This window comes from Tenrec ecaudatus, chromosome 1 (genome assembly GCF_050624435.1).
Source record: "Tenrec ecaudatus isolate mTenEca1 chromosome 1, mTenEca1.hap1, whole genome shotgun sequence".
NCBI lineage: Eukaryota > Metazoa > Chordata > Mammalia > Afrosoricida > Tenrecidae > Tenrec > Tenrec ecaudatus.
The window spans coordinates 114,993,342-115,225,844 of NC_134530.1; the positions used below are offsets into that span (position 1 = coordinate 114,993,342).

Genomic DNA, 232,503 nt, shown 5'->3' on the forward strand with positions numbered 1-232,503 from the left:
CAGATGTACAAATGTGCTTGACACAATGGATGGATGTATAGATTGTGATAAGAGTTGTACGAGCTCCCAATAAAATGATCGAATAAAAGAATTTTTTAAAAAAGATTAAGGTGTACCTGATTCAAGCCATGGAATTTGAGTCACCTGGCAACATGTCCAGAATTGATGCCTTTGAATGATAGTGTTGGTGAAGAATACTGAAAGTGCCAAGGGCTGACAGAAGAACAAGCAAATCTTTTTTAGAAGTACAGACAGAATTCACCTTAGAAGCAAGTGGCTTTGGATGTGTTATAAAGAGAGACATTCCCTAGAAAAGGGCATCATGCTTGGTTAAATGGCGGGTCAGTGAATAAGGAGGTCTTCACTGAGCTGCGTGGACCCAGTGAGGACAACAAGAGCTCCCACATGACACACATTCTGAAGAGGGTGCTGTACTAGTCAGTGTTTGGTTGTGTTGAGTATAGGGGTCACTAGGAGCTGGAGCTGACTGGAGACACAACAATAACAGCATACATTAGGAAAGCCAAAGGTCATTAAAATAATGTCCTTTACTTTAGCATGTTATCAGAGGACCAGGTCTGGGCAAGATCACCATGCTCGGGAAAGTAAGGGTCAATGAAAAAGAGGCCGACCGTCAGGGAGTGGATCGACCCGGTATTTGCAACGGTGGGCTTAAATGTAACAAGGGTTGTATGCAGCGTCATTATAAGTCAGCGTCTACTCAGATACCTAATAACAACAACTTACTGGCATTTTTTACATAGAAGGGACATGCTAGCTTCCCTTATTTGCCCATCTTCATCTTTCACTGAAAAAAATTCAACTTTGAAATCTTTTATAGAATATGCCCACTTTGTATAAATAATAATGTATTCTTAAAAGTCAACATTTGTGCCACTGGTTGTCAATCTGAAAAAAAGCCATACAAGCACATAAAACCTTTTTTTATAAGGTTTTCTCCAAAATGATTCCTTTCTTTGTGGAAAAAAAATTCTAAATTCTTTAGATATAATTACCTTTAATGAATGAATGCATAAAAGGTAGTAAGATTAAAATATCCTCCTGACTAAAGTTTAGTATAGTATTTTAAAAATAACAATATTTTTAATTCTCCAAGAAAATTAAGCTCATATATGAGATGCTAACATAATTATAACCTTACTAGAAGTACTGCTGTTTTATTCCATGATAAAAGTCATGAAAGTGTCATTTCCAAATTTTAGAATCTTCTGCCTTCCAGCCATGTAAAAGGGAATTGACGCCTATTTTGTTTACTCGACCTGACTTTAATAGCAGGTGAAGTTATCCCCATAGAGCCATTGCTGTGTGAACAGCAACAGAAAATTACTGTGAAAATATATCTCAGCAATCTGAGAGTTTAATTGGGAGCCAGTCACATCAATTACTAAAAACTGTGTGTGTGTGTGTGTGTGTGTGTGTGTGTGTGTAAACAAAAATAACCATTTGATAACATGCTGTAACTTTCGTATGTTAAACATTTTATTATAGTTACATATCTGAGTAATTAAAATAAGTTCACCATACAGCTATCACATGCTGAAGCATGACAATGCAATGCTAATTGCACATTGTGTTGACATCGCAAGCACATTTCCCGTAACAATATTTGTACTCATATACAGGTAGTAAATCACATGGGGATACTTTGAGTCATGATTCATGTTAGCAAATGTATTGCTTCCTAGCTAATCCTCGAAGTCAGAATCTTTGGCAAATCCGTTGTTATTACCATGTTGTGCCCACATATACTAGTTACTGTGTGGGCAGCAGATCTCAGCCCCAAGGACTGTCAATGTCAACCTCTGAAAGAGAAATACTAGCATTACCTGACTACTTTTGCAAGATACAGATTCTTACAATTTTAGAAAATATTATTGTATTGAATAATATCTTTTACTCTAAAGTTGCGGGGAGGGGGCGAGGAATGAAAGCTTTATATCATTTTCCTCAGCTAATATAGCTCAGGTAACACAGAATGTGTTACCTGAATAATTTTCCTTCCTTTCCTAATATATCATACATACATTTCTAACGAAGCAAAACACACTAACAAAAAAAGGAATAGAGCAGAAATCTTGAAGTATGCAACAAGTTTCAATATACCGAATTTAGTTGTTAAACTGCTATTTTAACCAGGTATCTTGGTTCTTAAGGAACCAGAAAATGAATGTATTTTAGTTACAGAGACTTAAAATTGGCTTTTAAAAATTCTCTGACAAACTGAACTCGATTTAATGCCATGTTTCATCTAAGTTTTATTGTTGCTGTGGCAAAAAACATAAAATCATAAAGTGCAAGGAAAACTAGTATTTAAAGGCAAGTTGTCTTTTTTCTTGACTTTGTCCACACAAAGGTCAAAACTTCAAAAAAAAACTAATAAGTTAAAAAAATGAGAGCAGGGTAAAAAAATAAAATTGTGATCCCTCAATCTGTTATTAAATTTTAAATGTATTCATAAGTCAATATTAGCTCAAACTATTTAGGTAACAATTACAGCCCTTAAAAAAGAAAATCAATTTTTTTAAAAAATCAGATCTCAGGAACACAATTAATGAACTAACTATAGTTAAATGTTTTATTGTTTAACTGCCAGACTTGAGACTCAAAAACATATTGAGACTCAAAATATATATTAGCATTATATATAAAAGAAAAGGAAATTATTTTCTGTCATCTTGAGGTATTTACTATTATTTTAAAAGAACATACATTTCAGGATGAAACAATGCCTTATAAAAGCCTGGAAAATGGAGTTCTTACAACTATCAGTATCCCTTTTCTTTCTCTTTCGTACTTTGGAAAGGTCAAGCAGAGTAAACGTTTAGACTTGAAGAGTAGTTCTGAACGAAGTGACTTTGGCATGCTACATATAAGTGACTATAGGACTAGTTTAATAAAATCTAAGGATGGGAGACATTAAAAACCAAAAGAAAGTATTTGCATTTGAATTCACATTCAAACATCTGACATTTCAAGTTAGATAATAGAATGCTATTGTTATATAGCTTTCAAATTATAAAGAGAATTAAAGTGGAATATTGTACTGGGAGGCACTGTGTTCTAACTGTATCAATACTAGATGAAAATATAAAAGGTTGATTATTTTGTTGGTTTCATTTGGTTTGGCTTTAGTTTTTGGTAAGATGAAGTCCCATAAACTATGTATTTAAACCGAATGTAGACATGGAAAAGTTTGTGTAGATCTCTGCATCTTTAACATAACAGTACATGAGAGCACTGTGGATATCAGCTATGTTACAGGCAGACAGCTTCACTGTCATCTCTATATTTTTTCTGGTTATACTTGCTTCTATACATTCAAGGTAAATGAAATGCAATTTGAGGCTAATAATAATAATCAAAATGTAAATCACAATAGTTCCTTCAACAGATTACATAAAGCAAATGGTAACTAATCTACAAAGCTGTATATTAAAGTGAAAACTAATTTTCAGCCTCAAACTATGTCTTCAAGTGATGATTTTTAAAATAAAGGGGTTGCTTCTTATGATTCTGGAAAGCATTCTGATCTTCTATGGCTCTGGAAAGCATTTCAACTTAAATTTACAGAATGAGCAGTGATTTTTTTCTCTCTCTAACAAAGTGAAATTAGATTCCGTAGTAAGTAAACCAAATTCCTTGTTATCAAAAACCCTGCTAGAATACGCAGCTTCTGATAATTTTCAGATAAAGCTATTTTCTCTCCGAAAGGAGAGACAGACCCGTACTATCTCTTGACCTGATACAGTTTAACCCTGCGAATAAAAAATGTATAATAAAAAGGAATATTTTATACCTCTAAAACATATGTGTGGCTGCTAGAGACTTCCACGCTTTACTCCTGTGTCTTCTGTTCGCTGCTCAGTAGGGAATAAGTAGCCATGGCCACAGCACAGCGTGTAGTCTACATACATGAGGACATGGCAGGACTCAGAGTTTCACCGCATCAAACTAGTTCAACACAGACAAGCAAATATGGGGAGTAAAAGTAGAGTGCTAAATACGGATCAAACTTAAGTAGCAAGATAAATGAAATGTGCTCATCAGTTACTTGGGCGCTCTCAGACATTTGACTCCTGTGTTTAAGGTGGCCTTTTTGCTTACTTAGGAGTTTGGGTACTGGGATTTCTCCCCATGTTAACGTTTTCCTTCTTTGAAAATAAAACGTGAACCACTAAGGAGAGAGGTTTCCAAAGTATCCACTCTCGCAAATTAGGTAACCCCTTGTGATTTACACTAAGACGACAACTGGGGTTAAATCTGTTTGTAGTGTGAAGTGTAGGGTCAAGTCAATTTCCAACTCACAGCCACCCCATAGGATAAGAGTAAAACTAACCCATAGGCTGGCTTGGCTGTGTTCTTCATAAGAGGAGCTGGCCAAGAATTTTTACTCAGAGTCATATGAGTTTAAACCACCAACATCTCAATTATAAGCCAGGTGCTCCCAGGCCCTTAAAGCTGTCTTATCTCTGACCCAAACATGAGTCTTCAAGACAAAAAAAGTAAAAGAATACCCCTTACGATCCCAGTATTTTCATTATTTATTCTAATAAGTCAAGAATATATCAAATAATTCACGAATGGAGTCATAAACACTGAGATCTACACCACCGTTTTCTTCATCCAGACCTTCTTATCCTACTTTGCCACAAACAAATAGCAAGTATTTGGGATGCTTTCAGCAACGAAAATTATCTCCTGGAATATGTGTGCTAAATATTCATAAAGAATCACACAGCTAGCAATAATTTAGAAGACTAATTTGTTGGCCTAATGTAGCCTCAGAATATAACTTTAAAAGGAAAACACTTTGGGTTATATGTGAATTAAATTACACTGGTTTCCTTGTCTCGGTTCTTTTGCTTTAGACTTATTTGGGGGATTTATTGAAAATAGCTTTTAGTAAATGGAGGAAAAAAACATATAAATTTGAAAATAAAATTGTTGGGGGGAGCAAATTTAAATGAATTGCTAAAAGGTGCATGTTTTACTTTTTAAGGATTTCAATATCAATAAAAATCCTGTTTATATTTTTATGGAAACCAGAAAGCTCACTCATTATTTCAAAATGGTAAGGTAGAAAAGGAAGTAAACTTATATGTGGCTTATACATAATAATTTTGAAGAGGAAAGAAACTTCGTAATCTAGAGTGGGTCTTTCGGGGGGGGGGGGTGGTTATCTCGGTTTTTACGTGGATGGCTACTAATATCTAGTCATTGAAATCCTCTGTTCATAATCATTTCCATTGTTTTATAAGGTGCAGTGTGAACCTACTGATTAGACTTGGCAGTGTGAGGTGGCCTCAGAACTGGGAAGAATCATCAGTGTGAATTATTATCCCATAACCCCAAGATGAACATGACCTGTTAGCTCTTCTACAGCGCAGAAGAATTGTATCTGACCACATGTGCCCAATGAAGATACATTTCCTAATAAAAATGACTGGTGTGAGACTCAAGTATCATACAGAAATACCTCATCATTGCCATTATTTTCTATTGTTTTTGGAACTCCCAATGAAAATTTAAAATCTATTTTGTGTTTTGTTTATTGTAATCCAATAGATTGTCTTCCATTTTAGATCAAAATATGGTCATTCTGGATACTAATTGAAAAATGCGCATATTATTAAAGGTAGCTAAATTTAGACAAGGAGGAGTGAAGATGTTAGAGTCAGGTTGGAATTTTAATAGTGCTTTATAGTGTGCTAGGTAATACACCATTCTATAGAAGTCTATCAAGCAATCTATCCAGCTTCTAGATATTTCCTTTTTTCCTTTTAAATGGCTACTATTATAAGAAAATTAATAAGGTATTATACCATTAATGCTTTTTTCCAAGTCAAAAGGCATATTACCTAGAATATAATTTAACACTATAATGGGATCTTTAAGATCAAGTCTGTTTTATATATTCTGCAACAAAAATAACTTTTCTAGTAGGAAGGAATTAATTATAAACCTATCAAATTCTAGACATTCTCATGTTTGTGTAAACAATTTTAACATGTTTTATTACATTTCCAGAAAGGTTTAATCTTATATTCGGTTTTCAGCTAATTCTTCACTCATGTATTATAGTAAATATATGTTATGAGCGCCTGCATGTATATATTGTCACATATGTGTCATAATATAAAACATAGCACTGAATGGTCGCTTCTTTTGCATGTTTCACTTGGAAAGAATGAGTTGCCATTATGCATAATCCAGGGTGATCTTTTTTGGTCTCAATAATGGCCATATTGGGGTGCGAACAAAACATTGGAGCGGGTCATTCCAGGTGAACTGTATTTCCAGTTGTAGGTTGATGTTCTCATGAAGAATTGTGCACTTCCTGGTAGTAAATACCTAAAAATGATAGTTTCAGAATTAGTTTTCACAAACAAGTTAGCCTTCAAATCTCTTACTAACGAGTTATAACAGGAGGAATTTACATATCCTGTGTGAGGAAAGACACCATCAGAACAATGTAATCCACAGAAAAATTTGACTCTGCCCGATGTGGGGGCTATATAGTCAGATAAAGTATTTGATATTTGTATCTCAGGACATCCAATAACCATTAAACTCAAATCTGTGAAAGTTTATGTGGCTGGAATAGTTTGAGCTGATTCATCATCAATATCTGTAAGGACCTTGTGGAGCCAGTCAGATATTGCTTAAGGCAATGGACTATGAAAATATAGCCACCCACGACAATAATTGTTTCAAGAATTTTGTTATCATTTATTATAATTTAATACTATTTCTTTGCTATATTATGATTTAGGTAATGTAAAAGAAAAAGTTGAAGATTAACATTCATAATTGGGTTATAACTTTTATATTGTTAGTTCACATGAGAGCTAAGAGTAAGGAAGCAACAGCATGCTTACAGAATGCATGTTAACCTTACCTGCCAACTTACTTTTCCAGATTTTAAAGGTAATATGCATGTACTATATATTCTATAACACCCCCATTAGTGTGTTAAGATAGCAACCTATGAACATACTAGTAATATTTCTATAGCAAAAGATGGGAATGTTGACACTAAATAGGTTTTCACATCCATTTACCAATATAGTGTCACTTATGTTACTTTTTTTATTTTTGCATTTTTAGAATTTGGGGGATTAGGAACTGTAAAAAAAGTAGTTGTAGACTGAAGAGTCTTTATTAAGATTTACCAGTTAAATCTGCATGCCTAGAGAGGAATCTTCATGAGTAAACGCACAAAAAATATCACTACTAAAAGTGTTAGACTGGGTGATGATAAGGACATGCTACAAAGTCAGGTCAAAGATACTCATGAGAAATTTCCAGAAGCAGAAATAGCAACAAAAGGAAGCTCATGATTATCAGTTGTTTTGAGGGGAAAAAAAACTCCTCCAACAATGGAATAGCATCAAGTATTTTTTTTAATTTACCTGGCAACCATGTCATACATCCATAGATATATCAAGAAATGGAGAGTCAAGGGCACTGTCCTATACAAACCATTCGCTCTGTTTTAAGTATTATTCATTATGACCATACCTATATACAAATGGAAAATGACACTTATTGTTGTCTCATATGCCTTTTTAGAAAGATAATAAATCATTATATCAAAGTGCACATAGCAGTCAGATTGAGGTGTCAGATTAATAATATTCATAGCTGTTTAATCATGAATTATCTTATAATATCCTTTAAATCTATTATATAATATCACAAACTATAAATAATCATTAAGTTGATTGATTCAAATCATTAAGTTAATAGAGCAATAAAATAACATACAAAAAAGTAAATTAAATCAAAACTGCATAATGGATGATGAATAATAAAACATTTGATTTCTCACATTACAGATTATATAAATTATTTTCTTAATACAACTCAGGTAATTTATATGGATTAATTATCATGTCAAGAGCTGGTGTATTCATGATGATTAAACTGATATATTCTACCCTGAAAGGGCTACCTATCTTATATAGGGCAAAGGCACACACACAAAAAGACTCGTTTGATCAAAACCTATTTTATATTGGTTTGCAAGTTACTCTATCTTCTAAAGTAAATGCATTCCAATTCTATTGATAATTATCAGAATAAATAGCAATTCTAGCAACTTTGTTTCAAAGAATTTTCAAGCAATAATTGCTATTGTCATTATAAAGTGCTTATATATCCTATAAGTTAAAGACACCTATTTGAAAGATAAAAAAATAAAAGCACAATGTCTAGACCCACAGCTAGTATGTTCTATTTTAGTTAACAAAATTTTTAATTGTTTGTATGCGCCCTAGACCACCAGAGTTGCTTTACAAAATATATTAACTCAATTTGTTCTCTTAACAATTTTGTACAGTAGATACTATTGTTATTTCTTCCAAAGTTCTATTCCAATAACTTGATGGTTAAGTGGGTTCAGACCCAAGTCAAATACCTCAGTTGCATTTTACAGATGAACAAATTAAGAAGTGTGCTTTGGAAAAAGTGTGGCTAGATTGCTCCTTAGGAGGAGGCTGGTGAATGTCTCCTCTGCGCTGGGCATGATATCAGGAAAGGCCAGCCCTGGAGAAAAACATCACCCTTGGTAGAGTGTCGGTGAAAAAGAACAAGACCATCAATAAGATACGTTGATATAGTAGTTGCAAAAAAATGGGCTCCAACACAGTAACAATTGTGAGGTTGCTGGTGGACCAGGCACTGCCTGGTTCTGCTGCTCAGAGTGTGGCTATGGGTCAGAACCCACTCCAGGGAACCTAACAACACATTTCTAGAGGAGCAGATTGCCAGGTCTTTTCTCCCATGGAACCACAGGGTGGATTCAAACCACTGGCCTTTGGTTAACAGTAAAGCACGTAACTACTGCACCAGGAGGACTCCTTAAAATGAGTAGTAGAGAGGAGATCAAATACTAGCCCATGGTCATTTTGTCAATAAGTGGCAGCGTCAAGCATCAAGTTTTATGCAAGCTGTCTCCAAAATTAGTTCTCCTAACAACTATCACAGCTGTATGTAAACTCCAATTTTAAAACTAATAGATAAAATGATTACATTCATCTTTTTTTTCCAGAAATATGAAGTAGAAAGTAACCTAGAAAATAGAAAATGGTCATGCATCCCTCAAACCTAAACTTCTAAAAATAAAATCAGAAAAGGCTAAAAGGAAATTTCTTTCAAGATTTAAAAAGAAAAAGAGGTTCGGCATGAACTAAAAAAAAGCATATAAATCACATTGAAAGAAACATTTTCTTTCCCTCAAGCAAGAGCTGTGGGATATTTTAAAACATTACAGGAAACCGCAATGGATTATTTGCCTTAAAATCCCCATAAAATTTCTTGGGAGAAGCCATACTAGTTAAACTTCAGAGATTAGGTTTGAAATGCTCTTTGCAATGCAGTTAAATAATACAATTTTATTAATTTTTTTCTTAGAAATTATATTTCTAGGAACTGAATTTTATAAGACTATATCTAAAGAGTTTGAGCGAAGCACAGAAAATGTAAGAAGTTAACAGTTTTATTTTTATCCTTTGGATACACAAAAATAGCTAACTCATAGCTAACATGTCAAGTGAAATGACAGACTATCCTATCTCCATTCTTTCCCCACACATATCCTCACCTCTCGTCTCTGAAGCTAGATGTACACACCTTCATAGATCCATCCTATAGACACAAAACATGCATTTTTCTAATTCTTGATTGATGTAGGATTGGTCTTTCATGTACCAATTTATTGCTTACCATGGAGGAATCTAGAACATGGAGCATTTTAAGACTTGTGCGGAATTAGCTTTCGAAAATGGAAGCTACAGCCACTTTCTGGGAATTTCATGGACTCCCCAATCCCCCTAGAGTAGGTTTAGCTTCCTGGTTGGGGGAACATAGGTAAATAAAATTCACCTGAACTTTCATCTTATGGTGTTCACTTTGATTTGGGCAACAACAAAAATAAAGACCTCGTTTCAAGTAACAGTCGGCCACCCACTAGTAATGTAGATCTGCATGGTCCATTTAACCTCTTCTGGTCTCAATTTTCTCACCTGAAGCTAAAAACCACCATTTCTGCCATGTCTGAACCAAGTATGGAGCTAAACCAGTGAAAAAGTGTGCCTGGGTGAAATGTTATTCATTATTTATGTCTTCTGAGCATCGGTCTCATTAGAAAGACAAATGTAGCAAATGCTCTTAGTCTCGGGTTATAGATTTAAGTCAGTTTTTAGAACCATTCACTTATAGAACACAATAAACATTTAGAAAAGTGCATGAAACGTTTAATGTATTGGTTCGGTGGATATTATAAAATGATTACGTGCAAAGTGGCTACCCTGAACATTCCTAGCACCCCTGAGCGTCATATCACAACTCCCTCCCTCTGCATAAAGGTAACAATCATTCTGACTTTTGTGGTAATTCCCTACTTGTCTTACCACCTAAGTACAAATTCCTGAAACACTCGAGTTTTGCCTGGTTTGAGCTTCTAAGTATATGGAATAATTATAGATTCCTGGCACCTGGCTTCGTTTGCGCAACTTCCTCTCAGTGAGACTCATCCCTGCAGTCATCTTAGGTGCCATCGGATTATTTTCAAGGCCGCATCATATCCCATTGCATGAATATATGAACAATATTTCCATGCTTCCGTCAAAGGATATTTGACTTGTTTCCAATATTTTGCTGTTAGAAGTGAATGCTGCAGTGAACAGTCTAGGGCGTCTGAGTCCACACGTGTGCACATTTCTGGAGAGAATTGACTAGGAGTAGAACAGCCGTGAAAAGGCTAGACTAGGGCAGTGGATCTCTGCCTTCCTCATGCCACGGCCTTGAATACACTACCTCTTGTGGTGGCGGCCCCCAACCATACTGTTACTTTATAACTTCACAAAATTAGAACTTTTCATCGTTACTTTATAACTGTAATTTTGCTACTGTTATGAATCGGGCGACTCCTGTGAAAGAGTCATCATTCAACCCCCAAAGGGGTCACGACCCACAGGTTGAGAACCACTGCTTTAGAAAGTGCAGGTAGTACCTGGTATATGACAAAGTTCCATTCCAACACCTTCATTGTAAATTGGGTTCAGACATAATTGAAAGACTTCCTCTTTCTCTGTTTTCTTTCTTTTTTTTTTTAGTCTTAATCAGTATTTCATTTTGTTAACAGTATCATTATAAATCTAATCTTTTATTCGTCTTTGGGAGCTAGAGACATCTGTGAGTGAAAATCCAAGAATGACGGGTATCAGCAAATTACAGGGCACAGCAGCACTGGTCGCACGACTTTCTAAGATTAAGACGGACAAGAACAACAACAGTTGATCTTCTGTGTCGTAAAAATACATCATAAGGAGGACATGGCCTGTAATACCGAACTTTTTAAAAGATACCAATTTCCACTATTACTAAAGATGTAGTAGAATTCTCATTACTCTAAACTCTCATTACTTCTGGCATGCATTGTTTGTGTGGATTTAATTTTAATATCCCCAATCATTATTGAGTTTTAAAAAGTTCATTGGTCTTTTTAAAAAATTCTTTTGGGAGGGACCTCTTTAAGTATCAATCTCACCATTTCTTCACTGCGTGGTCTGTTGCTATATAATTTGTCGATGAGTGCTTTATAGGTTACATGTCTTGCAAATACATTTTACCATTCTGTGCCCTGTGCTTTTACCTTTCTCATAAAATCCTTTAATGAACATTTATTTTTAATTTAAACTTAGTCAAATTGATTCATATTTTTCATTATGACTAGAATTTTTGTCCAATTTTTGATTTCGTATGAAAATATTCTCCCATGCAAACTTACAAAATGTTTCATTTTTCAAGATTATATAGTTAATTCACCTGATTATAATTTTTATAGACTGTATGAATAGAATCAATATTCTTTTCTTTTCCCTTTTGAGAAAATCCAAAGGTCTTAGTACTGTTTCTTTAAAAAAATATATTCGTTTATCATTTGTAGTAAATCATGTCTTCATCTATGCTTGGATTTATCTTTTCTGAATAGTTCCATTGGTCCATTTTTCAATTCTTTCAACAATATTACACTGTCTCAAATTACTTTAGCTTCGGTTCAAGTTATAGTGCACTGTCGTTAATAAATCTGATGAGGACAACCCTATCAGACGAAAAAACTGTAGGATGACTGTATCGTGACATTGAAAACCATGGCCCAAAAGAACTGACACAAAATCTTAACCCTCACCTAGCACCTTTGCATTAATACACATTGACTATTGTAAATGTGAAATGTCTGATAACTGGGTAGTTGCGAAGTGAGGAACAGGCATCGTAGCCTAAATTTTATCAACATCGGTAAACTGAATGTAGCTGTAGATTTGTTGAGATTGTGTGAACAGAATCAGAATCGTCCACTAGTAAAAGGGTTTAGTTCTTTCTGTCAAGCCTAAAGCTTTTTATAGTTCTTTTGCTTGCCTCTCTTGACTGGCAAGGTCCTCCAGCACTATGTTGAATAGAAGTGGGAGAGCTTGCCCCTGACCCCAAAGGGAAATTCTTCACATCCCCCAGAAAGCAGATTGCCGTAAATTTCTCATAGTTACTTCTTAGAGATTCTGAGAATTCTCCTTTGTTTTTAGGTTGATATATATCCATGCATATTGAATTTTATCAGGTGATACATCTGTATCTTTTGAAATTATCTTTTAACCTATTAGTGTAGTAAATTATACTGATCATTTTTAATGTCATTGTACCTTTAAATTCTGTAACAAATAGTAGTTGGCTGTGAGATATTATCTATCTATCAGTGCTGGGTTCATTTTGCTGACGTTTTGTTTGGGGTTTTGCATCTGAGTTCGAGAGTGAGGCTGCGCTAGGGCGTTCCTTGCCATACTGCCCTCCCTGTTTGTCGTCTGGTAGACAGGGGCGGGGCCTCATCAAGCAAGTGCGCAGCATTTCTTCCTTTCGTCCTCTTTATTGATCTGAAGATAATTGTTAGGATTGTCTAGAAAAGTCATATGGAACTTGAGTTTTCATTGGGGCTTTTAATTATTGGCTCAACTTACTCAATTGTGATGACTATTTAAACTTCTAAATCCACATCATGAAGTTTGTGAACATGAAATTGCACATAGCACTCTTTTCTTATCAACGGTTTAACAGTTGTAGGGTCTATAATGTTTCCCTTGTTGCTCTTGACGTTAATTATGTGTGCTTTTACTTATATGTTCTTGAATAGTCTGACAGTTGTTGATCAGTTTTTTTTAGTCTTTCTGAAAAAAAAAATACTTGTGGCTGTGTTGATTCTGCATTCTGTTTTTGTGTTATCACATCAGTAATTTTGGTTCTTTTCTAATATTCTTTGGGTTATTTTGTCATTTCCTTCTTAAGATTTAAATTTTTTAATTTAATTTTTGCCTTTATTCCTTATTTTATTGATTTATGCTAAAAGCATCCTTATATTATTGACATGCCTACAATTTATTAGTTTTTACTTAAAATGTTTGCGTTATCATTATACCCCCCCCCAATTTTTGTATGACCATTATGATTTCTTCTTTCATTCATGGGCTATTTTAAAATGTGTTTTTAATTTTCCAAAGTATAGATTTTTAGAATTAAACTTAGTTATTGTTTTCGCAGTTACTAGCATTACAGTCAGAAAAAAATGCTCTGTAAGATTTCCCTACAGATGTGCTTCATACAATTGATGTATGTATGTGCATGGATTGTGATAAGAGTTGTATGAGTCCCTAATAAAATGTTAAAAAAATATTTCCTTCTGAAATTTGCTTAGAGATATTTTATTAGTCCATTATTGGGTTGACATTTATAAAAGCTCCTACTGTGCTTGGCATACTACTCTGAAGTTACTGGAGTCAGTTCAACAGAGGACAACTCACGAAGTCTGTTAATTGTATGCTTACATTTTCTGTATCTTTACTGACACTGTTCTGAAGTATGTACATTAAAATATATATTTCTTCATTTTCCCATTTTTCCTTTTATTTCTGTCAACTGTTGCTTAATAAGCATCTGGAGTACTGGTTCCTGCTGGGAACTGGGATGCTTATCAGTGCCTGACAAGCACTGGACTCCTACTTAGGCCCCTGAGCCCAGGAACTTGTCACTAGCACTCGTCGGTACAAACAAGTATATTATTAACTCTCTGATGTCATCAAGCAAATGTTTGGGTCGTTTGTTCAGCTTTTCAGGTTGTCACTAGAGAGAGCATTTGTTCAAATATTTGTGCTTTATTACCAAAAGTCAAAGTTCTAACTGAGCTTAAAAAAATTTTTTTTAGTCACAGAAGCCCTTGGGAAATGAGTTCATGTGGAAGCTCAAAGCATGAAAGACAGAAACACAGAGTGGTTTAAGCTGTAAAGCTTCCCACATAAGCCTCATTACAGTAAAATGCTGGTTTTGTTCCAAGAATGCTAGTATCCTGGGGTTTTATTCATATATATACATAGATATTTATAGTTGGCCATCTGGGTTTGTACATTAATTTTGTTTGCTTAGTTATTGAGCCAACCTCTAAGAATTTTTTTTTCACTTTGTGTGACTACTAAATTATTGGTTTTCTATGACTGCTGGGTTAAGGACTAGTCTCCCATGTATTGACTGTCATGTATTCTTTAAAGCATAAGATACAGCCTATAGATCTTTGGCCAAGGTAAAACATGCTCCATAGAACTCACTGATAATAAGCACTATTTTTTCTCCCTTAAATATACAGGTAAATTACATAACCAAAGATATATCCCTTAGCATATCTTTTATATTAACCACTGGTGATGTTATGCATTGGGTTGCTAACCACAAGGTCAGCCGTTCGAAACCACCAGCAGCTTTGTGGAGAAAGACGAGGACTTCTACTCCCATACAGAGTTACAGTCTCTAATCTATCCTATGGGATTATAATGAGGTGGTATTGACTCAATGGCAGTGAATTTGGGTGTTCATTTTTAATTTTATAAATTAAAATGTTAGACATATTAATAAATATTAAATTAAGAAATGCCTATAGATAAAGCAAAATTTTGTAAGTTCTCCTACATATTTATTATTGGAAGAAGGTATGGCACGTTGGCCATTTTAAATTAATGTGACCTAACCACCAGCTGATCCACGGGAGAAAGTAACACTTTCTACTCTTATCAAGGTTACAGTCTCCTCAGAAACCCCAGGGCCAGTTCTGCTCTGCCAATAGGATCACTGTGAGTTAGAAACAGCAGTGAGTTTCTTTGTTTGACTACTTGGGTGTTAGTGCAACATGTTTCTTGACCTCTCTCCACCTTGTTTTTCCCTGCTTATCTTGTTTTAAAATGCATAATTCCACTAGTGTACTTTCTGGCCTCTACAAGAAGTGTATCACCTATTTTGTGCTTTTAAAAGAAGGAACCAAAATATGTGGCTCAACCCTTTTCTCTTCTTGGAGCTGCCTTTCTGCAGAAATAACATCTTTTCTCTTCTGCTAACGCTAGAGGAGCTAGACCTTCTGGGAAGGGGGCCGGGAGGTCTGTGGCCTTCCAGTCAGTCCTGCTGCTGACTGGGTGGTAAGTTTAATTAGGCAATGCATGAGTCACGGCTCGGCCACTTTCCCCAATCTAACATCTATCAGTAACGAGCCTAGATTTTAGTGCCCATCTCTACCCAGCTCCGGCATTTCTTTCACAAATGGTTAAAAAACAGGGCAGGAGAGAAGCGTGTATTTACTGAACCTCACCTAAAGTGCTTGTAATCACAACATTGAGATCCTGTTGTGCATTTATCAGAAGGTCAGTATTCAAGATACAAGGGTGCAGGAGGAGACGGAAGAAAATAAAAAGGACCGAAGCAGCTCACTTCTTCCTCCAGAACAACCAGACAGAAACCGATGTTCCTTCCCACAAAAGAGCCACAATCCCTTCACAGACGTGGGGCTGTGGCACAGGGATGTCAGAGGCGACACTAAAGAATCCCAGCATCGCTTCCTTGGCTGTGCTCTCCTGAAGGGAAGGCTCTCCGTTTACATATTCAATGTCACCAAAATGGCTAGCCGTCTTTGAAATAATAGGAAAATAAATAATAGGAAATACTAATGAAAGTGATTGTTTGATTTCAATGGTTTGCTTCAGTCGAATCATTGAAACTGTACACTATAACTTTTGGACATTTATATCAGCTAAGTGTCAAAGGTCACTTGTCCTACATCATTATTGTGACTAATCAGATTCGTTTTCCAGGAGGAGAGTTTAAGTAAAGGCCCTGCAACCACACATGCCAGCATCCAGAGTTCACGGAGATTTAAGTTAGACCTCTGGGGATTCTTTTAATGAAACATACTCTGAACCTTTCAAAAGAAAGTGACATTTATCACACTGCCTGAGATTTCTTGAATAAACAAATCAATTTCTAGGGACTAAAAAAAAAGTTCAAGCTATTTTTTACATTGTCCATTATGTTGAATCCAATACTTTTTTGGTCAATACTTATTTTCCCAAACCCGAGGTTTACTACCTTATATTTCAGGAGTACTTCAATTTACTTATTAAAAAATAAAGTCTTCTATCCAATCTTTCATAACTACTAACTCTACTTCCTTTGAAAAAAGGTTAAAATTTTTCTGACATATATTTTGTGTGCATTTTGCTATTTGAAAACAGTATAATTTTTTCATGCTTTCCGAAGACCAGCTATTTTAACTGACCATCATTTATAAAATGGAATTTTTAAATGGAACTTAACAAAAATCGCTGCTTGCAAATTTGTTTAGGAATATGGACCCAGGTGGATGGGAACTGCTGAATGAAAATGGAGCGAAGCATGTCCTCAACTATAATTGACTTAAGGAAACAGGTTTAAATCTCTTCACTCAGAAGGAAAAGTTCAACTTGTCAGATTTCTAGGTGTGTTTACTTGGCCGAGGAGACCTGGTGGCAAAGTGACTAAAGTCCTTGGCTGTGACACAAGGTCAGGTGAGATCCACCTGCTGCTATATGGAAAAAGATGTGATAGTTTGCCTCTACTCTTTCCTCTAGGCTCACTAAGATTCACAATCACCTGATGACAGTGGCCTTAGGTGACTGCTTGATTCTGAAAGCCAAACTAAATAAGCAAACTTATTCCCCTGTAAATAATTTCTATTTCTGTCACCACTCAATGTGTGGTTCTCACCCTTGTCCCATTCTTTAAAGTCCAGATGATACTAATTAAAGACATTTTGTAAATATTATTATGTGCCAATTTCCAGTCTTTAAACTTTCCTCCAGCCATGTACGCAAAAGGAAACTCTCAATTTCAAACTGCATTGTGGCATTATTTTATGTAAGGTTCACAGGGGCTAGGAAAAAGAAGCAAGTACCTGGAGTTACCCCAATCAGGACCCATGCCTGAGAACGATCCTCTTGTTTCAGTCGCATATTTGTAAACCACTAGCAGACACTGTTTACAGAGCTCAACCAGTCGCTGGCAACACTGGAGCTGCAAAGGAGACACCACCTCCGGACTTTTGCTGAAGATGCTCTCCCAGGAGGATCTGTTGACATAGAAATAAACATGAGCTCATATTTGCTGTTAAGGATGGCATCCGACTACATCACGTACCTAGCAGCAAACCAATAAGGGAAAGTAGAAATGGCCTCATTCACTTGAAACGACTGCAAATGGCTGAAAGGTTCATACTGAATGCAAATTAGAGAATGAACCTTTATACTAAAAATGACACATAACATATATTATTTGACTTTAATGCTCCCAACTATGGGTAGCTCACAGGAGGGATTCTAAACACCTCCTAAAAATGGAGTTATTCTATATTACAATGTTTTCAAAATACTGAGGTAATATCTCAAAAGTTAGATAGTGTAAAAATATAGGTTTTCTAGAAAGCTATATTTACCTTTACATCTTGACCCTGCAAAAGTTTATAACTTAACTTGTGGTTTCACTGTACTAGAGGAATTCAAGTTAACCACTTAATTTTGACCATCCAGCTCAAAAACTTTTCCAGTGCAATTATGTCCATAATATCAACAAGCACTGCCCGACTAGAAACCCAAAAGGCAATGTTCTTCCTTCATAATACTCAGCTTATTCTAAACAGGTAGTAGTTAGCACATTCTCACCCTCTCTCTCTCTCTGCCTCTGTGTGTGCATCTGTCTGTCTGTCTTTCGCTCTGTGTCTACACACACACACACACAAACACAAACATGGGCACAAGCACATGTACACACCTTTTTTAACAAAACAAAATTTACAATCATGGACCAAATTGAGGAATACCTCATCCCCCTCACCACCTCCACTGGAAAGACAGACAGACGAAACCCAAACACCAAGCCCACTGGCATGAAGTCGATTCTGATTCTGAGTGACCCTAGAGGACATAACAGAGGTGTCCTTTGGGTCTCTGAGACTTGAACGTTTTACAAGAGTACACAGCTTCCTCTTTCTCTCTTGGAGTGGCTGGTGGAGACCTGAACTACTAACCTTGTGGTTCACAGCTCAATGTGCAGCCACTGTACCAACAGAGCCCCTTATTCTTAGTGTAAATGATGCCTTCTTTAACCCTCGAGGGGAAAGTTTGGTTTGGTGATGGGCCAAGTCTCATTTTACATAAATCAATTCACTTAACCCTCAGAGGGGAGAATGGTAGATTTGGGAATGAAAAAAAAAATTAAACAAAATATTTGCCTGAAGAAATGTTCATCCCAATGGGACATTCAAAGACTCCATTTCAATTTACTGTGGATACCTGATATTTTTGGAACTTTTATAAATGCTTTAGAAACTCAGAAAGTTTTTTTTAATCTGTTATTTATTCTTTAAAGGGAAAGGTAGTTCTAAAAAAGAAGCAAGCGATCAGTGAATCTTATAGAGAATCTTATCACAGGAATAGACTGAAAGAAATATTCAATGTTTCAAGATGTTCAAATCTAAGTATCTACTATTTTCATCATTAAACAAGAGTAAATAGTTTATAAGAAATAGCATTATACTACTTAAATTCACTCCCAAAATAAAATTTAAATATCATTCAATATAAGTATATACATATACATATACATATACATAGATAAGAGATAGATAGAGAGACACATGAGGAGCTAAAATCTAGGAAAACTCATGTCATTTAATTTTATTTTATATGATATTTTGTAGCCCTCTCATGCATAAATAGATAAACAATATGTGAGTACATACATGCCCCCACACACATACACTTAATCCAGCGGTTCTCAACCTGTGGGTCACAACCCCTTTGAGGGTTCAAAACATTTTCACAGGGGTTGCCTAAGATCATCAGAAAACACATAAATATTTCACAAGATTTAATTACATATTGTTTTGTGATTAATAACTATGTTTTGATTGTTTAATTATGTTCAATTTGTAACAATGAAAATACATCCTGCATGTCAGATATTTACATTATGATTCATAATAGTAGCAAAATTACAGTGATGAAGGAGCAATGAAAATAATCTTAGGGTTGGGGGTCACCACCACATGAGGGACTGTAGGGCAGGGTCGTGGCACTAAGAAGGCTGAGAACCACCGCTGTAATAAGTCTTGTTCTAGCAGGCCCTGGGAAGCGAGGACAAGAAGAAACAACCACATGCATATAAATACACAGAAAAGCTCCTATGTTCTAACTCTGCCTAACACTTTTCTTCATCTCTCTTTTGGGATTTTGATATCTCAATGAGTCTACCTTCATCCTGCTCCAATTGGATTCACTGACATTTATATTTTGATAAATTGGAACTATTTGATTAGATCCCACTATCACATCACTGACATCTTGGGAACTCTTTATTTAATCTGTGGAGTAGACCCTGGAGATGAACAAATCAAGTGGAAGAAAGACACAAATACCTCCTCCATACAGTTCAGGTTGATGTAAGTTTCCCAATATTACACAATCCATTTCAACTTATTCTCACATTTTCTGAAAAAAATCTGTATAAATCTATGAATGAAGGTCCTATATATATTTTAGTGTGTATGCTTGCACTACTGGACAAATATTAAAATTCTACTCTATGAATCCCCATTTAAGCAACAAAATTTCAAAACCTCTACTACAGATAATAAGTAAGACCTGCTTTGGTGGTACCTAACAATGGTGTCCGGCCACTGTGCGCAAAAGAAATTTATCCTTCAAACAGAATGTACTTATTAGAAGGTACCCCCATCTTCAATCTGCCACCTGATACAGCTCGGTTGATATGAAACGCTCCTATTATACTGCATACATCATCTTAAGTTTCCCTAATGACAATGCAAAATTGAGAGGAAACCAAGGGCAGGGGCACAGACACTTCCGTCGAGTCGGTTCAACTCAGAGCGTCCCTAGAGGACAGAGGAGAACTGCCCCTGTGGGTTCTGAGAGTGAAATTCTTTACACAAGTAAAGTCCCATCTTTCTCATGCAGAGGGGCTTGCAGCTTCAAACCCCTCACCTTGAGATTAGCAGCCCAATGCATAGCCACTGTGGGACCATGGCTCCTGAGGGGACACACAGCTAAGAATATAAGTTCCTTATCAAAGAGCCCATGGTTTTATCTTCTTGCTATCTGAATCTAAACTCTAAGAAAATGGAGGGCTCAAACCCATGAATTTTAAATAATCTGAGAAATATGAAGAAGGAATAATTTTAAAGACATTTTAGTGATAAAATGATAAGCTACAGAATAATGAATGCCTATGAAAACAAAAGGGAATTATTATTGAAATCCAGAATACTGGAAAATCTTATGTTATCCAGCAGTCCAATATTTCTCACTTCTTTTCCTATAAGAGCATTTAATTAAGCAGTTATCTAGTGGGAAAATCAGATTCATTCCTCTCCCACCTCTGGTACAGACCTAACGGGTGAATGGCCCACAGTCAAATGGCAGAAAGGAGAAGGGAAGGTGAAGATGCCCGGACAACAACGTAACTGGATCATCAAAGGCAGAAAGGATAAAGAGCTGAAAGTACCAATGGCAGCAGATTCCAGTGAAGGTCCTATTAGAAACAGTGTGGTGCTGACTGTTTGAAGTACTCCATGTGTTTTGCATGCATTTTCAAGTAGAGATAATTCAACCCTAGAAGCAGATTGCTGCCTGATTGTCTGATGTCCCTTAATTTTTTCCTTGTTTTAAGATTCCATAACACAGTTATGTTCTTTGTGGTTACATATTAAGGGTTTGAATGACATGGTAACTACCCAAATTAGGCATCCCTTCCCAATAGCACCTCCTGCCTCCTTTTTATTTTATCTGGCAACCTTTCCTTCTGCCTTCAAGTCTCAGCTGAAATGTGATTTCCCATAGCTACCTTTCCTGAGCCCTCAATCCCGAGTTCAAGTCCCATAGCACCTTCTATCCCAGTGGGACATGGTATATGACATTATTCATATGCCAATTGCTAGTCTCCTGAAAAGAACACAGTCAGAATGTGGAACCTGATTACAACTCCAGGATCAGCTTGGGAAAGAGTGCTTTGTGTTTGGTACATTAGCAGCACCCCTGTGCCAATTCTAGATAAATGAACACAAAAATCGTCATTCTCACTGGTAGCTTCTAGAGGTGCATAGCAGTGTCTTTTAGTTACTGGGGATCTTTACAGACACAGGCAGGAATCACCATCTTTTAAGTTGCTTGATGGCAGGGTTAGCATAGGACTCTCTCATTTTGTCTCTCCAAATGGGTCAAGCACAGTCACCAGCACTATAATTGTTGAAAGAATTAGTGGGAAACAACTTGGAGTAGCTATATTGGAAATGTGATGGGAAATGAGCAAAGTGTAGAGGTTAATCAAATGATGACAGCGAGGAAGAAGGAGGAAAGAAAGACGCAGTTGTCGTGAGATATCAAAACTTTCTGACTTGGAGATTAAAGGAATCGGAAACAAAATCCCTCCTAAATAAAAAGAATGGAATGTTTGCTCGAATACTGGAGGCTGAAAGGATATGCCACGACAATGCTAGCTCGGACTAGAACTCCAGAGGGAAGCAGGAGGCTGACCACAAAGTTAGAAGCCGGCTACCTAAAAGGCAACAAGGAAAAGGACCTTACAGGCACCTAACCCTCACTGCCACGGCACCACTTCCAACTCACAGTGAGCCCAGAGGACAGGGTCGAACTGCCCCCCTTGTGCGTTTCTGAGACTGGAACTTTTAACAAGAGTAGAAAGCCTCATCTTTCTTCCATGGAGTTGGCTGGTGGTTTCAAACTGCTGACCTGACAGCAATCTAATGCATAGCACAATGCCTATGCCACCAGGGCTCTGTTTGCAATTGAGATTTTTCTTTCATTAAGACTACCTTCTCTCCACGGAATTCAAATTGGTCATGTGGTGTTGTGTTCATGTTCATCATCTCACCTAGATTAGCTTAATTGCTATAAATTATAGTTAAGTACTAAAAGTACATACAGTAAAATAACCATGTTTTAAAAGATCATTAAAGAAATTCAACCATTTTATTGGGCTATCTCTGTAAGTAAATAGTAAGTTATTGAAAATAGCAATAATACAAGACAAATTAGAACTTACCCTGAGTCACAAAAACAGTTCCAGAGTCCTTGGCCATGATTCCATAATAAGCGATTAAAAACTCGATTGAAAATACGATATAAATTTAATTCATCAACATCCGGTACAGTCCAAATGCGTGGAAGTACTGTACGAAGACTTGTTCTTACAATATCCAAAACCTAGTGGAAAAGCAAAGCACTTCAAAATCTAAGTATATGTATCCATATCTGAAATGAAAATATGTACATACACATACACATATATATTTCCTTCATGAAAATTCCGATAGCTATTCTCCTGAAGAGAACGCAGTCAGTCTGTGGACCTTTATTACAATTTCAGGAACAGCTTGGGAAAGAGTGTTTTCTGTTGGGTACAGTTATAAAACCCTTGTGATAAATCTAGAAAAGGTACCACCAAGATCTTGATGAAGAGCTGACTCTTCTGGAGGTATACGTGGAGGTACATTATATGTGTAGAGACGTGCATATAAGGAAAGGCAGCAAAGGGCTGATGGCCCCTGGATTGCAGATGACTCTATGTGGGACGAGGAAGAGGAGAGGAGTCATTGAGATCTATCGCACTGCTAGCTTTAGTCTCAGGTGCCAGGTTCCCATCTGAAGAATACTAGCTACATAAAAGCAGATAATACATGGACCAATAAATGAGTGAACATCATGATTAATCCTGTATAGATCTCAGTTCACTCAAATGTATTTTTCATTTCTTATTATCATTACTTCATTAAGGGAATTTGCCTACAAATATGAGAATAAAAGAGAAAAAGACATTCGAATATAAAGGGCTCAGACTCCTGCTAACACAGACAGACAGACACAGTGAGCACACTCACTACAACTAACGTGTCACAAAGAGAATCCCATAGCCCTGGATCTGAGGAAAGGGAGGCCACGTGAGCTGAACACAGGTGGGGAAAGTAGCGGGCAGAGTCTACATAAGGACATTGTACGGTGGAGCAAGTTTTCTGCTGGTTGTGGCACATCTACCTGCTCTGCTGGCTGCCCTTGACAAACAAAAAGAGAATGGAAAATTGTCCACTGGCAAATCATGAGCCAATCAGGTGCTCCCACAAACCAGAGCACTCTGCAGCCCCCAAAGGCGAGAGGTGTGGACGCCCTACTGCAGTCCCACACTGTCCGGGTAAACAGAGAAGTGAACAGAACCACTGTGTACCCTCAGCTGCTGGTCATACCCCCTCACCCCACCCCCACTCCCTTTGCCATAGCACAGAAGGCTGAGGAAACGAAGACTGGGTCATCCTGGGTTCCCCTTGACTCAGATGTCTGAAGGAGTTTTGGCGCTCACATTCAGGCATACCAAGGCTATTCAAATTGATATTACCCACCAGGCACCAGCAATCAGTTTCAGAAAGATCCTCATCACCTGGAGAAACCTGGGGCTAACGCAGTTGTGAGAACTGGTTGGAACCTTTTGTGTTGCTTTAGTCTCCTCCTCCTCCTCCTTCTTCATCTTCCTTTTTTTAATAGTTACTTCCTGCATAGCCGAATAAGAGTGGGTCCATCCCTAACACCCCACACTTCTAATTCCACAGAAGTCAGCCAAGGGGCAGGGGTCTTAGTGGGGGAAAGCTGCAGTAAGATTTGAGCTTTAGATTTTCTTGTTGTTTTTTTCCCTTGTGAGCCTCTTCTTTGACATTTGGATATACCATCTGGAGGGTAATGATCCTTAAAGGCCCATTACCCCCTGCTGATCAGAAAGTAAACCCCCCCAAAACTGTGGTCGCACTCCTACCGTGGGCACTCCGGCAGGCCCTGGATAACTGAGAAAGAACGCAGCTGCTGATTCTGCTTGGTTGTTTGTGTGTGTTTTCTTTTGTTTGGTTGTTGACTTAATTTCTGTGTGTGTGTGTGTGTGTGTGTGTGTGTGCTCTCGTGCCCGTGTGCGCATGTGTGTTCTTGTTTGTTTGCTTCTTGTTCTGTTTTGGTTTTCTTATCCCTTTCTCACTCTACTTGATGAAGTCAACTCACCCACATGACTTCAACCTCCAGTCACGCTCCAACCTTTACCACTTACAACTAATGGACATGGGCCACCATCCACTCCATTGCTACTTGATCAACAGATCTAAACAAATACAAAAGCACCAGTGTTTTGGAGACTACAGGAAATCTCATTTCACATGAAGAAGCAAGACAGAATAGCATGACTAAGTGATGAATATACAGTCAAAAGGATTTCCTGAAGAAGAAAAAGCATTTTTTGTTCTTTGATGCCTGATAACTGATCCCTATGGCACCTCGTGATCACACAGGCTGGTGTGCTTCTTCCATGTGGGTTTTGTTACTTCTGAACCAGATGGCCGCTTGTTTACCTTCAAGCCGTTAAGACCCCAGACATTATATCTTTTGATAGCCGGGCTCCATCAGCTTTCTTCACCACATTTGCTTATTCACCCACTTTATCTTCAGCAGTTGTGTCGAGAAGGTGAGCATCATAGAATTCCAATTTAATAGAAGAAAGTATTCTTGCATTGATGGAGTACTTGAGTGGAGGCCCAATGTCCTTCTGCTACTTTAATACTAAACCTATAAATATATGCACATAGATCTATTTCCCCATCCATATATATATGTGTGAGTGTGTGTGCGTATGTGTGTGTGTGTATATATATACATATATAAAGTCGTGGTTTTGAGTAGAGCAATATTCAAAAGAAAACAAGCTGACCAACTGAAAACAGGGAGTCAGAGATATCGACCATGGCACAATTAAGACCATCACCAGGTAAATTGATGGAACAGTGTAGATGCAAATCACTCAAACAGAGAGGAAGTGGAGTAGTTTTGTGAACAGATTATTTTAAACTTGGAAAGAAAATAATAAAAGAACAAGATAATGGCTAAAAAAAACTCATCAAAATATAAGAGACCAAGTACAGAGTAAAATGATAGCAAAGAAAACAAGACAACTGAAGTGTGTGAGTTTTCTGGCAGGCCAGCACCTGTGGACCTTGAATTATGTGTACAATGTTTGAGTGGATTGTTTGCAGGGTCTTGGTGTTTGTCCTGTTGTACCTAATAAGCCTTCTGCAGCTATTGCAGTGTGCTCCACAGTGTCTTTTTTGCTAGAGGTAAGGTTACATATGCCAGGACTTTTTAAGACAACCACTCGGACCTCGGTAATATAAGCTTTTAGCATGTGCAGGGGCTAAGGTTAAGGGTCTCAGAAAAGGCGCAGGTCCTTCAACTTTTAATGTAGAAAGAAATGTAACTTCGAATCATAATCTACTCAGGACACAAGGGCTGAGAATAAGCAGGCACATTGAAACTAGTGGGGAAAGTAGTTGGAGATAAGACTGGGACAAGTTATTTCATTTTAAAAGACTACTCCAATTATCTGCGGGGCTGGCAGTGACTTGGCTGTGTTTGAAAGAGAAATGGTCTGTGGATAGAATAGCCACTTCCCCTTTGGACTGAGCACCCTGGAGAATGATCACATTTCCTAGGAGCTGAGGAAGAAGTTGTGTTGGCTAATCCTGTTTAATTACTGGATTCATTACCAGGAAGCCTGTGGTTTGTGTCCAGAAGCCGCAGCTTCAATACAAGTTTTAGCAAATAAAGGATAGTCCTTGGGCCTCCATATGGCATAATTGTCTTATCAATTGGTTCAGAACATGCCTCCCTCACCCTTCAAAAAAAAAAAGGCCTCTCTAACGCCTGTAGAAGGATACGGGTGGTCACTGTACAGGGGGGAGTTAACAGTGAGAAACAGATTTTAAAAACATGGTGTTTCAAGATGAATTTATACTAAGAACAAAGTAACTCCATGCAGCTAGTGATAAAATATAGCAATCAAGAAGTAAAATTATTATTTATTATATTCTGTTTGGGAAAATAAAAGAGTAAAATAATTCAATTCAGGGAAAACGAATACATACTGAAATAATTAGAGCTCTGTCGTATAAAGCCCCAATTACCTGGGAAATCACACCAACAACCCAGTTGTTTTGTTTGCTTTCTGTCCCCACTGGTAACAGATAAACAAATCAACATTGACTTAAAACCTCATCTCTTTGCTAAATTATACAAAAACCTCCTAAGGGATCAAAGACAAAGGAGCCTTGGCAGTGTATTGGGTAACGTCGGCAAGTTCAAATCAACCAGCCACTCAAAGGGAGAAAGATGAGGCGTTCTACTGTTTTTTTTTATAGCAGGGTTTTATCGTCTCAAAAAACCCTAAGGAGCTGGTCTATTCTGTCCTTTATGGTCACCATGAGTCGCAAGGCTCCGACCCACACCCATCCCCCAACAGGTGATCAGACTGGTCTTTTAAAAATGTAACCCTTAAGCTGTCGTTTCAGCACTCTGGTTCTCATTGTGGTTAAAATAGGATAGACTTTCCCTTGTAAGATCTACATAGACGTCAGTTCTCTGGTTCCTGCTGATCGCCCCAGTTTTGTTTCAAACCATTTTCCCCACTTGTTTAAGCGCTTCAATCAAACTAACCAGGAGCTGTGGAGTCTACGGCTCATGGCAACCCCATGTGTGTCTCAGAGAACTGTGCCCATTGGGTGTACAGTAGCGGTGTTTACAAAGGCAGATGGGCTTGCTGTTCTTCTCTGAGTGAAACATAACTGCAACCCTTTTGGTGAGCAGCATTAAAAGCATTAGCCCTTTTCTACCACCCAGACACTTCCCAAACCACATTAGCCTCCTTTTCTGTCCTTGGGTGCATCAAAGACAGGCCTACCTCAGAGCTTTTACATCGGGGTTCATCTCTCTGCTGGGATGTCCACCCACTTTCCGAGACCTCCCACCTTCCTCTTCATCGGCTCCTTCTCTGCCATTAGACTCTGTTATTAGGCTTCACAGACTCAGTCCCTGATGGTCATGTGAAAGAAGCCCCTGCAATTCTCTATCACCACTTGAATTAATTTCTATCCCAACATACTTTTAATTTTGTTCCTATAGCCATTCACGATCTACATTCCTATCTACTTATATTTTTAATTTTCTTCTTTTACTAAAATATAAGTAATGCAAGATGAGGGATCTTGATTGGATTATTCAATACTCTAGTGTTCAAAGAACTATTTAATTGATTACACAGATCCTTAAATGGAGTCACTTATGTTAAGCCCTACATCAGAAAGCAAAACCTAGCTAAGTCTATTTCTTTCAAAGGTCTAACCTTCTAGAAGCCGAAACCTAAGCTAAACAATTAGGAGTGGCTTGTTCACTTTAATCTAGTTTAAAATTTCCCTTTAACACCAAAAAAAAGGAAAGAAAATGTCCACCGGTCAATCTGAAGTACTCAGTTGTTTCCTTGATGCCTTGTGTGTGGACCTATCCAACACTTCCACTGTGTACCATTCTTCAGAGCCTTTGTCTGATTCCCAAACCAGATGTCTTCTAGTTCACGAAATGCAAATGAAGATTATGAATTCATACACAAATTTAATCTCGTAAAAATTTTATTTTGAACAGAACTTTGTGCAAAACAGACTTGATACAGATACTGAAACAAGTAAATAAAATTTCTGCTTGCTTGTAATCATTTTTTTAATGTTGCATAATATTAGTCCTCAAATCCATGAACACAGAATATCCTTCCACTTCTTTATATCCATTTTCGTCTCTGAGAACACTGTTTTGTAGTTTTCCGTGTGTAAATCCTTTACAACTCGGCTGTGGGTTGTCATCTAATCATGGAGACTTTATATGTAACAGAACAAAACACTATCTGGCCTTGTGCCACCTATAGAGTAATTTTAATGACTGACCCCATTGCTGCCGACAGCGTGTCAATGCATTTCACTGAGGGCGTCTCTCTTTTGCTGACACTCAGAAGCACGAGGTGCTTTTCCAGGAGCCGTCTCTCGAGAGGAAGTGCCACCTCCCTCACTTCTAGGAGCTTTCTGCCTGCTTGTCTCCCAATACGGATTCCTTTGTGCTGCAAGCAGTCTAAGGCATTTTCAATAATTACTCTTCACCAAAACCATAACTCAAACTCATGGCTGCTTTTGTGATCTTCCTTATTCACGTCCAATTTTCACCTTCAGTGAGGTAGCTGAGGACAGCATGTCTTGGGTCATGAGCACCTGACTCCTCCAAGTGATATCCTTGCTCTTCAACACTTCAAAGAAGTCTTTTGTGGCAGATTGTCCCAATGCATGACAATGTTTGTGGATCACTTATTATGGAACTAAGCAAAATGAAATCCTTGACAACTTCAAGACTGTTCGGCTTGTCATGATGTTGTCTGTGACTCCATTTGTGAGGATTTTTAGTTGTCATTTACTTCGAGTTGTTATCCAAACTGAACACTGCAGTCTTAAAAGTGAGAAGGCCTTGAAATATGTGTTGTTAACAATCAGACTGCAGCCTTTACAGCTCTGTTAAAGTTTATTTCCAGGGGCATTATTTTTGAGGTGCTATTGTAAATGCTTTTCAGTGGCTAATCCCTCTGAAACTGACAGCCCAGTTCTTCTTCATCGTCTGTCCCTAGTCTGGAAGCTCTGCTGAAGCTTACTCCCTTTGGGTGGCCGCGATGGTGTCTGAAACGCCAGCGGCACAGCTGCCAGGAGCCCAGCAGCACGCAGCCCAGTTTGTCTGGAGGGCGAACAGCAGAAATGCTTCAACAAGCCCTCATTCATCTGTGTCAAGAAGCTTGGGAGAAAGCTACCTGGTCACCTGGAAGAGATCGATATTTGTACCCATTCCTAAGAAATGCGACCCAACAGAATGCTCAAATTATAGAACAATGTCCCTAATATTACACTCAAATAAAATTTCGCTGAAGATCCCCCCAAAAATGATTGCAGCAGTAACATTAACAGGGAGCTGCCAGAAATTCATGCCAGGTTCAGACGAGAGCCTGCAACAAGGGATAGCACTGCTGATGGCGGATGGAGCCTGGCTGAAGCCAGAGAACACCAGAAAGATGTCTACGTGTGTTTTTATTGACTATAAAAAGCAGTCGACTCTGTGGACCAAAACAAACTTGGTTAGCCTGGGGAAAATTTGAAATCCAACAGAGCAAGTGAACACTGCATGGTTTAAAATTGGGAAAGGTGTGCCTCAGGGCTGTATCCTTTCACCATGTGCACATTCAGTCTGTGTGCTGAGGTAAGCCATCAGAGAAGCCGGGCTGCATGAAGAATGCAGTAGCAGGATTGGAGGAAGGCTTATCATCAACATGCCAACAATCCTGGCTGCCGATGACATGACCTTCCTTGCTGAAAGTGAGGAGGACTTGAAGCACTAGCTGATCAAGATCACTCATTTCACTCAACAATATTATCTCAGCAAGTAACCACATAGAGCATTTTAAATAGTTAATTTTAGAGTATACACGTAATTTGTTATTTTAGAGCAGTGTTTCTCACCTTCCTCATGCTGCCACACTTTAAAATAGTTCCTCATGTTGTGGTGACCCCCCCCCAACTATAAAATTATTTTTGTTGCTACTTCATAGCTGTAATTTTGCTACTGTTATGAATCAGGTGACCCCTGTGAAAGGGTCGTTTGACCCCCAAAGGGGTCGCTACCCACAGGTTGAGAACTGCTGCTTTAGAAGATTTGAGTCAATTCTTTTTTTATTATTATTATCTATTTTAAACATTCATTTAACATTTGACTGGGATGTGGAGGAAGGGGTAGGAGACAGAATAGGAATCTTATTGGTCATAATTATGTGATGTTACTTGGAGCCACTCAGTAAACAACACAGTCCTCTGGCCCAAGAGCCCCTTCTCTTTCCATTAGCCTTTTAGGTTTTGCACAGGATTTCTCTCTACTTGGTTGTTGTGTCGTTTCTGTTCACCATCTTGATGAGGGATCATGTGGCCAATATGCACATCAAAGGCTGAAGGCAAATGGCTCAGACCTCCTTGTGCAATGTTGTCAAATATTTAGTAAACGGCATATTTCATATTGAATTCTAGTTTTCTAGCTTCCCTTAAAAAAACAGAAAATCTGGCCACACAGAATTTGTAATCATGCGAAACAAAATCAATTCAAGCTGTCCATTGTAGTTGAAGTGTCTGCTTGTAAACTCCCATAGTCCCCATTCCATCTAATCTCCCTACACGGGATGTTCCCATTGATTATTAAGTCCTTATAGTTCTTGAACTATGTCACATTATTGCCAACAGTCTGTGGAAATTTAAGGTTTGGGTTCAAACTCATTCTTTTCTTTTTAATACTTTTATTGGGGACTCTTACATCTCTCATCACAATCCATACATTCATCCAGTGTCGAGCACATTTGCACATATGCCGCCATCATCCTTTTCAAAGCATTCTCTTCCCACTTGAGCCCCTGATATCAACTCCCCATTTCTTTGCCCTCCCTCCCTCAAGAACCCTTGATAAGTTAAAGATTATTATTTCCATATCTTACATTGTCCTCTGTCACCCCTCACCCACTTTTCCATTATTCATTCCCCTAGGAGGGGGTTATAGATTGATCCTTGTGAGTGATACCCCGTTTCTACCTTCCCCACCTAATGCTCCTGGTATCTGTATTCTCATTGTTGGCCCTGAGGGGTTTATCTATCCTGGATTCCCTGTGTTGTGGGCTCTTATCTGTAGCAGTGTGCATGCTCTGGTCTGATCCGATTTGTAAGATAGAACTGAGGTCATGATAATGGGAGGAAGGAAGCACCAAAGAACTAGAGGAAAGTTGTGAGTTTCATCAATGCTATAGTGCACCCTGACTGGCTCGTCTCTTCCCTGTGACCCCTCTGTGAGGGGATGTCCAATTGTCTACAGTTGGGCATTGGGTCTCCACTCCATGCTCCCCCTCACATTGGATATGATTTTATTCTGGGTCTTAGATGCCTAATACCTGATTCCATCAACACATCCTGATCACACAGGCTGCTGTGCTTTGTCCATGTGGGCTTCATTGTTTCTGAGTTAGATGACTACTTGTTTATCTTCAAGCCTTTAAGACCCCTGGCACTATGTCTTTTGATAGTCTGGCACCATCAGCTTTTTTCACCACATTTGCTTATGTACCCATTTTGTCTTCAGTGATCATGTGGGGAAAGTGAGCATCACAGAGTGCCAGATTGTTAGAACAAAGTGTTCTTGTGATGAGGGAGTACTTGAGTTGAGGCCCAATGTCCATCTGCAACCTTAATCCTTAACATATAGATTGAGTACATAGTTGTATTCCCATCTCTTTATATATATATATATACATATATATATATACACATATATGTGTGTAAATATATATATTTACATATGTACATGCCTGGATTTAGGCCTCTGTAAATGTCCTTTGCCTCCTGGTTCTTTCCTCTTTTCCTTTTCCTTTCCTCTTGTCCCACCATCATTTGGGTTTAGTAATTCCTCACAGCTACATTGCCCTTGATTAAGCCCCACTACGCATCCTACAACCTTCCTTCCATTGATTTTAGTTCACGTGTTGTCCCCTTGTCCCTTGTCCTTTCTTCAACCTCCCCTTCTCCCGTATCCCCCGAACCATTGGTCGTGTTCTTTTCATCTCTGAATTATTTATCCTGCCTAGCTTATCTAGATAGGCATGCAGATACATTAATAAGTGCAAAAATCAGGCAAAACCAAGTAAAAAAACAAAGGAAGTCAAAACCAACAAAATAACAACAAAGAAAAAAATAACAATAACAAAAAGAGAGCCACTGACAAAAATGGAAAGGCCTATAAATAGTTCAAGGTCTATTTGTTGGCCCTTACGAGTGTTTTCCAGTCGAGTCTGATGGGAAGCCACACTCTACATCCCAGAGATTCTTATTTCATTGGTCAGAGGTGTGACCTGGAATCTTAAAGACTTCCCCACAGAAGCCCAATGTTCAGTCAATGCTGAGAACCATTGAATTCCTGGAGAACTTGGATACTCATGTCTCCAAAGTCTATTTTTGGTATTCCCTGGGGATTTCATCAGTCTGCTCCCCTACTGCTCCGCTGCATGCCCTCAGTGCCTCTCCCCAGCGTGATGGGGCCAGACTGTGCACTATTCCCACACCGTGTCTCCAGTGCTGTCCCCCACAGTGCCATGGTTCAGTGAGGGATGCTGTGTCCCATGATGGGGCTGGCCCTACAGGCCTCCCCATGTGGTGTCAATTCTTCTATGACTGGTTTGGAGAATTTTCCAGTAAAGCTGACTGGCTGTGGGATTTTTATTTTGGAGAGGTTAGTGGTGACTCTTATTATGGGTCTGTTAAGATTTTCTACCTCTTTTTCTGCTACTTTTGGTAAATTGTACATTTCTAGACATTTCCTCTCATTGGTGCAGTGGTTAAAGGGCTGAAAGGCTCAAGCCCACCAGCTGCTCCATGGAGAATGATGTGGCTCTCTAGTTCCACAAAGATTTCGGATCTTGATAACCCGGGGGGCGGTCTGCTCGGTCCTGCAGGGCCACTATGTGAAAGGACCTACTGGACAGCAGTGGGCTGGATTTTTTTCATTGTATTTAACTTACTCATTCTGTATAAGGAAACGTCAGGATGGGGGTAACTGTGAGAGACAATGAAGCAGCTGACAGATTAGTGGGTAGTCACACCTCTTAAGTTAAGACAACCCAAACTAAATAAATTCACTGATGCCGGTAGTTCCAATTCATAGTGGTCCTACAGGATGAAGCAGAACTGCCCTGTGGGTTTTCAAGACTAACTTTTGAGACTAGAACATCTCCTCTTTCTCCGGTGGTTTGGCCGGTGTTTTCACTGCTGCCTTTGCAGTTAGCAGTGAAAACACATCACTCTCGATATCACCAAGGCTTCTTAAAATGTAGGTAGCAAGACTAAAGCTCACGTATTCAATGAAGAGATTTTTTTTTAAGAGTTAACAAGGGGTGACAGGGAACTGGAACCATTGAACAAAGAAGCGCCCTGGGAGCACCGTGAGTTCCATGGTGGGCTGCTCGCTGCAAAGTCTCCGTCAAAGCCACCTGTGGGAGAATGAGGGCTCTCTGCTCTCATAACACTTGTGATGTTTCATCAGCCTACAGGGCCGCCTATGTGTCCTGTGGGGTCGCTATGAGCCAGAATCAACTTGAGAGCAGTGGATTTCCATTTTCTTTTTTTAGATGAGGAAGAAAACTTCATTGCAACCCATATACTTAGTGAGAAGAGGTAATGCACTTTTTAAACTAAAATTTAGTGTAGTATGAGAGACACCAATCAAGGGAAAAAAGAACACAATTCTCCCATCACGCTTTTTACACAGCCTTTCCTCTGCATGAACCGATCTCCCGGTCTGCTCGCTTGGTGAACTTGTACGCCTCGGCTTGAACATCAGCTCTTCGGGGAGCCCTCACCTGCCTCTTTAGCAGGACACCACTTAGAAATGTTAGGAAGGCAGAAGGCAACCCAGCAAGAAAAAGCTAAATAACCCAACAAAAAAAACAAGCTCAAAACCTTCGAGACTATTCTAACTCATAGTCACAACCCATTCGGACATTGGAGAACTTCTTCAGGGGGTTTCCTAGGCTATATATAATCTTTAAAAAAAAAAAAAGGAAAAGAAAAAAAAGCCAAAGAAACAGTTTTTTGGCATATAATCCACATATCAAATAACTCCATAGCCCATTCACATCGAGAAGAATTGTATAATCATCACCACATTCAATTTTGGAACATTTTCTCCATTGTCGTATTCATTGATATTAGCTGTCTGCTAAATCTTTATGAAAGAAGATTGGTACATCCTTGGCCTGTGGAGCAGAAGGTGGGTTTGAACCACGGACATTTTGTTTAGCAGCCAAGTGCATCACCCCTGTGCCACCAGGCTCCATAAGAAGAGAGGATGAGGTAAACCAGCATCCCTTTTATTTATGACACATTCCTATCATTCGAGGTATTTGAGAGTTAGAAGAAAATGGGGGAAGATGAATAACTCGTTCAGAACAAAAGTAAATGGTCGTGAAGTTGCTCTTTCTGTTTATCTGCGAGCTCATTGAGGGCTAGCTTATGGAATATGGGATCTATTTCCTTACACTGTGACTTTTAAAGGCATCTTAGTACAACATGAAACTCTCCAAGGGAAAAAAAATAAATGGGAGATTCAGTCGATGGCATTAATAAAATGAAAAGGTTTGTCTTTTCCATATGAAATATGGCACATTTGAAGGCATGAAGCATACAGACAAATTCACATTTTCCAGGAACTTGCAGATGTTGAGTGACAAACTGCTCCATGTGGCTGAACAGTTGGTCCTAAATTAAAATAATGACATGAGGGGAGGGAGGATCAGAAACAACATCAAAGCCTCCGCATGCGGCACTGATGACGCATGCAGCCACCATGGCTGTGGGGTGCAGGCATCTTTGCTGACGCAAAACCAACGGCTCTGTGCCCCATCTATGTCAGCCCAAATGAAAAAGAGTGGAAGATAATATCATCAGAATGTACACAGAAGCAACTGCTCTACATATTATGAGGAAATTGCTATTTAGAGAAGAATTATTTGATAAACAGCGGTTCTCAATGTTCCTAATGCCGAAAACCATAGTACAGTTCCTCATATTGTGGTGACCCCCCCTAACCATAAAAATTATTTTTGTTGATAATTCATAACTGTAATTTTGCTACTATTATGAATTGGGCAACCCCTGTGAAAGGGTCATTCGACCCCCCGAAGGGGTCGTGACCCACAGGTCGAGAACCGCTCTTTGAACCTAAAGTCAATGTAAATGTAGTATAACCTTAATATGACTGCTTATTACTCTTCTTTCTCTGATCGTGGTTTGTGCCTAGCTATTACACCAGAGATAACTTCCCAGCACATTTTTAATTCTTCAAAGCTCAGCAAACTGCACCATCGTCCTACTTCATGTATATTCCTTACAAACTATAAAAAGCAAATATATTCTCAGCACAGAAAACTGAGATTAACACTTGAAATTATGTAAATATTGTTGGTACAGCATGGCATTAAATAAGATTAACTGTTTACATTTTCACCTGGTGAAGAGTCTTTTCCGTATTTAATTCCTAGACCCTGGGTATTTAAAATGTTTTACCATTAAAGAAAATTTGAAGTAGGGAAAGTAATTTCATTATTGTAAGGCAAGTAGGAAAACACAATAAATATGCAGGAGGGGTTGGTGGCTCACCCCGAGTCTGACAGCGCTCTAAATGAGCAACCAGTAAATGGCTTCATCCTGGAGCCTGTCAAGGCCTTGGTCTGTTCGTTAGACCTTTCTGATATGGGAAGAGGGTCATCAAGTGAACTAGCTTTAGCTAACTCTACTAGTGTATGTTTCTTTCATATGTCACATGCCAAAGTCTTGGATTACATTTTGGATTGCTATGATTTCAGGACAGTATCATGGAGTTACTATGATTTATTGAACCCTAAGTCTAGTGACAGTCACTTGGGCTGCTTCAAATATTTTGCTTTTATAAATACCACTGCAATGAGTGTTCGTGTATATAAATCTTTTATGCATTCAGGTTATTAAAGGATAGGCTCCTCTAAGTGGTTTTACTGAGTCATAAAGTTTTGAGCATCTATAATTTGAATATATACTGCAGATTAACTTTTCCAAGGAATTGTGTCAATGTATTCTCCCTCTAATACGTAAGGAAAGGCCCTTTTCTCCATACTAGTCCCATCACTGAATATTATCTGTCTTAATAATTTTTGCCAATATGATGGCTTTTACTTGCTTTTCCTCCATCATTAGTGGGGCCAAGGATCGCTTTGCATGCTAATTGGCTGTTTGAAGAGCCATAAATTGTCTTTTCATGACCTTTTTATATACTTTGCCATTATAGTTTTTAATATTCATAAGATAGTATGCCTTTTTCGAAATGCTTTGTAGACAGACAGTATCAGTTTACTGCTGCTACTTGGTGTTTTATGGGCTAAGCATATGTCTTCTGCAGACCCTCAGCCACTCTCCTACCACTTGTGCCTTTTCATTTGGTTCAGGTGCCTTTTGCCATCATTTAGATAATTAAATCTGTCAATATTTTCACAAAGCCTTCTGGGTTTCAGATCTCTTTATGGGGGCTGCATCTCCTACTCTACGGTTATGAACGTTTCCTCCATCTTTAAAAAGCCTCATTACCCACATGCTCCTGCACCTTTTCCCCATAGGGCAAAATTCCACGACAGAGAACCTGTCCTCATGGTGCCTTTACCTCTTTCCCTTCATCCTGCTCTGAGTGTGACTCCTAGCACCCCCTGAAGTTGGTTTTGAAGAGGGTTACGGATTCTGCACACTGCAGTTCCTGGTGCTCATCTTACGAGCCTATCAGCAGCAGCGGGCACAGCCTGCTCTCATGATTTTCCACAGCTCACTGGCTGTTTCTCGTCAGTCCCTTTTGATAAATCCTCCCCTCTGTGACTTCTCAATGCAAGAATGTCCCAAGACTCAATTCCTGAAACTCCTCCCTTGTCCAGCTACCTTTACCCTCTAGGTAATCTTATCCAGTCCTATGATTTTACATGTCCTGGTGGAGGCTAAATGTTTTACGTCCATACCCCAAATTTCAACCCCAAACAAAATGTATCCACCTAAACTGCCCCCCAACCCCAATCCAGGTTTTTGCGTCAATTCCAACTCATACAGATCTTGCAAAAGAGTGTAACTACTCCATAAGGTTTCTGAAACGGAAACAGACTCCCACATCTTTCTTCTGAAGAGTGAGGGGTCGGTTTAAACAATAAACTCCTGGATAGCAGCCAAGTGCTTAACCAATGCAACACAAGGGATCCTTATATCAGCCTTGTGGCTAGAAGGGAGCCCAAGGACAACCGAGCAGAACATTGCCAGGTCCTGTGCGCAACTGTCCCCATGTTGGAGCCCACTGCCGCAACCGCTGTGCCAGTGCCCCGTGTTGAGGGCTCACTCTTTGGGGCTGACCCTCTGCGCTACCAGGTGTGGTGGCCTTTCTAGGGGACAGTCCTCCTAAGAGCATGTCCAACCTACAGGAGTTGAAGTCTCGCCAGCCTCACTATGGGAGCATTCTGGCTCTACTTCTCCTTAGACGAATGCGCCCATTCTTCTGACGATTCATGGTGATTCAATGTGTGGCACCAGCACCATAATCCACAGGCGTCACGTCTTCTGCAGAATTCCCTATTCATTGTTGAGCTTTCAAAATGCCAAGGTCGGGGTCAGGTTCACCATAGCCCGCCAACTGACATCTTGATTTTTCAACACTTTAAAGATGTCTTTTGTAGCAGATTTTCCCCCTGCAACATGTTATTTGATTTCTTGACCACTGTGTCCATGGACATTAATTGCAGCTCCAAGTCAATGAAATCCTTGCCAACTGCATTATTTTCTTTGATTATAAAGCTATTGTTGATTGGTCTAGGCATGAGGGGGTGTATTTTATGCTGAGGTGCAACCCATACTGCAGGTATCGGCATTGCATAATTCCCATTTCATTTAGATTTCTATTCAAACGTACTTGTACTTTCTACTTTTATTCCTACTTCCGTTTTTTCATAGCATCTAATAATGATATTACATTCTACATTTGTTTCTTGCAAAACACTTTAACGAGAACACAAACTCTTTGAGAATGTGATTTTTCTAATTCACTTTTTCATCTTCATAACCTGGAACGGTGCCTGCCAAGCATAAGCATTTGATGAAGAAATGAGTAAGCAAGTGAACACATATAGAGTTCGACCATGGATTAATGGCATCAGCTTAATATATAGTCTGTAATGGTACAGTTTAAAAAAACAGACTTTAGACATTACTTACTTTTCGTTGTTTTACAGAGTCCAATTTTATGAGCCAATATGAAGCCACTTTTGTTTTATGATACTTCCAGTTATCGATGATCTGTTTGGGGGAGAAACGTATAGAAATTCAATCTAGAATGTTCTCCCAGCGTTATAAAGGAAAAGTAAATGTGATTAAACCAATAATCTAATTGGTCTACACAGAAGAAACACTACAGTTTCACTGCAATTACAAAGTGTACTTTCATAATAAGACATGTGAAAAGAAGTCTCATAGAAAGTAAAAATTTGAAAGAATCCAAAGCTTTCTCATCTTGCTGTACAAAGCACATAATCTGCAATGAATGAAAGTCAAATGTCTTCATGTCCCCTAGGTGTAGCGTTTCCAGTTTCATTTCTAGGTCTGTATGTACTATTTATGTACCCATTGCCACTAAGCTGATTCTGCCTCATAACAATCCCATCTAGGCTTGCCAATACTGTAAAACATCATGGGAGAAGACAGCCTTGCCTTGCTCCTTGGGAACAGCTGGTAGACTTGAACTGCCAACCTTGTAGTTTAATTAGGAGCCCAATGCTTACCCGGCAGCACCATTAAAATTGTTAATCAATTAATTAAGAAAATCAAACCCACTGCCACCGAGCCAGCTCCAACTAGTGACGCCCGTGGGTTTCCAAGGCTGCAAACCTTTAGTGGAGCCGACAGCCTCCTCTGGCTCCTTGGGCCTGTGGTCTCAAGCTGCCGACATTGCCTTTTGCAGCCCAGCTCAGAACCCTCCACCACCAGGGCTCCTGAGGCCTCTGATCTCCTCAGAGGAGTGCGCGCCTTCGTCTCCCCCACGGGTGGCTGGTGGGTTGCAACTGCTGGTCCTGTCAGCTGCCCAGTGCCTAACCCAGAGCACTGCCGAGGAGTTTACACCACCCATAAGAACAGTACATCGAATGGAGTCTAGATTTAGTTACGATTAGGCCATCACTTCACTTTGCTTTTTATGAAAATCTGTAAAGTTTCTGAAAGTATATTCTAGTTCTACTGTAGCACACAGATAAAAACAGCCACTGTGTCTGATGAACGACCTACCGTCAGTCAAAAGTAAAAGCAGTATGTTATTATTCGTATGTTTGGTTTGTACAGAACAACTACATTAGCTACCGATACTAGTTTGACTCTGGTTAGCTAACTCTTTCTCTACCTGATACAAAAAGTACAATACAGCAGCTATTTCTCATCATGTACAGAATGGTAAGCAAAGGGTATGGTACAAGGCCACTGGCCTTACTTTTAAAGAACTTGATTGAATAGGACGGCATCAACAGAAACAAGCCTAGCATAAGGCCGAATGAGTTCATTTATCTTTCCTTTCCTTTGGTGGAACAGGTAGCAGTTGGCTTGTAAACAAGCTACTATTTCACAAAACAATGAAATGATCACATAAGCTGCCATTATTGATGTTTCAAAATAAGAACATATTTGTCCTTCTTGTATTTTTTTTAGTCACTTGTTTCAGAGAAGTCTAAATTAATGCCAAAAAATCGAAAAAGGCAGAATGTGACTGTGGCTTTTATCCCATATTCGGCCACTAGATGGCGCATTGCTCTTCAAGAAATAACGAAGTACCGGCAGTCCTGGATTACAATTCCTAAATGTGTCTTAGGTAGAATGTGTACATAAATATGGAAACTGTTGGGTAAAGTTCAGAGCTAATGTCAGGCAAATATTTGTCTTAGTAGATAGTGTGTTTATATACATAAAAATATTAAGAAAAATGTTCCAATTACATTAAAACATCTGTAACACTAGTACAGTAATAGCGATGTTTTGATATGTGTCACCCTTTGTTATTAAAACAATTGAATGCACCTCAAATGTTTAATATAATAATAGGCTTTACTGGGGATAGTACACATAAAATGTTCATAGCCAAGCACTACTGATGCAGAGAGTCAGGGAAACAATGTTCTATTACTGAGGAATTGTCAAAGAATTGCTATTTGAAAAGTATATTTCAATGAAGTGTTGAAGCAGTTTACAATGTATATTGAATGAAGAAATGTTTTGTCTCCAAAAATATTTAAGAACCTTGAAGCTTCTTTCATTAGGAGCAAGACATTGACTTCAGCGTAAATGTCAGGACCGTTGCCATTCCTGCACCTTCTACTGTGTGGTCCAATTAATTATACATGCAGCAGCAAACACCAGAATAAGCATAAGGCACATAGATATGCAGCAAAATTATTCCAAATTATCATGTTCCTATTACAACATCAAAAGGATACATTAAGGAGAGTGCACCTTAAAATATACTCGTGTACAAGGGGTACCCCCCCAAAACTGGAATTTTCCTTTCAAAGTTGTGTATTTAAATTATTTAACAAAACAAATTCATCACCTTCAAAATACTCTCTATTACACTTAAACACAGTTGTCAACTCTGCGATTCCATTCTTGGATACATTTTTCAAACTCATCCGTTTGGATGGCTGACAACACCTCCCTTGTTTTTATCTTCACCTCTTCTACATCGTCAGTCGCTCTCCTTTCAAGTCCCTCTTCATTCGCAGAAACAAAAAGAAGTTGCTTGGAGCGAGGTCAGGTGTGTGGGGCAAAAAAGGCATGCTTTTTTGCCAAAACTGGTGCACTGAGATAGCAACATGAGCAGGTACATTGTTGTGTGGCAAAACCAGTGCCCCATATGCCACAAATCGGGCATGTTTTGTCACACATTGTTATAATTCTTTTCAGAACCTCTAAATAGAAAGCTTGATTAACAGTCTGACCTGGTGGGATGAACTCCAAATGCAGTATAAGTCAACATTTTTGTCCATTTGGGAAGTTGACAGAAACCCAGATCAAGGTTTGTCATCAATCGACATTTCACCTTTTTTTGAGATGAGAAAACCACTGTGCACTCATGTTTTCTCCATAGTGCTGCCTGGAAGCTGTGTTCAGCATCCCAACAGGTTCTGTGGCATTTTTCCCCAAGCAGGAAACAAATTTCACAGACATGCACTGTCCTCTTAAATACGCCCATCACCAAAAACGAGGTTTGAACAAAACTGTTTTTATGAAAAAATTCACTTGTAGCAGAGTGAGCTTCCCCAGGTGACACCACTGGGTGCACTAACTCAGGGCCAAGATGCTAGATGCTCGCCTAGCGGGAAAAATGCAGACTACAAAAGCTCCACTCTGCCCAGAGCAATTCGGGTGGTTTTTTTGGTTGTGTGTGTGTGTGTGTGTGTGTACCCCATCACATATGAGTGAACCTCCAAAAGGTCATGGAAAACATACCATTATCTTTTAAATACTTTTGCCCCAAATATCTATAATATTATTATCTTAAAACAGCAACCTCTGGATATGTATAAGGATTCACATCCTTAAGAATAAGGTCTGTTTGTCAGATCAACCTCTTGATCTTTTGTTTTCAGTTGCTGCACGTGTGTGTGTGTGTGTGTGTGTGTGTGTTTGTACAGTGATTAAAATTTAAATCATAATAAGCTCACAATATTAACAAAGCATTCCTATAATTTCAGTAAATTAACCTTCCAAAGAAAAATATACAATAGATATTAAAATCAGGACTTCGATTTTAAAAGGACTGAGAGATACAACTGAACTGCAGTTATCTTAAGTTAGATTGTATTACTAATGATAAGTAGCTGGCACAGAACAAACAATTCTGCTATCTTATTTCATCCTTACTAACCATTGTGAAGACCTTATTATCAGCTAAAGAATGGAAGACAGGCTTCATAGACTCAGAAAAGTTGAAGAACTTTCACAAAGTCATATAGCTCCAAAGAAGTGAAATGACACAGAGTCACTCATTTGTTAAGTAAGCAATTGGCACAGTGGGTAATGAATATGCTGGGCTACTAACCACAAGGTCCAGCAGTTTGAAATCATTAACCACTCTAAGGGGGGAAGTGAGGCTTTCTGCACTCATAAAGGGTTTGTATTGGCACAGTGTGGGGATTGTGCCTGATATGAGCCCATCACACTGGGCAAAACAGAGCAGCAAGGGGAGCAAAGCTATGAGTCCCCAGGGAATACCAAAAATAGACTTTGGGGCCAGAGAGTGGCACCCCATCAGACTCTACTGGAAAACACTCCTAAAGGTAGCTGTTGGTTTTTGTTTTCTTTTGTTGTTTTGTTTTGCTCTGTCTTGTTCCTGTGCTTATTATTGTCTCTACGTGTCTATCTAGGTAAGATAGGCATGATAAACAATCCGGAGGAGAAAACAATAGACCGACAGTTCTGGGGAAACTTGGGACAGGGGGAGATGGGGGAAAGGAAAAGGGGTGTCAACCAACCCAGGGACAAGGGAACAACAAGTGATCTAAAACGATGGCAAGGAGGATATAGGATACCTAGTGGGGCTTAATCAAGGGCAATTAGCAGAGAAGAATTACTGAAACCCACTATCAAACATGATAGTGGGACAAGAGGAAATTGAGGAAAGAATTAGGAGGCAAATATGGTGAAGAAAGCTGATGGTCCCCAGCCATCAAAAGATATTGCATCTGGGGTCTTAAAAGCTTGAAGATAAACAAGTGGCCCTCTAGTTGAGAAGCAACTAAGCCCACATGGAAGAAGCACACCAGCTTGTGTGATCATGAGGTGTCGATGGGATGAGGTATCAGGCATCAAACACCCAGAACAAAAAATCATATAAATGTGAATGTGGGGAAGTGCAGACTAGAGACCCAAAGTCCAAGTGTAGACAACTGAACATCCCCTTACAGAAGGGTCACAAGGAAGAGATGAGCCAGCCACAGGTCAGTCTAGCACCAATGAAATATACAACTTTTCTCTAGCTCTTTAATGCTTCCTCCCCCACCCCACCCCCTACTATCATGACCCCAGTTCTATCTTACTAATCTAGCTGGACGGAAACACGTCAACTGGTAGAAATGGGAGCTAGAAACACAGGGAATCCAGGACAGTAAACCACTCAGGACGAATATTGAGAGTAGCCATACCAGAAGGGGACGGGGAAGGTAGGGGAGAGAGGGGGAACTGATCACAATGGTCTACATATAACCCTCTCCCAGAGGGACAGACAACAGAAAAGTGGGTGAAGGGAGACAGCGGTCAATGTAAGACATGGGGGGAAAATTATAAATTATCGAGAGTTCATTGAAGGGGGTAGCGGGGGGTAGCAGGGAAAATGAGCTGATCCCAAGTGCTCAAGTAGAAAGAAAATGTTTTGAAAATGATGATGGTGACATATGTACCAGTGTTTGACACAATGGAGGCATGCATGGATGGTGATAAGAGCTGTATGCACCCCAATAAAATGATTTAAAAACAAACAAACAAACAGTTAGTCTTGGGAAGTCACAGGAGCAGTTCTACCCTGTCCTATAGGGTTGGAAGGTGTCAGAATCGAGTCCATGGCAGGGAGTGACTTTTGTGCCAGGCATTCCTATTGGGATCGGGATACATCAATGAGCAAAATGGACAAGACCCCTGTCCCCCTGGAGCTTTCTATCTTGCATGTGTGTGTGCATGTATCTCCATCATCCTAAGCACGTTCTATGAAACAGGATGTATGATTTTGATGAATAATATATGTACTATAAATGTTCAATGTCCTATGTATATTCAATGACATATCAAAGAAGCCCTTGCACCTGCTGCTACCCTCCCCTACTCGTGTTGCTACTGTGGCTTTCCATTGGTGGCCGAGCCTCAGGGTTTTCAAACGTAAACCTGCAATTAGCTGTCTGTAGGCACGCTGTACTCGCCCGCAGCCAGGCGGAGGCTGGTCAGAACCACAAGTCCCGAGGTGCACAGAGCAGAGAGGTTGTAGTCCAGCAGCTCATCGTGACCCCTGGCCTGCTGTGTAGGGCACACAACTACAGGCGGGCTACAAGCTGCACTAGGGCTCACGGTCTGCCACCAGACCGGGCGGCTGTGGGAGCCTGCCGGCTGCTGCTGGACAATGGGGGGGGAAGTGCTAGACTTGCCTGCCCTCTCCCTTCCAAGAAAACCTCTCTTCCAGGAAGCACAGATGTACAAGCAGTTGGATGCCGCCCAAATGAATGCTTTCCAGTAGATGACATATATTTTAACTGCACCTTTCTGGCTCTGCTGGCTCTGCTTGTCATCATTCTGATGTCTATGAAATCAGGCTAATAATGGCTCAATAAATAAATGTTTGAGTATTTATAATGATGTTTGCGATGCCTTTCCTCATCCTTCCTATTTTAAACCGAAAATTTTAATTTAAACCTAACATTTTTGTTCTGTTTTGTTTCGATGTCTTATAATATGCACACACGCATGCACAGATACACACAGGGGTGCTTCAAAAAGCTCATTGAAAATGAAATGAAAAGATAATGGAATCTTCCTATGAACTTTTAATATACATATATGTACACATAATATTTGCACACACTTCGTTGTTATTGCTTTGATTTCAATATGCTTCAAGTGTCACGTTCCCATGTTCTCGATGTTTGATGCTGGAAGTGTCACTTGTTTTCATTACAACTCATTCCATGTCAGCTCTTTCAACTCTTTCTAGAAGCAAGGTGAAAAGTGGTGAATTATATAACATGGCTCTTCCAGCCATAGCCTTTGTTATTCCTACCAAGAGACCTTCATTCTCCTGGTAAGTCTGGGGGTGGCAGAAGATCCTAGTTGGATGATAGGATTCCACTGTGAGTAACTGTTCACAGGGCTCATTGTGAGTGCCATCCTGCTGGGTGTAAAGGTCACCATCTCAGAAGCCAGATAGGGGATTTCACAGCAAGAAAGAAGAGCCAGGTACGGAGTACACCTGGATCTTTGAGCCCCCTGGATCCAGAAGCTTTGGCACACAGCAAGAGCAACATCAGAACCAGGAGCCAGAGCCTGGTGGAGCACTGGACTGTCCAGGCCACAGCACAAGTACAATTGAGTTCTTGGAGGCAGGAGTTAACTTGGGGAGTAGGGTGCCTCTGGCCAGCTAACTGTGGGGGCTGGGTTTGCTGACCCATGGAGCTGTTGCTGAGGCTAACAGTGGGGTGATATGTCCTTTGAACATTTATCAGCAGCTCTAAAAGAGCTTTGTCACACTGCCCAAACAAGACAGAGGGCAGGCCAAGAGGTTGAGGGCAAGAGAGAGGCCTGCTTGCAGTCATGTCAGAGGAGAGGCTGTCCTGACGGACCACCCATCTCCTGAGCATGTCTCACCTGCATCATCACTTGCTGGCTTCTGTAATAAAACTCTTATCCACAAACACTGTCTGGGAGTTCTGTGTGGCCACTGCAATGAATTATGGCACCCGCCCATAGCAGTAGAGTGCAGTGGATTGATGTCAGAATAGAACACAAAGGGATAGAGGTGAGGGGCCTGTCTGCATTCTACCTTGTGGCAGCCAGCCTTGGGAGCTGGAGGAGGTCAGACCCCCCCCCCCACTTCATTCCCTTCTATTCACACCAGGTTAACCTCATGTACTTTAAGTCATTAAAAATTAACATTAATGATCAATTTTACATTAATCATTCTCATTTGATTAAGCCATTTACCATGATAACAGGACTATATACTACGAGATTTTTCATTGCTGATTATTAATATTATCTCACTCTTCTTTAATTAAAATAAAGCTCTACTTTTTAACACTTGTGGAGGTTGAAAAGAAGATCACTTAAATTTGCTATGCATGCAATTGAGAAAAATTTCATTGGGGAATAAATTTCAATATTTCAAGAAGAACTACAAGAAGGTACCAGCTCCTTGGTATTTTATATCTATCAAATACTCACGTCTTCTAGCAGCAGTTCTGATTCTGCCTCCGATTTTCCTGGGAACCGGATCTTCATGTCCTTGAGAACAAACAAGGTCTGACTTGTCAGATCATCCTCTTGCTCTTTGGTTTTCAGTTGCCGCAAGGACTCACTCTTAAATTTGAAAAGAGACAGGTGTTTGGAGGAGAGTTTATATCATTATGCCACTATAATCTAAAAGATATTTCCAAATAAAACTGAGATAAAATTAATTGAAAAAGACAAATAGGGAAGAAATCATAATTTTTAATTTACGGAAGGTAGATGTAATAAATTGTAATGAAAATGCACTTTACTGCATAAAATATTGATATTATAAACTCGTTTTAATTAAGCAAATCCCTAGGTTAAATAGATAGGAATTCCTAAGGGTGTCTTTCACACTTCTACACAGTTGTATTTTATATTGAGTTGAAAATACTTAAAATATGAATGTTTAAGAAGAATATTATGGTCAGATTCATTTGCTATGTGTACCTCAGACAAGTCCTCTTGATTAGAACAAAACTAATATATTGCTGCTACCGAGTAAAATTCATTTGCATATATCTCTCTATTCTTTTCTTTGAAACACTATCCATTATTAAATAAACAATTTACTAAGTCTCTGGCTATCTGAAGGCACATAATGCGTTCTACTTGATCATTTATAAGCGAGTCTGGTAGCAAAATAAGGTCACTGATTTTCTCTTACAGAATGTCTGGTATTCATGTTTAGGAGGGAAAGTATATGTTGATTTATTATACAAAACATTATAAATGATTTAAGACAGGAAGTTAACAGAGGCGTCTGACCTAAAGTAAAATGACTGAAGTAAGTGCTAAGTTTCAGAACAGCGTCTCACACAGATTCAAACCCTGGTGCTTAGGAACCAATCTTGTTAAGGAAGTGTTTTATTTGTAGTCAGACGAGAATGCAGCTACCACATATCTTGGCGTCTGTAGCCGGTCCCTTATTGAAACTTTGGTTCTGGATCTCCCCAAGACCTTACGTTCTATGAAGTTATTGTCAACCTCCTAATCCTGAAAATATCCATTGTGCCACTGTTTTGTGACTGACCAAGAGACTTCCTCTGTGACCCCATAGCTTGTCATTCTGTTATATAGCCAGTCAATATACCCCAGTTGTATTACTGTATGCTTCACTTGGTCCCATCTTTAACTGATCCCCACTGCTGCAAGCCAGTCAGGACGTTGCTCTTGGCAGTTAGTCACTTGGCACTGTAATCCTGTGTGGCTGTACCACCCCTCCTGCCCTGCCCTCCTTGGATTTGTGAGCTTCAGAGTTTCAGGTTTCTATGATTCCCCATTTGAATGATATTTTGAGTTCAATAATTCTCTGATTTTACTTTAATAACTTTTTTCCCCTAAAAGGTTAGAATAACCTACCATTTCAGATCAAAAGACCAGCATTTGACCAAGTATCAAGTTGAGCAGGCAGGAAGGATTAGGGAAGAAGGACGGATGGAAATGGAAAACCAAGGGCAGAGGGGCTAAGTGATGTTGCATTGTGGAGACTGCAGTCAATGAAAAAATGTGCATTTCTAAAGAAATCTGATCGCTCTGAAAACCTTCATCCAAGGCATAATAAAAAGTTTTTAAAAATAGAGTACTTAAATGTTATAAGTAAAATTTACCTGGATTATTTTAACCTATTAATCATGTGACAGTTACATTGCATAGGATTTGCAATACAGCAAATTTCCCCACAACTACAGCTTAACTGCAAGACAGGCAAACTCTACATGCACTCAGCTGTCTCTCAGCAGAAGTGTCCTACTGCATCAACCGGTGGGAAAGGGGCATACTGCTGTTCTCCTTGCCCGTTCTCGATTTCTACGACACGGGGAACTGTGCCCCTTACAAGCCTCCTCCTAATACATGGTTCACTAGTAGAAGAGTACTCGAATTCAGAAGGCTGCGAACTGAATTACAGAAAGAACCTGAGGTTCCGTCTGGCCTCCTTCCAGCCGGTGGCCTTTGCCACCTCCTCCTGAGTCGGGTGCTGCCTGTGACCTTGAGAGAGTGCGACAGAAGACTTACCCCCTGCGAGTTCGTAGAGCTGGAGTCATTGCTTTGGGGCAGGTGCCTCATATAGGAGGAAGCACGGTTTAGGGAATGTGAACGGACCCCTGAAGTTGGCCGGGATGCTGATAGCATTTGTTGAGCAGAAAAAGGGCGGTTTTCCCCAGTGGAAGGTGACTGAGCAGAGATGGACCGAGGGCAGCTGACTGAGCGTCTCATGGAGTCTGTTGATGATGGATAAGTGAGATAAGAGAGCAGCCTTGTCAGTGGATGGTTCCCGCTGTATGGGGTCTACACAGACTAAGGGTTAGCGCAGAATGACTATCTATGTCAAAGTATAGGCATCATCAAAAGACTGTGAGTTTGAAGGGAATACACTCCTGTGAAATACGAAGAACCAGAGAAATACTCTAATATTTGATTACTAGTGCTTTAAGGCTGTGCTGTGGAGATATGAACATAAAAGAACCGGAAGGATCAATTCGTGGGAAGTCTTGCTACTACGCCAGGCACTGTGCAGAGTGTTCTGTGTATCTTCATCCTCACAGAAAACCTCCAAGGAGGACTGGTTCTGCCCTTTCTCCTCTCTGCCTTGTATGAATGAAAACCACTGAGGTTCAGAACTCACCACGCAACACAGGGGCCAGGTTGAAATTCAAATGCTAATAATCCCAAAGGCCTTTGTCTAGAATACCATAATGCTATCCATTTCCCTCCGCTATTTGGTAGACTCTGCTCATAGTTTCAGGAGTGACTAACTTACAGAGAGAGTCATGGAGTGAGAGAGAAACTAGCCTAGTGAATGTTCAGGCTAAATGGATAAATTACAGAATGCAGACCCCATGGGGAAAAATAAATAAAATACAAGGAAACCCTAAAGATGATTTTAATTGTGTTTAACTATATAATAGGTTATTAGAACAGCAGAAGGCCAGTTTTAAAATGTAAACATTACCAAGGGCATTAATTTATTAAACCACTGCTGGAGAGAGGGGGGCGGGGGAAACCCACAATACCATTTATTGCATTATTGAACCAGTCTCTTTAGTGGAGCCCTGAAACAAAATACCAGAGCACAGGGCAGATAGGAGAAAGAGACCGGCTATAAGAAAGTCCTCAATACAAGGCAGTGTCTCAAAGGGGTGTCATTGGTAAGCCCGAGCAAACAAAAATGCCGTACTGGATTTTGGGGGATAAAAAAGAATAATGGACACCATATTAAGTATCTTTCAAGGTTGAAGAAAAAATGAAAGATGAGACAAAAAGAAGTGTAAACAACAGCAGAAAGAAATAAAAAGGAAAGAGAGGGTGGCTGGTTGCTGCCCTGAATATTTCCTGTGTACCGAAAGCCTGGCTTCAATGATTACCCATGAAGACAATGAGAGGGAACAAAATGTAAACTGCTTCACAAATGAGTTGTTCAGAAACACAGTCAAGTCAAATACATGGAGCAATACGCATCGTGTTTAGAAAAATAGGTAGTGGCATAAATAAAGCAGAGTCAGTAAAGAAGTAGGGGGAGAAAATGTATTTGTTTAAAAGAGAATGCAATCAGCAGATAAGCCATGAGACAGGTTTTCAAAATAAATTATGTCATAGTTCAACTCCTAACAAAACTGAAATATAGGAGAATGGATGAGATCCCCGCTCCCAGCAGCCCTGTGTCCGGAAGTAAAGTGCTGCCTGGAGCACCTGAGGCTGTGAGTCTGTACACGAGCAAGGTGCCTCACCATTCTCACAGAGCAGCTGCCGAGCAGTCTCCAGAGTCATGAGAAATCGTTCTTGTCTGGGCTTTTTCAATCAGGTAGGGAGAACACTAGATACTCAAAGAGTTGAACTAGTATGTGTGGCTAAGAGAACTGCCATCAAGTCAGTCATGACTCAGAGCAAGCCTACGAAAGAGTGGCAGGGCTGGAGCAGACAGCCTCGCCTCCCCTGCCCAGAGCAGCGGTTGGGTTTAAGCCTGATCTTGGGGCGAGCAGGCCAATGTTCATGCAGTAGCACACCCAGGGCTCATTAGACTGGACTACAGGCATTCTTAATTGAACCCTTTTGATTTTCCGTTTGCAGAATCTGAAAGGCGTTGACTACAACGGACATGTCCTCATCAGGTCAGGGGAAAGTGGGATGGGGCTTTTTAATGAGGTCCATCATTTCAGTTCAGTCATTCTTAGTAAATACTTGGATGAGGCATTATTAACTTACTGGCTTGTTGAATTAATTTGGGGTGGTTGGAGTTTCTACAGCCATATGCCACTTGCTTTTCCCTGGTCTTAATTTGATAGTCTTCGTTCTCATTTTCCTCCGATTCCGAAGAGCTCTGGCTCGTGTCATAACTGCTGTCACTGCTGTCGCACGGCTGTCTTTTCAGCGTGTCGGCACTCTCGGGCATGGAGGACAAAGGCTGGAAGAGAACGGGAGAGGTGATTCTGTTAGAATTCCCAAATACAAGTTTATTAACGAGGTCACTCACTATTTTAAATGTTCTGCTCAGAATTGATGCCTTTACCCCAAAGTGCTATTGCTGCCGCGAGGCTTCACCAACAGTGCTGTGCACCAAGTCCTGTTTCTGCAAAATATTCTTTTTCATGAAATAATGTAGTGCCGGCATGATGAGGAAAATGCTGTTTTGACTGAAACTACTATATTTTCAGTGTTTCTGTAGCAATAACAAAATGCCTGGAATAAAGAATGAGAGCATTCACGAAGACTAATGAAATAACGTAAAACTATTGGAGATGAAAATATACAAACCAGAAACATAACCAGCTTTTCTTTATTGCGCAGAGATAACTCATCTATATTCAGGGGTGTGCCTTTGATGTATCACTAATGTTCAGAGCACAGTGTGTGTGTGCGTGTGTGTGCGGCATAGAGAGAGAGAGGAGACAGAGAGATGGGGAAGGAGGAGGAAAGGGGGAAAGGGCATAAAGAAGGAAGCAGCAACCAGAGATGCCAATTTACACAGAGACATAAAAGAGAGCCGGGGAATCTGTATACTCAAATGCTGAGCAGCAAGAAATGAGCTGCTCCTCCCATGGCTAATTTGTCAAATATTTTTATAAATTAAAAAATTAGGTAATTACTCACTTTCCAAATTTGTTATCAACAATCTCTATGTCATCTCAGAGGATTCTTAACTCAGCTGCATTTGTTCCGGCCGTACAGAGCAGCCTGGCCCCATGTTCTTGCTGCATAATGCATGTGCTGTGGATATCAGTCTGCTCAGGGTTAGCAGAGAGGTGTCAGGTGGAGGTTTAAAAGAAATGTAATGTAGAGATCCAAAATTCCATGCTATTAGGTTTCAAGAGCCTTTATTAAAACTACTGGTTTACAATCCTCCTAACCAAAGTCTTTCCAATGACGCCAGCTGAAAGTAGGGAGGAGAAACTACATCACTTCGGAAAGAATGCACATGATGGAAAACACGACAATTCTATACCATAGGCGTTTTGAGAGACTATGTACTGCACGTGCCATGTGCTGCCCACTCCTGTCAGGGGAGATTCCTGCAGCTGCAGGCGAGGTGCTTGTTCTCGGTGGAGTCAAACAGAGTGTTTTGATGGTATCCTGCACCGTAGTGAACCCTTGAACACCCCGGGATTTCACTTAAAGGAGGCCTGTGCTCTAGTGTAATGGTGTAGGAAGAGAGACATAGAGAGAGGACTAGCATTTCATGTAGCGCATGGAATACGCAGTGAACCAAAATGTGGTCCTCTGGATATTAGAGCCTTTACAAGGGCTGAAAAATAACCAAAGCAGGAAGCAATTTAATACACTAAGGATCCGACTTAGGTTTTAAAACTGTGTTCTCCTGTTGATGGTCTAATAGTTACTGAACACTAACAATGTTCAAAAAGATATGCATAAAAACATTCACCAGGAACACAATCATCAAACATTCTGACAGCCTGGGGGCAAACGAATTCTGGAGAAAGGGTGTTCCTTCACAAGCTCCGCACACTCCAGACAACAGTGCCACAGTGGGGCTCGCCAGCAGCGCCGGCCTCCCTGCAGCATAGCTTGCAGGCTTCCTGGGGCGCTTGACTACATAATTCAACCATGCAAAGAATCACCTGGGAAGTGGATAACTGAGCTGTGGATATATGTATGCATTTGGGACATGCTTAACCAATACGTTGTTCAAGCAATAATTAGAAAATCATAGCAGCATAGACTCTAAACAGTGACTTCACTACCAAGTGGAGTTCATAAATGAGTAATGGGCTATAGTGCCGAACGCAACCCACTGTCTGATTTCTGCACTGCTGCTTCCATTGACAGTGATAGTTAATCCAAGCAAAGTGAAATCACTGACAACTTCAAATTATTTCTCGTTATTATAACTCTGTTTATTGGGCCACTTCTTAGAACTTTTGCTTATCCATATTGAAGGCGGTAGTCTTTGACACTCATTTATAAATGCTTCAAGTTGTTGTCTTCAATGACAGAAATCAAGCATGTACCACTGGGACATCTCAGTTTATTAATGATTCTCTTCTAATCCTCATGCTGAATTCTTTTTGGATAGAATCCAGTTTCTGTAACTATTGGTCCACCATACAGAGGGAAGAAACAAAGTAAAGGATACACCCTGGCTGCACATCGTTTTACAGTTATGAAGCATGCAATGTCATCCTCTTCCATTTGAATGACTGCCTCTTGACCTGTGTACAGGATCCATATGAACACAATTAAGTGTTCTGAAAATCCCATCTTCGAATGTTATCCATCATATGTTATAATGCGCATAGTCACATGCCTACACACGCTTGGTAACCCATGAAGACATCATTCTAGCAGTCTGCTTTTGGTCAAGATCCATCTGACAACAGCAATGATACTCCTGTCCCATTTCCTCTTACGAAGCCAGCTTGGCCTCCTGGCAATTTACTGTTTAGTGTTCAGCTACAGGCATTTTAAAATTATCTTTCACAAAATTCTGCAGCATGTGTTTTTAATGATATTGCTTAATAATTCCCACATTTAGTTTGATCACTTTCCTATGGAATGGGCATGAATAGTATGTCTTCCAGATGAGTCGGTGATTACAGTTGCATCCATTCATGGAAGAATTTTCATTGGAATTCTGTACATTGCTAGATCTGTTTTCCATCAATACATTCAATAAGCTTGAACCTCTTCCTTCAAGACCATCAGTTCTTGATCACAGGCTACCCCCATAAATGGTTGAGTGCCAACCAATTGTGATCGGTACAGTGGCTCTTCTTTTGATGTTTCCTGCACCATTTCATTTTTTACCCATAAAATCTTTCAGTGTTGCCACTCAAACCTTGAACGTTCCCTTCACCTTCTGCACTTTGAGGAATCCCAATGATGTTCTTCCCTTTTGACGTTCTAGCCCCACGTTTTCACACGTTTCACTATAATACACTGCCTTGTCTTCTCAAGTTGCCCTTTTAAATTTTCTATTCTCTTATCTCATCTCTTTTGTTCTTTTTAGTTACTGTGAACGTAAGACAACATGTCAGAGTTCTTTCCAACGTTTGCTTTGGTCATTTCTCTATTGTCCTTTGGTGACTTTCCCATGTATGACGTCCTTCACACCTTTCCACAGTTCTCAGGTCTCTTAGTCATCAGTGTTCAGTTGTGAAATCTAAATTGTCTTTCCATGCCTTTGAGGTCATTCTTTACCTCTGGTGGGCTCACCTTGATTTTCTTCCGTTTCAACTGGACATGTCCATGAGCTGCTGATGGTCTTTTCCAGCCAGCCCTGAATTTGTCTTGACTACGATAGTGAGCGTCTCCATTATTTCATTCAAGATCTGAAATCACTGGTTTCTATTAATTTCTCTAGCAAGGTCAAAATGGTCAGTGTTTAACTGCATTGTTGAAAACGACATTTCAGATGAGAAAGTCACTGGTGTAGAATTCTAGCATGTGTTCTCCTCTCTCTATCACTAAGGCGGTATTTTCCAACGGTGTTCTCTTTCTGTCCTCAACGTTCACATTTCAATCACCAGTGTTTATCAGTGCGCCTCGATTACATGTTTGACCAATTGCAGACTGTAGTAGGTTATAAAAGGATTATATTTATTCACCTTTGACGTCCATGGTTGGTGCATATGCTTTAGTAATAGTCCATTTTAACCAGCCCATCACATTAACTAGTCTTCCTTGTAGGCATATGGGCACTAACCTGTCGCCAATCACACTGCACTTCATGATCACTTGTACTTACTCTGACTTAGTCAGTGACTGCCATCGGGTCAAATCCTACTTCGAGCAACCCTAGAGGACGGAAGAGAACCTGCCCCTGTAGGTTTCTGAGACTGTGAGTATTTGCGGGAATAGAAAGCCTCATCTTTCTCCTGCAGATTAGTTTGTGGTTTCGGACACTTGATCTTGCAGTTAGCAGACTACACATAGCCCATTACCTCACCAAGGGTCCTGTATAAATTGAAGTGAGACTGTAATGCTAAATGCAATGCTGTTCCTCATCAACTTGTTGTTCTTGGCATGGAAGACCATACAATTGTCAGATTCAAAATGACCAATACCAGTTCATTTCACTTCAGTGTCACCTAGCATGTCATTCTGTAAGCACTCCAATTTATTTCTGATAACCACTAATTTTCCTGGATACTTGTTATATTTCATATTCTAATTGCTAACGAATGTTCACAGGTGTTATTTCTGATTTGGACTCAGGCCACATTAAGCAAACGAAGGCCCGTGTAGTTTTACTCCACCCACATGGGAAGAGGCAATTCACACTGCGACTATCTTTTGAGCTAACGGACTCGCCTCCAGCACTACATCTCTTTCTATGCACAAGGTGTTCCCTGGCTACCCTTTAGTAGATTGGCAGCACTTTCCCCCATGTGGAAACCCCTCTGAACCCTGTCCATCGTACGTGAGCCCGTGCTATTGGAAATGCTGGTTGCACAGCCTCCACACGAAAATGCTTTTGCACAGCAAAACGAAAATCATCGAAGTACGACAAATCTTTCCACTCAATCTGGTGCACTACTTGCCACAACATACCCTCTGATTTTGGTCTAACTTTCAGCTTTCCGTTAACCAAATGAGTAGCTTGAGAACAGAAAATGTTGCCCAATATTTAACTAGTAGATGTCACTATGTGCCAGGTGCTAGAGGTGTGAAGATGAAAATATAGTTCCTACTTTCAGAAGCTACATCCTCCTGTGAAGGCAAACAACTTTTGTCACAACCACCGTCTAAAAGTGTTACACAGGACACAGTGGGGTAGGGAGGAGACGGACAATCCCAGTTGAACTGGGAGAGGCAGGAAGGGTTGCACAAATGCAGCCATGGTCCGTGTGGCTGAGTAATGGCGCTTCCACCAAGTAGCAATCAATTCATGATCTGGATGGGAGGGGGGAAGGCCCTTCCAAAGCATGGGAATACATGAATGCATGATCCAGAGTATGATGTGTCTAAAGATATAGCTTTGTATTACTGGTTTACAATTAATGGAGCAGAATGGAAAATGTTTCCAAGGTTTGGCAAAGACAATTTCTTTCCTGCGTTGCCAGCAAGGATGTGACAGGCGGTATAAGAACGTAGGGATGTCACCGACACAAAGCAGATGCAGGCAAAGCCAACACCTGTCTGTTTTTTGCCTGTTTGACAGCTTTCCGTTCATTCCTAGGAACGACACGCATGATAACTAACACACGATCACGTTGCTGGGCCAGCCAAAGTTGGGGGGGGGGTCAGGAAAGAGTTCTAGAAACTTTCCTTTCTGTTACCTTGTTGCTATTCCTATGGGGCTTTAAAGAATTCTTGGGAAAATGGAATGAAAAAAAAATAGTGCATTTTTCCCATGAACTTTCAAAAGCCTCCTCATATAATGCTATACACTCCTTTTATGATGATCTACCCAGAGATATGAGTAAAAAAGAATATTGTTTAAAATGAAGGTGCTAGCGATCGGTCCCTCTCACTCTGACCCTTTACCAGCCTTCGGGGAAGAACAACAACCAAAGGCAAAAAATTGGTGTCAAATCACAAAGTGAAGCACCGCTTCACCTAAGTGTAAAATAATATCATCTTCCCAAACCTCTCTGTAGTCGACACAGACAGACAGCATGTTCCTTACCGCATCTGGAATCGCTCGATCATCTAGTGAGAAGTTTCAAGAGAAAAGCAACTGCATCTGCAGTGTCTACTTTGGTATGACAAAGGGGCCCTGGTGGTTCCGCGGGTGAAGGTGACCCGCTAGGTGAAACCCGGTCCTTGCGCCACAAAAGAAAGAAAAGGCTGTTTGCTGCTGAAGAGACTTACAGTCTCAGAAACCCTAAATAGGTCACCATGAGCTGAAACTGATGGCATTGGGTTTCAGAATGGATATGGGAGGAACATTGGTGGTGCAGCGGGTAAAGTGTCAGATTGTTCTCCTCAAGGTCAACAATTCAAACCCACTAGCCATCTTATGAGGAAGAGGTGAGGCTGTGTGCTCTCACAACGAATGATGTTCTCAGGAACTCGTCGATGCAGTTCAACTCTATACTGTGGGGTCATAATGAGCCAGAATTGACTTAAAGGCGCTGTGTTTGTTTCCTTAGTTTACTATGCAATACAAGATGGTGGTGATACTGCACCTTTGGTCCTCGGAGCTTGGTAGCTTTGCCCATCAACTTTTCATCATCAAGTTCACATTGCTCCAGAAGATCCAAAATGTCTTCCTCCTTAAAAGCAACACTAGAGTGAGTGAAATCAGAGAGATACGACCACAAGCCAATCCATGATCCTTATTATATATATCATATATACAAATGAGAACAAGCCAACCCAATTTTGCTCAAACTCTAAAGCTGGACACCATAGTATAACAACCAATTGAAGGTTGAATCAAGACAAGCATGACTTCAAAATGGGAGGAAATCGTTGCAGTGTTTCTAACGTGGCATGCCCTTCACATGCCTGCTTCAGTGCAAGTCTTCAAGTGGTTACCTGGCACATTTCTGGAGAGGCTCTCTGAGGAAGAGGAGGAACTTGCCATCCACTGTGCATGTCTTTTCTAATCTGTCTGGAAGCAGCCTGAAGGATTGATGCAAGGTGCTGGTGTGTGTCTTGCCTAGCTCCGAACTCAGACAAAGCAGAAGTGCAACAGGCATTGGCTGAACCCTACTGCCCCGTGTAGCTATCGAGAGTAAAACAGATGCCTGAGGACTAGAAGGGAAACCGTGGGGGAAGTCTGCTTGGGAAAGTGGGGTATTTTAAAGCAATCATGAACATATGCATATTTAGAAAACCCCGCTCAGGTCTGAGGCAGGATGCATGGTCAGGAAACACCAGAGAAACTCTGGGGTCTTCTTGTGGGTCTGCTCCTCCCCAGGCTCAGTGCGAGCCTGGTAAGCAGGAGGAAGAGCACCCAGCAAAGAAGCCACTGGAAAGATTGGGAGAGGGAGTTGTTCAGTTTTTCTTTGGTTTTGTTTGTTTGTGTGTGTATTCGTTTTGTTTTGATTTGGGGTTTTTGGTTTTTTTTGTTTTGTTTTCTGATTGATTTGTGAGTGTGCATGTTTGTGTCTTGTTTTGCTTTCTTTTGATCCTGACATTCAAGAAATTCTCTGTTGAAATAAAAGCTAAGGAAAACAAATTTCAATAAGTACACATGATCAGCAGGCAATCGGTGCAAAAATTCCTTAGGAAAAGTCAATAAACAAATGAATACTACAACTTTCTGTAATTTAAAAACAAACAATCAAAAACCCAAAAATATCAATCTATGGAGAAGGTAGAGACTCTGATTTCCAGAGTCATGACTTTGTAATATTCAAATATGCTATTTTAAGTAAAATTCACAAAGCATTTTAAAAAGGAGAGGTGACTAGTGAAAATATCAAAGGGACAAACGTTTCCATAAGGAAGCACGTAGCACAGACTTACTGGACAATACCTTAAAGGGACTGTATTCAAGATGATGAAAAGCAGACGAGTATGAAGCATAAAAAGTAACAACACGCAAGGTCTTGATTTTAAAAGTATAATAGATAAAATAAAAAACTCAAAAGAGGGATTCTGCAACAGATTTGAGAAGGCAGAAGAGCAGACCATTGGAATTATCAAGTCTGAGGAGAAAATAAAAAGTAAGCAGATGCTGAGATATTTCTGGTACACCATCAAGTAGACTAATATTCCCGTAATATGTATGACGCGAATACCAGAATGAAATAAGAGCGTTAAAGGGCAAGAATATTAGAATAAATAATGGCAAACTCTTCCCAAATCTGACAAAATGAAGCAATCCACACATCCAAAAAGGGCCACAAACTTGCAATAACATAAATTCAAAAAGCACCGCAGAATCAGACATAGTGGAAAAGACTGTGGAAAATCAAAGAGAATCTTGAAGGAAAAAAAAAAAGAGGAAATCAATAAATATGAGCTATCCTTAAAAAGATTAAAATCTCATGTCTCACAAGAAACCAGAGAACCCAAAAGACAATATAATGACATCTTTAAAGTGTTGAAAAATTAAAATGTCCATCAAAATTTCTGTATCTGGCCAAATTGTATTTCAAGAGTAAAAATGAAATTATGACATTTCCATAGCCAAAAGATGAAAGAGTTTGTTGGCAGTAAAATAGAAACTCCCTGTCATCAAATCATGTCCAACTCATAGCAACCCTACAAAACCCCCTGCCTCTGGGGGTCCCAGGGCAGTAAGTCTCTATGGAAATAGAAAGCCTCCTGTTTCTTCCACAGAGCAGCTGATCTTGAACTGCTGTGATTAACAGCCCAAGTCAGTAACCATGAGTGGTCCTCCTACACTACGAGTTGGCTCCTCAAAGGTTATGCTAAAAGGATGCCTTGAGGTTGAAGAAAAAGAATAATACATAGTAACTCTAAGCCAAATGAAAAATAAAGATCTCTAGTAGAGGTAATCAAGTGAGCAACTATAAAAGCCAGTATGATTATACTTTTGGTTTATAGCTTTACTTTTTATGTCCTGTATAGTTTAAAAGAAATATACATAAAAAGAATTACAAATGTATTCTATTGAACACTGAGATAGTTAAAGTTTATTGTGCCAACCTGGCCAATAAACACATGTGGGATTAACTGAAGAGCAGAGAGGTAAATGGCTCCGTGAGCCTCACCCTTCTAGTTCTCAGGTCTCTTGCTTTATGATGGTCAGACCAGGGTGCAGCTGCCAGTTCCCTGCTTCAGCTTGCAAGGCTCACTTCCTGCAAGACATCCCTGAGAAGAAGCCACATGGACCTACCCCAATGCAGCCTTGGGTGCTGGAAAAGCCGTGTGGAGACCCCTGCCAGCGCTGAGATGCTTACATGTTCACTGATTCAGCTTTCCTCCTGCAATCAGCGTCATTGCGTGTGTTTTGTGAGATAGAAGAGGATGTTGTAGAATGGTGTTGGACATATGGGCTAATGTGGAACTCGTGGGCTTGGGCAGCACTGGGTTGGGATGTTTTCTTGATGTGCATTTATCTTTTATAGAAAACTCTCTCTTATACATATGAGTTTCTGTGGATTTGTTTCTCTAACGTACCCACATTAACATATTATGGTACCTTAGGAGTGGGGCACTGGAGAAACAGATCATAAAATGGAGAGGAGATGTTTGTTTGACCTCTCCCTCATGGTCATTTTTCTTCTTTGTCTAGCCAGAGGTCAGATAAAGCCACACTGTTTACTTGGTTGTTTCTGGGGAAAATATGGAAAGTATGAAGATAGAAAGTTTGTAAGCCCACCTGCTTTCAGGCATTAAAATTTTATCATTAGATGGGTTTAGGCCATGCCTACAAAGCAAGCTTTGCAAAGAGAAGCCCCACCCAGTGCTTTGTAGTACTCAGGAACCAATGGTCTTTGTCAAAAGCAGGAAAAAATCTGGACCATGAAGAAAACCCCTCTCTGGGACTGAATGCTAAAGGGAGCCCATGAGCAGGCTGAGATGCTTGCTAGGTGACCACCTGGATCTACTTGTTGAGTGGAAGTGGGAGAAATGCAAGAATAGACAGGTTGCGTTTGGCCACTGACACCTGTGGGCTTGGTTTACAGGAAAAAGAGGAGAAGATGAGAGTGGGTTGACTGGTCTGAAGTTCATGACCTAGCACTAGTCAGGGGAGGGGGTTAGGCTTGTCGAGTATTGGTGAGAGCCCATGGTCTAAAGGCAAGGCGACCAATGGGCACCCTGTGGAGGCTGAGTGAGGCAGCCCACATTGAATTGACCAGAACCTGACCAGTAGAGATTTTTGAGCCTGTGAATAGGTGCATATTGTTGCTGACTTTATGGATGGCCTGTCCAGATTTGACCTTGCTTGTGGCTGCAGACGTCACAAGGTTCCAACTGGAATGAAGATTCTTCACACCGAAAAATGATTGTCTCCTCAGAGCACTAGCATTATGTAAGTGGGCAGTCTACAAATTGGATACCCAAAATTGGGGGGAAGGGGGAATGAAGGCATGAGTGGTTTACTTACAAACTTTCATAGGTGAGGGAACATATAAAATTATAGGATTAAGGTGTTGGTGTTACTTAACTGCAATTGTGAGGCTGATATATTATGTACAGGTGCCAAGTTGTCAAGAGGTGGATTGAGATAGTTAAAGTTTATTGTGTCAACCTGGCTGATAAACACATGTGGGGTTAATTGAAGAACAGAGAGCTAAATGGCTCCGTGAGCTTCACCCTTCTAGTTCTCAGGTCTCTTGCTTTATGATGGTCAGACCATGGTCCAGCTGCCTTAGCCAGTTCCCTGCTTTAGCCAGCAAGGCTGACTTCGTGCATGACATCCCCAAGGAGAAGCCACATGGACCTACCCTGACGCAGCCCTGGGTGCTGGAGCAGCCATGTGGAGACCTCTGCCAGTGCTGAAATGCTTACACATTCACTGACTCGGCTTTCCTCCAGCAATCAGCGTCATTGCGTGTGTTTTGTGAGATAGAAGAGGACTTTGTGGATTGCTGTCAGACATATGGCTAATGTTGGACTCGTGGGCTTGGGCAGCACTGGGTTGGGATGTTTTCTTGATGTGCACTTAACCTTTATATAAAACTCTCTCTTATACATATGAGTTTCTGTGGATTTGTTTCTCTAATGTATCCACACAAACACACAACAGATTATATAATCTGAGACAGTAACAACATACATAAATTAGCAACAGACCTGTATAGAAATAGTTTTATGTTATTAAAGTTATTTTTGTTGTTATTGAAACTAAAGTTCAAAATCTTAAGGTTATGAATTTAGAATTTTATATATAAACCCTTCAGAAAGTATCTGGAAAGTGCAAACAAATGAAATGGAAGGGAATCAAAATGATTCACTACAGAAAAAAAACCAACTGAAATAAAATAGGCTGTGTCAGGGAAAATTAGTGGCATAAAAGGTCTGAGACACAAAGAAAACGAATAGCAAAGTTACAGAAGAAAGATGCTCACTACCAGTAACTACCTTCAGGGAAAATGATTAAATTCACTAGTCGGAAGGCAGAAATTGGCAGAATAGAACATGATCCTACTATATTCTGTTCACAAGTGAAAGGTTAGGAAAAATATTCAATACAAACAGTTACCAAAAGAGAGGTGAAGCCTTCTCAAAACGATCCCTGAAGACAAAGCAGGTGCATAAGCAAATGTGGTGAAGAAAACTGACAATGCCTGGCTATCAAAAGATAGAGCACCTGGGGTCTTAACAGAGTGTCTGGGGTCTTAAAGGCTTGAAGATAAACAAGTGGCCATCTAACTGAGAAGCAAAAAAGTCCACATGGAAGAAGCACATCAGCCTGTGTGACCATGAGGTGTCGATGGGATTGGGTATCAGGCATCAAAGACCCAGAACAAAAAATCATTTCAATGTGAATGAGTGAAAGCATGGAGTGGAGACCCAAAGCCCATCTGTAGACAATTGGACATCCCCTTACAGAAGGGTCACAAGGAAGAGACGAGCCAGTCAGGGTGCACTATAGCACTGATGAAACCTACAACTTTCCTTTAGTTCTTTAATGCTTCTTCCCCCCACTATCATGGCTTCAATTCTACCTTAAAAATCCGGCTAGACCAGAGCATGCACAGGGGTACAGAAAAGAGCTCTCAACACAAACAATCCAGTACAGATAAACCCCTCAGGACCAACAATGAGAATAGAGATACCAGGAGGGTAAGGGTAAGGTGGGGGGAGAAAGGGGGGACCTATCATAAGTATCTACATATAACCACCTCCTAGGGGCATGGACAACAGAAAAGTGGGTAAAGGGAGACATCAGTCAGTGTGAGACATGAAAAAATAATTTATAATTTATCAAGGGTTCATGAGTAGGGGTGGGGGAATGAGGAGCTGATAACAAGGGCTCAAGTAGAAAGAAAATGTTTTGAAAACGATGATGGCAACAAATGTACAAAGTGCTTGACACAATGGATATATGTATGGATTGTGATAAGATCTGTATGATCCCCAGATAAAAATGTAATCCCTTACCTTCATCCTTTTCAAAGGATTATTCATTTCTCTCTGTAATGAAGCTGCTCTTCCTGAAAGGAAAGTCTGAAAAGCAACAGCCAGCAGATTTTCATACTTCTCCAGCAGAGTTTTGTCTTCAGGAGGATAAATTCGTCTACAATAAAAGCAGAAAACCAAGAGTAAAGGTCAACTACATGGGTCATTCTAGACCACCTATTGGCAGTCATTTTACCAGGGGCTAGGATTAATGGTGGACACAGTTGTAAAAATTTCATAAACTTCTATCTGTTACTGACACACATTTTAAATGTACATAGAGAAGAAGGCTCATAAAACCATGCAGCTGCAGAAAGACCAATGTAAGTCTGGGTGGAGGAGGAACAGGAAAAGAAAGGTCAAGGGATCAGAGTGGAGAACATACATTTCTAGGGAAGAGTGCAGATTGTGTGGAATATTTGGGAGCTTTGGACCTCAGGAGTGAATGAAATAGCATATAGTAATAATTAGTCCTGATGATATCTTTTGGCATCGTGGCAATTGCTTCATCAGTGGAGAGAACTGGGGTAGATGGTGTATAGAAGTGGCAGTATATATGGATTAATGTGCTCTTATCACATGTGAATTGTGTTAAGGCCCAGGAAAGCTAGCAGTTCTCTGCCCCTAGCGTGTCCTTAATCTTGGTTGATAGAGTCAAAGTTTGAGACAAGCAACAGTCTTCCTGAGAACATAAGGGGCTTCGAGGGTGCTCTTTGGATGCTGCCATGGTGGTGGTGGTGGAGGGGCTCCAGCCCAGAGTAACCCACACCTCTCTCGTGTTAGCATATTGGGTTGCTTCCCCTATGTCCGTGATCGGAGTGGTTCCTCAAGCATTTGAGCTTCTAACAAAGAACAGCAAGCACATTGAATTGGCAGAAAAGACACGACATCAGAATCCCGACTTCCTCAAAATGCCACATTAGAACCAAAGTTACGGGCTAATGGAAGATCAAGAAGACCTGGGACGGTCAGCCCCAAGGCTGCCTAGAGACGCTCTCCCAAGCCTGAACCTTTTCCTTGCTGGCTATTTTTAATTCTGAAAAGAGTACAGAACACACTTTCTTAAAGTGGAAAAGCAAACAAAAGTCTATGCTTAAAATAAACTCAAAAAAAGGTTAACAACAAAGAGGAATTTCTTTGATATTTCACCCCCTCAAAATGTATGAAACTAGCGGTACCGTTACCTGTAATTCCCCATATGCCGATTTTCATGCTCTTCTTTTGAGATTTGTTTTCGTACTTGAGCGAGTCTCTCTTTCTAGAAATGATGAGATTTTGTGAATGAAATCAATAAATGAATCGTACAGTTCAAAATGTAGGTACTTTATGACATCTTCCATACCAATTCCTCTTTCCTCCTCACCAGTTGGTGTCGCTGCTGCTCCCAATCCGAGGAACCTGGTAAGAGTCTTCTTACTGAAGTCTGACCATAAAGCCTCCTCTGAGCCTCAGCTTTTTGTTTGGCCAAGTTTCTTCTTTTATCACTGGCCCTAAAATATAAGACATAAGACCATACTCTACAATTCAAAGAGCTGTGATCTTACTCCCATGAGGAGAGTTGGCACAGGGAGAAACACTGGAAAAATGAATGCATATTTGATTAAATTTACATGTATATACATGCACATATATGAACACGCACCATATTCATGTAGTCATCCATCTCTATGGGTCTCCATATGGTACACAGAAGTTCTATAGTAAGATCAAATGGAAATACAAGATTTTTTGTGTTTTTTCTTCCTTAGTTTAAATATATTAAAAGATTTGCATAATGATCACCACAATCAATTTAGAACATTTTCTTAATTCTTGTACCCATTATTATCAGCTCCCCATCACCCCCGAGCCTCCCCAGCCATAACCCTAAGGAACTATGGATCCAGTTACTGTCCCTATAGATTTTCCTATCCTGAATTTCATACAAAGAAAATCACACAAAAACACCAACAATGACAATGAAATACAACAGGAAAGCCTCAATCAAGTGAAAGCAGAAGATGGTACAAACTAGAACAAATTAAGAATGGGTCTAAAGGGTAATCAATCTTGAGCATATGGTCATTTGCTGTCCCTAACTCTGTCTGCAGTAGCCCACAGGCCTGGTCAATGGCCCGAGAGGACTCGATGAAGACTTAATCCATTGGGAGACTCTGCAAATGGATTTGGGGTGTTTTTTTGTTTTCTTAGGGGGGCCACAGCTTATTGGCCTTTAAATCACATAGCATACAGTTCAATGACCTCAAGAAGAGCGTACAATCCCCACCACAATTGATACGACAGCAGTAATTTTCCCATCATGGACATCAGTCTGTCGTGGTATCAATCAGTACTTTAGAAATGTTGCTTCCTTCCTCTTCCACCAAGCAAGCCCACATCGATTTAAGTATTTCTTAGTCATACTATATATTGAGATTAAATTCCCAGCTTAGTGATCATTATTTGTCTGAAAACATTTTCATGGTCTGTCTCACTTTTGGTTTAACCTTGAAAATTTATGTAGTAAGCCTCCGGTGTTTCAAGGGGAAAAGCATCGCTGTGAGGTTGCTTCCCTCAGAACTTCTTGTCTCCTTCCTTCTCATGCAGCCGGTGCCAGAAGGCAAGCCTCAGGCCTCTGCCCCATGTTGCTCTGAGTGCTGAGCTGTGTTAACTGCGTTCGTTCAGATCGTCCTTGAAAGCCTGGCGGGAGCAGTCCATAGTCCAGGGCAGCAGGGAGGGGGGAAGTAGAGGGGAGACTAAAGGGAAGATGGCACGGGCCAAGCCGTTTCTCCTCTCGGCCTCAGGGGAAAAATGGAAGTCCTGATCCTTGACTTGATATTTCCATGATTTTCCACTTCATGAGCCTGGTAATGCCCAGATGAGAATGTAAACCAAACAAAAGGGACGTGGCGACCATTCGGCCAGCGTATAGTGCGAAGTCACACTGGGGAATTAGACTACAGCCAAACCAAACACAGCCGCATGGGCTCCGTTCTGACTTGCTGTGATGCCACAGAGAGTTGCAGATGGAGAGTGTAAACCTTTAAGGGCGAACACAGCCTCCTTTCTCCCATGGAGCAGCTGCTGGGTATGCACCGCTGACGTGGCGGTTAGCAGAAGCCTAGCACTCAGGGGAGGCCATAAAGTCCTACTATCTGTTACAGGGGTGGCGGGTATTCAGTAGGTACTTGTTGAATGGCTTGTAGAGCAACCACATGGAATTCATAAAATGGGGGTGGGGTGTTTTAAGGATATTTCTCAGTTTTCCAGATTAATTGTTCCATGGGTGCTTATCAATATAGTATATTTGTCATTATGTTTCCTTTTTAAATTTTGAGCTACTTAAGAGGAAATTCTAGTTATTTTTGTATTCCCAACTTCAAACAAAATAAGGGTCTTTGAGAATGTCCATAAAATATATATGAACAATTATTTCTATAAACTGGAGTTATATGGCATCCAAACCAGAAAAAAGGGAGAGAAATGCAGTAAAAAGGAACGTGATTAAAGAAGAAAACAATACAGCGTTGGTCCTATTGAACCTATAAAACCCATTTACAAATTAATTCATTTATTTACACCCTCGCTCACGACAGGTTCATTGGATAATTACTAAAGCAGAATTATCCAATGTCCGGGTCATCAGACAGCTGCAAATGCAGGAGCAGAGCCCCACAGAAGCTCCACAGCACGGAGCAGACCCCCACTTGATGGCTCAGAACAGACAGGTCTCACCTGGGGACGCTGGTGTCGGGCTTGCAAAAGATGCCGAATGTGGAAGAAAAGAGAGCTGAGGCCAAAGCATAGTAGGAAATGACCAGTAGGGAGCAGAAAGTAACTGAAATCACAGATGGGAAGAGAGGAATCCCAAAGTTCACTGTTCCCAGAGATTGCTGCTGCTGTTGTCACTGGGTGTCAACAAGTTGGTTCCGGCCCATAGCGACCCTCTGCCTAAACAAATGAACCGCTGAACGGGCCTGCGCCATTCTCACAACTGTTCCTGGGCCTAACACCATGGCTGCAGCCCCTGGGCCAATCTGACTCTTCGAGGGCCTCCCTCCTTTTCCCTGCCCCTCTCCTTTACCCAGCATGCCGTCCTGCTCCACGGACTGTTGGCTCCTGGTCGCATGTCCAAACTCCTATGCAAGATGATGTCTTACTATCCTTGGGGATGAATTTTCAAAAACTGGGTAGCATGCAATGCTGCGAATTCCATGTACCTCTAGCATATGAATTTGTTCTTAATCAGAACCAGATAAATTAATTCAATCTCCTCTATTTTAATTAACAAGCATTCTAGAACCACAGAGTTGCAGGACTATGAATGCCTTTCCTAGATTCTCTTTTAATGATTCTAATACAGTAGTTACGGAAGGGGAAGATGGTTCTTATCAACCCAGTAATGCTGCAACACTAAGATGAATATTCCTTTTTCTACAGAAGAAAACAAAAGCAACTTTAATTGTTCTACTTTTAGAACAAGCTCCTTTCACACTCGCTTGTTGCTGAAAATACCAACCACAAGATCCCAGACTATTAAATGAATGTGCACTCCAATCATCTTTCACTACCCAAGTACAAAAGGGATTGGCAGTTATGATAAATTCACGCAGCCATCTATGTTCTTCTGGATTGCCTTGACATTGAAGCATGTCTTTAAGAAATAACTTTGGGGTGTATGAGGAGCCTACACTGTAAGTAAGGAAAGTAGGTGGCATGACACAAAACTGCTAACCAAATGGTTGTTAGTTCAAATCTCCCAGCTTCTCCAGGGGAGAAGGCCTAAAACTAAGAACAAGTTGGAGTTCCTCTTCCCTGGTTTTTATTAATATTGTTCTCAGAGAATTCGCACACTTCTTAACATGGAAAGCCTACAATTCTAATGGGGCTTATGTTGCAGACGATAAGCTTCTGTAAAGACGATAGCTTTGGAAACCCTGTGGGGAAGTCTACCTGGTCCCATAGAGCTTATGTTAGTTGAACTGTATTTGATAGTCATAGGTTTGGTTATTGAATTATACTAAGAACTGTGAGGAATGAAAAAGTATTGGAGGAGATTGAGTCAAATTGAAAATGAAAAGTAGTCATATCTAGATAAAATAGCACAGAACCTAGGAGAGTAAACAAAAGGAGAGGCTATGTACTATGGCAACTATAATTGGCCCCAGGGTTCAAAGACAGGAAAGATTAATTTGGGACTAAAAATGAAACTACATAAAAGAAGATAGAATTTGAATCACATGCAATAAGAAAAGACATTCAGACGGGGGAATGACATAAAACATCAATGAAAATGTGCAAACCATGTGGGGGGGGGGGGGGTAACGAGGTCACCAACCTAACTAGAACAGTCTGGGTTGAAGAGTTAAGAGATATAAGAGCAGACAGCTAAAGTAGTGTATGAAAGTAGTTTAGACTGGGTGTCCAGCAGAATGATAATGCAAAAGGGAAAAAAAATCATTCCAACAGTTGGATCTGAGTAGAGAATTTCTGGAATTATCAAACAATTTCTTCTGCCTCAAATGAAAACAGTGCATATGAAGCAAGCTATGATTTTCTTGGTGTTTTAGCCCCTGCCTATGTTACGATGGCGTGCCCATCGGGAACACAGCCACGGAGAACACAGGCCAATGGTCATGCCCGGGAACTTGCCGTCTGGGAGAGGCCGCACTTCTGCAACGTAAGCCTCATTAGAATTGCATGTTTTACATGTTAAGAAGTGTGCAAATTCTCTGAGAACAATACTAATATAAACCAGGGAAGAAGAATTCCAACTTGTCCTTGGTTTTAGGTCTGGAAATTCTTTACTGTTTCAGCTATCTGTGCCACAACTTTAAAACCAACCAAAGGAAGCCTGGTGGTGCTGCTGGGTAAGCACTGGACTGTGACTTCATGACCAACAGTTCAAACCCACCGTCCACTCCAATGGAGACAGTGGCCGCTCTCTGTTGCCATAAAGATTTATGGCCTTGGGAGCATTACCTAGGGTCACTTTGGGTCGGAATCGACTCACTGGAAGTAAAGTTTTACAACAAAACATACCCATAGATAATATCTCAAGTTGGTACTGCAAGTGGCAAACCAAATGTATGCACACAATAAACACAGACCTACATTAATAATAACCAATATTTTCTTTTTAAAAAGGCATAGTGCTCAAATAATTTGAAATAATTAATACATTTGTATAAACTACACAAAACAATACAATTCAACATATTTTTAAATACAATTCTAAATTCTCGCATAAGTAGAATTTAGCCAAGTCAAACTTTGGTCAAACAAGAGGTCTATGAAAACTTCTGAATGCATAACATGTCTTGTGTTTCTTTATTGATTTTTCCACATGAAACTTGCAAACACTTAAAATGTACACACTACTTGGAAGCATCCTATAACTCTCCTTGAAATGACAAGTAAGATCATTAAATCCCCAAATTTAAATAATCCTCCGTTACTTAAGCCAAAACCATAAACTCAAGTTATGATGACTTATAATGACAGCTCATTACTTCTTGAAGCAGTTAAATCCTCTTCAGTTGTCTCATAATCAGCCAAAAGTCTTTTACCACATAACAGCATTACAAATATTTGAAATCTATGACAATATGCATTGCAAACAGGCTAACACTCACATTTTCCAAGTCTTTTTTTAAAAATTATGCTTCCTTCTCTGTCTATGCTTTTTAGTGGGAAAGTTAAGTGACTTAACAGCTATTACATGTTATTCTTTACATGGGCACCTAATATAATAGAAAGGTTTCTGGAATGAACTATAGGTAATCATAGTTAATTTTTTTGTTTTGGGGGCATCTTTGTTGTTGTTGCTTTAAGTCAGGGGTGCTCACACTTGTTCCAGCATGCAAGCTACTTACAAAATGATCAAGTCAAAATGATCTACTAACTACAAAAATGCAAAATATATATTTATTTTTATTTTATTACATTTATTCATAAATGCATTGAGAATTCTTTATATGTCCAGTGTATATTTACATGCCTTGCTTAACTGCATGACTCCATATTGCACAACACAACACAATTAACCATGTACATTTTTTGTCATTACCTGAGTTTACTCTGATGACTTGCACTGAAAAGAATGAGCCAGGGGTGCATAGTCCGGACAGTAGCTGCTGACAGTCAGCCTCAAGCACACTTCCAAATGATCATCAGTCATCGTGGGACAGTACTTGGACTTAATGACCTTTATGTGGGAAAAGGCTGACTCACATAAAGAAGTAGAGCTGAATAATGCAGTCAAGGAGGTAGCACATTTTCTCATGTTTGGGTACTTTCCCTCTGCGAGTAAGTTTCAGAACTGTTCATTCGCTCTGGACTTCAGCTGAATGTTGGCTTGTAGTGGCAAAATCTCCCATTCCGCAAATGAAAGTGATACGTTTTGTCTTCTTACTTGGCCCACCTCCCCCACTCACTTTAATACCCTTTCTTACATTTAAGAGGAAAAAACAAGGTCTAAAAATTGGCAATAACTTAGTTTGTCAGTTTTGCTGCACTTAGCCCAGTTTTTTGCACATGCGTTTGACACCTAAGATTGCATCTGATTGGCTGCGCTGTATATCAATTAAGTGATGGGAGTGATAGGCTTCTGTCTATTTTTTTAGTGACATGCGATCTACCCACACTGCATTTGCGATCGACTAGTAGATTGGGATCGATGTGTGGAGCACCCTGCTTTGTTATTGAATTACCTCCCTGTGCTTTAGTGCCTTCCTTTGTGAACCGAGGAAGACGACTGAAAGATGCCTCAAGTCTTCTCGAATTCAAGCTGACTCTGTTGAACAACTATGTTGCCGCTGTCGGGTGCCACTGAGTGACTTCTGACTCAAAGCTACTCTGGGTACAGCAATGAAACACTGCCTGGTCCTGCATCACCCTCAGAATTATTCCTATGTGTGAGCCTCTGTGACAGCCACTGCATCAATCCATCTTGTCAAGGGCCCTTTTTTTTTTTTTGGCTGCCCTTCTACTTTAACAAATATGGTGTTCTTCTCTAGTGACTAGTCTCTTTTGACAACATGTCCAAAGTGAGACGGATCCCACCATCCTTATTTCCAAGAAACACTCTGGCTGTTCTTCTTCCAAGACAAATCTATTTTTTCTTTTGACAGTCCGTGGTACTTTCAATATTCTTGGGCAAGACCATAGTTCAAATGCATCGATTTCCCCGCACCCATATTTTTTAAAAATGCAGTGTTCAACTTTCACGTGCATATGAGGCAACTGAAACTACCATGGCTGGGGTCATGCGCACCTTAATTATCAAAGCAGCATCCATGCCTTCCAACACTTTAAAGAGGTCATGTGCACCAGATTCACCCACGGCGATGCAGTTTGATTTTTTTTGGCTGCTGCTTCCATGAGCAGTGATTGTGGATCCAAGCAAGACACATCCTTGACACCGTCAAGGATTTCTCTATTTATCGTGATGTTACCTATTGGCTTAGGTGTGAAAATGGGTTTCTTTACATTGAGTTGTAATCTGTACTGACGGCTTCAGTCTTTGATCTTCATCTGCAAGTGCTTCAAGTGCTCCTCACTTTCAGCAAGCAAGGTGGCGTCGCCTGCGTATCGCGGGTTTTTAGTAAGCCTTTCTCCAATCCTGGTGCCACATTCTTCTGCTATTTGTTGAGAATACAGATCGAATAAGTATGCTGGGAGAACAAAACCCTGGCTCTCCCCTTTCATGATTTTAAACCGCGCGGTCTGCCTTTAATTGGCTCCCACATCTGCCTCTTTGTCTACGTGCAGGTTCTGCCTGAGCACAATGAATGTTCTGGAGTTCCCATTGTTCTCAAAGCTAACCATAGTTTGTTATGGTCCACATAGTTGGCCATATAGTCAATAAAACACAGGTGAACATCTTTCTGGTAGTCTGCTCTCAGCCAAGATCCATCTGATGTCAGCAAGGATATCCCTTGGTCCACGTCCTCTGCTGAATCCTGCCTGGACCTCTGGAAGATCCTTGTCGAGGTACTGCTTCAACTGTTGTTGTATAACATTTAGCAAAGTTTAACTTGCATATTATATCAATGATACTGTTCCATAGTGGGAGCATTCTGTTGGGTCACCTTTCTTTGGAATGGGTACAAATATGAATCTCTTCCAGTCAGTTGGCCAAGTAGCTCTCTACAAATTTCTTGGCATAGATGAGTGAGTGCTTCCATCATCTTATTGAAATAATTGAAACTAACCTATAATGTTAAATAAGGAATCCTGATGACATCTGGGTTAGAAATTTGGCTACAAACCACAGGGTCAGCAGTTCGAAACCACTAGCCACTCCTTGGGAGAAAGATGAGGCTTTCTATGTCCACAAAGAGGTATGGTCTCAAAAACCCACAGGGGAAGTTCTAGTCTGTCCATAGGGTCACTTATGAGTCAGAGTTTTTTGTTGGTGTTGTTCTAGTTTGACGATGTTTAATCTGCAGGCTGATTTTCTTAGTGTTCTTAGTTGCTATGTTCTTGCGAGGTGCCCATTATGACCACAAATATAAAACATGGAATATTTGTACCAACACTGTCATTTAATTAACTTTCTCAGTGGGTTATTGTTAACTACCATTGGATTGATCCTGAAGTCCTAGCAACTCGAAGGCCAACAGAAAACACTGTCCCCGTGATTACTTGCAGATGAGACAACTGAGTCCCGTAGAGCTTTCCCTGCTTGATTTTCAACAACCGATGGCCAAAGCATTCTTCCTACTGCCTCTGCCTGAAACCTGTCCAACAGCACAGGACACACAAGTCTCCGGAATCAGATGACTATGCATGCGGGAGCAGGATGGTATAGACAGAATTAAATGGAAAACAGGAACATCAGGATGTGGAAGGAAGGGAAGAGAATTTCAAAAATAGAACTAAAGAAATTAAATGGGTGTAAGTAATAAATTCCGTCAAAATACAAAAGTAAAATATAAACTACTTATGCATGGATGAGTCTTCTCTGACAAATAACAGAATCAGAGATCAAGAGGAAATACTCTACCTGATGTTTAGTAGCTTCAGCGCATTTAGCAGGACGCCCTTTTTAACATCGTAGTCTATTTTCTGATCAGTTCCAAAACTTGGGGCTCGATTAATCTGAAAATTATAAAAATGACCGTTTTGAGTAGTAGTCGTGTGTTGGAAGGTCAATAAACATTCGATACGTATTTGTTCATCTTCCAGGGGATTCCCAAAGCGTTACACGGCAGTCGACTCTGCTCTCCTCACCACATTTCCCACCCCGGCTCTCTCCGGAAAGGACTTGACTTGAGCACCCTGCGGCCTTAGCTCAGGGACCTCCTTGGTGGCAGTAACTGCCTCACTGCGCTGTGCTTTCGCCATGCACTCCAGGCTGTACGTTGAAGGAAATGAACTCCTCGGGACATAAGCGTTGGAAGAACAATAAAAATAGGCAATATCCGTGTTACCATAATAATTGTACGCGTAGAGTGTAATCCATCAATGCCACTATTTATTCACAGTTTTAGAGCTTTCTGAAGAGCTTATCTAGTGTAGCCGGAAACACAAACAAAACCAAACCACTGCATTTCTTTCTGCCAAGCTCAAACAGTAACTCATGACAAAGCCATTGACTATCTGACTCAAAGGACACAGTTAGGGTAGCTGAATAGTAAAGTCCCTGCACGTCTGCACCTGTGGAAGGACTAAAGGAGATGAATGAGCCGTTGGAGGCCATTCCAGCTTCCTGTTTCATTTTCAAGAATGTATTAAAATAAAAAAAAATAAGTAACTGTATATACCCTAATATGAATTATGCAATATGCTATCTTTACAAGAAATGGAGGGGTTTTTTTGGGGGGGGGTTCTGTCTCTTTGCTTATTGTTGTTAGGAAAACATCATTGGAATAACAAGTGTTACTCAGAAAATTAGTCAATTAAAACAGTTGATTAGAATATCACTAATGAGTTCAAAGCTACCCCTTAGCTCTGTGGCCACCAACAACACACAACTGCAAAAACTTGTCACCAGTCACAGGGAGGGGAGTGTATTATACAAATCCATTATCTTGAGAGACAAAGCAAACAACAGCATGAAGTTTACGACTGGCAGCTGGAGAACATACCACATTGTACTCAAGAAGTCATCCAGAAGACAAATCAAATCAAGTGGAAAGCTGGCACTGGGTCACTAGGAAAATTATTCAAAAACAAACAAAAAGAATCACCTGTAATCTCATGACCTGGTGTTCGTATTAAAAACGTGGTAAAGTATATTGCAGTTATTTTCTCGCCATGCTACGTCCTGACCCCGCATTTCCCCTCCACATCGTATCAGGCAAATACTTCATGCTGGCGTTTTGATGAGCGCGCGGAAGCCCGTTGCTAGAGACCCATCATCCTGTATTTTGCCTCTTTTGTGGATTTCTAATTGAGAACGCGAGAGCATGTCCCAACCCTTATGATGCAGTCTCAAGGGGCTGCGGAGGGTCAGGCAACTGCAAAAACATCCCTTTACTCAGGCACATTCAAGAAAAATTTATTAATCTGCTTCTTCAGAGTCCTATGCACTTCCTTTGCAAGGACAGAGAAAGGGGATGAAAAGTTTCTACCAATGGCATTACACAACGAAGTCTCTGGAATGTGTGCCGGTGTTGTGTCGGGTGCCCTTGAGTGGGTCCCAATGCCTTGCGACCCTACGTACACCAGAGCGAAGCACTGCTCAGAACGCAAAAGCCTGTGGTTGAGCTCACTGCTGCAGCCGCTGTGTCAACCCACGCCTCGCCTTCTGCTCATATGCTGCCTTTCCTGCAAAGGTGTTTGTAACTCCCAATACACACATGCACATGCCCAAGAATCAATCGCTCCACAGACTGTACCATTTCCTTCTATAAAACACTATAAAAAACACGATGCAAATGCATATCCGAGTCCTTCTTAAATGTTACCTCATCGAAGGCAGTAAAGTGACATTCTTTTGGTATCTCCATTCCCTAGTACAGTGACTGTACCTTAGCGGGCTCTTCCCAAAATTACCGTAATGGTAAAGTATTAGTAGTATATTCCCACTCGCCACAGTTTCTAGTTTTACCCTAAAAAGGATTTCTAGTGTTGAGAATTTTTCTGCAAATTGTGTACTACCAATCATTGACTGCGAATTGACGCAATGGCAGTAAGCTGGGAGTTAGTTTTCAGTTAAAGTGACCCATCCTCAGTAGCGCCTTCTACCTTACTCCACATGGTGGCGCCAAACGGTTCTTCACAGGGTAGCTTAGCCCCACCACAAGTTCAACTGGGAGCAAAATTAAAAGAAAAGATCGACATGAAATTCTTTTGACTTTTTTCACATAGTAAATGTTCCCTATCCACCGATGCTCATTATTGTTCTATTTTAAATGGTTCTTAAGATCAGGAAATGATGAAAGAATGGAGAATAAAGGAACCTGAATGCAAACAATGGTATTTGTAGCCTTTAAAAAAAATACAGACTTCAAATACTTAATCAATTGTGAGTTACTAAACTACTTTAAAACTCCATATAGGAAAATTAAGAACAGGTAACTAACATATGTATAGTGTTCCTTGCTAACCTTTCAGTTCCACCTCAGAAATGAGCCTGAGATTCTTCCTCCGTTCAGGACGGAGAAAAGGCAAGTAGAAGGCAAGGAAATCATGAAGAACAGGAAACAATGCCTGCAAAGTAGTAAACCTAAAGAAAATTTTAGGCCTTAGTAAGCATGCAAGGTCCTTTAGAACATAGTCCAAGAACTCTTGCAGACAAGCAGTGGTGGAAGAAAGGGGTTAGGAAAACCTGATATTAACCTTATTTCTCACACATCAGACCCAAGCCATATTCCTTCACTGCTGCGGGCTCCAAACAACTCGTGGGGAGCCTTTGGAGAAAGGAGACCTGTCCCTGTCGTAGGGCCGTGTCTCTCCCCCACACGGTGGCGTATGAGTTTGAACTGCCAGTCTCAGTGGCTGAGCTCTTAATCACTCTGCCCCCAGGACATGTTTCCCAGGACACGGGCAGAAATAAAATCTGGATGACCCAACAGGAAAAACATATTTGCTTGAAAATCAAACGCACATCACTGAAATGCGCACCTGGAAACTTATGGCCCTCAAGGTGGAAATTTGTTCTTTCAAAAAAATATATTTTTAATATCTTGATTTCATTTATTATATCCAATTATCTTATACAACCATTAAGATTACATACATAACTTCCAATTTGTAAATCACTAACCAAACCAGAGATATCAATTTAAAATGAAAGCTAGCTTGCTGATGATGATCTTCTCTAACAGTATGCTCCTGAAGAGCAGCTGATTCAGTATAAACTGATCGGTTAGATGTACATTTTCCTGAGAGTTGCCTAAACACAGTGTCTTGGGAGCCCAGAGGTATTACTGTTCCCGCACACACCTCTAAGGTTTCTTCCACTTATAAAATAAGCGCAAATTACTGGAAGGAAACAGAAAACTCATATGATATAATTTTTATTTTTACATTTTCACCTACATATTATTCATAGGTCCCAAATGCTCGAGTGATTTTTAAAATAGTTTTTTAATTGACAAGGCTAGCCATGGCAGGGATTGACAGCACACTCAAAGGTGCAGAGTTGACTGGGTGCTAAGGGAGGGTCTTAAACTATTCGAAATGGTTGTAAAGGATAAGTCATGTCCCTTGGATGCTGACTAAGGACTATGGATTAGAGCTTCTCTTGGAGACTTCCAGGGGAGGCAAAGAAGGAAGAAGCAATGATGCCATCATCCTGAGGCCAGCCCCTCAACAGAGCTGAGATAATATGTAAACACCGTGAAGTGGTAGACGCCATGAAGTTAACCTTATAATCCAGCGAGCAGACAGCAAAGCAGTAACATATTTACACATGTATTCAAAATTCCTGGTCTAGAAGTCCACTCGGACAAGAGTTAACCGTTGAAAACATGGTTTGAACGGTAGGTGCACTTAGAGTCAGTTTGTTTATAAAATGCATGTGATGCGAATCATCTCCGAGTGAGCAGTTCTTCTCTGACATTGCCACAAAAATTGATATCTCACGGTTCTTGAGTGTTTGTCCTTGTGTTAAATGTGAGACTCACAAAACCCAGACAAAGTACCACTAGTGATGGTGAAGTGCTCCCAAGGAGCAGAGAAAAGTCAAGGCGATACAAGAACAAGCTGACGGCTTGGTATGTACCACACTGAGGTCTGCGGCTATGGTTGTCCACCGTTACCGGGTAACTGAACCCAGCAAAAAGACCAACACTGTCAACTAGACCCGTGAAGCCATCGCTGCAGCTAAGTCAGGCACAGAAACATGGTACGTTTAGCTAATTCCTTTTTTTTTCCCTAAGCAGAAGAGCAAATTTTATGTTGGGATAGCATATAATAGATATAACACACAAAAACATGTCTTAACCTTTTATGTTATTGGTAAGGCTGCTGGTCAACAGTGAGATGTTGGTAAAGTTTTGGGGGAGTCGGCTGTACGACAATTTTCCAATTTGAGAAGTAGCATCAGACACACAGAGACTCACTTGGAACCGCGGGATATCTGCATCTTCCTTTCCTCCCCCGGCCCCGCCTACCTGCTCTACTCCGGCCTCTCTGTGTTCAGTTACTAAGTCAACTGCACCAAGAAGTCACTTGTAAGAAGCGTACAGCACATTTAGAAATCATTTGTTTTCATTTCTCTTTCTTTTGAAAGACAGGCTTACCTCCAGAAGCCACGGCTTGAGTTTTCTATCCAACAAAATATCAAATCCCAAGACTTCAAAACAGACACTTTCACTTCCTGGAGGCTGGCCAGGTCTGCACATTCGATACGCATGCAGGACGTGAGGTTCTGCTACAATCAAGGTCTTTACCACCAGTTCCTATAAGGATTGTAATAAAAAGATGTGAAGATGTCCTTTGTATCTCATTGACACTCGCTGTCTCATTTACATATGTGGGGCTGTGCCCTGGGCTTAAGATCTCGCTTCCACTAGCCTGCCACTGCGCGGACATCATTCCATCCCTCTTCCCTGTCCACGCTGCGCCCACTCGATTTGCCTTCTTGTGTTCCTCTAGTGATGCTTCTCCTGTCTGCAGCCCTTTGAACCGGCTGCTCCCGCTGCCTGGAATGCTCTTCCCATGACAAGCTCCGGGGCCAAGAGTAGCCCCCCATCAATGCTTACATCACCTCGGTAAAGCCTGCACAGCACGTAAAACATTGACACGACTGTTTTCTTTCTTGGCTAGGCTACTTCCAAATCATGCCACTCATCATGCTGCTTCAACCTGGTAAGTCTCATTATTAGAATCTGGCACCTATTTTATTTACAACCCCATTTCCCGTAGCTACAATAATGCTTTGCCTTGAGTTGTGGTGGGTGGGTTCTGTGCAGTTCATCTGGGCTCAAAGCACCCCCACAGCAGAGTAGGACTGTCCCCAGCGGGTTTCGCCGACTATGCTCTTTGGGGAAGCCGGTTGTCACAATTGTTTCTTGCAAAACAGGTGGTGAGTTCAAAGCTGGCATTTCAGTTGGCAGCCAATTGCTTAGCCATTCCACCCCCAGGGATTACATAGTAACTGCTCAAAAAAGTCTTTGTAAGTAAATCAATAAAACCGGAAATATGTGGCTTTTAATGTGTTATATAGAACTATATACTGGGACTTATGCTAGTCTTTTCAGTAACGATACCAAAAAGATGGTAGCAAAGAAGAAATTCCAAGAATAAATTAGTTCACAAACGTAACAAAACCACTTAGACTAGGACTGACAGGGACAGTAGGTCCAAACTTATGAATCAGATTTCTTTGTACAATGATGTCTTTGTAGTCCATAATGTTTATCTGAAATAAGAGTACTGCTAATCAAGTAATTGGCTGCCAAAATTTTCTGTAAGAAACACACAATACTTCCAGAGTGAGTGGCTAATGGTAACAAAGAAAAGGTAAATTAATTGCAGAGTGCAAATAAGCTATGGATTGTGGAAACAGAATCTTATTATTTTCCCTTCAAATACAATGTCTTTTTAACTGCCAATGCTGGGGTTCTGAAGCCAAACTTCTTGGGTTTCTTCTTGGCTGTGCTACTTCCAAATCATGCCGCTGCAATCAGGCTGCTTCAACGGAGTGTGCCTTATTACTGCCAGACATAACTGGGGAAGGGAAATGGTACCTGCTGCGAAGATGGTTGTGAAGACAAAAAGTGATGCTATGTAAAACTCTTAGTAGAGCGGCTAGGATGCACTAAATCATTGAGAAGCATTAGCTACTTAACTAACCAGTAACCACTTACATTCCAGCAGACCCTGACTCATAGCAACCATGCGTGTCAGAGCTGAGCTGTGTTCCAGTTTGCAGTGGCGGATTTTTCCAGTATATCACGTCTTTGTTCTAAGTGCCCCTGTGTAGTTGTACCTATAGCCTTTGGATTGGAAGCCCTGTGTGGTCCATTTCCTAGCTATTTAATGTCTGCCGTTGTTCATCTTATTTTATCATTCTATTACATGGTGGAGTAATATCTATTAAATAGGAGAATAAAGGTCAGAAAAAGTGAACCACACTACCCAGAATCCCATCCCTGATCGTATCTGGTACAGGTGTCAGACAAGTTGTGAGAGTCTCAGAAAATTCTGTTTAACATAACAAATATTTAGTAACACCATACTCTATCCACATAAATGACAACATTGTTTCATACGTATTGTTGGAGGTTACTAGAACCACTTGAAAGGAAGAGGAGAGAGTTAAAACTTTGACTACTTCATGTCTTTGCAAAACAAGACAAGCTGGGGAAATGTGAAAATTAATTCATATACTCCAAATTATGATTCTGCATTTGCTATGCATAAAACAACACACTTTCAGGAATATGATTGCAAGATTGTCAACTAAATCTGAAAATCAGGAGAAATAGAACAAAGAACAAACTTCACTAATGCTTAGAGAATTTTTAACATAATAGCAATGCTTTGAAATACAATCTGTAAATTAGTACCTTAAGTATACAAACGAGTACTCAATAGAGTGATTTTTGAGTTATTTTAATCATTTTAAGATGCAATACCCTGATTTTCTGTAGATTCCTTATTTATTCTTGGCCAGTACAATATACAAGGCACATCTCTTTTTGATAGAAGGTATTAATGAATTTCATTTTTCATGTACAGGTGATCCTTCTTAGAGAAATTACCCCCCTGCAAATGTTATTTTAAAAGTCCTAGCTCTGTAGAATTTGGAAACTGAGGGAGTAAAATAAAGATTTACTTCAAAGACTTCATCCTTTTATTCTCCTTTCCATACATCGTCTCACTAGGTCACGATTCACCTTAATCAGAAATTTATATAAAGTATAAATAATTCTTAAGAAAGAAAATTTTCAAATAATTACATAAACTATGACAGTTTGACAAAACAACTGTAAGAAAAGTACTGGGAAATGTTACTAGATTAGAGGTTATTGTTTATTGGTATTAACACCCAGTCTAAGGGAACCACGGATGCTGAAAATATACCCATACAGACAAGATACTGAAATGTGTCAGACCTTCATAGGCCCAAATGGGTCTTGTTCCAAGAATAGGCATATTTGAAAATCATACTTTGCACTCCAACATAAAATTTCCTATCTCCTTATTGAGATTAGTCTTAGCTCTATGACCAACACAAACAAACAGACCAGTCGCTGCAGACTCAACTCCAATGCACGGTGAACCATGAACCCTCCGGTTTTCGAGGGCTGCTCTTTCAGAAGTAGATGACCAGGCCTTTCTTTCAAGGCACCTCTGGTGGACTCCAAATTCCAACCTTTCAGTTAGCAGTTAACCATTTCCACCCATTGCCTTCTCCTAATTCATTACCTTCTCCTAATTATGTGAGAAAAGTACCCATTAGAATAAATCTCAGGAAACCTTGATGATGCTGGTTTTTCTCTTTCTAGCCCAACACCACCAGCCTTTTCACAAAGTCTTTCCCTAAGATTCACACCTATATGACAGAAGAGCATGTCAGGGAGCATAGACAATGTTCTTGGCCCCATTGTGGTCTTACTAAATGACCTATTCATTAAAACCACCCTGCTAATGAGAATTTTGTCTCATGTACTTTATAGATGTTATCAGTGGGGGCGGGGGAGGAGATTTTGGAGAAGGACATGATGCTTGGTGAGGTGGAGGATCAGCAAAAGGGAAGAAGAGTCTCAAAATAATGGATTGACACAGCGGCAGCAACAATGGGCTCAAATATAATGAGGATTGTGAGGATGGGCCGGACCAGATAATGCTTCATTCGGTTGTACAAGGGGTCATTACTAGTCAGAAGCAACTCCATGATGGCTAGCAACAAAACAACGATCATCTTAAGTGCTTTCAACAGACGTGTTCCCCTAACTTGGAATGCTACTTGAATGACTCTGCTAACATCAACACAGGATCGGCTTCAGCAAAGGCGATTTGCTCTATTTGTTCCCTTTGCTCTTTACTTTCACTACTTTGAATTTCATCTACTGCTCTGCACTTTAATTCTCGAAAGCATACAAGGCACACCCTTTCAGGAATCCTTCTGGATTTGTCTAAAGTGGACCATGTCATCATAAACTTTTGGATTTCATGAGTTCAGGTGTCAATGCCTCTGGGAAGTGCTGCTTTACCCACAAGCTACTCTCTGGGGTTTCCCTCTCTATCGCCACAGAATCTAATATTTACCTGTGTTGTTTGAGGGGGCATCAACATATTCCAGGAATATTTAAACTAAAATACAATGGGTATTTGTCATAAACTTTCTGAAGCCCCTTGGACTTGCTACATTGCACTTTATTAACAGTTTTTGGGCTGGTTGGAGCTGTGCCTTATAAATATTTGCATTCTCAACAGAGAACGCAATCCCAATTAATTTGTGGTTCAGTACATTTCCATAAACAAATTAACCAACTAATCAAACTATTTTCGCTCATCTTCAAAACCAAACTCTGTTCGCTTCTTTTCAAAATAAATTCATTCCTACCCTATTTCAAATAATATGACCTCTTTTGTCCGAAAAAACAACTGCATAAAACTGCATCCTAACTCTGTCAGAAGCACTACTGTCAGAGTGCTCCATGGAGGCACGGAGGGTGAGACTTCCTCTTACACACTTTGGACATGATGTCCGGAGAGGCCAGTCCCTGGAGGAGGACAGCACCTCTGGTCAAGTAGAGGGGAAGAGTAAAGAAGAAAGCCTTCAAGAAGAGGACTGGCACAATGGGCTGCCTCACTGGGCTCAACACAGGAACAATTGTGAGGCTGATACAGGACGCGGGCGTTTCATTCTGTTGTGGATAAGGTCGCTATGAGTTGGGACGGACTCAATGGCACCTAACAATAACAATAACAAAACTGCAGTGGGTCTTAAACTCCCTCATCTTTGATTTTGAGTTAAACCCAATGTTTAGATCATTATTCGGTCTTTTACTAATTCAGTGTCCACTGGGGTTCAATTAAGGGTACTCTTATTTCTCACCTCCAAATTCCTTCTCTACTTACTCTTGGTCTTCACCCTAATCCATCCTACACTGACTGCCACCTTTATCTTTTAAATGTATCACAACCTTTGGCTACATTACCCTCCTGCCTTAAAATCCTGAGTGAGTTCCAACTGCCTGCCAAATTCAGCCTTGCTTTTCAGATCTAAATTTTAGCATATATATATATTTATACATATATATACTTACATATATATACACACGTATATATATTTTATCATATATACATCCCCACACCTCTCAAAAATTCTATATATGCCTCATTGCTGTATCACTTATCACCATGTTCACACCTCCTAGGTTTTGGTTAACATTTCCCCCCTACCCAGAATCCCACCCACACCGCATCCCCATCTCTAGCAGTAAGTACCCTGTTCATCAACAAATTCCAACACCAAGTCCACTTCATGAAAACATTCTTTATCTACCCAATGCAATGTAATCTGTTCTTTATTTGAAATATCTGATTCTCCTTAAGATGAATGATGTGGAATGATAGTTACAATTGTGGAATGGTATAATCTTACTGAAATGTCACTCCAAAACTTAGCCACATCATGGTGATTTGCATGTAGGAATTCTGTAAACCATCTGATGGAGCGTTTGCTTCCTTTGTTTTCCGTTTCATCACGCTCAAAATGCTCATTGTGCTTGTTCACAGAGTAGTTTGTCAAATGCATGTATAACTGGGTCTGCAACAAGAGCCAGAGGCAAGAGAACATGTGAGACTCTGCAACTGTGAGATTCCACAAGAAAGAAGGCATACAAAGACCAAAGATACCTTTACCATCTAACATATAGATGGAAATTTTGCTTACAAAAGAAAATCATCTATGGGTTACTTTTGTACATTGTTCATAATATAACTACCAAGAAACCTTTACATTAGTAAGAATACTGACAGTAATGAGAGCAATAAATTAAGATGTGAAACTATATACTGCTAAGCAAAAAAAAATACTCTAGACTTGTCATTTTTCATGATCAGCTCACTTAAAATTTTTGCCCCAGTTTTCGTTGGGAAAGTTTTCTGAAATCATTATGCCTCCTTCTAATGAAGTGAAAGTAACAAACGAAATTCAAGTAAGTAGTATAAACTGCAAAGCATAACATCTACCCTCCTCCTGTCTCAGAGGTCACTGCATCGCCTAAGTCACAGTCAGTTGGCTGATTCCACCCTGCAAGGTTACACAGAGGTCTCCATGCTGACAATATATGCATAAAGCTCTTAAGTCTCATCTCTCTAAATTATTGTACTTGTTGAAATGGTTTACTGCAAATAAATTTGAAACAGAATGCAAAATTTTAAACTTTTCAAAACTATCCATTAAGTCACATCTAGTGGCTCCCCATCAGTCCAGCATGAACATGCAAGTGTGTCTTTAAAGTCCTGCCTTCATGGTCCTACTCCCAAAGTTGCCTCTAGATTGCAGTGTTGCATGAAAATAAACATAACTTTGTCCACATGGTTATTTTAATTTGTATTTGTTACCAGCCAACTATATTAATATATTTTTCACTGCAGTAACTTAGGGGTAAGATATTGAAATCTTTGAAGCAAATACACAGGACTGCTCTTTTGAGTTATATTTATCATTTATTAACCCATTAAGAATATATTTCCACTCCAAAAAATTTAAGGGTCATCTACTTCGCACAAAAATTCATGCTGAACAGTATATGCAAAGAAAAACTGAGTAGTAGACACAGACTTCCTCGTGAAACTTAGAAAATGCTTCAAATTAAGCAACATTTAAAAGAATGAGCTGTTCTGTTCTCTAATGTTAAGTGTGTGACGTGAGGAAAATACTCAGATAATATTTCCTGGGCTCTAAAACACACACCCTCCTTTAATGTAAAAAACAGACAGGTCTGGAAGCACTTTTTTGAGAAGCTCTCCAGTAGGCAAAAATGTCTTGAATAATAATAGCACTAATTAACCTAATGAAAAAGTATTAAGGAGTGAAACATTTCACTTTCCTTAAAGCTTTTTCATTTGTTTATTTTTTAACAGTTTCATTGGCATGTCATGCACATATCATACAATTCAACAGTTCAATCACATTAAGAAGAGTATATATCATTTTAGTGTTCTTTACATTTAGTGATTTTTTAATTCAGTCACGTAGAAAATATTCATGAAATGGTTAAACTGCTAATTACATATTTCTAACATACTAAATTCTAAATTTTCACACAAAGCCTGAAATCATCTTTAACATCAGTAGTTATACATAATTCGTAGCTTAAGGCTAAGACTGAACTAAGACTAGAGAAATTTACAAGCTCCACAATCGCCATCCATAAAAATCCTGAAACTGAAAATGTGGGTCATTACACTCAATCCCTGTAGTTCACAACTTCTTTCTTATGTTTCTTAGGTTGTCCACTTCTCTTCTGTACTTTTTTTTCTTTGTAGTGAAACCTGTCTTTTCTGCAATCACTAAACTTTTAGAATGTCTTTGTGCAGGATTTGAAACAAAATTCAGTTCCTGCTTAGGTTTACTGATGTTCTTCAAGCTGGGATTTGAATTTGTTGTGTTAGTTTTTCTTTATTGGCAGAATGTCTAACTCGAGGTCTTCTTTCTATTTTGGAAGGGAGATTTCCCACAAATACTGGTCTCTTTTCCCTAGATGCAGTATCAGATGCAAGATCAACTCTAATGGGAAACCCATCTGGAATTTGAATTTCATTTATTTTTAATGCTTTTGTAGCAGAATATTCATCCTTAAATACAATGTAATCATTCATATTTTTCTTAGCAGGATGAATTTTGCATGTTAGCTGCCAATTTTTCAGATAAACTCCTCTCAGTTGGAATCAGAGAATGGAACTGTACAGATTTGATTAGTCCATACTCTTTTTTATAAAAGACTTCAACTCCTTTTTATTACATGTGACAGGCAACCAGCTAACACCATTCCCTCATTCTTTAATCTCTTCTCTTCTTGGGTGACTTGAATTTTCTTTCTTTGATCTATACCATCAAGTACTTTCTCTCTACTGCTTTAGCATCATCACGTGATTGAGAGCTTTTCCTGTTCTTCTTCTGTTCCTGGCGAATTTCTTCTTTTAAATCTGCAAATGTTGGAACATTGTCCCTGTATGCCAACTTTTTTTCTGCACGAGAAAACTTCTTCACTTTCCTTTTTTTTTTTTTTTTCCATTTTTGGAAGTTTATTGCAAATGTGGTCTTTAAATCTGAGATGTACTTTCTTCACTTTCATCCAGTCATGGATTGAATTGGGTCCTCCCAAAATACGTGTTAACTTGCCTGGGCCATTGTTCTCTATGACTTGGAAGTTATACAATGATGCAATGTAGCAAAGGTGAGGAGAAAGGGAGAAAGATGAGGCTTTCTTCTCCTGTAAAGATTTACAGTCTCTGAAATCTACTCTGTCCTATAGGGTTTGCTATGTGTCATAATTGACTCACTGACAGTGTGAGAATGGACCATTTCCTTGAAAATAAGAGTGTCTTATATTACTTTTTGCTCCCAAAGATGAGCTAGGTCTTATTTTCAGGGGGTGTCTTATTTTTCCATGAAGAAAAATACAGTACACACTTATTGTTTATTGTTTTATTAAAAGAGACCTTGCACTTCCTGTCTGCCGCTCTGGCTGCACTGCAGCCAACAGTGGACTGTGTGGGGGCGCCCGCCGCTCCGGTCCAGAGTTCAGAGTTACAGTAACTTCGGGGACCTTATTTTCAAGGAGGTCTTATTTTCAGGGGGGATGCCTTATATTTCAGCAAGAGGCAAAACTGTAAGTAGGTCTTATTTTGGGGGGATGTCTTACTTTTGGGGAAACAGGGTAGTAGTTATGTAATGACTCTTCCATGATGTGATAAATCAATAAAAAGACTTAGGGTAGGGTGCAACATGCTTAATCTCACCTCAATCATGATCCCATGTAAGGAATATTCCCCAGGGGGAGGTGACGTACACCCTGCAGCACCTTTTATCTTATAGCAAATATGAGGAGAAACTACTCTCTACTCTGTCATCAAGGAAGAGGAGAGACAATAGTGGAATGAATTCTTTGAACCTGGGTTTCCTGTTTTCAACTTCTAAATATCCAACACTCTGAATTTGGATTTTAGCCTACTAAACTGTGAGAGAATAAATTATTGGGTTGTGTAAATTACTTCACGTGTAGTATTTCTGTTACAGTAGCACAAGGTCACTATGGCAGTATGCAAAACTTTTCAAGGACTTGTGGATTTCGACACTGATAGGGAAAAAGATATATGGGTATTTATTATGGCTCAGTGTTGGACACACTCTTTGTTATGGTCTCCGTATTGGCCATGGTGTATTTGTCATCATTGTTGTCATGGGCTTTCATGGTGGTCCTGACTCATAGTGACATTAAGTACAACAGAGCAAAACACTACCAATCCTCCCAACTGTTATCATATTATGGTAGCTTGGCTGGAGAAGACTTTGTTTCCCTTATTGTCACAAAGTTTCCTGTCAGTTAGAAACAGCATTTATTCTATAGTGAATTATCTGAAACTATAAACTTTTGACAGCATGAACTTGGATTCATACAGTCTATATAATATGTGCTTGAAAAATACATGTGGAGTTACTGGATCAAATCATAAATTCTGTCTGGTATACATACCAAATTGGATTCGTTAGGTGGTATGTAACATGTGGAGTTACTGGATCAAATCATAAATTCTGCCTGGTATACGTACCAAATTGGATTGGTTAGGTGGTATGTAACATGTGGAGCTACTGGATCAAGTCATAAATTCTGTCTGGGATACGTACCAAATTGGATTCGTTAGGTGGTATGTACTTCTCTGTTCCCATTCGCACAAGTCCATCATGGTACAAAAATATCTTTAATGGATCACACGAGGTTACCAAAATGTAAATTCGCAAATCAAACTTGTAACCTTCCATTAAAAAAGGCTTTTCAATGTATTCTTGGACTATCAAATGATCCTGAGATGGAAGTTTGTCACCATTTCTTATCAAAGAAATCCTAAATTTAATGAAAAAAAATTTAAAGTTAATATAGTATGAAGCCAAAATGTCTAAATACAAACTCCTTCATACATGCACACACTCATGCATTCAAGAGAAAAATGGCAAGAGTGGAGAACTCTAAAAGCTCTTCCTAAACAAAAGCAACAAGTAAACAGAATCCTTTACCTCCCACCCCCAGAATTCTGGAAAATAATTAAAGGCTTATAACAATCAGAAAGTGCTTAATGAAAACAATAAACAATTGAATCTGTAAAAAGCTACGTGACATTTTAATGTACCCTAATCCCATTCCTCCCTCTGAAGCCAGCATAGATAACAACATTAGAGGAAGTACAATGGACACTATTCTGTGCTTCTTCGTTTTGACCTGTCTGGGGGCTCCCTGAGAACCTTAAGGGTTTGCTTGTATCTTCCCTAACTTAGAACATGCCTGGTGCTAAAAAAAAAAATACTCAAAGAAAAATGGTTGAAAATATTTCAAGTTAAATTTATTAGACACCATTTCTGTGGACAACGAATAACTGGGACAAACTAAAAAGGACAAGGAGAGGCTAAAGAATAAGCTTATAGAAGGAATAATGGTTTTGAATAGCTTTGACATATTTCTCAAAGGCCAGGCACATGCCCAGAGATGGGCATATTATCTAAATCTTGAGAAGGCCTAAAGCTCTCACCTCTCAGTTATCTTTAGGCTCTATTCAAGCAGGAAATAAAGGCTAGGATAGAGTCAAACACTGGTTATCTGGATATACAAGGCTTGCCTCAACACATACAGAGAATCCATCTGCAATGACTAGAAAACTTTCTGTCCTATCACTTGAACAAAATTATTATAACAGATTTTGGTGAACACACACAAGAAAAAATACATACTTTATAAAATGGGTTCAGGAAAGTGATTAAACAGGTAATCACCTAAAACAAGCATCAACAACAAACTCTGAGAAGGGAGAACACTGATTTCCAGAGATGCAACATTTTAATGTTAAACGTGCCCAGTTTCAACAACAGCAAGAGAGAAAGAGAGAGAGAGAAATAAAGCATGGGCCATACACAGGATAAATACCAATAAACAGAAACTCATCCTGAAGAAATCCAGATATTGAACTTATCACAAATAATAAATAAATTGAAATGAAACAATGTACCAAGAACTAAAGACAATCAAAGGAAGAATGTTTCCCCAAAATAGAGAATATAAAGAGGCAGATCTTAACTTTTAAAAGAACCGAATTATAAAAAAGGAAATTCTAGAGTTAAAAAACGAAAACCTGAAATGAAAATTCAAAAAAGGGTCTCAAAGGCAATGTGCATCATAAGAAGAAAGAACCAATCATCTTAAAGAAAGGTTAATTAATTAAGATTATCTGAAGAACAGTAATATGAAAAAATGAATAGAGCCTAAGAGATCTTTAGGACACTCTGTAGCAAACCAAAATATAAATAATCAAAGCCACAGAAGAAGAAGATAAAAGTAACAAAGAGGAAATAGTATTTAAGAAAATAATTGCCAATTTTTCTCAAAACTTAATGAAAAAGCAATACTTTGCCTAGCCAATAAACTTGATGTTCTAGTAGGCCAAACTCAAAAATATCCACACTGACATGCATTACAATTTAATTATTTAAAGCCAAGACAACAAAACAAACATTTAAAAAACAAGAAGTGACTGATCATATAGGATCATCAATCAGAATAATAATTATTTCTCATCAAGAATCACAGGGGCAAGAAGTCAGTGAGATTATATATTCAAAAAGATGGGGGGAAAGAAACTAGCCAGAAATTTTATACTTAGCAAAACTATCCTTTAAAATGATGGGAAATGCATTGATAGAAGACTGAATAAAAAACTTTGATACATACACACAATGTAATACTATGAATCATTAAAGAATAATAAAGAAATTGTGAAACATCTAATGGCATAGACAGACTTAGAGGAAATCATGCTAAGTGAAGTTAGTCAAAAACAAAAGGGTAAATCTTGTATGAAACCACTGTCATAAAAAATAAAATATAAATTTTTAAAAAGGGTTTTATGCTAACAGCAACAGAGTGTGACAGTTACCAGGGGCAGGACAGGAGGGCGGAAAAGAGAAGCAACAGGCTAGAAGAGAGATAGGTGTTAACTTTGGGAATGGGCAAGATAATATCCTATAAGAGGGAGATGGGAAAACAGAGAGAGAGGGAGGGAAACAAAACAAGTTATGGGGAGGTTTGACACATTATTTTAAAAGGTGAATGGAAAATAATGATCTAATATGTAAGCCTGTACTTAATTCACAATTAAAATAAAATCAAATAAAGACAAAAATGATGGCAAAATTTAGACATTCACAAAACTAAGAGAAGGTGTCACAAGTAGACAGTTTGTACAAGAAATGTTAAATGGAGTTGTTCAGGCTGAAATAAGACTCAAACAGTAATTCAAATACTCACAAAGAAATAAAGAATGCCAGTAAAAGTAACTACATAGGCAATTATAAACATCAATGCTAATATTTATTATTACTATCTAGGGTGCACTATAATTATAGCACTATGCTTTAAAATGATTTAAAATATAAATACATATTATAATAATTGTGAATCTAGGCTAATAGGCACATCATGTGCAAAAATATAATTTGTGACAACAACATTGGAAAGGGCCGAGATATGTTGGAGTGAAGCATTTGTATACTGGGAGACTAAGATGGCATTAATCTGAATCACAGTTATAAATTAAGACTTAATTGGTATTCAAGGGCAAACACTGAAATAAAATACTCAAAATATGTGGCAAAAGAAAAAGTATATTAAAGTAATGCAGTAAAAAATATCTACTTAGCACAAAACTCACTGACCTGAGTCAATTCTGACTTATAGTTACTCTAAAGGGCAGAGCAGAGCCACCCTCAGTGGGATTTACCTCCTGCAAATCTGTATGGGAGCAGAAAACCTCATCTTTCTCCCAAGGAGCAGCTGGGGGTTTCTAACTGCAGACACCTAAGAGTTAGCAGCCTAACGCTTAATTCTCTGCACCACTAGGTCTCTTTTAACTCAAAATAAGGCATTAATTGAAGAACAGAGGAACAAAAAAGCATATGATATATAGCAAGATGTTTACCATTGCTATCAATAATTACAATAAATTGTGTTGTTATGCACTGTCAATTCCAACTCGAGATGACCCTGTAAGACAGAGTAGAATTGCTCTATAGGGGTAGAAAGGAGGAACTGATCACAAAGATCTACATATAACCTACTCCCTGGGGGACAGACAACAGAAGGGAGACATTTGACAGTGTAAGATATGACAAAACAATAATAATTTATAAATTATCAAGGATTTCTGAGGGAGGAGAGGGGGAGGGATGGGAAAACTGAGGAGCTGAGACCAAGGGTTCAAGTAGAAAGCAAATGTTTTGAGAATGATGATGGCAACAAATGTAAAAATGTGCTTAACACAATGGATGAATTGTGAAAAGAGTTGTATGGTCCCCCAATAAAACAATTTTTAATAAATAAATAAAAGCAGACTTTGGTAGACTAGATAAGTAAACATATGACCCAACTATATGCTCTATATAGAAGACACACTTTAAATCAAAAACCATAAACAGCTTGAAAATGAAACGACAGAACGATATCCCTTACAAACAGTAGCTAACAAAGAGCTGAAATATACTAGCATCAAAGAACATTTAAAACAAAGAGGTAGTATATAATAACTTTAAAAAATCAATCCATCAGGAAGATGCAGCAATTATAAACAGGCATGCACCCTAGAACAAGCCTTCTAAACAATCCAGCCAAAATCTACAGAAACAAAAGGGAAAAATATACTTCAACAGTAGCACACACTTTAATACCCAGTTTCAATGATGGATAGACAACTAGTCAGAAGAACAGAACCTAAAAATATACAGTCAACAAATGAGAAAGATGTCCTTTACCCATTTACTACTGCTTTATAAGAAAATCCCTAGCAATACAATATGCCCTTTCAATTAAGTGGTAGTTATATAATCATTTGTCAATTTGAAAACTAAGAGTGTAGGGTGGAGTCTAGCCTGTCAATCAGATCATAGCCAATGAAGCCTCTATGTGGGCATAGCTTTCTCCTCAGAATGCTGGGAAATCTGTTTTTTCCTCCTTGGAGGTGGGATAGACTGCTCACTTCCTGCTAGACATCCCTGAGAAGCCATGTAGAGCATGGAGACCCCTGCCAGCGCTGAGATGCTTACAACACCACTGGATCCAAAGACTTTCTACCCACTGGCCTGTGATCCTCCTGCACTCGGCATCATTGAATGTGTTTTGTGAGTCTGAAGGAGGACTTTAATAGATTGGTATCAGACATATGGACTAATATCGATCTTACGGACTTAGACTGGATTGGGTTGGGATGCTTTCTTAATGTATAGCTATCCTTTATATAAAACTCTCTCTTATACACATGAGTTTCTATGGATTTGCTTCTCTAGTCTACCTGGACTTTTCCACGTATTTTTACTGACATCAAGACAGATCAGACAAGTATTGCTTATTCAAAATACTCATAACAATGAATTTTCTTTGTTATATAAAGAATATTTTAATCTTAACACTCTGAACTTCAATTATCCCTTATTATAACATTTAGAAAGCATATAGAAAGCCCTTAAACAATCACTATAAAGTTCTTACTAATACAACAGGTTGTATATATATTTTTAATTATTTTATTGGGGGCTCATACAATTCTTATCACAATCCATCCATCCATCATCCATTGTGTCAAGCACATTTGTACATATGTTGCCTTCATCATTCTCAAAACGGTTGTATATTTTAAAATTATTCTAAGAAACTCATTGCCATCTAGTCAATTCCAGCTCAGGGCAGAACTGTCCATTTGGGTTTCTGAGACAGTCTCTTCTTTCTCATGCAGAGCAGCTGGTGGCTTTGAACTGCCAGCCTTTTGATTAGCAGCTCTATGTGTAACCCTCTACCCCACCAACTACGATAAGAGAGAATATCTGATGAAATTATTAACTCAGTAAAAGTTCAAAGGATGTTTGTTTAACAAACAATAAATTACATGATAGGTCTATGAGGAGGTGATCCCTGCCCCAACAAAGAGCAAAAAGCTCCACTGGGTATGCATTTTTTACCCATGCTAGGCAAGAATTGAGCGACTCTCTCTGAGTTGGTGCATCCAGTTGCCTCACCAAGGAAGGTTCTCTCTGGTCACAATGAATTATTTTTGTAAAAACACGGAGGGGGAAAAAAATAAGGAGCCGAAACCGAGGGCTCAAGTAGAAAGAAACTGCTTTGAAAATGATGATGGCAACATGTGTACAAATGTGCTTGAGACAATGGATGTATTATGGATTGTGATAAGAATCGTATGAGCACCCTATAAAATAATTTTTTAAAAGCAGCTTTTCTTGAACCTCGTTTTTCGCAATGGCCAATTTAAGAGAACATTGTGCAGCCATAAATTTTGTTTCCTGCCTGGGGACTATACCACCAAAACTGCTGTGCTGTTGAACACAGCTGACAAGCACAGCGCTATGGGAAAAACTCAAGTGTACGAGTGGTTGTCTCATTTCAAAAATGGTGAAATGTCGATGGATGACAAACCTTGTTCTGGATGTCTGTCAACTTCCCGAATGTACAAAAATGCTGATTTGTAGTGCATTTGGAGTTTGTTCCACCGTGTCAGACTGTTAATTAAACTTTCTACTTAGAAGTTCTGAATAGATTGTGTAACCGTGTGCATCAAAAAAGGCCTGATTTGTGGTTAATGGGAGACTAGTTTTGCCACCACAACAATGCACCTGTTCACACAGCCATCTCAGTGCGCCAGTTTTTGGAAAAAAACAGCATGCTTCTCTTGCCCCACACACCTTACTCATTTGACCTCACTCTGTGTGACATCTTTTTGTTTCTATGAATGAAGAGGGACATGAAAGGACAGCAATTTGATGACACAGAGAAATGAAGAAAACAATGAGGGGAGGTGCTGTCAACCATCCAAACGGATGAGTTTGGCAAATGCTTCCAATGATGGAATCACAGATTTGACAAATGTATTAAGTGTAATGGAGAGTATTTTGAAGGTGATAAAGTTGTTTTGTAAAACAAAAAAATTAAATACATTAATTTGAAGGGAGAAAATTTTTGTTTTGGTGGGGGTACCCCTCATATTTCAAAGGATTTTTTTCCCACTGCATTTACATCAAAGGCCAAAGTGAATCATGCTTCACACTTTTATCAAAGCAGTTCGGGCCAGATTCTCTTTGAAGACGGCATTATGGAAAATTAACTAAACTTTAGAAAGGAAAAGGAAATAGAAATAATAAATTTCACATTCTAATCTCATCTAATATATTTAGTACCCAACTCTTCAGTTTTAAATGTGTCCTACTTATTTTCAATCTTATTAGTACAGCTATATAAAAGAAACCAAAGTAAATAAAATACATTTTTTCAAGATTTCTAGTTATAGGAAGAGTGATTCTCATTCCATTTTCTCCAAGCTAATTTAGCTCTATAATATCAACTAATTTTACTCTCCCAAATATGCTCTAAAAGTATTATAAATGCAAATTTGAAGTTCAAAAACAGTAGGAAACAACTTTTTTTCCCTAGCCTATAAACCAGTGGTTCTCACCCTTCCTGATATCGTGACCCTTTAATACAGTTCCTCATGTGGTGGTGACCCCAACCATAAAATTATTTTCGTTGCTACATCAGAACTGTCATTTTGCTACTTTGATGCAACAGGCAACTCCGTGAAAGGGTCATGCGATACCTAAAGGGGTCGCGACCCACAGGCTGAGAACCACTGCTATAAACTCATTAAATAATCACAACCTGTTGATTTGTAGCTTTTAATTTATTATCAAAAGCTCACGGGACAAGGTAAAAAGAATGGCTCATTAAACATGCAAGTTCAGAAAACCAATAGTTAGAAGCCTATCTTAGGTTTTTGTATTGGCTTGCAACCATGAGAAAATGTTCATATTAACTTTTTAGGGCTTTTGTTCATTTGAATATAACAAGTAAAATAAACCTACCCATGACCCATTGCACCATTAGCTGGTTTTACTATAAAGGTTTTCTGCTTCCGTTTTTTCTTCAATTCTTTCACATAATTTTGAAATTGAGTATATTCAGCAGGAAAAATCCATGTTCGAGGGACAAAGGTATAATCCATAGGCCGAGTCTTTATCATTCTGTTAATTAGACATAATATGAAAATAATTTATATTCAATCTCTTTAAAATTTTATTTCTCTTTGCTACTGGTGTTTCCCACAAAGATTTAGATTCTTTCCATCCTTTTTTTTATCTATTCACGCATTCAATATTTGTTATTAGACACCTAGTATGCTCAATATGCTGCTCTAGACCTGAGGGTGATATCAGTGAGGAAAAAAAAGACAAAAATCTCTACCTTGGTAGAATGTACATATTTATAGAGCAAATACTTAAGTATATACTATGTGTTAGGTCCTGGAGATATGAAGATTATGAATTAATATAGTCTCTGGTCTTAGAAACATAGATGAACTTGTGATTACACGACAATATGACATGCACAATAAAAGCATATAAGGTACCACAATCATTAATTTATAGGACTAAACTATGGAATGGAGGAAAAAATAATCAACTTGTATCCATTGTGCTTCTTAAAATTTGGTGTTAAATACATTCATCCAAAATTTTTATTCTAGCTTTAATACTATATATAAGTTCTATAATAGAAAGAAAAAGCATGTACCATGTAACTCAACAAACTCAAGGCCATCAAGTCCACACTGACTCATAGAGGACAGAATAGAACTGGCCTGTGGGTTTCCTGAGACAGTAAACCTTTATGGGAGTAGATAGACAAACACCCACCCCCCTCCAAGTAACTGGTGGTCTTGAACTGTTGACCTTAACTGTTGACCTTGAACTGTTGACATAACCCCCTATACAACACGGGATCCTCTAAGTCACAAAAATAAAAAGTCAATCGTTCTGCCTCATGATGGGTTTGGGGAAACAGGAACTGATTCAATGGCAGGTGTCATTTTTTTATACATGATTTTACTTCCACCAGGTGTCACCATTAGAGAGCACTTTGTTTTAAAATTATAATTTAAGGAAAACATTTATTAAGTCTTAAACAGGGAGAAAACAAAGATCCTTAGCACAAGGTCACAATGGCATCCAAGAGTTTCCAGGGAAGCGGTGGCATAAATCGGACCCTGGAGAACAAAGAAACTGTCCCAGGAGCATGACTGGCAGCAGTAGGTGCATGTGTTGCTTCAAAAGAGACGAGAATGTACTTAAGATTTTGGAATCTAGGATGATTTCTGTTCAAAGGTCTATCATGTAAAAACAAAACAAAAATCAAAAACTCACTGCCATTGAATCTCTTCTCACTGTTACAGGACAAGGTAGAACTGTCCTGTGGGTTCAGAGCCTGTCACTCTTTACAGGAGGAGAAAGCCTCACTTTTCTTGCATGGGGCAGCTGTCTGGTAATTTAGAACAGCTGACTTTGTGGTTCGCAGCCCAATGAGTAACTCCCTCGGCTACCCAGGCTCCTATGCACTCATAATTCTCAGCACTTACCACAATTGCAACTTACTGTTTTAAGCACTATCATCTGTTTTTGATCACTTCATCTGCCCAAACAGGGTACTCACTCACTGCCACTGAGTTGAGTCTATTTCCACCCTTTAGGACAGAAGAGAACGGCCCCTGAACGTTTCTGAAACGGTAACGCTACAGGAAAAGAAAGCCTCATGTTTCTCCCAAAGAGCAACTGGTAGTTTCAAACTGCTGACCTTGTGGTTAGCAGCCCAATGGCTAACCCTCTGTGCCACATGGTCCCTTCTAAACTCAGCACAGTGCCTGCCATATGTTATTCCTGCTAGTTACTGTCAAGTCACTTCTGACTCAGAAGGGCCCTCTGTATAACAGAACAAAATGTTGCTCCATCCTGTCTTGTCTCACAATAATAGGTATGGATGGCTTCTTTTCACTGCCATTGAGTCAATTCTGACTCATAGAAACCCTATATAGCAGTGGTTCTCAACCTGTGGGTCATGACCCCATTGGGGGTCAAATGACCCTTTCACAGGGGTTGTCCGATTCATAACAGTAGCAAAATCACAGTTATGAAGTAGCAATGAAAATAATTTTATGGTTGGTGGGGTCACCACAACATTAGGAACTGGATTAAAGGGTCGCAGCATTAGGAAGGTTGAGAACCACTGCTATATAGGGTTTCCAGAGTTTTGTAAATCTTAATGAGAGCATTCTGCCACAGAGTGGCTGGCTGATCTGAACTGCTGCCCTTCAGATTAAACAGGGCAAAAGCAAAGAAGCCCAACACTTACCCGACAGAACCATCAGGTCTCAACTAGGTAATTAATAATTTAAATAAAAACACATGTGAGGGTGCTTCAAAAAGTTTGTGTTAATTTTACATTATCTTTTAGTTCCACTTTTCCATGGACCCCCATAGACTAAATAAAATGATGCTCCAAACTTTACCGAGGCAATTCCTTTTCCTTTGAGGTTCCTATGTCTTCTTGTTAGGAAATCATGCTGCCATACAATATCCTAAACCACAAACCTTGGCTTAATCTACGACACTTTCAAGCCCTGCAAACTCTACCTCCTTAATATCTTTTAGATTTATTTTCTCTTCACAATTCCAACTATCTCTCTTTGGGTTTAGATGGTTCATTACTTTTTACGTACACCAGTCAACCATCTCTTTAGGGGGATTTCTCTGTATGGCCCTAGTCTTTGTCCAATCCATTATTCGAGGCATATTATTTCTCTGCTTCATTCTATTTCATAACCTCTCATTTCTCTCAGGATAAGATGAAAGGTTTATTGAGAAGATAACGCAATTAATGTGTGAATAGCTAAATGAATGACTAAAATACAACAACAAGTAACACATGTACTGGCTTTTAAATATATCTCCAACATCCTCATGCGCCTTGCAACATCGGATGCATTAGAATCCCAAACACATTGTGTTGGGTCAAGTCTCTCTCTATTTTCTCCTACTTCTGGGCCTGTCTCTTCTCAAAGGGTGAAGTCCTTCACACCTTTCAATATCCATCTCATACCTTATCTTCTCAAGAAAGCTTTCCTTGCTCTTCCAAAAATGATCTATCTGACCACCTTTGCGATGACTACACATTGATCCCCTATTGATATTATGGCAGATCAATTATAGTCTCTATTTTAGTTTTTTTCCCTCACTAGATTGTGAGGTTTAGGCGGGAACTAAGATTTGTTGTTTTTAATATTTTCTGTTTGTTTTTTTGATTGAGGATTTCATCTGCTTACCCTGTGAGTTTTGTTAGTTTGGTTTTGGGTTTTTTTGTTTTGTTTTGTTTTGTTTTAATTTTTTTATTTTAACAATTTATTGGGGCTGATACAATTCTTTTCACAGTTCATACATATACATACATCAATTGTATAAAGCACATCTGTACAGTCTTTGCCCTAATCATTTTTTTCTCTTTTCTTCTTTTACATTTTATTAGAGACTCAAACAACTCTTACCACAATCCATACATATACATACATCAATTGTATAAAGCACATCCATACATTCCCTGCCCCATTCATTCTCAAGGCATTTGCTCTCCACTTAAGCCCCTTGCATCAGGTCCTCTTTTTTCCCCCCACCTCCCTCCCCATTCCCCCCTCCCTCATATGCCCTTGGTAATTTATACCTCGTTATTTTGTCATATCTTGCCCTATCCGGAGTCTCCCATCCCCCCTTCTCTGCTGTCCCTCTCCCAGGGAAGAGGTCACATGTGGATCCTTGTAATCAGTTCCCCCTTTCCAACGCACTCACCCTCCACTCTCCCAGCATCGTCCCTCACACCTTTGGTCCTGAAGGTATCATCCACCCTGGATTCCCTGTACCTCCAACCCTCATATGTACCAGTGTACAGCCTCTGTCCTATCCAGCCCTGCAAGGTAGAATTCGGATCATGGTAGTTGGGGGGAGGAAGCATCCAGGATCTGGGGGAAAGCTGTGTTCTTCATCGATACTACCTCACACCCTAATTAACCCATTCCTCTCCTAAACCCCTCGCACACCGGCCAGTGCGATCACGAGGTGCCCAAGGGACCAGGTATAAGGCATCATGCAAAAAAAAAAAAAGATATAAGTGTGTGTATGTATGTGTATATATGTGTATATGTATATATGTATGTGTATATATGTATATATATATCATATTAAATGAAGGGGGAAGTGCAGAGTGGAGACCCAAGGCCCAAGTGTCAGCCAATGGAGATCCCCTCATAGAGGGGTTTAGGAGAGGAATTGGTTTTGGGTTTTTAATGTTTTTCTGTCTATGAAATCCAGGATAGGTAAGTCTATGGAAGCAGTAACTAAATTTATGGTTCCTTGAGGATATGTCAGGGGAGTTTAGAGGGAAATGAGGAGCTAATGATGAGTACAAACACAGAGAAAATTTCTAAAACTGATTGTGGTGATGACTGTACAACTCTTCTTGATGTGGTTGAACTATTGCATTGCATGATATGTGAATCATATGCAAATAAAACTGTTACGAAAAACTTCTATCTCTAAGATTCTATCTCTCATATAAATAGCATTTCAAATCAATGCAATCTTGTGAAAGAGCAATATAATATCTGTAATATAAATATTCAACAGATCTTCTGTATTACAAGAAAATAAATATTACTTGGTCATATTTCTTGCTAAGAAATCCTTCCTACAGATCTCCCCCATTCCTGGAAAATGGTTGATCCTCTGGAAAATAAAAAGGTAAACATTAATACTCTAATTGATTCAATAAACATTAATGCCAAAGTGCAATTATGTCAAAGTACAATTAAATCATTGATTTTATAGTTTAAAATTTTAAAATAAATTGGTAATTATGCATGCAAAATTAATTTAATATCCAATGACCTACAATGAAGCTGTTAAATTAAAGAATCTATGGTTATCATAGACTAAAATGTGTAATTTACCTATTTTGTTGCTTACATAGGTGACTCAAAATAACACCTGTGAGTATCCAAAACTCTGTTTACAGGAGTAGAAAGCCTAGTCTTTGTCCCCAGGAGCTGCGGATGGTTTCCAACTGCCACCCATTCAGATAGCAGCTCAACACATAACCACGTCACCACCTGGGCTCCTCCTACATGCTAGCAGCTATCTATACTAGTAGCTAAGGAAAGACTAAAAAATGTGAATTGCCAAACATCTATTCCACATCGTTTTTCACAGCATTTACTTTAAGAGTAATTAAAAGCAGCCTGGATGAGTTTTCACCCCTCCGTTGTTAGAAAGAGGTTAAAAGTTAAATTCAGAAATATTGCAGACTTCATGCAGAGAGTCGGTACAACTGAATAGCAACAAAATAGGTATATCAAGTGAGTAAATTATGGTAGAATTCATATAGTTTTTCTCATGACCAATAATTCATCTCCCACCTGGTAATTTTGCAGCTCTGAAATCTTTTCCTGCTGAACCGCGGAATCGCACCATATAAGGTTACTTGTTTCATCCTCATCCGGAGTTTTCAAAAATCCCATTTCCTCTATTACTAAACGAACTGCAAGTAAACAGTGAAATTAAAGCAGAATGTAACTACTCTGACAAGTAGCCATTGGCTTTTTCTGCTACGTAAATATTTTGGTCATGCTCTACATTTGCGGAATACCCATTTGCTTGTGGCATAATCGGCTCATTCTTAATCACAACAGCTTTCTCTATGGTTCAATTAGAGTCAACAGTAGCCGGAAGTTCTGAAGTTACACCCAAAACCCTTAGTTTCAATCACCTAAGAGTTAACAGGGACAGAAAACTGCCACAAAGTGCGGCAATTATCTATGGCAGAATGAAAACAAACTGTCAAGAGATGCTTCTATTCAGGAAACGCACATTGGCAGCTTTTTTGTGACTTTGGCTATCCACAAAAGGACAAGGTAAAAAGAGCCCCTGGTCATTGGATCTAGCCTACTCCTTCCAGCTCCTTCATTCAAATTACTGCTAGCACTTGAAATCTTGTCACCGGAGCTAACTCAGACTAAAGCGTCGAGAAGCAGAACTCACAGGAGAGTCACAGCCCTCCTCTCTGCCCCAGGCCCTTCCGTCCTGTACGCCCAGAAGGAACCCCTTTGAAGTGCAGACTACTTATGTGCTCCCCTAGCATTCAGACGAGCCATTGAGACACTCTTCTGCCAAATAAATCTTCGTCTTAAAATAAAAAGCAAAATGCTTTTTTATAATTTGGAAGTACCAATAGAATATTGAGTCTTAGCAGAACCATGTGTTTACACAGCAGGGCTTTCACTGTTTTTGTTTGTTTGTTTCATTTTTCAATGTTTTCTTTATACTGGTACTCTGTTATGTAAGGAAAAAATGATGATGAAGGATCAATTAACAATGACTTTTGTGCCAAGTAAGAAATGACTGATTAGACCTCTGGTGGTAATGCTGGGGGTACTTGATTGCCCCTTGCTTGAAGTGGAAGAGATGATTTTTTTTATGTGATAGTGTCTGTGAAGAAAGAAAAAAGCCATAAAAGGAGAAGACCATGGTTGAAAGTGTATATGTGATAGAGGAGGAAATTGTTGAGTTAAAGTTGCTGTTTAGCATCACAGCCTTGAAGGAGCTACATTGCTCTGGATGCCCAAGTGACACAATAAGAAACACAAGACTAGGGAAAGGGCCATTTCTCTCCCATCTGCTCGAGACCACCACACAGCTTTGGTATCAGGCGCTTCTGGGAGACCTAGGCATCATCTAGATGGCAAGGGCACTAGTGATACAACCTACAGGGCACCCTTACCTACCTGGTCCACATACAGCAAGCCTGAACACTTCCTGTTGCAAGTATCTCTTACTTGTTCCAGGACAGAAATTTCTTCCCTGGCTTTTTGAGTGTTGATGGGGTCTTTTCCTTCTTATGCATTATTGTCTCTGTACTATGATTTTGTTTTTAATTGTTTTCTGTTGGGTTTCCCAGCTTTGATGCATAATGAGAATAACTGATACAAGGGGCTCTGGGGAATGCAGGGGTGGGTGGTGGGTGATGGGAGGGAAAGGGACTTCAGGAGTCAATAATGAAGGTGGAATAGGGGAGAGGGAGCGCTAGAATGGATTGTGATTGCACAATTCATTTTAAAGGCGATTTAGCAGGGGATGCTCTAAAATTGATGTGGTAATGACTGTACACTTCTCTTTGATATGATTGAACTATTGAATCGTTGAATTGTATATGTAAATCATAAGCCAATAAAACTGTTAGGGGCGGGTATAAATAATTGAGGACATAAAAAATAAAGAAGCAAAGAAAGAAAACCTAAAGTCAATGCCAGAAGAGGAGCTCAGAAACAGACTTGGTCCAGAGAATCTAAGACAAACTGCCTGCGGGCTCACCGAAATAGCAGGAGGAAGCCTTGCTGGGCAAAGCAGAAATCCTGCCGCAGTGTGAAGAGGTGGCCAAATGAGCTACAGACATTTGGAAATCCATATGTCCACAAGCCGGCTGAGGTTGGGAATATTCAAGCTGTGTAAGAATTGTGGGAAAGATCCACTCTCTTTAGACCCATGAAATTATATTTGTAAAGTAGGTCATATGTGAATCCCTTCTATTGTTAAATTCAAAATGTGAAGCGCTGAACTTAAAGCTCAATTTCACAGCCAAAATGCAATGACAGAAATTGGATGGTCACTTTCCAAACTAAGCAGTGTTGATTTATTTTTGTTTGAATTAAAATTTTAAAATCAATTGGTATCATTTGTAGTCCATCTTCCACCTGTACATAAAAAACAATCATTAAATTACAAGGGGGTACCCAAAAAAACCTGGAGTTGCGCTAGGCACAACGTAGTTTTCATAGTATGCATTTTTCCCACTAGGTGAGCATCCAGCAACTTTCCCTCACTTAGTGCAGCCAGTGGGATCGCCTGGGAAGGTTCTCTCTGGTCACAGTGAAATTTTTTGTGAAAGCAATTTCACTAAACAATTTTGTGTGTGTGTGATGGTCAATTTAAGAGAACAAACTGTAGCTGTGAAATTTTGTTTCCGGCTTGGGAAAAATGCTGCAGAAACTGTTGTGATGTTGAACACAGCTTACAAGGGCAGTCCTATGGGAAAAACTCAAGTTTTCGCATTTTAAAAAAGGTGAAATTTTTATTGGTGACATCTCATTCTAGACATCTGTCAACTTCCCAAATGGACAAAAATGTCAACTCATAGTGCATTTGGAGTTCGTTCTCCCAGGTCTGATTGTTAATCAAGCTTTCTATTTAGAGGTTCTTAAAAGATGGCATAAACAGTGTGTAACAGAAAAGGCCTGATTTGTGGCAGACAGGGGACTTGCTTTTGCCACCACAACAATGCTCCTGCTCACGCAGCCATCTCAGTGCGCCAGTTTCTGGCACACACAAAAAGCACACTTCTCTTGCCCCACGCACCTTACTCACCTGATCTCGCTCTGAGCAACTTCTTTGTGTTTCCACAAATGCAGAGGAACATGAAAAGACAGCAATTTGATGACATAGAAGAGGTGAAGAAAAAAACAAGGGAGGTGCTGTCAACCATCCAAACAGATGAGTTTTTAAATGTTTCCAAGAATGGGATCACAGATTTGACAAATATATTAAGTGTAGTGGAGAGTACTTTGAAGGTGATAAGGTTGTTTGGGGATGGGGGGGAGGGGGGGTTTAAAAAAATTCCAGTTTGGGTACCCTCTTGTACGTTAGTTCCAAATAAAAGGTTGCTGATACTGAATGCCTAAAGTCTATGCTTCTAGATATTAGTCCTTTGGAATATCCCTTTAAAAAGAGGTGAACTAACAATGATCATATTTAAGTTCTACCAAGTAAACTTCCCATTGGAAAAACAGGGATAGCTGTATCTTGTTTTCCCATGTCTGTCTGCAGACTTAGGCATCCCTGCTCAATCTTCCTTGTCCTCATTTAATGAAAATTACAAATAGAAAACATTCCTCACAAATTTTTCCTACTCTTTTTGCTTTTGCCTAACCTATAGAACTTTCCGAGGCTGTTGCGGAATTATATGTAGCCACTCTCTGAGTTTCAGAGGCAGCAGACAGTGCAAAATGCCTCATTTCAAGTTTCAATTCTTATTTTATTTAGGCAACATAATACAATAAAAACACCACCAAATTTAGACACAAAGTCAGTCCGGTTTGAAGTCCTACTTTTGTCAGCTTTGTGTACTTGGTGAAGGCACTCTCTCTAATCTTAAATTTCAGTTGTTTTAATCCTAATGCTTTTGATTGTTGGTCTCTAGTAAGGAAAATTATGAAACATAATAATGTAAAATCACTAATGTATTAATTAAAGGAATACCTGTAAAAATATATTTTACTATGTAACAAGTATGTCTCCATGTGGAACTATGAGCAAAACTTCTGTCAATAGTCAGAAATAGAAAATTTCCTTTGAAAAACCAGTATTCCATCTTCTAGGAACTGTGAGTTTTATAATCAATGATGTTTCAACATTGGCTATTGTGGCCAAGGAACTATGAACTAAATCTATTCCCATTTCTAACACTGTGGGTCTCATTGGAATGTATTTGGTTATACTAGATCTGATTAGCACAGAGCTATCTTATTTCACTATTTTTGTAGTTGTCCATTTTATTTTTCCCTTTTGAATGTAGAAAATAGAAGTATGAGCCTCCAATCCATTTACTTCTTAAAAGTCACTACTAGAGTGAGGGAAGGTGGAATAGGAGGGTGCAAGGGAAGACAAGGAGTCTATTTCACAACAATATTACGGTGGTTATGTGAAGGGATAACAAGGGGAAATAGTTGGTCACATATGAAGAGTTAATAAGCACTTGGCTGCACAACGAAAGGATGCTGCTTTGATGTCACCAGAGGCACTACAGGGTTCTGCTCTAGTAAAAATTATAGTATGGAAAATACAATGCAAAGTTCTACTCTGCATGTGAGGAGGCACTATGATTGAATATTGATTTGAGAGCATCTAACAACAGCCAAGATTAATACTAAAGCTAGTAGCAATCAGAATATTCTATACCAAGACACAAGGCAACACCAGGGCTGAAGTGTGTGTGTCCTGCTACAGCCTGATTACCTTCCCATCGCATGATTCACTTGGTCAAGGCAACAGTAATGGGAGTCCAATAAGTAAGCTATTGTGTTTCATTCGGGTAAATACCGGGACAGCAGGATAGCATTTCCTTCTGGACACAGGTCCAATGTGCTCTTTCCCTCCTTTACACGAAGCTATGTGTTCTCCCGACAGTCCCTGTGCAAGGCTCCAAGCCTACCCAACCGTGAACTGTGCTAACAACAACTGAACCGAGAGGCACGGGTATGAGAATGAAGAAAAATCATGCAGAAAAATGTCTGGGCAAATGAAAGAACGCTGTATTAAAAAACCCCTCTTTGGGTCAAATTTGGGCCCATCAGTGCCTGAAGAGTCAACAGGAGGAAGTGACATCAGCACCACCCTGTCACTTTTATGATGGTCACTGAGCCCTGTTGTCTCCCGCTCACGTCCTCATGCGACCACGCTAATTCGCTCAGCTTTCACTTCTGAGAGAATTGCAAAATAAAATGTTTGGAGATCTTGATTCCAGTGAAATATCCCCTTGATTTCAGATGAAGTGTGGTGAATTACTTCATCTAAATCAAAATGAGCTTCTCAAAGATTAAGGCAGGTATGGAAACCTAACATCCCAGAGCTTCATACAATTTCATTCAACGCTTTTAGCTCATGACTGTTAAAGAACGGGGAGAGTTTGAGTGCCCATGGTATGTGTTTTCCAATGAGGGCAAAAGTATATTAATTTACAGGAATTAATTTAAAGAAATGAATCCACTTTACAACTAAAAAAATGCATTTGAATGATTTCATTTTCTAAAGCATAGCTATATTTAAAGATAAAAATCATAGATTTCTAATGTTCATGTGACTTTAATTTAAAATTTATTAAAGAAAAACATATACATTAATTTTATCCAAATTATAACTAAGTCTTTTAATGATTCTGATCTATTTGACTGAAATGTAAAACACCTCATAGGGAAAATACATTGGAGGCATTTAAAATTCATTCCAAAGTTAACATCTGCATTATTTTCAACAGCTATGTTGAAACTAATTTTCCCAACAATTATGAAAATCCCATACCTACCTATTTCAAACTTTGTCCCAGCAACATTTGCTGTAATAGTTCCCTTCTTTTTCTTCTTTCTGATTTTCCTTCTCATTGCATTTTGGTAAGGTGATTCTGTATCCAGGTCCAGGGGAGAAGGTCTCCGAAAAACTATGAAGGAAATTTAAAACAACCAAATATCAATAAAATTAAAATATCCCAATCTGGAGAACACAATCTCTCTCTCTCTCTCTCTCTCTCTCTCTCTCTCTCTCTCTCTCTCTCTCTCTCTCTCTCATATATATACACACACACACACGTAAAATTATAATTCTGGTACTTTAAAATTCCCCATTCGTTTCATCCTTAAAAACTTCGAATTATCATCATTGACACATCCATAATATGTAGTATGCTTACCCCCTTCCTGAGGCAGAGATGGCATTCTTGCCAATGCTGAGTACCAAGTATTCTGTGCCACTGTATCAGCTCTCAGGAAAGCTGGAAGACCTGCATTTGTCTAAGTAGGATGTGGCCCCAAATCACAAGAAGTTCCTATCATATTATCTTGGTGGAATCCTCAGATTTCAGAGTACTGAAGTTATAGGATAAGGAAGTACCTGTAGGAATTTAAAATCAAAACAACGTTTACGAAATATTTTACATATGCTGTTTTTAAAAATTAAGTAAAGGCAAAAGTCAAGGTATTCAATCAACAAATAAATATTTCTTAATGAACTCATTAAATTTTTATGCAAAATGTCAAGTAATGGATCTTAGTCCTGAAAAAACTTATAACCTAGTGGAGGAAGTTTAATTTAAATCACATTATATGTACATAAGACAAAAATATACCATACATAATTAACAACAAAAACATATTCACTGTCATTTATTGAACACTTACTATCTTATGTTACATCATTTAATTTTTCTTTCTTTCTTAATCCTTTTACTGGGGGCTCATACAGCTCTTGACTTTTAAAAGTTCTTTATTGCTTAGGCGTTTTTAGGTTTCCGATGTGTTTATTGCTTTGGGTTGGTCTTTTGTTCCTTTTTATTTTTTATTGGGGGCTCGTACAACTCTTACCACAATCCATGCATATAGCCATTGTGTCAAGTACATGTGTACATTTGTTACCATCAACATTTTCAAAATGCTTTCTTTGTATTTCAGCCCTTGGTATCAGCTCGTTTTCTCCCTCCTTCATAAACCCTTGATAATTTATTATTATTATTATTTCACCCACTTTCTGTTGTCCATTCCCCCCAGGGGAGGCATTATATAGAGATCATTGTAATCGGTTCCCCTTTTCTCCCCCCCCCCTCCCACCCCATATTCCCCTTGCTCTCCTGGTATTACTACTCTCATTATTGGTCCTGAGGGTTTCATCTGTCCTGGATTCCCTGTGTTTCCACCTCTTAACTGTATCAATGTACATGCTCTGGTCTAGCCAGATTTGTAAGGTAAATTGGGGTCTTGATAGTGGGGGGAGGAAACATTAAAGAACTAGAGGAAAGTTGTGTGTTTCATTGATGCTCTACTGCACCCTGACTGGCTCATCTCCACCCCATGACCCTTCTGTAAGGGATGTCCAATTGCCTATGGATAGGCTTTGGGTCTCCAGTCTGCACTCCCCTTCATTGACATTGATATGATTTTTTGCTCTGGGTTTTTGATGACTGATACCTGATCCCATCAATGCCTTATGATCACACAGGCTGGTGTGCTTCTTTTTTGTGGGTTTTGTTGCTTCTCAGCTAGATGGCCACTCGTTTATCTTCAAACTTTTAAGATCCCTGACACTATATCTTTTGATAGCTGGGCACCATCAGCTTTCTCCACCACATTTGCTTATGCACCAATTTTGTCTTCAGCAATCATGTCAGGAAGGTGAACATCACAGAATGCTAGGTCATTGGAATGAAATGTTTTTGCATTGAGGGAGTATTTGAGTAGAGGGCCAATATCCATATGCTACCTTAATACTTAACGTATAATATGTACATAGATCTATTTCCCTATCATTATATATAAATATATTTATATGTGTACATGCCTGTATTTAAATAATGATAAATGTCCTTTGCTTCCTAGTTCTTTCCTCTCTTTCTTTTTCCTTTCTTCTTGTCCCACTATCATGTTTGGCCTTCATTTGGGTTTCAGTAATTTCTTTCGGCTGCATTGCCCTTGATCAAGCCCCACCAGGCATCCTATACGTTCCATCATTTAATTGTTCAACATGTTCTAGCATGTATACTAGAAGGTTTTGTCCCACCTTACAGATAGATACATTGAATTGATAAAAGACAAATAACTTTGTATGTCTTACAAAGTGATAGAGTGGAGATTAAAATGAATAGTCCCCAGATGCCCTAAAGCAGCAGCCCTATGCAACCTCCGGTCCAGTGCGTGACAGATCCCTGCAGCATCGCTTTTAAGATGACATCGTGAAGTGAATGTGGGGGGTACAGAAATAGACTGAAGGAACACAGAGAAAAGTAGTTCATTTGTAGTGGGAGTTCAGGAACATGGTAAAGCAAATCGCCTTTTCATTTTGCCTTTGAAATGAGCACAGCTTTGCAGGGCAGAAAGCGAAAGGAGTCATTGTGCTGGGGGTTTTGTGTGGGCGCATATTGTTGGAGCCTGTCAAATCGAATGGATTCACGCCACGCTTGGAGCCTGTCAAATCGAATGAATTCACGCCACGCTCTGTACAGCCTAGCTCAGCTCCATCCTCGCGTTGTCGGAGCCACTGTGCAACCACTCTGCCAAAGCATTCCGTCCTTCTTTTTCTCTGACTTTATCGAGCACGGTGTCCTTCTCCAGGGACTAACTCCTCCTGAGAGCAGGATCAAAGCACAGCAGACACAGTCTTCCTCTGCTCACTACTAAGGAGCATTCTAGTTGTACTTCTCCCAGGAGGGAGTTATTATTCTGATAGTAAATGGTATGTTTAATATTCTTCAACGACACTCCAATTCAGATACTCATAAACCAATCCTCCTGTTTTTCTTTTCCTGGTCCAGTGTTCACGCGCAAAAATGAGACGATTGAAAATATGAGTTAGGTTAGATGTATCTTAGTCTTCAAAGTGGTATACTTGCTTTTTAACACTTCCACGAGCGTTTTCAGGTTTTCTCAATGCCGAATGTCCTTTGATTTCTTCATTGCTGCTTCCATGAGCATTGATTGTGGATCCAAGAGAAATAAACCCTTGACAATTGAAATCTGCTGTTTTTCATGATCTATCGGCCTGTTGTGCGGATTCTTGTTTCCTGCACATGGAGGTGTAGCCCACGTTGAAGGCTGTGGCCACTCGCCTCATCAGTAAGTGCTCCCAGTCCTCTTCACGTTCACCAGGCCAGGTTGTGCCATCGGTCTACTGAAGACCGGCACGGAGTCGTCCTCCAGCAATGATGCCCCATTCTTCTTCCTGTCACCCAGCTTCTCAGATTAGCTGCTCAGCGTAGCAACTTTCTCATTACTCTCATCCTCTTTTATGAATCTTTTTTGGCCTTCTTACAAAACGTTGCTATAAGTAATGCAAAGCAAACACCACAACAAAATATAAGGCAATACTTCTGTTAGCATCAGAAACAGTGATGTAAAATTGACTTTCACATCAAAGTCACCTCAGTTTTCATGATAATACAATTCACTATTAAAGAAAATGTAGTATTTAATTTGTTCTCAGGTACAGTTTTTAATACAATAATTTCCAGGACAATTCAGTGTCAAAACTAAAGAAGTAATGCATATTATAGGTAAGCTGTGGTTAAAGTAGTTAAAATATTTTATCTCATTAACAAGGCCAGATTTTAGATAATATGTCTCCCAATATTCCATATATGGAAAGTAATTATAGAAAAAACTTAATCAAGGAAAGAAAGTTCAGTATAAAACTTAGAATTGGAGCCTAAGTCCTATCCTAATTATATAGGATATTAATAGAGCTTCACACATGTTAGAATATCGTGCTAATATGCTATATAGATGTAAAGAAACTTTGCAACATAATAATCATACTATATTTCAAATCACAATAACTGTCCCTAACACAATACAAGCTCCCAATCCAAGGCTAAAAGCTAACTAGATCGTTTTATGAGAAAAAAAGAAGAAAGTAGCCTAAAGTTCAGGTTGATTTCTTTCTGGAAGCTCTCTGGTACTGCAGGAAGCAACTATTTGGGTATTTAAATCTTCATCCAACATCTTGTTATTAGAGTAAACAAAGATCCTCTTCATGGTAACAGAGTATTTATTACCTTAAAAGTAGGTGCTGGAAAAAATTGGATATCTACCTGCAGAAAAATGAAGCAAGACCCTTACCTCACTCTATGCACAAGAATAAACTTAAGGTGGATCATAGACCTTGAGATAAAACCCCAAACAATTGGGGCCATTAATGAGGGAATTGGGACAAACCTGAGAACCTTGGCACAGGGAGTACATAGGCTATCAGAAATAGGGAAGGATACAAATACAGAGGAGTCACAAATAGACAAGTGGGATATACTGAGGATAAGACACCTGTGTACATTGAAAGAACTCACCAAGAGAGTAATAAGAATGCCCATCAACTGGGAAAACATCTTTAGCAATGACACATCAGATAAAGGCCTTATTACTAAAATCTACAATACTGTGCAAGCTTTCAATAAGAGAAAAACTAATATCCCACTGAGGAGGTGGGAAAAGGACCTGAACAGAAGTTTCACAGAGTCTGAAATTCGAAGGGCCAATAAACATATGAGAAAATGTTCTTATTAGCCATAAGAGAAATGCAAATCAAAACAACTATGAAATACCACCTAACACCCTCAAAGATAACCCAATTCAAAAAATCAGAAAGCAACAAGTGTTGGAGGGACTGTTGGGAGATAGGAACTCTCATCTACTGCTGGTGGACCTGTAAGTATGTACAGTCACTATGGAAATCGATTTGGCGATTTCTCAAACAGATGGAAATTGAGTTACCATACGACCCAGCAATCCCCCTACTGGGCATATACCCAGAAGAAGCAAGAAACAAAACACGGCCTGACATCTGTGCTCCAATGTTCATTGTGGCACAGTTCACAATCGCAAGGAGTGGGAAACAACCCAAATTTCCATCAACAGATGGATTAAAAAACTGTGGTACATACATACACTGGAGTACTATGCATCCCTAAAAATCAGTGATGAATGCATGAAGCGTATTGCCACATGGGAAGAACTGGAGGAAATTATGCTAAGTGAAGTAAGCCAAGCACAAAAGGACAAGTATAACATGAATCCACTGAGGTAAGTTTATATGTATATAAAAGAGAGAACAGAAAGGTAAGTGCAAAGGGGGCACAGGTCAAAAGCTACTGTATACAAACATTCCAGGGGTGAAGTCCAGGTAGTATGGCAGGGGCCATACCAAATCCAGGGGTACATGTGGTAGCCAACTAAAAAGGGGGTGGAGGGAGGAAAGAAAAAAAAAGATGTGTGGTGGGGGAATAGGGCACTGACCCACCCAAGGGGAGGGTATTGTTTGTGTCTCCACAAGGAAAGAGGGACCAAATAAAAAGACAGTGCTAGACAAATGCAGTGTGCCAGCAAGGAGTGGGGAGCCAGTGGAAGAGCCTGAGGGCTCGGCTCCCATACTAGCTATGTGGAAAACTGCCCCTCGCCCCAGAAGAATCTACTTGAGAGCACGGCACTGAAACAGCAGCTAGGGGAGAGGGGCATGGTTGATCAGAGCAAATGGGAGCAAAGAAGAGGAAGGAAGAGAGAGTGGAGCAAATCCTGGCCCATCAGGCCTGGAGGACGATATCCCACTCTGAACAGCCAATGGACAGAGTAGACAATATGGCTGATCCCACTATGAGACGCACCGTCCTTGATGGCCCAGGGCCCTAAGGGAGACAACACGGGAGACTCAGTGTCGGGACTCGCCCAGACTGAGCCAGTGACACTGAGGCAACGCACTAAAAGCGTGTGGCAGAACAACCGTGGGAGCAGAGCAGGGAGCCCCTGAGGAAGTACAAAGGACAGACTCTGGGGCCAGAGCATGGTACCCCATTGGACCTGACTGAAGGACACGCCTAGAGATCAAAAGTCAGACCATGATCTATTTACAGATTTTTCTTTCTTTTAAAATTATTTTCTTTTAATTTATTTATTCTTCTATGGATAATTGGTTTCCTTTTTTGTTGTCATCACTGTGAATGATGATGGCAGCAAATGTACATATGTGCTTGACACAATGGATATATGTATGGACTATGATAAGAATTGTATGAGTCCCCAACAAAATGATTTTTTTTAAAGTAGTTGACAAAGTCAACAAGAGCTGGAGCACGATTACCTTACTATGCTAACAATAACTTAGTAATTGTTACAATTTGTTTTTTTAAAAAAGATTTGTTCATTCATTAATGCCTTAAATGATAACCCAAATGACTTTAATTTGTACATAACTCAAAATAAGGTATTTTCGTATACTTCCTTCTCCAACTTATATGGAAATGTACACACATACATGTTTTACCTCATCCCGTTAGTGGTTTGGTTCTTGTTCTTGTTGTCAGAAGCCATGGAGTCAGTTCCAACCCAAAGCACAACAGAACAAAACACTGCCCCGGTCTACACCATCACAGTTGTTCCTGTGTTGTGCCCCTTGTTGAGCTACAGCTACTCTGCCAACCCACTTCCTTGAAGGCCTTCCTCTCTTTCACTACCCTCTGCGTTACCGAACCTGGTCTCTATTGACAACACAGAGATGGAGGCTCAGCATCCTTGCCTCTAAGGAGCACTCTACTTCTTTCAAGACAGGCCTGTTTATCCTTGTAGGAGTCCATGGTATTTTCAATATTCTTCTCCAGCACCACAATTCAAATACTGTACATAGACTCTTCTTCAGTTTTCTATGTCCAACTTGCACATGCATATGATGCAATTAAAAAGATCGTGGCTTGGGTCACCTTGGTCCTCAAAGTCACATCTTGGTTTTCAATGCTTTGGAGAGGTCCTGTGCAGCAGATTTACCCAATGGAATGCCTCTTTTGATCTGTGACTGCTGTTTTCATGAGCATTGATTGTGAATGCAAGCAAGACAAAACCCCTACCACTTCAATCTTACCTCCATTTATCATGAGAGTACCTAGATCAAGTTCCAATTGTGAGGATTTGGGTCATTTTTGCACTAAATTGCATGTAATCCTTACTGAAGGTTGAAATCATAGATCTTCATCAGCAAGTGCCTCAAGTCCTCCTCACTTTCAGCAAGCAAGGTTGTGAGGTTGTGTCATCTGCATATCACAGATTATTAATATGTCTTCTTCCAATCCTGATGCCACATTCTTCTTGATATAATCCAGCATCTCTGATGACTGGCTCAGCATACAGACTGAATAAGTGTGGTGAGAAGATACAACCCTGACGAACACCATTCCTGATTTAAGCCATGCAGCATCCCCTTGTCCTGTTAGTATAACTGTCTCTCGAGTCATGTACAAATTCTGCATGAGCACAATAAAGTGATCTGGAATTCCATTCTTCTCAAGGTTATCCATAGTTTTTTTATAATCCAGATTCTTTGATGTAGTCAATAAAACACAAGGAAACATGTTTCAGAGACGCGCGGGTGGTGTAGAGGTTATGTGTTGGGCTGTTGCCCCCACAGCAGTTTGAAACCACTAGCTGCTCCGTGGGGAAAAGACTGAGCTTTCTACTCCCAGAAGAGTTACAGTCTTGGAGAACAGTTCTATCCTTTCCTTTACAGTCACAGTGGAGTAGGAATCACTTCAACGGCAGTGAATTTTTTTGAAATATCTTTCTGGTATGCTCTGCATTCAGCCAAGATCCATCTGACATCAGCAATGATATCCCTTGTTCCAAATTCCCTTCTGAATTTAGCATGACTTTCTGTCAGCTTCCTGTTAATGCACTGCTGGAACTGTTGTTGAATTATCTTCAGCCAATTTTACTTCCATGAATCATCAATGATATCTGGTAGAGGATAATAAAAACACTCTAACAAATTCAAGGTCACACTCAATTATCCCAATTCCAGTTCATTCTAAACAATGGATCTATTGTGACAGATTCATCACATAACTCTGATGAGCCAGGTTACCTACATAGCAAATGCAAAAAGAATGTTTTCAGTTATTTCCAAAATATTTTAACCAAAGCCAAGTCACCTGAGAAGTTCAGGATACACCACAGACCCAGGTGAGGCCAGGCATCAGCATTTTTAAAATATATATCCAAGTGATTCCAGCAGGCAGCCAGAATTGCATAATTATAGGCACATGGCAATGGAGCTAAACTCCACATATACATATAAAATTATGAGAACAATTAAAACAAAGAAGACATATCTTCTAACTGTATCCATAAAGCCAAGTAGACAAAAATCATCCCTAAAAGTCTATTGTCCGGTTCAACTGAAAAAAAATGGAAACAAATTATTAAGATATGTATAAGTTGATTTGTAAAAACAACTTTTTGTAAATAACTAATCCATATTTAAAATTAACCCATTTCACAAAATTCCAAGCAAATGATAATCTTGACTTCTACAATTCCACCTATGGTAAGAAGTTTCAGTGATCAAAATCCAAAAAAAAAGGAATCTTTATTCACTAGGAAAAACTATATTTTACTGAAATGATAAATAAGCCTATAGTTATAGGACCTTAAAGAAAATAAGGTTTGTTGATGATACTACATATCCAACAAGATGGGTCAAGGCCATAGGGCTGGCCCCACCACGAGACACAATATCCCTCACTGAACCATAGTACTGCGGGGGACAACACTGGAGACACAGTGTGGGAATAGTGCACAATCTGACCCCATCACACTGGGGCAAAACACTAACGGCATGCCACAGAGCAGCAAGGGGAGCAAAGTGAGGTAATTCCCGTGGAATACCAAAAAGAGACTTTGGAAACAGAGTGTGCCACCCCATCAGACTTGACTGGAAAACATCATAAAGGCCAACAAACAGTACTTGAAGTATTTACAGGCTTTTCCATTTTTGTCAGTGTTTTTTTTTTTTTCGTTATTGTTATTTTTGGGGGGTTTTTTTGGTTGTTATTGTTTTGTTGGTTTTGACTTCCTTTGTTGTTTTATTTGGTTTTGCCTGGTTTTTGCATGTATTAATATATCTGCATGTCTATCTAGCTAAGATAGGCGGGATAAATAATTCGGAGATGAAAAGAACGGGCCCAATGTTTTCGGGAAGATACAGGAGAAGAGGTGGTGGGAGAAAGGAAGTGGGAGGTGGGGAACCAACCCAGGGACAAGGGAACAACAAGTGAACTAAAATCAATAAAGAAGAACATAGGACGCCTAGTGGGACTCAATCAAGGGCAAAGTACAAGCAAGGAATTACTAAACTCAAATGAAGGCCTAACATGATGGTGGGACAAGAGGAAAGTAAAAGGAAAGAGAGGAAAGAACCAGGAGGCAAAGGACATTTACAGAGGTCTAAATACAGACATATACATATTATTATATATGTATATATTATATATAATAAGAGGGGAATAGAACTATGTACTCATATCTATATGTTAAGAATTAAGGTTGAAGATGGACATTGAGTCTCAACTCAAGTACTCCCTCAAGACATGAACACTTTATTCTAACAATCCGGCATTCTGTGATGCTCACTTTCCCCACCCGATAGCTGAAGACAAAGTGGGTGCATAAGCAAATGTGGTGAAGAAAGCTGATGGTTATCAAAAGATATAGCATCTGGGGTCTTAAAGGCTTGAAGATAAACGAGTGGTCATTTAGCTCAGAAGCAACAAAGTCCACATGGAAGAAGCACACCAGCCTGTGTGATCAGGTGTTGATGGGATCAGGTATTAGGCATCTAAGACCCAGAACAAAATCATACCCATTGTGAATGGGGGGCGATGGGGGCATGGAATACAGACCCAATGCCCATCTATAGACAATTGGACATTTCCTCACAGAGGGGTCACAGGGAAGAGATGAGTCAGTCAGGGTGCAGCATAGCACCAATTAAATACACAACTTTCCACTAGTCCTTTGTTGCTTCCTTCCCCCCACTATCATGACCTCAATTCTGCCTTACAAATCGGATTAGACCGGAACATGCACACTGATACAGATAAGAGCCCACAACACAGGGAATCCAGGTAAGATAAACCCCTCAGGGCCAACAAGGAGAGTAGAGATACCAGGAGGATTAGGGAGGGTGGGGGGAGAAAGGAGGTATCAATCACAAGGATCAATCTAGAACCCCTTCACAAGAGGACGAATAACAGAAAAGTGGGTAAGGGGTGACAGAGGACAATGTAATACATGAAAATAACAATCTATACCTTATCAAGGGTTCATGAGGGAGGGTGGGTGGGGGAGGGAGGGGGTAGAAATGGGGAGCTGATATCAAGGGCTCAAGTGGGAAGAGAATGCTTTGAAAATGATGATGGCGGCATATGTGCAAATATGCTTGACACACTGGATGAATGTATGGATTGTGGTACGAGATGTAAGAGGCCCCAATAAAAGTAAGAAAAGAGGGGGATATGGGTCAAGGATCTTTCCTTATCAGGTCAGTGAAGGCCCTGCCCTGTCAGCACAGTCATCTTCTTCTTCACATACATAGTCGGTGACAGATGGGAAGAGCATTTTGGAGGGCCTCACACAGGCAACTACTGACGCAACACCTCCGCTTACAAGTCATATGCCTACCGTCAACCACAGACCTGGAGAACAATGCTATCATTTGGCCCATAAGAAAAGACCCAGTATGCTAACAGACATTTCAAACGTGCCCTCTATTGTTACATAAATCTGTTTTCCATTTTAAACAATTCAATCAAATAAATTTTCATCACAACCACCTCCCCTGCTCCACGTGCAGCCTTTTAATCATTGAAAAGGCTTCACTGAGTGGCACTAAAGGAAGACTAAATAAAAATTATATGTACCTGTTCCATCTTACCTACAAATTCTACTTAAAGACACACTCGGGAACAAATCTCAGTCATTATCCAGGACCATCTATAAATACAACTAGCAACTGTCATTGACTCTGACCTTAATTACACCCAACTTGATCCTATCCATCCACCCACATCTACCACTTGCCCGTCAGTTCGTCTACTGTAATGGCTTGTGTGTTACTGTGCTGCTGGAAGCTCCGTCACTGTTTCCAATGTAAGTGAGGTCACTCACAGAGAAAGACGAGGCTGTCCGCTTCTCAGGAACACAGCCAATGTTCACTTCTAAGGAATTAGGGTCTGCTCTAAAGCTGGACGCTATGTCAGTGGCATTTCAAATGCCAGCAGGTTCTCCTATGAAGAAGGCCAACTGTTTACTTCTGAGGAATTAGCTCCTAATAAACTCATGGATGATCCAGAAAATGTGCTGGAAAATGAGCCCCTCAGGTCAGAGGGCACTCAAAATATGGCTGAGGAAGAGTTCGCTTCTCAAAGCAGAGTTCAAATGTGTAGCATTGGAACCTATAGCATGAGGGAGTCTGTATTAGCCTGGGTTCTCTAAAGATGCCAAACCAGAACACTTATAAATGTGTGTAAGTAGAGACATTTATATTGAGAACGAGGTTTCTAAAAGGGAAGCAGCTGGCACAGCTGCAGAGAGAGGGAAAGGAAGTGCAGTCCAACTCACTTTGGTGAGTCTGCTGATGGGCTGCATGTCTTTCAACTCAGGAGTTTACTGGGCTCAAAGTCCAAAGAAGCAAGAGATAGATGAGGCATGGAGAAAAGTAGGAGAGCTCAGTGTGGCAACGCACAGCATAGTGGGACCGCACTGAGTGGCACTGAGGGCAGCAGACGGGGATTATGCAAGGCAGCTGGTCCCAAAGTGAGGAGACCCAACGGCGTCTTCGTACAGAAGGCGATGTGAGACAGTGCGACTGTGTGGTACAGTGCAGCAGCGATGTAAGACAGCCAGATCAGGCTGCACACCAGGAACAGGCACAAAGGGAAAAGAAACAGGATAGCCAGGTCTCTAAAGGTCTTCTTATGTCTAGGCCACACTGCAAGGGATGTCACCATCCTGCTACCTGACTGAGGGGCAAAACTCAAGCCATATCTTCTTTGAGGTATCACATTGACACACACCAAAATGCCCGACCCAACACATAACCCCATGATACTAAGGTTGGTGATAATATGTGACGCGTTCAGATGATCTGAAGTGCAGTGAAGTATGTAAGAACTCCCAAGCTTGCTACTGGTGCCCATTGACCTAGATTGGAATGGCTACACTCAGGTAGACCAGATCCCAGTTAGTTGCAAAAGGAAAATATTCACTCGGTGAGCTGGTGTTTTTTGCTACAGTCTTGATGGATGACATGCTCAAGAGTATACTTTGCTTAAAGATGCAAAAGTCCAAAGAGAATTAAGATTCTCCACACCAAAGCATGTGCTTGTCTCCTAAAAGAATAGAGGTGGTAGCAAGGGTCAATTTAGAAAACAAATATAAAAAATGGGGGAAGATACAGGCATGAAATGACTAGCTTGTAAACTTTCACCAAATAAGTTGAACAATAGAGGATCCACACAAATCAGTTTTCTCTTAATAGGTCTAAGGAAGAGAGGGTGGGGGGATGGTGCTTACAGGTTTACAGGATTCAGATGTAATTAAAGTTTTACCAGAATTGATCCTAACAAGCACCAAGAATTTGGGGGCCACTTATAAAATTAAAGATGTAATGGGACTGGTGTCTTTTCAGGTGTGTGAATGTTAGCTGTATTCTATTAGGCGCAAATATGATTTTATCATGAACATGGATTGGAATGTATGTATGGGCACAGGTTTGTTTATAAGTGCACAAAGTGTGGACTGTGATAACTGGGTTTGGGGAAATCTGGGTTACACCTGTGGAAGAGTATTGATGGAGTCCAACCTCCCAGTCAGGACACAGCCTAATGATGGGTCCTTGTTGGCATGACCTACTTAAAAGAAACACTTGGGACAACTGTTCTCTCTCTTGCCCATCCCCTTCCTGCTTGACTGGATCCTGCTTCTGTGGCAGAGGGCCCATGTAACCTGCCACCCTGGAAACTGTTGGTGCCCTGCCATATTTCTGCTGACTGTGAATCCACAGAACTCTGCATCCGCCAGCATGTGACCTCCCAGCTTCTTGTTTCACCTTGCTGATTCATCAGTTGGCAGATATGTAAGTCTGGAGGGGCCTCCAGCTAGCATATGACGCATGAATTTCAGTGTGAATGGACCGGGTCAAGAAATTACTTACATATATACATGATGTTCACTGGTTTTGCTTCTCTAGGAAATCTAACACTATACACCATTATTAAAGAAGTTCTTGATCCTCATGAAGATCATTCAAAGTTCTGTCAGGAGTTTAAGGTTTGGGGAGAAACACATATGCACCTAGGCTTGCAGATTTATATATTTTATTGCACATACCACTAGGACCCAGGGATTCCTAAAGGTGAATGGAAGAGGCTACACAAAAAGAAACTGAGCAATCATTGTCTATCCAAATTAATATACCAGGAAAAATAAAGCTATTCTTGGAAATCTTGAATGTTGCAGGAAATGCTCTGCCCCTTCACTCCACGTAAATAAACTGAGCTAAAGTCCAAGTTGTAAGCAAAACAAAGATGAAAATATTTACAAATAGAGAGATTGCTTAACTAAATATTTTATGAAAATTTTGAGGTTATGTTTAGGAGATGTTGGGAACAGAAACCTTTCATTTCAATTTTTGTTGCAAGGGACCACCTTGAACTGATTCAGTAAAATGTTATCCATAGAAAATTTTAAAATATTGAACCTTAATATTTGACAATATTGATTGGTTTATGAGAGTGGGGATAGTATATATTCTCTGATAAGGAGATTTAGAGTTCTCTGGTTTTCAATACGCTCCATCAACTGAAAGGATTAATTCCCTGTTAAGAAGGGAAGTTTTATGAGAGTAGCATTTTTGCACCTCTGCACAAGACAAACTGACTGCGCCCACCACGACTTGCAACTTGCTTCCAGGGAAGCAGTAACCGTGCATATAGAATGAAGTCATGAATTAGGGATGGCCCATCATTTTTGTATTCTATGGAAACAAAACCAAAATTGCTGCCATAAAGTAAAATCTGACTCATGGACACCCTATAAGACAGAGTAAAACTGCTCCCCAGCATTTGCAAGATTGTGCAAATATTAGATCAAACCTAATTTTATGATTGATTTTGATGGGCGACCTACAGATTTCCACCACCTGTACTTTAGTTTGTCACACTGTGGTGGCTTGTGTGTTGCTGAGATGCTAGAAACCATGTTACTGGTACCTCGGATGCCAGCAGAGTCACCCCAAAGTGAACAAGTTTCAGGGTAGCTTCCAGACTAAGAACAGACTGTGAAGAAGACACTTCAGAGGAAGCAGCCACTGGAAACGTTAGGCATAGAATAGAAACATCATCAGCCATGGAAGACCGCATGAAAGCATGACTGGAAGCGGGCCATTGTCAGGGGTAGTGCCGGAGGATGGCCCTGGGGTTGGAATGCACTTGAAATGTGACTGACGAAGAGAGCTGCTTTCTCAAAGCAGAACGGCCAGGGTGATGGAGTAGGGTAAAGCCTGTAGGAATGGCGCCATCCCATCTTCATTTGCGGATGGGGCGCAACTCAAGGTGAGAAGAAACAGTTGCAGAAAAACTGCTAATGATATGAACTTGGAATTTTTGAAGTATGACTCTAGAAAAATTGGAAGTCATCAAAAATTAAATGGAATGCATAAAGTTCAATATCCTAGGTGTTACTGAGCTGACATGGACGGGTATTGGCCATATGAATCAGATATTCATATGGTGTACGGTGCCCAGAACGGCACAAAAGAGGAATAGGGTTGAATTCATTGTTGGGAAGGACATTTTGAAATCTGTTCTGAAGTACAATGCTTCCTGCGATAAGATTATATCTGCATTCAAGAAAATCCAATCAATACAACTATTGTTTGCATTTAGGCACCAACTACAAAAGCTAATTATGAAGAAATTGAAGAATTCCACCAGTATCTTCAGTAAAAAAAATTGATCAAACATGCAATCAAGATGAATTGATAGGTTAGGGTTAGGGTTACGGTTAGGGTAAGGAAGAGAAGAGAATAAGTAAATAGATAGATAGATAGATAGATAGATAGATAGATAGATAGATAGATAGATAGATAAATGGATGGATGGATGGATGGATTGATAATTATTGGAATAGAAATTCACAACAAAGAGGAAGGAATATATGGTCTTTGTGAAAGAAATGAAGATGGAGATCACATGATAGAACTTTACAAGATAAATGACTTGTTCATGATAAATACCTGTTTTCAACAACAAAAAAGGTGGCTGTACACATGGATTTCTCCAGATGGAATACACAGAAATCAAACTGACCACATGTGTGGGGAAAGACGCTGGAGAAGCTTGCTATCAGCAGCTAACACCAGACCAATGAAAGTTCAGAGTAAAACTGAAGAAATTCAAAACAAGTCCAGGCAGCCAAAATACAACATTGAGTCTATCCTACCTGAATTTGGAAAAAAAAATCTAAGAACACTGAACACTAAGGACAGAAGACTTGATGAGCTGTGGGAGGACAGCAAGAACATCATTTATGAAGAAACCAAAATGTAGTTTAAAAGACAAGGAAAAAAGAAAATATCAAAATGGATGTCAGAAAAGACTCTGAAACTTGTTCTTCATCACAGAGTAGCAAAGGCAAATGGGAGAAATGATGAAGTAAAATAGCTGAATAGATCAGCTCAAGAAGATAAAGTTAACTATTAGAATGAAATGTACAAAAACCTAGATTTAGAAAACCAAAAGGGAAGAAGATACTTAGACGAGAGGGTGCCCCAAAAAAGGATTTTTTTGAACTTATGTATTCAAATTTTTTTTACAAAACAACCTTATCACCTTCAAAGTACTCTCCGTTACACTTAAGCCATTTGTCAAATCTGCGATTCCATTCTTGGAAACATTTTTCAAACTTATCTGTTTGAATGCCTGACAGCGCCTCCCTCATTTTTTTCTTCACCTCTTCTATGTCATCACATCACTGCCCTTTCATGTCTCTCTTCATGCACAAAAACAAAAAGTAGCAAGATCAATGTCAGGTGAGTTAAGTGTGTGGGGCAAGAGAGGCATGCTGTTTTTTCGGAGCGCTGAGATGTCTATGTGAGCAGGTCCATTTTCGTGGTGGCAAAATCTACCCTCTGTCTGGCACAAATCGGGTTTTTTTTGTCACACACTGTTACACAACCTTTCTCAACCCTGTAAATAGAAAGCTTGATTAACAGTCTGACGTGGTGAAATGCTCTATGACATTTTCACCCATTTGGGAAGTTGATGGACATCCATAACTAGGTTCCTCATCAAGCAACATTTCACTTTTTTTAAAACAAGAAAACCATTCATACACTTGAGTTTTTCCCATAGCGCTGTTCTTATAAGCTGTGTTCAACATCACAACAGTTTCCGAAGCATTTTTCATGAGCAGAAAAAAATTTCACAGCCACAGGCTGTTCTCTGAAATTGGTCATCACAAAAAACAAACAAACAAAAAAGCAACCCCAAAACCGAGGTTTAAGCAAAACTGCTTCTATGAAAAATATTTGTTATGACCAGAGAGAACCTTTCCAGGTGAGGCCACCAAATTCACTAACTCAGAGTGATTTGTTTCCTGCTCGCCGAGTGGGAAAAAAGTGTACTAGGAAAGCTATGCCCAGAAGAGCTTCTTTCATTGTGGGAGTGGCGGGAGGTGGGGGAGGGGTGTCAGACAGATCTTGGCGCAAAAGAGCGAATACCAGAAAGATTTTTCCTTGAGTTTTATTGACATTTGACTGTAGCTCGTAACAAACTAAGGGTAGCCATGGGAAGAATGAGCACTTCAGTGTGCATGGAGCAGAGACAGTGTGTGAACAGAACAAAGGAATATTGTAAGGTTTAAAATCAGGGAGCGTGTGTGTCAGGGTTCTATCCTCTCACCATACTTACTCAAATCGTTTGCTGAGAAAATCATCAGAGAAGCTGGATAAGAAGAAGAAGAATGCTTCATATTAATGGAACTTACTCAAGATCAACTAATAACAGCAACACCACCTGAAGATTTATCCCAATTTTCCATCAGTTCCCTGTTTCACCCAGAGTATGGTTAAAATGTTCTATTTTTCCCACCCCCAGGAAATTGTTAAATTAACAATCTTCAATAGTATTCCACAGTAACATAATTAAAAGAATCAAAATCCCCCCACTTGTACATGGCTCCAAAATCCCCTGGAGAAGTATCCATTTATAATAATTCACTGACTTTAAACGAGCTTGTTGATGACAGCAGTCCATTACATTTACAGGATATATTCAAACTGGGGTAGGTATATTGGGAGACCCATACAGATATGTCTTTTCATGTGGAATATGAGCTCATTTAAGAACAAGTCCAATGGGTCACCTTTCATTTGGTGTTTGCCATGTTTGAATGATTGGAATATGGTAAGCTAATGCACCTTAAGAATTTTAGGGGTGAGGGACCTGGAGGGAAAGGAAGTGGTGTTAACAAACCCAGGGACAAGGGAACAACGAGTGATCCAAAATCGGTGGTGAGGAAGGTGTAGGAAGCCTGGTAGTGTGTGATCAAGGGTAATGTAATTGAGAGGAATTACTGAAACCCAATGATGGCAGAGCATGATAGTGGGACAAGAGGAAAGTAAAAGGAAATAGAGAAAAGAGCTAGGAGGCAAAGGGCATTTATAGAGATCTAAATAAAGGCATGTTCATATGTAAATATATATAAAAGAATGGGGAAATAGATCTATGTGCATATATTTATAGGTTTAGTATGAAGGTAGCAGATGGACATTGGGCCTCCACTCAAGTATGCCCTCAATGCAAGAATTTTTTATTCTATTAAACTGGCATTCCATGCTGCTCACCTTCCAGACACAATCACTTAAGACAAATGGATGCATAAGCAAATGTGGTGAAGAAAGCTGATGGAGCCTGAATAACAAAAGATAAATCATACAGGGTCTTAAAGAGTTAAAGGTAAACAAGGGCCATCTAGCTCAGAAGCAACATAGCCCCCATGGAAGAAGCACACCAGCCTATGTGATCAGGAGGTGCCAAAGGGATCAGGTATTAGGCATCAAAGAACAAAAAAATCTTATCATTGTGAATGAGGGAGAGTGAATATTGGGGACCCAAAGCCCATCTGTAGGCAACTGGATATCCCCTTACAGAAGTGTCGCAGGGAGGGGAGGAGCCAATCAGGGTGCAGTGTAGCAACAATGAAACACAATTTTCGTCCAGTTCCTAAATACTCCCTCCCCTCCCTGCTCCCCAACCCCCACCATCATGATCTCAAGTCTACCTTACAGATCTGGCTGGACCAGAGGATGTACACTGGCACAGATAGGAACTGGAAACACAGGGAACCCAGGACAGATGATCCCTCAGGACCAGCACTGAGAGTGGTGATGCTGGGAAGGTGGAGGGAGGGTGGGGTGGAAAGGCAGAGGCAATTACAAAGATCTACATATAACCTCCTCCCTGGGGGATGGATAACAGAGAAGTGGGGGAAGGAAGACATCGGACAGTGTAAGATGTGACAAAATAATAATTTATAAATTATCAAGGGTTCAGTGGGGAGGGGGAAATGGGAAGGGAGAGGAAAAATGAGGAGCTGATACCAAGGGCTCAAGTAGAAAGCAAATGTTTTGAGATCGATGATGGCAACAAATGCACAAATGTGCTTGACACAATGGGTGGATGTATGGATTGTGATAAGACTTGTATGAGGCCCCAATAAAATGATTTAAAAAATTAAAAATTTTAAAAAGAATTTTAGGGGTTCCTCGTGTTGACAACCTCCAATGTACAAGTAACATTAAACTCTTTCATTTTATAGAGGAAATTTGTCACTGCAGGGGAATACTATGGCTGACCGCACTGATAGGAATGCTCCCTTTTGCGGGTCACTGCCATGGCTATGAACTATACAGTTAGAGATTTCCATTTGCAGTTTACCAGCCTCAGTAGCCTGGATTGCTGAGAATGTGGTCTGGGGAATAGCAGATTTACATCTTCCATATTGTTGTTGTTGTTGCTGTTGTCAGGAGCTATCAAATCAGTTCTAAGCCATAGGGACCCTGTGTACATCACAAAGAAACACTGCTCAGTCCTGCGCCATCCTCACAATTATTCCTGCTGTACCCCCGAGCCCATTGCATTGTTGTTAAGGTGTTATTCTATCCTGTTGAGGGCCTTCCTCTTTCACTGCCCCTCCACTTTACCAAGCATGATGTCCTGCTCCTGGGCCTGGTCTCACTAAGATGAAACCTCGCTATGCTTACCTTCAAGGAGAACTCTGGCTGCCTTTGCTCTAAGACACATTGGTTTGCCCTTTTAGCAGTCCGTGTGTTTCCGTGGCCAGCACCACAATTCAAACATATCAGTTCTTCCGTTGTCCTACTCCGTGTGCTACGTTCAAATGCAAACGATGCAATTAAAAAGACCCTGGCTTGGGTGAGGTGCATCTAGTCCTCAAAGTAACATCCTTGTTTTCAGTACTCTAAAGAAGTGCAGCAGATTTACCCAATGCAATGTATCTTTTGATCTCTTGGAGCTGCTTCCATGAGCATTGATTGTGGATCCAAGCTAGACAAAATCTTTGGAAACTTCCATCTTTTTACCATTTATCATGATGCTACCTAGATCAAGGTCCAGTTGTGATGATTTTGGTCTTCTTCACATTGATACTTCACATCCAGACTGAAGACTACAATCCTTATCTTCAACAGCAAGTGCCTCAAGTCCTCCTCACTTTCAGCAGCAAGATTGTACCATCTATATATCACAGGTTGTTAATAAGCCTTCCTCCAATCCTCAGGTTGCATTCTTCTTCATATAATCCAGCTTCTCTGCTGATTTGTTCACACATATTGAATAAGAATCTACCAAAGGAACTAAAAGCCTTGCTTCATTTATGCTGAGAGAATGATGAATATCAATCCAGCATTCAGGAACCCCCAAACAAAGAAGCTTCATGAGGTAGATTAGATGTTTGAAGTACGTCATGCTGTCTCTCCAATGTGGCAACTCCCTAATAATTTCCCACACAGAGAGAAATGAAGACATCTCCTCCAGCACAGCCCATCATGGATTTCCAGAGACACATGGCACCTGAGTACTGGCAGTCTCTCATCACGGGGGGGAATGTAATCTATAAAGACTGAGCCATCGCCTGAGAGCAGTACGCTGACAAATCCATGCATAAGAGAGTATGCCCAGAAGTGTGATCTTCAAAGGCTGTTCACGGAAATCCTTGTTCAAGGGGAGAGACTGATGTAGGATAGAAAATTAAAGAGGTATTAGACCTAAAGTACAATGGCTGTTTTAATGTTAAGGCTCAGCATAACCTTTCACACAGATTCAAATTCGGTTGTTTAGAAGCCAGCCCTATCCGTAAGAAAGTTATTTTCTTTGTGGTCCAGCTAAGACTCCGAATCTGTTACCAACTTGTATGAAGATTCTTTGTGATAGACGTCCTATAGAAATGGTATACGCAGAGCAAGGTAATCTGGGCAACATATTCCCAGCAGTTTGCACCATGTCATTCTTTTGTGACCAGTTGTGGGGCCTCCACCCCCCTCTTAACCACATACATTGTAATTCTGTCCGTTAGCCAATTCAGGGACTCTGGTTTTATTCTTAATAAGGTTAAAGTTCCCTCTTTATTTTGTTCCACCATTAATTTACTCAGTTACTATAAGCCAATCAGAATATTGAGGTAGTTCAATCCATATGCTGACTACATTATCAGAGACGCTGAATTATATAAATAAGAGGGTGACACCAGGAGTCCAGGAAGGTTTATTAATGACCTTTGATATGCAGATGACACAACCTTGCTTGCTAAAAGTGAAGAGGAATTAGAATGCTTGCTGATGAAGATCAGGAATGAGCCTTCAGTTTGCATTACAACTTAGTGTAAGGTAGAGAAAAATCCTCATAACTGGAAAGATATGCAACATCATGATAAATGGTGGGGGGAAAGGTTGAAGTTGTCAAGGATCTCATGTTGCTTGGATCCACAACCAGTGCTCATGGAAGAAACAGTCAAGAGTAAAACAGCTGCACTGCATTAGGTAAATGTGCTGCACAAGACCTCTTTGGAGTACTGTAGAGCAAGCATGTTACTTGGAGGACTAAGTTATGCCTGACCCGAGTCTTGGTATTCCCCATTGTGTCAGGCCTGTGAAAGTTGGACCCTGAATAAAGAAAACTAGTAGAATTGATGCATTTGAATTGTGGTGCTGGAGAAAAATATTGAAAATATAATGCACTGCTAAAATGGCAAATGGATCTGTATTAGAAGAAGTAAGGCCAGAGAGAACCTTAGAGGCGCAAGGATGGCAAGACTTTGTCATAGTTTGGACATATTTTCAGGAGCGACCAGTCCCCGCAGGAGGACACGATGCTGGGTAAAGTGGGAGGACAGGCGGTGAAAAAGAAAAAGGCCCTCAGTGAGATGGACTGACACAGTAGCTACAACAATGGACTCAGGCACAGGAACAATTGTGAGGATAGTACAGGACTGGGCAGTGGTTCCTTCCACTGTGCACAGGGTCACTATGGGTCGGAGCCAGCTTGATGGCACCTAACAAGAACAACAACAATATTATCACATGTGACTTATATACTTTCTAGGGGATTTGTGAACTTCAAGTTCTAAAGCATTCATGTTTCCCCATTCAAATGATGTTTGGCTTCAATACCTAAGGTTTGTTGTTCCAACCTGGCCGATAAACACATGTGGGATTAATTGAAGGGCAGAGAGATAAATGGCTCGGTGAGCCTCATCTTTCTTAGTTCTCGAGTCTCTTGTTTTCTGATGGTCAGACCAGGGTGCAGTTGCCTTAGCCAGTTCCCTGCTTCAGCTGGCAAGGCTTACTTCCTGCAAGACATCCCTGAGGAGAAGCCACATGGACCTACCCCAATGCAGCCCTGGGTGCTGGAGCAGCCATGTGGAGACCCTTGCCAGCACGAAGATGCTTACACGTTCACTAATTTGGCTTTCCTCCTGCAGTCAGCATCATTGCTTGTGTTTTGTGAGATTGAAGAGAACTTTGTAGATTGGTGTCGGACATATGGGCTAATGTTGGACTTATGGGCTTGACAGCACTGGGTTGGGATGCTTTCTTAATATATACTTACCCTTTATATAAAACTCTCTTATACATATGAATTTCTGTGGATTTGTTTACCAAGTTTACCCAAACAAAATACCCTTCTTTGGGTTTACTTTAATAGAGTTGGAGAATTGTTTCTCTATAAAATATTGAAACAATTTATTATGGAATGTATACAAATTTAATAAATTGCATTTATTAAGATATTTTTACATAAAAGTTCTGAAAATTCAAAAAATAATCTCTTCTGCATTCCTAAGCCCTGAATATGTGATGAAAGATGTTCCTGCTACTTTATCTGTTTAAAAAAATAGAGAAAAAATTAAATCAAGTTTTCCTTTAAAAATAAACACTCTCCATATATATAATGTAGTATTTACAGAGAGCATATTGAAAATAGCATCTAAAATTTCACTACGGTTTAATGAATGTCAGAACAATATGACAGTTGAATTTTTAATGTACAGAAATGTATATTTTCAAACATCAGGTCATAAAGGCAATTTGTCCATTTTTGTGTAATAATAATTCTCAGAAATTGGTCTCTAAACCATATTTGACATCACATTTATTATCAAATAATAACATTTCTCTTAATGTAAGTTAATGTAAGTCATTAAATGTGTCACTTTTAAAAATTAAATTTGAAATGCTTTTTCATAATTTTCAATATTATTCAGATGGGATTTAAAGAACGTGCTACATCAGTGCTTATTAAACTATCGTGTGCATACTGATCATTTAGGGAGCTTGCTAAAGTTCAGATTCTGACTAATTAATCCTGAGAAACTACTTTCTAATAATTTCCCAGGGAGGCTGATCCGCAAACCCCATTTTGTTTAGCAAGGTTTTCAACAGCCACAACATTTAATACGGTGATACATTTTAAAAATAAATTTAAAGTCTTTCTTTATAAGATATAAAAATTATGAAATTATAGAGTGATTTTTAAATTCATGGAGGAGGTTGTCACATTGTATTTTAATGCCAAAGGAATCCGTGAGTACCCCTGCCCTAACAAAAGGTAAATGTTGGGGCACAACAGAGCTTCCGAAACTGAAAACCCAGGACAAGGAGCAAGCAGCGAGAGTCAGATACTTCCTAGAAATGCATACTCACAGGCTTGACTCCAGAACTTCTAGAACTTTGAGGGTGCTACCCAACAATTGATAGTTTAACAAACACTTCAAAGGGTCCTAATGCAGGCTCGAGTTTGAGAACCATAGAACTAGAAGGCCAAGGGCAAGCACTTGGGCAAACATGTAAATCTGGAGAAACAGCTCCACCTGGAGACTCTTTACAGGTGTTGGTCATTTGAAACAACAGTGTGGCTGACGGAGTGAGGTGCAGGATTGGGAATCTGGAAAGACGTTTTATAGACCACGTTTGAGCTCAAGACAGCTAACCAATGAAGACATACATTTTTTAAAAAAGCAATTAAAATAATACACGCTCTATGCCCACATACCAGGGACAGGGATACGGGAACTTAAACAAACAAAAAATTACAGATAGCAAAAAATGCAGAGAAGGGAAAATGCAAAATTAAAAAAGAATAGGCACACACTGTAGTATCACAACAAACAAACAAACAAACTCATTGCCATCTAGTTGATGCTGACTCACAGGGACCTTCTGTGACAGGGTAGAGCAGCCCTTTGAGTCTCAGAAACTGTAACTTTTTACAGCGTAAAAAGCCCTGTCTTTCTCCCACTAAGTGGCTGGTGGTTTGGAACTGCTGACCTTGAGCTTAGCACCCAGTGAGGAACTACTACAGCCCCAGGGCTCCAACATTGTGATATGGTCCAACAATTAAAATGTGTTATGGTAAAAAAAAATGCCATATGGTAATGAGAAAAACTATCGTGGAACTACATGTGTAAACATGATGAATCACAAACAAAACAGATTGAAACACTGTCAAAGAATGCATCCATTAGTATATGAGATAGTTAAGGTTTATTGTGCCAACCTGGCCAATAAACCCATGTGGGGTTAACTGAAGGGTGGAGAGATAAATGGCTTGGTGAGCCTCGCCTTTCTGGTTCTTGGATCTCTTGCTCTCTGATGGTCGGACAAGGGTGCAGCACCTTAGCCAGTTCCCTGCTTCAGCTAGCAAGAGTCACTTCCTGCAAGACATGCCTGAGGAGAAACCACATGGAGCTACCCTAATGCAGCTTGGGGTGCTGGAGAACCCTAGTGGAGACCCCTGCCAGCACAGAGATGCTTACACACTCACTGCCTCAGCTTTCCTCCTGCAGTCGGCTTCATGGCGTGTGTTTTGTGAGATTGAGGAGGACTTTGTAGACATATGGCCTAATGTTGGACTTGGCCAGAACTGGGCTGGGATGCTTTCCTTATGTACACTTACCCTTTCTATAAAACTTTCTTTGATACATGAGTTTCTGTGAATGTATTTCCCTAGTTTACCCAGACTAATACAGTATACATTTATATAGTAACAATAATGAATAATTATGTGTGTTTGTGTTTTATACACACATAAGAGTGTGACAAAAGTGAAGGAGCTCTGAAACGTGTGTGTCCACAAGATGAAACTCAGCATCTTGCCTGTTGGAAGCTGCACGTCTCATGCAGTATTGTGGGCAATGACTTGTTCTCCCACTATTGTTCAAGAAGGAGGGAAGGGCCCATTGCTCATTGAAATGACCAATTGATCCCGATAGACTGGTTCTTCGGTTAGTTTTACAAGAGAAGACAGAAGCAAGAGAAGGCATTTCTGTTCATCAGATAAGCACTTCCTTTGGTCGGCGACCTTACACAGTACAGGTTTAAATGGTCTTGTCTGCACAAACCCACAGAGGTGGAAGGATTCTGACTCGTGGCACCACAGCCGTTTCCAAGGCTTTGGATCTTTCCTGGAGCAGAAAGCCGTGGCCTTCTCCTCCAGAGCAGCCGTTGGGTTTGAACTGTTGACTAAAAGGCCATCTCAGGGTCAGCTGCGCCACTGGTGCCTGTTTGTCTTTGTCTTTTTTTAACCTTTATGAGTTGAATGAAGTTTTCCTGAGTAGACTATCACTTTTACATTCAATGATTCATATGCTCTCGTTTTCATCTCATTCCTGACATTATCTTCCATCTAACATCAACTACCCCACCTCCTCCATGCGTTCCTAACTCTTCCACCTTCTCTCAGAGACCACTTCAAAAATTTCTCCTTGTGAATTCAGTTACGCTGATTACAGTCGTCACATTGAGCGTCTCGCTAGTCCGTTCCACATTGTTTCACCAACCGCAGTATAACCTGCTGCGTCCCAAGCATCTCCTTCTAACCTTTCGGGTTGTTGCTCCCATTGGGACCGCACACAGATATTTCTTTAAAGGAGCACAACACTCAAGGCAGACATAGGTTTCAAATTACGCTAAACCAGTGTTTCGTTCTAAGAAGATTTCAAGGGATCGTTTTAGCTTGAGGTTGAAGGTATAAAGCTGATCTTAGGGCAATGGTTTCAGGAGTACATCTACTCTCATTGGCTACAGAAAGGCCAGAAATACCATTGCCAATCTGAAATTCAATTCCACATTGCCTACGTTTTAAAATCAGGAATGGTCTATAGGATGTTTTCTAAATGTACAGCAATGATAATCTGGTACCGTCTGATTCTTCTGAAGATGATGTAATTCTTGACATAAGGAATGAATGTACTAAAATAAAAATGAATGTAGTTGCGATAGCTAAGGCCTTGCATAAGCCAGGGTCCTCTGTGGTTGGGTAGTGAAGATGTAGTAATCCTCTCATTGTGGGATCTGCTCAAGTGATGTGGCCTGCTTCCAACATTAGTAATGCTGTGGAAAAGCTTGCTTGCTTTGTGCTGGATTTGTATCCTGCATCTGACTCTTCATCTGGCTCCCGGTTCTTCGGACATGATTCAGCGGCCTGCTACATTGCCTTCTGTTGTCAGCCCACTGTCCCTCTATCTGCAAACCTGGTATTTACTTGCTTCTGCAGCCAGAAGCCTTCTTCCTGGCTTGCAAAATTTGGATTACTCAGGCCCTGCAGCTACATGATTCATGAGAAGCCTCACATCTGACCCACCAGCTTGGAACTTGCATACTCCAAAACAGTGTGAGCCATTTCCTTGATATAGACCTCTATGGCTATACATAGAAAAGTTTCACTGATTTTGCTTCTCTAGAAAACCCATCTAAAACAATTGTGGTTTCATCTTTTGAAACAATACATAAAAGTGAAATATCCATAATATTACTTTATATGAGTCACTGTGTGTTGCATGTGACTCTGAGTCACATTGCTGAAACTTGAATCTAAACCTAACCACTGGGGAAATGGCCCCTTCTGCCTTCAGTAGACAGAGAACCCAATACATACCAGCCCAAGGCCGACTGCCACAAGGCACAGGTCAGACATTCCTCTCACTGTTCAACTCTCTACCCTAATCCGCTAGCAACCATTCCTCCCATGGCCCGCCACCTCTCCTCTGAGTTTGATCATTCGTTGCAACGGCCACACAGCTCACAGACAATGTTTATCATTCTGGGGTTTATTAGGGAAGCTAACAGTTTACAAAATATTAAAGATACCATTCTTGTGCCCATAATGCCTCTTACACTGCCATGATACATTGGCAGGCTTGCTTCTCTGTGGTCCCCGGGCTACCATGCTTTAAATGCAGAAGGTCCCTCCAAAGCAAAACTGTTCCATTCCTGTGTTTTCTAACAAGAAAGGACAATAGATTCCAAAATGCACAGCTGGTGGATGACATCACCCAACAATAATACATTGGCATCATTCATACTCTGTAAAAATTACAAGGGTATTTAGAAAAGCTACTTACTCCTTGAACATAGTAATCTTTGTCTCCTTTCCTAAAGCTTGGTGTACTCCCCAAAGCCAGCTATGCAGTGTGTGCTGGACGTGAACGAAGCATTTGATCAACCACTCCTAAAAGCCAGCTAGTAGCCAACTGTGAGATTATGTAAGGGTAACAGAACTTTTTATTCATTCTGGTAACAGAATTAATGTTGACCCAAAGCAACAGTAGCTCCCACTCATGTACTGCTTGTTTATTTTTCACATTGCCTTAGTCAGCTAGTATCTGCTTAATGTCTGCGGTTACATTGCTGCACCCAGCCAAAAGTCCACTGAGCTCTGTGAAGTGTTGCGTCTTTGGAATTTAGCCTAATACAGAGACATTTTTAAAATTCATGATTAATAAAAAGACAACGATAACATGATATACCTGGAAGGAATTTTCCCTTGTTAACATTTGCATTTTCCATACCCAACATAATGAAAAAAGTAAAACGATCACTTCATTAAGCAGCAGGTGGAATAAAATTCAAAGCAAATAACATCTATAGTTCAATTAAGTTATTGAACTGACAGGAAACAAGGTGTTTTGATAACGAATCCCTCAGAGACAAAGGCCTGTTGGGCATATTTTTTCTTAGAACAAACTACAGCTATACATAGTTCTGCAGTACTCTAAAAAAAATCCATAAATATCTTTAAAGTCTCACTTGCTCCCAAAAAACAGTACGCCATCAGTTAACGCTTGCAATTCACTGTTTGTCAATCAATTTGTCTCTTTCTAGTCCCTCTTCTGTTAAAAATTGTACCAAATCTGAAAGTTTTTGACATCACATCCTGAAGGCACCAGCCTATGCCTGACTACACAAAGATCTTCTAGTGGTAAGCTATTGAGTTGAAACTCAGGGTCTTTAGGGCCCAACGTTTGCCTGGTTTTTAACCCAGTGCTACCCTGTAGTCCATTTTCTGCCAGGAAATACAAAATAAACATCAAAATTTGCAGCTCTTTAGCTTGTGAACTTTTTTTTTTTTTCAGTAATCAGAATCACAAGGTGAATGAGAGGACTGAGGGAATCGGAGAATTTCCACAATATCCTGTTGTCCACTTTCTGCCAGGAAAAGCACAATAGATACCAAAAATATGCAGCTGCTTAGTTTGTGAACATATGACATCACCCTCGTGTCATTTGATGCCAGCACTTACTATCCTGTGTCTGAGACATAACTCTCTAATTTCCCTGAAAACCAGGCATTCTTCTTAAGTGCCCTCATTTAGTCAAGGGCATCATTCAATGCATATTTTGTTACCAATCTTAGAAGGTATGTACTTTTTATTATTCATATTTCTGTCTACTTCTAAATTCATTTAAAAAGTTTTAAATACATTTTTAAAAGACTCATTACCATCGCCAATTCTAACTGATAGCAAGCCCATGGGACAGAATTCCTGACATCCAGGGTTTCCCAGGTTATAATTTTTATCACAAAGGGCAGTTGGAGGATTTGAATTGTTCATGTCCAAACACTTAAACTGCTGAACAACCATAACTCATCAACTTCTAATGGTCATACTACTCAAGACCAAATTCTTGTTTTTGTTTTTTTCTGCTTATAGTCATCGTAATTTCCTCTGGTGAAAATTACTCCTTTACATCCAATATTTATAAAAGTCAATGCTGACAAAATGTATATGGATTAGATTCATTTAACCATCTGCCTGCCAACTCTGCAAAGTCATGATGCATACATACTTATGCATATAAGGAGGGAAAATAATAAGGCTATTTTGCTTCCAGATTATTACACCAGACACCAGACTAATTCTAAAAATCATATTCAGAAAGAAAAAATATAAGTAATCTTTATCAAATTACTATTAGGAAAACAAGTTAAGGTCAACTATATTTCAATAAATTTAGCTCATTTAAAAACAATCTTTCCCAACATTCACTCCAAATCTTTATAAACACTGTCTCTATCAGGCGCACACTCTGCTTTCAAAGAAGTACAAGAGAAAGGAACTATTTTTGTTCCTCACTCGAACTCATAATAGAATGCAGAATACAATTAGTAGCTGAACCTACATAAGAATTATAGTAATAATAATATCCAAAGATACTCACACATAATACCAATCTGAATTTTAATTGCTATCTTCTTCTTTCTTTCTGACATATGTTGCTGTTAGGTGCCTTTAAGTTGGTTCCGGCTCTCATAATGAGACTGTACATGGAGGAAAACACTGCCTGATCCTGCACGGTCCTCACAATGGTTGTTATGTTTAAATCCATTGGAGCAGCGGCTGTCATAATCCATGTCATTGAAGGTCTTCATGCTTTTTGTTGCCCTACTGTTTTACCAAGTATGACATTCTCTTTTAGGGAGTGGTTTCTTCTGATAACACGTCCAAAGTACATGAGACAAAAATCTCACCCGCCTTCATCCTCAGGGGCATTCCCACTGTACTTTTTCCAAGACAGATCCTTTTGTTCTTTGGCAGTTCCTAGTAAATTCACCATATTCTTCACCAGCACCATCATTCGAATCCACTGATTCTTCTTTGGTTTTCCTTGTTCAACATCCAATTTTCAGGTGCAATTGAGGTGATTGGAAATACCATGGCTTGGGTCAGGCACTCCTTAGTGCTCAAAGTGACACCTGCACACTTTCAAGAGGTCCTCTGCAGATTTACCCAATGCAAGGATATGTCCTATTCATAGTAAGTAAATAGTATATCTCTAGGACTATATCACGAATCTATCTTAAAGTTTAGTTAACACTCTATTACTTGATTATATTTCTTAAGAGAGTGTCTTGGTTACCAATTGCTATTAAAACAGAAATATCAGGCGCGGGTGGCTTTAGCAAGCAGAGATTTATTTTCTCAGAGTTTGAGATCCTGCCTGCACCAGAGGAAGGCTTCATTTCGACATCAAATCTGGAGGAAGAATAAATCTGTTCAACTTCTGTCCCGCCTTTACTTGGTGAACTCCGGGAAGCTTGGCATCTGCCTTCCCCGTCTCTGCTTGCTTTTCTGTGACAGATCTGTTTTACATCTCAAAATTAGAAGAGGCTGAAGAGAGATATTTCCATTACAAATCTGAAAAACTGGAATGAAAAATAGGGTAACATCTCCCATATACCCTTGGCTCGCCTGGACTCCAGCCTCACACCTGTCATGCTCTATCTCTTTGAAAGTTCGGAGACCCTGGCCCCACCCATTGAGCCTAGGGTACTATGGCACCATCCTTTTACACTGTGCCAACTCTGATTTCTCTGCCCCTTCCAACAGTTCTGTTGGTCTCCAAGTTGTTCCAGGAACCATTATTTTCTTTTCTAGGAAGACGACAAATGTAACATCATTGGTCTGTTTCCTGCCGGCAGAATTCCAAGAAGCAGACAGCTCTCCCTCCTTTCATCTTGTCTCTGCCCCCCCTCTTCAGTCAGGGTTGATGACTTTTCTATTGCTATAGTATCGGTAGTGCGAGCCATCAATCACAGGCTTAATTTATTGAAGAGATGGTGTAACCATGTCCTCAGGATATGTGTCCTTGGTTTATACAATGGAGTTTTCCGAATAGTAAAGTTCTGTATACACAGGTACAGGTCATTCTTACATCCATCTTTTTTATCTTAGCACTTTTCAGATGTGCCTCTTCAGCACAGTCTGTACTTGGCTACTAATCTAAAGGTTGATGGATCAGAACTACTATAGAAGAAAGACCTGGTAATATTTTCTGTAATATTTTAGCCAAGAAAACCCTATAAAGCAACTCTATAACACATGGGCTTATCGTGAGTTGGAATCAACTCAACAGCAATAAATATGGTTTTGCTTTTTTATGTTTCTTTATCCCACTTAGAAAATCATAAGTGAAAATGAAAAAAGTTATACATGATTTTGTAGAATGTTAATCAGCGTAATGGAAAAACACCCCCTAAGTGTCTTGAACTGGCACAGGTGACCAGATCACACTGTTGAAACTTTTGCTGATCAACTAGAGAAATTTAGAGATATTGTAGGAAATCACTTGGGAAGCATAAAAGAAATGGAGACAAAGTAAAACCGGGCCTTTGGACCACATTTTTAATCTATTCAAAAAAATAAATAAGAAATACAAACTATGTACCTTGGCAAAAAAAAACCTGAAATGAATCAAAATTATAGCCAATATATATGAGAAACGCCAGTTTATCTGTACAGAGCAGATTTTGCTTCACTGGAAATAAGAGTCACACCAAGATTCACTCATCTAAAGAATCCAAGTTATTGTGTTTCCTGAGGACCGTGTGGAATAAAAAAGACAGAAAGTAACAATCCTAAATCATAAAATTAGAGAAGCAATAAACACTTAACGTTCACATGCATTAAAAAGAGATATTTTAATGTTCACATTTTCAACAGCGAACTGAAAATCTAAATACTTCCTTTGAGTGTATATAGAGAGATAATCTGAAATTCATTAAGAGATGGTAAATGAACATTATTTAAACAATAACCAGTACTACTAAAATAAAGAATGCATTTTTGTTGCAATTTTCTCCATTAAAAATACTCTGCCTACGCTTATGTTGTTGTCAGCTGTCAGCTAGGCAACTCTCAGCTCAAGGTGACCCTGGGTATAACTAAGCAGAGACGCTCCATGTGGTTCCTCGGTTGTAGTCTGGACAGAAGCCGATTGCCAGGACTTTCTTCCATGGAGCCTCTGGGTGGGTTCAATCTGTCAATCTTTCTGGTAGAAACTGAGCACAAACCACTGGGGTATTTATAGGTTTCCAGAGGTTCACTTGCAGTTTGCAACCATCTCCCCTATCCCTGTTATTACACTAAAATTGTTGTCTGTTGATGTTTTTCAGAAATCTAAAGGACACGCTATCCTAGTTACTTCCAACAGTAAACTGCAGAATTATCCATAGAGAATTTAATCATCAATTATTCACTATTATGTTAGCGCTAATGTTTATCCAGGAAAATTATTTTCTTTTCAAATCATTTTCTCAAGTAATAAAAAACCCTCAAGGAAAGCCATTCTACCCCACACATGGTTCAATGTTACTGGTCCAACACAAACAACCCAGCAACGAAGAGTCCACAGTGGGAAACACCTCAGGAAAAGGCAGGTCAGGATACCAAAGATATATTTCTCAGATAAAGCAGAGTTTACACCTTTAAAAATCAAAACTGCTTACAACTTTGAACATGTTCATGGTTCAATAATTTTTAAAGACAACAATATACTCCCTGCAACATAAGCTATATTACATTATTTATAGCTGCCCTTCAAGCCTGGAAACAAGCAACCTAATCTCCGTCAAGGACAAGATAGTAAATATAGTTATATCAGTGCACAAGAATATGATACAGCCACCAAAAAATATAACTTATATATAATGATGGTAGGTTTAAAATATGTGCACTCACTTATACACTCAATGGTACATAAAATATGTAAAATGTTTGAGGGGGAATATAGGCAATAGTATTATTTGTTTTAGTGAAGGAAGGGTCATGTTGATATTTATATTTACACAAAGTCTGTCTTAATTTTCTTTCCAACTTTAAAAACAAATGTATTTTACACTCCTCTATTTAAAATATGAAAAATGCAATGTACTCTTGTTTTGATTGCTCTTTAAAATCCTTGTGAACCGTCCTGAGCCATACTGCAATGGGGCCATCTGTGACTACGGAGTTATGGAGCATGAACCCTGAGGAGACAGCATATATTGTGCTTACAGAATTCTTGAATCTATATTAAAATACAAAGTATCTACAAAAATAGAGATAAGTTTTGTATGAGGGTAAGTCAAATGTATTGCTACTGGGGTTGCAGTTCAGATATGCAAAAGTTTATTCCACACAAAAATGTGCAAACTTGATTAGGGCCTGTGCTCAGTGGATGGCGGCAGACAAGTTCTCTCAACAGCATGCTTGTCTTAGCCTCATCAGGATGCCTTTAACAATAGGACTCCATCAGAGCAGAGGTTTCTGAGAGGACCGGCCTAGAGAAGTGGCATTCAGCGCATGTTTTCAGGCGGTGCAATCACGAGGACACGCTATGGCGAGGCTCGGAGAAAATGCATAGCTGCACTGGTGAGATCAAGACCGGGGAAGCTGTGCTTTTCCAACATGACAGCACCGGCTGTCCCACGAAAATTTCACTGGGAAACTTGATCCCATCCTTCCTACTGTCCTGATTTTGCCTCTTCGGGCTTCTTTTTATTCCTAAAACTCCAAGAATGTTAAAAACAAATTCTTTTAGAGTCCCTCAAGGGGGCATTTTTGACATGCACAGTATTCCTTGGGGGCAGGATTATCAATGGAAACACTGGCTTCAGAATTGGGTATATCTACACAGAGTATATGTTCAGAAATGATAGTTTCATATTTGTATTTTTCTGCTTTAAAAAGGTTCTTTAATTTCATAGCAATACATTTCTATTTTCCTTCAGATATTTATCAAGGAACACTAGTGACTCTAAGTATGATTGCAAGTTTAGCACAGAAACTGAATACGTCTCGTGAGAGGCTACATGCCTGGTGAACACCTTTCCTGATTTTCAACCACACGGTACTCCCTTGTTTGGATCACACAACTGCCTCTTCTCCATGGACACGTTCCCCATGAGCACAATGAAATGTTCTGAAATTCCCAGTTTTCTCAAGGCCGTCCATCATTTGTTGTGAAACATACAGTCAAATACCTTTGCACAGTCAATAAAACCCCAGGAAACATCTTTCTGATATTCTCTGCTTTGGGCCAAGATCCATCTAACTTCAGAAATGATCTCTCTTGTTCCATGTTCTTTTCTGAACCTGTTCTGGATTCCTGGCTCCCTGTCAATGTACTGCTGCAACCATTGTTGGATGAGCTTCACAAATGTAAGTTGACATAAAATCTAATTGCTACAATCAGCATGGGATTCGATGACAAACACAGCCTCTAAATTTGTGTTTCTGATGAGGCTATTACTCCACTTTGGTTGATCAGAAGCCAGTTACATTTGCTCCCTGATCCTTAAGTTGGATTCTACTTAGGTGAACTGTAAAAAGCTGAGTTCCAAAGAGAAGAGAGTTTATTATAAATATTAGTAGAAGCATGTATATATTAGAAGATTCAAAGTCAAGATCTTGGTCTTGACTTGAGTAAGAAGAACTTGACTGGTTTAAGAAGAATCAATATTTGGATAAGGTTATGAATGACAATGTTATTCTTGGACTCCTGCCTGAATGAAGAATGAAGAAATGATAAATTTTCATGAACTATTTGTATTAATTCACAAGACCTGCAAAATATGCCTGTCTCATTTTACCACATTATATTCACCTTCTAGCTGCTTCACAAGTTACATTCCATTGTTTCTGAAAGTTCAGAATAATTTAAAACAAATTTGTGGAAAACAATCAAATATGAATCATCTAGCAGGATGATTTTATTATATGGTGTTAATAAAACAGCTCTTAAAATAACCTATAAAATTGACTGTTTCCAAAATAAAATGATTCATAAGTAGCCCACATGGGTTATACTTGTGAATTACAACATCGTGTGCTTACTTTGGTATTTGGAATATTATCTAAACCACCTGAAGTAGTTTAAGAATTGGTTCCTGAGTGGATTAAATAACAAGGTAAACTAACTGACTCCAGGTCCCAGGCCAAGATTCATAGCATCAAGCAAAATTAGTTGGCGGTAAAATTACAGTATAAAGTATATTTGCATGAGGTGTTATTCACACTCCAAATCAGATAAAATTAGGAACAAACAGTTCATACTGAATAATTTTACAAGATGGTCCCTTTAGAAATGAACAGACAGAAAGCATAGAGAAAAAAAATCCTAAAAATGTTCTGTTTCAAATCAGTATGGAAGCAGTCTATTTTTTATTTAATCATTTTATTGGAGACTATTACAACTCTTATCAAAATCCATTCATCCATCGTGTAAAGCACATTTGTACACGTGTCGCCATCATCGATCTCAAAACATTTGCCCTCCACCTGAGTCCCTGTTATCAGCTCCTCATTTTCCTCCTCCCTCCCTGTTCCTCCCTCCCTCACGAACCCTTGATAATTTATAAATTATTATTATTTTGTCATATCTTACACTGTCTGACGTCTCCCTTCACCCACTTTTCTGCTATGCATCCCCCAGGGAGGAGGTTATATGTAGATCCTTGTAATCAGTTCCCCTTTTCCACCCCACCCTCCCTTCACCCTCCCAGTATCACCACTCTCATCACTGGTTTTAAATGAATCATCCATCCTGGATTCCCTGTATTTCCAGTTCTTATCTGTACCAGTGTACATGCCCCAGTCTAGCTAGACTTGTAAGACAGAATTGGGATCCTGATAGTGGAGGGTGGGGTGGGATGGGGTGGGGAGGAAGCATTTAGGAACTAGAGAAAAGTTGTATGAAGTTGTATGTCTCCTCCCGGTGACCCTTCTGTAAGGGGATACCAGTTGCCCACAGATGGGTCTTGGGTCCTCAATCTGAACTCCCCCTCATTCACAATGATTTGATGTTTTGTTCATTGATGCCTGATACGCGATACCCCCGACACCCCAGGCTGGAGTGCTTCTTCCATGTGGGCTCTGTTGCTTCTGAGCTAGATGGCCACTTGCTTACCTTCAAGCCTTTAAGACCCCGGGAGCTATATATTTTGATAGCCGGGCACCATCAGCTTTCTTCACCACTTTTGCTTATGCACCCATTTGTCTTCAGCTATCATATCGGTAAAGTGAGCAGTCTATTTTTAATCATGATTTTAGTTGGAGACATAAATAGTATGGCGAAGTGCAAGTTCCAGAAAGCAGATGGAAATTAAAAGATAATTGGTGGTTAAAAATACAAGGGAAAACCAGTGTCTCCTCTCTCTCCCCTTTGTGCCATCCTATTCATAGGAACCTGATGAACACTAGGGCAAAACAGTGCCCAGTCCCATGCCATCATCACAATTGTTCCCAGGCTTGTGCCCATGTTGCAAGCACTGTGTCCATCATTTCATTGAAGGTCTTCCTTTTTCAACTGTCCCTCTACTTCACCAGGCATGATGTCCTTTCCAGGAATGGTCTCTTCTGATAACATGTCCACAGTATATGAGATAAAGCCTCTAAGAACATTCTGGCTGTATTTCTTTCTCTTTTTTAGATCATCTTATTGGGGGCTCGTACATCTCTTATCATAATCCATAGATACACCTATTGTGTCAAGCACATTTGTACATTTGTTGCCCTCATCATTCTCAGAACATTTGCTTTCTACTTGAACCCTTGTTATCAGCTCCTCATTTTCCCCTCCCTCCCTGCCCCCAATAAACTCTTGATAATTTATAATTTATTATTATTTTGTCATATCTTAAACTGTCCGATGTCTCCCTTCACCCACCTCTCTGCTGTCCATACCTCAGGGAGGAGGTTATATGTAGATCCTTGTAATCAGTTCACCCTTTCTACCCCACCTTTCCTCCACCCTCCCAGTTTTGCCCTCTTGTCACTGGTCCTGAAGGGATCAACTGCCCTGGATTCCCTGTGTTTCCAGTTCCTATCTATACCAGTGTACATCTCTGTGCCAGATTTGTAAGGCAGAATTGAGATCATGATGGTGGGAGGGAGGGAGAGGATGCATTTAAGAACTAGAGGAGAGTTGTGTGTTTCATCGTTGCTACACTGCACCCTTAATGGCTCACCTCCTCCCTGTGACCCTTCTGTAAGGGTATTTCCAGTTGCCTATACATGGGCTTTGGGTACCCAATCTACACACACACCCCACCATTCACAATATATTTACATATGTACATGCCTTTATTTAGACCTCTATAAATGGCCCTTGCCTCCTAGTTCTTTCCTCTATTTCCTTTTACTTTCCTCTTGTCCCACTATCAAGCTCTGCCTTCATTCAGGTTTCAGTAATTCCTCTTGGTTCAACTACCCTTGATCAAGCCCTACCAGGCCTCCTACACCCTCCCCTCCTTGCCACCAATTTTGGATCACTTGTTGTTCCCTTGTCCCTGGGTTTGTTAACACCACTTCCTTTTCCCCACCTCCCCACTCTCCCATGACCCACCGAAGCATCAGTCCCATTGTTTCCTCCTCCAGATTGTTTGTCCAGCCTATCTTTTCTAGATAGACCTGCAAAGATAATAATATGCAAATAACAACACAGAGCAAAACAAAGCAACAAAAGAAAATAAAACAACAACAAAACAATGATTAAAAAAAGAAAAGTCTGTAAATAGTTCCAGGTCTGTTTGGTTTTAGTAGTGTTTCAGATTGAGTCTGCTAGAGTACCATGCCCTGGCCCCAAAGTATTTTTGGTACTCCCTCAAGACCACCCTGCTCTGCACCCCACACTGCTCTGCCGCACACCCTTAGTGTTTTGCCTTGGTGTGGTGGGGTCAGACGGGGCCAATCCCAACATTGAGTCTCCAGTGTTGTCTCCGCAGGGCCATGGGTCAGCAAGGATTGTCGTGTCTCATAGTGGGATCAGCAATATGGTCCACTCTGTGCATTAGCTGTTCTGAGCAGGGATATCGTCCTCAAGGCTTGGTGGGCCAGGATGTGCTCCACTCTCTCTTCCTGCCTCCTCATTTGCTCCCATGTGCTCTGATCAGACATGTCCTTCTCCCTGAGCTGTAGCTTCAGTGCCGTCCTCTGAAGTAAATTCTTCTGGGGGGAGGGGAGACTTTCCACGTAGCTGGGATTGGGGGCAGTCCCTCAGACCTCTCTACTGGTTTCCTGCTTCATGTGGCTGTATTTTCATATACCAGATGTTTTGTCATCTAGGCAGTCCAGGGTACTTTCAATTCTTTGGCAATACCCATTGAAAACCCATTGGTTCTCTTTCAGTTTTCCCTATCCAGTGTCCAAATTCCATATGCATAGGAGGCAACTAAAAATACTATGAGTTGGGATAGGCACACCTTAGTCCTCAAAGTAACATCTTTGCTTTTCAACACTTAAAGAGGTTTTACGTAACATATGTACCCAAGGCAATGTGTCATTTCAGCTCATGACTGTTGCTTCCTTAAGCATTGACTATGGCTACAAGCAAGGTTAAATCATTATCCTGATGTTAGCCATTGGTCCGATTGTGAAGATTCTGGTCTTCTTTACATTGAGTTGTCATCCATATTGAAGGCTACAATCATTGATCTTAAACAGCAAGTCCTTCAAATCCTCTTCATTGTCAGGAAGCCGTTTTGTGTCATCTGCATATCCCAGGTTGTTAATAAGTCTTTCTCTAATATTAATGCCATATTCTTCTTCATATACACCAGCTTCTCTGATTATTAGGCAGTATACAGATTGAATATTGGCTATTTAGCCAATAAAGAATGGGTTATAAATCCACCTTATTGTAAATCACTGGGGCTCAATCCCCTAAGAAATTCTAGAAACCAGTATAAAATAAAATTATTCAGAGTTAACCCAGAATTAAAATGCTGCAAAATCCTGCCCCCCTTCATGATCTTTTGCATATAGAACTCCATTGTTGAGGCTATTATGTCAATCCATCTCATTGGTGTACCCAAAGAACATGCCAAAGGCTCACCAGTCTCACGGCTAGTTGTATTTTCTCTAAGACTAAGTGTTTGTTCTCTTGGAGTCCACCACATAGCCAACATTCTTCATCTACGCCACTGTTCAAAGATATAAATTCTAGATCAACCCTCATTTTACATTTATAATTATTGGGGATTGAGAAGCAACAATTGGAAATGAAGAAGAAAGTATAATCATTGGGGAATATGGTCTTGGTAATAGAAACAAAACTGAAGATCGCATGATAGAATTTTGCAAGACCAACTACTTCTTCATAGCAAATATCTTTTTTCAACAACACAAATGACAACTCTACATATGGACTTCTCCAGATGGAATACACAGAAATAAAACAGACGACATCTGTGGGAAGAGATCATGGAGAAGCTCAATATCAGCAGACCAGAGGCTGCCTCTGGAATAGACCACCAAGTAATTCAGTAATTTCAGGTTGAAGGTGAAGAAAATTAAAACAAATCCACAAGAGCTAAAGTATAACCTTGAGTCTATCCCACCTGAATTCCAAGAACAGATTTGACACATCTGGCACTAATGACATGATAAGAAGACCTGAGAAGCTGTGGAAGGTCATCAAGAACATCATTCATGAAGAAAGAAATGATCATTGTAGATGTCAGAAGAGACTCTGAAACTTGCTCTGAATTATAGAGTAGCCTAGGCAAATGAAAGAAATGAAGATGTCAAAGAGCTGAACAGAAAATTTCGAAGGGCAGCTCAAAGAGACAAACTCAAATATAATGAAATGTGTAAAATTTTAGCTAGAGTTAGAAAACCAAAAAGAAAGAACATGCTCGGTATATCTTAAACCAAAGACCTCGGGGGAAAATTCAAACCTTGAGTTGCAAACTTGAAAGATGCTATGGGCAAATATGGAAAGGAGGAGGAAGCAGCAAAAGAATATGAGAAAAATACACAGTCACTGTGCCAAAAAGAGCTAGCCGCCTGTCCGTTATGGCAGGAGATAGCGCACCATCAAGAAGCAATGGTACTTAAGGAAAAGGGGCAGGCGACACGTGAGCATTAGTCAAAAACAGAGCTCCAGGAATTGACAGAATACCAATTTAAATGTTTCAACAAGTTGATGGAGCACTGAAAGCACTTACTCGTCGATGCCAAGAAATTTGGAACTTGGTTGGCCAACTGCCTGGAAGTGATCCATATTTATACCTATTGGAAAGAAAATTGGCACAACAGAATGCTCAAGTTATATAAGAATATCGTATGTAAATAAAATATTGCTGGGAATCACCCAACAATGGTTACAGCAGTACATTGACAAAGTGCTACCAGAAATTCAGGCCGGATTCAGAAAAGGTCATGAAACATGATATATCATTTCCGATATCAAATGGATCTTGGCCAAAAGCAGCAAATACCAGAAAGATGTTTCCATTTGTTTTATTGGCATTCAACTGTGTGAATCATAACAAACTATAGATAGCCTGCGGGAAAAATGGGAATTCCAAAATACTTCATTGTGGTGATGGGGGACTTATACATAGATCACGAGGCAGTTGTGAAATCCACACAAGGGAATGCTGTGTGGTTTAAAATCAGAAAAGTAGCGTGCCAGGCTTGGAGCGTCTCACCATACGGATTCGATCTCTATGCTTTGCAAATAATCAGAAGATCTGGATTATATGAAGAAGAATTAGGCATCAGGATTGAAGGGAGGCTTATTACCAACCGAGGATGCAAAGATAACACAAACTCGCCTGCTGAAAGTGAGGAGCGTTTGAAGCAAATGCTGATGAAGGTCAAGGATCGCAGCCTTCAATATGGTTCTAATTCAATGTAAAGGTGACTGAAATCTCCACAACCGGACCAATAAGAAGCATCATGCTAAATGGAGGAAAGCCTGAGGTTGTCAAGGATTTAGTCTGGCTTGAGTCCAAATTAATGCTCGGAAGCAGCAGCCAAGCGATCAATGGACACATTACACTGGATAAATCTGCTGCACAAGAACTGTTTAAAGTGTTGAAGAGCATGGAGGTTATTTTGAGGAATAAGGTGGACGTGACACAAGCCTTGGTATTATCATTTGCTTCATATACATGTGAAAGTTGGACATTGAACAAAGAAGGCTGAAGAAGAACCAAAGCATTTGGAATGTGGTGCTGAGGACAAGTATTGGACGTACCATGGTGGCCTCAAGTACTTCAGGCATGTTGTCAAAAGGGGCCAGTCCCTTGTCAAGGACATCATGCTTGGTAAAATGGAGGAGCAGTGAGAAAGAGGAGAGCCCTCCGTGAGACGGACTGACACCGTGGCTTGAACAATGGGCTCAAACATAAAAAACAATTATGAAGATAGTGCAGGACTGGACATTATTCAGATAGCGTCACTGAGTCAGAGCAGACTCGATGGCACCAAACAACAGCAAAGCCCCTGAGTTTCATTAGAGATGACGAGGAATTTTCAAACCCAAGAGGATGCGGACGGGGAGTTCTGAGTAAAAGAGCAGCTATCATCAGAGATGAACTGCACCACAGCGTCGAGATGTTGGAAATTTGCGATCCAGGAATCTGAATGGACTGTGCTGATTCTTATTTGCAAAATTATTTATTTAAAAATAAATGCCTGTCACACCATGTTTATATGTAAGCAAAAGGATGCAAGCCCATAGGAATATGAAAGGAAGAATAGAGTGAAGGAGGACAGAAAGAAGGAGGGGGTGGAAGGAAAGAACGGAAAGATTTTCTTTTCCCTCAAACCAAAGTCAGGCCAGTTTTTGTAATTAAAAAGGAATGTATGGTTTCAGTAGCTTCTAAGAAACATGCTTAAAAGAGGACCTGATGCAAGGGGCTTAAGTGGAGAGCAAATGCCTTGAGAATGATTGGGGCAGGGAATGTATGGATGTGCTTTATACAATTGATGTATGTATATGTATGGATTGTGGTAAGAGTTGTTTGAGTCCCTAATAAAATGTAAAAGAAGAAAAGAGAAAAAAATGATTAGGGTAAAGACTGTACAGATGTGCTTTATACAATTGATGTATGTATATGTATGAACTGTGAAAAGAATTGTATCAGCCCCAATAAATTGTTAAAATAAAAAAATTTTTTAAAAAAAGAAACATGCTTATCGTTTATCCTAAGTAAATCATACTTTCCGACAATGCTGCCACAAGATGTAATTTTTAGATTTAAATTTCAATCACAAGAAACTCATAGGGCTCCACAGTGTTGGGGGTACATCTGAGAATGACGGCAGCATAATGTGTCCACATGGCAGATAACCACAGTGCCAGATAAATGTCAGACTTTGCAAGAGCAGCCCAATGGGTTACACACTACTCACAAATTTAGAATCCAGTCTAAGAGGATTATTGCTAGCTTGTCTTTTATCACATTGGGATCATTTGATAACAAATCGGCCTTCATTCAGAAAATGTTCCTTTATTTTCAGCTGACACTTCCCTTCAAAACTGTTCTATTGCTATTGAATGAATTTAATCTTGCATTACTATCGAATGAAAGTAATCTTGCATCCAAAAAGGCTAACAAAGTAAAAGATTAAGCATGTCTTTAGGTTTACAATTTTTCAATTTTGTTAACATTCTAAATAGGGGAGTTTTTGAACTAAAAGATCTGTAAAACTGCAACCAAAAAAATTTACATCCCCTTCCCAGGTCAACATACTTCACTGTTAAAAAATGAATTTCAATTCTGAATGTACCATGGTTATTGATTTATCCATAATTTCATTTTAAGTGGTAAGCATTAACAAAAAGGAATACTTTCATGATTAACTATTAACTTAAAATTCTTCAATTATTTTGCAATTATTTCGCTCTTCCATAATACACTTGTGCACTAAGAATTTCATACATCACTGCCAGTGGAAAATAACTAAAATTCATTAAATACTTATTAATCAGGGGTCAGACTCAACCCAGGTATGCATATGGCAGCCAACTAAAAAGGTGGGGAAAAGACAAAGAAAAAAAATGAGGGTGATGGGGGAACAGGGCACTAAAACACCCACAGGGAGGGTATTGTTTAGGAAGAGAGGGACCTGACCTATCCCAGGAGCGCCAAGCCTTGAGGGCAACATACCAGCACAGAGCAGCAAACTAACAGAGAAGTCAACAGGGCCAGACCCAATCCAAGCTATGTTGACCCCCTCCCCAGAAGAATACAAAGGACGGCATTGAAGATATAGCCTGGGGAGAGTGGTGGGTCTTTCCAGCCCACACAGGCACAGGCTTAGAAGGAGAGGGAGAGAGAGAGAGAGAGAGAGACAGAGAGAGAGAGAGAGAGAGAGAGAGAACCTCATCATGGCCACCAGACTCTGGAGATGACATCCCTGCTTGGAGCAGCCAGAGGGATTGTAGAGCCAGCCCACCATGAGACATAGTGTCCTCTCACTGACCCATAGAGCTATGGGGGACAGCACTGGAGACACTGTGTGGAAAGTGTACCTGGTCTGACCCATACCGGGGCAAAATGGGGAGGGAGTACAACAGGACGAACAAGGGGAGCAAAGTCACAAAGTCCCAGAGGAATCCTGATAATAGACTTCTGACTCAAGGGACAGGGCTTGGTACCTCATCAGACCTAATTGGGAAACATTCATAAGGGTTTGCAGACAAACTTGCAACTATTTACCGACCTTCCCCCCGCCCCCTTTTGCTTTGCATCTATCTATATAAGATAGACAGGGAGGTGGGAGTGAAGAGCCACCAAACTCAGGGATAAGGGAACAACAAGAGATCTAAAATTGATGGCAAGGAGGGCGTATAATGCCTGGTGGGGTTTGATCAAGTTCAATGAGTCCAGGAGGAATTACTGAGACCCAAATGAGGATAAGCATGATAGTGGGGCAGGAGGAAGGTGAAAGGAAACAAAGGAAAGAACTAGAAGGCAAAAGCTATTTATAGAGCTATAGCTATAGGTATGTATATATGTAAATATATTAATTTATAATGATAGGCATAAAAGTCAATGTACATATATTTATGTTAAGTATTAAGATAGCAGACGGACTTTGGGCCTCTAATGAAAGCTCCCTAAAACCAAGAACAGTTTGTTCTAATAACCTGGTACTCTTCGATACTCACCTTATCTACACAATTATTGAAGACACAATGGATGCATAAGCAAATGTGGTGAAGAAAGCTGATGGTACTCGGCTATCAAAACATATAGTGTCTGGAGTCTAAAAGGCTTGAAGTTAAACAGTCATCTAGCAGGGAAGCAAATAAGCCCACAAGGAAAAAGGACACCAACCAGTGTGATCATGAGGTGAGGAAGGGATCAAGTGTCGGGTATCAAAAGATCCAAAACAAACAATTATATCAATGAGAATGAGGAAGATTGGAATGGAGACCCAGAGCCAATCTGTAGACAATTGGACATCCCCCCACAGAAGGGTTACAAGGAAAGAAGAATTCAACTGGGGTTCAGGATAGCACCGACGAGACACACATCATTCCTCATGCTTCCTCCCTCCCACTATCATGACCCAGTTTTACCTTACAAATCTGGCTAGACCAGAGTGAACACATTGGTACAGATAAGAGTTCTCAACACATGGAATCCAGAACAGATAAACCCCACAGGAACAGTAATGGGAGCAGCAATACCATAAAAGTATGGATAAGGTGGGGGAAGAAGAGGGAGAAATGGGAAACCAACTAGAATGATCGACTTACGACACACACACACACCCCAGGGGGACAAGCAACAGAAAAGTGGGTGAAGGGAGATAGCGGACAGTGTAAGATATGAAAATAATAATTTATAATTTATCAGGGGTCCATGAGGATGGGAGGGTGGGGGGAGGAAGAGAAATGGGGAGCTGATATCAAGGGCTCAAGCAGAAAGAGAATGTTTTGAAAATGATGAAGGCAACAAATGTGCAAATATGTTTGATACAATTAATGTATGAACTGTTATAAGAGCCCCCAATAAACTAATTTATTAATTTTAAAACGCTGTCTTGGGATTCAAGAAAGACAAAACCCTCAGGATCAGTATTGGAAGTGGCGATAGCATGAGAGTAGGGGAAATGGTGTGGGAGGGGGAGAGAAAGTGGAAACCCATCACAAGATTGGATATATAGCCTTCCAACCCTTCATGAGAAAATAAAGGAATTAAAAGACAAAAAATTTAAATAATAAATTTTACTTCTTTTATAAGTAATGATACCAGGCATTTAATCCATCCTTAAAGAATGGGAATGTAACCATGTGGAGGTAAGCTTTGTTACATTATTATTGTGTTGTGACATTGCTAGGTGAAGGGAAATAGGTGACCTTTAAGTAGTGTTTTCAGATGAAAGAAGAAAAATAAGTCAGAAGGAGCCAAATGGGGACTCTAAAGTGGATACATAAGGAGTTCCCATCAAACCATTCACAAATGTGCCCTTGTTTTGATGAGGAGTGGTGTTGTAGTGGAGAAGGACACTCTGAGGAAACTCTCCTGGACATTTTTCTGTTAAAGAGTTGGCTAACTTTCTCAAACAAGCTTATCATAAGCAGATATTATCATTGGGGGGGGGGGGGGAGAGCACTCCAGAAAGTCAACGATCAAAATTCCTTGAGCATACAAAAAAAAAAAACACTTGAAAAGACTTCTGCTCTTGACTGATATACTTTGCTCTGTCGGAACACTCCCACCTCTTGGTAGCCATTGCTGTAAAGTACCTGTGTTCAAGACAGTATTTGGTTAAACCATGTTTTATTTACTGGTTCGATTCTTCAAAAAAAATGGCTAGGATCGTGATCCTACTTGTTTAAAGTTTCTATTTAAGGTTCTGCTCTTGTCAGTGACTGAAATGGGTACAGAGATGATTAGGTGTTGGCTATTGCTTCTGCTGCTAACTCTGGGTATGTAAAAGATTAATTGTTTTCTCACAAATTGATGTGGATAGTCTGCTGCTGTGAGCTTCATCTTTCACATTTTCTCATTTCTTCTGAAAGCAAGAAACCCATTTGTAAACTGCTGGTTTCTTTGGGGCATTTTCTCCATAAACTTTTTGTAAAGCATCAGTGAATTCATGATTTCACCATTCTTCCACCCAAGCTCCACTGTAGATTTGATATTTGTTCTGGCTTCAATTTGGGCAGAATTCATGTTAGTCTGTTAGTTTTCAAACTGATGTTTTATCCTCTGTGTGCCTCAGACTAGATTCTATGCCAACATTTTATATCATAAGTTAGTTTAAATTCATTTTGTTACAAAATATTTTTGAAATTTATTTGTGGTTTTTTTATAATATGCAGTTTCATGAATTTTTAAAGACTCCCTTATACTTTTCAAACCTTACCCAACAAAACTTTCTGGAACACAGAGAGAATATTGCCTGACACAGTGTTACAAGACGAGCGTCTTGCCTTAGAAGACATGACACCACAGCTACAACAATGTGCATAAACAGAACAGCCACCAGGAGCATGGCTCACGATCATCCTCCTGAGTCAGAGCCAACTCAACATCAACTAACTATGCTAAATGTCTTGTTAGTCTTGACGGTTATTCCCTCTGGGTGCCCCATCACAAAACAAGACATTTCTTACTTTCCTTATTTTGGCCTGATATGTTTTAAATAATATCTCATTCACTAAATAATATAATACAGCATCATGTAGTTACAGTAATAATCCTTAACCTATTGTGGAATCTGAGACAGCTGCTAAAATAGACAACCGTCCATAGAAAATGATGCAGACAGCTGTCAGAAAGGGAGATTGAGTTACAAATGTGCCCAGGGGGCTATATGAGCCAAAGAAGCTTTTCTTTCTCAGATTCCAGGTCCTTTCCACTGGCTCCCCACAAACAGACAAGAAGTTGACTATCAGAGAAGAAATTGCATATCACAGCCTAACAAAGGAACTCTTATCTAGAACTTTATCCTAAATTCAAACATGATAGATAAATCATGCTCATTTAAAAATTAATCGGACTATTCATTTTAATTACCCTTACATAGATCACTGGAAAGTTTGCATATTATGGAGAAAATATGTGCTTTGCAAAATATCAAAATATAGTCACGCATTCATCTAGGTTTCTATAATAAATTACAAATCTCAACTATAAAAGCAAGACTTATAAATAAATGGCATAAATCTAATATTTCAATATCTTTATAACATACAAATAATAAGGAGTAAATGAAAATTTTAATAAATATTTATTCAAGTCCTGAAATGCTAATCTGGCAATGATAAAAATGAAATGAAAAATAAAGATATTTGACTATGTTATCCAATTGACTGATTGCTTACAACTTCCAAACAATGAAAGGCGCTAGGAGATAAACTCAATACTTAATTTATTCATTAATTCAAAACACAAGAAAGAGGATTTAATGGACTCAGACTCTGGATGGCACAAACACCTGGTGGCTAACCAAAATGATGGCAGTTGGTATCCACCCAAAGACACCTCAGAAGAAAGGACTGAAGGCTTATTTCCTAACACTCTGCAACATAAACAAATGGCACAAATGAGTGGCTGAAATGTAGAAACAGACAAAGAAAAACAAAGAATTTATAAAAACAACTCCGACCTTAGAAAGAATACTAAAGGGCGTTTTGGGGGCAGAAATAAACAACAGCATCACAAGAAACCTAAAATCAACATACAAAGCATTATTGTCCAGAAATCGTTAACAAAATAATAGTTCACACAGAGCAGAAATGGAGAAGAAATCGAGTAGTTCACAAAAGACAGCAAACTGCCTCAACCATGGCAAGAAAACAATAATAATCAAACCAAGCTCAAAGAAAATGATAAAAGCTTAACAAAATTAAAAAGAGAAAAACCTTAAAATCTACTAAAGTGTAAGATGAAAAACAAGACAAGTAAAGAAAAAAATTACAAGAAATCAACAAAGTTAAATCAGGAAGGAAAATCATGATGAATAAAGAAACCAATAACACCAAAAAATAAGGCAAACAGAATGATAGCAATAAAATCATACCTATTAATAACAACTTTTAAGGTAAATGGATTGAATACACGAGTTAAGGAACAAATACAAGCAGAATGAATAATAAAATATGAATCATTAATACACTGCTTCCAAGAAACACACCTCAGAAGCAAAGAAAAATAATTTACTAAAAATCAAAGAATGAAAAAAATATATCAAGCTAAGGGTAGTCAAAAAAGCAGGAGTAGCAAAATTAATATCTGCCAAAATAGACAAAACAGAAAAGTAAAAACCATCATGACAAAATTCATTATATAATAATTAATGTCACAATCAAATGAGAAATATAACCATAGTAAACATCTATGTGGCCCCCCAAAAACTCCAGAAAATACTGATCAAACTCATAGAACTGAAGAGACAAACAAACAATACTACAATAATAGTAGCAGATTTTAATACACCGCTCTTGAGGAAAGACACATCAACTGGAAAGAAAATCAACCAAGGTACAATAGAACCAAACAACACAATTAATCAACGTTGTCTCAGCATCTACAGACCCTTTATCTGAAAAAAGCACAATATATATTATTTTTCAGACCTCATGAAGCGAACATCCAAGTAGATCATATATTAGATTACAAGCCTCAATACATTTTAAAACATTGAAATACTACAATCTATCTTTTCAGGTTACAGAGTTAAAAAATTAAAAATCAATAATAGGAAGATCAGGCAAAAATATCCAAGTATTAGAAATTGAATGGCACCTTACTTTAAAACCTCTGGTAAAATCAAAGAAATAAGGAGAGCAATTTTAAAATTCCTCAGTACAAATGAGAATTATGATACAATATACTGATGTCTTACTAGGTTATGCATTGGACTCTTAACCACAAGGTCAGCAGTTGAAAACCACCGGCTGCTACACTGTTGGAAGATGAAGCTTTCTGTTAAGATTAAGGGTCGCAAACCAACAGGGGCAGTTTTACGCTGTTCCTCAGGGTTGTGGTGGGTCAGAATTGACTCTATGGCAGTGATTTTAGAAAACCTTGGTGCACAGAAAAATCAGTTCGCAGAACAAGTCAAAACAATAAGTACACACATAAAAAAAAAAGAACAAAAACCTTAACAAAACAACTACACCAATTAGAGCAGGGGCAGCAAAACAGAACTTCAGCCACCAGAAGAAAAGAAATAATAAATATTAGAGCAGAAATAAATGAGTCAGAAAAAAATCAACAAGGAAAGAAGTTGGTTATTTGAAAAGATTAACAAATGCATAAACCACTGGAGAATTTAACAAAGGCAAAGGAGAAAAAGCAAATATTATGAATAAGAAATAAAATAAGTGACATTACAACACAAGCGACTAAAATATTATCTTTCACAGTATTATGAAACACTATTTCAACAAATCTGAAAACTCAGAAAAACAATGTCAACCTAAATTTCCTCAAATTGACATAGAATACTTTAACAAACCTGTAACACAGTTACTAGCAAGAAATCTAGTCACCAAAAAAAATGCCACCAACAAAAAGTCCAAAACCTTATAGTTTTATTGGGAAATTCTACCAAATATTTATGAAAGACTTAGCATCAATTCTAAACAAACTACTTCAAAATATATGAATGGGTAAAGCACTCTAACAATATTTCTGAAGTGCAACATAATACCAAAACTAGGCAAAGACATCAGCAGTGTGGACAACTACAGAAAAAGAGCTCTTATGAACACTGATACCAAATTATCAACACAATTCTAATGAGTAGAAATCTAGGAAACATTTTAAAAATAATGCAGCATGATCAAATGGGCTTTATTATATCAGGTATTCAAGGATGGTTCGATATTAGGAAAACAAGCAATGTAATTCACCTTATAAAAACCATTAGAACTGACTTGCAGGAAGATGGTTACTGAAGAACACATACCAGAGGGACTCCGCAGAATTCAGGGCGGGAGAGTCACTAAGAGAGGAATTCCACACTGTCAGGTCGCAGGAGGAGCATCATAAAGATAAGTAGGCACAGATCCACTAGGTTTGGGCTTATCACTATGGAGGCTGGCTAGTTTTTAGCCTTTGCCCTGCCATTGTCTCAGCCAGTCAGGATCCTTTGGAGCCCGCCCAAAGGCTTTATTTCAACACAGATTGCTTTTACCTCAGGGCAGGATTTAAACCCCTCCAGCCCTATGGTCAGGGATAGGGGCTCAGCTATATTGTTACTTTTGTTTCTCTTCTCTCTTTCCCCCCACAGTCTCAGAGGACACAGGTTTTTGTTTTGTTTTGTTTCTTCTCTTCCCTGTTCTCTCACACTGCAATGCCAACCTCCAGTCCATTCCCCTTAGCCAAGGGCATTTACACTTGCCCTCCACCCAGCTGGGGGATCTCCACCCTCTAAAACATAACAGGAGACTGGGGAAAGCCCACCTTTCTCCAGAGGAGAAATCAATCCCACCCACCTTCCTCCAGGAGAAATCCTGCCCTCTGAAGTGTCTACATCCCACCCACCTTCCTCAGAAGGAAATCCCACCCACCTTCCACCAGGGGAAAATCCCACATGCTTAGTCACCCACCCCCTGCAGCACTTAACACACTGCTGGGGAAATCCCACCCACAGTTTACTGGGGGGAAGTCCCGTCTGTGTGGCTGAGAGAGATCCTACCTGTTCTCTGTGGTCCTATGTGACTGAGGGAAGTTCCTCCAGCCTGTCTGTGTAGTGCTTCACACAGCCTAAAGCAGCTCAGCCAACATTCTCCAGCAAAGTAAGTCAAGCACAAAAGGACAAGTACAACATGAGTCCACTGAGGTAAGCTTAAAAATGTAAAGGAGGCATAGGAGAAAAGCTACCCAATACATACATTCCTGGGATGAGGTCCAGATAGTATGGCTGGGGCCAAACCAAATCCATGGATACATATGGTAGCGAACTAAAAAGCAGCAGGGGAAATGACAAAAAAAAGAGGCATGGGTAGCAGAACAGGGCACTAACCCACCCAAGGGGGGAAGGGGGGGTTAGTGTTTAAGTCTGCACAGGGAAAGAGGGACCAGACTTCAACCAGTTCTCCAATATGTGAATGCAACATACTGGCATGAAGCAGGGACCCAATACAGACATCTGAGGGATGGCCCAAATCCCAACTATGGGGACAGCCCACCCTACCCCCAGAAAAAAATTCACTTCAGAGGACAGCACTGAACCTCAGGAAGAGCACATGTCTGATCAGAGCACACAAAAGCAAATGAAGGGATAGGGAGAGAGAGTGGAACACTTCCTGGCCCACCAAGCCCTGAGGATGATATTCCCATTCAGAGTAGCCAAAGCACAGAGAGGATCATAGGGACAGCAGTACTACGAGACACGATGTCCCTCACTGACCCAGAGGACAACACTAGAGACACAGAGTGGAACTGTGCCTGATCTGACCCAACTACACTGAGGTGAAACACTAAGGACGTGCAACAGAACAGCAAGGAGAACAGAGGAAAGAAGTGTCCAAAGAATACCAAAAATAGACTTTGGAGCCACGGTGTGGCACACCATCAGACTCAACTGGAAAGCACTCCCAAAGATCAACAAACATACCTTGAACTATTTACAGACTTTTCTTTTTTTTGTCATTGGGTATTTTTTGTTGTTGTTCTTTTGTTTTGTTTTGTTATGTTGCTTTGTTTTGCTCTATCTCATTTTTTGTGCATATTATTACCTCTGCAGGTCTATCTAGATAAGACAGGCTGGATAAACAATCTGGAGGAGAAAACAACGGGACTGATACTTCCAGGGTGACATGGGAGAGGGGGCGGTGGTGGAAAGGAAGTGGGTATTAACAAACCCAGGGACAAGGGAACAAGGAGTGATCCAAAATCGATGGTGAGGAGGGTATAGGAGCCCTGGTAAGGATTGATCAAGGGCAATCTAACCAAGAGGAATTGAATGAATGAAGCCGAGCATGATAGTGGAACACGAGGAATGTAAAAGGAAATAGAGGAAAGAACTAGGAGGCAAGTGGCATGTATAGAGGGCTAAATACAAGCATGTACATATGTAAATAGATTTATATATGATGAGGGGGAAATAGATCTATATACCTATATTCATAGGTTTAGTATTAAAGTAACAGATGGACATTGGGGCTCTACTCAAGTACTCCCTCAATGCAAGAACACTTTATTCTAGTAACCTCACATTCCATGATGCTCACCTTCCAGACATGATTGCTGAAGACAAATGGGTGCATAAGCAAATGTGGTGAAGAAACATGATAGTGCCAGGCTATCAAAAGAGTTAGCATCTGGTGTCTTACAGGCTTGAAGGTAAACAAGCGGCCATCTAGCTGAGAAGCAACAAAGCCCACATGGAAGAAGCACACCAGACGGTGAGATCACAAGGTGTCAATAGGATCAGGCATCAAAGAACAAAAAAAGCATATCATTGTGAACAAGGGGGAGTGCGGAGGGGAGATTCAAAGTCCATCTGTAGGCACTGGACATCCCCTTACAGAAGGGTTGCAGGGAGGAATCAAGCCAGTCAGGGTATAGTATAACACTGATGAAACATACAACTTTCCTCTAGTTCTTTAATGCCCCCCCCACACACACATACACACACACACTATCATTATCCCATTTCTATCTTACAAATCCGGCTAGATCAGAGGATGTACACTGGTACAGATAAGATCTGGGAACACAGGGAATCTAGGACAGATAAACCACTCAGGACCAATAATGAGAAGAGCAATACCAGGAGGGTAAGGGGAAAATGGGAGGAGAAAGGCGAATCACAATGATCTACATATAATCCCCTCCCTGTGAGAGACAACAGAAAAGTGGGTGAAGGGAGACATCGGTCAGTGTAAGACATGAAAACATAATAATAATTTATAAATTATCAAGGATTGCTGAGGGAAGTAGGGTGGGGGAAGGAGGGGAAAAAATGAGGAGCTGATACCAAGTGCTCAAGTACAAAGAAAACGTTTTGAAAGGGTGGGATGGGAAATGGAAAATAAAATCTGGTTTTTAGCCAAAAAAGAAAATGTTTTGAAAAATGATGATGGCAACAAATATACAAATGTGCTCGACACGATGGATGGATGCAGTGTGATAAGTTGTATAGGCCCCAGTAAAACGATTGTTAAAAATTAAAGAAAAGAAGCATATATCAATTGAGGTATAAAATAACAATAATAAACCTATTACATGTTAATAAAGGAAAAATTATTTTAAGAATGTGTAATTTCAAAAAGCAACTAAAGGAATGAGAAGTGTAGTGTTGTTTTATACTTGTTAAAATCTCTTTACTATTTACCATGATCTTAGCTGGGTTTTCATATCTGCTTCTGCATTTAATCTCATATGCTGTTTAGGTTGAAGTATATGACAGAAATCTGGCCCACAGAGAAATGCAGTTAGAAAAAAAATGAGTATTTTAATAATATTTCATGTCATTATAGATATTATTGCTTAATACTTCACCAAAACGGAACAATGGCCATATCTTAGTTTGTCTCAATGTAGAATGTGAAATATAATTTATATAACCTGACATTAGAATTTTTCACTGCTATATTAAAACCCATTGTCCCACTACCATTGAGTCAATTCTGACATATAGCAACCCTATGGGACAGGGTAGAAATACCGCAGTGAGTTTCCGAGGCTGTGACTCTTTCCAGAGATAGTCTCACCTTTCTCCCTCAGAGACCTGGTAGTTTTGAACTACTAACTTCGTGGTTACCAGCCCTGATTTGTAACCCACTATGCACCAGGGCTCCCTTATGATCTACTGGTTCATATTCTATACTTTAAGAAGACCTTTTCACTCAGGAATTATTTTTAATGGCATGTATTTGTAAAAATAAATATTTAACTTACTTAGATATTAAAATCTCCCAAATGTTGACTAATACATTTTATTATATAATATATAAAAATCATAAGTGGTTTTAGTCAGAAAAAAAAAGGCATTGGGAAGTTGATAGGCTCACAATAGTAAATACATTTCCAAAATAGAGATTATCACTTACAAAATCAAATTTTCTCAGGGACAGTAAATATAAAAGAGCTTCAGAAAGTTCCTGGGAAAATCCCATTAACGTTCGTTCCGTTTTTCCATGAACTTTCTGAGGCAAGCTAGACCTGCCGGCGGCTTTCTCTGAAGTGGCAGGATTACTTTGTTTATTTCACAAACATTCCTGCCAGATATCCAAATTTCAATAGCTATAATCTGTCTATTAATTGTAGTTCAGTTAAAGAGGATCATTGAAAAAAATTTTAAAAGCAGCTAATTCAGTTTGCAAGGTTAAAATAAAATTACATATGCTTTACCCTGAGACAATAATCTTATTTTGGTATGCCTTATGCATAATTAGCTTTGAGTGAGAAAATATTTTAAATAAGTATGTACTAGAGTTCTAGTATAAGATGCCATCAACTCATTGTTTGCTTCTCCCTCCCTACAAATACAACTAAATATTCTGGGATGTGTTCATTACACAGTGAAACGATTTTGAGATCAGAAATTGGGAACTTTGGGACTTAGGGAACAATCCTGTGCTAAGTTCCCGGAGTTATCTCTTTATCTTCCATGTCTGGTATACTGCTGAACTGCGGACTGTAGAGGACTGGCTATCCAGAATCTCCCAGAGAAATAGACAAACAAACATCAACAAAACAATTATCTGTGGGCACAGGACCAGGAAAGGGGAAGTCCAACAGCGACCTACTGGGAAGCCTCATGCACCACTACACAAATAGGGCGGTCTAGTCCAACAGCTGAGCCTGCATCATCGGCCTACGGATTACACCTGGAGTTGCTAATCTCAAGGTTGCCGGTTCATGAACAGTCCAAAATCACCAGTGGCTTTGACAGAGAAAGATGAGGTTTTCTACTGTGACTGCTAAATAGTAACAATGTCAGAGACCCATAGGGGCAGATCAAAAGCTGCTACGACCTCGAGTATTAACACTCGGAAATTCCAGAAAGGAAAGAAAAAGAATGTAGGATTTTTAAAAAACTCTTGTCATTCTGCTCAATGATCTCCTGAAAGAAGAGGAGGGAGAAGAGGGTACCACCCTGGGGTTCTGAAGAACCAGGGCACCAGTCAGTCATTCCCCTTTCTCTGTCGGAGGTGAGGTCCTGAGACGTAGGAGGCAGGGCTGGAATGTGGCTATCTGGATTCAATTTGCTTCCAGGCTTTTCCAGAGCCTTTCAGCCCAACAGTCTCTGACGAAGGAAGCGAAAACCAAGGCTAAACCCACGACAGCCCCTTGGGACTTAGAGAACAAGTGTTGTTCCATCATGCTGAGTGAGCGGCAGCTCTTGAATTCAATCTTCTTAGAACAGCTGCTTGTGATTTTCTCCAGAAAGCCTATGGCAGTACATGCAGCCATTGCTGTAGCCTGGAAATCAGAACACGGGGCACATGCTTCTGTCACCACAAACTCTCCCAGCAGCCAGCAGGGCTAGTTGGAGGTGCTTCTCCTCCTGCCCTGGAGCATCCTCTTGGCTGCAGGAGAGGCGGGAGGGATCAAAAGAGAGGGCAGAAGTCAGAAACTTAGTAACCCCATGCCCATGGCCCAAGAGCACAATCTCCCCGCAATTCTCAGGGAGAGCAAGAATATATGGTCTTAAAGGTATTTGAAGAAAAACTATCTAAAAACTTCTCAAAATTCACAAGAAGACAACACTAAAAATTAAAGATTTGAAAAGCAGAGTAGACCCCAAAAAGCATAAACCCGAAGAAGAAAAGTTTGCCAACCCACTTCAAAATTACACTTGTGAAAGCTCAGGACAAAGAGGGGGGAAAACAATTTTAAAATAGCCAGACAGTGACAACACATTACCTTTAAATGAATACCAATTGAAATAACATACGATTTCTCATCTTAGAAGCCAAAAGGAAGTAGCACATTTTTCTAGTGCTGAAAGAGAAAAATTGTCATCCCTAATGAGAAGAAAAGGCATTCAGAAAACTCAGTTTGTTGCTAGCACTAATCCCTTTACCCTGAAAAAACAGGCAAAGGAAACGCACCAAAAAGAAATAAATGCTAACAGAAGCATGACCCCTCCAGGAAGGAAAATAAAAGGTGTAAATATGACTAAAAAAAGCCATTATCCTTAAAGTCATGCGTTTCATGTATCACACTTTATAGTTAAAGCAAAAGCTGTGACACCGTCTGATGAAATGGTTAGTTATGTGAGGAAAGACTTAAAACAGTCATACTTAAAAAGAGGAGTGGTTATTGTTGCTGCCGGTTGGTTGCTACCAAGTCAACTTCCACTCATGGTGAACATACAAAAGAGAACCAAACATCGCCCTTTGCTGTCCTCAGTCATTGGTATCTTGAGCCCACTATTTTGGTAATTGTGTAAAAACACCTCATTGACAATTTCCCTAAGTCTTAGCAGAAATACAACCAGAATCTTCCTTCATAGTGAGGAATGTTTAATTCACCTTGAACATGGCATTAGGAAAAGACAAACCTCTTGAAAAACAGAAAGTAAAAGAGGTAAAAGGACCTAAATGGAAGTAAGGTTTTCCAGCATCACTTGAAATGTCAACAACGGGCCATATTTGGTTGCACACGAATACGGTAGTCCCTAGAGTAGCTCTAGGAAAGGTACAAAGTGATAGAAGCATTTACATGGAACGCTGAGAATTATTTAAGGAACAGGGGGATGCATGAGAAATAGAGGGAGCTAACCAAAACAATCAAATTGAAGGCTTAATATGTAAAATTATTAATTACTTAAAGGTAGATGACCTAAACTAGTGATTCTCAACCTTCCTAATCCCTTTAACACAGTTCCTCATGTTGTGGTGAACCCCCAAATATAAAATTATTTTGTTGCTACTTCATAACTATAATTTTGCTGCTGTTATGATTCAGGCAACCCCTGTGAAAGGATCGGTCGACTCCCAAAGGGGTTGAGACCCACAGGTTGAGAACCGCTGACTAAACCAAAAGAACAAACCCATTGATATCAAGTCGATTCCAACACACAGTAACATACAGGGTTTCCAAGATGGTAAGTCTTTATAGAAGGAGGCAAGCTCATCTTTCTCCCACAGTATAGCTGGTGGGTTTGAACTGCTGACCTCATAGTTAGAAACAAATGAGCTAAGCCCATCAATAAAAGACGGAGATCCTGCTACTCTGTACTCAGTGCCAGTGAGTCAATTCTAACTCATAGAGACTCTACAGGACAGAATAGAACTGCCCCAAAGGTTTCTAAGACTATAACCTTTTGTGGGAGTAGAAAGCTTCATCTTTCACCTGGGGGAGTGGCTAGTGGTTTCAAACTGCTGACCTTGCAGTTAGCAAACCAATCCTTAAACAACTAGGCCACACAGGCTCCATATGAAGACAGAGATCGAGTGAATGGATTAAAAGGCAAAGCTACAGTCTACAAAACATTTATTTCAAACAATCAAGTTGAAAATAAGGGAGCCGAAGTGGATAGTGATTATGAGCTCGGGTGCTAACCAGAAGGCCAGCACTTTGAACCCACAGGAGTAAGATGTGGCAGTCTGCTTCCACAGATTTGCAGCCTTGGAAACCTCTGGGGCAGTTCTCTGACCTAAAGTTTCCATAAGAGTCAAAATCAATTTGATCGAAACAGTGGTTGTTTTGTTGTTTGGCAAGTTGAAAATAAAAAGATGGGGGCGGGGAGGAATAACATGAATGTATTAATTTTAAAGAGCAGAAGTAGCTGTATTATTACCAGAAAAATCAGATTCAGAATAAAGAAAATTAGTATAGATAAAGAGGGTCATTTAAATTTATACAAAGTTTATTCCATTCAAAAGGTACAGCAAAACACATGCAGCAAAACTAGTAGATATGAAAGAGAAAAATTTACAATTATAGTTGAATATTTCAAATTATTCTTCTCAGCAATTAATAAAACTACTAGACAGAAAATCTACAAAGACACAAAAGAATTGAAAAATACTGCCAATGGAAAAGATCTACTCAGTATTAGAAAACAAATATACACAATTAAATATATAGACTTTCAACTACCCATGAAACATTCATCACAGAGGCCATAACATAGATTATTAACATATTTTTACAAATATAAAAGGATGGAAATCTTTCAGCATACATTCTCTGATCATAACAGAATAGAACTAGAAATCAACAGCAAAAAGACAGCAACAACGTCTCCGCACATTAAAACTTTAAACTACACACTTCAAAGTGGTCCATGAGCCAAAAGAGAAGTCTCAAAGGATGTCCAGTTTTATGACCCATATGCCACTGCTCCTTGCCCTTCATAACCCATGGCAAATATTGTTAAATAATAAGGGTGCATGTCTACTAAATGCAAATTGAGCCTTAGAACACTCAATAATGCGTGCCCCAAAGCCACTAGCAACCAATAAAAATTGGCACTGAAGACAAAATTTCATAGAAATCTTTATTTTAATTAAGGTCAATCCTCTTCAATTTTGCATAAGGATCTGGTCTCTGGAACCTAGTCATGTTGCTAAATATGGAGTGATTGTACTATACTCTTCCAGAAAATATGGCAATCACTCTCATATTACCAGGACATGAACAGTTACAAGAAGGGAAGCGAATCTCCTGGACTATTAGGTAACTTTACTTGAAGATCTAAGTATGTGCATAGATATAGCTGAGTACATTTGCTTAATTTTCTTCTCAGTATCAGTCATATTTTAGCATCTCCATGGCATCCTATATTTATATTACTGTGATTCCTTATGGGTTCTAAAAATAAAATTCACAGATTTGCTCTCAAGAACATTATGGAAATAAACATGCCATACTATAACTAAAGAATATATTTAAGTCTTTACTTTTGTCAAGGATAAAAATAACTCACTGGCTCACTTGCTCTCTCCCTGCTCCTTTACTCCTCCTTCCCTCCCTCATTATTTATCCAAGATATATTTGTAAAAGAAAAACACCTCTTACTCCAAAAAGGACAATACTATGACAGATGGAGCATTAAACTTTTCTTTCTGCCAAAAATGTTCACTTGACACTGGCTTTTGGCAAGGGAAAAAGCTTTTCCACATATGCACAATTTCCTCATTTCTCTATTATCTACTATACCCTACTTTTTAAGCACATCCTTTCAAATATGCTTAAGATTTTGTGGCAAATATACATACCACATAAGCACATAGTTGAAGAACATAATATTTTTCCTGAGATATTTTAAATTAAATACCAAACACCTAAAATAAACTACATTTTTCCAAAAGCATAGCCGATTTACAAATAATATAGTAAGAATAACAACTTTGTGATCATATGCCAACACTCTCTGCCCTCCATTACCCATAGCAGATACTGCTAAACAATCAAGGCACAGAAGTCTAATAAATGCAAACTTAACCTTAGGATACTCAACAATGCATGCAACAAAGCCATGGAATTGGCACAAAAGATAAACTTTCATAACTTTTTTAATGAAGAAAAAAGATACAACACAAAAATACAAAATTTAATATAAATTAAGTATTGAAAAAGATAAAATGTTGTTTTGGGGCGCCCTCGGGTTAATGTTTAACTCCTATCACAACCATGTGACAGAGGATAACTTCCCTATAAGGTTTCCTGGACTGTAATCATTATGATAGAGCACCAGATCACTTTCCTATGAAATCACCCAGTGTGATGCCCAGCAGGCTCCTTAAAAAGATGTAATATATACTTACATAATACCTAGATTTGAGATGTCATTTTGTCATAATTGATATACTTTTATGCATATATTTCTTTGGAGAGTTTGCAAATAACACCTGTTTTAATATCAAGGATATAATAAACAGTTTTTAATTGAATATATGGAGTTGACACTAAAATTAAAATCCTCCACCATCCCAAGAATTTCATTATAGGAGAAAAGTTATAGTAAAAATGCTTGGTAGCATAAAACTTAGGCTGTTTAATAGTTTACAGTTCCAAAAATGTTCCCATGAAAAATATATTACTTGATCTTCAAAACCCTGAAGCAATAGGACTGTTGTGTTTGTAATTCCCAAGTAAGGATCAGAGGTTTCCGGGTGTTTTGTGAGATTCCAGGCTAATTCCTGGCACCAGTATTACTAAGGGCTCCATGAAACACCAGTGTGGACTTCTTGAAAACATCCAAGTTAAGAACTGTGATTTTTAAATACCTTTAACATTTTTATAAATAATGGCATATAGAATAGTTGCCATTTTGGGAGAGGTGAGAAATGCTTCCCTGAGTTCTCAATGATTATTTTCTTTTACTGACTTTGAAAAATATAAGCACAAAGCTAAGACTTTTGAAAATTCACATGTAACTTCAAGTCTGTCATGGAAGATGTCATTTGCCACCAAAAGCACCCTTTCAAGTAGCCTAAGGTTTCATACATATATCTTTAACTTCACTGCAAAGTTGGGGATGACAACTATTTTCTTTTTAAAAAAATGATGTCAGAATATGTCTGTATTTCACAATTTTTAACCTCAACTCACTGTCCATATTTTAATCGGAACAAGGAAGCATTTTTTTTTTATAGAAACGGGCTACTGCCGTCTTATTGACTTGTCAGCAGTACCAGTGGAGGCTCTGGGAAACAGTGGACAAGAGACACAGAAATGGTCACAATGACATTCTGTCAAATGTTCCATTGACTTGGTTAAGCAGAAAGACAAAATAAAGGACTTTAGAGGGAGGGTCCGGTAGAGAGGGGAACCGATTACAGGGATCTACAGATAACCTCCTCCCTGGGGGACAGGCAACAGGAAAATGGGTGAAGGGAGACGTCGGACAGTGTAAGATATGACAAAATAATAATTTATAAATTATCAAGGGTTCATGAGGGAGGGGGGATGAGGAGATGATGCCAGGTCTTACGTGGAGAGCAAATGTTTCGAAAACGATGAGGGTAACGAATGTTGAGGTAGTGAGTTTATTGTGCCAACCTGGCTGATAAACACATGTGGGATTAATTAAAGGGCCGAGAGATAAATGGCTCAGCAAGCCTTGCCTTTCTTGTCTCTTGCTCTTTGATCACTGGACCAGTGTGCAGCTGCCAAGCTTGTTCTGTGCCTCAATTTGCAAGCTACACTACCTGTGGGACTCTGTCACTATAATTTGAGGTTCCTTCAAGACCTGCTTCGCCATACCATTGGAATTTACATTTTGAGCTGGGGACTGTTGGACCCTGACATCTGGCTGACGGTTGGTGACCTGCCTTGCTGTTTGCTGCGAGTGCCTGGATAGCCTGAATTGTTCTACAGAGGACTACCTGGTGGCCCTCAAGACTTGAGTGAGTTGCACTGAGTGAGTTGCACTGAGCCATTTGTACTGCTTTATAATTTAATTAACTGTTTATTTCTTATGTTATATATCTATCTGTATAAATATATATAAAATTATTAGCATTCCAGTTTTGTTTCTCTAGAGAACCCTGTTTAATACAAATGTACAAATGCGCTTTATACAATTGATGTATGTATGGATTATGATAAGAGTTGAATGAGCCCCCAATAAAATAAAATTTTTTAAAAAGAAAAGAAAACCAAAATCCTCAGAACTGGATTGATACATAAGATCATGATAAAAGGGAGAAAGGGAAAAATTAACTAAAATAAAAGGAGTAATTCAACATGGGTGTGGCTTGAATAAGGGTGGAACGTGACTCCCCCCATTTTATAATGCTATGACTTAAGATACCACCTACCTTAATCATGCCTCATTAACATACAGAGGTTAAAATTTATAATTCATGTCACAAATAATCTGATAATTCCATCAGATTAAAAAATGGAGGAATACCTCACAATACTTGACCTCATCAAGTTAACATATATTTGAAGGAGGACACAACTCATTCCATAACAAGAAAGGTTATTCAAGAAAGGTTGATGATATTTTACTGAGGATTTTCAAAATTAAGATGAAATATATTATGATAAATTAAAAATGAATATTACAATCCACAGAGTAACTACTGACAGGAGATGGGAATAGATAGATAGATAGATAGATAGATAGATAGATAGATAGATAGATAGATAGATAGATAGATAGATAAATGGCTTAGGGAACTTGGGTTCTAAACAACAATTTAAAAGAATAAGCCATGTGACTAGCTAAGCACATCCAACAGTAGACCATCTCATCAGTTTCAAAGTGAAGGCGTTCTCAGAGACCTCTGGGTCAACCTTAGAGCAGACCCGAGGGCCACATGACCACTTAACTCGAAGTCTTCAGAAGAGTCCAAGGAACACAGGGCAACCAGTAACATGCAAGTAAAAAGTTAAAGAAAAAGAGGAGAATGCATTACTCGCTTTCCCAGAACCTAAATCCTAACTCGTTGCCTTAGTCCACTATTATTCTGTGTACTGTGTGCAAAAGTATACTATGGGCAGATACATGTCAACTAAAACTAAAGGAATAAAGGTTTACAGTGTAATACATAAGCTCATCTACTCAAATAGAATACTTTCTTACTGCAATTAAAAATAACCCTGGGGAAACCATTTGCTAAGCCCACTTCAGCAAGTAATGCCTGAGAGAACTGGAAACAGATGCACCATTTTCTAAGAGCTTAAGAAAACTGTTTTTAATAATAGGTCCTAACTATGCAATGGACAAAGTCTGCACAAAATAATCTGTCTCCCCCTACATTCAGCTTCCACCTGTATTCTTTCTGTTAGGACCTGAAACAGCGGGAGTTTCCTTTTGGTTTCTAACTTGGTGATTTTATGGCTTCTTTGGTGTCATCTTTGAAGAACCTGCCTCTATCTCCCTGGGCTAGCCCTCGGAGGCATTTAATGACCTCCTCGTCTCCAGGACATTCCCAGGGTCCCCCTGGACCCAAAAGAGGAAGGCAGGACCAGGGAACAGCCAAGTGCAGTACCTTGACGCTCAAGTCAGAGTCCTGGGCAAAGTCTGGGTCCAACTCTGGGTCTGTGCCTTTCACAATAAAGTAGCACCATATGTTTCTACAACCGAACATGTGAGGGTCTGCTCTGCGAGGGCCATTTCTTCTGCTTAGGGCCGCCTGGAAGGGGGCCAACGGAATGTTGGGAATTTATGGGTCTCTTGTCCACTTTTTTCAAAGTTTGTCTCTGGCAGTTGCCAAGGGACTGTCTCACACACCTTCTCCTTAGAATTTCTTCGGAGAACTGGATGAAGACCCCCAAGTCCCTGCCTTCATCTACCTGATAGCTGACAGCAATGCCTGAATTATCAGGGTAGTGGCTGGCATTGGAGGCATGGGAGTCTGATACAGAAATCAGAGGGAACAGAACTGTGGGGTGACAAGTAAGGATGGGGTTGTAGAGCTGAGGCCCATAAATACAACATTAAGATTAGAAAGAGGTCTACTCCCCATGCTTCATCTCTAACTATAAACTCTTGGTCACCCCCACCAGACCTGTTGGCCACAGCTGACTACACTTCCTCCTTCCTCCCAACCCCATGGATTTGGCTAGTCTTTCTTCTCAAAAGAAAAGACTGCCTGGAAAGATATATTAACATGCAAATATTTTACACTTAAGTAAATGACCTAAAGAGGACAAAAATGTAGAACTCAGTAAATATGGACTTGGGACAAGGTTTATAGAGCAGAGCACATGAGGAAAGCCTGTCCAGGGTAATTTGTCCTTCAGAGAAATCTACAGTAGTTCTCTATAAGTACCAAACCAGATCCGCTCCCTGATACTCAAGGTCTTCCCTAACACCGTGTCACTATGTATCCAATTGGCACATGAGTACCTCTCAGCTAAATTTTGTCTGTTTTTTTTTCATTACCTATCAAAATCCTTGCCCCATCTCGGAGAATGATTCGATTTACGTCCATCCATGACAACTTTCCTGAAGTTCACACTATTGCAGCTACTAGTACGTCTCCTTGATTTTAAGGCCTTGTCCACAGCACTTAAGTCTGCACCATCTTTTTTCTGTTATGAAGCCAATTCTAAGCTATCTTGCTAATTACTCAATGTGTAAATAAATACCTCTTCAGCTAGACTACTTGGACTCAGGAACTGAGATATTCTGCAGGCAGTTATAATTTGGCATATAGAGGAAGTACAATTCAATAGCCAGGTTGTTATTATATCCATACTCCCAGGGTTGCTATCTAAGTAAAATATAGTTTATAGCCTCTGCTATAAAATGCTGTCCTTCATCACATGTGTTTTCCTTAGGGGGTAAAAGGAAGGGCGTGGTGCTGTATTTTTGCTTTTTCACTCAAACCAGTTCTGCTACCCCTTTAGGGAGGAAGCAGATGATATTTCATGATGCCTCATAAGGGGTAGAATATAGTCTATTGCCATGTAAAGTACAAAAAGAAGTGACCTCCGAGAAATCAATGTTAAGACTCATCACAGGACCCTACTTATCGTATAAGTACAAATATAAGTGTGTACCTCCATTTTGTCCTTCTGGAGGCAGTGGCTTTTAGCCTATCAATATCCCCATTAGCTTAAAAGACTTCTCCCGTGCAAATGGTTCAATATTTTAGAAATGATAGGCCAAGATGCCTATGCTCCTGTAAGCCATCAAATACTACTCCAGTCCTCAGAGATAATGAGCATCTTTAAAACAGCAACCACCTCCTGAAACAGCAACGCGAGTTGTGGATGTTAAGAGAGAATCCATAAATCAAAAGGTCAAACAAGTCAAAGGGTCTCCCAAGGAACAAAGCAGGAGCTACCATCCCTTACTTTTGAGGCAGGCACACATGAGGTCAACGGAATTGTTGGCTCTGGAGGGCAGGATAAAACAAATCAATTCACTTTCCCATTGTCCCGAACTATATTTAGCCTCAACCCACCAAAGTTTTAAAATAAGACTGGTAGCATCTAAGACTCAGTGTCGTCCACATTTCACCACTTAAGATCTGTGACATCTTGAACCTTCTCTGTATTTCAATTCCTTCGCCTGCACACATGGATTTGCCTTTTGCTGTGTCAAACTGCAGTTGTTATGATTCAAATGACCATGTCTGAGACTGTTTGTCACCCTGTCATGAGATGTGTTTTAGTCACACAGCCTATGAAAATGGTTTACAATGCAGTAATTATTCTGACTGCAATGTTCCCCTAAAATGTTAAAAATAGAAGATTCATTTTTACTATACAAGTTTCTCAAACACATGAACATCCACAATATACTATTACCAAGAATGCATTGTATGTGTTCGTTATGACCTAACTCTCACGTTGTAATGACCAGATATTATTTTTTGACATACATTGTCCACTGCTAACCACAAGGCTGGTGGTTCAAATTCACCAGCCGCTCCATCAATTCAAAATGAAGCTGTCTGCTTCCATAAATATTTACTTACTCAGAAACCCTATACATGATTGCAGTAGATTTGGATTTTTCTAAGAAAAGAGATTTTTATGATTCAAATACTGTTCTTACTTTCATACTAAAAGAGCATTTGATCCAATTTTTCAATTTTTTATTACTTTAGATTTATTTACTCTTTTTTCAAATCATTTTATTGGGGGCTCATACAGCTCTTATCGCAATCCATATGTACATCCATTGTGTCAAGCACATTTGTACATTTGTTGCCATCATCATTTTCAATAGATTTATTTACTCTTATGAAAATAAATTATATAACTAATATGTAGACCATGTTGGACACACTATTCATCACCGCAGTACAAGACATACGGGCTTTGTAATCAGGAAGAACTGTATTCAAAATCCGATTCTGTGACCTTGTGCACGTAATTTAACATCTCTGTACCTACTGTACAATTTGGTTCAATATGATGAACGAGATATATTAAAGTAAATGATTTAACGAGACTATATTAAAGTAAATAGTAGGGTCTGAAAATATTATTTCCTAACTTCCCTTAAATCTTTCCCACCTATGACAGGCCCAAACGGATCCCCTAACGTGGACAAAGCACCTCTCACATCCATTCGTGGAAGGGGTGCTGTGGGATGTCAAATAACGCGGACGCCAGCATGCACTAGCGTATGTGGAGCAAGAAGTGGAGCTGCTGACAAGGGCCCTGGACTTCACAGGCAAGTGAGAGACACTAACCTGACACTTTGAAGGGCGTAACGTACACTCAGGAAGGTTTGTACCAAGAGGGTGAGTGAAGGACGCACGGGATTACAGAACAAGCCAGTAGGGAGTCTGCCGGTCACCCCACCCAACACTCGTGCAGAGCCTAGAAACTGAGGAAAGAGCTCGCTGACCTCGTTCGCCGCGCCCCCTCCCCCTCCCCCTGCCCAACCTCTCGGGCGCGCGAATGGTGCTGAATCATTAGCACCAACTGCACAACTCCTCGTGCTGCTCCCCCCGGGGACGCTGTCCCCACGCAGTGGCGCCCTGAGCGCCCGGTGGGATCCAGGTACCTGGGGCGTGTGGAGCGTGAAAGGGGGTCGGGGAGGAATGGGGCAATGGTACTCACCAGGGGTGAGGTAAGCCCAGCCCCGGTCTTCGCTCCCAGGTGCGGGCGGCGCCTCGGTGGTCTCCGAGCTGGCCCGCTCCCTGCGGCTGCGGCCCCCGGGACGCACCGGCTGCGCGGGTGGTCCGGTGCTCCCGTCCGCCCGCTAGCCACCCGCGGCAGCCACGGCTCCGGGCTCCGGCAGTCGCCCCGGAGCAGCTGGAGCAGCTGGCGCTGCCGACCGGGTGCCGGCTACCGGCGGGCCAGACCATTCGCGGGCTGCGGACGGGGGTGCGCGGCGCGGGGTGAGGAGCGGAGCCGGGGCGCCTGGGCCGGCGGCGGTTGGGAGGCACCATGGAGTAGGGGGGATTTTCTGCACGAGTCGCCCCGGGGGGCTGGGGCCGGGAGGGTCCAACCCAGGATCCAGGGATTGTGCGCACCCCTCACTCACCGCGGCCCTTTAGCTTTTCTGGGCACCGCTCCTCCCCCCCCCCATTTGGCGTGGTCGCGCTCGGACTCCTTTAGAACGGGCAAACAGAGGACCTAGCAACGGGCGCGCCTGGGCGGGTCCCCTCCTGGGAGACACCGCCACCTCCGGGTCCACCTGCAGGCCCTGACCCCTAACCCTGCGCATCTTGCTCCCAAACCCAGCGGAGCATCTTGAGCGGCCAGGCGCCGTAGCGCTCTGGTCGCAGCATCTTTCTGAAGCAAAGAATAGAAAGGTATCCGTGGGCCAGCGGGAAAGTTAGAGAATAAAATCGGGTGGGCCCCCAGCCTGTGGTGCTTTGTCACTGTGGTCTGTCCTAAATCACAGCGACTGCTACATAAACGTTGAACCCAGGGCAGCTCGGAAATAGAAACTTTGGGTGGAGTTTTAATATCTGTCTATAAAACATGACTAAAGAGATTCAAGTATATTTGCCGTCCATTGTTCCCCATTTTTAAGAGATTCATGCTTTGGGGATGGAGAAGGAGCCATGCCCATATATGGAATGAACTGTATAAAACTGGGAGAAGGCTCCTCCTGTGGTATTTCTTGGGCTCTTGTGAAATCGTTTTATGGCGCAGGCCCCTCTCCCGGCCAGGCTTACTCCGGTTCCCTTGGGCCCATGGTGGAGATCATGGACAAGTGCATAAGTTTTTCTTATTTAAAAAAAGCCAAGAACGAACAGAGTTGACAACTACCTATGGAATATAATTTAAGGGTGTTAAAAGGGGGGGGGGTGCCAAATACATCATGAGCAATATAAAATTCCATAATTAAAAGATATTTTCTCTGGATTAAAGCTTTGCCCTCTTTTGAGTAAATTAACATAAATTGGGCCAAACATTGTACTGTTTCCAGCTGTATCCCCTCATTTACTCTTCTCAAAAGTCGTGTGAGGTTAGTAAGTTGCTCCGATTTTAAAATGAAGAAATTGGGCTTGGAGAATTTGTGGTACTGGGTCAACGTGTCAGAGACGGGAAGTAGCAGAGCAGGCATTGCAACTTCGTGGGTTGTCCTTGAGCTGTGCCACTAGAACACCTCTGAATCAAGTGCAGTCACGGTCACGATTGGGCGCCTGCCTGTCCTCCCTTTGTGGAAACCAGGTTCCAGGAGGGGGCACTTACCATAGGTATCACATTGAGGTAGGAACAGGGACTAGAAAGAGAAAGAAAGGCTGGTTCATACCCAGGGGTGGCCAGGGAAGCATCAGGCTCAAAACGCAACTCAAGGCCAAGTGAGGGTCAAGAAAGATTCTGCGTTAGTCATTTATTGATATTTTTTTACACTACAATTCTTCCAGACCAGATGAAAAGGGCAAGGTTTTTTTTTAATGGACACAATGACACAAATCCTCAAAGACCTTACTACAATCTAATAAACACCAACAACTGGTAATAACTCTCATCTCAAGAAAGCTTGTTGCAACAACAGGAATAAAATCAAATGGCTAACACATTGTCTGTGGTTCTGATTGTATTAGCTGTTGGCGTTGATGTTCTCACGTCAGTAGCAGAGCCAGAGGAATCCCCAGAGCTCCATGTTGCCACGGGGGAGCCCGAACACTCCCTCCCTAATGAAGTCAGGCAGCTGGGACCCAGGGCCAGCATGGCTGCAGAAATGTGCGATTCTTTTCTCTGCGAAAAATGGTGATCTTGCTTCCAAAGCGGGTCACAACAGAAGCAAAGCCGGAGTATATGAGATACTGTGGCAAATGAGGACACTGTCAGAAGGTGTCCTGGAGGAGTGGGATATATGTAATGATGGTAAAGGTCTTGATTGTCATTGGAGACCAAACTAAAATCTGATCATTTAGAGACCTGGTAGGTTGGTGTCCTCTTGGCCGTATATGAAAGTGGATGGTCTTTGGAGCATACGTTTCAGAATGAAGAGGGAAGGGGAATTCTCGTACTAAGTGTCTTGGAAACTATCGAATGGAGCTCAGAAGCTGGTGCGGCATCTGTATTTCTCTGCTCTCTACCCAGAGCCCTCCAGGATTGTTAAAACCTTTGGAGAAAAGAATTTAACAATTTGTGCCAGAAACTGAGAAATCATTTTCACAAATGACTTGGTGACAAGATACAAGCACAGAACTGAAGAGAGGGCCTTACACCTCCACACAGCTTTCCCACCAATAACGAACTGCTTTGCCCAGAGGGCTTATTCTCAGGAAGGGCACTCGTGGTCCATGCAGGTCCCAATCACTGACTAGTGCCCAGAGCAGGAAAGCAACAGTGTGATTCTTCCTGAGTATCTTAGAGATACTGTGAAGGATTTCCTCTTAGACAGGAAGGAGATTATGTGAAGAAGATGATTGTGCAATATAAGAGCTTTCATTATTTAAGCATTATAATTAAAGCAAATTAATTTGTATTCAAAACCAGCAGAACCTGGGAGCTTTCAAATGTTATTGCTGTTAAAAAAAGAGATACTTTATGCTATGACAAAACTGCAATGTAGGCCACACAAGATTGAAGTTTGATTCAAAAATATTTAGATTGTATTATTTATATTTTATAGTGGGTATATGAGGTACTGATTTCCGTAGCATGCAACAGTGGGCTCAACATGGGAATAGCTGTGAAGAAGGTGCAGGACCAGGCAGTCTTGTGCTGTGCAAAAGGTTGCTACGGGTAGGAGCCAGCTCAATGTCCTCTAACAACGACTAGGTTTTGTCTCCGTGCCAAGGCATATGATGACTGACATGAACGTCCCAAGTTACTCATATTGAGAACAGTGTTGTGAGGAGGATATTTCTTAGTGTTATTTCTATGTGTTTGCTTTTAGCTAACACTTTTAAAACCAAACCAAACTCTGTTGTCATCAAGTCCGTCTGACTGTCTACCTCGCAGCAGCTGGTGGTTTTGAACTGCTGACGTAGTGGTTAGCGCCCCAATGCATATTAAAATCCTTAATGGGTTTTAATTCAGTATTGTTATTATATTGAGTAACCACTATCATCATCCCCATTTTAAAGATGAAGAAACAAAAGTATAGCATTGCATTCATCCACACAAGAACAGTTAGGAAGAAGCAAAGCCGGCTCTCAAACGGACCCATCCTGTGCAGCGCTCTCTGTGCTGCTGTGGCTCTCTGCTGCACAGAGCAAAGTGGCCCTTTGGACGTTTCTCTCTAGTAGAAAATCAATTATTTATCTCACAAAATCCATTTACAACTCTCATTCCTAAAAGCACCCGAGTCATCCTTCACAAAAGGAATGTAAGTAATACCCCTCCCAGTTTCCAGTGGACACTCTTTTCTAGACGTCTGTGTTCAGAAGAGAGATCCTGAAGGAAGTGATCATTCAAGCAGAAATTCTTAGGACAAATTCTGATGGCAAGTTCTCTTGGGTGAGACCTGAGACTCTTTAGTGTTAGGGACATGTGACTTTCGTGCTCAGTCAAGGCTGGGCCACTGATATTCAGGACAAAAACAATGTGAGACTCTGGATAATGTTGCTCCTTCGGAGAAGAAAATAAAGACTTGCATTTAAAGATTTCTAAATATAATTTTAAGCTTATGACACATAAATATATTTATTGAATTATTTAAATTTTTCTCAGTGTTACTTTGATAACTCTCAAGAAATCTTAAAAACAACAAGAACGACGACAAAACCAAGTTAAAGTCTCTCAAGTTCATTCCAAACCCACTGCCATCAAGCCATTCCACGTCAGAGTGTCCTACCCGTCGGAGTTGAAGAGTCCTGTGGGGATTCTGAGACTGCACCCGCCAAGATGAAGCAGACTGCCACATCTCTCCCTTGCTGAGAAGCTGCAGCGTTTGAGCCAATGATAGCTTGCCTGTCACTTAATCACTGTGTCACCAGGGTTCCGTAACACGCTATATTCATTCACAGTTACAGTGACTCGCTGCCAAAGGGGAGGTTCTGATTCAGAGCGGCCTGGATAGGTTTCCGAGGGTTTCTGAAAGTTCACGGCGCAGACAGTCTCATCTTTCTCCTGCAGTATGCCTCGTGGGTTTGAACATCTCACTTTGCGGTTAGCAGCCCAACCCTTACCTGACAGCGCCCCAGGACGCCTTCACTGTTCCTACTAACTGCGCATCATTGGACCTTGCAAGTTCTCCATTACTGTATAACTTTGTGTAGGAAAATAGTCTGACTCACGCAAATATTCCAGTTCACATTCATTTGGTAAGCACTGCCTTTTTGACCTTGTTATCCCATAAGAATGTAATAGACTTTTCTATTTGTATTTCATTTTCAGGTTTCCAATAATATTTTTATAGCTTTGTTTATGGATGTTCCATAAGCTTCTTACTAAATGAATGCCAAATTATTTTATAGCATTTGTCTTCTCAATGAAATCATTTTCCTCTTTCTTTTCTAAGTGTTTTCGCCCGACTGGAGAGAGAGGAGATAAGATCTGCCACTTGTTTTGTATTCATACAAGGTTCCAGATGCTCCTATTAATTTTGCTTATTTGGTGTCTTGTTTTATGAGAGTCTTCTGGGCTTTTTAAGAAAATAGGCATATTGTCAACATCAGGAACCTTATTTATTTTTCCATTGTTCATACCAGCTATTTTGTTTACATTTGCTCGAATCACTAGCAGTGATGTCTGTGTAATTCCAAAATTTAAGAATTTCTGTCATTTAGGATATTTGCTAGTAGGCTTTCTCTACTATGTAAGTAATTTACTTCTGTTCATATTTTGCTTAGTTTCCCTTGATATTAATTACTTTGATTTTAATGCCTTTTGGCATCTATTGATAAGTGTTGTTTTTCCTTTAATTTTTAATGTAATCAATATGAAGCTAGACTTCCTGGTATTGAACTGCCCTTTCATTCCTCTAAGAAAGTCTGCTTGACTGTGGTGTATTACTCTTTTAATTAATTCTTCCATAATTTTCCCTAATAGATTATTCTAATTTCTTTACAGCTGTTATTTGTCAAATTAACTAGGAGAACTTTCCACCTTTTCTAAACCATACAAGAGTTAAATGATATTTGACATATCTAACCATTCTCTAAGGGTTAGATTAAAATATGAGCCGTGACTCCATGTGCTGTCTTTTTCAATAGTGCACCGTTAATCACCTGACCTGTCTCTTCTGTAGTAATTGGTCTGTATTATTCAAGTTCTCGTTTCTTCTCAAGCCAGTGGCAATCATGGATACTTTCCCAGGAAAGGCATATTTATTCATTCATTTTTTACCACACTGTTGCTGCAGTGTTCTCTTTAATGACTTAGAATTCCTACCCTGCCTTCCTCTGTTGTGCTTTCAGTCTGTTTGCCTTAGCGGGTTCACAGGGTCTCACCTCCTTTTTGGGTCTTTTTAAAGAACCCAACTTTTCATTATTCTTTTCTTATTTCAGTTATTCCCATTATAAATTTCTTTATCCAGACATATTTTCTTTTGTTTTCATGCTGTTGTGGTTCAATTTATTACAGTGAGAACTTCATGTCATAATGTTTACTTTTCTACCTCATAATTACAGGTAACACATTTTCCTCTGAATTGTTGTGCTATCCCATTGCTTTGGTGTAAACTGTTTGCTTTTCTCGGGTTTCTGAGCACCTCCAATGTCTCTCCTTTTATTTCTTCTTCCACAAAAGATAACTCACTCACTGTGTGCTTTTTTTGTCATTATCTTTATTGGATTGTACAGAAAAGGTATAATATCTACTACTTTGAACTTCTAATGAACATTTCTGTAAAAGTTCTATAGAAAATATATCTATACAGACAGACTCATTTCAAGTCATAAAATTTTCTATATTAATATTTAATGTTTTAAATCAAATATTTTATATTATTTATTGGCTCTATATTCTCTGCATAGGCTTGCAGGGGGTGTTTTCTATTGAACTATATCAATTTGGTAAGAAATATGTTGAAACATATCCACTTTAATTGTATTTTATCATATTTAAATTTCTAATAAATTAAAATATCCTCTTGAAGTTCTAAAAATTTAATTTTTAAATTGCTTTTATTATAAACAGGTTTGTAACTTTAAGGTCTTTCTTTAAAATAATACTTTTTTGTGTTTTTAAGTGAAAGTTTGTCCTGAAAATTGGGTACTGCTTTAACAATTTCTATACAAACATTCCTGTGCCATTGCTTACAACTTTTAAAATGTGCGGCATTCTCATTATTTCCATGATTTTTGTTTTTTTCCATTGATCTAGCTTTCCCACCCCTCCTTCCTTTATCATAATTTTTATTACATATTGACTGTTTTGTCTCAGATAGCTGATTGTTTAAGGAACCACATTACTCATGGATATTATGGTTTCATGTATAAGCCAATCTATTATTTGGTTGAAAGGTGACCTGCCAATGAAGTAATGAAAGCTCTTCCTTAAATAATGTGCATTTAATAATTTCATAATCTGTCCTTGCCCTATTTAGTGATTTTAACCTCACACACCCTCCTTGACTTAATACATATTGCTCTGAGTACATCCTGCCACTGGAGTTGTAGCTTACGTGTGCACAGGTTCGGAGGTTTGCTTGTTTTAAGTGGTGGAGTGGTTCAGAGTTAGGCTGCTAACAAGTTGAGAAAGAATAGGGTTTCTCGTCCCTCAAAGAGTCACCGTTCTGGAAACCCAACGGGTCACTAGGAGTCGTGTCTCCTTCACGGTCATGAGTTTGGGCTTTTGTTTTCCGGGTCAACTGCGCCTCTGAGATCACTAGACGGCTGCGGACAAGCTTGCTCAGTAACGCACCTGCCTTATTTTGTTATGATGCCCTCAAAAAAGGGGAAAATCAAAACAGTGGTTTGAAAGAGAATTGACTGGGCCAATTAAATTCCAAGCAGAGAGGTCAGAACCTAAAGAAGTAATCTGGATAGCGTCCCTCTAAGGACCCAAGAACGTATTAGTAAGAAGTTTGGGGGGAAATGAAAATGGCATGAGTGAGAAAAAGGCTAGGAAGTTTGCACTGAGGATTTTTTTTCCCATCATGATAATGCACCTGCCCATTCATTAAGACCAGCAAGGCCTAATCTTGCACCTTCAGCCTGACTTTTGTTACCCAAACTCAAAGAACATTGAAAAGTAACTGGATCTGAGTCTCAGAACCAAGGGTCCTCAAACTTTTTAAACAGGGGGCCCATTCACTGTCCCTCAGACCGTTGGAGGGCCAGACTAGTTTTTTTGAAAAAAACTATGAACAAATTCCTATGCATACTGGACGAGTTGACTGCTAAGCAGGACAGGCAGGCAGCTGAGGCACAAACACCCAACAGGCATGATACATGTCCTCGGCGGGCCATATGTGGCCCGTGGGCCGTTGTTTGAGAATCCCTGCTTGACATGGTGTAAATCGAAGAGCACGAAATTATTTTGGGAAGCACTAGAGAGATGGAATTTGCATCTTCAGCAGTGCATAGCGCTAGAGGAGGATATGTTGAGAAAGACTAGTTTTACACTTTGATAATTTTTGTTTGATAAATGTTTCTATGACTTTTGTAGCAATACTGTTTCACTGCCCTTTTATGGTCTCTATTGATGGCTGCTGTACATAGGGTAGTTCTGTCTCAGAACCAACTCGATGGCACTTAACACTGATGTCTGTCCTTTATGCATTTTCTCGTTGGTGTTCTTCTTTTACATTCAAACTCTTTTGATACCTTATTATTTAAAGTATTTTGAAAAGAGCACAAATCCGCACTTATCTTTTTTTTTTAAACATTTTATTAGGGGTTCATACAACTCTTATCACAGTCCATACATATACATACATCAATTGTATAAAGCACATCTGTACATTCTTTGCCCTAATCATTTTCTTTTCTTTCTTTATTTTTTTTCCCCTTTTCTTTTTTTACATTTTATTAGGGACTCATACAACTCTTATCACAATCCATACATATACATACATCAATTGTATAAAGCACATCCATACATTCCCTGCCCCAATCATTCTCAAAGCATTTGCTCTCCACTTAAGCCCTTTGCATCAGGTCCTCTTTTTTTTCCCCCTCCCTCCCCGCTCCCCCCTCCCTCATGTGCCCTTTGTAATTTACACATCGTTATTTTGTCATATCTTGCTCTATCCGGAGTCTCCCTTCCCCGCCTTCTCTGCCATCCCTCTCCCAGGGAGGAGGTCACATGTGGATCCTTGTAATCAGTTCCCCCTTTCCAACCCACTCACCCTACACTCTCCCAGCATCGCCCCTCACACCCTTGGTCCTGAAGGTATCATCCACCCTGGATTCCCTGTGCCTCCAGCCTTCATATGTACCAGTGTACAACCTCTGCCCTATCCAGCCCTGCAAGGTAGAATTCGGATCATGGTAGTTGAGGGGAGGAAGCATGCAGGATCTGGGGGAAAGCTGTGCTCTTCGTCGGTACTACCTTGCACCCTGACTGACCCATCTCCTCTCCTAAACCCTTCTATGAGGGGATCTCCAGTGGCCGACACTTGGGCCTTGGGTCTCCACTCTGCACTTCCCCCTTCATTCAATGTGGTATATATACACACACACACACATATATATACATACACACACATATTCTTTTTTTTTTTTTTTGCATGATGCCTTATACCTGGTCCCTTTGGCACCTCGTGATCGCACTGGCTGGTGTGCTTCTTCCATGTGGGCTTTTTTGCTTCTGAGCTAGATGGCCGCTTGTTTATCTTCAAGCCTTTAAGACCCCAGACACTATCTCTTTTGATAGCTGGGCACCATCAGCTTTCTTCGCCACATTTGCTTATGCACCCATTTGTCTTCAGCGATCCTATCATGGAGGTGTGCAGGCAATGTATGATTTTTTGTTCTTTGATGCCTGATAACTGATCCCTTTGGGATCACTCGCTCACTCAGGCTTGTGTGTTCTTCCATGTGGGCTTTGTTGCTTCTGAGCTAGATGGCCGCTTGTTTATCTTCAAGCCTTTAAGGACCCCAGTCACTATCTCTTTTGATAGCCGGGCACCATCAGCTTTCTTCACCACATTTACTTGTTCACCCACTTTGGCTTCAGCAGTTGTGTCGGGAGAGTGAGCATCATAGAGTACCAATTTAATAAACGAAAGTATTCATGCATTGAGGGAGTGCTTGAGTAGAGGCCCAAGGTCCTTCCACCACCTTAATATTAAACCTATAAATGTAGACAATTAGATCTATTTCCCCATCCTCATATATATGTTTGCATGTACACGTCTTTGTCTAGACCTCCATAAATGCCCCTTGACTCCCAGCTCCTTCCTCCTTCTCCCTTGACTTTCCTCCTGCTCCACCACCATGCTCCGTCCCCACCTGGGCTACAGCTATACCTCTTCTCTACGCAACCTTACCCTTGATCATTCCCCATGAGGCCTGTCACTCCCCCCTCACTACCATTTTGGGTCCCATGTTGTTCCCTTGTCCCTGTGTTTATTAACACCACTTCCTTACCCTCCTCCCCCTCCCCCACCCGGATCTGTTTGTCCCCCCGGAACTGTCTGTCCTACTGTTTTTCCTCCAGATAGTTCATCCAGCCTGTCCTATTCAGACAGACCTGTGGAGACACTAACATGCACGAAAACAAGACAGAGGAAAACAAAGCAACAGTATACAACCAGACAATAAAACAACAAAAACAAACCACTGATAAAGAACAAAACAAAACACTTCACAAAAGAAAGGCTTGTAGTTCGTTCAAGGATTGTTTGCTGGCCCTTAGGAGCATTTTCCAGTCCAGTCTGTTGGGGCACCACGCCCTGGCCCCAAAGTCCACTTTCAGCATTCCCTGGGGACCTTGCCACTCCATTCCCTTGCTGTTCCACTGCACTCCCCCAGTGCTTTGCCTCGGTGTGGTGGGATCAGGTCAGGTGCAATTCCCACACGGTGTCTCCAGTGCTGTCCCCTGTATCGCCCTTAGTCACTGAGGGGTATCATGTCTCATAGTAGGGCCAGCCATGTTGTTCTCTCTGTGAACTGGCTGCTCTACTCAGGAATATCATCCTCACAGCCTCATGGGCCAGACTGTGTTCCACTGTCTCCTCCTGCCCCTTCATCTGCTCCTGTGTGCTCTGATCAGATATGTCCATCTCCCGGAGCTGCAGAATCAATGTCATCCTTTGAAACAAATTCTTTTCGGGGGAGGGGCAGGAATCCACTTAATTTTTGGTGCTGGGCCCTACTCCACGCCGGGATATTGCATTCACACCTTGTGGCACTGGGTTGAAGTCTGGTCCCACTTTCCCTGTGGAGATATAAACAATACCCTCCCCTTGGGTGGATTAGCCGCACTTATCTTTTAACCAAAATTAACTCTCTATTCATAGTCAATCACATTTTATATAATGCCTGATATACTTGATTTGATTTTTTCCATTTTAGTCTGTATTTATTTATCGTACCACGTTATTTCCCCTTTTGATTTTTCTCACTGCTTTGATTCAAGTGAGTGTCCTTTGTTCCGGTTTTCTTGTCACTGATTTGCATGTTCTATTAGGGACTTTTGTTTTCATAAATAATAATCTGGTTCCTTGCCCTTATAAATCAGGTACTGTTACTGGACTAGCAAATAAAAACAAAGTATTGTTTTTCTTATCATGATTCTTCATTTTCCCTCAATGTTCCCCATTTGTATGAGACAAATATTTTAGAATAATTCAATTTCCTTTTGCTTTTCAACATTCTTTCCCACCCTTCAGTTTTCCTTCTTGCTACCCCCTTTTCCATACTAAGACCCCTATTGTCGTTTATTACTTGTTTATTTAAAGCCTGTTCTTGTGGATTTTCCTTTGATGGAGTACATAAATACAGTTATTTTGTATGTCATGAAATATTCTATTTTCATGCTAAGTGGAGAAAGATAATTTCTCCTAGTGTAGAACTCTGTGTTGTAGTCTTATGTGTGCATTCTCTCTAGAGGCTAATTAATTGTTTCTAGCCTTTAACCCCAAGGTCAGCAGTTCAAAATCACCCGTCGCTCTGTGGGAGAAAGACCAGGCGTCTAATCCCACAGAGAGGCACCGGACAGTCTCAGAAACCCACAGGAAGAGTTCTACCCTGTCTACAGGTTCAGTGTGAATCAGAATGGATCCGAGCTGGCAGTGAGACCTCGGGCTCTGCAATGAAAGCCTGATACAAGTCTGATATGTTTTCTTAAAGATTTTCCCTTTCATTATTTGCATCCAGGAGTTTTTGCACACTCGGGTCTAAAACTAGACAAGCATTTCTTCTGCTTATTTGAAATGATTCCCATGCCTCTATTTCCCCCTTCCTCTGGAATTCTTTGCATGTTTGGTACCTTGGACTTGCTCTCCATTTCATTTTGAGGTTTTGTCTTGGGATCTCAGTCATTTCTTTGTCCTTGATCTTTCATGCCACTAATTCAAACCTCAATAAAGACTATCCTCCCCTTTAATTATTCTCCCCCAATTTTCTTTGGCAGGGGCAGAATGTGGGTGTGAAGCTCATGTCCACAATTTTTAGAATGCATTTTCTTCTTTTCTTTTTTTTAATTTAACCTACTTTTTATTTATTTATTTACATTAAATCATTTTATTGGGGGCTCGTACAGTTCTTATCACAATCCATCCATCCACCCATCATGTCAAGCACATTTGTACATTTGTTGCCATCATCATTCTCAAAACATTTGCTTTCTACTGGAGCCCTTGGTATCTTTTTAATTAATTTAAAGCATTAAAAAGCAAGGATGTTACTTGGAGGAACAAGGTGTGCTGGACACAAACCACAGTATTTTCAATCACCTCACATGCATGTGGAAGTTGGACATTGAATACGGAAGACAAAAGAAAACTCGATCCATTTTAATCACGTTGCTGGTAAGCAAAAGTTGCATGGCCCACCAAGAGAACAACCAAGAGTAATGCCAGAATGTTTCTTAGAAGGGAGACTGGTGAGACTAGGCCTCCTATGCTTTGGACATGTTGTCAGGGGACACCTGTCCATGGAGAAGGACCTCATGTTTGGTGAAGTTAGGGGGCAGCAAACAAGAGGAAGGGCCTTGGCCATGTGGATGGAAACACTGGTTGCAGCAAGGGACTCCAAGAGCAGAATGGTGAGAATGGTGCAGGAGCGGGTGGTAGTTCACTCTGTTTCCATAGGTTCCTTCTGAGTTGGAACCAACTTGATGGCACCTCACAATAACACTTTTTAATGAAAAAGGAACCATTTGCTCTGCTTTTGTAAACCAGAGCGCAGCATACAATACTCAATGTGTTCTGCATCCTTTATAGAGGGTCCTGGTCTCAGGTTCTAAGTATTCTCCTTAAAGAAAATATTATTATTATTTTGAGCAGCGAGACAAATCAAATGGTCACTTTGCAGTATTTTCTAACTTTTCTTGGGATTTATTATTTTTTCATGATTTCTTGTCTATGGGGGTCATGACTTCTCCCAGCTTTAAGACTCTTATTATTAAAGCTGATCTGTTTTCGTCCTTGTTTACTTCTCAATAGCTGTGTAGCATTTTAATTCTGCCACTCAAATCTCCGTGCTCTGTGCCTATGTTTTCTAGGGAGGTTTTGTTTCATGTGCAGGATCAAAGCGCTGCTGACAGAAAAGGAGGATTGTGTACACGTGTACACTGTGAAGAGAGTAGGTTAAACTGCCCTTTGGCAAGAGCGTGTATTGCATGAAAACAGCTTCTCCATTTGCATAGCTCCTTAATATTTCCTTCTTTTTCTTTGTTTTTTAAGCATGACACTTCTTTTGTAACCACTTCAGCATCCCTCACGCTGTAGTGGTATGTAACATTTTTATTGAGTTATGTAATATTATATATCTACAAGGAGACACTGAGTGGGCATTTTCTTCTTAACACTGCTCTTGAATTCCAACTCAAGTTATCATTGTCTCCTTCCATAGTAAAGTCTTCCAAATAGCTCTTCTTTGCCATTGGATGGATTATTATTGTGTATTTATATAAAACTATTGTAGTTCACTAGAGACACTGTGGGAATTCCACCTGATCTGATCCCACCACACCGAGGCAAAACACTAAGGGTGTGTAACAGAACAGAAAGGAGAACAGAGCAACAAAGTCCCCAGGGAATACCAAAAGTAGACTTTAGGGCCAGGGCTTGGCACCCCATCAAACTCAACCAGAAAACACTCCTAAAGGCCAACAAACAGTCCTTGAACTAACTACAAGCCTTTCTTTCTTGTGTTTTGTTTTGTTGTTATTGGCTTGTTGGTGTAATTGTTGTTGTTTTGCTTTATTTTGTTGCTTGGATTTGCTTTGTCTTGTTTGTGCGTGTTATTATCTCTGCAGGTCTGTCTATATAAGATAGGCTGGATGGAAAATCTTGAGGAGAAAACAACGGTACCAATAGTTCTGGGGGGACATGGGAAAGGCGGAGGTGGGGGAAAGGAAGTGGTGTCAGCAAACCCAGGGACAAGGGAATGACAAGTGATCCAAATCGGTGGTGAGGAAGATGTAGGAGGCCTGGTAGGGCTTGATCAAGGGTAAGGTAACTGAGAGGAATTACTGAAACCCAAATGAAGGCTAAGCATGATAGCAGGACAAGAGGAAAGTCAAAGGAAATAGAGGAAAGACCTGGGATGCAAAGGGCTTTTATAGAGGTCTAAATATAGGCATGTGCATATATAAATATATTTATATATGAGGATGGGGAAATAGGTCTATGTGCATATATTTATAGGTTTAGTATGAAGGTAGCAGATGGGCATTGGGCCTCCACTCAAGTACTCTCTCAATGCAAGAACACTTTGTTCTATTAAACTGGCATTCCATGATGCTCACCTTCCCAACACAATCACTGAAGACAAAGCGGGTGCATAAGCATATGTGGTGAAGAAAACTGATGGTGCCTGGATATCAAAAGATATAGCATCTGGGGCCTTAAAGGCTTTAAGGTAAACAAGTGGCCATCCAGCTGAGAAGAAACAATGCCAACATGGAAGAAGCACACCAGCCTGTGTGATCATGAGGTGGCGATGGGATAAGGTATAAGGCATCAAAGAACAAAAAAATCAAATCATTGTGAATGAGGGAGAGTGCAGATTGGGGACCCAAGACCCATCTGTAGGCAATTGGACATCCCCTTACAGAAGGGTCACAAGGAAGAGAAGAACCAGTCAGGGTGCAGTGTAGCACCGATGAAACATACAACTTTCCTCTAGTTCCTAAGTGCTTCCTCTCCCCTCCCCCACCCACCCACTATCATGATCCCAATTCTACCTTACAAATCTGGCTAGACCACAGGAAGTACACTGGTACAGATAGGAACTGGAAACAGAGAATCCAGGACAGATGATCCCTTCAGGAACAGTGGTGAGAGGGGTGATACCGGGAGGATGGGGTGGAAAGGGGGAACCAATCACAGGGATCTACATATAACCTCCTCCCTGGGGCACGAACAACAGAAAAGTGGGTGAAGGGAGACACTGGACAGTGTAAGATATGACAAAATAATAATTTATAAATTATCAAGGCTTTATGAGGGAGTGGGGAGAAGGGAGGGCAGGGAAACAATGAGGAGCTGATGCCAGGGGCTTAAGTGGAGAGCAATTCTTTTGAGAATGAGGAAGGCAACAAATGTACAAATGTGCCTTACACAATTGATGTATGTATGGATTGTGATAAGAGTTGTATGAATATAAAATAAAAGTAATATAATTATTTAAAATATAATATAAAAACAAAAAATCATGGCAGTTCAAATTCTAAATGAAAAGCATCTCGCCAACATTGAAAAGTGACACTGCCTCAACCTGCAGGGTCTGCATCTTCATGCAGAGAAGTTGCCAGTTCCTGCTATGGGTTTTGAAGAAAATCTACCTTTTCTTAGGACTCCTAAGACTCTTGGAGCCAAAAAGCTGGGAGAACCATCTTTCCTGCACAACTTTTCTTGACCTGTAGTTTGCTGTTCAGCCAGCTCTTCCCGGGATCTTCTGCTTTTAGACATCACTAACATCTTGAGGGCATTCTTTGCCCATCCACCGAGGAGAGAGATTGGAACTAAGCTCTGTAATGAACTAAATTGTGTAAAATGACTCTTCTAGCCGTAGCCTTTGTCACTCTCACCAAACAAACTTCGTTTTCTGTGGGTCTGAGTAAGAAGGCAGTGGGTGATTGTGAATTGGGTTAACTTTGATTGTCGTCCTGTTGAGTACAAAATGAGCCATCTCAGAAGCAGTGAGCTGAGAAGAGCCTCAAATAATTCATCCTTTGGACCCCAAATCATATGCATTGAATCTCCTTAATCTGGGAAACATCTTAGTTATCAGGAGACCAGTGTAGAAGCAGCAAGAACATGGTAACTTCCCATCCTCTGGGAACAGATAAAGCTGAATGTGCACGGAGAACTGGGAACGGGGAACTGGGTTTGCTGACTAATAGAACTAGAGCTGCATGCATTTGGGAACTTACTGACAGCCAAAAGAGAGCTTTGTAACATTGCCCAAGCAAGTCCAAGGCCAGGCCAAGAGGTCGAGGGCCAGAGAGAGGCATGCCTCCAGGGATAACAGAGAAGAGACTGGCATCCTGAGCATTTCTCACCTGAATTGTAACCTGTTAACTTACCTAAAAAAAACCCACCATACTGAGTCTCATTTAGGAGTTCTGTGTGGCCCTGAATTTTTGAGCCTAGTAGCAGAAGTAGAGTTCCGCAGGAGGGATGGTTGGTATCAGAATATGGCGAAATGGGATGGAAGGTGGAGGCTTGAGTGGCTTCTGCCTCTTGCCAGTCAGCCACGGAACCCGGAGGAGCTCAGATATAGCTCACCCACCATTTCCTTAAAGTACTCAGCTACCACAGCCGAAAGGCTCATGAGCCCAACCTACTCAGAGGCTCCTTGAAAAGCTGGCTAGTGATCTGCTTCCAAAAAGTCACAGCCTTAAAACCCTATGGAGTCAGTTATCTGTATAAGATAACCGCTACAGAAATTATTTTTAAATTGCTAAATAATATCGCAGCTGGCTATAAACACTGAGATGGTGAATGGAAACTGCTCGTTGGCACTCCACTTCAAGCTTTGCCCAGATCACTTGCCATACCTACCATACACCCTAGATATGGCAGTAGTTCTCCTCTGTCCACGTGAGATCGCACTGTGTCAGAATCGACTGGAGGGCAACTAACAGCAGCAGCAGGATCCCAGCAGAGCCTAAGGCCTTGCTTCCCCTCGCTCCCTTGGAAGCCAGCGGGGATTGGGAGATTCCTGAGAGGCAACTAACACATTTTAAAAAGAAGGGGAAAAGACCTATATTCCTATCAACATATGAGTACAATCTCCCTTCAGTCTAACTGTTTTCCTATAACTCATTAAATTTTCTTTAAATATGTACCAGGTAGTAAAGATTTGTTGTTGGTTGCCATTGAGTCACCTCCAACTCATGGCAACCTTATGTACAACAAACAAATCCTTGTCCTGTCCTGCACTGTCTTCCTGTCATTGCTATGGTTGAGTTCACTATCCCAGATATTGTGAGATTCCTTCATTTTCACGGATCTTCTACTAAGCATGTTGTCCTTTTCTAGAGATTGGTCTATCCTGAGGATGTGTCCAAAGCAAACCAAAGTTGCAACATCCTCACTTCTTGAGCACATTCTGCACGTCCACTAAGACAAGTCGGTTCATCCTGATGGGTCATGGTACGGTCTGCATTCTTGACCAACACCACAATTGGAATATATCAGTTCTTCTGTCTTCTGCTTTCATTGTCCTGCTTTTATATAAATGCACAGTGAAGACTTAATATCAGGATATTTAAAAGCTTCTCTTGTTTTCTCTGGATTTACATTATTTTTTTGGAGAGCTTCCAGGATGCTGAGGTGTTGGGATGGAGAGGTGGGCATCTTATCTTAGATAGTTTTCCACGTTGGCACCTGTGTAGAGTCACATTGCCTGTGCCATTTGTCAATTCATGTTGCAAAACCTGTTTTCACATCATAAAAAGGATACGTGGCTCCTGGCTGAGCTTGAATAATCCATGCTTCGTAGATCATTTTGGATTTGTCTGAAAGACTAATGTCTGCCAAGAATAGATCTGTATGAGGGACTTAAGATATTCCTGGGGAAAATTTCATCCTAAAGAAGAAAAAGGCAGCCATATAGGTTTGTTTCAATAACCCTATGTGACAAAAGGATGGTGTGATTTGATTGACTTATTTTGTTCACATTGTTCCTGAGACTATCTCCCAGGCTCACGTCCTGGGAAGACTCCGCTCAAGAAAGATAATGTGTGTTTTACCAGTAAGTGAGTGAAAGCATAAAATATTTGGGATCTCAGTGAAAAAGGTGTAAAAGAGTTATTACTTTTCTGTTGCTGCTTGCTTTCTTAATTTAAGTTGCCCCCCCTTTTTTTTAATAATCGAAGTGTGAGAAAGAAGTGAGGTCACATAACCACTTACCAGTAATCTGTACGTAATCAAATCCTGGTCCAAGAACTACAGCATAGTTTACTAAACTCACCACTTACCACTTTCCCCTCTTTTACTTAGAGAAGAAATGACTCATACGAAATCACCAACCAAATCAATTTAAACAGTCTTCAGATACTGGTCATAGTGATCATGGCTCTATGATTTTATAACTGGACTACAAACTCGCTAGTCCCTGTCTTAGTTATCTCCTGCTGCTAAACTAGAAATACCCAAAGCAGGGGCTTTCGCAAACCTAGGAGCTCCATGTTTTCAGATGTTTTCATTGGAGGGGCCAGTGCTGGAAGGCTTCCTTCCTTTGTTGGCTCTGGAGGAAGTTCCTGTGTCTCTTTAAAGCTTTTGTATCTTGGTGGCTAGAGATCCTTATGCGGTGGCATCTAGCTTCCCTCTCCTGTGCTTTGTTGTTGTTTAATCTGTGCTTCTGAGTTTCAAAAAAGATTGACTTACAACCTATTCTACACTATTATTTGTCACATTTACATGAGAAAAAAACCTTATTCCTTGATGACATTATTGCTACAGATATGGTCATATTTACCATACATATTTACAGGAGGTGGGGGTGAGGGGTGGGAAACTCAATCCATAAAAGGCCCTCAAGCAAAAACAAAGTACTTCAGTCTTGTGCATCTTTCCCAGACAAATAGGACCAGCAGCCCCCACTTCTTCACTCAGTCAGAGACATGGTGCAAAATTTTCTGTTCACTGCTCCCAAAGATAGATGGACCCATTTCTTGTTACATTTGTCATTTGCAGGCCTGGTTATTTAAAAAGTGAAACTATCACATTTCTGGTTAATAATTATAGTAAGTCAATGCATTAATAAAAGGATATCCCTTTATCGAATTCATCAAATTAATTTTAAACATCAAATGAATTGTAAACAACTCAATTTAAATCACTAAAAGAGGATGTAAACTTGGAACATTAATAGGAAAAAAGAACTAATAAAAATAAATATTTTTATTGAACTTTCAGTAAAGGAAATGCATTGTGGTGAGTTCTTTATTACCTTCATGTCACTCATTTCAACCCCATAGAGATTGTCCCATCTTGTCGATGAGGAAAGTGAACATTTAAAGGAATTAAGTAACTTGATCAGGGTTACAAAGTGAGAAGTTGGCCGCTCTCTTTCACTCACTGCCTTCCAGTTCAGACTCTGCAACTCCTCGGGGCAGGGAAGGCGTCCTCTCTCCTGCAGAGCAGCTGCAGATTTCTTAACTGCTGGCTTTGTGGTTAGCAGCCCATGACAACACCAGGGATCCCGGTAACTGGCAAAGTGAGAAATAAATCCAAGTCTGTCTCAATTCATCTCTTTCTAATTCCCAAACCTCCACCTTTCTACTCTACTCTGTTGTCTCTTTAAGGAAGAGAAGCCAGTACATTCTATCCCATTTGAGGGCCCAAGTACCCCAGATAGAGAACATTTCAGCAGCAGCCCAATCCCTTGTAAAAATTCATTTCATTTGCCAAGTTATACAGCATAAAACTTGTTAACTTTTGGCCTACTCTCAGATTTCAAGAAGAGCAATTTCCTTAAAAGTACAGAGAATGAAAATCTGACTCACTATAAATAATTCTATCAAATGTGATCCGGCACTGCCCCTGGCCTGGCCCTTTTGCTTGAAGTCACTGCCAACACTAGGAGAGCCTATAATAATGTAGAGAACACAGAGGAAAATAACTAAAATTCATCCAATTATATGGAGAGAAATAATCTGCAGATGATTTTGCATTTTTGGTGAGTAAAAATAGATTCCTTGGTATTATTCTCTCCCCTTATTCTTTCCTGCCAAAATGAAATATCATTTCGCATGTTCAGACCCCCAAACTCCCTGCCATTGAGTTGATTCTGATTCATAGCAACCTACAGAGCAGAGAACTGCCCCTGTAGATTCTGAGACTATAGCTCTTTAGGCAAGTAAAAATCTTTACCTTTCTCCCAAGGAGTGGCAGGGGGTTAAAAACTTATGTTCTTGCACCTAGCAGTCCAATGCATAACCCACTGTGCTACCAGAGCGGCTCATGCTCAGAAGTTGCTTCAGAATTCAACACTAACATGAAGAACATGGAAGACAGTAAAACAAGAAAAACTACTTTACTTTATAAAATGTTCCTTTTCTAAAGTACTCTTCCTTGAATGCATCCGCTGACATCACAAAACACCTCAGAGATGTGAAACGTGAAATTTTGAATATGGAAATGTGGAAGACTGAGGAAAGAATGGCGACCACCATTCAACTGGACGCAAAAAGGCTAAATTTGGGGGGAATTTTGAAGCCAAGTCTGGAGCCCTTGCAGGGTGTAGCGAAAGAACTTAGCTGCTAACTGAAGTGTTAAAGGGTCCAGTCCACCAAGAGGCACCTTGGGTGAAAAGATCTGGTGATCTGATTCTAAAAAATTAGAAGTAAGTCATTGAAAACAATGGAGCACAGCTTCAGTCTGATACAGCAGGGGTCTCCATAGTTGGAATAGGCTCAGCGACTACTGATGAGCCAAATAAAACCTGCGCAACCCAGTAAGGGGACATGGCATTGGCCTCTACAAGGTGTTAACAAAAAAGTTTGAGGACAGGGCGGGAGAGTTACCTAATTGGCACGGGTGCAAAGGAGTGATCAATATGTTTAAGAGATTGGCAGAAGACCTTCCTTGCCTGTTTGTTTTTCTCTAATGAAGCCCAGTCAATACCACTGAAGAAGGAGATGCAAACCCCGCTGCCTTCAGGGTGTAAGTAAAGACCTATTGCCTTTGAGGAAGGATTAGAAGCCATTTTCCTCTGAGAAGAAGCAAGAAACCAACAGGAAACAATGGATCTTCAACCAATCACAAGTCCCCTGCCATTGAGGGAGAGGCAAGAAAGTCCTGCCTAGGACATGTCTTTGCCTGTTGTGAAGGCTTACAACCGTTTGGCTTTGATTATGCTGTTTGGTCCGGCCATGGAGCATTATTTGGTGTTAACTGCCAAACCACTGAGAATCCTGGTCCAGCCAAGTTGATACAAAACCTTATCTATCACAGGTGCCACTCAAAAGTGTGATGAAACGGGTAAAAATCCATTAATAATCAGAATGTGGAATATACAAAGTATGAATCGAGAAAAATTGAGAGGTGTCAGAAAATGAAATAAAACATAGAAAAACGAATAATCCCCAGCATCGGTAAACTGAAATAGACTAGCACTGCTGTTTCACAGTCACGGAGTTTACTGTGCCAGCTTGACCATGCCTGGCATCACACTCATCATTTAAAAGAAATGAGATCTTACAACTCAATTCTGTGATAGGAAAATATTCATATCTAAAAAGAAGACCATTTTTGGTTTTGTTTTATACATCATTTTATTGGGGGCTCTTATAGCTCTTATCACAATGCATACATCAATTATATCAAGCACATTTGTGCCTGTGCTCCCATCATTTTCAAAACATTTTCTTTCTACTTGAGCCCTTGGTATCAGCTCCTCTTTTTTTCCTCCCCCCTTCTACCTCGTGAACCCACGATAAATTATAAATTATTATTTTTATATAGTATACCCTCTGCTGTCTCCCTTCACCCACGTTTCCATTGTTTGTTTCCCTGAGGGGGCTGTTAAACATTGATTATTGCAATGTTCCCCATTTCTACCCCCACCTTTCCCCTATCCTCATGGTATCACTACTCTCATTATTGGTCCTGAGGGGTTTATCTGTCCTGGATTCCCTGTGTTTCCAGCTCTGATCTGTACTAGTGTACATCCTCTGGTCTAGCTGGATTTGTAAGTTAGAAATGGGCTCACAATTGATGTATGTAAGGATTGTGATAAGAGTTGTATGAGCCACTATTAAAATAATTTTTAAAAGAAAGAGAATGAAGATGATAGTATATGTGCTAATGTTCATGGCACACTGGGTGAATTTATGGATTGTGATGAGATGTAAGAGCCCCCAATAAAGGTATTTTAAAAAGAAAAAAAAGAACTAGAGGAATGTTGTGTGTTTCTTTGGTGCTCTACTGCACCCTACCTGGCTCATCCCTTCCTTGTGTATCTTCTGGGAGGGGATGTCCCATTTTCTACAGATGGGCTTTAGGTCTCCACTCTAACCCCCCTGGTTCACAACCATATGATTGATTGTTTTGGGTCTTCTGATGCCTGATATCTGATCCCGTCAATACCTCATGATCACACAGGCTGGTGTGCTTCTTCCATGTGGGCTTAGTTGCCTCTCTGCTAGATGGCTGCTTTTTTAACATCAAGCCTTTAAGATCCCAGATGCTATATCTTGTAATAACCAGGCACCATTAGCTTTCTTCACCTCATTTGTTTATGCACTCATTTTGTCTTCAGCGATCCTATTGGGAAGATGAGTACACAGAAGCGAGGTTATTAGAACACAGTGTTCCTGCATTGAGGGAAGACTTGAGTAGAGGCCCAATGTCCATTTGCTACCTTAATATTTAACACATAAATACATGCACATAGACCTATATCCCTATCATTATATATAAATATATTTACATATGTACGTGCCTGTATTTAGACCTCCATAAATATCTTTTGCCTCCTGGTTCTTTCCTCTATTTCCTTTGATGTTTGACCTTCATTCAGCTTACAGTAATTCCTCTCGCCTACGCTGACTTGATCAACCCCCACCAGGCATTCTATGCCCTCCTTGCCATTGATTTTAGATCACTTTTTGTCCCCTGTCCCTGGGTGTCTTGGATCCCCTCTTCCTTTTCCCCACCTCCCCCTCTTCCATGTTCCCCCCATAACCATTGGTACAGTTGTTTTCTCTTCAGGATTGTGTATCCTCCCTATCTTGTGTAAATAGACAGACAGGGGAGGAGGGGAAGCAAGCTTATAAATAGTTCCAGGTCTGTCTGCTGACCCTTATGAATGCTTTCCAACTAATTCTGAGGGGGTGCCAATCTGGTCCCCCTAAAGTCTGCTTTCAGGATTCCTTAAGGACTTCATTGCTTTGCTCCCCTTGTTGTCCTGTTATGCTCTCTTTGTGTTTTGCCTCAGTGTGTGTGTGTGAGGGGGCACACTGGGTGCAATTTCTGTACTCTCCACTCTCTCTTTTTATTTTCTTTCCCCCTCCTTTTTAGTTGGCTGCCATATGTATTCCTGGGTTGGGTCTGACCCCTGCCAGAGTGCCTGGACCTCCCTTGCCCCCCACACCCCTGGAATTGATGCATTTAATAGCTTTTCCCCTGTGTCCATTGTGCTGTTTAAGCTTACCTCTGTGGACTCGTGTTATACTTTCTTTTTTGTATTTGGCTTATTCACATAGCATAATTTCCTCCAACTCTTCCCATGTGGCGATGTGCTTCATGTGTTCATCCCTGTTTTTAGGGATGGATATTGACTGAAATAAGAGAATAACAAAGATGTTGTTGGTGTTTTATTGACTCTGCAAAGGCGTTCGACTGTGTGGATGCTAACAGAATGTGGGTACCACTGGGAATTCTACAACATGACCACATGTGAAACCTATACAGAAAGCATTCTAAAACAGAATGCTATATGGTTTGAAATTAGGAAAGGTTCCCCAGAATAATTTATTCCAGAGGATAGCAATGAATCTGCAGCTCTGAGAGAGAGAGATGTCTGATCAGAGCACATGGGAGCAAATGAAGGGGTGGAAGAGAGTGGAGAACATCCTGACCCACCGAGCCTTGAGGATGCAGCTCAGAGCAGCCAATCCACAAAGAAGACCACATGGCCGGCCCCACTATGAGACACGACATCCCTCACTGACCCATAGCCCTACAGGGGACAACACTGGAGAAACAGTGTGGGAATACCGCCCAATCTGTTCCCACCACACTGAGGCAAAACACTAAGGGTGTGGAACAGAACAGCAAGGGGAACAGAGCAACAAACCAGGGAATACCAAAAATAGACTTTGGGGCCAGAGCTTGGCACCCTAACAGTCTTAAATGGAAAACACTCATAAAGGCCAACAAACAGTCCTTGAACTAACTACAAGCTTTTCTTTCTTGTTGTGTTTTGCTTCTTTTTGTTGTCATTGGCTTATTGTATTGTGTTGTTGTTTTATTTTCTTGCTTTGTTTTGCTCTGTCTTTTTTATGCATGTTATTATCTCCGCAGGTCTGTCTAAATAAGATCGGGTGGATGAACAATCTGGAAGAGAAAACAATGGGACCGACAGTTCCGGGGGACATGGGAGAGGGGGAGGGGATGGAAAGATAGTGGTGTTAACAAACCCTGGGAAAAGGGAACAACAAGTGATCCAAATTGGTGGTGAAGAGGGTGTAGGAGTCCTGGTAGGGTGTAATCAAGGGTAATGCAACCAAGAGGAATTACTGAACCCCTAATGAAGACTGAACATGATAGTGGGACAAGAGGAAAGTAAAAGGAAATAGAAGAAAGAACTAGGAGGTAAAGGGCATTTATAGAGGTCAAAATACAGGCATGTACATATGTCAATATATTTATATATGAGAATGAGGAAATAGATCTATGTGCATATATGTATAGATTTAGTGTTAAGGTAGCTGATGGACACTGAGCAGCCAGCCTCCACTCAAGTACTCCCTCAATGAAAGAATACTTTGTTCTATTAAACTGGCACTCCATGATGCTCTCCTTCCTGACACAATCTCTGAAGACAAAGCGGGTGCATAAGCAAATGTGGCGAAGAAAGCTGATGGTGCCTGGTTATCAAAAGATATAGCGTCTGGGGTCTTAAAGGCTTAAAGGTAAACAAGCAGCCATCTAGCTCCGAAGCAACAAAACCCACATGGAAGAAGTATACCAACCTGTGTAATCACAAGTGGTTGAAGGGATCAGGTATCAGGCATCATCAGAACAAAAAATCTAGCATTGTCAATGAGGGGGAGTGCAGGGTGGAGACACAAAGCCCATCAGCAGGCAATTGGCTGCAGAGAGCAAATGAGCAAGACAGGGTGAAGTATAGCAATGATGAAACACACAACTTTCCTCTAGTTCCTAAATGCTTCCTCCCCCCACCCCCCATCATGATTCCAATTCTACCTTACAAATCTGACTAGACCAGAGGATGTACACTGGTACAGATGGGAAGTGGAAATACAGGGAATCCAGGGCAGATGATCCCTTCAGGACCAGTGCTGAGAGTGGCGTTATCAGGAGGGTGGAGGGAGGGTGGGGTGGAAAGGGGGAACCGATTACAAGGATCTACATATAACCTCCTCCCTGGGGGACAAACAACAGAAAAGTGGGTGAAGGGAGACATCGGACAGTCCGAGATTGACAAAATAATAATTTATAAATTATCAAGGGTTCATGAAGGAGGGGAAAAATGAAGAGCTGGTTCCAGGGGCTTAGGTGGAGAGCAAATGTTTTGAGAATGATGAGGGAAATAAATGTACAAATGTGCTTTACACAATTGATGTATGTATGGATTGTGGTAAGAGTTGTATGAGCCCCTAATAAAATGATTTTTTTAATTTAAAAACATTAAAAAAAGAAATGGGGAAAAAACTAGGTAAAATGTGTGTCAGGGTTGTATCTTTTCACTAAATTTATTCAATATTTTTGCTGGCAAATAAACTGATAAATGGAACTATATTATAAAAGAGTGAGGCATCAGGATTAGAGAAAGCCTTATTAGCAACCTGTAAATAGCAGGTGACAATAGCCGAGAGGACTTGAAGCACTTACTGATGAAGATCGGAGACTATAGCCCTCAGAATGGATTACTACTCAATGTAAAGAAAACAAAGAAAAACAAAAATCTCACAGTCAGAGCCACAGCATAATTAACAGAGAAAAGATGAAATTGTCAAAGATTTCATTTTACTTGCATCCACAATCAATGCTAATGGAAGCAGCAGGCATGAAATCAAATGATGGTTTGCAAGGGCAAGGCTGCTACATACGGTCAAGGTTCACTGGTGGGAAGGACAGAGGGAATACGCGTCTGATGATCAACTCAACAGAGTGCCTTGGAGAGACGACTAATGAGGAACAAATGGACAAACCTGACTTGAACAGTTAAAATCTTGCCAGTTGGTTTTCAACATTTTCTGAATTGTTTTTGTTTGTTCATATTGGGGTTTATCTCAGATGTGTTATGCCATTGGGGTCAGCCTCTTGAATGTGTGTTATATGTTTTTCTGTGTTTCAGGATTGATGAACCTATAGGAACAGCAAATAGAATAGCAGTTTCTGGGGGGCTGGGTACAGTGGAGGGTGGGGTGGTAAAAGGGAACCGAGGTCAAGGAGTCCAGGAAGGAAAAGAATGTTTGGAAACTGATTATGACAGTGCGATAGTTTACTGTGCCAGACTGGCTGATAAACACACGTGGGATGAATTGAAGGGTGGACAGATAAATGGCTCGGTGAGCCTCGTCTTTCTTGTCTCTCGCTCTTTAATCATCAGACCAGCGTGCAGCTGCCATGCTTGTTCTGTGCCTCAATTTAAAGGGTTCACTACTGTGGGACGCCTAGCCTGTAGCGTGTGTCACTGTAAGTTGAGGTCTCTACGCCCACACGATTTGAATGTACATCTCTGGAGCTGGGGACAGACAGTTGGGGACCTGCCTTGCTGTTTGCTGCCTGGGTATATATAGCCCAGCTCTCTCTACAGAGGAGGAACTGGTGGCCCTCAAGACTTAAAGAACTGCTAGTGTCTCACTGCTTTATAATTTAACTGTTCATTTCTTGTATTATATATCTATCTGTATATAATTAAATGGTTCATTTCTTGTGTTATATATCTATCATTATTATATATATATAATTATTATATATAGTAATTATATGTATATAATTCCTAGCAATCTGGTTTTGTCTCTCTAGAGAACCCTATCTAACATAGGCAGCAATTGTGCAACAATTGTGATTGTGATTGAACTATGGACTGATATATGTATTAACTCCCAATTTAAAAAAAATAAGAAATTAATAAAATAGAGTGTTAAAGAATAAATATGTCACTTTGAGGACTAAGGTGTGTCTAACCTAAGCAATGGCCTTCTCCATGGCCTGACATGCATATGAAAACTGTACTACAAATAAGAATGTCCAGAAGAATTTATGTACTTGAATTATATTGTTGCTAAAGAATATTGAAGATACTATGTATCACTAGAAGAGCAATCTGTGTAGTAAGTTCACAGATGCTGTGATAAAGTGAAATTGCTTATTCTCTTTTATCCATATTCTATGTAACTCCCACGAAATGATTGGGTGGGATTATGCATATAAAATGTAGAGGACTCTAGTTTAGGGACTGGTCAGTATTTCCATTCCTCTGAGTAGGAGAGCTATCTCAGAAACAAAAACAGAGAAATTTTTTTCTGTCAAGAAAGAAGATCCACCAAATGAGTAGTACAAGACCCTCCCTGAAGTGTTAGAGGCAGTGGAGGCCTTGACAGAGATGGAGAAGAGTATAAAGGAGCCACATAGACACAGTGCACAGGATCTGTGTTGGGATTGAGGCAATGAGGCAGAGTGGCAGCCATTTTTCTGTCCCACACAAGCCAAGGCCTAGCAACTCCATTAGTGACAGGCCAAGGACCAGAGAGTGTGCTGCCTACCAGCATGGCTTAAAACAGGTGCTGTGGACTGAAGGACTGCATCCTCCCATGTTGTAAATTATTAGCATCCCTAATAAACCCCATAAACTTGTATGCTGCCTGTGAGTTCCATGTAGTCATTTCAATGGATTATCAAACCCAGCAGAGAATTATGAGTGAAATGAACACAAAGCCCAACTATCACAATGTCTACCTGACTTTGGGCTTTCCTTGGGGAACAAGGGGAATAAAGCTTTCTACGGTGACCACAGTTACTGATGACCTAAGATACAAGATTTCAATAGACAGCTTGTGTCACTTTTCAAACAATTTTTGCCTCGAACAATTTTTCTCACTCATCTTTTCAATGATCTGTACCTTGCTCCAGTGCTACTATATTTCTACTTCTCTGAAAATTTTGAGATGCCCGTTTGTTTTTACTCCTCCTTCATATAGCTTATGCATTGGACTGCTAACCACAAGATCAGCAGTTCGAAGCTACCAGTCACCCCACAGGAGAAAGGCAGGCTTTCTATGCCTGGAAAGAGTGACAATTTGGAAACCCAGAGTGGAAGTTCTAACCTATCCTACAGGGTCACTATGAGTCAGAATCGACTCCATGGCAGTGAGTGAGCCATGCTGGAATGTATGTTCAATAGAATTTCAGGAGTCAAAGCATTGAATTGTGATAATTTTCACAGTGGTTTGAGTTGTGTGTTAGTCTGGGTACATCAGAGAAACAAATCCACAGAAACTCATATGTATAAGAGAAAGTTTTATATAAAGGGTAAGTGCACCTCAGGAAAACATCCCAACTCAGTGCTGCCCAAGCTCACAAGTCCAATAGTAGCCCATATGTCCAACACCAATCCACAAGGTCCTCCTCCATCTCACAAAACACACACAATGACACCGACTGCAGGAGGAAAGCCGAATCAATGAGTGTGTAAGCATGTGCTGGCAGGGGTCTACACATGGCTGCTCCAGCACCCAGGGTTGCATCAGGGTAGGTCCATGTGATTTCTTCTCATGGATGTCTTGCAGGAAGTGAGCCTTGCTGGCTGAAGCAGGGAACTGGATGAGGCAGCTGCACCCTGGTCTGACCATCAGAAAGCAAGAGACATGAGAACTCGAAAGGTGAGGCTCACTGAGCCATTTATCTCTCCTTCCTTCAAGTAGCCCCGCATGTGTTTGTCGGCCAGATTGGCATAATAAACGTTGACTATCTCCGGTTGAAAGCAGTACAAAGTAATAGATCAGAATTACCAATATTAATTACAGTATTTTAAAAATTTTTATTAAATTTTATTAAATTTTTATTGAGAGTTCTTATAGATATCATAACATTCCATAGTTCAATCACATCAAGCAGTTTTGTAGAATTGCTACCACAGTCAGTTTCAAAACATTTCCTTTCTTCTTGAACCCCTTGATATCAGCACCGTTTTATTCCCTCCTTCCTCCAACTTACCCCCCGGGAACCCTTATTTGTTTTATAATCGTGGAGTTTTTTGGCCATATTTTACACAATCCAATATATCCATTGACATATACCGTGTATACTCGAGTATAAGCCAACCCGAATATCAGCCAAGGCACTTAATTTTACCACAAAAACTGCATAAAACATGTGCTGAAAAACTTGCTTTATGCACGAGTATATACGGTAATTCTGTTGTTCAATCCCATTGAGTGGGGTTCTACAGTCATCAATGCTATCAGCTCCCCATTCCCTCCCTGCCCCCCTCTCTTTCCATACTCTCAGGGAACAAGTACTCCTGTTACTATTTCTGAAGGGTTATCTAATTTGGCTTTCATGTACCAAACAATCTTAAATATATAAATGGACATAAGTAAATCTCACATGATTAATGAGGTAAAACAAATAAAAACCATAATATTAAGGGGAGGAAAAATTAAAGAACTAGAGGATAGTTATGTGGTTCATCCATGCTTTACCATACCCTGGATTTTTCATCCCTTTTTTGTGACCCTTCTGGGAGGGACTATCCAATTATCTTACAGGTGGGTTTGGGGTCTCCAATACAATCACACCCCTTCACATCAATTAGGTTGCTTGTTTTTAAACTTCAGATACCTCTTCTCATTGACACTTCATGATCTTTGCTTCCCTGCTAGACGGCCACTTGATTAACTGCAAGTCTGTAAGACCCCAGACGCTATATCTTTTAATAGTTAGGTACCATCAGCTTTCTTCACCACATTTTCTTATGCACTCATTTTGTCTTTAGCAGTCGTGTCAGGAAGGTGAGTATCATACACTGCAACATTATCTGAACAAACCTGTCAGGAAGGTGAGTATCATACAATGCCACATTATTAGAACAAATCTCTCTTATACTGAGGTAAAATTTAAGCAGAGGTGCAAAGTGCAAGTGTTTCCTTGTGGCTTTGTGTGTGTGCATACACATATATATTTTTGTCTTCTTTCCTCTTTTTCTTTTTTCCTCCTGCCCCACTATCATGTTTTCCCATTGTTCACCTGTAAGTAATTCCTCTGATTCAACTCTCTTACTCAAACATGACCAGAAAAGCTGTACCCTCCTCACCATCATTTTAAAACACTTAATATTCCCCTGTACCTGTCATTGTTGGCTCCCCACTCTCACCTCCTCCCATGATACCCAGGAACCATCAGACCAGTCGCTATCTCTGTAAGATTGCCTATCCTGCTTATCTTGCATAGTTAAACAACAAACAAACAAACATAAGACAGTCAAAACACTAACAGGGAAACTGGCTGATGTAGAGCAGATGAATCCCACCCTCTCTGTTAAATAGAGAGCAGGACACCTTATCATCAGTCCAGTCCCCCTTTCTTCCAGAGCTGTATATCCCAGGTCCTGCTTTCCTAGCAACTATAAGACCATTTTCAGCATTCGTGTCCAAATGGTGAGCATCCTGAACATCCCCAATGCTGTTCCTGCAGTCAGGGATGGAGCGCCGAATGCCACTATCACTTAAAACGTGATTGGGTAAAAGCCGGTTAAGGACGTCATGGCTGTTGCTGATACTGGGCTAGGCAATGGAAGCAGAAGAAAAGTCATCACTTTATCATTTTTGTTGTGGAGTTTGAATTTGAAAAGTTCTCTGTCAAGTGGTTGGGTGTTAAAAGAATCCTCCAACCATTGAGAAAATTGCTTTGAAATAGTTAGCGATTTCTTTTTCCAGGGAAGGGATTGATGTGTAGACATAATCATGGTTAATTTCCTACAGATTTAGATTGTATACTGATCTCAGCCACTTGTCATTTTGCATATCAAGACTCTCATTCTGGAGTGGATCAAAGATCTTGAACTTGCTTTTATTTGGTTATACGCATGTCTAAGTAGGAGCCATGGTCAAGTAGTGGGTTGTAAGCTGGGCTGACTGATAACGGATAGCTTTGCTGTTTGAATACAATCATGCCTTGGGAGAAAGTTGAGGCTATCTTCTCCTATAAGACATTGTGGTGATTCGATTTTATATCAACTTGATAGTACCTGTGTGGAGGTAGGGCTGGAGTCCAACCTGTAAACCAGGTGGTAACCTACTGATGCCTCTTTGGTAGTTCATGTCAACTTGATAAATAAGAATGAAGGGGTGGAGTCTAGCCTATCAATCAGGTCACAGCCTGATCCCTCCTTGTGGGTGTGGCCTTCTCATAAGGATTCTGGGAGCTCTCTCTCAGCTTCACATTCTTGTTGACAAGCCACATAGGTCTATGCTGATGGTAGCCAGAGCCTGGAGCTAGAGGAGCCATGAGGAGACCCATGCCAATGCTGAGATGCTTCCACCACCACTGGAGCCAGAAAACTTCACCCACAAGCCTGTGATCTTACTGTATTTAGCATCATTGCATGGGTTGTATGAGTCGGAAGAGTAATTTATAGACTGGTATTGGACATATGGGCTAATATCCGACTTGATCTGGACTGGGCTGGGATGTTTTTTTAACATACAAATACTCTTTGATATAATGTTGTCTCTTACACCCACGAGTGTCCCTGAATTTGTTTCTTAGTCAACCTGGACTAACACGGCCTCCTTAGGGGTGTGGTCTTTTATAAGAAAGGTCTTAATGAGAGGTAGTGAGAAGTTGTCTCTCTCTCTCTAGCCCTTTGCCTTTCTCCTTGCTAGGAGTCTACATTTGCCTTCAGAGACCATCCCAAGTGAGTACCATAATTTTAAAGCATCCATTCTCATCAGTATTCCTTATTCCTTGTCCAACTTTCATGTATCTGAGGCAATGAAAATATCATGGCTTGGGTCAGGCGCTTGGTCTTTAAAATGGCATCTTTGCTTTTGGACACTTCATTTATCCGTCTTTATTTTTGCTTTTATCTATTGTATGCATGACATCACCATGAGCTGGAATAAACTCCAAGGCAACTAGGAATAGCACAACAATAAGGAGGTCAAGGTGGCTGCCCTGGGAAAACAACATGGATATTGTTCACCTAGCAAGGAGAGAGATAGGGGAAAGGAACTCAGACAGCTTCGTTTTCTCATCTTAGACATAAAAACCTGTCTGCTTATGCATCTGCTTTCTCCTTCTCCCCATTGGATAGAGTGAAAGGAATGTCCCCCTTCCTTTCAAAGCCCAGAAACGCCATCTGTGTTCCAAATTCTATGCTGTCTCCCTTCTTAAATATACTTCTTTTCTTCCATCAACTATGTTACATTTTTAAAGCTAACAGGTTTGCACCTCTGAGTAAAAAAATACCAAATAATATGCTATCTTTTCTTTTTTATCATTTTTAAAAATCATTTTATTAGGAGCTCATACAATTCTTTTCACAATCCGTACATACATCATTTGTGTCCAGCACATTCGTACATATGCTGCCATCATCATTCTTAAAACACCTGCTTTCTACTTGAGCCCTTGGTATCAGCTCCTCATTTCTTCCCTCTCTCCCCACTCCCCCCTCCCAATATGTTATCTTTTCTTGTGTTCTTTTTATTAGTCTGGAATCAGTAATTACCTTTATAAAACTTTGATTACTTTTCTGTGCCCCATTACCATCCTTTCCCTCATCATCCAGTGACTGGTAACTAGCCTCTTAATAGTGCTCACACAGTAAGAGCCATAACACAAAGAGACATATGCACTTCGTGTTCATCGCAGCACTGTTTACGATAGCGAGAAGTTGGAAACAGCCCAAATGAGGAAATCACCTCAGGACAGAGATGGAACTAGAGATTATTATGCTGGGTAAAGTTACTCTATCACAAAAGGGAAAATATACGAGCCCGCTATCATATCTAACCAAGACAACGATTTTCATGCCAAAGAGATACAAGCACTCAGACGTCCCCAGGAAGGAAGGGCAAATGTGGGGAGATGAAGCAGGGGACATACAGTGGACAGGTTCTGGGTTATGAAAGGGAAGACAGAGACCCACAGAGGGGGAAGAGAAATCAGGGAAGGGGGCGGGAGAGAATGGGGGTGGGGTGATGATGAGGAGTTTGAGCTGTTGAATGCAGACTTGATCTGATAATTCATCCTCCTCTAATTCACAATCAAAATTTAATTCAGTAAAGAAAACTTAGTTCCCACCTATTAAGTACATCCCTTCCTGTTTTTCCACTGGACACCTCTCTCTAGGAACCTTTGTCTTTTGTTAACATCAGAGCGGTTCTCCAGTCCTGCTACTGAGTTATCATCGCAGATTCCCTTTGACCACAGGGAACAAGTCATATGTAATTCAGGAAAACTTGCCCAGCAGCCGTGTGTGGGACATATTGGAACCAGGATAAATGGAGGTAGAAAGACTAATTCAGAGGGTTTTGAATATTAACTCCCCAAACCAGAGTCCGATCTGGCCCATGTGCTGCCGAGCACAACTCTCCTCCTTTAGGGTTTCCAGGACGTTGGTCTTTCAAAAGCAGATTACTAAGATTTCCTTTGGAGGTTGGCTTTTCTAAATGGGTTGGAACCATCAACCTTTCGGGTAGTTGTCAGGCATTTATTTGTTCCCCCAAGGGACCCACAGCCTTGAGATTAATAGAAATTCAAAATCCATACATATGAAGGAAATCTAGACTCCTCTTTTTGATTCGATGATAGTATATCCAGAAAAGAATATTATTATTCCTGTATCCATCATAGTTCAATGACCTGAGCAGAGATTCTCTACTAGTGTTGTAGAATACAAAGATTGTGTACTAGATCTTACCTCATTGTGGGAGACGCTGGGAAAGAGAAGGTTGAGGACGGGAGTTAAGGATCAGAAGGTTCACCAGCTGATCTGAGAAGTCGTCATTGACATGGATCATGAGGGAGTTGGGGACAATCTGTGGGTCCTCAGGCATATATCTAGTGACGGTCTTCAGGCTTGCTTTTGAATACTATAAATATGTCTTTTCATCATACAATACATCTTTTGATTGCTTAACTGTTGCTTTCATGGGCATAGATTATGAATTCAAGTAAAATGAAATCTTTGGCAACTTCAATCGTTTCTCTGTTTATCATGATGTTGCTTATGGGTCCATTTGGAAGGCTTTTTGTTTTCTTTATTTTGAGCTATAACCCATATTGAAGGTGTAGTTTTTCTTTCCTTAAAAATTGTTTTGCTTATTTTTAATAACTTCACAGAGAAACCATATAGTTCAAGCCCATTCATAAAAGTAGCGCAACCCTCTGCAGCATCAATTCCAGGACATTTCTCCTTCTTGTGCGCATTGCTGTTAGCTCCCCATTGCCTGCCAGCCTCCTTTGTTCGTGATCTTCTACAGTGTTTCAAATCCTCTTTGCTTTCAGCAAGCAAATTTGTGTCATCTGCATATTGCAAGTTGTTAGTAGTCCTCCCCTGTCCGGATGCTGTGCTCTTCTTCATATAATCCAATTTCTCAGATAATTTGCCCAGCGTGCAGATTTTTTAAACATGGTGAAAGAATAAAACCCTGACACACAACTTTTCTGATTTGAAACTACTCAGTATTTCCTAGTTTTGTTCTAGTGACTGCCTCCTGATCTAGATACAGATTCCACAAGGAACACAAAGAAGTGTTATGGACATTCCATTCTTCACAGTGCGATCATTTGTTATGATCCACAGTCAAATGCCTCTGAAAAGTCAATAAACACAGGTAAACCTTTCTAGTAATCTGTTTTCAGCCAATATTCACCTGCCATTAGTGGTTATATCCCTCATTCCACATCCTTTTCTGAATCTAACTTGAGTTTTTGAGATTTCCTAACTGATGCCCAGCTGCAGCTGTTTTTCAATTATCTTCTGCAAAATTTTACTTTTATAAAGTATGAATTATATTGCTTGATGGTTTATGCATTCTTCTGGCTCACTTTTCTTGAGAATGGGCACAAAATACTGATCTTTCCCAGTCACTTGGTGTGTGGTGACGTGAATTATTGGATATGGCTCTTCTAGTCATAGTCTTTGTGATTCTCACTAAATGGCTGGGTGGTACCATGCAAATACGGTGTATAGATCTGAACGGTGTGAATTGGCCAGTTTTGCCATTGCTCTGGGTTTAAAATGAGTTATCTCAGAGATAGGAACAGGGGGTCTCCTGTCATCAAGAAAGAAGAGCCAGGAGTGGCATGCAGCCTCTGGAAACAGATTCCTGTCTCTGAACCTCCTCCATCTAGAAGAGAGAGCACCAAAGCACGAGGCAGCGTAAACACGAGTCAAAGCACAAGACAGAGAGTAGGGTTCTCAGCCCCTGGAGTGAAAGCGAGGACCTTCTGAAGAGAGACACACCTGCAGATTGGGATACCTCCAGAACTTAATTGGGCAAGTTGGGTTTGCTGACCCACAGAATCAGAGATGAGCACCCTTGAGCTAAGGGTTATAGCAGACTGGCATGCTATGAAGGGCACTTGGTGGCATAGTGGTTACAAGTTGGGCTGCGACTCACATGGTCAGCAGTTTGAAACCACCAGCCACTCCTCAGAAAGACGGGGCTTTCCACTCCCATAAAGAGTTACAATCTCAGAATCTCACAGGGTCAATTCTATTCTGTCCTACAGGGTCACTCTGAGTCAGCATCAACTTGAAAGCAGTGAGTTGGTTTTGGTGTTTGTGTGCCATTTAGGTATTTATTGGCAGCAGTAAAGAACCTTATAATATTGCGCAGGCAAAGTAGAAGCCAAGGGACCAAATGATTGAAAAGCAAAGGACTAGTGAGAGGTCCTGTGGGTATAGCTGAAGGAGGCTCTCCTCACTTGAAAACTCTATCTTGAGAATTTCTGATCGTGCATTGTAACCTACTAACTTCTCTAATAAATCCCATAATCATGAGTGTGTTAGGCTGGGCTCTCTAGAGATGCATAATGAATGAAACTTGTATGTGTGGGTATAGAGAGATTTATATCAAGAAATGGCACACACCATTGTAGAAGTGGGTAAGCCCAGTCCACTGCAAGTCTGTGGGTGAGATGTAAGGTGACAGCATCTCCTGACTAGTGTACCAGTACAGGCACTGAGGAACAGGAAGCAGAAAGGTGAAGCAGAGAGGTGGATGCTGAATGATATGAATTGTTGATGCCTGAATTAATCCAAGGTCATCAGTCCACTGATGGCTCCTGGTATCAGCAGGAGATCAATGAAACAGATTCAGGATCCAAATCCAGCAGAAGTGAGATAGCTTCCACATCCCATCAATTGATACACAGAAGAGACCACACCCTGAATGAAACCTACTTTTCATAGCAAGGCTGTGACCAGATTAAGGTCTTTTCTCCCCACAACTGCTTGCTGGCTTCACAGAAGATCCCACAATGGAGTTGGCCACACTATGTCCGAGCATATGGAGAGAATCCTGTCACACACACCCCAGCCCCCCAACACCCCACGCCAGGTCACATAAAACCTAGCTGTCACAATGAGTATTGACTGAGAGTTCTTTGTAGCCATTTCAATTCATATCAAAGCCAGCAGAGACGCACAAGTGCCTTCAGAGGATGGTTGGTATCAGAATTGTTTTGGTGTTTTCTTTAAGATTGGAGGATGTTGCCTTTGAATGTTCTTGCTCTTTGTGAAGTCAGAGGGGTCAGATGCTGGCCCCATGCCCTGCTCTCAGAGAGCAGCCTTTCTGAGGACATGTTGTTTAAGATAATTTGGTGAGAGAAATGAAAGACAAGAGGCCAGAGAGTGACTGAGCTGGGAGGTTTTCTCAGCGCAGCTGCTCTTTGATCTAGAGCCCTCTCTTACACACGAGTGTCTCCGGACTAACATAACTTTTTCATCTAACTAACTTCACACTCTTGGAAAGGTCTTATGTTTGTTTTTAAGTGAGATTTCAATTTCAAATAGGAAATAGAAAGAAAAAAATGAAGAAATGTAAATATGAATAAGAATATGACATTGGATGTGGATGTGAATTTTTGCATTAAAATACTACAACGTTCTAATGGCTGCTTTTTGTTCGCTGCTGGCGATTCCATTCGGACTCATAGGACCTCAAGTTCACAAGGCAGGATTGCTCCACGAAGTTCTCAAGGCTATGCCTTTGCAGAAACAGATCACTGGGCCTGCCTTCCAGAGGGCCTCTGAAGGGGCTGTGGCTGTTGCTTTCAACGCCTAGCACGTCACTCGATGGTTTGCACCACCCAGGGCCTCTGGTGGCTTTAGCTTCCCCCAAGTTAGTGTGAATCTAGACATTAAATGGGTAGATGCATATTAACTTGACCATCAGCTAATATTAATAAATCATCATTTTATTCCTTTACTCACTCTCAGATCTCTTGCCTTTGATTTCTCTGACTAAATAATCTTAACCATGTTCTCAGAAAGGCTACTCTTTCCAGTTGTCCTAACTCAAAATGCATCTCTAGAGCATTCCCAATTTCCCTAAATAATTATTTTCTTTATTTACCAATAGTACATTTAAATACTTCTATTCAGCCACCTCCCACACTGAACCAGTTATTTATTCATACTCTATAAACACTCTTAGGCACAATGTCTGCCTGAAATGGAAATTTCATTCTCTATCTCTAATGCGCACCACAATCCTATGAATGTAGGTACGTGGTATTAATCATACATCAGTTACGTATTCATCAGCAAACAGAAGTGTCTGCCTCCAGAGTGTGTACAAAAAGCATTCAGCAAACATTTGTTACTTGAGTCAAAATATCAATTTCTTAAAACTCTAATGCCATGAATCTTACAAAACTAGTTACTCATTGATGGTATTATTACATTACAAAACAAACTACTAGGCTTGTTGCTGTTGTTGTTAGGTGCTATTGTGTCAACTCCCACTTACAGCGACCTTATGCACCACAGCACATGACACTCCTCAGCCCTGCCCAGCCTCACAATTGCTCCCATGCTTGAGTCCGCTGTCACAGCCATCGTGTCACGCCCTCTCCCGGAGAGCCTTTCTCTCTTTGCTGCCCCGCTACTTTACCAAACATGATGGTTCTTGGTCCTTCTCAGGGACTGGTTTCTCTTGAAATATAACCAAAGCATGCAAGAGAAAAATCTGTCCATCCTTGCCTCTAAGGAGGACTTTGGCCATACTTCTTCCAAGACAGATGGATTTGTCCTATTAGCAGTCCACAACAATTTCCCTATTCTGCACCAGCACCATAAGTTAAATGTACCGATGCTTCTTGGTTCAAGGTCCAGATTTCACTTGCATACGAGGCAATGGGAACTCTCATGGTTCGGGTCAGACGTACCTTAGTCCTCAAAGTAACGTCCTTGCTTTTCCTTCTCTAGGCGGGTCTTGGGCAGCAGATGTAGTTACCTAGGGCACTTGTCTTTTGAGCTCTTGACTGCTGCCGTGCAGCCGTGAACACTGGCTGTGAAACCAAACAAGACAGAATCTTGGACAACTTCCATGTTTTCTCCATTTGTCACGATGTTACCTATTGTCACGATGTTACCTATAGGATTTTGGTCGTCTTTGCCTTAAACTGTAATCCACAGTGAAGGCTACCATCCTCGATCTTCCTCAGCATGTGCTTCAAGTCTCCCTCGCTTTCAGCAAGCAAGTTTGTGTCATCTCCATATCACAGGTTGTTAAGATTGCTAGGCATCCCACTACCCCCAATAATCTGTTGTGTAAAACAAACACGGTTCTTAATCTGATAATAAATGAATAAATTATATGTATAAATGAATTATACTGTGTTTATTGAGATAATGTATTTAAAATTTTATTCTATGTCATGCCCTGATAAAAGCAGGCAAAGCACTAACTGGTGCTGTCCCTTTGAGTCGCCGTTCCAGAGTCACTGATGCATCTGGTCTCGGGGTACCTCCACTTCAGACAGAGATCTTGGTCCTGCGATGTGTCAGTGTGTCCCAGATGGCTCTAATATCTGGAGAAACGGGTTTGATTGAAGTATGATTTTTCTTTTAGCTGACCATACCCCCAAGGAAAACAAAGGTGGATGTCTTAAGTCCCACCCTCTACTAACGTAGTTTTAACAATACTCCAAGGGGAAAAGGCCATGGCTTGGTCAACTCCTGTACTGACATCAGGACTTAACCCAACTTTAATGCTGCATTAGAGAAAACACCACCACCGCCCCCTAAAAACAAAAGTGAAACACAAAACATCCTCACTGATATTGAGTTGAAAGCATAGAGGAGAAAGTGACAGGACCCACGGTTCTAGAGGGACTTACGGGGAGTAGGAGGTGGGGAAAGGAGCAGTGAGCAAACCACCATAGACAGGGGAACAACTAGGGAATTAAAATAAACAATGAGGAGGCTATAGAGATCCCAGGGAGACCCCAATGGAGAAAACATTGAAGCAACAGCAATATAACTGAGAGGAATTACAAAGAGGCAGAATAAGGGCAAGTGTGATGATGGGATAGGAGGAAGGTAAAAGGAAACAGAGGAAAGATCTAGGAAGTAAAGCTCTGATATAGGTATGAACATAGGTGTGCACTTATGTAAATATATTAATTCATAAAAATAGAGGTATTGGCATGGGTACATATATCTATATGGCAATACATTGAGGAAGTGGACAGACTTTGGGCCTCTGCTCAAGCTCTCCCTCAGAAGAATACTTTGTTCTAGCAACATGGCATTCTGTGATGCTCACCCTCCAGACAAAATTGCTGAAGACAAAACAGTGCATAAGCAAATGTTGTGCCCGGCTATCAAAAGATATAGCATCTGGGGTCTGAAAGTCTTGAACTTACACCAGTGATATCTAGCAGAGAAGCAACACGCCCACAAAGAAGAAGTACAACCGCCTGTACGATCATGGATCATGAGGTGTCGACGGGATCAGGTAACAGGCATCAGAAGACCCAAAACAAACAAACAAATTGTTGAGAATGAGATGGGTTGGAGCAGAGACCCAAAACTCGTCTGTAGACAATGGGACATCCCCTCACAAGAACGGTCACAAGGAGGGGATGAATATCCAGGGTGAAGTACAGCACCGATGAAACACGGAATATTCCTCTGGTTTCTTGAGGCTTCCTCACCCCCCACTATCATGACCCCAATCCTGCCTTTCTCTGCAGGATAGTCTGGAGCATATACACAGGTACAGATAAGAGAACAGGATACACAAAATCCAGGTCAGATAACCCTCTCAGGAACAGAAATGAGAGTGGCGATATCAGGAGGGTAGGGGGGAAGGTGGGGAGAGAAGTGAGGAAGAAACCACGGGGGAAGGTGCAAGATATGAAAGGGGGGAAGAAACAGTGGTCAGTGTAAGATATGAAAATAATAATTTATAATTTATCAAGGGGTCATAAGGGGAGAAGGGAGGAGGGAGGGTTAAAATGAGCTGATATCAAAGGCTCAAAGAGAAAGTAAATGTTTAGAAAACAATGATGATAACAAATGTACAAGTATGCTTGATAAAGTTGATGTATGGGTTGTCATAAGAGCTGTAAGAGCCCCAATAAAATGATCTTTTAAAAATTATGCCATTGAGTCGATACCAATTCATAGTAACCCTATAGGACAGCTCCTTTGAGTTTCCAAAATTGTAAGTCTTTACAGAACTAGAAAGCTTCATCATTCTCGGTGCAGACTGCTGGTCACCTTTTACTGCTGACCTTATGGTTAGCAACCCAGCCTGAAACCACTGCATGCTAGGACCGTAGCCACAGATTCCAGAATTATAATATATCACATAAGGAATTATTACTAGACTCTATCTCAGGCTACTCCCCCTAGCTGACAAAACATGGAATGAAACAGAATAACTTAATAAAATAGGTTATGTATTGGAGTAAAAGCACTCAATAAATTACACAGGAAAGGAAAAGATGGAGAGGAGCATTCTGCTTGACTTGAATGGTGAGCATGGACAGGAAATAGCCACTTTCTACATGGAAAGGATACCTCAGAACAGGGGCAAACTGGCGGCCCACGAGGGAATTGTTTGTGGCCCACAAAGCTCTGAAATAAAATAAAAATAGAAAAATTTCACTTAGGGGAGATCGAGGCAATACTGTACATGCAATTCCCTCTTTAACCCTTTAACTGCTGAAGATGAGTCCACACATGGCCCAGTGCCTTTCCTGGGGGCCTGTGGACATGGATAAATGCGCCAACTCAGTTCCAGTGACGTTTGGAAGCGGTATGTCTGCCACTCTCAGTGTCACCTCATGGAAACAGATCCCAACAACAAAAAGGTTACAAAGAGCACTCTGGGTTGTGCTGTTATGAATCATTCCTAGCGGCAGCGCTGGTTAACATTTTAGAGGGAAGCCTTTATGCTTGTGCATCACGTTTGTCAGCTGTCCCACATCTTGTGTTTTTTATTAGTTACTTTGTTATATTTTCCAGTCACAACATAGAAGGTAAGTGAAAACTAGTAGGAGGAAAGTGTTGGCAAGTTTCGGGTAAAAAAGAATAATTTTAGTTTTATCAATACATTAAATAAAATAAATGCTTAAATAAAAGCAATTATATAGTGTTTTAATTATCCTATCCCTATTCCTGAATTCTCACTTCAGAATATAAATTTAACAGAATTTGTCAATGTGATGTGGTCTGTGTGAAACTTGCCTGTTGCTCCCCATGGCCCGCGTTTGAATTGAGTTGGACCCCCTGCCTCAGGACAATGAAACTAATCCAGCAGAGGTCGGAGCAACCAGGCTGAATGAGAACCCAGAGAGCTGTCAAGTGGTAGCAGAAGAATCGGGAGTGTGCAGGAGAAAGCATGCAGTCAGTAGCAGAAAACCACAGCACCGTTAAACAACTGCAGTCGGCAAGAGAGAAAGAACGAATTACTGGAATGTGGGGTTAAAACTCTTACAAACCAAGGCAGCTTCTATTCCGGAGAATTAATAATGATCATTGTAAATAAGACTTACTGCATGCTAGGGGTTTACATGTGTGCTGTCGTTAGTTGTCAGTTGAGTTAATACTGGTTCATGGAGACTCCATGTATGTCAGAGTAAAACTATGCTCCACGGGGTCTTCAAGATTGTAATTTGAAAGCAGATTGTCAACTGTGTATGCTGAGGTGCTCTTGTTAAGAGTGGGTTTAAACCGCCAAACTTTCAGTTAGTAGTTGAGCTATCAATCATTTGTCCACCCAAGGACTTCTTTCATGTATACCAGTCTGAGATTCATAATCACAATGGAGATGAATATTTAAAGATCTTCATTTCTGTGTAACTGAACTACACTTGCTAATTAGCTATCATTTAGTCTCAGAAGTGGAACAATTAATCATGCCCGTCCAGTGGTGTAACAGTCACTTCTGAGTATTTCTCCCCTACTTCAGGATGTAAGGACTCGTTGGGTGGCACAGTTGACATACCTGCCTGCTAACAGAAAGGTAGGATATTCATGTCCACTTAGGCACCTTTATAGAGTAGCCTAGAAATCCCCAAAAATTTGCCATGGGAAACTTTATAGAGCATAGTTCTACTCTATCACATGGAAGGAATCCAGGTGTTTCAAACAACTTGATGGCAGTGCATTGGTTCTGGTAAATCAAGTCACTTTCAAGGTCAAATATCCATGAGGTTCTTCATTCCCTTCAAAGATTTTTTTTCTTCACCCCTTTCCTCCCTACTATTGTGCTTCGATACTGAGAAACAAAAATCCTGACTCCACTGCCTTCTAATTGTGTGACTTTCTGTACATGATGTGCTCCTCTTTAAAATGGAGATGCCCAAGAAATCAATGGTGCTGAAAGACTAATTCATGTTACACTAAAGGCATTATGCAACACCAATGGAAATGTTTCGATGAACGGATGAAGAATTTACTCATCTATGTCAGAATATTTGGAGGACAGATACTTGGCCAAGTGATAGGAGGAGATCCGTATTTGTACTCATTCCAAAGGAAGTTGCTGAAATCATGGCGCAATCTCGTTTATAGTACAAATTTTTTGCTGAAGATCATCCAACAATGGTTTCAGCAGTACATGGAACAAGAGACATCATTTCTGATGTCACATGGCCCTTGGATGATAGCAGAGAACACCGGAAAACAGTTATTTGTGTTTTATTGACTCTGCCTAGGCATTAGACTGTGGATCTTAACAAACCATGGATAATTTTGAGAAGAATGGGAATTCCAGAACACTACATTTGATTTATTTGGAACTTTTACATGGATTAAGAGACAGTTGTGTGAAGAGAACTAGGGAATATTCCTTGGTTTAAAATCAGGAAAAATCTGTGTCAGGGTTTAACACTCTCTCCACACTTATTCAATCTGTATGTCACGCAAATAATCAGAGAAGCTGGCTTATGTGAAGAAGAGCATGGCATCAAGATTGGAGGGTGGCTTATTAACAACCTGTGATATGGAGATGACACAAGCTTGCTCGCTGCAAGTGAGGAGGACTTGAAGCACTTGCTGATGAAGATCAAGGATTGCGGTCTTCAATATGGATTACAAGTCATTGTAAATATCAAAACCCTTACAACTGGACCAATGGAGGTAACATCATGGTAAATGGAGACAAAATTGATGTTGGATCCACAGTCAATGCTCATGGAAGCAGCAGTCAAGAGTTCAAACACCATGTTGCATTAGGTTAATCTGAAACAAAAGACCTTCTTAGAGTACTGAAAAGCAAGAATGTTATTTTGACATTTTCTATTGCTTCATATGCATGTGAAATCTGGACATTGAATAAAGAAGACAAAGAAGAATTGATAGATTTGAATTGTGGTACTGGTGAAGAATGGGACAATACCATGGACTGCTAAAACGACAAACCCATCTTTCTTGGAAGAAGTGTGCCAGCGTGCTCTTAGAGACAGGAGGGAAAGACTTCATCTTGCATGCTTTGGACATGTTGTCAGGAGAGACCAGAACTTGAAGAAGGATGCCATGCTTGGTAAAGTGGAGAGGCAGCAGAAAAGAAGATTGACACATTGATTGCAACAATGGGCTCAAGCATAGCAACAATTGTGAGGATGGTGCAGGGCCAAACAGTGTTTCATTGTTTTGTGTATAGGGTTGCTATGAGTTGGAACCAACTTGGTGGTCCTTAACAACAACAATGCTACTTTATAGGTTGCTGTGTCAGTCCAGGTTGACTAGAGAAACAAATTCATAGATACACATAAGTGTATAAGAAAGAGCTTTATTTAAGGAGTAATTGCATATTAAGAAAACATCCCAGCTCTGTCCCGAGAAATTCTCTAAGTCTGATATTAGCCATGTTTGATACCAGCTTCTAAATTACTTTTCAGACTCACACAATGACACTGAATGCAGGAAGATCACAGGTCAGTGGGTGGAAAGCCTTGTGGATCCAGTGGTGGTAAAAGCATCTCAGCACTGGCATGGGTTTCCACATTGCTCCAGGACTCTGGCTTCATCAGTGTAGCTTCATGTGGCTTATCAATAGAAATGTCTCACAGGGAGACCAGCAGAGAGAGATTGGGTCTGGCCTCCTACCTATTTATCTCCTTTGCCCCTTCAAATGTGGTCATCAAGCTGTGACCTGATTAACAGGTTACACTCCACCTGTTTGCAAATGACAGATTATGTAAGTTGCTAAACCCTATGGGTTTATTATGAGAAAAAAATAAAACAGATTGGTGTTATTGTTCTTGTTGTTTGTTGCCAGCAAGTCAGTGAGTAGGCTCTGATTCATTATGACCCATGTACCAAAAAAAATGGAAAGTTGTCTCATTCTCACTATCTCTATGGCCTTTTACCATAGGGTCTAACCTATATTAATTTGAATGATGTTAATAATTATCATTATAGTAACAAAAATGACTCTGGGTACTCATGTTGCCCTTAGCTGTCACTTACCTCCCCTGCTGATGATGTAACTTGTATGATGTTGAGTCAGACTGGGTTCTAAAGAGATGTAAAGTCAGTGTCTCTGATATGTGTATGTATAGAGAAAGAAGTTTTTATTAAGAAAGGGCTTACACAGTTACAGAAGCAGGTTAGTCCAGTCCACGGCTCAGATGTTCAGCTGGAGGCTTCTCTTGACTCATATAGCTGAAAGGTTGAAGAACCAAGCATCAGGAAGACTGCAAAGTCAAATGCATACAAGATTGGTAGTCTGCTGATGGCTCTTGGGATCAGCAGGCAATATGGTAGGAGGTCAACAGACGAGATTCAGGATCCAGACCCAGACGAAATAATAAACGTTTCTGTAGAGTCTGCTTAAAAGGATATAAGCCACAGACCCAAGGAGTCTTTCTTTTCATTGTATAACAGCCATGGCTTGATCAAGGGCGCTGCACTCCACCACAATATCTTAAACTGAAGAACTCAAGAAATAATTCAAATCTCGAGTTTCAATATTGAAAGGCTCTAAAGGGAAAATATTGAATGATGCAGAAAGCATCAAAAGAAGATGGAAAGAATCCACAGAATCACTGTCCCAAAAAGAACTAGTCGGCATTCCACCATTTCAAGAGGTAGCATATGAGCAAGAACGAATGATGCTGAAGGAAGAAGTCCAAGCTGCCCTGAAGGGATTAGCCAAAAACAAGGTTCCAGGAATTGATGAAATGCCAATTGAAATATGTCAACAAGCTGATGAAGCCCTGGAAGCATTCACTTGTCTATGTCAGGAAATTTTAAAGACAACTACTTGGCCAACAGACTGGAAATTATGCATATCTGTAGCCATTCCAAAGAAAGGTGACCATTCCAAATGGTTATAGAACAATGTCATTAATATGACATGGAAATAAAATTTTGCTGAAGGTCATCAAACAAAGGTAGGAGTACATTGGGAGCAACAGACAGAGGTTCAGGCTGGATTCAGAAGAGGACATGGAATAAGGGATTTCATCGCTGATGTCAGATGGATCTTGGCTGACAACAGAGAATACCAAAAAGATGTTTACTTGTGTTTGATTGACTATGCCAAGGCATTCAAGTATGTGGATCCTAACAAACTATGGATAACCTTGACAAGAATGGGAATTCCAGAAACATACGCATGCATCAAGAAGCAGTTGTGCAAACAGAACAAGGGAATACGGCATGGTTCAAAATCAGGAACGGTGGTGACGGAGAATGTTGAAAGTACCATGGAATGCCAAAAGAACAAACAAATCTGTCTTGGAGAAGTATGGGTAGGATGTTTCTTAGAAGTAAGAATGGTGAGCCCTTGTCTCAAATACTTTGGCTATGTTGTCAGGAGAGGCCAGGCCCTGGAGAAGGATTTCATGCTTGGTGAGGTATCAGGGCAGTGAAAAAGAAGAAGGCCTCAGGGGATGGATGGACCCAGTGGCTGCAACAGTGGCCTCAAGCACAGGAACAGTTGTGAGGCTGGTGCAGGACTGGGCAGTGTTTCCTTCTGCTCTGCAGAGGTTGCTATGGGCTTGTTAGGGAGTAGATGGACCCTAACAACAATAACAAGGAGTCTCTGAGACCCATGGGGCAGTTTGCCTCTGTTCTGTAGAGTCGCTAAGACATGTATCAACTCGATGACAATGAGATTTACTTTAGTTTTCATATTACAGATCCATTTAAGGTTGATTTATTTCATTCAGATACACTATGACTTTTTAGCTCATTTATTTTTTATCACTGTAAAATAAATGTGGGCTTCAAAAAATATGTGGAAAAATAGAATTAAAAACAAATACATTTATAAGTTATTTGGGAAAATACCAAAAAGCACAATGGCTGCATTGCTTGATAAGATGTTTTAGTTTTGTAAGAAACTGCCAAACCATCTTCTAAAGTAACCAGCATTTTCCCCCTCCCCAACGAGGCAGGCCCTGGGGCTCCACGCCCTCAGCAGTACTCATAATTGTCAGTCTTTGCTCTACATTAAAAGAACAAACAACCTTCCGGCCATTTTAATTGGTGCGTAGATTCCTGGTGGTCCAAGGAGGAACATAAAGATTGGCAGTTCATAGAGCTACTGGCACCACAGAAGGCCTGCCCATCTTCAACGGAATGGTCACAGGGAAGAAAACCCTATGGAAACAGTTTGACTCTCCCACATGGTGTCTCCAGGAGTCAGAATCAACTCAACTGGCACCTAACAGTAACATACATCACATAAACCTCGATTAGTTTTATGGAAAGAATTCTATAAATATTGACAAGCACCACTCTTAGTCTCCCCGAATATAAACTGCCTTCATTCTTTAAGAGCCTTATTCCCAAACTCTGGGTTTCTAGGTTGCTCTTTCTCCAGTAAACTGCATGTGTTATTCCGTTAGCACATGCTGTTTGTTGCCAGGAGTCTGAATTTACTCGTTGGCAATGTTTTTTGTTTGTTTGCTTAGTATCTTTTCATATACTTATTTGCCATCTGTGCATCTTCCTAGACAAGGTGTTTGTTTAGATATTTTGCTCATTTTAAAATGATCTATTGTTTTCTTTGTCTCTTTTGAGGGTCTAATGTTCTGTATTCTGCCCACTCAGCATGTATCTTTTATAATACCTATCATCTAATCCTGTGGGCTCTGACTTTGAAGTTGCAAGACAAACCATTTCATATATCAAAACAAAGCAACTTCCCTCTCCAAGCCTACCCCTTGCAAATCAAAAGGTCTTTGGATTCAGGCTGAGATGCCTGCTGAGTGTTTAAATAATTTCCGCTGAACACTCATGCAAATTCCTTTGCTGTAGAATCTATCTTCCTTAACCCTGAGGCAATGAGTATTAGGTCAGTAAATGAAGAATGTAAGAACAAAGTAAATGATTTCAAAGAAATAAAAATAAATTCATGAAAAATAGAAATCTGATAAGCATGGTAGGTTTATCTGATGTGGAAGACACACTATGTACCTGCTTCAATGCAGAGAAACACTGCATAAAACGTTAAGCATTTTATTTAATTTACTGCTGAACTCAAAATTTAAGATAGGGAAAACCCAACATGCTAGAAACTCCAGGAATTCAAAATCAGGACGATAGAACATGTTAAAAGCAATGGTTATAAGATTATCAGAAGGGTGATGCCAGAAGGTCTCAACCTAGAAGGCCGACTGGACATACTTAACTCTACTGCAAAACAACCTGTACCTTAGCACTGAAATACTCTGATGGGAGAGGGAGCAAAGGGTGGCCACCCCAAGACTGTAGAAACGGCAGTCATTGGCCCTTGGGTGGGACTCTGGGCTTAGAGAGTATGCAATGAAAATGGACCCAGAACCTCTAGATACCACAATGCTCCCCCTGAATGAATATGACAGGTTGTAATCTGTTAGGCAAGGATCTGCACTTGTAAGAATTCACACAGGTAATTTTCCCCTAGCACCAACCCCATACTCAGTGTAAACAGAGCTCAGCTAATTAAGAAATCAATCTGTACAAAGCAACAATTCATGGATTACAGTTGGATGCTCATGATTATGAAGCTTATTGGGGAAGCTAACATATTACAAAATATCAAGGATGAAGCTCTTTTGTCCATGAAGCCTCTTCTCAGTCATGCTAGCAGACATGTCACTTGGGCCCTCAGCCTCTCAGCCATGCAGGCTTAATTCCTAAGAAGGCTCTATAAATGGATTTTGGGTTTTCCATAGCCTTCTGCAAATCCAGTGCTCAGATTTTAAGTTCAAACACAACCCATCTCCTCTGATCATGGATTTTTAAATTAATAATCCTTTGATCACAATTACTGGTCATAATATTCCTTCAGTTCCTTTTGTTCTAAATATAATTTGCTAGAACAAAATCTTATTTAGCTCAGAACTAATAAATTCTTTTACTAAAAAATAAGGTGCCCTCTAACCCACCCTGGGGAGAGTATTGGTTGTGTCCCCACAGAACTGGAACATGGTTTCGGACCCCTCCATGACACACCGAACTAGGAGAGCAACATAAAGTACAGAGGATTACACAAAGAGACTGGACCATATGCCGGCCCCATCCAGAATTAGCCCGACCCCCGCAATCAAAGGGAGCTTCACAGAAAATGAAAATAGATCGTCTGGTGTGGGAAAGGAACTGACCTACCAAACCACACCCAGAAGGAAGCTGAAACAAAGGAAGGAGGAAGAACAGAATGGAATACACCTGGGCCCACCAAGCTCAGAGGACGATAGCCAGGCTCGAAGGGGCCATTGTACAGAGGACCATACAGCTGGCGCCACAGGGGGATGAGAAATCCTGCACTGACCCATGGCCCTACACGGGACAGCACATGAGACAGTGGGGGATGTGCGACTGAACTGATCCCACCACACTGAGGCAAACACTGGGGGCGTGCAAAGGAGCAGCGGGAGAAGCAGAGCAAGGAGATCGAGAGGGAGGATAAAGGATGGACTTTGGGGCCTGGATGAGGCATCCCCCAGATTCATCCGGAAAACACTCCTAAAGGATAACAAAGCGACCTTGAACTACTAACAGAATCCTTTTTTTTTTCTGCTGTCTTTTTGTTTTGTTTTTTCTCTTTTAAATTTTGTATGTCAGTGGCTTTTTTGTCTGTCAGCATGTCGGTGTTGCTGCTGTCGATGCCATGTCCTTATGTGCCACTTGGGTTCTGTCAATGCCATCTGCATTTGTATGCACATATTACTATATCTGCAGGCCCACCTAGATAAGATAGGCTGGACAAACAATGTGAGAAGAAAATAATGGGACCAATGGTCCCGGAGGGACATGAGAGTGTGGGAGGTAGGGGAAGGGAGGAGGTGTTGGACAACACAGGGACAAGGGAAAAATGAGTGGTTCAAAACCAGTGGAAGGGAGGGTATGGGAGGACTGGTAGGGAGTGACCAAGGGCAACGTAACAGAAGAATTACTGAAACCAGAATGAAGGCTGCACATGGTAGTGGGACAGGAGGAAAGCGTAAGGAAATAGAGGAAAGGAATAGGAAGCAAAGGGCATACATAGAAGCCTAAATACAGACATGTACATATGTAAATATTTTTATGATTATGGGGGAAATAGACCTATGAGCATATATTTATAGGTTCAGTAATAGGGTAGCAGGTGAACATTGGGCCTCCTGGCACGCATTCCCTCAGTACAATAGCACCTTGCTCAGCTAAACGGTCATTCCATGATACCCACCTTCCCGACATGATCACTGAAGACAGACATGTGCATAAGCAAACGTGGTGAAGAAAGCGGACGGTGCCCGGCTATCAAAAAGATATAGTGTTTGGGGTCTTAAAGGCTTGAAGGCAAACAAGCGGCCATCTAACTCAGAAACAACAAAGCCCACAGAGAAGAAGCACACAGCCTAAGTGAATACACGGTGTTGAACGGACCAGGTAGCAGACACCAAAGAACAAAAACCATCATTGTGTGATCACCTTCCCCACATAAACACTGAAGACGAACGTGTGCATAAGTAAGTATGGTGAAGAAGCTGATGATGGTGCCCGGCTACTAAGAGATATAGCATCTGGGGGCTTAAAGGCTTGAAAGTAAACAAGCGGACATCTAGCCCAGAAGCAACAAAGCCCACATGGAAGCAGCACACCAACATGTGTGATCATGAAGGACCGAGGGGGCCAGGTTTCAAACAACAAAGGCGGGGGAAAAAAATCACATCACCGTGAATGAGGGAAGTGCGTGATGGGGACCCAATGCCCATCTGTAGACAGCTGGACATCCCTTGCAGAGGGGTAGGGGGGAGGAGATGAGTCACTCAGAGTTCAGTGTAGCAACAATGAAATTCAAAACCTTCCTCTAGTTCTTCAACGCTTCCTCCCTCCCAATTATCATGATCCCAATTCTGCCTTGCGGACCTGGTTAGACCAGAGGATACACAGCGGTGCAGTAGGGATGTGGAAACACAGGGAATCTAGGACGGATGGACCCCTCAGGACCAGCGGTGAGAGTGGCGACACCTGGAGGGAAGGGGGTGGAGAAAGGGAGAACCGATCTCAGGGATCTATGTGTAACCGCCTCTCTGGGGCATGGGCAAAGGGAAGGTGGGTGAGGGGAGATGCCGGGCAGTGTAAGATAAGATAAAAATAATTTATAAATTATTAAGGGTTCATGAGGGATGGGGGAGCGGCGAGGGAGGGAAAAAAAGGAAAATGAATTGATTCCAGGAACCCAAGTGGAAGGCAAATTTTGAGAATGATGAGGGAAATGAATGTATAAGGGTGCTTTACTAAATTGATACATGTATGGATTGTGATAAGAGTTGTATGAGCCCCAATAAAAGTGGTTTATTAAAAAAATAAGGTGCCCTAATGATGTAGTGGGTGATGTGTTGGGCTGCTGACCACAAGGTCAGAGGTTCAAACCTACCAGCACCCTGTAGGAGAAAGATGATGTTATTTACTCCTGTAAAGATTTATAGTCTTAGACTCTCACAGGGGCAGTTCTACTTTGATAAGTACACGATGGGTCAGAATCAACTCAATGGCAGTGAATTTGTTTTCGGTTGGGCTTTCTCAGAAATGTCTTTTTCTACTTAGACTCAACCTACCACAGTAAAGAAATGCACAAACATATCATGTCATTCTTTTGCTTAATTCTTTCTAGTCTTTTTAATGGATTATAACATATACTCTAAAATACATAGCCTTCATTTCAAATACACAGAAGCAATTATATTAGATTGTGTTGTGTTCTACAGAACATATGATTGAAAAATAAATGAGATGGTCTGAAATGGCTGAAGGATATGATGAAAATAAAGAGCTAGGGAAATAGCTGGAGGTAATAACCTGAATGAAGGTGTATAAGCTGAATCATTTGGGACCAGGGTGCAAATCATGAACTAAATCAAAGAAAATATTTTTACTTAAGAAACCTACCTACCTGCAGCCACTGAGTTAATTTTGACTCATAGCAACATTACATTTCCAAGACTGTAGAGGTGAAAAAGAGTGGGGAAAAGTATCAATTTAAAAAAAAGTTACTTGTATTCAATAACTGTTAGTTTTCCTCTTTGATATCCAGTATACTCATACTTGATATAGGTACGAAGGGGTTTCAAAAAGTCCCTGGGAAAATGGAATCGAAAGAAAATGGAATTTTCCAAATAACTAGCAAAATAAAGCAGAGGAAAGCCTGAAGCTAAAAGATAGCAGAAAATATTAAAAACTAGAACAAGTTAAAAATGGGTCAAAAGGGAGGTCAAATGATAGATGTTCGAGTTTAACCTGACATCAGTGCAATCTGCTTGATAGTATGGCTGTGCACACCCTGGCCTATGATCAGACGGGATTAATTCACACGCATTGCTCCTTCACTTCTTTTTTCTTTTACACAAACTACTTTGAAATGGGTCCGAAGAGATCAAATGATACGGTTTTACATTTTAGTCCAATCACGTTGGCCACAACGCTCTGTCTCGTAACAGGCTACTCACATCCATCCACTATGGCCACGGGGGATTCGCCAGAGGCTTAGTCCATGTGCCCACCCTGCAAGTGGATTTCGGGCTTCCACTGTCAACCAGCGCCTTCTGCAAACTGAGTGTTCACAACTTAAGCTCTGAGACCATTATGTCTGGATTTGGAATTTCTTATTACAGTCCTTGGATCACACAGGCTGGTGTGCTTCCTCCATGCGGATTTATTTAATACCTCCCTTGGATGGCTGCTTGTTTGAAAACAAACCTTTAAGACCCTGGATGCTATTCTTTCTGATCGCTGGGCTGCCATCTAATTTCTTTATCATACTTTGCTCTACCATCCATATCTTCAATGGTCTCTTCATGAGCATCAAGCAGAGCCGTGTCATAAGAATTAAATGCTCTTGTATTGGGGCTAAAACTAAGTGAGATCCCCAAATCCATTCATGTATCTATGGTTTATATACGTCTCTGGTTTACTTTACAGGCTATTATCATTTCATGTTAGAGAACATTAACAATTACGTCTTGGGGCATCCAGTAATTCTATTGATAGTGTCATGAATTTAGCCAATGCTATAGAATTGAAGACACTGTTGAGAGAGGAAAATTATGTAAGTTTAGGCTGGCTGCAAACTGTGATACATGAATTGATGACTTGTACAGATTAAACTCTCAAGGGACTGGACACTATACTAACAATGAGGGTCGGTGATAAGACAAAACTTTCAATATCATTTATTCACAAAGACAGAGCCCTGCCTATTAGATTAATGCCTATCATAGTAAAGTAAGCGGAGCAGTATAATTATAAATATATAGTAGTCCCAGACTATCATTCATTGGACACCCTCAAGGTAAGAGAACCAGAGTCCAAAGATCGACAACTCCATAACCTTGGGATAGGAGTTATCTGTCGCTTCTCACTCAGGGAGTTCGGCTCCTGTGAGTAATTCGACACCCTGTTGGGTTCCTATAAAGAGTTAGCGTCTCACAAATCCACAAGAGAAGCTCTGCCCTGTTCTACAGGATCACTGTGAGTCAGAATTGACTCAATTGCATTTTTTTTCCTTTTTTGGGAGGTTGTATATGTAGACAGCAGAGAATATGTATATGTATATGCTGTTGTGTGCTGCCAGATTCCAAGTCAGTGACCCCAAGGCTGAAATCGACTGCCTGGTTCCTTGGTTCTTCACTTTTCCATCCAATATAAACATTCTATACACGCAATCAATGAATTCCTATTTACTTATATGAAGGGGCTTCAAAAAGTTTGTGGACAAATGGAATGAAAAGATAAAGGAATTTTTCCGTGTACTCTTTGAAGTCTTGCTTTATTAGTTAGAAAGGAACCCTGGTAGGATAGTGGGTTACAGGTTGGGCTGCTAACTGCAAGTTTGACAGTTCAAACCCACCAATCACTTTGTTGGGAAAGATGTGAGTTTCTGCTCCCATAAGGATTTAGAGCCCTAGAAATCCAAAGGGGCAGTTCTACTCTGTCCTGTAGGGTTACGGTGAGTCAGAATGGACTCGATTAAGTTTTTTTTTTATTAGGTAGAATTAGTTTCCAGCATGCTATCAAACTGCTATTCTTTTCTTTCTTAACCTCTTGACTGCATTTCCTGGTTCTCTTTACATCACGACTCTAGGCTTCTAGTCCATCAGATCCCTTTCCTGACACGGCCCCGTTTCTCTCTAGCTTTGTATTCTTAGCTGCTTCCCCCACCCCGCCCTTTTGTGCTTTATATTTCCAAGTTTTATTCACAGTTGTGGCTTTATATTGAGACTGTTCAAACTCTTAAATCCTGTATTGATCTAAGTTCACATTTGCTCTCTGCTCACCATCCCCACAGAGATCCCCGCTACCTGCTCAAACGCAGAATGACCCAAGGCACACATTTCTGATTCATTTAAAAACCATAGTTTGCTCCTTTGTTCATTTTCTGCTATCTAGTTACCCAGGATTTATTTCGATCATTTTCACTTCTAGTGTATAAGACATCTGTTGTTCTTGTCTCAAACATACCAATAATCATGAGGATTGGGCAGGATAGGGCAATATTGTGTTCTAAGGCTTATCATGAGATGGGGCCTGTTCAATAGTGATTCACAACAACATATGTCAATTTCTTCTGGAAAAAAGAAAAAGACTGACATTTATTGTCAGACAGGGTGCCTTGTCTCCTCTGTGTAACATAAGGTTAATGTGATACATGTAGAACTGATCTGTATAATATATTTATAATATATGGGTGTTGGGAAAAGAACAGGCATTATTCTTGATGCTGCTAAGAGGATATACATCCAGCATGTTTGAAAGAATATAGTCAATACATAAACAGAATAAGAGCTGTTAGGTAGAGATAAACAGCCTTGAACTCCCTATTTTAAAGGCAAAAAATGTGTTTTGTGACCACACAAACACTTTATGTATTTTTTCTTAAGACCATGACATTGGGTTTCTATTACTTATAAATGCTAATTACAAGATTTTATTGATTTTGCATTCAAAATGTTTCATGGGTGTATTAGGCTGGTTGTGTAGAGAAACCAAAAACATATATGACCCTCATATGTATATTTTAAAGACGTTTTATCTCAAGAAGTAATTCGACTATGGTGCCAATTGTACGACTCTTCTTGATATGAATTATTGAATTGTATGACATGTAGATGAAGTGTCAATAAAACTGTTTTATGTATAAAAAAGTAATCTTTTCTCAGGATTACTTTTACATCCTAGCCCAGGCCAACTTAAGTCCAGGGGTTTAATGCTAGCTGGAGTCCTCTTCAGACTCGTGATACAGAAAGGTGAAGCGGGATGCAGGAAGATCAAAGGCTGGTGGGGGTATATTTTTGTGGGTTCAAGGTCAGTGGAAACACGACAGACACCAACCACATGGGGCTGCTCCTGGACGCAGGCAGAGTCCCAGCAGGCAGGAAGTCAAAGGGGCAGAGGGAGGAAGGGCTCTCAACATCTCTCTCATAAAAGGGCTACTCCTGCCAGGAGGCATCATCAGGCTGTGTCCTGATTAGGAGGTTGGACACCGACCCTGAGTGTCAGGTGACATAAAATTTAACTGCCACCTGGGCATCCTTTCTTTTCTCTTTGATTGCTGCTTACACTGGGGATTTCTTGTTTGAAGTAACAACCACCACTTTACAGGTCTACCTGCTGCCAGGGGATGGTTTTGCCAATATACTCATCACATTGCTATCTATAAAAATTAGCTTATTAATAAAATGTGGGATTACATTACTTCTCCTTAGATAACTTCAATGGTTCCCTATTGCATAATGAACAAAGTTTACGGTTTTAAAATGGCATTTTCTTCTCCTTTAAAAAATATTATTGGGAGTTAATACATATATCATATCATTCCATAGTTCAATCACGTCAAGCAGTCTTGTACAATTGCCACCACAACCAGCTTCCATGCGTTCTCTTCCTTCCTGGACTCCTTGACACTGTCTCCCTTTTACCCCGGAATTCCCTGCTATACGCCTGACCACCCAAACCCTGATTTTACTTGCTGTCCCTATATGCTCATCAATCCTGGGTTTCATATACTGAAAAACATGTAACACAACTTCAAAAGGGTGCCTCACAATGACATAATACCTCTGAAATAAACCCTAATATGAACAAGCAAAAAACAAAACAAAAATAAAGGAAAGCATTGAAAACCAGATCAGAGTTTCAACTGGTCTTCAGGTGTCTCCCTTTGATCTCCTATACTCATCTGCCCAATGCACTCTGTTTAGTGACTACTTGCCTCCCATCCCTCAATTATGGATAGAGGGAGATCACCAGAGGATTATCTCCTATGTCATTCCCATGAATGTATTTTCAGCTCCTTCCGCAAACTGGATTCTCACAATTTAGGCCCTGATGCTAATCCCATAACTTCGGATTATATGATTTACAATACTTCAGTGACTGATGATGGTGTGCTTCTTTCATGTGGAATTAGTTAACATCTCACTTAGACAGCTGCTTGTTTGGAGATGAGGCATTAAGACTTCAGCCACTTTTATTGGATAGATTCCACCATCTAATTTCTTCACTACATTTTGGCATAGCACCATATTTCCTGTGTTCTCTATCTGAGGGTAAGTGCCAAACAAGGCCATGGTGTAAGAACTAACTGTTCTTAAGTTGGAGCTAGGATTTTGTGTGAGCCCCAAACCCATTCCTGAATTTTCTTTTTAATCTGCCTTTGACTCCCTTTGAAAACCTTTTAAATTTATGGTAGAGTGTCTTATCAATCATCCCCCCCTGAGGCATAACAATCTTCCATTAATATTGTCTCCGATTAGTCTCTGGTACTAATTTTTTAAAGCCCTGTTGAGAAAGGGATATAGCGGGCCAATGTAGACTAACTCCATATCACAGTACATGAATCGCTCACTTGTACAGAATCAATCCTTCCGTGGCTGGATGCTATTGACACATTCAATGGGGATTACAATAATGATCACTGAGAATTTCAGTCAGGTTTCTGGAATAATGCTTATCTTAATACAGCATAGAGGGCATTGATGTAGCAAGACTGTGTTTGTCTGCTTACCAACAGTTCAACAGTCTTCTGCTTCCTCAGGCACCATGAATTTTCTGACTTTAGTTCTCAGGTGATAAGTGTGTCTGAGGTAGAGTCCAGTTCACTCAGTGGAGTGCCTGCATTGGATCTCCTTGATGCAGCCTCCGGAACATGCTGTGCCCCTTAACGCTCCAGGATCCGTGTCCCAGTGATCCATGGCATCCTGCCTGGGTCCCCCGGAATGTACTCAGAAGCCCAGATCAATGTGGCAATTCGGTATATACCACCAAAGACACTCCCCACATAAGGTACCCAAAAGCCATTTCAGTCATTCTTTCCCCAAACTGAAGGCCGATCCTCCCTCTTTTCCTACTGACAGGCATGCATTTGTGTTCCCCCAGACACGTTTGCTCCCTTTCCCCTCTCCTGACTTGTTTTCCCCATAAGTTTCCCTCATCCTTCTGATAAGGCTGTCGATCTGTCCAGGTGGACCTCATCATAGATTTACATAGCAACCACTCAGTAAATAACATCCCCTTCCCCTCTCTTGACCATTTGGTCCCAGCTGACATGCAGTCCCCTGTCAAGGTGATCTTCAAAATATTTACCTACAGTGGATGATGTGCAGATCATTGGCAGCAGTCAAACTCTTTACCAGACTATATGGTGCCCCCAGCCAGCTGACAGGATAATCTGTAAGCCTGAGCTTGTCCCCACAACAGTGGACTCATGCAGGATTTGTCCTCTGTAATTGTGTAATTGACTAACTTCATTCAGCGCAATGTCTTCCAGTTCCCCCCATGTCTTGAGGTGTTTCACTGCTGTTTTTTAGGGATGTGTAGTATTCCATTGTGTGTTTGTAACTTTTTTGTTTTTTAAATCAAATCTTCTGGTGAAAATTTAAGCTGTTTCCAACTTGTTGCTATTGTGAACTGTGCTGTATACATGTATTTTGTATACATGGGGGAGCATCTGTCTGTGATGTTTTTTTATTGCTTTGGGGTATATGCTCAGTAATGGTATTGCTAGGTTATATGCTATTTTAATTACCATGTGTTTTAGCAAACACTGTATCACCTTTCACAGTGACTGTCTGTATATGCAAGCCCACCAGCAGTGAATAAGAGTTCCAATCTCACCACACCCTCTCCAGCATTTGTTGTTCTGCTTTTAAAACTTGGGCTACAGTTAGGGGTGTTAGATGTAGCTCACGGTTGTTTTGACTGGCATTTCCCAAATGGCGAGTGAATGGGAGCATTTCTTCATGTGTTTGTTAGCCATTCAAATGTCATCTTTGGTGAATAGTCTGTTCAGGTCCTTTGCCCTCCTTCTCAGAGGCGTGTTAGTTTTTACTTGTTGGAGGCTTACAGTATACTGTAGATTTTACTAACTCATCCTTTGTCTATTATGGGCTCTCTTTTTACTTTTTGTTAAAATTGTTTTATTAGGGCTCATACAACTCATCACAATCCATACATACATCAATTGTGTAAAGCACATTTGTACATTCATTGCCCTCATCATTTTCAAAACATCTGCTCTCCACCCAAGCCCCTGAACCCTCTTTTTACTCTTAAAGAAATCTTTTGATGTACATGAGTGTTGTATTTTTAATGGGTCTCACTCATCTACTTTGTCTTATATGGAGTGTGCCTCTGCTGCGGTCTCTGGGAGCCTGTGTATTCCCTGCACTAGAGCACTTGGGTTAGTCCACACTTTCTCACGGATGATCCTGATAGCCTTGGGCTTTACATTCAGGTCTGTGGTCCACCTTGAGTTTGTTTATGTGCGTGGGGTTCGATATAGTTATTGTTTCATTCTTCTGTAGGTGGATATCCAGTCTTTTTCCAGCACCATTTACTGAAGAGGGCTTCTGCTTCCCATTGAATGCTTGCTGGGTCTTTGTCAAATCTCAGTTGTCTGTATGCAGGTGTTTCTATTTCTGGGTTTTCTGTCCTGATCTATTGGTCTGAGTATCTATCATGATACCAGGCTATTTTGGCACTGGTGACTGTACAGAAGGTTTTGAGGTCAGGTAGTACAAGACCACCTACTTTTGAGGACTTCTTTGCCTATCCTGGGCTTTTCCCCTCTACATAGGAAATTGGTAATTTCCTATTACCAATTAGTAATTGGTAATTAGTTTTTCCATTTCTTTAAAAATCATGCTGGCATTTGGATTATGATTGCATTGAATTTGTAGACTTCTTTGGGCAGTATTGATATTTTCACAGTATTGAGGTTTCTGATGCACGAACACGGAATAGTCTTCCATTTCTGTAGGTCCCTTTTGGCTTCTTGTAGTAATGTTTTGTACTCTTTGTACAGGTCTTCTGTTCTTTTGGTTAGGTTTATTCCCAAGTATTTCAGCTTTTCTGTGCTATTGTGAATGGTATTGTTTTCTTGATGTCTTTTTTCAGTATTCTCAATGGATTTCTGCTTGTCGATCTTGTATCCTGCTACCCTGCTAAATCCCTCCATTGTTTCCAGGATTCCTAATGTGGACACCTTAGGGCTCTCTGGCATTTGTTTAAGGCTTTCTAACATGAGAAAAGTCTCGTCTGAATGCCATTAATTCACTTATTCATTCATACAAAAAGCACTTCTTAAACATATGCTAGCTGTCAAGCATCATTATGGTTACAATAGATATAGTAATGACCACAATAAAAGTCCCTGTACATAAAATTTATATTCCACTGAGCTATAATTCTCATATTGCTCCATAACATCTGAATTAGAGATAATTGCACGAAAGCCATAATTCACACAGTTTGGCTTTGGTCCATCTTTCCCACCTGCTTAACATGTGAATTTAGTAATAAATTCTCTCTGTGGCCCATAATTTCTCAGAATTTTTCAGTTTCCTCAGAGATTGGTTTATTCTACAGTACATATTTTATTTCATTTGTTTAATTTTATGTATTTATTCACATGAACATCTTGTCTTAAACAAAAGTTTACTGAAGGTACGGAACATATTTTATTTATCTTTGTACCCTTCATAATACTTTGCATATTGAAAGAATTCATTAAATTTGTTGAATGTCTTTTATTGAAACACACAGGAAAACAAAATGTTATTATGGTCTTATTACATTATTCAATGTCTAGCATGTGCCCAAACTATTTTAGGATAACTTAATTTAATTCATATAATGACACACTTTGGGAAACTAAGACCAAAGGAAATCGGGCAATTTACCTCAAGGGTAGAGATAATAGCCTAACAAGGACAACAAAAAACAAACAGATTTTTCTGTCTCAAAACTCGAACCCTTTCCATCCTCACACTCTGGTTTGTTACTATGAATATACACATACATTCATACTTACTGTCAGATTTTTCTTTTTCAGAGTGGTCAAAGATGGTCTCCAATACAGTTCTTCAGCAAATGTTTTGTACATGTGGAAGCTATCCTTTGTATAGGTGGGGTGAACAAAATGCATGACATTGAAATAACAGAGATTAACCAGCGTTTTGATAAAACACATTAAAAATAAAAACTCTCAATTTGATTTTTATCTATAACAGACATATTCCTTTTGTGAAATCACATTTTACATAAATAAAAATCCCTGTTGGTTTTGTTCCCCCAGAGTTTCTCCGAACACTTTCAGGTTGCAGCTCCTCTGCAAACAGCTAAGCTACTAGGGGACTTCGGTGCTCGCATTTTCTTTGAGTGGGTTCCTTCATTGGTGCCGCTGAGTTTCATTTTCCAGCTCTGAAGGACTATCCAAAACTAGACTTCTGGAAATACATCAATTCCTAAGCAAATGAGTTAGAACTGTGCTCAACGAAACTTTATACTACACTAGAGTGATTTGAACAGTTCTTCTATTTGTAACTTATTAGTTATAAAATTACTTCCTCATTTTAGATGTATTATTCTACCTTTTGTCTGTTATTTAAGTTATCGTTTGCTTTAGAACATAACTATACAATAGAGAAATATGAGAATAAGTGAATTATTAATTTTCATTAAAAATAATAACAATCCTATGATGATTAAATATATCCTCACTTGTATTTATTTGATGGAAAAATGTAGTATAAAGGTAAAATGACCTCTCATATTTCCCTAAAATTATCAATTTCAGTTTATTTGTTCTGGTGATTGTTCTGGAAAAACAGTTATTTCTGACATACATTATGTTTATGGGTGCTTTACTTTAAAATAATTTGGAAACCAAACTATAAATATAAGTGAAAACTATAAAATAAATGTAGCAATTTATCAATTTTTCTCCCACTTCTTAGTCTTGAGTGAAGAGATGACGCTACATAGAAGGTGATCATAGCTTTGTTTCTAAGCCATAGTTTTCGTATCTGCAAAATGAGGATAACAATACAGAACCTTAATGAGGGTTGAGATGATGTTTATTTATCTAGTAAATGATGGCTTTGCCATTTAAATCCGAGTGACCTTGGCCTACTACGCGGTGCTGCATGTTCTGATTAGTAGACTTCTGTTTTCCAAGGGATATAGAATAAGCCCTGGTGGCACAGCAGTTAAGCACTCGGCTGCTAATGGAAAGGTCATTGGTTTGAACCCACCAACTTCTCCAATGGAGAGGCTGATTTTGGAAATATTTAGTCTGGAAACCCTATGGGCAGTTCTACTCTGTCCTGTAGGGTTGCTCTGACCCAGAGTCAACTTGATGACAGTAAGATTAGATTTTGGAGGGAAATAAAATGTAGTTTTTCTGAACTGGTCTGGGGTAAGGTCGCATCATTAGTGGAAATTGTTCCATGCCAGCCCAATCATTCAAGAATAACTAAACAGTTAATGATATAGCTTCCCTTTCTGGAATGTAGAAAGACAATTCCCAGTTTTTTTGATGTTACATTGAACAATAGATTTCTATATTGAAATAATGAAAACGAAAAGCAATTTGTTGTTATAAGTAAACGAGTAGGACTAATTCACTAAATAATATTTATTAAACTGTATCTTTAATACACAATAAACTTTTAACTAAAATAGCAATATAAAAAAACAGAAAAAATGGCATAAGAAAAAAAGAAAAGTAGCAATTTCAAATGATTCTTTATCTCTTTATTGGAAATTTATTTCCTTAGCCAATAATAAAATTATATAAACCATTTTGTTAAGCTTATTTTTT

The 232,503-nt window shown here is 40.1% G+C and overlaps 1 protein-coding gene and 1 long non-coding RNA gene across 4 annotated transcripts; one reads left to right on the top strand and one right to left on the bottom strand.

Annotated features, from left to right (window-relative positions):
- Nucleotides 1–1,140: 1,140 nt before the first annotated feature.
- Nucleotides 1,141–171,138, bottom strand: TTLL7 (tubulin tyrosine ligase like 7). Of its 3 annotated transcripts, none has more exons than XM_075557654.1 (21): nt 170,893–171,138; nt 105,460–105,659; nt 105,079–105,210; nt 99,365–99,486; nt 98,608–98,675; nt 93,936–94,094; nt 86,661–86,877; nt 82,407–82,571; nt 77,089–77,247; nt 72,402–72,496; nt 63,777–63,903; nt 63,598–63,671; nt 62,396–62,531; nt 56,554–56,640; nt 50,171–50,369; nt 47,984–48,189; nt 45,920–46,054; nt 38,177–38,257; nt 22,495–22,655; nt 17,315–17,488; nt 1,143–6,372 (listed from the first exon to the last, which is right to left on the bottom strand). In XM_075557654.1, the coding sequence occupies exons 2-21, from the start codon at nt 105,482–105,484 to the stop codon at nt 6,252–6,254; spliced, it is 2,643 nt and encodes an 880-aa protein (XP_075413769.1). In that variant the 5' UTR covers nt 105,485–105,659; nt 170,893–171,138; the 3' UTR covers nt 1,143–6,251. The 3 variants fall into 3 exon arrangements, with proteins under 3 accessions (XP_075413776.1, XP_075413769.1, XP_075413766.1); XM_075557651.1 differs by having other exon boundaries at nt 63,756–63,903; nt 170,893–171,137; XM_075557661.1 differs by lacking the exons at nt 105,460–105,659; nt 170,893–171,138 and adding an exon at nt 102,366–102,387 and having other exon boundaries at nt 1,141–6,372; nt 63,756–63,903; nt 105,079–105,211.
- A 4,199-nt stretch (nt 171,139–175,337) lies between these two features.
- On the top strand, nt 175,338–209,055 carry LOC142456538 (uncharacterized). Its single transcript, XR_012786074.1, has 3 exons — nt 175,338–175,508; nt 199,240–199,332; nt 208,896–209,055. It is a non-coding gene; the product is annotated as an uncharacterized LOC142456538 (long non-coding RNA).
- Nucleotides 209,056–232,503: the final 23,448 nt, after the last annotated feature.

What these genes read in the sequence shown, in the direction of transcription:
- TTLL7 (XM_075557651.1), bottom strand. Translation starts at nt 105,484, where the DNA reads ATGCCATCTCTGCCTCAGGAAGGGG. An exon ending in CACCTAACGAATCCAATTTG is followed by an intron (nt 82,572 to 86,660) that starts GTACGTATCCCA and finishes CTCTTGTTGCAG; the next exon opens with ACCCAGTTATACATGCATTT. An exon ending in ATCCTTTGAAAAGGATGAAG is followed by an intron (nt 56,641 to 62,395) that starts GTAAGGGATTAC and finishes GTTGCTTTTAAG; the next exon opens with GAGGAAGACATTTTGGATCT.